The 218,836-nt window shown below is 34.9% G+C and overlaps 22 protein-coding genes, 2 long non-coding RNA genes and 7 pseudogenes across 30 annotated transcripts; 19 read left to right on the top strand and 12 right to left on the bottom strand.

Moving 5' to 3' along the window:
* Positions 1-3,536: 3,536 nt before the first annotated feature.
* LOC116138341 (two-component response regulator-like APRR2) lies at positions 3,537-9,771 on the bottom strand. Of its 2 annotated transcripts, none has more exons than XM_031424054.1 (12): positions 9,255-9,771; positions 8,572-8,773; positions 7,771-7,850; positions 7,473-7,539; positions 7,140-7,186; positions 6,870-6,947; positions 6,218-6,772; positions 5,439-5,579; positions 4,602-4,871; positions 4,375-4,443; positions 4,178-4,255; positions 3,537-4,082 (listed from the first exon to the last, which is right to left on the bottom strand). In XM_031424054.1, exons 2-12 carry the CDS (start codon positions 8,699-8,701, stop codon positions 3,918-3,920), a joined length of 1,680 nt encoding a protein of 559 aa, XP_031279914.1. In that variant the 5' UTR covers positions 8,702-8,773; positions 9,255-9,771; the 3' UTR covers positions 3,537-3,917. The 2 variants fall into 2 exon arrangements, with proteins under 2 accessions (XP_031279914.1, XP_031279915.1); XM_031424055.1 differs by having other exon boundaries at positions 9,532-9,771.
* Positions 9,772-16,045: 6,274 nt separating this feature from the next.
* Positions 16,046-20,501, bottom strand: LOC116138347 (probable methyltransferase PMT14). The gene is made up of 7 exons (XM_031424063.1): positions 20,424-20,501; positions 19,182-19,842; positions 18,345-18,555; positions 17,826-18,108; positions 17,196-17,582; positions 16,989-17,066; positions 16,046-16,600 (listed from the first exon to the last, which is right to left on the bottom strand). Exons 2-7 carry the CDS (start codon positions 19,821-19,823, stop codon positions 16,363-16,365), a joined length of 1,839 nt encoding a protein of 612 aa, XP_031279923.1. The 5' UTR covers positions 19,824-19,842; positions 20,424-20,501; the 3' UTR covers positions 16,046-16,362.
* Positions 20,502-26,032: 5,531 nt separating this feature from the next.
* LOC116138327 lies at positions 26,033-30,400 on the bottom strand. The gene is made up of 10 exons (XM_031424043.1): positions 30,112-30,400; positions 29,723-29,850; positions 29,529-29,600; positions 29,257-29,402; positions 29,030-29,171; positions 28,865-28,945; positions 28,388-28,525; positions 27,010-27,097; positions 26,338-26,451; positions 26,033-26,180 (listed from the first exon to the last, which is right to left on the bottom strand). The coding sequence occupies exons 1-10, from the start codon at positions 30,362-30,364 to the stop codon at positions 26,158-26,160; spliced, it is 1,185 nt and encodes a 394-aa protein (XP_031279903.1). The 5' UTR covers positions 30,365-30,400; the 3' UTR covers positions 26,033-26,157.
* A 497-nt stretch (positions 30,401-30,897) lies between these two features.
* On the bottom strand, positions 30,898-32,913 carry LOC116138375. Of its 2 annotated transcripts, none has more exons than XM_031424083.1 (6): positions 32,625-32,913; positions 32,236-32,363; positions 32,042-32,113; positions 31,770-31,915; positions 31,378-31,684; positions 30,898-31,038 (listed from the first exon to the last, which is right to left on the bottom strand). In XM_031424083.1, the coding sequence occupies exons 1-5, from the start codon at positions 32,875-32,877 to the stop codon at positions 31,516-31,518; spliced, it is 768 nt and encodes a 255-aa protein (XP_031279943.1). In that variant the 5' UTR covers positions 32,878-32,913; the 3' UTR covers positions 30,898-31,038; positions 31,378-31,515. The 2 variants fall into 2 exon arrangements, with proteins under 2 accessions (XP_031279943.1, XP_031279944.1); XM_031424084.1 differs by having other exon boundaries at positions 31,378-31,657.
* A 1,162-nt stretch (positions 32,914-34,075) lies between these two features.
* LOC116138374 (vacuolar protein sorting-associated protein 55 homolog) lies at positions 34,076-37,392 on the top strand. Its single transcript, XM_031424082.1, has 5 exons — positions 34,076-34,287; positions 35,398-35,530; positions 35,639-35,678; positions 36,638-36,722; positions 36,837-37,392. Exons 2-5 carry the CDS (start codon positions 35,432-35,434, stop codon positions 37,027-37,029), a joined length of 417 nt encoding a protein of 138 aa, XP_031279942.1. The 5' UTR covers positions 34,076-34,287; positions 35,398-35,431; the 3' UTR covers positions 37,030-37,392.
* A 556-nt stretch (positions 37,393-37,948) lies between these two features.
* LOC116138357 lies at positions 37,949-45,279 on the top strand (annotated as a pseudogene).
* On the top strand, positions 39,524-41,387 carry LOC116138402 (eukaryotic translation initiation factor 3 subunit B-like). The gene is made up of 2 exons (XM_031424111.1): positions 39,524-40,326; positions 40,824-41,387. Exons 1-2 carry the CDS (start codon positions 40,150-40,152, stop codon positions 41,004-41,006), a joined length of 360 nt encoding a protein of 119 aa, XP_031279971.1. The 5' UTR covers positions 39,524-40,149; the 3' UTR covers positions 41,007-41,387.
* A 195-nt stretch (positions 45,280-45,474) lies between the features above and the next one.
* Positions 45,475-46,039, bottom strand: LOC116138403. Its single transcript, XM_031424112.1, has one exon. It carries the CDS (start codon positions 45,957-45,959, stop codon positions 45,660-45,662), a length of 300 nt encoding a protein of 99 aa, XP_031279972.1. The 5' UTR covers positions 45,960-46,039; the 3' UTR covers positions 45,475-45,659.
* An 837-nt stretch (positions 46,040-46,876) lies between these two features.
* On the top strand, positions 46,877-50,618 carry LOC116138369 (phosphoacetylglucosamine mutase). The gene is made up of 9 exons (XM_031424077.1): positions 46,877-46,962; positions 47,056-47,318; positions 47,438-47,557; positions 47,660-47,802; positions 47,914-48,162; positions 48,610-49,025; positions 49,112-49,287; positions 50,034-50,130; positions 50,298-50,618. Exons 1-9 carry the CDS (start codon positions 46,902-46,904, stop codon positions 50,453-50,455), a joined length of 1,683 nt encoding a protein of 560 aa, XP_031279937.1. The 5' UTR covers positions 46,877-46,901; the 3' UTR covers positions 50,456-50,618.
* Positions 50,619-52,153: 1,535 nt separating this feature from the next.
* On the bottom strand, positions 52,154-53,453 carry LOC116138387 (transcription factor MAMYB-like). Its single transcript, XM_031424094.1, has one exon. It carries the CDS (start codon positions 53,416-53,418, stop codon positions 52,447-52,449), a length of 972 nt encoding a protein of 323 aa, XP_031279954.1. The 5' UTR covers positions 53,419-53,453; the 3' UTR covers positions 52,154-52,446.
* A 610-nt stretch (positions 53,454-54,063) lies between these two features.
* LOC116138423 lies at positions 54,064-54,732 on the top strand. Its single transcript, XR_004129287.1, has 2 exons — positions 54,064-54,244; positions 54,412-54,732. It is a non-coding gene; the product is annotated as an uncharacterized LOC116138423 (long non-coding RNA).
* A 1,536-nt stretch (positions 54,733-56,268) lies between these two features.
* LOC116138346 (transcription factor MAMYB-like) lies at positions 56,269-57,568 on the bottom strand. Its single transcript, XM_031424062.1, has one exon. It carries the CDS (start codon positions 57,531-57,533, stop codon positions 56,562-56,564), a length of 972 nt encoding a protein of 323 aa, XP_031279922.1. The 5' UTR covers positions 57,534-57,568; the 3' UTR covers positions 56,269-56,561.
* A 575-nt stretch (positions 57,569-58,143) lies between these two features.
* LOC116138345 (BUD13 homolog) lies at positions 58,144-62,552 on the top strand. Of its 3 annotated transcripts, none has more exons than XR_004129280.1 (11): positions 58,144-58,168; positions 58,359-58,576; positions 58,671-59,393; positions 59,481-59,619; positions 59,887-59,954; positions 60,031-60,092; positions 60,763-60,866; positions 61,088-61,160; positions 61,431-61,611; positions 61,903-62,122; positions 62,234-62,552. XR_004129280.1 is itself a non-coding variant. In XM_031424061.1 (10 exons), the coding sequence occupies exons 2-10, from the start codon at positions 58,381-58,383 to the stop codon at positions 61,986-61,988; spliced, it is 1,632 nt and encodes a 543-aa protein (XP_031279921.1). In that variant the 5' UTR covers positions 58,144-58,168; positions 58,359-58,380; the 3' UTR covers positions 61,989-62,227. The 3 variants fall into 3 exon arrangements, 1 of the variants encoding a protein (XP_031279921.1); XR_004129281.1 differs by having other exon boundaries at positions 61,903-62,131; XM_031424061.1 differs by lacking the exon at positions 62,234-62,552 and having other exon boundaries at positions 61,903-62,227.
* A 289-nt stretch (positions 62,553-62,841) lies between these two features.
* LOC116138330 (pentatricopeptide repeat-containing protein At1g32415, mitochondrial) lies at positions 62,842-65,559 on the top strand. The gene is made up of 2 exons (XM_031424044.1): positions 62,842-65,308; positions 65,433-65,559. The coding sequence occupies exon 1, from the start codon at positions 63,063-63,065 to the stop codon at positions 65,301-65,303; it is 2,241 nt and encodes a 746-aa protein (XP_031279904.1). The 5' UTR covers positions 62,842-63,062; the 3' UTR covers positions 65,304-65,308; positions 65,433-65,559.
* LOC116138337 (putative ripening-related protein 2) lies at positions 65,509-66,518 on the top strand. The gene is made up of 3 exons (XM_031424052.1): positions 65,509-65,582; positions 65,710-65,819; positions 65,980-66,518. Exons 2-3 carry the CDS (start codon positions 65,759-65,761, stop codon positions 66,375-66,377), a joined length of 459 nt encoding a protein of 152 aa, XP_031279912.1. The 5' UTR covers positions 65,509-65,582; positions 65,710-65,758; the 3' UTR covers positions 66,378-66,518.
* A 578-nt stretch (positions 66,519-67,096) lies between these two features.
* Positions 67,097-69,900, top strand: LOC116138332 (pentatricopeptide repeat-containing protein At3g29230-like). Its single transcript, XM_031424047.1, has one exon. It carries the CDS (start codon positions 67,128-67,130, stop codon positions 68,994-68,996), a length of 1,869 nt encoding a protein of 622 aa, XP_031279907.1. The 5' UTR covers positions 67,097-67,127; the 3' UTR covers positions 68,997-69,900.
* A 570-nt stretch (positions 69,901-70,470) lies between these two features.
* LOC116138334 (expansin-like B1) lies at positions 70,471-72,033 on the bottom strand. The gene is made up of 5 exons (XM_031424049.1): positions 71,805-72,033; positions 71,607-71,713; positions 71,323-71,504; positions 70,999-71,131; positions 70,471-70,835 (listed from the first exon to the last, which is right to left on the bottom strand). Exons 1-5 carry the CDS (start codon positions 72,022-72,024, stop codon positions 70,632-70,634), a joined length of 846 nt encoding a protein of 281 aa, XP_031279909.1. The 5' UTR covers positions 72,025-72,033; the 3' UTR covers positions 70,471-70,631.
* A 9,799-nt stretch (positions 72,034-81,832) lies between these two features.
* LOC116138356 lies at positions 81,833-83,723 on the top strand (annotated as a pseudogene).
* On the top strand, positions 82,549-112,466 carry LOC116138336 (haloacid dehalogenase-like hydrolase domain-containing protein Sgpp). The gene is made up of 6 exons (XM_031424051.1): positions 82,549-82,693; positions 110,212-110,247; positions 111,015-111,129; positions 111,378-111,529; positions 111,601-111,862; positions 111,962-112,466. Exons 2-6 carry the CDS (start codon positions 110,213-110,215, stop codon positions 112,133-112,135), a joined length of 738 nt encoding a protein of 245 aa, XP_031279911.1. The 5' UTR covers positions 82,549-82,693; position 110,212; the 3' UTR covers positions 112,136-112,466.
* On the bottom strand, positions 85,448-86,738 carry LOC116138340 (annotated as a pseudogene).
* Positions 94,793-95,868, top strand: LOC116138338 (putative ripening-related protein 2). The gene is made up of 3 exons (XM_031424053.1): positions 94,793-94,932; positions 95,060-95,169; positions 95,330-95,868. The coding sequence occupies exons 2-3, from the start codon at positions 95,109-95,111 to the stop codon at positions 95,725-95,727; spliced, it is 459 nt and encodes a 152-aa protein (XP_031279913.1). The 5' UTR covers positions 94,793-94,932; positions 95,060-95,108; the 3' UTR covers positions 95,728-95,868.
* LOC116138331 (pentatricopeptide repeat-containing protein At3g29230-like) lies at positions 96,447-99,250 on the top strand. Its single transcript, XM_031424045.1, has one exon. The coding sequence runs from the start codon at positions 96,478-96,480 to the stop codon at positions 98,344-98,346; it is 1,869 nt and encodes a 622-aa protein (XP_031279905.1). The 5' UTR covers positions 96,447-96,477; the 3' UTR covers positions 98,347-99,250.
* LOC116138335 (expansin-like B1) lies at positions 99,821-101,383 on the bottom strand. The gene is made up of 5 exons (XM_031424050.1): positions 101,155-101,383; positions 100,957-101,063; positions 100,673-100,854; positions 100,349-100,481; positions 99,821-100,185 (listed from the first exon to the last, which is right to left on the bottom strand). Exons 1-5 carry the CDS (start codon positions 101,372-101,374, stop codon positions 99,982-99,984), a joined length of 846 nt encoding a protein of 281 aa, XP_031279910.1. The 5' UTR covers positions 101,375-101,383; the 3' UTR covers positions 99,821-99,981.
* Positions 112,457-118,906, bottom strand: LOC116138333 (dynamin-related protein 1E-like). The gene is made up of 15 exons (XM_031424048.1): positions 118,592-118,906; positions 118,310-118,373; positions 117,782-117,889; positions 116,050-116,151; positions 115,867-115,917; positions 115,689-115,750; positions 115,420-115,510; positions 115,251-115,315; positions 114,925-115,119; positions 114,671-114,790; positions 114,512-114,582; positions 113,993-114,218; positions 113,539-113,589; positions 113,083-113,451; positions 112,457-112,784 (listed from the first exon to the last, which is right to left on the bottom strand). Exons 1-15 carry the CDS (start codon positions 118,727-118,729, stop codon positions 112,656-112,658), a joined length of 1,842 nt encoding a protein of 613 aa, XP_031279908.1. The 5' UTR covers positions 118,730-118,906; the 3' UTR covers positions 112,457-112,655.
* Positions 118,907-122,308: 3,402 nt separating this feature from the next.
* Positions 122,309-124,277, bottom strand: LOC116138355. The gene is made up of 6 exons (XM_031424067.1): positions 123,696-124,277; positions 123,418-123,486; positions 122,974-123,068; positions 122,766-122,818; positions 122,615-122,654; positions 122,309-122,471 (listed from the first exon to the last, which is right to left on the bottom strand). Exons 1-6 carry the CDS (start codon positions 124,275-124,277, stop codon positions 122,309-122,311), a joined length of 1,002 nt encoding a protein of 333 aa, XP_031279927.1.
* Positions 124,278-134,237: 9,960 nt separating this feature from the next.
* LOC116138382 (SEC12-like protein 2) lies at positions 134,238-139,999 on the top strand. 2 transcript variants are annotated; one of them, XM_031424088.1, is made up of 13 exons: positions 134,238-134,563; positions 134,870-134,964; positions 135,252-135,369; positions 135,497-135,590; positions 135,787-135,883; positions 136,014-136,113; positions 136,485-136,560; positions 136,676-136,796; positions 136,899-137,015; positions 137,122-137,189; positions 137,449-137,519; positions 137,724-137,919; positions 139,919-139,999. In XM_031424088.1, the coding sequence occupies exons 1-13, from the start codon at positions 134,285-134,287 to the stop codon at positions 139,957-139,959; spliced, it is 1,473 nt and encodes a 490-aa protein (XP_031279948.1). In that variant the 5' UTR covers positions 134,238-134,284; the 3' UTR covers positions 139,960-139,999. The 2 variants fall into 2 exon arrangements, with proteins under 2 accessions (XP_031279948.1, XP_031279949.1); XM_031424089.1 differs by lacking the exons at positions 137,449-137,519; positions 139,919-139,999 and having other exon boundaries at positions 137,724-137,905.
* A 13,923-nt stretch (positions 140,000-153,922) lies between these two features.
* Positions 153,923-155,162, top strand: LOC116138383. Of its 2 annotated transcripts, XR_004129283.1 has the most exons (4): positions 153,923-153,978; positions 154,137-154,317; positions 154,425-154,598; positions 155,061-155,162. It is a non-coding gene; the product is annotated as an uncharacterized LOC116138383 (long non-coding RNA). The 2 variants fall into 2 exon arrangements; XR_004129282.1 differs by lacking the exon at positions 155,061-155,162 and having other exon boundaries at positions 154,425-154,654.
* A 21,584-nt stretch (positions 155,163-176,746) lies between these two features.
* LOC116138354 lies at positions 176,747-179,600 on the top strand (annotated as a pseudogene).
* An 8,977-nt stretch (positions 179,601-188,577) lies between these two features.
* LOC116138381 lies at positions 188,578-194,150 on the top strand (annotated as a pseudogene).
* An 11,166-nt stretch (positions 194,151-205,316) lies between these two features.
* LOC116138353 lies at positions 205,317-210,964 on the top strand (annotated as a pseudogene).
* Positions 210,965-213,160: 2,196 nt separating this feature from the next.
* LOC116138352 lies at positions 213,161-217,468 on the top strand (annotated as a pseudogene).
* The last annotated feature ends 1,368 nt before the right edge of the window (positions 217,469-218,836 follow it).

Here is a 218,836-nt window from a genome sequence, read left to right as displayed (position 1 = left end):
TCAAAAAGTACTGGTTTTTACATTTAATTGTGGCAGTTTTGAAAGTGAAATTAGGCATTCTATTATTCATATTTAAAAAAACATTAAATACTTTTGTCAAAATTTTAAACATCTTTGCAAATGACCTTTCCCTCAATCAATAGTGTGTCCAATTGTTTTCATATATTATAAAGTTTATTGTCATTATCATTTACATGTTTTAAGTTATCAATAACAAAATGTTATATTTCTGGTTGAAAATCTTGTCCTCCCGGATTACACTCTTTTTTTATCATTTATTTTTTAGCAAACGACATGTTTCCACCCAAGGTTAAGCGAAATTCAAAGTTATCACCCCTAGTTTCATAAATTACAGATTCTCACACTTAAATTAGTAGAAAATTATTTAAAGGAATGACCAAAGGGTAAAATGGTCATTGAACTCACCCGTCTCTCCCTCATTTCTCTTCCATGTCCGATTACCCACCCAATGTCACCATACCACTGTCGTCTTTTTTTTTTCTTCTACCCATTCTTCTTCTTCTTCTCCTATTTTCCTCCTCTCTTTCTTCTTCTCTTCCTCCCACTTACTTTTTCCTTCCCTCTTAGAATAGGCTCTGAGGCAGCTGGATTTGGCCACCGTAAGGGCATCACGCTGTGGCCAAATCAACCAAATCCAACAGCCTCAAAGCCACCAGAAGACAACCCATCCAATCTAGGTTTGTAGGTAAGTTTGTGGTGAAGACACCTCAATCCAAACTTCTCAATCTTCTCAAAAGCATCAATGGCTTATTTAACCCTCATAACTCTTGCATATCTCCTCAAAATTAAAGCAAATGTTTCTTTTATTTAACAACCCTTTACGCCTCATTTCACTCACTAATTCCCATATAATTTTGAATTGTTTAATCTTTCCAAGAATTAAATCAAAGCATCTAGGCATCATGTTTAAACCCTTTTTGCTTTCGGTCCACCTAAAGAACGACAACGCCAGCACACCCGCATTGTACATCCTCTTAAAAACCTCAAGAACAAGCGTTGGAGACACCTCAATTGAAGCATTATTTAGAAATGAATCTCTATTAGAAGTGTTGTCTGCTACTATTTTATAGATTCTTTTAGATTCCTCAGTCATTTTATGGCTTAAATCTATGTTTTGGCATCTAGGTGTTGTTGCACGGCGTGAATAAACTAGTGGATTTGGTCTGAAACGCCACGATTTGATTTGTAGAAGGTGAGATGAGAGATTTGTTGGAAGTTTGTGGTGGTTGTTTGGTGAGGGTAGGGCTGACTTTGGGGTTTAGAGGGATTGAGATGGTGGTAGTAGTGACTTTGGGGTTTCGGTCATGATGGTGGTGGGTGGGGGGTGATAGTGATGGTGGCAATGGTGATGGCGATGGTGATGGTGGTGAAATTAAAAGTCAGGGGTAATATGGTAATAGCACAATTTGTAACTGTGTTAGCCGTCAAAATTCATTAGCATTGTTAACTTGAGGATGAGAATCTGGAATTTATGAAACCGGGGGTGAGAATTTTGAATTTTGCTTAAAGGTGGGAACATGTCGTTTACTTTTTAATTTTTAAGGTTCCCTTTGGTTTTTATCATGATTGAAATGATACACTCAAAATAAATTAAATTAAATTTCTCAAATCGAACATATTCTGTCGTATCTTTCTCAAGATCATGACAGGTGGCAATAATTGATTGGTTTTTTTTCTAATTAATTCAAATTTTTCTTGCGTGGGAAACTGCCGAGTTGTTGCATCACCTTTCTTTTTCACCAAATTGGAAAACCAATCAATTATGAACATTTGTCAAAATCATCAAAACAGTCGGTGAAATGACGGTCAAGATTTAAGAATAGTGGGTAGGACGGTGGGAAAGTCATTCTTAATTAAATCTAAATCTAAATGCAACATTGTGGTCCAATACCCTTCATTTTGATAAATTTCCGTCACTATACAAATTTATTAAATCTTGACTAAGCTCAAGTAGTAATACACTACAAACCAGTACACTATAAGCAGAAAATAATCGCACTCGAAATTCAACCAGATTTTGCCGCGTGTACATAAAAAATAGGTCATAGTATAATTTTGGCGGGAGTGTACCTCCCGTAGCTGACAAAGAACCTAACGGTCAAGACAACAACTAACGGTCAAGAGAAATGATTATTGAAATCCACATTCACTCTCATCATTTGATATTGCCAACCACTCTATGACGGCCATGTTACTCGAACATCTTTTAAGTCCCCACTATTTGGCTTAGATGCACGTGCAATGCACGACCCCTCTTCACGCACTTTTGATTTTAAAAGTAAAATAAAATTGTAATAAACTTTTTATCATAAGAAGCTGAAAACATATTATCCCCTTCGGGGTGGTGGGCGTGGGTTGTTTAAAAGTGCTTCCAACTTTAAACCCACGGAAAGGCAGCCTAGCCTATATTTTCTGGATGTGGGGCTATTCACTAGACAATAAAAGCCCACTTCCTGCAATATGAAGCCCAAAGTGTCTTATCTTCGCTGTCGAAAGCAGCATGTCGTTGGTAATGTTTTTTATTATGGACAGGCATTGAATTCATCTTCATCCTCTCTAACTTAAATGCTTGAAAGTTGCTCATGTTAGATTTTGACACCAACTATTCATACATATAAAATACTAAACGAAGTTAGAAATTACATGTGAACTAGAAAATGAAACAAATAAAAGGGAGATAATTTTTAAAATGGTTCAGATGTTCAAAACGAATCTTACGTCCACTGTCTTTTTATTTATAAAATAGTACAATCAAGTCGCATGCAGCGATCTAAGAGAATAGAAATAGAGAGAGGGAGAGAGAGAGAGAGTTTATATTTTCAGAACTAGAATCCGAAAAATAGAGAGGAACTCTCTATTTATAGTAAGAGGTTTCTAGGTAATGATTATAGGTCTGCCAGCAGACAGGTACCGTACAATTCCTATCATGCTTCCCATTGGCCGGTTGCACAGAAGGTATCCTTAAATCGCGTAGGACTTGGGTAAGTGGGTGACTCCCAGCCACTCACTCACCAAGCATTTACCTGCCAAACTGATGACAGCCTTACTCCTTGTCTTTCGACGACGTGATAATGCTCGGACGTAACAATAACATCCTGAACTTTGATTAGTCCTTGTTGACACGTCAGTCCTGATTTTTTTTCGGCATAACAAAAGTCTTCACTAAACCCATACCACAAATAAGGGAGACATCATTTTCTGTATGATGACTAAACCTTTTTCAGTAACAAGAAAGTCATGTGATTGCACCCAAAAGTTTATCGCATAACTACAAGAGATTGATGCAAAACATGACAAATGGATCGCATAATGTATAAATCCATCCTCATAAAAGTAAAATTAAGAGATATAGAAGAAGTGAGCAAAGCCATTGAGATTTCTTGTCAACTTTATTCACAGTGCTCAAAATCATGTCCCACCACAAACATTATCCAAAACCCCACCACATACTTTCAATTATTAAGACGGCAAGAGGCAGGTCCACCCCCAACAACATAAGATATCACCACATCACCACCCTCCTATTCCATAATACTCTTATCAGTAAAAACAATTTACATCCCCAATGCCCCGACATCATACAACTGTTAGCATCTATTTACAACCACATATTATTCATCCATGCACGTGGCTACTTCAAAGTCGTTGGTTCTGGTTACTTTTGTTTTTAAGTTGGAAAGTTAACTTTTTTTTCCCTGCCCAAACGGAGATCAGACCAGACTCAGAAAAGTACTTTTTGGTTGTGTCCAGGTGTGAGTTGTGACATGATATTTACCAGTTGGTAGTATCAAGTGGCCTCAAAGACCAACAAATTTTAAAGGTGGGGGTTGGGTGAGTGGTCCAGCTCCTCAACATCCTCTTTCAATAATGGTGGAACATGATGGTGTGATGCAACATCAGCATAAATGAGAGCCGTTGATGTGAGGAGGGATTGTGGAGATGCCTTGTCTCGACAGCTCTGCTAGCACACTATCTGCCGATGGAGGCTTCAGTCCCAATGGCAACGGTAACCATGGCTTGCTTATTGCCTCTTTCACAACCTTGTCAATAACTTCCTCTGCCTGCCTCACCACATAAGAGACATTATAAGTGAAATTAATGTTTAGATATATAGCAAGTAAGACACGCACAAAACCAATTGAAAGGTGATGCTTACCGGATGGAAATCCACAGAATTCTGTGGCATGTTGTAGCTATTATTGACCACAGCAGAACTCTGAAATCCAGATGTATTCTGCATTTTACGGAGCAAGAATAAATCTAAATAATAGAATATGCATGTAGACATTGTTGCAAGAACGTTGTGCATAATGCTACAATGCATACTAAATGCAAACAGCTTCATATACTCACTTGAGGGTAAGAAGAATAAGAACCATGAGGAGGTGGCATCACAGGACAACCCCATGCATCAGCAGGCATCTGAAATGTAACAATAATTTAAATATTAAGCATGCATGTGAAACATTAGAATGATTTATAAACCCGATATTTTATATCCTCTATGAAAAGATGAGCTTTCCAACATGCTTCTTTGAAACAATTGCTCGAGTGTTACTAACAAAGTTAACAGAGATTACCCCAGGATAAGGCTTCCAATGCCAACTTTCTGCCTGTTGCCACAAAGGATATCCAGGCGAGCCCCACATCTGGACACCAGCAGGGTGATTACTTGGTGCGCCCCATACAGGATAGACCGGACCAGCAGGGAGAACGGGATTAGAATGATATGGAGGAAATGCCATAATAGGTTTATGTGGATAATAACTCCTGCGCATGTGATCTCTTGATTGTGGCCATCGTCGATCATTATCCTTGGGCAAGATGTGTCTCTTATGCATTCGATATTTCTGGTTGAAGAGATGCATCAGTTCATTTGATCAGCAAAGAAAATGTACTGTTTTCCTAAATAAGCTTAAAAGGCCTTGTTATTAGTTTCAGTGAGTTCTGGGACTAAACAAACCAGAAAAACCACTATGATAAAGAATTAAAAAAATTCGCAATCTCGACTTTCTTGATTTCCGGCCAATCAATAGCCATTTTAATTTCACAAAGCAATTGAGTTAATTCTCCTGTGCCTTCGTAATGAAATTGAGTTCAATTCCTAGAAACAAAGTTGTTTAGTAAATAATGACATGGGTGTATGGCATCCTATTCTTGATGGACAGAGTTATTGCAATTAGAAATGACTTCAACAGGAAATTTTTGTTATCATTTATAGTAAGAAATAACTGGCGGAAGATGCACAAACAGGACATGAATGAGGCTTATCTTAAAACAAGCGTTTTCCAACATCAGTTGTCTCTGGACTTAAAAACTTTGGAATGTTTACAACCAGTATATGAGTTTTCTGTCAAGATAAAGATTTGCACACTACCAAATCTTATAAAGGACTAAAGTGCGAAATGTGCACTCACCTGGAGGTGACTTGCCACATTATGCCTTGTCAGCCCTTCCACTTTCATAAGCTCTAGTATCCGAGAAGGAATGGCTTGATCAACACCTAGGTGCTCTACAGCTGCCACAAATTTTTTGTGCAGCTCAGGTGTCCAGTCCACCTGAAAACTCAAACAGAAACAAAATTAAATCATTAATGTAGCCACTGAAAATAATTCTGATAACTCTCTAGCCATCACCTCATTGATCACAAAGAAAAATGTTGGGAAACAACAGGCTGTAGTGACCTATAGAATTTGAGCAATATTAACAAAGAGCTTAAATACATTCAAATGGTTTTCACATGGTGACTAAAAGAAAGAAATCACAAGAGAAAGTTATTTAGTCATATGAGATCCTAGGAATAGCTCATGATTCCAGCAAATTACTGAAACATATAGAATGATTTTCACTAATGTAGATATTTGGACAGGGTTGGGAGGTTCAGAGTTAAACCATGCTCCCACTCAGACAAGTTTTCTGAGCTTCAGAAGACTTATGAGTGTCAGGGACATGATATAGTAGGATAAGAAGAATAAAGAGGAGTGCAATACATACTAGGGAGGAAATATGTCATATCTCCACTTTATGAAATTACATAATATAAATCAAGGACAATGAGGTACTCCATAAATTTGCTAATCTCATGCAAATTACTGGATTACCGGGAAATTTATAGACAGTTACCCTAAAGTGGATAGAGCTAGGGGTTTTTTCTCAACGTCATACCCAATTACTATGATGACATAAACTACATTACCTTCATCTTTTTTCGATTAGTTTTAATCCCACAAGAGTTATGAAGTCCAGAAGCTTTACTACGTTTTTCAACAACACCATTTGAATTTTTGGGACCTTCTTTATCATGAAGTTGAGGATACGTGATGCACTCAGTTTTTGACACATCAGTTGAGTCATGCTCCTCTTTGACCGCAGTTTCCATTGGTCTCTGAGGTTGGTCTTCCTGTAACGTCCCTTCACCAATTGAGTTGTCACAAGTAATGTCAACAAATTTAGATTCCCCATCTTGCTCCCCACTTTCTTTCTCTGTCAAGCTGTTGGCATTATCTTGGCAATCAACATCATCCAATAATCGTCCACCCTGTTTTAATTGTGGCGTAGAAGGAGCAGGATACTTGTCACTCCCTTCCGACAGTTCATTCTCATTCTTAGGAACCAGAGAAATAATTTCTGTATTCTCTGAGATCTCATTCTTGGATTCTCCATTTTCCAGTTGGAGATGCAGCATGGAAACCACTGATTCTTTGACTGGCTTCAGCGATTCGCAGAGGACACTTCCCTCAGCATTGAATGCCTGCACATGACTTACAAATCAGAATTTTCTTCTCACAGCATTAATATTGTTCTTTGATAGAAAATCCCAACATTAACCAACCAAAACTCAGACATACCTTATGAACCACATGCTGCCAAATATTCTTGAGTTTATCCTCGGAGAGTGGTTTTCGAAGGAATTCAACTGCACCTAGCTGAAGACAAAATGTCAAATATATCAATACTAATTATTAAATCTTTAATTAAGAAGAAAAAGATAGAACCCAAGTGACAAAAATTCACAGAAAAGAAAAGATAGAACTTCATTTGAACAGACACTCATAAGCAACATATTTATACTAATGTACATTAACATTGCAGTGAATGGTGGTAAGAATAAATCTCACCGCTATGCACTTCATCATGGTGCTCAAGCAATGAATATTTGAAGTCACTGTAAACAAAAGAAAAGTTTGCACAGCATTAGTACTTTACGACATGTTCAGTGAAAGATAAATCTGTCAGGACCTCTAATATCACACTATAATTTATGAGCATCAATTTACACCCAAGTTAAGTTAACAATGAGCCCAAAGAAGAGAAGAAACAGTAATATCCAACAAGTAAATGAAACAATAGAAAAATGATAATTTACTAACAATTTTTTCAGAACCTGCATTTACATGAATTAAATTCTTATATAAAAATTAGGCAAAAATAAGTGCAATTTCTGAACTTACTAATGGTAGGCAAGTCCTTAGCAGCTTCAAGAAACTTGAATCTCCCATTGCTATTGCTTGTACTTACCTGTGAGAATAAATGGAATGAATACACATACTGGATAGATGAAACATGCATAGTCACTAAAAGCATCGTCTGAGAAATGAATCCTGACAGATGAACAAAATCATTCTCCTACATTTTGGAAATTCATAGTGTGTGCATAGAGCATACTACAAAGTGCAATCATTTTTAAACAAGCATTCCATAAAGTTGGGGAAATTTTGGAAACTTGTGGTTCCAGTTACAGGTCATTACCTCTACAATGGCAACATGGAAGCTTTCAGGTTTGTTTGAAATTGCTGACATAGCTTCATTCTCATTGCAGAATGCGGAAACTGTAAAAGAAATATGTGTGGCGATAAATTCCCATGGCAAGAGAAGACATAAGCATCAAATTGCAGGAAGTGGAACAGATATAACTGATGGTAGGAGGCAGACAAGCATGAGATTCTTTTCTAAATATTTAATTAAAAATTTAAAAGAACAAAGGATCATATAGAATGGAGATCTAAATGTTGTAATTTCAAGATAAGATATTTTACCCTGAATTTATAACTCTTATATCACAGAAATATGAGATTGCAAGAACTCTAAATAAGGAAACCACCATTCTACTTACCAAAAAAAAAAACACTGTGCAGTCAAGAATACATGATTTCAACAAGTTCAAACTAGCTATTTTCGCCAAGTATAGTTTTAATCCCTAATCGTACAAAACATGTAACATGATTGATTATCAATTGCTCATCATCAAGAAAAAAATATTTTATGGTAGAGTTGAGTGCTGCCACTAATTGATTCCTATCGACAGACGCTACACCACAAAATGATTCTGAGTAGTATATGATAAAATTCCTAAACCAGATACAAAAAGTGAGGATACCATCTTAAGTAATAGGAAATAAAAATGCCTTTTGAGAAGAAAGATGGGGACCAATTCAATCCCAAGAGTTTGATAACGTGAATATATGAAGAAACCATATTTTCTAGTTTAAGTAAGAAAAAACTATGACAACAAAAAGCTAAGAACCAGAAGGGGGAATTCAAATCTCTAACCAATATAGTCCATTGCTTCAAGCTTTAATTTTATCTCAGCAGCAGAACTGCTGTCCTCATCAAGAAGAAGAACCCGGAGGCCCTTTGGAAAATCCTTCCACGCTGACAAATCATTGGCAGTGTAAACCATAGCTGGTTTGGCATCCTTTCTCAGGCCACAAACAATTGTTGCAGATCACTGCTTATCAACATCAAATCAATTCTGCATGACCCACAACAATTTCATATTAAAATAAATACTGCAACTTGATCTAATACTACAAAGTTTTAAAATAAATTAAAGCATTAAGACTAATAAATACAACAAAAGAATCCTGAACTACAGGACTTTTGTTGACATGCACCAGAAGAAATATCCATCACAAATTAATTATAGTCATTAATAAAGTAAGATCAAGATATTGGGGATACTCCATTGTAATCTGTAAATGGAAACTTTTAAAGATATAATAGCTTATAAAGATCTACAAATGCATGAAAAGTTTTCTCTTTTGCATCCAGCAACAGTTGATCATTGAAAAAAGGTTCAACTAATTACTTTAAGATGCAAATCAAGGAGAAAGTATAAAAATTCGGATTGAAAAATAAATCAAAAGCTTTACAAATGAAGCATAAAAAGACGATAATATTACATATCACCAACAAGATCGAGAAGTAACTAGTTCTGAGTGTAGAGATCTTACATGCTACTACCAACAAAGACCCTTGTAGGATCTCTCCATTAAAGTGTCCAAAGAACAAACCAAAAAAAATCTTCAAATGAAGATAAAATGATTTCAACAAATTATCAAAACAAGTACAAAGCTGAAAAATGCTTGAACCCAGAAAGAGTAACAAAACAAACTAAGATGCATGCACATACGAAGGCAAGACCAACGACAGAAAAGGAGAGAAAATGAACAAGAAAAAGTAGGAATAAACCCACTAAAATTCTCTAAAAATAAGCACCAGAGAACTCACTATACATGCAACAACAAAAGTGTGCTCAGTGTCAAAAAAAACTGCAAAAAGAGAGTTTTGTTGAAGAAAAAAGAGAAAGAAAAGAAAACTTTGGTGAAGAAAGAAAAGATTTTGTTCTTCTCTCAAGAGTCAAGTCTCCTCTCACTTCATAGTTGGGTGTACATACAACTACAAGACTTGAGAGAGAGAGAGAGAGAGAGAGAGAGAGGAGAGGTTTTAAGTGCGCTTTCTGTAAGGTTGTCTGTGATTTCTGTATTTATTTGTTTACAAACCACATAATCTGCAAACAAAAAAGGGATTAAAAAAAAAAAAAAAAAACACTTTTTTATATTACTACCTTTTAAGTGAATATCCCAAAAACCCCCACAACTTTTGAATTTTATACTTTTTTATTAACTGCTTAGATATAATATGAGTTTGACTCCATAAATTAAAGTGTAATATAATATTAAATGTTGACTTGATTATAGATTATTTAAATAAATGGAATTACAATAGTAGAGTTCATTTGGAGAAAAGTAAGACTGAACCAACCTGGAAAATAAAATTCTAGTAAGCAATTGATTACAAATACTCCTTTTGGGTGTAAATTGAGACCAAAGTTTTGGTATCATGATTTTGCTTTGCTTTTATGAGCTCTCAGGTATCTGCTTATTGATGCTTTCAAGCCCAACAATTGAGTAATCATTCATTACAAAACCAAACCCTCTCTACTTTTATCAAATAATCAAATAATTACACATCCCAATTCATTAAACTATCATTATAATACACTAATTACTCACCTTCCTTAAAGTTTCAATATTTCACAGGCCCATACAAAATATCATTATCTTAACATAAACACTTCACTTCTTTAACTTCCCTTTAACATTAAAATTTGATAAATTACCTCTTATAATTAGCTACTTATATCTCCTATAGTCAAGATTTGGTGTTAAATTAAACGAGAGAAGGACACAAAGTTGAAAATTAAAATATTTTACGAAGTAAAAATTAAAATATACTTTCTAAAATATGTATTTTTGTAAATTGAAAATTTATTATTAATTTAAAAAAAATCACCGGTTTTGGCGATCAAAGAATGATGGTTTCAGAGATCTTTGATCGCCTTACACCTCTTTTTTTCTTTAAAAAAAAAGTAAATTCTTTTAAAAATAATATTATATCTTAAACTTTTTTTTTTTAACTTTATCTAAATATTTTTTTTTTTATAATTTTGAAATACTTAATATATGATTTAGTATTTTAACATAAAAGGTCTATTTTAGCTTTCCCTCAATTAACTTTAACACAAAAAAATGGACGACAAAAGGGTGTAAGTGGTTGATTATATTGAGTGATATTAAAGGGATTCAAAAAATAACCTTAACAAAAGTTAAAAGAATGGGATATTTGTGTTAACCTAATGATTTTTTTCTATCGGCTTGTAAAATATTGAAACCTCAGAGGATATCTACGTAATTAACTCTTATTATTATTATTGTTGTTGTTTATAATTAATCATGACATGTGCTCTATCCATGCTTATGTAAATATATATTTTTCTTTCCTTCTTTATCTTGCATAAAATTAAGAAGAAAGTGAGTTGGTTGTTATTGGTATTTGAATGCTTGAAAGGTACAGGTTTGAATACCAGTGTTGGACATGATTCTATGTTCCCTTAATTCAACAAACTCCCTTTCTGCTTTCTTAATTGCCTTTGACATTTCCTACTTTCTAGTTTCTACCAAATTTTCCTTTAAAATTGTAATCTAAATGGAGCCCGACCCCTAACTGAAGATGGAATGACCCAAGGACAAATCTGTAATTGCCTCTTAAATATTAGTTTTAAGCATAAGTTGGTTTGGTAGTTAGTTTATATTTTAAGTTAAATAACTTTGACACCTTATGATAGGAATGAATAGAACCCAGTGCAGTAGATAATTGCCGTTTTGCTTATTTTAATCTAGAGCAACTACGTACGGAATGATACGTCATGTCAAAAGTAGGATAGGGTTAAAAGGCTGGCTGGACTCACGTGTCAACTGTGAAACCCTTTTTTTTCCTCACGACAACTTTAATCGATTCATTTACTTAATTAATATGTTTCCATCCCTTTCAACATTATTGAACCCGTGCTTACTTTTATTTATCATAAAGATTGCGGAGGTTAATTATATATAAGATAAATTTAGGTAACTTTGGAGTTGGTGGTAACATATGACAAAATATAATTATATATAGAAAGCATGTGGAAAATATTGTTGGATAATGATAGGGTTCACACTATTGCTACTGAATTTGCTTTTTAAGTAGCCATATACTATTATCAAACACTAAGAAAAACGATAAATTCATTGAAAAGTGATTCCCATATGTTATGTTATCCTTAATTATGAAGACAAATAATACTATACTTTTTTTTTTTTTTTTTTATCTGGAGTATTTGGACCAGTTTACACGTACCTCAAGTAATCTTTTAGGATCCTGAAACTACTAACTGGGTACGAACTCTAGTGGTTACCTTTATTAGCAACCAATGGCAGATACAGGATTTTTGTCGAGGGGGGACCTCCACGGCTCCGTCATTGTTTTCTAAACAACTAGTAAAAACTTTAAAAAATAATCAAAATACAATAACGCAGTACTTTCTTACTTGAATAAATCCATGAGAAGCAAATTTTTGAGTAAATATGTTAAGTAAACCTTGAGCAAAACCTTCTTTTAATTTTTAATTTTTAATTTTATTTTTGGCTTCCAAAGATTATAATGTAAATTTTCATGACTTTGACCAGACCTAATCTAAGTTAAAGTCAATCAAAGCTTAAATCAAGTCAACGTTGTGTTGACTTTTATTATGAATTAGTAAAAAAAAAAAAAAAAAAAAAAGGAAATTTTCTTAATATAAACATATATAATAACTCAAATTTCTTTATTTATTTTGAGTATCATAACTGTGACATTTGAATCGTAGGAAAGTGGTAGGTAAATGGTGAAGAATGACGTCCTTTAACATATAGTTAAGGTTTTAATTTGGGAAAGCAAGTTCATTGTTTATACACAAAACACAAAATAAACTCACAAGGTTCATGTCTTTTCCTCTCAAATTAGAATTAAAAAAAAAAAAAAAGCATAATTCAATCCTAAAATAAACTAAATTGAAATGAGCAATACACATACTTAAAAGTAATAAAACAGAAAACAGAGCTAATTGTGAAACCTTGAGTAGTAAAAGCCTCAACAATTTCAGTCTTCAAAAGTTTTAAGATCGAATAGCACGAGGAAGAGAATGAGAGAATGAGAGAATGAATAATTTTAAGGATAAAATCATAAAAAGTAGATGAAGTAGGAAGAAAAGAGTGGAAAGAGTTTTAAACTTTTAATATCATAAGGGCTTGGAATATATATATTAATAAGAAGTTTTTTGTGGGCTTAGATATATGTATAATAATTCTCATTTTTTTTTTTTTTAAATTCAAGAGTATGCCTGAATATATATATTAATAACAATTTTTATGAGTCTATATATTAATAACTTTTTTTTTTAAAAACTTGAGGGTAGTCCTGGGCCTACTCTCAAAGCCAAAGGAGCTAGATCTGCCCCTGTTAGCAACTATAGGGATTCGAACTCGGAAGACCATATTAAATATTTCTCTTACTCTTTTACTCTCAAAGAGACTCAAATTTAAGAGATTATGTTAAATTCTCATTTGCTCTTTTATATTTATTAGCAATGAACAGATTGAGTTGACATTTAAATGTTGCATGAATCGGAGACTGAAATTTTCTTTTCATAAAAAACGATCAAAGTTTAAATAAAATTGAATTTGTAGTTAGTCCAAAATTTCTAGATAACCCAAATTGTCAAAAACAGAAAGTGAAGTTAAAATTGACGCTTGATAGTGCATAGTTGCGTAATTTGTATTGTTTCAATCATCCACGGAAAATTGAAAAACTGAAGCTTATCATATTATCCAGAGTTAGTGGAAGGTCCACATGATCCTTTAATGGATCTTTGTCTCCTCCTTTCTTCTCAAAACTTGAAAGTCCTCAATCATTTTCCATGGTTTAATCAAATACATAGAATTCAAACCCCCAGTTGCAGTCGTTTTGATTTGCTTTGTTGAATTTAAAGACAACACCATTAATCCCTAATTACAGTTTAATTAACAACCACAAGTTGATTGTTATGTTAGATTTTAACACGTTATATTTTTTTGTTTTATTGTTGTTGGGAGTCGTGCTTTTGCGGAGCTATTATAACATAATAAGAGTAAAAGACATTTTCCCACCTAAGGTTTGGCGAATATTCCAGTTCCAATACTCACTGTAGATTCTCACTTTTAAATTAATAAAAAAAAAAAAAAAGCTATTTAATCTAATAGTTAAAATGATAAAAAAGTCAATTCAAAGATAAAAATTTTAAAATAACTCTTTACTTCTCAAATTCAGTCAATCAAAATTTTTTAAAATAACTCTTTACTTCTCAAACTCATCCACCAGCGATTTCAGACCATTTCAGCCTATTTCCTAAGCAGTCAACCCCTCTCGATATCATCATTACAATCCCCTCAAACCCTGTATCAAAACCCCTAACCTCCCCGCCTGATTGAACCCTCCAATCGCCGATTGCCGCTCTTAGTGTCAATCGGTGTTTCATCCAAATTTCAGTAGGTTCCAGCACTGAAAACCACCCTCAACACCACCAATAGCATCACCGATTTCCCCCCACCAAAACGCCCAACATTATCGATCGCAATTGCCCACTGATGATCGCTGCCTCTCCCTTAGGTTTTCGAGCTTTGTCATCAATTCTTAGCAAAATTCTGGCATCTCACCGACGTGCAATCGGGTGAAAAAGTTTGGGGTTTTGGTAAGGAGGATAAAGAGATACTAATGGTGGTGTCAATGACGTCCAATGGTGTCCGAATCAGACAAGATTTTTGGCTTGACCGAGATCTTCTCTGAAGGTTATTTGACATGTGAGAATTATTTTTAGAGAAAAGTAACAACGTGAATTTAATGGTGGGAATATGCAATTTATGAAACTATGAGTGCAAACTTGTAGATTCGTTAAACGTTGGGTGGAAAAATTCGTTTACTCACATAATAATAGTGATATAATCATTCACGTACGAAATGGTATGTATAACAACAGTACATTATTGGCGTTGACGTACGTATCCTCGTCAAGAAATATGGGAATCATACCAAACCAAATCACGTAACTTAGATTAGACTTACACGTAGCGTATATCACCTTTTCCAACGCGTCCTATGAAAATGCAGGAAAAAAAAAAAAAAAAGTTTTCTGAAAAATCTGAACCGTCGGTCAATCATACATTTGGGACTCATTTATTAGATATATATATACCTATGGAAGACGGAAGTTTTCAGTGATATGCATTGCATAATGCATACTTATTCCCATTTCAGTGATGTGATGCGTAGAATTGTGAGCAGCAGCAGTAGCCAGGCGTTCGTGTCGGCCGACTCGGGCCTAACTTAGTAATTCTCCAACCAAATATCACAATTTGACGACTTCGCAGTTTCACGAATCGTCCAAATATGGCGTGGTTCCTTCCTCCACTTGTCAACCCTAAATTCATAATGTATAGTTGATTATTAACTGTTGAATATGCAAAAGTTTGTTTTGTTCAATTAAAAGGGTTATGCAATAGTGATGCTGCACCTAAAATGATTATCAATATTTAATGCATATGCAGTAATGGTAAAATTTCTTTTGCTAATGCGTCGCCATCATGTATATATATATATATATATATAGAATTAACATTTAATGTACAAGCCCACAGGTTTGAATATTTGAGTCATTATTTGAAGAATTTTCGTCAAGTTTGGCCATTTCTTGAAAAGCACGGGTGCAGTGCACCACTATTAAGATCTTCACACTTTCGGTTTCTTTTCTTTTTCACCCTTTTTACTTTCAGATAAGTTTGGGATGGTGGAAGTCTAGTGCCAACTAAATCATGTGTTTCCAATGGCTTGCTTACCAGTCAGATTCCTTGAAACTATACATGCATATGAATTAGTTGAAGAACAGAGAAAAGGAAGTGACTTCTGAATCTGATTGTAGCCTATAAGGTGAACACCAGTTCACTTATCCCAAACATCATGACCCATCTCATATTTCTTGGTTTTGTCTTGTTGTTAACCAGTTGTGGTCATGGGTGGACCCGACTTAGATTTGGGTCAATAAGAGTGGGGATGGTTCAGTTCATGTGTCATTCGTTACTGTACTGGTTTTAATGCATCCACAGAAACCGCTTTGCCCACAGATTTGCCTCTTGTTTCTCACAAAACAATAATTCTACATGCATGAAATATCGCTGCCCAATACTTATTTTGGCAGGCAACAGTGTCTGCCATTTTGGTGAAAACGGGGAGGCTATCACATTCAAACAAATTGGGTAACTTTTTATAAAATAATTAATTAAATAAATTAGCATGACTTATCTGAGAATAAAAGAATATGGGTCCAATTGATGATACAAAGGAGCAAAGAGGAAAGGAAAAACAACAAAAACTAAATATTCACTATGTAATCATTTGAGTACATAATGATGTTTATGAATGTATTTCTTTTCATCACTATAACATTCCTTTGAAACTTAATTAATTATTCAAGCAGAGGCTATGGAAATTACAGTCATATTCAAGAATACTGGCGAGAATATGCTCCTCACCACCAAAAAACAAAACATTAGTAGCTTACAAATGCCACTTGTGAGGATGAGAACTCTTCAGTCCCCCCAATTCAAGACAAAGTCAATCGCCATTTGGTGACATTAACTTGATTTAATTTTCATGGCCCGCCCAGGAAGTGGTTTATTCATCACTGGATGTGCTGTTTCCTGTGCTCCCAACCCAGTACTGTTTGACGGCAATCAATATCTTCTCAGGCACAAGGGGGCCATCCTCGTGATCCATCAATTTGGAATCCCATCTCATGCCTCCAATGATTTTCCTGACCTTGTTCAGGACGTCAACTTCATCACGGATGATGACTGCCCCTTCAGGTCGCAAAATGCGGTCCATTTCCAGAAGAATGTCTTCCGGTTTACACCTGTTTAATCATTCATAAACATATATTCATACCCAATTTTGCTCGACAAGTCCAATTCTTAGATTATAAAGTTGTTTTATGATGTTGATCTTACAAGACATAATTATTAAATATGTAAATGAAATGAACTGGTGGTAAAGGCTATTATTAATGATTCAAATTTTGGTATTAGCTTCTTCAGTTTTTATTATTTCACATTTCTGCATTTCAGGTGGAAAATACAGTTTCTCAATAGTAATTTTCTAACCTGAAATACAATATTAACATGAGAAGAAAATTGTTTATATTGAGACTCCAGAAAATATCGGAATTTATGACTTGAAATAACCAAATTGTAATGCTACCATGTGACTTATGGGCATTTAGTAAAAAGATGAAAGAGGCTTACGTGTTCTTGTACAAGCTAAATACACCATTAGCATGAATGAGGTCATATGTTCTTGGGTAAGTTGAGAATCCTTCACACCTGAAAGATGACATCAAGTAAAAACATCATTGAGATTCCAATATAGTAGAAATTCCTGAGTTTCAAAAGTCAATTCTCATAATTGTCCATTGATAAGAAAAAATTATTTATGGTAGTGTTGGGGCATACCAGTCATGATATATGCCTATCAGACCCCGCTCATATATAACACCTAGAGTGTTCTTAGCATTTGTAGGCACAACATTCATCACCCAAGATTTGGGTGATTCAAGTGCTGCTGCAAATCCCCCAAGCCCAGCATTCATGTCCATTACATTCCGATATCTCGCAGTGCCAATCAATCTGTTCATCCTTTTGTAAGCATTTACGTGCTTCTTCCATAGTTTGTTATCCTCTTGGTAAAATTCAGCTGTCACTCCCTCTACATCTCCATTAGCTATTTGGGGAGGGACTGCAAGAAGCCTTGCTGGGAACTTCTGCAATTCGCCACCAGCTACTTCTTTTTCATTGGATACCTGAGGGAAAGGAGTTGTGCACGCCTCCATCTCCTTGTACCTAACATACAAACAAAATAAATAATTTAAACGTAAAGACTAGAACACTTTTGTTGCTATTACTTTCTAACCTGGTAGCCTGAAAAACATCGGTCCGGGAATGTTCAGGATAATTCATTTATGAATTTCATACTATTAAAAGAAACTTAAACACAAATGTTGTTGTATATGTGATTTAGAATACCCATAAACTAAAATCAAGTACAGGTGGCACAGAAGCAAAGCAAGGTACAGGTTGACTCACCAGACATCATCAGCATCCCTTGATTTACATATATTGGCAGAATTCCTCTTGCAGGATTTGTCATTTACTTTCTTTCTAAAGATAGCAATATCTCCCTTCTCATACTTTTTCTCCCAGCAAAGAGATTCAGCCAGCTCTTCAATACTTCTTTGCTCAGCCTGGAGATCTTCCTTGGACCGCTTCCAGGTTTTGTAGTATGTCTTCCAATTTATTGGAGGTCCAGACAAGATCCAATATCCACCAGGCCTGAGGACTCGATCAACTTCCATTAAATACATACCATCTACATGCAAGAGTCAAAATGTTCAAGGTCAAAACTTCCACCAGGTGTTAAAAAAAAAAAAAAAAAAAAAAAATCCTAAATGGTAAAATAACATTTATTACTTACCATTTTAATAGTCTTAACATGTGCTCTTAAGGCACAAAACCATTTACTTCCTTGTTATAACTCATATCACATATATAGTAAAAGGCATTACATCATTCCACAATCTTGAAGGTGATGATTTTAGCACTTACTGTTTGCAGTCCATGGTATCAAACAACGAGAGCACTGGGCCATGTCAAAGGCTCTTGATGGGTATGGAAGATGTATTGATCCAAGAACGCCAATAATAGCGGGTACACCTCGTTCTAAAGCAAACTGTACCTGAGCTTCGTGATTGTCCCGTGGAGCAAAGGACATTGCCAATACATTTCTTTTGAGCAGGTATGCACCCCAGCTTGCAACCTTTAAAATGACAACAAAGTCAGATAAAACAATCATATACCAACCAAAATTAATCAAATTAGAAGCATTGGCGAAAAGTCATTATCACCAGGTGAGCCTGACTATAAAGGAAATTACAGAAAAGTATTACAGACACTTAATCCCTGGACTTTAATCCAAGTTCAAGTACCCTCTGTGCATTTACTGCCCCTAATTGGGTACTTGATTGGAGTGGGAATAATATTGGTATCTCCATTCTCAAAGGATACGAAATTCTCTTTCTATGATCTATTTATTCCCTGGACGTTAATCCAAGTTTCAATTACCCTCTGTGCATTTACTGTCCTTTATTTGGGTACTCGTTTGGTGTAGTAATGAAATCATTTTCTCCATTCTCAAAGGATGCAAATTTCTCTTTCTATGATCTATGTGTTCTGTTTCTAGTTGTCCTGTCCTACTGAACAGAATATCTTTCTCCTCATTTTATAATACAAATAAACAAAAAAAAGCTAATGGAAAAATGATGAAAGGAATTGAGCTCTTAATATATAATATGAACACATATACATTCACAGATATTCAACAAAAAACAAATAAGATAACCATGAACATATAATGCAAAGGTTTAGTTGAGTTAAGTAACATACTCCACATCCAGTGTCCAATGCTGTTCTGACCGAACCATCTTTAATTGGGATAACTGTCGCAAGTTCATCAATATATGCATCAGCACCTTGTGGAAACATTGTTCCTCCACCAGGAAATTTGAACACATTTCCCTGAAACTGCACCCAGTTCTGAACAGCCTTCTCAACTGTTAGGCTTTTATGTGGAACATTAGCATAGTGTACATAGTCACGGCCCTTTGGCCATGGAAATGGGGTCATATACCCTTTGGGTGCTGGAATAAGGCAGTGCAATTTTTCCTCTTCAGGAGGACAATGTCTTTCCCTGTATATCATGTTCTCCCTTGGAAATCTCATGGCTCGGTCTTGCTCTTGGCAAGGAGTGTAATCAGTGTATTTAACATCACAAGGTTTAAACACTTGGATCTTCGACTCAGAAGGTTCAACAATCTCTACATCATTATGGTGAGTTTCAAAGTTCAAATTGGTAAAGATGTTGCAGTCTGTTTGCTTGGTTATTTCTGAAGCTATGCTATCTCCTTTTCCAAAACCACTCTTCTGCCATGCACCCAGTATGTAAAAGAAACAGCACAAAACAATCACAATGAATATAGACAGAGGGCTTCGCGTCCTGCTGGCCAATGAATTATGCTTAGTGCCCATCACAGAGTTGAGCAATTGCCTGAAGCAGGTTAAAATGTGTGATAGTTAGAAATCAAATTTGCCACAAATAGGTAAGGCAAAGTCCTTAAACAAACATAAAGCAGATATATTTAATAGCTTAAACTACTCATAATGTCCCTATCGTGCGACACTCATCAATAATAATAAAAAAAATGGATGCTAACATAAACAGATCTCATCGTAAATGCTCGGAAATAATTATTGTTACTACCTGGAATTACAAATAAAGAAGGTCGACCTCAAGATCACAACAGAAAAACACCTTTTTTATTTATTCAATTTCTACAACTTCTCCTTAACAAACTCAAACTCATTCCCATGTTAAAGGTCTAATTCTAACTGATCCAAGTTACTTTCAGCTTTCAAACAAAAACCAGACAATAAAGTGAGCAAACAAATGAAACTGAAAACTACATCTAGCATCTTTAACCCCAGCACCGCCACCGAAAAACTACGGAAACAAAGACTCATAACTACAATAATAATGCGGACAAAAGATTACAACGATAAAACAGACCAGATCTTATTAAAAAAAAAAAAAAAAGTGAAGAAATTTGAAACAAAAGATTCATTATTCACCTGAAAAGAAAGCTCTCCTGAAGAGCAAGAGGAGTTGAACGATACTTAGATCTGTACAGAGATTGAAAGAAAGAATAGGTAGTGACGTAGTGTATGTATATATTATATAACAAGTGAGAGCAAAGCAGTGAGTGAGAGACAGAGTGATAGGTTTAACCAGGTACAGAGATGATGTGAAGACTTGGAGTTTCAGTAAAAGTTGTTAAAAAGAGACTAAAGAATCGCGGTAGATGTTATCATGTGTTTTGAGTTTGTGCTATCCCATGTTAATTTAAACATCTACATCTCCTACTTACTTCCTATGAATCATCACACTTTCTTCTTATCCGTTGCCGACACCTCGTTAATTACTCGTTTAAATATTATAAGTTATGCCTTAAATATGTGGGGTAATACTCAACAGTATTATAATTAAAAGTAAAATTATTTTATTGCAAAATTTTGTCTAACAAGGTGTATTGTTACCAAACTAAAATATAAGTAGGCTAACCAATAATGGGTCGGTCGAGTGATAAAGGTTTAGGGTCAAGGGGTTTGCTACTTTTGTGGTCTTATGTTTGAATTATAAGAATGATTGTTACTATTGTTGGTCACGGATCATAGGACTTGCCCTATTTTAGAAGCTTTGTTCGAGATCAAAGTACGCATAAACTGATCCAAATACCTCTCATAGAGGACTAGTCGAAGTATGCATAAACTTACCTAAATACCTTTCGTAGAATGAATATATATGGACTAATCGAAGGTATGCATAAACTGATCCAAATACCTCTCGTAGAATATATATAGAGGACTAGTTAAAGTATGCATAAACTGACTTAAACACCTCTCATAAAATATATATACAGGACAGATCCAAAGTTAAGTGTATCATGACCCACCCTCAATTTTTAAAAAACAAAATTAAATATATTATTCTATTTAGTCTTCAACCCACCCTTAATTTTTATTATCAAATATTAAAAAATTATAGCCTACTCTCAATTTTAGAACTAAAAATTTTTATTTGGCCTATCCTAATAGAAAATTCTGGACTCGTCCCTATATATAGTGTACGTGCTGTAGCAAAGCCCGTGGATGATGAAGTGGGTGATACAAGATTTGGTAACTAGTTATTGGACCACTTTAGGGAGAAATTTATGGAATACATAATAATGGGGGAAATGGGAGTGCATGACAATTGGGCCAATTGGCATGGGGCACATGTGATTTGACTTTGAGATGAGTTCGCTATCCCGTCCACTATTTCTTTCTATTTTCATTTATGACATGAATATGACGTATCTCCAACATAACTGATTTTTATTTTTTTTCCTCATTTGGTTGAACACTCAAGCCTCAATAATATTTTGCCATTCATAAATCAAATCTCTCATCAAACAATATTTCGTTTATTACCTAGAGATTTATTAATTAATTAACACTTAGGACTGCGTCCACATTTTGCAAATCGCATGCCATATTGTCATTTTTGATATCATATAAATCTGGTGTCATGACTCATTGCAGACATAGGCTCACACAACGTGCATCAATATAAATTAGTTGGCAAAGATTATAACACTATCATAATGATAGATTATTGAGAATATTAAATTACTAAATCTTATATTACTTTAAGGGGGCGTTTGATTCAGGGATATTAGATTACTGGGAATGTTGGATTACTGGAAAGATAGATTACCTTGAAATATTACTGAAAATCTTTAAAAAAATGTGTTTGGTTAGTTGGTGGGTATGTTATATTAATATGGTTGGTTATGATGAATAAATTGGTGGGTATGTTATTTAAATTACTAAATTGTCCCCTTTACAAATATTAATATAATATTATTTTTATTATTAATTTTTGAATAATTTCTTTTAACCCCCCATATTTCGGATTTAGTTAAAATACCCCTGCTTATATAAAACTTTAATTTTTTACGAAATCACCCCCACCTCCTGCCGCCGCAGATCACCGTCGGAAGTCTTCGAAAGTCTCCATCAGCAACTCACCGTGACCAAGAGGCTTTGATATGGCCGTTTCTGGCCATATTGATGGCCAGAAACGGCCATATCAGGCCAAATCTGGCCGAAAATGGCCAGATCTATTTTGGCTATTTTCGGCTAGATCTATTTCGACCGAAATAGATCTGGCCATTAACGGCCAGATCCACCGATCTGGCCTGATATGGCCGTTTTCGGCCATCAATATGGCTGAAAACGGCCATATCGCTGACTCCCGGAGCCTCCCACTGAAAATCGTTCTTTTTTTGGGACTCCGACAGGTTTTCGGAGGCGGTCCATGGTGGTTAGCTGCTGTAGGTGGTGGTGGCTGGGTGGCAGTGGTGGTGGTGGCTGAATGGCAGTGGTCTGTAAATTGTTTTAAATACAAGGACATTATTGTCCAAAATTTTAGTTAAATAAGGGTAAAATTGAAATAGGATATTAATGTAAATTTATTTTAAAATGAAGGCATTATTGTCCAAATTTTTTATTAATAAGGGATAAAATTGTAACAAAAAAGGATAACCCTGGTAATCTCAGAATACCTAAGAAAATGGAGGTAATCAGATTACCTAGAATATTACCAATAGTAGTCACTATTGGTATTTGAAGATTACCAGAATCTTATATTACTTGACAACCAAACGTGGTAATCAAGTAATATAAGATGACATTACCCCAATAATCTGACATTACCGTCAACCAAACGCCCCCTAAAGATTACTAAAAATCCTTAGAAAAATGTGTTTGATTAGTTAGTGGATATGTTATATTAATATGTTTGATTAGGGAGAATAAATTGGTGGATATGTTATTTAAATTATTAAATTGTTCTCTTTTTAAATATTAATATAATATTATTTTTATTATTAATTTTTGAACAATTTTCTTAACCTCCAATATTTCAGATTTAGCTAACACACCCCCGCTTATATAAAACTTTAATTTATGACAAAATCAACCCCACCCTTGCCGCCGCCTGCTGCCACCGCCGAAAGTGGCCAAAAGTCATCGTGAGTAGCTCACTGTGACCATGAGGCTCCGATATGACCGTTTTTAGCCGAAAACCGCCATATTAGGCCAAATCTGGCCGAAAATGGCTAGATCTATTTTGGCCATTTCAGGCCACATTGATGGATCTAACCATTAATGACTAGATTTATTCCAGGAAGAATAGATTTTGTTATTTCCGACCAGATCTGGCTTGATATGACCCTTTTTTGCCATCAATATGACTAGAAACAACCATATCGAAGCCACTCGGAGCCTCCCAACGACTCTAGATCATTTTTAGGGACTTCGACGACTTTCCGACAACGGTCCGTGGTGGTTGGCCTGCTGTCAATGATGGTAGCTAGGTGACGATGGTGGTCTATTATTTGTTTTAAATATAAGGATATTATTGTCCAAAAACTTAATTAAACAAGGGAAAAATTAAAATGATATATTAATATAAATTGATTTTAAAACAGAGTATTATTATCTAAAAATTTTATTAATAAAGAATATAATTATAACAAAAATAAAATTACCTTGGTAATCTTACAATACCTAAGAAAATAAAGGTAATCAAATTACATCAAATATTACTAACAGTAATAACTATTGGTAATGCAAGATTATCAGAATCTTAAATTAGTTGACAATCAAACATGATAATTAATACTATAACTCCAGGAATCTTAAAGGACCTCCAACCAAACGGCCCCTACATACATTTGCCATCTCCAAATGCATTAAAATATGCATACATGGTAGAAAATCTGCAGAAGAAAGTACCTTCCAGGCGCATGCTAAGTTGGAGTTGTCAGTTCCCATGTGATGAAGCAGCATTTCGAATTTTTACTATTTCTGTCAAATTTATATACAATACTTGTATAAATAAAAGCTTAATGCAGTTGGATAACGCGAATCCAAGCCAAAAAAAAAAAAAAAAAACGGAAGTCCACTATTTCTTTCTATTTTCATTTATGACATGAATATGACGTATCTCCAACATAACTGATTTTTATTTTTTTTCCTCATTTGGTTGAACACTCAAGCCTCAATAATATTTTGCCATTCATAAATCAAATCTCTCATCAAACAATATTTCGTTTATTACCTAGAGATTTATTAATTAATTAACACTTAGGAGTGCGTCCACATTTTGCAAATCGCATGCCATATTGTCATTTTTGATATTGTATAAATCTGGTGTCATGGCTCATTGCAGATATAAGCTCACACATCGTGCATCAATATAAATTAGTTGGCAGAGATTATAATATAGTGCATTTGGTTAAGTGAATATTGGATTATTGAGAGTGTTAGATTACTATAATCTTATATTATTTTGAAGATTACTGAGAATTTTTAAAAAAAAGTGTTTGGTTAGTTAGTAAATATGTTATATTAATATGTTTGGTTGGGAGGAATAAATTGGTGGGTATGTTATTTAAATTATTAAATTGCCATCTTTTTAAATATTAATATAATATTATTTTTATTATTAATTTTTGAATAATTTCTTTTAACCCACAATATTTTAGATTTAGCTAAAACACCCCCACTTATATAAAACTTTAATTTATAACAAAATCACCCCCACCCCTGCCGCCACTACAAACCACAGTCAAAAGTCATCGTGAGTAGCTCACCGTGACTACAAGGCTCCAATATGACCGTTTCTGGCTATATTGATGGCCGAAAACAACCATATTAGGCCAAATATGGTCAGAAATGGCCATATCTATTCTGACAATTTCAGGTAAGATAGATGGATCTAGCCGTTAATAGTTAGATCCTTAGTCATTATCGGTTAGATTTGAGCGAGATTTGGCCATTAACAGACATGGACCTAACCGTTAACGGCCAAATCTATTCCGGGTGGAATAGATCTGGCCAATATGGCTAGAAACGGTCATATCGAAGCCTCCCAACGACTCTCGATCATTTTTAGAGACTCCGACAACTTTTTGACAACGGTCCGTTGTGGTTGATCTGCTGTCAACGGTGATAGCTGAGTGACGGTAGTGGTTTGTAATTTGTTTTAAATATAATGGCATTATTGTCTAAAAACTTAATTAAACAAGGGTAAAATTGAAATGATATATTAATGTAAATTAATTTTAAAACAAGAGCATTATTATCCAAAATTTTTATGAATAAAAGAGAGAATTATAACACAAATAAAATTACTTTAGTAATGTTACAATATAATGCAAGATCTTATAACTTTAGTAATCTTAGATTACTTCCAGCGAATCGGCCCCTACATACATTTGCCATCTCCAAATGCATTAAAATATGCATACATGGTAGAAAATCTGCAGAAGAAAGTACTGTCCAGGCGCATGCTAAGTTGGAGTTGTCAGTTCCCATGTGATGAAGCAGCATTTCGAATTTTTACTATTTCTGTCAAATTTTTATACAATACATGTATAAATAAAAGCATAATGCAGTTAGATAACGCGAATCCAAGAAAAAAAAAAATGGGGGCAAATATAGAATGGAACAACTCATGTAATCCCTAATTCCCTGAATGCCTCATTTGTTTGCCTACTGCCTATCTGTTGCCGCAAATGGAATGAAAAGGTAAACTTTCCATCAACCGAAATATCAACCCATCTCTTTCGACCTTTTTTTTTTTATCATAAGTCTTTGACTGAACATCCAAAATATCTTCCATTGGGCTCCAAGCTAAGTTCTTTTGGCCCGTAAGGCAGAGTAGATAAGATTGTACTATCTCAGAAACATACCGTGGTCAAAAAATTAGTGCTTTAGGTTCTGCAACAACATTGTGATTACACATCAGTGATTCAGTTCAATAATACCACATCATGGTAACGAATCATATAGAACTTTAAATGAGAATAAGTAGACAGACCATTTATACGTGACGGAAGGACAATGATAAAATAAAAAATAAACAGTACAAGCTCACCAGCCTGCAACGTATGCTTATGTTGATCAAACTTAATGTTCTTGCCTTCAGTGGATTTCAATTTGCCGCTGTCTTCTTTCTTTCTCATTCTTGAAGAACTCAGAGAACCTTCAACTACAAAAAATGAGATAGACCGTCTCAGAAACCCAAGAAAAAGAAGTAAATTATATTCCAACAACCAAGATCCAAATGTAGATAGTCATTTGGCAACATGGCAAATAACACTTCAATATGTAAATTTCACCTTGTTTCATCCTGTAGAAATATTTAAAAATATTCAACATCCCAAACCATGTAGGCTACATCTGATTATCAATAATTGCCATTGGCATCCTTCTCAGACACCATCACCCAAATTCTATGCCTACACTGTACTAGGAACAATGCCTGGATTTAAGTTCCCTATCAGCAATGATTTCATAATAAAAGAGATGATCAAATCCTAATTTTTGCATGCAAAGCAAATAGCTTTGACAATTGTTAAATGGATTTCATTCTACAAATAAGCTGGTCCCCAAACTGCTAAATCTTTTGTTTCTAAAAGAGATCCTTCACCAATTACTTAACTTTCACAATCAAGTTAAAACAATAATGACCCCACGAGATATTGGGTGAACTTAGGGCAGCAGTTAAGTCAAACAAGTAGCAAAGACAGCAATCGGGCTTTGGTACCTTGCCACTCCCATACTACTTTTGATTCACCCTTCAACAACTTTGGATATTGATCCACTCGAGAATCTTCCTGTATGAATTCCTCAACCTGCAAACACAATTTTTCAACATACAGATCAGGGTAACTAATTCTCAAACTTTAACAAATACAGAATCTTGAATTACACAGCTTATTACAAACGGTATTGTCAAAACTGAAGAATGGCTTGAAAATTGACACAAGAGATCAGTAGCACATATCATTACTGAGTTGACTTCAGACCCACTTGACCTAAACCTTTTCAAAACTTCAGTTCTTGTTCTTCATGTTCTTATTAAGGAAGGCAACGAGAACAATAAAATAATCCCCCCTGCACCCTTGAAAGGACTGTATTGGATACAGACACAATTCATTCAAGGTCAAATAACAAAATGGACATGACAATTGACAAAGACTATTAACTGATGGGAGTTGAAGGTAAGATTGGATGATAGTGGACTATAATGTGGAAGAATGGTCATATAAAAACATGAATGCAGGATAAAGCAATCCCAGCATCCAAGTACATATGGTGTTGCTGATCTAAGTTCACAACAAAGAGAATAACCCCTGAAAGAGACATAATAATTCCTACTGTTCTGGGACATAACAAATTGCCTGAAATGTGATTTCAATAGTATATTTGCTAAAAGGCCCACAGTTCAATGAATTAATACAACTAAAATATCTAAATATTTGAAATTGGTTGGACTTCTCCTTCATAAAATGTTAGGCTACCAATTATTACGAAATATCGCAAGCAAGGTAGAGGGATGTCGGGTGTGAATAAAGGGAAGGGGAATTAGTTAGCGGAGTGTATACGTGTCCTTAGTTGATTGGGTCTTGAGTGAGAATCAATTGGAATATGAGGGAAGAGTCTTAAGACGTGAGGGTAGCGAATTTGTTAAAAGAATAGTGATGGGAGGTCTCTAGCTCCTCGAAATGCTAGAATTCTGCCCTTCATTTATCAGTTGCTTTTCTATTTCTCAATATATGTAATTCTCTGCTTATCAATATAATTCTGGAATATTTCGTATCTGTGGAATTGTTTGAATTGTTGTGTGTGCATGTGTTGATTGCTGGAACCGTAAGGTTGAGAGGGGTTTGTATCATAAAACAAGATGTTTTCGACACTATGAGAATGCATTAACAGGAAACTGACTTCCTCATCCCACACAAGTGTAATAGTACCACGTGCTATTTTAAATATTATTAGAGCTTCACTCAAAAAATTAATGCAGACAATTAGTCCACTGGGATATGTTTATGAAAACAATCATGGATCATTATTATCAACCCAATAATTAAACAGATAAGTCTGTGATCATGATAACCAGATCAAAAGACATACAAGAATACCTTCTTCCAAAGCACAGGGTCCTTCCTTTCCTTGGGCAAAAGAAGATGATCTCGCAGTCGTGAGGCAACTACCCATGGTTCACATTCACCATTTGCACCCTTTGACATCAAAGCACTCTCTTCAAGTATCTCACAAACCTATCAAATTGGCAAATTTTCAATCAATTCAAAATGAGATAAATTAGTAATTAGTTTTATCTTATGCTTCCCTTTCTTTCTTCTAAGTTTATCTATTCCCTATTTTCCATTTCACAGGTTCTCCTATCTTAAAACAAGGAGGCTCTCATTCAATAATCTTCACCCAATTCATTTCATTCATGGGGGCATCCAATTGATAACAGTTTGTTCTCACCATATTAAATCAACTATAGGACTGATTATTAAATGAGAACCAAACTTCTAACCAATAACAAAATTGTAAACTAAAATCAAGGAAACCATGGACTGTGACAATTAAAAACACATGGCTTTATGTACCTGATGGTAAAGCTCTTCAACTCTGATTGATAAGCATCGTCTTCGATGGACTTTCCAAAGTAACAATGAGCATGCCATGAGCTGTATATCTTAATAAAGTCAACAAGCTTCAACAGGTTGTACTAAATCTAAAGAACTCTAAGGTTTCCTTTTAAAATGGAGTACCAATGCACAAACAGGCACAATAATTAGAGCATGCCGGGAGACCCATTGACGTATGCGACAAGAGAACGGTTTGTATTGTTCTGCTAGCAAGTCTGGACACTTCAACTCTTTGACCCTAACACAGAAAAAAAAGACAGGAAAACTGAAAATTGTAAAGCATCTGTTTTATAGCATCCCAATGCTTCATTAATAGAAATCAAAACTTAAGGTGGAATAGCATAGCATACCCATAAGAATTCGTCCTCGACTCGAGAAATCTACCAAAATTCTCCATTGTCCTTTTCTTTGCATATAAGTAAGTAGTGTTGTCTGACCTGAAGTTCTCCATCAACTTGTGTCCATCTAAATCATTCCATATTTCGTCCTCTTGAACCTAAAAATGGCATATAATCAGAACAACAGACATCAGCAACACACAGCCCAAGAGTGTTTTCATTCATTATTAAATGCATACTGAAATAATTGTCATAAAATCTACAAAGTAGCAAAGGTAACAAACCCAGATTGCTCCAGTTCCATCGCACAAAAGTTCAGCATACGGTTTACATATACTATTCTCCACCCACTCAGCCTACACTTCCATCACATATGAAAAGCCAATTAGAAAAATATATACAAGATATTGGGAAGCACATCATACCATCCTCTGCTAATACCAGAACAAGCAGAATGAGAAAGATTCTTAGAACACACGAGTTTCTTAGCTGTTTCATTTATATCTCCATCTTCTACACACAACTTCCCATGCTTTCTATAGCCATGAAGACATTCCAATTTGCCTTGATAACACTCCCCATTACTTGGACAGGGCTCACAATTATCTGCAACCGCGCGCATTCATCAAAAGGATCATTAGTACAGGTAATAAGCGTCACTTTGAAACATAATGCTCAGCATTAGCGAGTATATATCTTGATGCAATAATTCTCATTCAAAAATTGAACAATTAGATCAACTCAACAAAGCCTAAGTTCCAGACTAATCACATATTCACGTTTTACAGCATGAGGTACCATCTCAATAACAAACGATACAAACAAAACACAAATAAATGTCCTCGAACAAAACAAAATTTGACTAACCTGTAAGAGAATCTGGGGAGTCTATTAAGTTGGAATCGCAGAAAGGGCTTTGTGTGGGGTTAAAAAGGTTACTAAAGTAATTGCAGGTCACAGCGACTGAAGATGCGATAGCGAGTACGGCTACGAGCCTCAAAAACTCTCGCTTCGATGGAAATAAGCTTTGTGGCGGTTCAATCACCCAGCTAACTGAAGAAGAAGAGGTTGAAGATGAATCGGATTTTGGTTTTGGGCGCTTCTTTCTTGTCGAAGACATTGATCTATGAAAGATTTAAACAAAACACTAAAAAAAAAAAAAAAAAAGCAGCTTTTTGTTCCCGAATTTAGATTTGGATGCAAAGTGAAGCAGTAGTTGTGAGCAACTCTGAGGAAAGATGCTACTGTTTCTGTATCATTCTGTTAGGCTCGGTTCTGCTGTGAAGGAAGTTCCGGGAATGCTGTTTTCAAATACTTTGGAAATGAAAANTATCTGTGGAATTGTTTGAATTGTTGTGTGTGCATGTGTTGATTGCTGGAACCGTAAGGTTGAGAGGGGTTTGTATCATAAAACAAGATGTTTTCGACACTATGAGAATGCATTAACAGGAAACCGACTTCCTCATCCCACACAAGTGTAATAGTACCACATGCTATTTTAAATATTATTAGAGCTTCACTCAAAAAAATTAATGCAGACAATTAGTCCACTGGGATATGTTTATGAAAACAATCATGGATCATTATTATCAACCCAAAAATTAAACAGATAAGTCTGTGATCATGATAACCAGATCAAAAGACATACAAGAATACCTTCTTCCAAAGCACAGGGTCCTTCCTTTCCTTGGGCAAAAGAAGATGATCTCGCAGTCGTGAGGCAACTACCCATGGTTCACATTCACCATTTGCACCCTTTGACATCAAAGCACTCTCTTCAAGTATCTCACAAACCTATCAAATTGGCAAATTTTCAATCAATTCAAAATGAGATAAATTAGTAATTAGTTTTATCTTATGCTTCCCTTTCTTTCTTCTAAGTTTATCTATTCCCTATTTTCCATTTCACAGGTTCTCCTATCTTAAAACAAGGAGGCTCTCATTCAATAATCTTCACCCAATTCATTTCATTCATGGGGGCATCCAATTGATAACAGTTTGTTCTCACCATATTAAATCAACTATAGGACTGATCATTAAATGAGAACCAAACTTCTAACCAATAACAAAATTGTAAACTAAAATCAAGGAAACCATGGACTGTGACAATTAAAAACACATGGCTCTATGTACCTGATGGTAAAGCTCTTCAACTCTGATTGATAAATATCGTCTTCGATGGACTTTCCAAAGTAACAATGAGCATGCCATGAGCTGTATATCTTAATAAAGTCAACAAGCTTCAACAGGTTGTACTAAATCTAAAGAACTCTAAGGTTTCCTTTTAAAATGGAGTACCAATGCACAAACAGGCACAATAATTAGAGCATGCCGGGAGACCCATTGACGTATGCGACAAGAGAATGGTTTGTATTGTTCTGTTAGCAAGTCTGGACACTTCAACTCTTTGACCCTAACACAGAAAAAAAAGACAGGAAAACTGAAAATTGTAAAGCATCTGTTTTATAGCATCCCAATGCTTCATTAATAGAAATCAAAACTTAAGGTGGAATAGCATAGCATACCCATAAGAATTCGTCCTCGACTCGAGAAATCTACCAAAATTCTCCATTGTCCTTTTCTTTGCATATAAGTAAGTAGTGTTGTCTGACCTGAAGTTCTCCATCAACTTGTGTCCATCTAAATCATTCCATATTTCGTCCTCTTGAACCTAAAAATGGCATATAATCAGAACAACAGATATCAGCAACACACAGCCCAAGAGTGTTTTCATTCATTATTAAATGCATACTGAAATAATTGTCATAAAATCTACAAAGTAGCAAAGGTAACAAACCCAGATTGCTCCAGTTCCATCGCACAAAAGTTGAGCATACGGTTTACATATACTATTCTCCACCCACTCAGCCTACACTTCCATCACATATGAAAAGCCAATTAGAAAAATATATACAAGATATTGGGAAGCACATCATACCATCCTCTGCTAATACCAGAACAAGCAGAATGAGAAAGATTCTTAGAACACACGAGTTTCTTAGCTGTTTCATTTATATCTCCATCTTCTACACACAACTTCCCATGCTTTCTATAGCCATGAAGACATTCCAATTTGCCTTGATAACACTCCCCATTACTTGGACAGGGCTCACAATTATCTGCAACCGCGTGCATTCATCAAAAGGATCATTAGTACAGGTAATAAGCGTCACTTTGAAACATAATGCTCAGCATTAGAGAGTATATATCTTGATGCAATAATTCTCATTCAAAAATTGAACAATTAGATCAACTCAACAAAGCCTTAATTCCAGACTAATCACATATTCACGTTTTACAGCATGAGGTACCATCTCAATAACAAACGATACAAACAAAACACAAATAAATGTCCTCGAACAAAACAAAATTTGACTAACCTGTAAGAGAATCTGGGGAGTCTATTAAGTTGGAATCGCAGAAAGGGCTTTGTGTGGGGTTAAAAAGGTTACTAAAGTAATTGCAGGTCACAGCGACTGAAGATGCGATAGCGAGTACGGCTACGAGCCTCAAAAACTCTCGCTTCGATGGAAATAAGCTTTGTGGCGGTTCAATCACCCAGCTAACTGAAGAAGAAGAGGTTGAAGATGAATCGGATTTTGGTTTTGGGCGCTTCTTTCTTGTCGAAGACATTGATCTATGAAAGATTTAAACAAAACACTAAAAAAAAAAAAAAAAAAGCAGCTTTTTGTTCCCGAATTTAGATTTGGATGCAAAGTGAAGCAGTAGTTGTGAGCAACTCTGAGGAAAGATGCTACTGTTTCTGTATCATTCTGTTAGGCTCGGTTCTGCTGTGAAGGAAGTTCCGGGAATGCTGTTTTCAAATACTTTGGAAATGAAAAACACATCTTTTATATCTTATTTGAAAATGCGAGAAACTTCGATCCTTGTTTGTTCCTCCTGGTATAATAAAGTTTGCAATACAATCCAATTTTACCAATTTTGTCTTCCAATCACAGTCCACAATTGATCTTAGATACGAGTTACCATATCAGAGTCCTGATAAAAATTTTGTAAGATTTCTAAATATAGTATTGTATCTTCTCATAACTCATAACGATAATAATAATAAATCCTTTTTTAATGATAGAAGATATCCAAACTAATTTATATGTATCTAAATTAATTTTTTAAAACCTAAAATTACCAATGAGATAAAATTTTAATAAATATCCCATTAGCAATAAAAAAGAACGAGAACTGAAACTCATATCCTCTTTTAATAATAATAATTTCATGTTACCAAACTATTTATTCAATTTGAATAATTATTATAATTTGATCCATTTTTTTCATTAATTTATTATCTTTTGCTAACAGTATTGTCTAAATAATTTACAAGTATATTTTTTTTAATTATTATTATTCCATATATAAATAATATAACATTAGATGAAAGAAACTTAACTGCTTAAGTCCCGGTTTTATAGTTTATTAAACCATAATTGATAATTAATAACTACAATAATATGTAAATAGACTAGACATTTTTTGCCATCTATTTTGAGGACTAATGACCTTCCAAAACTTAAAACAAATTATAATATGAAATATGAAAAATTTCCTTGACATTTTGTACAAAATAAACTCAAATAATTGAATTAGTTTATGTTAATTTTTCAAAAACAAAATCAATGTCTCAATTTTCAAAGCATTTAATCGCAAATTTTATGTCGAAATTTGGATAAAGAATACGGTATCGGTGATCTTATTTTATACACTATTAGTAATGTCTAAATTCATCATCCACCGCCATATCTAAACAACAGAAAGTCAACCTCCAGATAATAAATAAGCATTCAACAGCATGTCGATCCATTGACTATCACGTACCTCACCCACACCATTTACAATTAAATTACTCTCTGTCTCTAGTGAATTATTATAATAAATAAAAGATATCAATGTAATTTTGTTTTAAGTAGCTGTGACTGTGAGGCTGTTACGAAGAAAAGCGCGTACATGTCTGGTAGATTCCATGGGAACACCATACAATCTTCAATTTCTGTAATCGGAACCCTCGAGAAGAGATTCTAAAGTCAGGTACTCTCTCTCTCTCTCATTTCCTTGTTTGTGGATTGTAATTAGAATAATTCTAATACTTATTATTCAGACCAAAATTTCAAATCAATTAAGATCTGACATTTTCTCAACTATTACTGTCACCGGATTCTGAGAGAAATTGTCCGACCTATATGTTACATTTTTTTTTCAACTTGCCATTTCTGTTTATCGCTAAATTGGGAGACGCTGATTGATCTACCCAATTTTAGAAACGAAGTTTAAGACAATTATGTTTGAGTTGGGTGAGAATAATATCTGTTAGGGACAAGAAGCGAAGGTTGCTCGAGTTTAGACTGTAATTTTCTATGGGACATGGTGGCGCCAAGTATAAACCAAGAACAAACTGCCACCATTATCTCCACATTATGTTTCAACTCAGTTTTAGAGGACATGAAAAGGAAGGATGAGGTGCGTGCAGAGCACAACGGCTGAAGAGAAAGATGAGGACACTAAGGATGTAAACTATGGAAAACAATCTCTATTGTGATACTTTTCTTGAGTCTCCATTTAAAACACACCAAGTGCCACCCGTAAGAGAAAGCAAAAACTGCTATAGTTACCTGATATAATTTGGGCAATAATAGCCATTATAACAATTCTTTATGTCTTATAATGTATGCAGACATGCTTGCTGATAGATTGGTATTATGACTTATGAAGGTGGTAATGAAAGTGACTTCTAGAAAGGATCAAATGCGTGTATCTTGATAATTTGTTTTGACTTTACAAGGAATTTTTTTTGATTAATCTGGAATCTGGAGTTTTCAGTAATTAGTTAAAGTTAGTTTGATTAGTATATACCATCTTATAGGTTCAGCAGTTTGGCATATAGCTGCTTCTGTTAGCTCACTTGCATCATGCTATGCATAAGCAGTTTTGCACCACGCCTTGCGTCATGGCAATTTAAGAAATCTTCATTTTCCCAATTTTTTGGTTTATTTGACATTGACAGGACTGATACAGTCTTTATTTTCCTATGGTTATCTATATATGACTATATTTGTCTCAACTGGTTATTCAATTTTATTTTTCTTTATGCCCGAAAGACCTACTTTGTGTATATTAGTATTGATAACTTATTTGTTTCAGCCGTTCCTGTATATGCTGTGAGGCAAGTACGCCGATGGCTGATTTACCAGGTTATATGCGTGCTTGCCTGCACACTGGGAAACTTGCTTCGTTGGCCATTTTAGTCTCTGGAGGAATTGTATTGCAAATATTGGTCAGTGGTACTTTTTATTATTAATCTTCTTTAGTTTAGTCAGATGATTCAGTATGACAAATATTTTATGGCCTAGCCATTTACTTTCTGTACCATTTGATGTGGCAGGCATGTGCTCTGTACAATAATTGGTGGCCAATGCTTACTGGTAAGTGTCATTAACATTTGCTAATCAGCGTTTTTATGAGTTTTTTTTCAAAGAAAGTATCTGAATACTTGGTAACTTTGGAAGTTCATAGTCTTTTTATCTTTACCTGTGGTATTTCTTTATACTAAGATTATTAGTAATCTAGCAAGATGTCCTTATATAAAACTGAAGTGCAGTTCTGATACGTTTAAGTTCATTGGCTAAATGGGAATCCATAAATAGAACAGAAGAATCATATATAATATCTTTAAGTGAAAAAAGGATTATAATACTCTTTATACTTAGATGCATGACCATTTGTCCATACATAGCTTGAATCAGGCAAAATTTGAATCTACATTAGATTCTTCATTTGTTTTGTGGTTTTTCACTCATTTAGACATTTTAATGAATAATATAACTTGAAGCTTATTACTTTCATAGACATCGATATTAAAGGATAAGATACAGACAGCTGGTTTCATGAAATTAGAGGTATATTTTCTATTTCTATACATGTTTGAGAATCTCCAATGTCTTGAGGTGGACAGTTCGCATAGTATTTCCTGATTTTTTTTTTTCATTTGATTTTGGAGATGAAACTGTTTCAACTTGAGAATGCAATCATCTTTGACCCTTTAACACAGGTTATATTCTCAAGATTTGAATTAAAGTAATTGTGGGGGCAGACACATGTACTCACGTTTACGTAAATCTCTATTGTTGGCTAGTTTGCTGGTGTCATGTGTACATATGGATTACTATTTAGTGGAGAACATGCTTTGCATTCATTTATTTGTTTTAATTTTTCCATGGGTTGATCTGCTAGTAATATTAGGATTTCTCTGTATGAAGAAATGGAGGTATGGGATTCTCATAAATAAGTTTTATTTGACGACTAAAACAACATTATAGTGATATTTGGATCATATACTTGAAGATGCATTCTAATTGAAATATTGCCGCATTGCGCCTTGCAGTAATAATGTATGTGCTTCTTCCCATGCCTCTGCTTTTCTTTGCGGGTTCTGATGGTTCTTCTTTAATTTCTGAATCTGATAACAGGTTTGTCCTTTTTCCTTGAACAACATTACACAGTAAACATTTTATCAATATTCTTGAGGCTGAGCATTGAAACAATCATCTAATTCAGTTCCATTTTAACAAATAATGTAACAGCTGGGTCAATGCAACCAAGTTTTTGACTGGAGCTTCAGCAGTTGGAAGCATTGCAATACCGGCCATCTTAAAGCATGCAGGGGTTATTGGATGGGGAGCACTACTGATGGAGTTATCATCGTTCTTCATATTTGTAGTAGCCATTATGTGTTACATTCGCGTGGGTGAAGATGATGACTATAGTATCCTCTGAGATTGTTGATTGGGGTTCTTACTTCATTGTTGTATAAAAGTGTCAATGTTAGTCCATTATGTGATTCCTTTTCTTGCTTTTGTGAGCCTTACTTCCCATCTTTGTGTTGATAGATTAAAAAAAAAAAAAATTACATTTAATGAGTGAGATTCTTTGTCTAGTGCCTCAGATGTTTTGGCGATGTTTTTGAACAAATTCTTTGAAGAGAACACTGATTTCAGAATTATAGAAGGCCATTCTGAGTGATCAATTGATGAATCTTACGTCGCCTTTTAAGTTTGATTAGAATTCAATTGGGGTGGACTGTATATTGAGATTATTTATTCTTCAATTTGTTTGTTTTATGGTGAATTTTGTTGTAGACCTGAGGTGTTTTTGAGTTCCTTTGGAGAACTATGGACAAATGTCCCAAATATCTGCGTTATTTGTATCACAAATTCGTCAAAGTCTTCTTTATTCAATAAAATTTATGCAAAACGCAGTGTTAAACTTATATTAGGACAAAAAATTCAAAATTAATACTTAAATAACAATTCTGCAAGTTCTAGATGGGTAATTTTTCATATTATTATAGATAATTATTTTCTGGTATTTTTAAATAGTTCAAATTAAATTTTAGCTTCATTAATTGTTAAGACAAAGCAAGCTTATGGGAACTGTAAGCATTACAAAATAATTTGCATTAATAACAACGGAAGTCAGATTTTGCATTTATTTTTAATTTAATTAATATTTATTTAGTTTGACTAACCTCGGATGTTATATAGTTGTTACAAATATCAGCACGCGTTGATTCGGAAACTTGGTCCGCAAGCATAACACGTTGGTCTTTCCTCTCAGAATCTCTCCTCTCTTACCCGCATTTTATCTTTGCTTCTGCTATAAATATATTTCTATCTTTCCTAAATCAACAGCAAGTATGGAGCACAAAGTAGAATTGACTGAAATAGAAGCACAAGCAGAACAACTCGCCATAGAGTTGTTTCTTCAACAACAAGCTAGTCACTACAGTACTCATATTCCTCACAATTTCAAAGGTATACGCTCCACACAATTAGTAAATCCTCAAATTATCACAACTGGTAATTGTTTGAACTGTATCTTTTGTACTCGCGATGTAGATGTCTGGCAGATTTGCGTAATATTAAACCTCACATTTGTAATACAAAATGTAACTTATAATTAAGATGTGTGTAATTATTGTTATGCATTTTTTTCTTCAGTGATGATGATGATGATGATATATCAAATGATGATGAAATTATGTTGCCGGGAGAAGAAGAAGATGATCTCGGAAATTTGATTATTGTGGATAATTTACCGTTAGTTGTGCTGGAGAAGTTCGAGAAGCTGAGTAGCGCGGTTCGCAAAATCTTCGGCAGATTTGGTGTGCTAAAAGAGGACATGTTTAAGGATATATTTTTCATGCCTGTGGATTCCAATACTGGACAGACTTTAGGTTATTGTTTCATAGAATATGATACTCCTCAGGTATGAATCTTGTTACTATATTGATGGTTACCTTATCAGGAATTTTGAGAAACAAAACCATATAATTTAGTTAAAGAGAATTCAATTTTATTGTTGAATACTTTATTGTTGTTTTGAAATGGTAGACTACCAAATTAAAATTTATTAGTTAATATGACTTGAGGTTGCGGTCAATGTGGCTTCTTGTTGTAGAGTAATAACTTCTCTTAACACTTTTAGATATAATGAAATTTTCTCTAATCCTTTTTCTGCCAATTTTAAAATCTCAAACTAATTTTATCAACTGAAATGCTTTAAGTTTTTGTCAAACTAGTTTTGTAATGTGATGGAATTTGTTTTGGTGTTCTAAATTTTATGGCAAATTGTTACATTTTGAAAAACTAATGTTTTTACTTAAAATATGATACTAAAAATGGGTCTAAAAATATCTCAGTTTGATTTAGCTCTGTGTCAGAGTAATGAGTCTGATATTGTTTTGGGATTTGATCAGTGGCTACTTCATTGAACTCATTTTGTAGTTTATATGATGATTCTGCGATCAAGTGTATTTGAAGAAACTTGTCTGTAGTTAGTTTTTGGAGGAATGCATAGAGTAATTTAACATGGACAGGTAGAGAATGGTTGAATCACAGAAGAGAGAGTACATCGGTTTTATTGAATAGAATATGCTTGCGATACAGTGGAGGTTGCAGTTTGGCACCCAATAGTCTAATAATTTGGCATATTTGCTTTCAAGTCAGCTGATCAATGGATAATGACATAAATTGTGTTCTAAGAATATGTGACTGCAGGCTCATGCTGTTTTTTTTTGGGGGGGGGGGAATTATGCTGTCATTTTAGGAAGCGGAGCTAGCTAAGCAGAATGGAAATGGACTCATAATGGGTAAGGATGGCCGATACAAATTTTCAGTGACGTTATTCAATGAGTTCGACAGAATTATGAATGTTGCAGATGAGTGGACTCCACCGGAAAAGGAACAGTGTGTTTGTGGGGTAATTACTTAATTAACTATATATGCCAATTAGTTTTCTCCATTTCAAATATAATTGCATCAGCACTAACACCCTTTTTTATTTAAACAAAAAATTTCTTCTCGGCTTTGATTATTGAGTGGTTACACTTCTAACTAATTTTTTATATAGTATAAATGCATGCCAAACCTTTTTCCAGTAAATGCGTTGGGAGAGAAGCCAGAACCTGAAACTCCCTCTGGTGTCCGTGTCATGTATTTTCCTAATTTGTCTCACACAATACTCATCTTAGTCATGTTTTGTTATGCCATCATCAAGTCGAGAAGAGCAAACAAGTATGATTGAGAAGGTTAAAGATAAATAAATAAAAATTAGGTCGACTTTGTACACTATATAAATCAGTTAACGTTCACATTCCTCCATAAGCTGGGCCCTGGGGCAGGTTCAATCCTTATCAGCATTAAGGTCATTTACAGATACTCATATAGGAACTTGAGTCCTGATGTCCAATACTCTAGTCATTTCGTTGGATAGGATTGAAATGCACACAATGTTATCAAAAAACCTTAGATATAAACAATACAGTTCCTTTTGGTACACCCTTGGGAGAGTCTTCTTCTGCATCCCATAGCCAAGGTATAAACTTTTTCTCTTCATATGGAGTGTTTTTTTGGCATGGATTTATATGTGTGTGGTTTGTTGAAGGAAAATCTACAAAAACGGTTGACCGATGATAAAGGCCGAGATCAGTTTCTTATTCTTGCTGGATTTGATTTAGAGATTTCTTGGAATGATCCAATACAGCTGAGGCCTGAGGTTGTTCACCATCTTCATGTAAGTGGCTCCACATAATTATTTTGATTGATGTTCTATGTGCTTTTCAAAGCGCATAAGAAAGCACAAGCATAAATCACACTAAAGGAAACAAACCCAAACCATAGCTACTACAGATTCTTTGTCAGTTTCAACAAGGCTGGATACAACTATAACACCTTAATTTCGAAACATAGAAGGTCCCACGTATGCCAATTTTGAAGTTTGAAACGGTTCTCAAAAATGCATTTCAATTTAAAGTAGACTGAATGAGATATTGTCTCCGGACGAATCGCCATAATACATGGGCACCATTGTGATTTAATGATTCTTCTTGGATTAAAACTATTAAGTATTAATACATTTCTTACCACTCACAATTTTCGTGAATTTTCTGGGATGTTGTTTACTGGTTCATGAAAATCTATTGTGATACAATTACTCAAATATCCCGACCATAATTGCTATTATCGCAATCAATACTATCAGGGTAAAATTATGACGATATTTTTTTTCAGGAAAGGATTGAAGGTTATGCACGGACACGGTGGTCACCACTTGGAACATACTTAGCCGCAGTAAATAAGCAGGGCGTTACTTTATGGGGAGGTGCAACTACCTTCGAATGTCTTGCTCATTGTGCTCATCCTGAGGTTCTTCCATTTTTGGTTCTTTTGTTTTCTTCTTCTTTACTCATATAGAAAATTTTTCATTCCTTTTACCCACAGTTTTTCCGTGATGGGTTAATTTTAGGTTAAGCTCATAGCTTTCTCTGCAGCAGAGAAATATTTGGTTACATACAGTTGTCATGAACCTGTAACTCCTCTAGATGAATATGTGAGATCCTTGCTCTAAGATTTACTCTTCGATCGATTATGTTGATCAAGTGAAGTAGCCATCATACATTTCAGTCTTGAATTTTCATTCTACAGAGTGTTTTGTTGAATGTTTTTAACGTGAGAACTGGAAAACTAAAGAAAAGCTTCAAAGGAAGTGCAAAGGACTTTGGAATTTGTGGAGATGGAGGACATATCTAGTGTACCATGGCCTCTTATTAGGTTTTACTTTTATTACTTTGCTGTATTTTACAAGGAATCTTGCCCATTAGCTATAGACTTCCTAATCATCATTCGACGCTGAGCCCGCCAATAAAGATATATATTTCTGCTAATAAGTGACGTCGCCTCTTTTCATACTTGATTTTCCCATATGCTGATCGTGTGGTTTCTGGCAATCAAAGGAAAAGGTACCATTTTTCTTGCCTTCCTTAAACCTGCTTCCCACTGCGTCATGACTTCGTTCCGGGCCCATGTGGGCTTGAGCTTTCTTCACTTCTGCTTGACCGCTTGCAACCGGGGAGATAATGCTCTACTCTTTCTGTGTCTATTCCTTGTTGGTAAGACCACGCAAAGATGTCTTGATACCTCTGAGAAGATTGGTGATAGCTTTGCCCTGTTAATCAGATAACTCTCGCCGATTTTCACTTCCCTAGGGGTCTCATCTGTCCCAATATTAACTGCCCTGGCCTGCTCTATGTGGGCGTGGGTGGTTCCATGCCTTTCAACCATGTCCAAGATTTCTTTTGCAAATTATTCTCAGTATGTTCTCGGTCTCGAGTTCTGGAAACCTCGTCACTGAGCCCGATGTCAAGATTGTACTCGAGGGAAGAGCTTTCTTCATATCCGTTTGGTCCTCTACCAAGTTAGAACATTCCCTAGGAAAAAGAGAGAGATTTTTAGTGCAATAAGAAAGTAACTGAAATGCATCATATATTCACATAAGACATGAACTTTGACTGAAAGCAGTATAACCTCTAGAAATTATTATCCCGTTGGTTTAAAAGCATAACGTTAATAGGTCTAGTCATGGGGTATGGTCTATAGGCGAAACTACTTTCTCATTCCATTCCAGTGGCTCGACCAATAACCAATGGCGAAAACTAAAAAATCCATGGTTTCTCCGGTAGAACCCCATTTCGCCCAAGTTGTTGCGGAACCGAAAAAAGAAGCGGTTTTTCGCACAGCTTGCTCATAGTGCGGTCCCACTTGTGTTCGTATTTGGCCGAAGAAGCATCGGACAGGTTGGAGTTCTACCTTCTTGGGACTCCATGGACCAAGATCTGCTTTCATTTATGGGCATACCGATCTACTTTAGTAGATCATATGGATGTAGAAAAAGCTTCATTTTGATGAATGGAAACATCTCTTTTCCATTTCTATTTACCTAGTTCATATCTTTGTTTCGTGTGTTCCCAGGAGGAATTCGATCTCTTCAATCTCGGGATACCACCTAAATAACTGGGCCAAGAGTCAAATAGGAAATTGCATACCATTAGCCGATTACGTATAGTAACATGGGTACATGATAGTGAATGTCATCCAGGTCAAGGCGCAAAGCTGGCTCGAGCCGCAGGAACTTTGCTAAAATATGAAGGAACCAGCACCCCCTACACTCTCTCTTAGGCTTGTGCGTACCTTCGGGTCTTGAAAAAGTCATTGATTCCCGATGTGTCCTTCCTTCTGACAAGGTTCTAGACCTAGGAATGAGAATGGATTTTTCTTTTCCTGTTGAAGTGAGCTGACCCCAGCCCCACCCCAACCAGCCCTACTTTCGACTCACATACGTACTTCAGTAGGCGCCTTCCAAGAGGGGTTTTTTTACCGAAGATTCAAACTTTCTCAGGCCTATCTGTAAATGTAGAATTGCGGTTTCGCCACCATTTCTGACTAGGTCATATTTCCGTTCATAGTCAGAAAGTGCCCTTCTTTTTTAAGTGATTTCATTGAGGAATTACCCAGCAACCACTGTAACCTTTAGCCCGCTCCAGCATCTCGTTTGGGACTTAGCTATTTGCGCTGCAAGGCGAACACTTCTTCTTGAGAGAAAGCCCTGTACTAGGGCTGGTGGGGTGAGGAACTAGTTGGGATGCTTCGACAAAAGTAATTAGATCAGATGGAGCAATGACAAGATGACAAGATTTTGCTTTGATTGGGAAGAATGCAATCCATGTTTATGAAGTACAAAGCTATTCTTTCAAGAAATATCTACAAATTGACGACGTCAAGATTTTAGTTGGTCTCCGGCTGACCTGTCATTGCACTTTTTGTTTCAGAACTAAAGTTTGGGAATCAACTGCTAGAGTGAGAACAACGATTACATAGAAGTGCCTTTTATGGTTGAATCTTACTTCTGTTACTTTCTCGATTGACAGGTGAGTCTCGTTAAAATTCCAGGCAAAGAAGAGTTAAGGCAGAAAAGTCTGTTCAATGTTAGTAATTGCAAAATGTACTTTCAAAGCAATGTGGTTACTTGCATCATGTTGAAAGGTATTCAAAAACAAAGAAAACCACTTATTCTGGTTTAGAGCTTTTCCGTATGAAAGAACGAGACATCCCAGTTGAGGCTCTAGAGTTGGAAAACGAGAACAAGAACAAAAAGATTTACATGTTTGCTTGGGAACCTAAGGGTCGAAGGTTTGCGGTTCTTCACGGGGATAACGTGAGGCCTGATATCAGCTTCTACTCTATGGTGAATACTTTTAATCAAGGAATTGTCACAAAGCTCTCAAATCTTACTGGAAGACGAGCTAATGCTCTTTGCTGATCACCAGCTGGACGTTTCATTGTCCTCCCAGAATTGAGTGGTTCCAGTGGACAACTGGAATTTTATGATGTTGATGACATTCAGACCAGAACTATGACTGGACATTACATGTTGACAAATATCGAATGGGATTCTACTGGACGGTAAATTTCTACACATAAATGCTGATCCAAAATTTTAAATATTGAACAACAATTCTTATAAAATTTTAATTTCCGTATAATTTTACTTGCCTTCATAGGTATGTGGCGACTTCTGTTACTGCAGTGGATGCAATAGAGAATGGCTTCAACATATGGACCTTTTATGGCAAGCTACCATACTACATGCCCATGGATGATTTATCACAGGTACTATTGGTTGTTAAACAATCTTCACAGATGCAATTGACATTTGACCGTGCTTCCAGCCTATGCATACTAGCCACGAGGCAGTCAATTTGCATACTTTAAAAAAAAACAAAAAAAAAAAAAAGTGTTCAGGTTAAGATACGGACTTAAAACTTTTTTAATCCTTAGTAAAAGCTCTAAGCTTCCTCTTTTACAGATAACAGACATGCCTTGACAATTTCTACCAATTTGGAGAGGCGACTACGCAATATGGGTGTTTTTGCCGATCCTCTGAAGGTCCAACATCTCACCACTAAATTGCAACCATTCAACACCCTATGTGTTAGATAAAACTTTAAATTCCAAGGAATTCTTTATCATCATTGAACAGCTTTCTTGAAGGAACTGTTATTAAAGCAGTGTTTTGTTTTGTTTTGTTTTGTTTTTCGGAATTAATCACACTAAGTTTGAATAAATATAAGTTTCCATGTATGTAGTTTTCATGGCGCCCAAGGCCACCCCTGTTGCTGAGTGCAGAGAAACAGGAAGAGATAAAGAAAAACCTGAAGAAGTACAGCAAGAAATAAAAGGAACAGGACCGGGATGGATCAAAGTATTACAATGCACAGGAGCACCGGAGAAGGAATGTGCTAACGGAAGAATGGAGCAGATGGGTTTTGAAATGGAAGTGGCTGCAGAAGGAAGAGAAAGTCCAAAGGTATATGTTAAGAGACGAAGAAGCGAGGAGGAAGATAAATATGCTGCGGAGGAAGTAGAATGTGAGGAGGTGTTAATTACAGCAGTAGAAATAGTGACTTTTTGATCTTCGACAATATGGTGAAAATATAATAAATACATTTAGAAACATTCTTTACAATATCTCATCTAAATAGATGATTTTCAGCTCCAGAAGACATATTGCATGCCTCAAGTTTTCTCAGATGAAAAATGCTATGTGAAGATTATATTTGTAGTCAATGCATTATTTACAGACAAAACACTAATGCTGCAAACCAGCAAATTGATTTTCTTATTTCCCATTGCTTAATTTTGTTATCGTGCGGTGATTTTTCCTACGTGTTAATGTGCCAGGCCATGTACATCGAGATGCCTTGTCAGAGCATCTCCAACCCAACGCCAAAACACTAAAATGGTGTGAAATAAAGTGGAGAATAATGAAATACACCAAAAATGAAGATGGTCTCACAATTATCGTCATCCGCCCTAATCCTAATCATCATCAAATCCGAAGGTTAAACCCACAATTATATCACAATTTATCATCTGCGGGAGACTAAGATCAAAATAATCTAAAACTAACTTCAATTAAATAAAGACGGGCAAAAGACCAACAATAATTCTAACAGAATTATATTCATTCTTCTAATTCTGTTTCTTACAAGCAAATTTTCTCTTATCTCATCAAAATACCACACGGAACTGGGGCGCTTCGGCTTCACTGGCCGGCAGGATCTGCCAACGGCAAGGCTCCAGATCGTCAGAGACGGGGCAGTACCCAGCCACAGTTACCTTATCAGCTGAAGCAGCAATCGACCCGAACTCGAATACCGTCACGCTCTCAGCCGGTCGGGGCACTTCAACGGCACCGTTCATACCCGGGGCAGCGGGGATTTCGGATTTCGAGTCGTTTGTTGATTTGGAAGATCCGGATTGTTGGGACTTTGGCTTTGGGTTGCCCGTGAACCAAGAGAGAAGACCCATGGTTCAGTTTCAGTGGTTTTAGGGTTTATGAAAAATGATTGTTGTTTTTCTATTTTAATGGGATAAGACTAGAGGCTGAGGGATTGGCGGTTTTGCTGAAATTACAAACTACACCTATAGTGAAAGGTTATTCATGTCATTTTATTATTACGATGATAAAAATTTCCAATTCTCATTCTCCTTTCTCGCACTTTTTACCTTGTTTTTGAAATCGTTAAATCTTAGGTAACCTTGAGATTGAGGAAAAAAAACCAACAATACCCCTATCTTGATAATAAATACACATACTTTCAACTACTTCGCCATCAAATTCCTATGTTCGTAGCTTGGAAAGGGTATTATTGACATTGTATTGGTCAACTTTTTTTTTGTGTCTGGGGTGTCTGAACCAGTTTGTGTATACCTTCACTAATATCGAGATCTATTAAATACTTTATAAGTCCAAAAGAATAAGTAAGCCATAATATTGTTATGGTAGATTTGAATCTAGAAACTCAAGAAAAAGAGCAAATCTCTTTAACTAGTAGGCCAACCCATTGGGGTTGTATTGGTTAGGTTAACTAGTCGGTAAAAGGAGGTTATTGATGGAGGGTGTTGATGTTAATTGCCAGACTTGAGGGGAGGTGGGTAATTTTTATCCTAAAACATTACATGGCATATACATGTCACAAGATAAGCCATAATATTATTGCGATAGATTTGAATAAAAAAACTCAAGGAAATAAACAAACTTTCTTGATCGTCAAGTCAACTCATTGGGGTTGTGTTGGTCAACTTAAATGGGGTAAAGCGAGGTTATTAATGGAGGGTGTTGATGTTAATTGCCAGACCTGTGGGGTTGTGATTTTTACTCTAAAACATTACATGGTATATACATGTCACAGCCAGCCATGCGAGTATGCGACTACAGAGCTCAGAGCTCAAAGAAAAAATCTCAGAAGCATGAACGAAGAACAACGATCTCTGCTCCTCAAATCCGCCTCTCTCTTCCCTCCTTCTCCAGGTGGTCACATTCACTGCATCTCTAAAAGACGCCCCGTTTCATTGTCTAACAATCTCTCATTTCGATTTTTTTTTCTTTCTATCTTTTTTTCAGGAGTGAAGCTATCATACGGTACAGCCGGGTTCAGAGCAGACGCTTCTATCCTTCAATCAACGGTGCACAGAGTAGGAATATTGGCAGCTTTGAGATCGCTGAAGACCCAATCAGTGATCGGCTTGATGGTCACAGCTTCGCACAACAAAGTCACCGATAATGGCGTCAAGATCGCTGATCCTAGTGGTGGAATGCTCTCTCAAGACTGGGAACCTTTCGCTGATCACATCGCCAATGCTCGTGATCCTGAAACCCTCGTTTCGGTCAGTGTTAAACACTTACACTTCCTACATTTATTTGAATTTCAATTGTAAACTTCTTGATTTTGCTTAATTGGGAACTGCATACAACTTACTTCACATTCATTGTTTGCTTTAAATAGTTGATTGAAGAATTTGTGAAGAAGGAAAATATCCCCTTTGATGGAACACATTCAGCAGAGATATTGTTGGGAAGAGACACGAGGCCTAGTGGTGAATCTCTTCTTGAAGTTGCTAAACAAGTAATGATCCCCCTTTTAGCAAACTTGTGCATAAAGCCTTGCTCTTTAGTTTTATTGTTTTAATTTTATATAGTTGATATATGTTTTGCATTCAATTGAAAGGGAATCAATTCGGTATCGGGGGCAGTGGCCCATGACATGGGAATTTTGACCACTCCACAACTACATTGGATGGTTCGTGCCAGAAATAAGGGCTTGAAAGCAACTGAATCTGATTATTTTGATCAGCTTTTGAGTTCATTCAGGTTGGTTTGAGATAGAGATGTAATTAATAAGTTTGTTTGACGTTACATTTTTAAAATGTTTTTTTTTTTCATTTTTCATTTTTTATTAAAGGTCTTTGCATTGTTTGTCAGTTGCTTAATGGATTTGATACCCGATGGAAGTAAAATTAATGAGAGCGAGGACAAATTGATGGTGGATGGGGCTAACGGTGTGGGTGGAGAAAAACTTGAAATTATAAAGACAAAGCTGAATGGTTTGGTTATTGAGGTTTATAATGATGGAAAAGGAGGAGGTGTACTCAATGAAGGAGTTGGTGCTGATTTTGTGCAGAAAGACAGGGTTGCTCCACATGGATTTAGTTCTATCCATGCTGGGATAAGGTCAGCTATCCCATGATATGAGATTATAATTTATTTGTTAACCGTACAGTGAGTTTCTTAAGTGCTCAGATTACATGCCCTAATTTCTGTAGTTAAATTGCTGCAATGAGATCCGGCTGTTGATATATGATTACTTGCCTCTTGTGTAGAGTTACAGTTACGACTTTCTATTTCATATTTGTCATACACATGGAACTAGCTATATATATATATATATATATATATATCGACACACACTGTAGTTTATACAATAGTCGGTTTTGGATGGATAACAGAGGATTATGTGGGATTTTCCTGAAAGTAAATACTTTTTGGGTTTTCATTTAGATAACTGGACCATTTCCAGTTTGGAACTTTTTTCTGTTTAATTGATGCTACCCCTTTGATGTAGAGTGTGATTGATTGGTGGAAGAGGGACTAACTGAATGGATGGATCTAGCTTTTCAGGTGTGCAAGTCTGGATGGGGATGCTGATCGGCTTGTCTATTTCATTGTGCCATCAAATAGTAGCAGCAAGATTGATCTTGTTGATGGGGACAAGATATTATCTTTGTTTGCTGTATTCATCAAGGACCAGTTAAGTATTCTCGATGAGGGAGATATGAAAGGAAAAGATAATTATAAAGCTCGTCTTGGTGTTGTACAGACAGCTTATGCAAATGGCGCAGCCACAGATTATCTCAAGCAGTTGGGCCTGGAAGTTGTATTTACACCAACAGGAGTAAAATACTTACATGAGCAAGCTGCTCAGTATGATATAGGGATCTATTTCGAGGCTAATGGCCATGGCACCATCTTGTTCTCAGACCAGTTCTTATGCTGGCTTGAGGCCAGAAATAATGAGCTTTCTTCCATATCTAAAGGTTTTTTGTGATGTGATCAGTGTATCCTTGTGCAGATATGACTGTCAAACAACCAATGTTATTGAATTATTAGGTTGTTGTTTCAGGTTCAGAAGCCCAAAAGGCTGCTTTGAGACTGTTGGCAGTCAGTAAGTTGATCAATCAAGCTGTCGGAGATGCTTTGAGTGGCTTGCTCTTGGTGGAGGCTATATTGCGACACATGGGATGGTCAATACATAAATGGAATGCACTCTATCAGGATCTACCAAGTAAGCAACTTAAGGTCAGTTTCCTTGATCATATTTTGTGGAACATTCTTAGGTTCTATTTTGCCCCCTCCTGTTGCTGTTGGTATTAACTCTTTGTAGATCTGATGAATCTTTGAAGGTGAAAGAGCTTTAACTAGTGAATGGTTCTTTCATTTGTAGATTCATTGTGTAGTATTATGTATGTCATCCACTGTTCTTTCTCATTGTCCTCTCCTGTGCTCTTAGCTATATGTTTAAGCTGCTCAAGTCCTGTTTCATTCTTGGAATGTGCTGAAACTGGTCTAGCTTTTTGAGATTCTGTTGCATCATATGCTTAGAAATGCACAAGTGTTAAGTGATGAGCAGTTCCATTTTTGGAGAAGATGAGAGGGATACCAAGAAAATTAGTTTGGCTTGGTTCAACTTGAAGGTAGTTGCAGGCCAAGGGAAGACTAGCAGCGCTGGCCTGTGCTGTATCACAAACCATAGATCACGAATTGACCAAAAATCATGAATAGCTTAAATGGACTATAATATATGTGCTCTAATATAAACCTTTCAAAAAAATGTGAGTTCTTTTATTGGAGACTGTGTGCTTTCTTTCTTTCTTTGGCATATGATGGGGTACTAACTTCCACTTGCTTTATTTTTATTTTTTTATTTTGTACTTCTACTTTCTTATGTTGACGTAATAATACATTGTATAATTTGGAGAAAATTTAATTTGAAGTTTAAACCACTTCATAAATTGATGCTTGCTCTGATTCCCTTTGGTTTTTAGGTTAAAGTGGTGGACAGAACTGCTTGTGTTACGGCAAATGCAGAAACTGTGGTTGTGAGCCCCCCTGGCGTTCAAGAAGCTATTAATGCTGAAATTGGTAATGACATATCATTCAGACTTCGGATCTTAATTGTTCAGTAATGTTTGCTCATTCATGAATATATACATGTAATGGGAACTTTTTAAGTAAAAGAATGTAAAGTTTCCCCAATCTTTCAAGGGATTGTGCAAAGTGTAACAGTGAGGATTTTATATATGATGCAGCAAAATATCATCAAGGCCGATCTTTCATACGACCTTCAGGTACAGAGGATGTCATACGTGTATATGCAGAGGCATCCACACAAGAAGCAGCAGACAGCCTTGCTAACTCTGTAGCTGCAATTGTGGACCGATTTCTTGGTTTCAGCAGCTCCCAATAATTGCTTCTGACCTTTTTCTTTAACTGGACATGACCAGTCTGAGCTCCAGATTGCACATCTCTGATCATTGCGGTTGCGGATGCGCCTAATGATTTAGATGTATGATGTGGTATTTTACAAATATTGTATTTTGCAAAGCCAAAATGGAATATGATTTGAGACACGTATGAATGCGGATGGTGAAACACATAATAATTGAGAATGGAAAACGCTTCATTGTATTTTAATGGCATGGGCCGACTTCGCAATTATTCGCTGTTATATTTGGTTAGAACCGTTTTTATAGAGTGCGGAAAAGGTTTGTGTATCCATGGAGTTTCCTCGTGGCTTCGGTAGAAACAGCTTCATTAAATCAGGATGTTGAAGTAAACATGAGCTTCTGCAGTTCTAAACCCATGGCTAAGAGAAAAGGCCTTCCGTATTTCAGGGGTTAATTTGGTGAAAATAAGAGTTTAGTTTAACCCCAGTGTAACAGTAGTCGATTGGCGGTATTTGTCTTATAGACTAGAAAATTTCGAGTTAGAAATCTCACATTCAATGTGGATGCCCACTTCAATGCATTCCGACCCATTAAACAATATTCTGTCACAGTTGATGAACAATGAAATCATAACAGTTAACAGCTCAAAGCATAACAGACAAGTAGAATTGAACAGTATTGGCTTAGCCATGATAATTACCTTACAAGCTGTAACTCATGATGCAAAAGCTTATATAACCACAAGTAGCTTGATGCTCATTTTAAGATATAACTTCAGAAAGTTGTTTGCGGTCAATACAGTTATTGGGTTTTGATAGAAAACCATGTAGTTAATCAAATACCCTTTTATTAGCTTGCTATTTTATAATCACATGGGGATGCTCAATTTATGCAATACTCAGCAAATTCATAAATATCTGCTACTACGAATTACCACAATTTTCGCATAGGCATGTACGAAGAGCCAGATAGAGAACTAAATCAAAACCATAAGGTGTCATTTCTGGTGAATCATGAGACAACATAGATGCTACACTATTTCTTTGCCAAAGGTTAATCAGCTCATAAAGAGAAATTTTCAGTGCCCAAGCTCTTAAGCATAAACCATTAGGAGAAGGCTAAACATCTAAAACTTAGCTCAAAAAAATTAACAGCTCAGTGCATAGAACTACATGAAACAAAACTAACACTTCTCAAGAGAAGATGACAAAAATTGAGCCAGCAAGCAAGTATAGAAGCTTTTCAACTAATAATTAAGATTAAAATCTGCAAATAATCCGATTGAACTTCTAATGATTAATTTTGCCATCACAGCTGCAGTAAATCAAAGCCAGCAGATTGTTTTAATAGGTCCTATTTGCAATACTTGCCAGAGGCATCTCTGTTATTCCACAACCCACCATATACCCCAATGCATATTTATGTAAATTGAATCCATCCCTTTGTTTGGCTGTCTGCTTGTCACTATCACATTTCAAATTTCATTGGTAAAGCCAATATTTCCATTGCAAATGATCAAACCTTCCAGAAAATCTTTCTCCTCTATTTACATCTAGCACTATCCTTTCCATGTCTCAGCACTATTATGTAAGCACGGTACGAAAATTGCCGCAACAACAAATAACATTCTTAATGTCGAACAAATAAAAGACAATCAAAATGAATCCCACAAAAGCAAAGAAGTTTTCATGGTTTCCCACACGATGAAAATAATAAGCTAAAGATCAATACCAAATAAATTTCATCAACCAGCTATTCAAAATCACCACATCCGCAAGCTTAATCTTATTGAAAAAAAAAAATGCCAACCGGATTACATATTGAAACATTTGTTTTACAAATTACTTTTATGTCTCTTAAGTCACCAACAAAACTATCAAGGACTTCAATCCTTAATCCAGTACATGTAATGATATTGATTTGATAAAAGAAAAAAAAATTGTAATGAACCATCAGTTACCTCAATGATGGCTTCTGTAATTCAAAACTCAAAGAAAACACCACAAATCTCTTAGCTATCGGCACCAGCTTTAGAGCTCCGAAACTCCTTTTTCAATACAGCAACTCTCTTCATACAAGCAGCCTTTGATCTGCCAGGCACAGCAGCCGCAATCTTCTCCCACCTCATTGGAGCTTCCTTAGGAAAGGCTTTCAATGCATTAAGCAATGCTATATCCTCTCCAGCACTCCAACCATTTTCTTTATCATCTTTCCTACTTTCTTCACCATTCTCCATCACCAACCCTTCATTTTTGTCTTGCATTCTCACATCTAATGCCTTCCGATTCTTCAGGAATTGCTCATACGAATCACTATCATCAATCTTTTTCTCTCCCAATTCTTTCGCTTTCTTTATCACGCTCTCCACTCTATGCCTCCCATTAAAAGCCTCAGCAATCACTTCCCATCGCTTCGGCTTCCCAACCGGGTTCTTCACCATCTGTTTCTTCAAAATCTCAATATCCTCTTCAGTCCAGTCCTTCTCTTCCTCATTTCTACCAACCCCGTTCCCCTTGTGTTCCAAAATTTGACTTTTCTTTTCTTTTGGCACAAACCCACTTGATCCATTTGCGTTTTCAATAGCCGGAACATGACTAGCATGAAAATCCGGAGACTTATTGATTGAAGATCGGTTTTTATTTGGTCTCTTCTTTATTTCAGGTTCGATCTGCTGATCTTGAACAGGGTTCTCAAGGATTGGACCGTAACCGACGCGAGTGTGACCACCAGTGATCTGCGGGGGGGCAAAAGGGCCAACAAGGAGGGAGAGAATTAGCCATAAGATGAGGGATTTAAAGGGCTCGCTTTGGAGGAAGAAGAAGGAGATAAAGAAGAGAAGGAAAGAGATAGAAATGGAAATAAAGAGAAAGGTTTTAGAGGGTTTATTGAAGCTGGTGTTATCATCATTGTCGGGAGATGATGAAGGTTGAGGACGTGATTGGAAGAGGAATCGAGGCCTGGCGTCTTCATCCAAGAACTCCATATTTAATCCCCTCCGTTATTCAGAGTTGACACCGCAATGCCAGATGCGTATTCAGTATTCACAACTACTACTCTATATATATTTACTTTTTGGGTAAATTTAATTGTAAATTGAGGCAAGTTTTAAATTCTGTAAATTAAAAGGTAAAGTAGAAATTAAAATTACTCCTAAGCTTACTTGTTTAATTTAAAAGGGTATTATCAATATTTTTCCAAATCTAATTTAAATAAAAAGTCCCACAGATTCTATTACTTTACCATTTTGATTTAATTTTTTTAAATCCTTAAATAATTTAATAATACTGTAGTTGTTTTTGAAAATTATTATTTTCATTTAATAAATTTATTATATTACATGCTGTTAATTAATTCCCCTCTATAAAATTTATAAAATAAAAAGTTAAAAACTGTTCCTAATATTTTAAAAAAAATCAAATATCGTTCGATTTGTGCGACTTCCAAGCACAAATATCCCACAGCCGCTGCTCTCCTCCAAGCCACGCCGTCGCCATTCGCTTCGCAAACCATCACAAGTGGTCCCACAGTCCCGCTCTGAAGCCGCCAACTGTTGAAGACTTGAAACCCTCGAAATTTTCTGCCGTTTTTTTATTTTGTACTTCTACTTTCTTATGTTGACGTAATAATACATTGTATAATTTGGAGAAAATTTAATTTGAAGTTTAAACCACTTCATAAATTGATGCTTGCTCTGATTCCCTTTGGTTTTTAGGTTAAAGTGGTGGACAGAACTGCTTGTGTTACGGCAAATGCAGAAACTGTGGTTGTGAGCCCCCCTGGCGTTCAAGAAGCTATTAATGCTGAAATTGGTAATGACATATCATTCAGACTTCGGATCTTAATTGTTCAGTAATGTTTGCTCATTCATGAATATATACATGTAATGGGAACTTTTTAAGTAAAAGAATGTAAAGTTTCCCCAATCTTTCAAGGGATTGTGCAAAGTGTAACAGTGAGGATTTTATATATGATGCAGCAAAATATCATCAAGGCCGATCTTTCATACGACCTTCAGGTACAGAGGATGTCATACGTGTATATGCAGAGGCATCCACACAAGAAGCAGCAGACAGCCTTGCTAACTCTGTAGCTGCAATTGTGGACCGATTTCTTGGTTTCAGCAGCTCCCAATAATTGCTTCTGACCTTTTTCTTTAACTGGACATGACCAGTCTGAGCTCCAGATTGCACATCTCTGATCATTGCGGTTGCGGATGCGCCTAATGATTTAGATGTATGATGTGGTATTTTACAAATATTGTATTTTGCAAAGCCAAAATGGAATATGATTTGAGACACATACGAATGCGGATGGTGAAACACATAATAATTGAGAATGGAAAAAGCTTCATTGTATTTTAATGGCATGGGCCGACTTCGCAATTATTCGCTGTTATATTTGGTTAGAACCGTTTTTATAGAGTGCGGAAAAGGTTTGTGTATCCATGGAGTTTCCTCGTGGCTTCGGTAGAAACAGCTTCATTAAATCGGGATTTTGAAGTAAACATGAGCTTCTGCAGTTCTAAACCCATGGCTAAGAGAAAAGGCCTTCCGTATTTCAGGGGTTAATTTGGTGAAAATAAGAGTTTAGTTTAACCCCAGTGTAACAGTAGTCGATTGGCGGTATTTGTCTTATAGACTAGAAAATTTCGAGTTAGAAATCTCACATTCAATGTGGATGCCCACTTCAATGCATTCCGACCCATTAAACAATGTTCTGTCACAGTTGATGAACAATGAAATCATAACAGTTAACAGCTCAAAGCATAACAGACAACTAGAATTGAACACTATTGGCTTAGCCATGATAATTACCTTACAAGCTGTAACTCATGATGCAAAAGCTTATATAACCACAAGTAGCTTGATGCTCATTTTAAGATATAACTTCAGAAAGTTGTTTGCGGTCAATAGAGTTATTGGGTTTTCATAGAAAACCATGTAGTTAATCAAATACCCTTTTATTAGCTTGCTATTTTATAATCACATGGGGATGCTCAATTTATGCAATACTCAACAAATTCATAAATATCTGCTACTACGAATTACCACAATTTTCGCATAGGCATGTACGAAGAGCCAGATAGAGAACTAAATCAAAACCATAAGGTGTCATTTCTGGTGAATCATGAGACAACATAGATGCTACACTATTTCTTTGCTAAAGGTTAATCAGCTCATAAAGAGAAATTTTCAGTGCCCAAGCTCTTAAGCATAAACCATTAGGAGAAGGCTAAACATCTAAAACTTTAGCCAAAAAAAATTAACAGCTCAGTGCATAGAACTACATGAAACAAAACTAACACTTCTCAAGAGAAGATGACAAAAATTGATCGAGCAAGCAAGTATAGAAGCTTTTCAACTAATAATTAAGATTAAAATCTGCAAATAATCCGATTGAACTTCCAATGATTAATTTTGCCATCACAGCTGCAGTAAATCAAAGCCAGCAGATTGTTTTAATAGGTCCTATTTGCAATACTTGCCAGAGGCATCTCTGTTATTCCACAACCCACCATATACCCCAATGCATATTTATGTAAATTGAATCCATCCCTTTGTTTGGCTGTCTGCTTGTCACTATCACATTTCAAATTTCATTGGTAAAGCCAATATTTCCATTGCAAAAGATCAAACCTTCCAGAAAATCTTTCTCCTCTATTTACATCTAGCACTATCCTTTCCATGTCTCAGCACTATTATGTAAGCACGGTACGAAAATTGCCGCAACAACAAATAACATTCTTAATGTCGAACAAATAAAAGACAATCAAAATGAATCCCACAAAAGCAAAGAAGTTTTCATGGTTTCCCACACGATGAAAATAATAAGCTAAAGATCAATACCAAATAAATTTCATCAACCAGCTATTCAAAATCACCACATCCGCAAGCTTAATCTTATTGAAAAAAAAAAATGCCAACCGGATTACATATTGAAACATTTGTTTTACAAATTACTTTTATGTCTCTTAAGTCACCAACAAAACTATCAAGGACTTCAATCCTTAATCCAGTACATGTAATGATATTGATTTGATAAAAGAAAAAAAAATTGTAATGAACCATCAGTTACCTCAATGATGGCTTCTGTAATTCAAAACTCAAAGAAAACACCACAAATCTCTTAGCTATCGGCACCAGCTTTAGAGCTCCGAAACTCCTTTTTCAATACAGCAACTCTCTTCATACAAGCAGCCTTTGATCTGCCAGGCACAGCAGCCGCAATCTTCTCCCACCTCATTGGAGCTTCCTTAGGAAAGGCTTTCAATGCATTAAGCAATGCTATATCCTCTCCAGCACTCCAACCATTTTCTTTATCATCTTTCCTACTTTCTTCACCATTCTCCATCACCAACCCTTCATTTTTGTCTTGCATTCTCACATCTAATGCCTTCCGATTCTTCAGGAATTGCTCATACGAATCACTATCATCAATCTTTTTCTCTCCCAATTCTTTCGCTTTCTTTATCACGCTCTCCACTCTATGCCTCCCATTAAAAGCCTCAGCAATCACTTCCCATCGCTTCGGCTTCCCAACCGGGTTCTTCACCATCTGTTTCTTCAAAATCTCAATATCCTCTTCAGTCCAGTCCTTCTCTTCCTCATTTCTACCAACCCCGTTCCCCTTGTGTTCCAAAATTTGACTTTTCTTTTCTTTTGGCACAAACCCACTTGATCCATTTGCGTTTTCAATAGCCGGAACATGACTAGCATGAAAATCCGGAGACTTATTGATTGAAGATCGGTTTTTATTTGGTCTCTTCTTTATTTCAGGTTCGATCTGCTGATCTTGAACAGGGTTCTCAAGGATTGGACCGTAACCGACGCGAGTGTGACCACCAGTGATCTGCGGGGGGGCAAAAGGGCCAACAAGGAGGGAGAGAATTAGCCATAAGATGAGGGATTTAAAGGGCTCGCTTTGGAGGAAGAAGAAGGAGATAAAGAAGAGAAGGAAAGAGATAGAAATGGAAATAAAGAGAAAGGTTTTAGAGGGTTTATTGAAGCTGGTGTTATCATCATTGTCGGGAGATGATGAAGGTTGAGGACGTGATTGGAAGAGGAATCGAGGCCTGGCGTCTTCATCCAAGAACTCCATATTTAATCCCCTCCGTTATTCAGAGTTGACACCGCAATGCCAGATGCGTATTCAGTATTCACAACTACTACTCTATATATATTTACTTTTTGGGTAAATTTAATTGTAAATTGAGGCAAGTTTTAAATTCTGTAAATTAAAAGGTAAAGTAGAAATTAAAATTACTCCTAAGCTTACTTGTTTAATTTAAAAGGGTATTATCAATATTTTTCCAAATCTAATTTAAATAAAAAGTCCCACAGATTCTATTACTTTACCATTTTGATTTAATTTTTTTAAATCCTTAAATAATTTAATAATACTGTAGTTGTTTTTGAAAATTATTATTTTCATTTAATAAATTTATTATATTACATGCTGTTAATTAATTCCCCTCTATAAAATTTATAAAATAAAAAGTTAAAAACTGTTCCTAATATTTTAAAAAAAATCAAATATCGTTCGATTTGTGCGACTTCCAAGCACAAATATCCCACAGCCGCTGCTCTCCTCCAAGCCACGCCGTCGCCATTCGCTTCGCAAACCATCACAAGTGGTCCCACAGTCCCGCTCTGAAGCCGCCAACTGTTGAAGACTTGAAACCCTCGAAATTTTCTGCCGTTTAACTACGCTGCCGACTCAACCGACAAGCCTAGGTTTTTTCTTTTTTCTTTTTCATTTCTTTAATTAAAATACATTTATTCATTTGAATTTTTTTATAGGAATACTAGCGTATTCGTTTGATAATTTTGAACAAATCTTTTTAAGCCACAATAGTCAAGAAATTTATGCTGATTGAATGTGAAACTGTTAGGAAACTGTTGTAAAAGAGTTTTATCTATCTAGGCTCAAGGCTATCAGTTGAAGAATGGCAGCTTCGGGACCAAAGTCGCTGAAAGAATATCTTAAAAAATATGAAAGTACGACTAATGAAGAAGAGAAGAAAAAGAAGAAAAAGAAGAAGAAACCAGATTCAAATCGCGGTACAGGAGTTCTGGTGGTCGATGAAGATCCTGTTTGGCAAAAACCCGTAATTCTTGAAGAAGAGGACAATGATTCAGCTGGTAAAAGAAATAATACTCTTTCTGTTACTAAATGAATATCTATATTGTCGAATTAGGAGTTTGTTGTGTTAACTTTCTTCTTCTCATTTGATAGATGAAGAGAAGCCCCTAGTTGATGAAGATGTTGAAGTCAGGCGAATGAAACGGCTGGAACAACTTAGGTTGAGAAGGCCCTACAATGCTATAGCTGAGGATGGAAGTGGTTGGGTTTCACTTGGTCCTGGACGCTCAGATTTTAACCAACCAAATTCTGATATGTCCCCACCTCGTAAAAGGAGGGCTCAAAATGATACCCCTTCACCAGAACCTGAAACAAAGCCACCAGGTTCTGTCAGAGAAAGTGCTGATTTATCTCCTCCACGATTACGGAGGAATCGCCAGGATACTCCATCTCCTTCCAATTCTAATTTGTCTCCACCACGTAGGCATAGGGCTCAAAATGATGTACCTTCACCTGCAATAGAGGATAATGATTTGTCACCTCCAAGGCAGAGACAGATACGGAGACGATATCAAGTGCCATCTCCTGAACCTGACCGAAAACCTGGACAGTCCACTGGGCTGGATTCTGACCTATCACCACCTTGGAAACGTAGAGCTAGGAATGACTCACCCTCACCAGAACTTGAACTTAAACCTGCCAGAGAAGATACTGACTTGTCACCTCCTCGACAGCGTGGGAAACGTCATCACACTCCATCACCTGGACCTGACATTTCTGTTTCGCGGCGAGCTAATCAGGTTTCATCTAATCGAGATGATATGCGTGTCTCTGAATTGGATCTTTCACCGCCAAGGAAAAATAAGAAGGATGCTGGTAAACATGGATTGGCTTTTCTTTCTCTTGAAATTTTACATAGACATTCAACTGAAAGAGATACATACTGTGCTTCTTTTGTTGCAGACCTTTCCCCACCCAGGAGGACTCGGAAAGAAGAATTGTCTGTTTCAGCTCCCTCGAAAGCGCTGCCAAGAACTGGATTAATTAGTGGCAATGATATCCGGGAAGAAATTTCTAAAACTAAGAATGAGGATTTGTTGAGGTAAATTTTTCTTGTTTGGCATAAATAGTGCTCTTTTGAGATTCTTCCATTTTGTGCTATAACATTGCTTGTTAATGAAATGGACTTTTTTTCACCATATTCATGGGACAAGGTTTCATATGCTCATGTAGAGTGGAATATTTTAATTCTTTCTCTCAGATAACTGGTCTTCAAAATTTTCACTTGGAAATAGGATACCTTTCTAATTTTAGTAGTATATCTAAGTTGTTTGTGTGACTTAATAAATTCTACTTATGGATTTTGTAGGTTTCAAGGGATGGATCCTTCTATAACTGGACGAGGTGCCGAAGCTGTATATCGTGATAAGATGAAAGGTTAGAAGAAGAGTGAATTTTTTAAGTTGGTTGTTCTTACATGCTTTTTCATATTTCTGACTCATCAATTTTGCAGGGGAACGTGTATCGAAGGATGATTACTTAAAATCAAAACAAAAAGGACAAGAAAAACCCAAGGTATTCCTTTGAAAATTTAACTTTTAAAAAAATTATGCCTTTAGCATNGGAAATAGGATACCTTTCTAATTTTAGTAGTATATCTAAGTTGTTTGTGTGACTTAATAAATTCTACTTATGGATTTTGTAGGTTTCAAGGGATGGATCCTTCTATAACTGGACGAGGTGCCGAAGCTGTATATCGTGATAAGATGAAAGGTTAGAAGAAGAGTGAATTTTTTAAGTTGGTTGTTCTTACATGCTTTTTCATATTTCTGACTCATCAATTTTGCAGGGGAACGTGTATCGAAGGATGATTACTTAAAATCAAAACAAAAAGGACAAGAAAAACCCAAGGTATTCCTTTGAAAATTTAACTTTTAAAAAAATTATGCCTTTAGCATTCTATGGTTTCATAAATCAGTTGAGCTTTCTGATCACTAGTTGGAGTTGATTTCTTTTACATTTATTTCTGTTGAAGCTGTTTTTTGAACCTTTAGAAGGATATTTATTTTACCAAGTGAAACTTTTAAATTTGTTAAATCGCAAGAATGCAGAAGATTAGGATATCAAGCCTCCTAGATTAAACAAATATGTTAGGTGGCCTATGTTGCGCATCCATAATTGTTATGTAATTTTATTTGTTGAGGCTTAGAGTTGATTGGGATTTTTTATTATTATTTTAAATCAGGAGATTAAATTAGAATGGGGGAAAGGCTTGGCTCAAAAGCGGGAAGCTGAAGCTAGAGTGCAGGAATTAGAACTTGAAAAGGAAAAACCGTTTGCGCGAAACAGGTAAAAAAATAGTGATATTTAACAATGGTTCAAATGTCACATTTTATTGCTTTCAGATCATGTTGGCCATTTGCTTAACAAAGAAAGCTTCTTGTAGTCATATGTGGTGAAGAGTATTCTGCAGTTGGGTGTTTTTCTCAATTCTGACCTTTAAGCATGAACTGTTTCTTTTCCTGTTCAATACTTTGTTTTAATTTCCAAGTTTTATCTTCTACTTGCAGAGATGACCCAGAGCTCGACAAAATGATGAAGGATAGACTAAGATGGGGTGACCCTATGGCTCATTTGGTCAAGGTATTTTTTAGTCATTTTTGTTTGTTTCAATCACAATTTTACTGGAAAAAGGTGTCAGATGCAGGGATCATTGTACAACATTTAAAAAAATTAATTAAAACACCATTCATGTATGGCAGCACTAATAAACATGGAGCATATTTTGGTGTCATCATTAACACTAAAGACCTTTTAGTACTCTCCAATTCTTCATTGGCTTAGTTGGGATTATGTTTTGCTATATTTTCTGTTAGTACTGATTTTGACATATTTCTTTTCACCTTGTTGCAGAAAAAGTATTCTGACCCAGTTCTTCTGGACCTCGGGGAGAATGAGAAGATGAAGGAATCAGGATTTATAATTCCTCAGGACATTCCTAGTCACAGCTGGATAAAAAGAGGACTAGATGCAGCACCAAATCGGTATGGTATAAGACCAGGAAGGCATTGGGATGGGGTCGATCGTAGTACTGGTTGGTTAACTTCCATTTCAATCCTGTCAATTATTTCATGTTCTATTTATTTATTTATTGTTTTGAAGAGTCTGCCATGATTCTGCCTGTGGATGTCCTGTGTACCAAGATGTGGTGAGCTCAATCATTTGGGCAACTTCCATTTGAGATCACTCACCAACAATCTTTGGCCACAGGAGGGTTTTGTTTGTGGAACCATAAGCTGTGAAAATCAGAACTTCTGCCCTTTTAAGGGAAAAGAAAAAGTCTGTCTTGAAATTTGACTTGCTTTTGCTATATTGCATATTGTAGGATATGAACAGCAATTGTTCAAAAGGACGAATGAGAAACGCGCTACAGAGAGAGAAGCTTACCTGTGGTCGGTATCAGATATGTAACTTGAAGTTTGCCATCTTGGTAGATATGAGATACCCAATTACTTTGTCTCCAAGCGGGACCTGGAAATATGTAACAGTGGAAAATGGTGCTTGTTTGAGCTTCATGCTCAATATCAGCTGCATGTATTGTTGGTGTAAGTAATGTAAGCATGAGGTTTCATTGTATACCGTAAACTGGATTGACTGGGATCTCTTAAGTTTGGGCCATGTACTCATGAAAATATTTGTGCTTTGTTTCATTGCAGGGCCATCTCAGACTGCAACAGTTTTTCAAGTATAAGAAATGAGACAATTTAATCCTTTCCATTTAGCAGTTTTATTCTTGGACATACAAGCATAAAGTAATTTGTAGCTTGATAGATGGATTTTTGACTCATGAGACCAAAGAGGCTCTGTTCTGAGTGTGAAGCTGATGCTTTGAAGTGATTATCTTCCATTAAGCTAGTCAAAATGGGTAGTAATCTTAAAGAAGATTTTAATTACTGAAGTATGTGACACGCAGATATTTTACATAACCATTAATTCTTCTTTTGATGTGATCTTTTATAAACATTATTTATGTTTGCTATTTGAAAAGAATTATAATCAAATTGATTTTCAATTGGTGCAAGTGTTGGAGATCCCATAACATTATCATTCCAAATTGTTGGTTCCGTCTTAGTGTTACCATTCTTTTGTAGTTATTGACATAGAATCATAAGATAATTCAGGTTTTGAGGATAGTCAAAATAGGTGTAAATTGGATTAACATTTTAGTAAAAAAAAAAAAAAAATGTTTTAATGAATGATATGAATGTTAATAACATAAAAAGCGGAATCCCTCTTGATAAATAAAGTTCTACGTTATCTTGTAATGACATAACAAAATTATGAAAAACCAATAAATACTTCATTAAAATCCTAAAATGTGCAGCGTTAATGTTCAATCTCGGCTCCGCACTCTGGCTGTTGCAATTTTGCTTGAACTCTCATTCATTTATAAGGCTCGCTGCTGGCTGTTAACCGGTTCATTCCGAAAAACAGTTAATGAGGGCTTCTTGCTTCTGTTAACCGGTTCATTTCGAAAAACAGTTAATGAGCGCTTCTTGCTTCAAATCGATCCCATTCACTCTCGCGAAACCCGCCCTCTGTCTCCACTGCCATTTTTTTCATCCTCGCCACTTCAACTCCCAAACCAAATTCCGCAAAACCCATTACGACAAACTTGAGTCCAATGATTACCAAATCCTCAACTATCTCTCTAGGAACAAACTTCAAGATGCGCGGAAACTGATCGACAAAACGACAGAACAAAACCACCCCCATTGGCTTGTCGTCCATTTTACCTCATTACTCACAAAATACTCAAAAAATGGCTTCATTGATGAATCCAAAATACTTTTTGAGCACATGCCTTATAAAAATATTGTTACTTATAATGCCATGTTGTCTGGGCTTTTGCATAACGGAAGGTTGAGTGAGGCGATGAGTTTGTTTGAGATGATGCCAGAGAGGAATGTTGTATCATGGACCGCGATGATTTGTGGTTTGGCAGATACAGGGAGGATCTGTGAGGCAAGAAGGTTGTTTGAGGAGATGCCAGTAAGGAACGTTGTTTCATGGAACTCGATGGTTGCTGGCTTGGTAAGGAATGGGGAGTTAAAGGAAGCTAGACAGATTTTTGATAGTATGCCAGTAAAGAATGTGATTTCTTGGAATGCTATGATTTCAGGATATGTGGAGAGTTGTAGGATGGGAGAAGCAAGGGTTTTGTTTGACGAAATGGAGGAGAGGAATGTCGTTACTTGGACTACTATGATTTCAGGGTATTGTAGAGCTGGTGAAGTGAAGGAGGGGTATCTCTTCTTTCGGAACATGCCAGAGAAGAATATTGTTTCTTGGACAGCCATGATTGGAGGGTTTGCCTGGAATGGATTTCATGAAGAAGCCTTGTTTCTTTTCATTGAGATGAGGGGGAACTATGATGTAAGGCCAAATAGAGAGACATTCATATCGCTTGCTTACGCTTGTGCTGGTATGTGGTTTCCTCATCCTGGTAAGCAGTTGCATGCTCAAGTGATTGTTAACAGTTGGGAATATGATGACTATGATGGTAGACTATCTAAGAGTCTTATTCATATGTATTCTTTATTCGGCATCATGGACTTTGCACACTACATTTTCAACAAGAACATAAATAACTGTAATGTTCAGTCTTTTAATTCTTTGATCAAGGGTTATATTCGCATTGGACGGCTTGAAGAGGCTCAAAATTTGTTTGAGACAGTACCATTCCGAGATGAGATCTCATGGACTTCAATGATCAATGCTTATTTAAGTGTTGGCGAAATATCGAAGGCATCTTATCTATTCTATAACATGCCTCACAGAGACGCAGTTGCATGGACAGCAATGATCTCGGGCTATGTCCAAAATGAGCTTTCTGTAGAAGCTACCTATCTATTTTTGGAAATGCGGGCTCATTGTGTTTCTCCTCTAAATTCTACATACTCTATTCTTTTAGGAGCTGCAGGCGCAACGGCTAATCTAGATCAGGGGAAGCAGATCCATTGCATGCTGATTAAAACACAATCAGGAGTTGACTTGATTCTTGAGAATTCTCTGATCTCAATGTATGCAAAATGTGGAGTAATAGATGATGCATATATTATTTTCTCAAACATGCTTTCCAGAGATTTGGTTTCTTGGAATTCCATGATAATGGGGTTTTCACATCATGGGCTAGCTAATGAAGCTCTAAAGGTCTTTGATTTGATGTTGGAATCTAGGACTCATCCAAATTCTGTTACTTTTTTGGGCGTTTTATCAGCTTGTAGTCATGTAGGGCTAGTTAGTCGGGGATGGGAGTTATTCAATGCAATGTATGATGTTTATGCAATTGAACCTAGTTTGGAGCATTATGTTTGTATGATTAATCTTTTGGGCCGAGCAGGGAAAGTAAGGGAAGCAGAAGAATTAGTCTTGGGACTACCTTTCAAACCAGATCATCGTATTTGGGGGGCATTGCTTGGTGCATGTGGGTTTGGTGAGAAAAATGTTGATATTGCTGAACATGCTGCTACACAACTCCTTGAGCTGGACCCATTTAATTCTCCTGCTCATGTGGTACTCTGCAATATATATGCAATGAATGGTCAACATGCTGAAGAGCACAAGTTGAGGAAGGAAATGGGATTGAAGGGTGTAAGGAAGAACCCAGGATGTAGTTGGATAGTGCTAAATGGTGGAGTTCATGCGTTTTTGTCGGGAGAGAAGATACACCCACAAGCAGCCGAGATGTTATCACTGTTATTTAAAATTGATTATGCATCATAAGAAAGGTTGATGAAGTGGTGGACTTATATTGACATAGAATTTTGAAATTTTTGTGATACATGTTTTGTTATTATTTATGTATGATCAAGATCTAATTATCTGTTGTATTCTTTGTTTATTGACTATCAGTTATCAGAAGCACTGTATAGTGCTGAGTTGATTATTTTATCAGTTGTTTAGACGGTAACAATCAACGTTGCAAAATTGTGAACTTGCCGTCTCATTCACCCGCTCGGACGAATGTGAGGTCAAGGCAGCGAAAATAGGCAAAAGGCCAAGGTAATTCATAATAACTACAAAATTGAGGCCGGCATAACATGAAACTAATAATCAAACCCTTGGATCTTTTTACCTATGTGGTGTCCATTTGTTGTTTGTTTTCTTGTCGTGTTATGTTTCTTGAAAGATAAGCTCCCAAGGGTCGAAGCTGTCGGTTTCAAGTTGCTGATCATTATATGAAGCGTTTCACCATTCAGGTTTTTCAATTAAACCAACAAAAAGAAGATGAAGAATCAAGTATGTGGAAGTGTTTTTCTTCTTTTTTGCTTTCTTTTTCTTCTCAGTAATTGTATAAGTGTTGAGGCTCAGACTTGCACGCCGAGTGGCAAGATAAGAGGTAGAAAGCCTCCTCCAGGACAATGCGTTGAGGATAACGACTCTCTGTGCTGTGTACCAGGCAGACTTTACACCACTTACAGATGTTCACCAGCAGTGACCAACCGGACAAAGGCAACCTTGACACTCAACAGCTTTGAGAAGGGTGGGGATGGAGGTGCACCATCTGAATGTGACAACCAATACCATTCAAATGATAAACCTGTGGTGGCACTTTCAACAGGGTGGTACAACAAAGGCAGTCGTTGCTTAAACTATATCAACATCTACAGTAGTGGCAAGAGCGTCCGGGCCATGGTTGTTGACGAATGTGACTCTTCAATGGGTTGTGATAAGGACAATGATTACCAGCCTCCATGTGGTCACAACATTGTTGATGCTTCTCAAGCTGTTTGGAAGGCCTTGGGAGTGCCCAGAAACCAGTGGGGTGAAATTGATGTCTACTGGTCTGATGCTTGAACAATGATAATCCCCACTATATTGAATTATTGATCAGGCTGCATTGTGACATCATGTAAGTGTTAATTCATTCTATATATGAATATTATGCTATAAATATCTAATTTCCGGTAATACTTATTTTCTATTTTCCGATTTACTTTGAACGCTATGCAAAATTCCTGGACGTAATGGATATTATATAAGTGAAAAGTTTTGTCTGCCACGGATTGCTAGGACAGATGAGAAATTTAAAAGAACTGAAGATAGTTTCTGTATTACTGGGTTCTCCTGATACTCCATGGTGCAGCGAAAATCTATATCCACAGTCATAAAGACTTGGAACAATGATCATACCCCCACAATTTGATTGTCCATTTTCAGCAACTTCTTTTTCACTAATACAGTAACAACACAGTAGAGTAGAGTCATCTACTCATTTATGTAGTAAATTTAAAAAAAAAAAAAAAAAATTCTGATGGTAAAGCAACATTCATGATAGAGTCCATTTGTCTTGTTTCCTTATTACGGTCGACAACAATGAGAATCCGTAATGCTTCCACCATTGCGCTCCCCATCCAAGTAGAATCCACGTATGTCATCTGTCAATAAATACAAAACATAGGTTAAAATATGTACAGTAATTCTGATATGTTATTCCTCTCTTGACTATTTTTGTCCTTACTATATTGGCCCAGGATATTCAGTCCAACGGAACGCGCATTGCTTCAAAGCTCCCATTCATTCCCGCCAAATTCCAGTACAGAGAGAATGACTATTAGGCTCAAATTCTCTAAAACTGAAGCACTCTCGCTTGACAAATTCATTAAAGCCCAGAAAAACCTCTCTCAAACCCCACCAATACTCTGGTCAAAACCCCAAATCACGGTCACAGACAACCAACATGTAAACCACCCCATTTTACAAGAACTAGAATCATGCACAAGAATCAAAGACTTTCACCAAATCCACGCACAACTCGTAGTCTCGGGCCTCTCTCAAGACTCTTTTGTCGCAAGTCGGGTCTTAAAAAAGCTTTGTACTTGTTTAAGCTCAGTTTCTCTTGCTGTTGTGTTCTTTGATTGTCTCGAAGAACCTGATGCTTTTTTGTGTAATACTATAATGAAAAGCTTTTTGAGTTTGAATGACCCGTCTGGTGCTTTAAGATTTTATCATGAGAAAATGCTGCCCAAATGCGTTGAACATAACCATTATACGTTTCCGTTGTTAGGGAAGATTTGTGCAGAGGTTAGATCTTTGAGAGAAGGTAAAAAGACTCACGCCCGGGCTGTGAAATTTGGGTTTGAGTTGGATTTGTTTGTTAGGAATTCTTTGATTCATATGTATTCGGTTTCTGGGGAAATTTGGGATGCGAGGAGGCTGTTTGATAATGGGTCTGTGTGGGATCTGGTGAGCTGGAACTCGATGATTGATGGTTATGTGAAAAATGGTGAGGTTGGTTGCGCACGTCAACTGTTTGATTTGTTGCCTAACAAGGATATTTTTACTTGGAATTCGATGATATCAGGCTATGTGGATATAGGGGATATGGGGACAGCAAAATGGTTGTTTGATATGATGCCATTCAGGGATGTTGTTTCTTGGAATTGTATGATTGATGGGTATGCAAAAATAGGAAATGTTACATTAGCTCGTGATTCTTTTGACAGCATGGCTATGAGGAATGTGGTGTCTTGGAATATAATGTTGGCTCTTTATGTCCGATGTAAGGATTATAACGAGTGTTTGAGACTTTTTGATAGAATGATAGAAGGAGGGGAGGCTAGGCCAAATAAGGCGTCTCTTGTGAGTGTCTTGACTGCATGTGCAAATTTAGGGACGCTTGATAAAGGTATGTGGACTCATTCATACATCAAAAACAGTAGAATTGAACCTGATGTGTTACTGTCAACTGCTCTGCTGACAATGTATGCAAAATGTGGGGCTATGGATTTGGCTAGTAATGTTTTTAATGAGATGCCTGAGAAAAGTGTTGTGTCATGGAACTCTATGATCGTGGGATATGGTATGCATGGGCAAGGAGAAAAAGCCTTAGATATGTTCACGGAGATGGAGAAGAGAGGTTCAACACCCAATGATGCTACTTTTGTCTGTGTTTTGTCAGCGTGTACGCATGGAGGAATGGTATTGGAGGGTTGGTGGTACTTTGATCTTATGCAACGAGTTTACAAGATTGAACCGAAGGTGGAGCACTATGGTTGCATGGTTGATCTTCTTGGCCGGGCTGGTTTGATGAAAGATTCAGAAGAGCTAGTTAGAAAGATGCCTATGGATGCAGGACCAGCCTTGTGGGGAGCTTTACTTTCTTCTTGTAGGACCCACTCAAATTCAGAACTTGGAGAGCTTGTGGCAAAGCATCTAATGGAAATGGAACCAAAGGATGTTGGCCCATATGTGTTGCTGTCTAACATATATGCCTCAGAAGGGAAATGGGATGATGTAGAAAATGTGAGAAGGTTGATGAAGGAAAAGAGATTACATAAGACAGTGGGCTTCAGCTTGGTTCCCCTAGGAGAATTTGGTTCTGAATCTACTGTGGCAAATAATTCTGCCCATAGGAGAACTATCGTATACTCCATGTTAGGTGAAATAGGTACACAGATGAAATTGTCTGGTTGAATTGCTTTGGGTTCAGTGATTCACAAATTGTTTAAATTGAAGCTTTGTTCTCAATATTGTTTGTACATTATTGACATGAAATTTGGGGAAGAGAACTGTTAATAACACGAAAACGCCTCTTCCCCTTCAAGAAGGCTACAAATTGTCTGGGGTCTTCAAGATAGCAAGCAGGAACCTAAGAGCACTGCAGCACCGTGCAATTGTTTGTCTTTTGAAATCCTGCGCACCAATCACAGAAACCAACTTGAAGCACATTTGCAACCAGCTTCCAAAAAGATTAGCAAGGTTCTCAATGCAGAACTTGTTAGACACACCACAACATTGGGTGTGAGGGACACTGAATGAGCGGCTGGGCGGCCCATAATGTGTGTTAACACCAGGGTACTTTATATAGAGCAGGCAGCAGATCATTCAACAAACACGAAGGGCCTGTTTCTATTAAACATACAAACTTAGAAGAGTTTCTGTGTGGTTGCAGGCGGTATGGCTTATAAGTGCTTAATTCGTTTATAAATTAGTATAATGAGATGTTCTTCTACCATGTTGTAATGCAAGATTCTTAACATATGGTATCAAAGCTAGATTTTAGATTCTACAGAAACTTGACGGATGGTTAAAGAATTATGACTTCAGAAGGAGCAGAATGAGAAGGGCATCAGCTCCAGATGGTGAACATATGGACATATTTAAGTAGCAAATTTGCCCTTGTAGATAGGTTTGAATATCCAACCGCTATTAGTCAAAATAAAGCTATCGCAGCGTGCGGCATATTTTCTTGTTTTGTACATCTGGAGTCTAAAGTAAATCCCCTAAAGAATCAATGGGAGGTGTACAATAATTCTAGTCGTTATACTTTTTGTTTTATTTGTTTGATAATGGTTCCTGACGTTGTTCATACAATAATTCCAAGGCTTATCGTAAAAGTATATTTATGTCTTTTTCTTACCTGGTATGTTTTCGTTCTCATTCTTAAATCAAAGCAGAAATTTGGACTTAGTTAATACGAAACTAAATTCCATTGTCAAAATATAATAATATTAATTTAGTGGAAGTACAAGTACGTAGTATTTAAGCCAAAAACATCTGCTTTAAACTGTTTGTCACTAATTATGCTGGAGAGGGCTAACCAAGTCAACACGTTGACAAGATCATTTTATTCTTTCTGCATAATCCAATTGTGAAACTGGAACCTGTGGGCTGTGGCTATAGATTTACCGTATAAAGTAACAAGGTAATTCGAGATTATTAAATGGGATTCAATAAGACATATATTTTATACGTTTTCAGATCAGTGTTATTATTAGAGATATAGTTAACTATCATCAGATTAAGTTGATTTAAATGCCGTATACCGTAATCTAAATCTATTCATAGTTATATCCCATATATTTGAAGCAGCAAATGGTTTTTACTGGACGTATGGCCGGTTGGCAACTTTTACAAGTAAGCACTAAGGAGACGTCAACGTCCAATATGACTGCCAGTACGTATTTATAAGAAAACTGGAATTTATTAGTCAACAATACAATCATTACATTCACGACTTTATCTAGTTAAATGAATGAAAATCAATAAGTATCAGAGATTTATTTTATATAGCTTCTTGAAGGAAAAAATATGTATGAATTTTGGCGCTTAGTTATTGACTTGGACGCCTGTGTCATATGTTTGTCCAGCTTTCCAGTCTTGGGGTATATTGTTTACAGGAACTACCCACGACTCATCTCCGTCATCGGCGCTAAACAGCATCCTCAGAGACAGGGGACCACTCGGTGGTGAGGTTGTTGTCCAAACTGCTCCATAACTCCTATCCAAGAGCTTGCAAACAAAGTTTTGAGTCTGCATAGTTCACAACCTTTTCATTAGTAATAGTAGCAGGACATGATTGGATTTATTACATATTTTTCGTGTATTAGAGTTATATCTTCTTTTTAAATGTATGAAATTAAGCTTTCTGCATGGCAGGTTCAGAATAATAATAAAAAAAATCGTTAATTTGTACCTCACATAGCTGCACAGCAGTGATATCCGTTTTGCCTTGTTGATACCATAACGAGAAAGCTAAATAATGAGGGTAGCTGCTGTTCTCATCGATCTTAACAGTTATATTCTTCCCCGGGTAGCTGCAAGAAACACTGTTCAACCAAACCCCAACTTTATGAGTTAGCTAGTGCATGACATCATCATGAGGTATGCCTTTAGTTTGTCTCTTAGAAGCAAGAACTATATAGAAATATTATTTAATATTATCTTTGCAAGTTTCTCATTATCATACATGTTCAGTTCATAAGCAACTTAATGTAAGAATATATATTTGGAACCTCACCGTCTATATTCAATATCAACAACACCAAGTCTTAATATAGATGCTGCTGCATCAGAAGTTTGAGCCATCCGACCAAAGGCTCTCCTGCTTAGAATGAAGTCCGTACGGTCACTCGAGCCTGAATCAGTGATAACTATGGTTACTCCTTTGTCTGAGCAATAGTAACTGTCCTTGCACCTCACCTATTAATACCAAAGTAAAAAATATATAGTAAATATCAATTTCATGTTAACCATGATATTGGAAAGCTTACAAATCCCAATATGTGTTGTTCAGGAATATACCTGATAGCAAGCACCACAGCCAACACCATTGCGGTAGAGATCAGATGCAGCTGATACATCTCCACCATTAATTGTTGCTCCGAATGAACCATACCCGCAAGCACCAACTGCAGTTTCGTCAAAAAATATCAATGAGATTTGTGCATTTATAATATCAAAAATTACTCATTTAAGTTATTGTTTTACTATGCTATTTACCATCTGTTCCATTGTCATCGGAATTTGGGTAGTAAGCTGCTCGTGATTGGACAAAACAGTCGCTGCATGTTGCAGCCTCAGCCAGAGTTTGGATAAGAAGTAAAGTTGCAAAAAAGAACAGAAAGGATTTAAGAGCCATTGTAGGACAAATTAAAGAGCAAATGCAATGAAAAGCTAGCAAGCAATTACAAGAAGAAAACAGAATAAGGTGGTAGTGCATAAAGTGAACGAGGTTTGTCGTATTTATAATGAGAATAGCTAAGTTTGGTAGACCTTTCCAAGTTTGATATTTGCTTTAAATAAAATATATTAAACAAGTTGAAAGTGGAATACATTCTACCAGGATTAGTTTTTAGATATATTCTATAGACTTTCATAATTACTTGTTTTGGGCATGTGTACAAAACTTAATTCATGCATCTTTGACCATTCAAGTTAATTATATTGCATTTCTTCCTTAATTTGCAGAAACTGATTAACTGGATTCAATTAAGTGTCAAACAGTCAAAGGTTGTCCGTAGTTGAATTCAAAGTTTCATCACTATTCTTCTACATGGTTTATTTATTTATTTATTAAGCCGTTATTCTCTAATGAAGACTTTAATAAATAAAGCATATATAGTACAGATAAGCATAAAGAGAAAACATTTGATTGATCGCTCTTAGTTGATTTTCAGATTTTGTACATATTGGCTACAGTATACCGAGCAGGAACCTGATCAATGGTGTTTGACCCTCATGACTTACCTAATAAGAGAAGGTTGAAAGTTTATTAATCTGAATCCAAGAAGTTGAATGTATACTTGGAATAAAATTTTGCTAACTGTTTAGTTAAGATAAATGAGTTTTGAATTGACAAGTTACTGGATTAGGTGGTTTTGCACTGAAGACCTTAACCATAGGTTAGGCATCTCTTCATCATGATGAGATAGTCCCACCGTATGTGAATATGACTACAAGGGCTGCCACCAAATTGTTCAAATAAGTTAAGCGCTCTGGTCCCGGCCCGAAGCTGGAAAGGAACCACCCATATCACATTAATATTAGTTCAACAAAAGCTGGCTAAAACCACCCAGAGCTAGAGTGTTGCGAGGAAGCAACCTTAAGAATAAGTGGCAAGAAAGTAAGTATATTATATTTGTAGAGATGAAAGCATTGGAAAGTTGGCATATGTATCGTAGTGTTTAATATTTTTATTGTGAGAGAAATGGTGGTAGGCGCAACGAAACTGACTTGAAATTTTGATGGCAAATAACAGTGAAGGAAAGATTTTCCCATTTGAGAGACTGGTTCGGAATGAAGTTGAAATAACTAATACATCAGCCATGACATGGAAACCATTTTAGGACTAAGGACCCACATGAATATAGAGGTAATTCTTTGGTTATAAATTGATATTGATTAATAAAGGAAACCTAGGTAAAGTTGATATTGACGTTAAGGGATATAAAGATTAGATCATATTGTTGAAACTCATTTGATTTGTGGTTATGAGGTATGTTTTTTATCATCGCTGTGTTCCTTCTGCTTAAAGCATATGAGCTCAACACAGAGTTTAATATATTAAACTGGGGTGCAAATGCAACTATGCAAAATAGCTTCTCCTTTTTAAGCGTGTCTATACCATTTTAACAAGATTCTTTGCTTACTATTATTAAAACGAGTTCCATTGTTATAAATTAACCTGTCATACATACTATATTGTTCTCGTTACAATATATATACATATAGTTACCTGAGTGCTATATTGTTTTTAGCGTACTTCATGAGAAGTGTTCTTTGAGAAAAATATATCTGTAAGAGAGGTTGATTTAGTTATAATGTACCTGATAACTGACCCGAGAGGTTTCATTTAATCATTTTACAAAGAAATCATCAAAGAGATATAACTGATCATCCTTTTTGAAGCTCATGGTGAAGAGTAATTAACAGTAGTTTCTTAATACCATAATTAAAGTAAATAAAATAAGTCTATTTTATTTTCATTTGTAATGATGATGGGAGTTGATGATTACGGGAGTAGGTAGGGGTGTTAACAAGCCAAGTTTTTGGCTTAATGAGCTCGGCTCATGAAAGAGAAAGAATTAACGAGCCGAGCCACATATTATATGGCTTGGCTCGGCTCATTAAGCGTTTTAATACATTTTGAGCCAAATAATTCAATTTCTTTTTTTTTTTTAAATTCAATTTTTTTTTTTTAAATTTGTTGGGCAACGGTGCGCATTTGATTGTCTGAATTATCAAACTGATTTATTTCACTTTTCATTTATTTTGTTAAACTGATTTATTTCACTTTTCATTAATTTGCTGGGCAGAGGAAGAATTACTAATGTCTGATGCTTTTAGTTAAATTTTCACTTTTCATTTATTTTGTTAAACTGATTTATTTTTGTCAAACTGATTCATTTATTTTTCACCATCCTCAAACTAAATTCTAAATTCTAAATTTTCACTTTTCATTTATTTTTATTTTTTAATTTGCTGGGCAGCAAGCAGGTCTGAATCTAATTGTCAAAGTGTCTTCTCATGTCCTCATACATCACCCAACAATTAAACCTACTTAAAATCAACATTAAATGAAATGCTACTGCTATTAACAATTTATCATTCAACATATTGTATGTACCACAAATTAAGTTAAGTGAACTAAATATTTTTTGTTTAGTTTACTTGACTTAATTAAGTTTTCATCAAAACAAAATTGGGGATTAGCATAACTATACATCAAGTGACATCCCCATCCATCAAAAAATATATATAACAGCAAAAGATAATTGGTTGTATGTCCATTGTAGCCCCACTCCTCCTACAAACAAATTAATGTGAAACACATTTGATACAATTGTCATTTTATATAAACCGTAAAGATGAAAATGCAAACCTGAACACAAAAATAATAAATATAGACCTGCAGAATCCTACTGCCACAGCCAATAACTCACGAGTGAATCAACTAATCTACTGACTCCCATCACCTGGCAGAACGAAGTTGAATCTCCAAGTGATCCTCATCCTCCTCTTTTTAAAATAAAAAAGAGATAAAAATAATATATAGGTTAGAATAAAGTAATTTTAAATATTGAATTAAACAAAACATGTAAGCAATGGAACTTACTTTGCACCATTTCTTCACTCCATTCAAAGTGCGACACCAGTCACATCCACATAACAACATCTCCACCATAGCTGGTGACAAAGAAGCTCGGTAGCTATCAATAACCTTGCTCTCAGCACTGAATGCAGACTCTGAAGCAACCGTAGTGATCGGGATGGCTAGTATCTCACGAGCCATCGTAGACAATATAAGAAAGTTGGTTGAATTTGCCTTCCACCACTGTAAGGCATCGAATGAGGCATGATCCCCCACACACTTATGGCTTCCCTATTCCAAATAACAGTCCAACTCAGACTTACTAGGCTCAACAGTTTCAACCACATCCAGACAAGTGCTAAAATCATCCCAGGCCTCGGCTCCCTCAACCGCAGCTGCCTCACCAATGGCTCCATGTCCATCCCCTTGTAATGTAGAAGCACGGACGATAGTCACACCTTGATTAGCTTGAACATACTCTCCATATAACTCATACAATGCATCCCGGACCGTCATCATATTTGCCTGTCCTTTTGCCTCATAATACATCTTAGGGAAGGCCTACTAAATAACCCTCATTTTCAGCTGAGGAACCAATACAGTAGCCACAGACATCAACACATTACACTCCCCCTAATATTTATCAAACTTGTGTTTCATTTTCCTAACCATTACTCTAATAAAATCATCTTCAGATTCACTTTTACTATCCAACATACATTTCACCGCACACACCTCCTTCAAGAATAAATTAGACGTAGGATAATCACTTCCTGAAATGAGTTTGGTTGAACCACTGAATACTTTTAAAATTTCGCAGACTTTCTCCACTTTCTCCCAATCCTCGTCACTCGGATTATTATGATAATTGATATCCCTCTCTTTCAATCTTGGAAAAACGTTTTTGAACTTAATTGTCATTGCCAACATTTCATAGATAGAATTCCACCTTCTATTACAATGGAGAATAAGTTTCCAATACGGCAATTTAAGTTGTTGAACAATCTCAGAAAATACCTTCAGCCTGCTTTCTGAACTGTTGATATACAACACACTCTCATAGATGTCGTCAATGATGTGCCTAATTTGATGAAGTTCATCTTGAACAATCAGGTTCAAGATGTGTGCGCAACATCTCACATGAAACAGTTTACCTCCACAAAGGAGTTTCCCCGAAACTTCAAAATTTTCCTTCAAAACTTTAATCGCAACATCATTACTTAAAACATTATCCACAAAAATAGTATATACCTTATTTTCAATTCCCCATCCCATTAGGCACTTGAAAATGTTGTCCGCAATCGCAATACCAGTCCGGGGAAGAGGTAGACGAACAAAGTTGAGGATACGTCTATTCAGCCTCCAAGTACTATATATCCAATGCCCGGTCAACACCATATACTCCATCTTTTGATTCCCTGAATTCCATAAGTCTGTAGTCAAACTGATTTTTTCACACTCTTCAATAAAGTCTTCAATTTGGCCTTCTCACTTCCATATACCTTCATACAATCCTTTTTACAAGTATGGCGGGAAACCAGAGTTTATCCAGGAATCCCATACTTCATCATATTGTTCAAGCCATCTTCCTCCACAACTGTAAATGGATGCTCATGCATGAGCACCCAATGGGCGATCAATTCCCTCATTTTCGACATGTCAAACTTCCCACTTAAAGCTGATAAAATAGTAGTTGTAACATCATTGCCGGCACTCAAAAAACTAATATGTTGTTGCCTCATGGAAGCTTTTCTCCTTAAACACCGGCTTAAATGTCTATTGAACTGGGTGGTGCTTCCGATGGCATTAATACACAACTTGACTTTGCAATGGATACACTTAGCCTTTTTGGTACCATTAAGGAGTACTACCTCCTTGAACTCCGTCCATACCACTGATGTCTTCGCTCTTTTTGCTTCTGAATTGGATTTTGATTTTCATCACCATTATCTGGGCTACTAATACTTTGCTTCATATTTATTGTGGTTGCATTCAAGTTAAGGTTACTGCCAGGTGTATTGGTAATTTTATCTTTTATTGTAGGGGTACTTGAGGAATTACCCTCCATTTACAAACCTATAAATGGAAAAAAAAAATCAGCAATTTAATGCAAAACTAATATGAAATAACGTCGAACTATTACATTGCACACACATCAAACCAATACATTATACATTGCACACCAATATTAATTGTCATCAATACATCCTAACATTCATTTATTCTTTAATCAGATATGTTGGTTGAAGAATTAAATGCTCTATTTATTCATTCAAACTCATTTATTCTTTAAATGACTATGTAGAATTATGTCTTATGCCTATTTATTGTATTACATTAATCATAATGTCTTTAATACAATTTAGAATTATATGTCTTATGCTCATTTATTTTACCAAACTGTTTCTTGCTTTGATAGAGAATTAATTCTTATATCTTTGAGTATAAAGGCAACCCAAACAGATCAATTTGGAGATATTTTCAAGTTAACTGAGTTGGTTTTTTTAATCTTTTCCCCAAATCTCTATTTTTCATTTGGGTTTTTTCAATATATGAGATTATATCAGTTTCCCTCTCCATTGAGATAAAAATATTAAGAATTTTTTAGTATCCTATAATATTTATGTTATCCTAGAATTTTTTAGTATCCTATAGTATCCTAGAATTTTTTCAGTTTCCCTCTCCATTGGACTAGTTGGAGGAGTTGCATTATCAGTGACATTAGTTTATTTTGCAACTGTGAATATGTATGAAGCATGGTCTTGGCTCAACAGCTTCCTAAAACTGGTAAAAAATGAGCTGACATATGTGTAATTACTTATTTGGCTGAGAGAGATAGGACATAATGAAGATCATTGCCCTTTACCCTTTTGCAATTTAATATATAACAAAGCCCCAATCCCCACCACCAAATGCAGAACCACTTCCCACAAACAAATTTATAAATTGCCCAGTCCCCACCACCAAATGCAAAACCACATTCCTACAAACAAATTTATAAATTGCCCAGTCGGCCAATCCCCACCACCAAATGCAAAACCACATTCCCACAACCAAATTTATAAATTAACAACCATTAACAAACTCCTTTGCAATTTCAATTTTGTCCCACAAGTCCACAACACAACCACAATCACAAACAATAGCAATTTCAGTAAAGCAATTTAAACAAACAGTGAAATAGACCCAATACACGGCAGACTGCTTTTCACAGATAGTACACAAACATTAACCTTGTATGGGTTTCACAGCAACACCACCACAGTCAACCACCACAACTAGAGGTGTTCATAAGAACTGTTCGAAACAAGAACCGTTGGGTACCCAGTGTTTGGTTCTGGTTCCTACCTAGAACCGATCGTCAACGAGTAGGTTCTGGTTCCAAAAATCTGGAACCGACACTGTACGGTTTAGATTCTGATTCCTATAGTCAAGAACCAGAATCGAGAACCGAGACTGAAATGAAATGTTATTAAAGAGTGGGGGGGTTATATAATTTACCTGCCACATATAAAAACTTCAGATTAGGGCAAAAAAAATCATTTTCTTTCTTCCCTTCTCACGATCTTCATCTGCTCTTACTGCTCTCTGTCCACTCACTTCAGATTAAGGTAAAAACTTCAGCTTTTTTTTCTTTGCAAAAAAATTCATTTTCTTTCTTCCCTTCTCACGATCTTCATCTACTCTTGCTCTCTGTCCACTCACTTCAGATTAAGGCAAAAACTTCAACTTTTTTCTTCCTTTAATTTGCTTGGTTTTGTGAAACGTGATCCTTGGAATCTAGAAGAAGACACTAAAGCACTCCAAATTCTTAAGGTAATTTCCATTTCTTTCTTTTAATTTTATTTTTGAATTTTAACTTGATCTACAGATCTAGAGTAACTTAATTTTTGCTTTAATTTGAATTCTAAATAGTTTCAGTTGCACACATTTTACATAGAAATTCCCTCAATGATTCGTGAAAAGTGGTTGTTGATTTCTTAGCATCTCTCTCTGTGTGTGCGCAAAACCCCAATATCTCTATTATTCTATTGCAGTTGGTGTATTTTGTACAAAAATATAATCATGCTTCAAAACCTCTTATTTTAACATTTGATGTGATTTGATTGCCAGTGAATAATATTGGAGTTAACTTTTGTGGATATTAATAGATTGTTGGACATTCATTGGGTGGAGAAACTGCAGCTCTTTTAACATATGTATTGTGGGAGCGAAAGGAATTATCAACAACAACCTGTTTTACATTTGCTCCAGGTTTGTTCTTTTTGTTCTAAGACCATGGAAGAGTTAAGATTTAATTTTGGGAAGAGTTATTTAATTACTGCCTTATTTTGGGAAGAGTTTAGATTTAATTTTGAAGTTCCCTTGAGGATTACTTGATGGATGCAAAAAGTTATGACTCAGGTAACAAATAATATCAATATTTTATATTCATATTTGGTTAATTTATTCCCAAATTATTTTGTTCAATATTTTGAACTTACTAATTAATTTTCTTGTATTTGTTTTGTAGAAATTAATGCACATGAGGTGAGCAATTTAGAGCATAGAGCATGAGATATTTTTAGTTTTTCATATTTTGATGTTGTTAATTGTTATGTTACTAATTTTATATGTTATGTAATTTCATCAATTTAGTTTTGGAGTTTATAATTTTGAATTTGTGATTTTCAACGGATTATTGTAATATTTTAATTTTGAATTTGTGATTTTCAATGGATTATTTTAATTTTAGAGTTTGAAATTTATAATTTTAATTTTGTTAATAAGTGCCAAGTGCGGGGTATTTGTAAGTTTTTAAGATTTTTTTGTCATTTTAAAAACTTTGGGGGGGGGGGGGATATAATGAATTTTACAGGGTACCCAGAACCGGAACCGTTGTTACAAGTTTTGGTTCTAGGTATCTAGGAACCGGAACTGTCGGTTCTGGTTCCAGTTCCAAAATTCAAGGAACCATCGGTTCCGGTTCTGGCTCTGGTTCCTTCTAAAAGTGTAGGGTACTCGAAACTGAACACCCCTAACTACAACTGTAAATAGTCTGCTCTTCCTTGAATTCTTTCACCAGAAAAAACCCCCTGTTACAGACAAAGAATTCACAAAAAAACAACTTCAAATTTCATTGACATCGTTCACTTTTTGTCAATCACAGAGGGGTTTCACAAGCTACCAAATCGAAGAACAAAACCAAAACAAACAACCTTACTTCTAAAGTATTTATAGACTTTGAAGAAACTCAATACTCACCGATTAAAATCCGATGAAGATGATGAAGATCCGACGAAAATTTTGTGCTGATGATGGAGAAGAAAATCTTGAGTTTGGGAGGAGTTTCAAGTTTCAACTTTTACGGCAAGGGTTCATCTGGCGAAGGAATTCGACGATTTGGGGATTTTAATAACGGGGGACATTTTATTATTTTTTAAAACTTGTGATGCATAATTACTAATTAAATCCCAGTACTTCAGAAAACCTCAAAAAAACCCCTGGTATTTCTAGCCAGGCTCGGCTCGCGAGCCTAACGAGCCGAGCCAAGAATGGCTCAAACTCGGCTCGTTCTATCTCACAAGCCAAGTCGAGCTAGCTCGTTATCAGACGAATCGAGCTGTTAACGAGACGGACTCAAGTCAAGCCAAGTCAACTCATGAGCAGCTCAGTTCATTAAGCAGCCCTGGGAGTAGGTGTTGTACAGTAACGCGTATGCTTTGCCAGCAACTCTCTTGACCAAGCCCAATCTTAAGTGTACTTTAACTTAGCCCACCTCTCTCCCATTTAATATTTATTGAATTTTTAGGCCTATGCCATTATGTTTATTGAACGGGGCCCAAATAAGTAAATAAAAACCTTTAATTTTTGTTTACTACATTAAGTAAATTATATATCTTTTTTATTTTTTATGGGTTAGCCGAGTGGTAAATGTTTGGGGTCAATGGGTTTACTCCCCCTGTGATCTCATATTCGAATCACAAGAATAGTTACTAATACTGTTGGCCAGACCGCAAGGCTTACCTTGATTCAGAAGTCTTTTTCAAGATCAGGGGACTAGTGCGCATAAGTTAGTCTAAACATCCTAGATAACAAAAAAATAAATTATATATTTCAATAATATTCCTTTTTTATTTTCTTATCGGCATACTATCCTGACATTTAATTTAATTTTTAATTTTTTCCAGTATTTTTATAGACATAATAACTATAGCTATATAAATATAATAGTTATATTTTCATTTTAAAAAAAAAAAAATTAAAAGTTCTTTCACTCACTTGTTTTAGTTGATTAATGTCTTCCCCTGTTTTTTACATCATATAATAAGGTTCTAAAAAAATGATAAGCTAAAAAAATTTATCATTTTTTTTTTTATGCTGAAAGGGGCGTGCATGATTCTTGTTTCTTAGCACCACGTGACCAATTTAGCGTATAAAATAGTCATTAATTGCTTAATTTTTTTAAAATGAAATTAAGAGTAAACGACTTTTTCCCACCCAAGGTTTGCCATAATAAATTTTTCCACCAAAAAAAATTTAAAATACCATTTTTTCACCCAACGTTTATATTCTGTTAATACCTAAAATATATTTCACTTTTTCAGCCAAAATTCGGCAAGTTAATAGAACCTAAGGTAAGAGAAATTTTATAAAGTGGAGATCGATAGATCGGATAGTGGTAATCGATTAAATATTTGTCATCGGAATAAGCTAGAAATTAGTTAAAAACAAGAAACTCTATCTTTGCAATAATTGGTAATTTACGAAAAATCAAATATCGAAGTTAGAGAGGTTTTATAGAGAGAACATCGCATATTCAAATGGTGATTGGCCCTAATAACCCTAATTGGATAGTAACAAAATATTGAAAAAGTGATTTGAAACTTTTTTGGTGAAAAAATTGTCCAAACCTTGGTGGGAAAAAGTCGTTTACTCTAATTGATATTTTTAAAACATGACGTGTGGGAAAACGATGATAGAGGACAGGCATGTGGCTGCTGAATACACGTAATATTTAAACAAGTGAAAAAGGGGCAGCCGCTCATTTTGAAAATTTTCCGAGACGTGAAAAGCATCCCCAGTTAAAACTAAAAGCGCAAAAGGACGAATAAGAAATTGCCATATTACTATTTGAGTTATGACTATTCTTAAGAGCCCTTTAGTTTATTGATTTTAACATTACGTACTTTTCAATTTTCATTCGCTTGGTATAAGCCAAGGGAGATCGTCGGTGTTGATAGTTAGAGAGCAATTTAAATCATTATTATTGACAGTTTGTATAAATTAATAATACATTTTCAATCATCCAACTCTTTATTATTTAATATAGGTTTTTATATTATTAAAATACTTACATTAATACATAATTCATGTGTTTATCACAAAATAATCGCACTAATCTATAGGTAAAACTTAATGTACTTTTATTTGTTTTGTGTCTTAAACTCACACTTTAACATAAACATTTAATATAAAATCTAAAAATAAACAAAACTAATCAATCCTTATTTTGTCAAATAATCAATCTTATATTGAAATTTAAATATAAGATTACGTTTTATTTTTAATTTCACTAAACCTTTGGGGAGGAAAGTAGGATTATTAGAATCTTAGTTAAATTACGTTTTATAATAATTAATTAGAGGCAGCAGCACCTCGCATCTGTGGCATAACATAAGTTCCATTTTGGATGCTCTGGTGGATTCTCTCGTGTCACGTCTCTCTTTATAAATTGACCAGCACCCTTCCTTCGATCTACAACACTACCCATTTTTTTGTTCGAAGAAATTACGCATTCTTTTTAGACAAATTACAGGCGAGATTGATGGTTATGTGAAAAATGGTGAGGTTGGTTGCGCACGTCAACTGTTTGATTTGTTGCCTAACAAGGATATTTTTACTTGGAATTCGATGATATCAGGCTATGTGGGATATAGGGGATATGGGGACAGCACAATGGTTGTTTGATATGATGCCATTCAGGGATTGTTTTCTTGGAATTGTATGATTGAGGGTATGCAAAAATAGGAAATGTTACATTAGCTCGTGACTTTTTGACAGCATGGCTATGAGGAATGTGGTGTCTTGGAATATAATGTTGGCTCTTATGTCCGATGTAAGGATTATAACGAGTGTTTGAGACTTTTTGATAGAATGATAGAAGGAGGGGAGGCTAGGCCAAATAAGGCGTCTCTTTGAGTGTCTTGACTGCATGTGCAAATTTAGGGACGCTTGATAAAGGTATGTGGACTCATTCATACATCAAAAACAGTAGAATTGAACCTGATGTGTTACTGTCAACTGCTCTGCTGACAATGTATGCAAAATGTGGGGCCATGGATTTGGCTAGTAATGTTTTTATGAGATGCCTGAGAAAAGTGTTGTGTCATGGAACTCTATGATCGTGGGATATGGTATGCATGGGCAAGGAGAAAAAGCCTTAGATATGTTCACGGAGATGGGAAGAGAGGTTCAACACCAATGATGCTACTTTTGTCTTGTTTTGCAGCGTGTACGCAGGAGGAATGGTATTGGAGGGTTGGTGGTACTTTGATCTTATGCACGAGTTTACAAGATTGAACCGAAGGTGGGAGCACTATGGGTGCATGGTTGATCTTCTTGGCCGGGCTGGTTTGATGAAAGATTCAGAAGAGCTAGTTAGAAAGATGCCTATGGATGCAGGACCAGCCTTGTGGGGAGCTTTACTTTCTTCTTGTAGGACCCACTCAAATTCAGAACTTGGAGAGCTTGTGGCAAAGCATCTAATGGAAATGGAACCAAGGGATGTTGGCCCATATGTGGTGTGTCTAACATATATGCCTCAGAAGGGAAATGGGATGATGTAGAAAATGTGAGAAGGTTGATGAAGGAAAAGAGTTACATAAGACAGTGGGCTCAGCTTGGTTCCCCTAGGAGAATTTGGTTCTGAATCTACTGTGGCAAATATTCTGCCCATAGGAGAACTATCGTATACTCCATGTTAGGTGAAATAGGTACCAGATGAAATTGTCTGGTTGAATTGCTTTGGGTTCATGATTCACAAATTGTTTAAATTGAAGCTTTGTTCTCAATATGTTGTACATTATTGACATGAAATTTGGGGAAGAGAACTGTTAATAACACGAAAACGCCTCTTCCCTTCAAGAAGGCTAACAATTGTCTGGGGTCTTCAAGATAGGAAGCAGGAACTAAGAGCACTGCAGCACCGTGCAATTGTTGTCTATTGAAATCTGCGCACCAATCACAGAAACCAACTTGAAGCACATTTGCAACCAGCTTCCAAAAAGATTAGCAAGGGTCTCAATGCAGAACTTGTTAGACACACCACAACATTGGGTGTGAGGGACAGAATGAGCGGCGGGCGGCCCATAATGTGTGTTAACACCAGGGTACTTTATATAGAGCAGGCAGCAGATCATTCAACAAACACGAAGGGCCTGTTTCTATTAAACATACAAACTTAGAAGAGTTTCTGTGTGGTTGCAGGCGGTATGGCTTATAGTGCTAATTCTTATAAATTATATAATGAGATGTTCTTCTACCATTTGTAATGCAAGATTCTAACATATGGTATCAAAGCAGATTTTAGATTACAGAAACTTGACGGATGGTTAAAGAATTATGACTTCAGAAGGAACAGAATGAGAAGGGCATCAGCTCCAGATGGTGAACATATGGACATATTAAGTAGCAAATTTGCCCTTGTAGATAGGTTTGAATATCCAACCGCTATTAGTCAAAATAAAGCTATCGCAGCGTGCGGCATATTTTCTTGTTTTGTACATGGAGTCTAAAGTAAATCCCCTAAAGAATCAATGGGAGGTGTACAATAATTCTAGTCGTTATACTTTTGTTTTTATTTGTTTGATAATGGTCCTGACGTTGTTCATACAATAATTCCAAGGCTTATCGTAAAAGTATATTTATGTCTTTTTCTTACCTGGTATGTTTTCGTTCTCATTCTAAATCAAAGCAGAAATTTGGACTTAGTTAATACGAAACTAAATCCATTGTCAAAATATATAATATTAATTTAGTGGAAGTACAAGTACGTAGTATTTAAGCCAAAAACATCTGCCTTAAACTGTTTGTCACTAATTATGGTGGAGAGGGCTAACCAAGTCAACACGTTGACAAGATCATTTTATTTATTCTTTCTGCATAATCCAATTGTGAAACTGGAAACGGTGCTGTGGCTATAGATTTACCGTATAAAGTAGCAAGGTAATTCGAGATTATTAAATGGGATTCAATAAGACATATATTTTATACGTTTTCAGATCAGTGTTATTATTAGAGATATAGTTAACTATCATCAGATTAAGTTGATTTAAATGCCGTATACCGTAATCTAAATCTATTCATAGTTATATCCCATATATTGAAGCAGCAAATGGTTTTTACTGGACGTATGGCCGGTGGCCGTTACAAGTAAGCACTAAGGAGACGTCAACGTCCAATATGACTGCCAGTACGTATTTATAAGAAAACTGGAATTTATTAGTCAACAATACAATCATACATTCACGACTTTATCTAGTTAAATGAATGAAAATCAAAGTATCAGAGATTTATTTTATATAGCTTCTTGAAGGAAAAAAATAGTATGAATTTTGGCGCTTAGTTATTGACTTGGACGCCTGTGTCATATGTTTGTCCAGCTTTCCAGTCTTGGGGTATATGTTTACAGGAACTACCCACGAATCATCTCCGTCATCGGCGCTAAACAGCAACTCAGAGACAGGGGACCACTCGGTGGTGAGGTTGTTGTCCAAAATGCTCCATAACTCCTATCAAGAGCTTGCAAAAAAGTTTTGAGTCTGCATAGTTCACAACCTTTTCATTAGTATAGTAGCAGGACATGATTGGATTATTACATATTTTTCGTGTGATTAGAGTTATATCTTCTTTTTAAATGTATGAAATTAAGTTTCTGCATGGCAGGTTCAGAATAATAATAAAAAAAATCGTTAATTGTACCTCACATAGCTGCACAGCAGTGATATCGTTTTGCCTTGTTGATACCATAACGAGAAAGCTAAATAATGAGGGTGCTGCTGTTCTCATCGATCTTAAAGTTATATCTTCCCGGGTAGCTGCAAGAAACACTGTTCAACCAAACCCCAACTTTATGAGTAGCTAGTGCATGAATCATCATGAGGTATGCCTTTAGTTTGTCTCTTAGAAGCAAGAACTATATAGAAATATATTTAATATTATCTTTGCAAGTTTCTCATTATCATACATGTTCAGTTCATAAGCAACTTAATGTAAGAATATATATTGGAACCTCACCGTCTATATTCAATATCAACCAACCAAGTCTAATATAGATGCTGCTGCATCAGAAGTTTGAGCCATCCGACCAAAGGCTCTCCTGCTTAGAATGAAGTCCGTACGGTCACTCGAGCCTGAATCAGTGATAACTATGGTTACTCCTTTGTCTGAGCAATAGTAAATGTCCTTGCACCTCACCTATTAATACAAAGTAAAAATATATAGTAAATATCAATTTCATGTTAACCATGATATTGGAAAGCTTACAAATCCCAATATGTGTTGTTCAGGGATATACCTGATAGCAAGCACACACAGCCAACACCATTGCGGTAGAGATCCGATGCAGCTGATACATCTCCACCATTAATGTTGCTCCGAATGAACCATACCCGCAAGCACCAACTGCAGTTTCGTCAAAAAATATCAATGAGATTGTGGCATTATAATATCAAAAAATACTCATTTAAGTGATTGTTTTACTATGCTATTACCATCTGTTCCATTGTCATCGGAATTGGGTAGTAAGCTGCTCGTGATTGAAAACAGTCGCTGCATGTTGCAGCCTCAGCCAGAGTTTGGATAAGAATAAAGTTGCAAAAAAGAACAAAAAGGATTTAAGAGCCATTGTAGGACAAATTAAAGAGCAAATGCAATGAAAAGCTAGCAAGCAATTACAAGAAGAAACAGAATAAGGTGGTAGTGCATAAAGTGAACGAGGTTTGTCGTATTTATAATGAGAATAGCAAGTTTGGTAGACCTTTCCAAGTTGATATTTGCTTTAAATAAATATATTAAACAAGTTGAAAGGGAATACATCTACCAGGATTGTTTTTAGATATATCTAAGACTTTCATAATTACTTGTTTGGGCATGTGTACAAAACTAATTCATGCATCTTTGACCATCAATTAATTATATTGCATTCTCCTTAATTTGCAGAACTGAATTACTGGATTCAATAAGTGTCAAAAGTCAAGTTGTCCGTAGTTGAATTCAAAGTTTCATCACTATTCTTCTACATGGTTTATTTTATTTATTAAGCCGTTATTCTCTAATGAAGACTTTAATAAATAAAGCATATATAGACAGATAAGCATAAAGAGAAAACATTTGATTGATCGCTCTTAGTTGATTTTCAGATTTTGTACATATTGGCTACAGTATACCGAGCAGGAACTGATCAATGGTGTTTGACCCTCATGACTTACCTAATAAGAGAAGGTTGAAAGTTATTAATCTGAATCCAAGAAGTTGAGTATACTTGGAATAAAATTTTGCTAACTGTTTAGTTAAGATAAATGAGTTTGAATTGACAAGTTACTGGATTAGGTGGTTTTGCACTGAAGACCTTAACCATAGGTTAGGCATCTCTTCATCATGATGAGTGTCCCCCACGATGTGAATATGACTACAAGGGCTGCCACCAAATTGTTCAAATAGTTAAGCGCTCTGGTCCCGGCCCGAAGCTGGAAAGGAACCACCCATATCACATTAATATTAGTTCAACAAAAGCTTGCTAAAAAACACCCAGAGCTAGAGTGTTGCGAGGAAGCAAACTTAAGAATAAGTGGCAGAAAGTAAGTATATTATTTGTAGAGATGAAAGCATTGGAAAGTTGGCATATGTATGTAGTGTTTTATTTTTATTGTGAGAGAAATGGTGGTAGGCGCAACGAAACTGACTTGAAATTTGATGACAAATAACAGTGAAGGAAAGATTTTCCATTTGAGAGACTGGTTCGGAATGAAGTTGAAATAACTAATACATCAGCCATGACATGGAAACCATTTTAGGACTAAGGACCCACATGAATATAGAGGTAATTCTTTGGTTATAAATTGATATTATTAATAAAGGAAACCTAGGTAAAGTGATATTGACGTTAAGGGATATAAAGATTAGATCATATTGTTGAAACTCATTTGATTGTGGTTATGAGGTATGTTTTTATTCATCGCTGTGTTCCTTCTGCTTAAACATATGAGCTCAACACAGAGTTTAATATATTAAACTGGGGTGCAAAAGCAACTATCAAAATAGCTTCTCCTTTTTAAGCGTGTCTATACCATTTTAACAAGATTCTTTGCTTACTATTATTAAAACGAGTTCCTGTTATAAATTAACCTGCATACATACTATATTTCTCGTTACAATATATATACATATAGTTACCTGAGTGCTATATTGTTTTTTACACTTCAGAATGAAGTGTCTTGAGAAAAAATATCTGTAAGAGAGGTTGATTTAGTTATAATGTACCTGATAACTGACCCGAGAGGTTTCATTTAATCATTTTACAAAGAAATCATCAAAGAGATATAACTACATCCTTTTTGAAGCTCATGGTGAAGAGTAATTAACAGTAGTTTCTTAATACCATAATTAAAGTAAATAAAATAAGTCTATTTTATTTTCATTTGTAATGATGATGGGAGTTGTGATTACGGGAGTAGGTAGGGTGTTAACAGCCAGTGGCTAATGAGCCGCTCTGAAGAGAAGAATTAACGAGCCGAGCCATATTATATGGCTTGGCTCGGCTCATTACGGTTTTACACATTTTGAGCCCAAATAATTCAATTCTTTTTTTTTTTAAATTAAATTTTTTTTTTAAATTTGTGGGCAGGTGCATTTGATTGTTGAAGTTCAAACTGTTTATTTCACTTTTCATTTATTTTGTAAAATGATTTATTTCACTTTCATTAATTTGCTGGGCAGAGAAGAATTACTAATGTCTGATGCTTTTGTTAAATTTTCACTTTTCATATTTGTTACTGATTTATTTTGTCAAACTGATTCATTATTTTTCCCATCCTCAAACTAAATTCTAAATTCTAATTTTCACTTTTCATTTATTTTATTTTTTTAATTGTTGGGCAGCAAGCAGGTCTGAATCTATTGTCAGAAGTGTTCTCATGTCTCATACATCACCCAACAATTAACTTACTTAAAATCAACATTAAATGAAATGCTACTGCTATTAACAATTTATCATTCAAAATATGTATGTACCACAAATTAAGTTAAGTGAACTAAATATTTTTTGTTAGTTTACTTGACTTAATTAAGTTTTCATCAAAACAAAATGGGGGGTTAGCATAACTATACATCAAGTGACCCCATCCATCAAAAAAATATATAACAGCAAAAGATAATTGGTTGTATGTCCATGTAGCCCCACCTCCTACAAAAAAATTAATGTGAAACACATTGATACAATGTCATTTATATAAAACCTAAAGATGAAAATGCAAACCTAACACAAAATAATAAATATAGACCTGCAAATCCTACTGCCACAGCCAATAACTCACGAGTGAATCAACAATCTACTGACTCCCATCACCTGACAGAACGAAGTTGAATCTCCAAGTGATCTCATCCTCCTCTTTTTTAAAATAAAAAAGAGATAAAAATATATATAGGTTAGAATAAAGTAATTTTAAATATTGAATTAAACAAAACATGTAAGCAATGGAACTTACTTTGCACCATTTCTTCACTCCATTCAAAGTGCGACACCAGTCACATCCACATAACAACATCTCCACCTAGCTGTGACAAAGAAGCTCGGTAGCTATCAATAACCTTGCTCTCAGCACTGAATGCAGATCTGAAGCAACCGTAGTGATGGGGAGGGTATCTCACGAGCCATCGAGACATATAAGAAACTTGGTTGAATTTGCCTTCCACCACTGTAAGGAACGAATGAGGCATGATCCCCACACACTTATGGCTCCCTTTCAAATAACAGTCCAACTCAGATTACTAGGCTCAACATTTCAAACATCCAGAAAGTGTAAAATCACCAGGCCTCGGCTCCCCAACCGCAGCCCTCACCAATGGCTCCATGTCCACCTTGTGATGTAGAGCACGGGATAGTCACACCTTGATTAGCTTGAACATCATCTCCATATAACTCATACAATACCGGACCATCATATTTGCCTGTCCTTTGCCTCATAATACATCTTAGGGAATGGCCACTGAATAACCCTCATTTTCAGCAGATCCAATAACAGCCACAGACATCAACACATTACTCCCCAATATTTATCAAACTTGTGTTCATTTTCTAACCATTACTATAAAAATCATCTTCAGATTCACTTTTACTACCAACATACATTTCACCGACACACCTCCTTCAAGAATAAATTAGACGTGGATAATCACTTCTGAAATGAGTTTGGTTGAACCACGAATACTTTTAAAATTTCGCAGACTTTCTCCACTTTCTCCAATCCTCGGCACTCGGATTATTATGATAATTGATATCCCTCCTTTCAATCTTGGAAAAACTTTTTGAACTTAATTGTCTTGCCAACATTTATAGATAGATTCCACCTTGTATTACAATGGAGAATAAGTTTCCATAGGCAATTTAGTGTGTTAACAATCTCAGAAAATACCTTCAGCCTGCTTTCTGAACTGTTGATATACAACACACTCTCATAGATGTCGTCAATGATGTGCCTAATTGATGAAGTTCATCTTGAACAATCAGGTCAAGATGTGTGCGCAACATCTCACATGAAACAGTTTACCTCCCAAAGGAGTTTCCCGAAACTTCAAATTTTCCTTCAAAACTTAATCGCAACATCATTACTAAAACATTATCCACAAAAATGTATATACTTATTTTCAATTCCCCATCCCATAGGCACTTGAAAATGGTTCGCAATCGCAATACCAGACGGAAGAGGTAGACGAACAAAGTTGAGGATACGTCTATTCAGCCTCCAAGTACTCTATCCAATGCCCGGTCAACACCATATACTCCATTTTTGATTCCTGAATTCCATAAGTCTGTAGTCAAACTGATTTTTTTTCACACTCTCAATAAAGTCTTCAATTTGGCCTTCTCACTTCATATACCTTCATACAATCCTTTTTACAAGTATGGCGGGAAACCAGAGTTATCCAGGAATCCCTAATCATCATATTGTTCAAGCTCTTCCACAACTGTAATGGATGCTCATGCATGAGCACCCAATGGGCATCAATTCCTCATTTTCGACATGTCAAACTTCCCACTTAAAGCTGAAAATAGTAGTTGTAACATCATTGCCGGCACTCAAAAACTAATATGTTGTTGCCTCATGGAAGATTTCTCCTTAAACACCGGCTAAATGTCTATTGAATGGGTGGTGCTTCCGTGGCATTAATACACAACTTGACTTGCAATGGATAACTTAGCCTTTTGGTACCATTAAGGAGTACACCTCCTTGAACCGTCCATACCTGATGTCTTCGCTCTTTTTGCTTCTGAATTGGATTTTGATTTTCCACCATTATCTGGGCTACTAATACTTTGCTGTATATTTATTGTGGTTGCATTCAAGTTAAGGTTACGCCAGGTGTATTGGTAATTTTACTTTTATTGTAGGGGTACTTGAGGAATTACCCTCCATTTACAAACCTATAAATGGAAAAAAAAAAAACAGCAATTTAAGCAAAACAATATGAAATAAGTCAACATATTACATTGCACACACATCAAACAATACATTATACATTGCACACCAATATTAATTGTCACAATACATCCTAACATTCATTTATTCTTTAATCAGAATGTGGTTGAAGAATTAAAGCTCATATTATCAAACCATATTCTTTAAATGACTATGTAGAATTATGTCTATGCCTATTTATTGATACATTAATCATAATGTCTTTAATACAATTTAGAATATAGTCTATGCTCATTTATTTTACCAAACTGTTTCTGCTTTGATAGAGAATTAATTCTTATATCTTTGAGTATAAAGGCAACCCAAACAGTCAATTTGGAGATATTTTCAAGTTAACTGAGTTGGGTTTTTTTAATCTTTTCCCCAAATCTATTTTCATTTGGGTTTTTCAATATATGAGATTATATAGTTTCCCTCTCCATGAGATAAAAAAGTAAGAATTTTAGTATTAATATTATGTATCCTAGAATTTTTATTTAGTATCCTAGAATTTTTCAGTTCCCTCTCCATTGGACTAGTTGGAGGAGTTGCATTATCAGTGACATTATTATTTTGCAACTTGAATATGTATGAAGCATGGTCTGGCTCAACACTTCCAAAACTGGTAAAATGAGCTGACATATGTGTAATACTTATTTGGCTGAGAGAGATAGGACATAATGAAGATCATGCCCTTACCCTTTTGCAATTAATATATAACAAAGCCCAATCCCCACCACCAAATGCAGAACCACTTCCCACAAACAAATTTATAAATTGCCAGTCCCCACCACCAAATGCAAAACCACATTCCTACAAACAAAAATTATAAATTGCCCAGTGCGGCCAATCCCCACCACCAAATGCAAAACCCATTCCCACAAACCAAATTTATAAATTAACAACCATTAAAAAACTCCTTTGCAATTTCAATTTTGTCCCACAAGTCCACAACACAACCACAATCACAAACAATAGCAATTCAGTAAAGCAATTTAAACAAACAGTGAAATAGACCCATACACGGCAGACTGCTTTTCACAGATAGTACACAAACATAACCTTGTATGGGTTTCACAGCAACACCACCACAGTCAACCACCACAATAGAGGTGTTCATAAGAACTGTTCGAAACAAGAACCGGGGTACCAGTGTTTGGTTCTGGTTCCTACCTAGAACCGATCGTCAACGAGTAGGTTCTGGTTCCAAAAATCTGGAACCGACACTGTCGGTTTAGATTGATTCCTATAGTCAAGAACCAGAATCGAGAACCGAGAATGAAATGAAATGTTATTAAAGGTGGGGGGGTTATAAATTACCTGCGCACATATATAAAACTTCAGATTAGGGCAAAAAAAATCATTTTTTCTTCCTTCTCACGATCTTCATCTGCTCTTACGCTCTCGTCCACTCACTTCAGATTAAGGTAAAAAACTTCAGCTTTTTTTCTTTGCAAAAAAAACATTTCTTTCTTCCCTTCTCACGATCTTCATCTACTCTTGCTCTCTGTCCACTCACTTCAGATTAAGGCAAAAACTTCAACTTTTTTCTTCTAATTTGCTTGGTTTTGTGAAACGTGATCCTTGGAATCTAGAAGAAGACACTAAAGCACTCCAATTCTTAAGGTAATTCCATTTCTTTCTTTTAATTTTATTTTGAATTTTAACTTGATCTAAGATCTAGAGTAACTTAATTTTTGCTTAATTTGAATTCTAAATAGTTTCCGTTGCACACTTTTACATAGAAATTCCCTCAATGATTCGTGAAAAGTGGTTGTTGATTTCTAGCATCTCTCTGTGTGTGCGCAAAAACCAATATCTCTATATTCATCAGTTGGGTTTTTGTACAAAAATATAATCATGCTTCAAAAATCTTATTTTAACATTTGATGTGATTTGATTGCCAGTGAATAATATTGGATTAACTTTTGTGGATATATGATTGTTGGACATTCATTGGGTGGAGAAACTGCAGCTCTTTTAACATATGTATTGGGGGAGCGAAAGGAATATCAACAACAACCTGTTTTACATTTGCTCCAGGTTTGGTCTTTTTGTTTAAGACCATGGAAGAGTTAAGATTTAATTTTGGGAAGAGTTATTTAATACTGCCTTATTGGGAGAGTTAGATTTAATTTGAAGTTCCCTTGAGGATTATTGATGGAGCAAAAAGTTATGACTCGGTAACAAATAATATCAATATTTATATTCATATTTGGTTAATTTATTCCCAAATTATTTTGTTCAATATTTGAACTTACTAATTAATTTTCTTGTATTTGTTTTGTAGAAATTAATGCACATGAGGTGAGCAATTTAGGCATAGCAGAGATATTTTTAGTTTTTCATATTGATTTGATTGTTTGATGTTACTAATTTATATGTTATGTAATTTCACATTAGTTTTGGAGTTTATAATTTGAATTGTGATTTTCAACGATATTTTGTAATATTTTAATTTTGAATTTGTGATTTTCAATGGATTATTTTAATTTTAGAGTTTGAAATTATAATTTAATTTTGTTAATAAGTGCCAAGTGCGGGGGATTGTAAGTTTTTAAGATTTTTTTGCATTTTAAAAACTTGGGGGGGGGGGGGATATAATGAATTACAGTACCCGAACCGGAACCGTTGTTACAAGTTTTGGGTCTAGGTATCTAGGAACGGAACTGTCGGTTCTGGTCCAGTTCCAAAATTCAAGGAACCATCGGTTCCGGTTCTGGCTCTGGTTCCTTCTAAAAGTGTAGGGTACTCGAAACTGAACACCCCTAACTACAACTGTAAATAGTCTGCTCTTCCTTGAATTCTTTCACCAGAAAAAACCCCCTGTTACAGACAAGAATTCACAAAAAACAACTCAAATTCATTGACATCGTTCACTTTTGTCAATCACAGAGGGGTTCACAAGCTACCAAATCGAAGAACAAAACCAAAACAACACTTACTTCTAAAGTATTTATAGACTTTGAAGAAACTCAATAACTCACGTTAAAATCCGATGAAGATGATGAAGATCCGACGAAAACAGTTGTGGGATGATGATAAGAAAGGTTGATGAAGTGGTGGACTAATTATTGACATAGAATTTTGAAATTTTTGTGATACATATTTTATTATTATTTATGTATGATCAAATCTAATTCTGTTGTATTCTTTGTTTATTGACTATCAGTTATCAGAAGCACTGTATAGTGCTGAGTTGATTATTTTATCAGTTGTTTAGACGGTAACAATCAACGTTGCAAAATTGTGAACTTGCCGTCTCATTCACCCGCTCGGACGAATGTGAGGTCAAGGCAGCGAAAATAGGCAAAAGGCCAAGGTAATTCATAATAACTACAAAATTGAGGCCGGCATAACATGAAACTAATAATCAAACCCTTGGATCTTTTTACCTGTGTGGTGTCCATTTGTTGTTTGTTTTCTTGTCGTGTTATGTTTCTTGAAAGATAAGCTCCCAAGGGTCGAAGCTGTCGGTTTCAAGTTGCTGATCATTATATGAAGCGTTTCACCATTCAGGTTTTTCAATTAAACCAACAAAAAGAAGATGAAGAATCAAGTATGTGGAAGTGTTTTTCTTCTTTTTTGCTTTCTTTTTCTTCTCAGTAATTGTATAAGTGTTGAGGCTCAGACTTGCACGCCGAGTGGCAAGATAAGAGGTAGAAAGCCTCCTCCAGGACAATGCGTTGAGGATAACGACTCTCTGTGCTGTGTACCAGGCAGACTTTACACCACTTACAGATGTTCACCAGCAGTGACCAACCGGACAAAGGCAACCTTGACACTCAACAGCTTTGAGAAGGGTGGGGATGGAGGTGCACCATCTGAATGTGACAACCAATACCATTCAAATGATAAACCTGTGGTGGCACTTTCAACAGGGTGGTACAACAAAGGCAGTCGTTGCTTAAACTATATCAACATCTACAGTAGTGGCAAGAGCGTCCGGGCCATGGTTGTTGACGAATGTGACTCTTCAATGGGTTGTGATAAGGACAATGATTACCAGCCTCCATGTGGTCACAACATTGTTGATGCTTCTCAAGCTGTTTGGAAGGCCTTGGGAGTGCCCAGAAACCAGTGGGGTGAAATTGATGTCTACTGGTCTGATGCTTGAACAATGATAATCCCCACTATATTGAATTATTGATCAGGCTGCATTGTGACATCATGTAAGTGTTAATTCATTCTATATATGAATATTATGCTATAAATATCTAATTTCCGGTAATACTTATTTTCTATTTTCCGATTTACTTTGAACGCTATGCAAAATTCCTGGACGTAATGGATATTATATAAGTGAAAAGTTTTGTCTGCCACGGATTGCTAGGACAGATGAGAAATTTAAAAGAACTGAAGATAGTTTCTGTATTACTGGGTTCTCCTGATACTCCATGGTGCAGCGAAAATCTATATCCACAGTCATAAAGACTTGGAACAATGATCATACCCCCACAATTTGATTGTCCATTTTCAGCAACTTCTTTTTCACTAATACAGTAACAACACAGTAGAGTAGAGTCATCTACTCATTTATGTAGTAAATTTAAAAAAAAAAAAAAAAAATTCTGATGGTAAAGCAACATTCATGATAGAGTCCATTTGTCTTGTTTCCTTATTACGGTCGACAACAATGAGAATCCGTAATGCTTCCACCATTGCGCTCCCCATCCAAGTAGAATCCACGTATGTCATCTGTCAATAAATACAAAACATAGGTTAAAATATGTACAGTAATTCTGATATGTTATTCCTCTCTTGACTATTTTTGTCCTTACTATATTGGCCCAGGATATTCAGTCCAACGGAACGCGCATTGCTTCAAAGCTCCCATTCATTCCCGCCAAATTCCAGTACAGAGAGAATGACTATTAGGCTCAAATTCTCTAAAACTGAAGCACTCTCGCTTGACAAATTCATTAAAGCCCAGAAAAACCTCTCTCAAACCCCACCAATACTCTGGTCAAAACCCCAAATCACGGTCACAGACAACCAACATGTAAACCACCCCATTTTACAAGAACTAGAATCATGCACAAGAATCAAAGACTTTCACCAAATCCACGCACAACTCGTAGTCTCGGGCCTCTCTCAAGACTCTTTTGTCGCAAGTCGGGTCTTAAAAAAGCTTTGTACTTGTTTAAGCTCAGTTTCTCTTGCTGTTGTGTTCTTTGATTGTCTCGAAGAACCTGATGCTTTTTTGTGTAATACTATAATGAAAAGCTTTTTGAGTTTGAATGACCCGTCTGGTGCTTTAAGATTTTATCATGAGAAAATGCTGCCCAAATGCGTTGAACATAACCATTATACGTTTCCGTTGTTAGGGAAGATTTGTGCAGAGGTTAGATCTTTGAGAGAAGGTAAAAAGACTCACGCCCGGGCTGTGAAATTTGGGTTTGAGTTGGATTTGTTTGTTAGGAATTCTTTGATTCATATGTATTCGGTTTCTGGGGAAATTTGGGATGCGAGGAGGCTGTTTGATAATGGGTCTGTGTGGGATCTGGTGAGCTGGAACTCGATGATTGATGGTTATGTGAAAAATGGTGAGGTTGGTTGCGCACGTCAACTGTTTGATTTGTTGCCTAACAAGGATATTTTTACTTGGAATTCGATGATATCAGGCTATGTGGATATAGGGGATATGGGGACAGCAAAATGGTTGTTTGATATGATGCCATTCAGGGATGTTGTTTCTTGGAATTGTATGATTGATGGGTATGCAAAAATAGGAAATGTTACATTAGCTCGTGATTCTTTTGACAGCATGGCTATGAGGAATGTGGTGTCTTGGAATATAATGTTGGCTCTTTATGTCCGATGTAAGGATTATAACGAGTGTTTGAGACTTTTTGATAGAATGATAGAAGGAGGGGAGGCTAGGCCAAATAAGGCGTCTCTTGTGAGTGTCTTGACTGCATGTGCAAATTTAGGGACGCTTGATAAAGGTATGTGGACTCATTCATACATCAAAAACAGTAGAATTGAACCTGATGTGTTACTGTCAACTGCTCTGCTGACAATGTATGCAAAATGTGGGGCTATGGATTTGGCTAGTAATGTTTTTAATGAGATGCCTGAGAAAAGTGTTGTGTCATGGAACTCTATGATCGTGGGATATGGTATGCATGGGCAAGGAGAAAAAGCCTTAGATATGTTCACGGAGATGGAGAAGAGAGGTTCAACACCCAATGATGCTACTTTTGTCTGTGTTTTGTCAGCGTGTACGCATGGAGGAATGGTATTGGAGGGTTGGTGGTACTTTGATCTTATGCAACGAGTTTACAAGATTGAACCGAAGGTGGAGCACTATGGTTGCATGGTTGATCTTCTTGGCCGGGCTGGTTTGATGAAAGATTCAGAAGAGCTAGTTAGAAAGATGCCTATGGATGCAGGACCAGCCTTGTGGGGAGCTTTACTTTCTTCTTGTAGGACCCACTCAAATTCAGAACTTGGAGAGCTTGTGGCAAAGCATCTAATGGAAATGGAACCAAAGGATGTTGGCCCATATGTGTTGCTGTCTAACATATATGCCTCAGAAGGGAAATGGGATGATGTAGAAAATGTGAGAAGGTTGATGAAGGAAAAGAGATTACATAAGACAGTGGGCTTCAGCTTGGTTCCCCTAGGAGAATTTGGTTCTGAATCTACTGTGGCAAATAATTCTGCCCATAGGAGAACTATCGTATACTCCATGTTAGGTGAAATAGGTACACAGATGAAATTGTCTGGTTGAATTGCTTTGGGTTCAGTGATTCACAAATTGTTTAAATTGAAGCTTTGTTCTCAATATTGTTTGTACATTATTGACATGAAATTTGGGGAAGAGAACTGTTAATAACACGAAAACGCCTCTTCCCCTTCAAGAAGGCTACAAATTGTCTGGGGTCTTCAAGATAGCAAGCAGGAACCTAAGAGCACTGCAGCACCGTGCAATTGTTTGTCTTTTGAAATCCTGCGCACCAATCACAGAAACCAACTTGAAGCACATTTGCAACCAGCTTCCAAAAAGATTAGCAAGGTTCTCAATGCAGAACTTGTTAGACACACCACAACATTGGGTGTGAGGGACACTGAATGAGCGGCTGGGCGGCCCATAATGTGTGTTAACACCAGGGTACTTTATATAGAGCAGGCAGCAGATCATTCAACAAACACGAAGGGCCTGTTTCTATTAAACATACAAACTTAGAAGAGTTTCTGTGTGGTTGCAGGCGGTATGGCTTATAAGTGCTTAATTCGTTTATAAATTAGTATAATGAGATGTTCTTCTACCATGTTGTAATGCAAGATTCTTAACATATGGTATCAAAGCTAGATTTTAGATTCTACAGAAACTTGACGGATGGTTAAAGAATTATGACTTCAGAAGGAGCAGAATGAGAAGGGCATCAGCTCCAGATGGTGAACATATGGACATATTTAAGTAGCAAATTTGCCCTTGTAGATAGGTTTGAATATCCAACCGCTATTAGTCAAAATAAAGCTATCGCAGCGTGCGGCATATTTTCTTGTTTTGTACATCTGGAGTCTAAAGTAAATCCCCTAAAGAATCAATGGGAGGTGTACAATAATTCTAGTCGTTATACTTTTTGTTTTATTTGTTTGATAATGGTTCCTGACGTTGTTCATACAATAATTCCAAGGCTTATCGTAAAAGTATATTTATGTCTTTTTCTTACCTGGTATGTTTTCGTTCTCATTCTTAAATCAAAGCAGAAATTTGGACTTAGTTAATACGAAACTAAATTCCATTGTCAAAATATAATAATATTAATTTAGTGGAAGTACAAGTACGTAGTATTTAAGCCAAAAACATCTGCTTTAAACTGTTTGTCACTAATTATGCTGGAGAGGGCTAACCAAGTCAACACGTTGACAAGATCATTTTATTCTTTCTGCATAATCCAATTGTGAAACTGGAACCTGTGGGCTGTGGCTATAGATTTACCGTATAAAGTAACAAGGTAATTCGAGATTATTAAATGGGATTCAATAAGACATATATTTTATACGTTTTCAGATCAGTGTTATTATTAGAGATATAGTTAACTATCATCAGATTAAGTTGATTTAAATGCCGTATACCGTAATCTAAATCTATTCATAGTTATATCCCATATATTTGAAGCAGCAAATGGTTTTTACTGGACGTATGGCCGGTTGGCAACTTTTACAAGTAAGCACTAAGGAGACGTCAACGTCCAATATGACTGCCAGTACGTATTTATAAGAAAACTGGAATTTATTAGTCAACAATACAATCATTACATTCACGACTTTATCTAGTTAAATGAATGAAAATCAATAAGTATCAGAGATTTATTTTATATAGCTTCTTGAAGGAAAAAATATGTATGAATTTTGGCGCTTAGTTATTGACTTGGACGCCTGTGTCATATGTTTGTCCAGCTTTCCAGTCTTGGGGTATATTGTTTACAGGAACTACCCACGACTCATCTCCGTCATCGGCGCTAAACAGCATCCTCAGAGACAGGGGACCACTCGGTGGTGAGGTTGTTGTCCAAACTGCTCCATAACTCCTATCCAAGAGCTTGCAAACAAAGTTTTGAGTCTGCATAGTTCACAACCTTTTCATTAGTAATAGTAGCAGGACATGATTGGATTTATTACATATTTTTCGTGTATTAGAGTTATATCTTCTTTTTAAATGTATGAAATTAAGCTTTCTGCATGGCAGGTTCAGAATAATAATAAAAAAAATCGTTAATTTGTACCTCACATAGCTGCACAGCAGTGATATCCGTTTTGCCTTGTTGATACCATAACGAGAAAGCTAAATAATGAGGGTAGCTGCTGTTCTCATCGATCTTAACAGTTATATTCTTCCCCGGGTAGCTGCAAGAAACACTGTTCAACCAAACCCCAACTTTATGAGTTAGCTAGTGCATGACATCATCATGAGGTATGCCTTTAGTTTGTCTCTTAGAAGCAAGAACTATATAGAAATATTATTTAATATTATCTTTGCAAGTTTCTCATTATCATACATGTTCAGTTCATAAGCAACTTAATGTAAGAATATATATTTGGAACCTCACCGTCTATATTCAATATCAACAACACCAAGTCTTAATATAGATGCTGCTGCATCAGAAGTTTGAGCCATCCGACCAAAGGCTCTCCTGCTTAGAATGAAGTCCGTACGGTCACTCGAGCCTGAATCAGTGATAACTATGGTTACTCCTTTGTCTGAGCAATAGTAACTGTCCTTGCACCTCACCTATTAATACCAAAGTAAAAAATATATAGTAAATATCAATTTCATGTTAACCATGATATTGGAAAGCTTACAAATCCCAATATGTGTTGTTCAGGAATATACCTGATAGCAAGCACCACAGCCAACACCATTGCGGTAGAGATCAGATGCAGCTGATACATCTCCACCATTAATTGTTGCTCCGAATGAACCATACCCGCAAGCACCAACTGCAGTTTCGTCAAAAAATATCAATGAGATTTGTGCATTTATAATATCAAAAATTACTCATTTAAGTTATTGTTTTACTATGCTATTTACCATCTGTTCCATTGTCATCGGAATTTGGGTAGTAAGCTGCTCGTGATTGGACAAAACAGTCGCTGCATGTTGCAGCCTCAGCCAGAGTTTGGATAAGAAGTAAAGTTGCAAAAAAGAACAGAAAGGATTTAAGAGCCATTGTAGGACAAATTAAAGAGCAAATGCAATGAAAAGCTAGCAAGCAATTACAAGAAGAAAACAGAATAAGGTGGTAGTGCATAAAGTGAACGAGGTTTGTCGTATTTATAATGAGAATAGCTAAGTTTGGTAGACCTTTCCAAGTTTGATATTTGCTTTAAATAAAATATATTAAACAAGTTGAAAGTGGAATACATTCTACCAGGATTAGTTTTTAGATATATTCTATAGACTTTCATAATTACTTGTTTTGGGCATGTGTACAAAACTTAATTCATGCATCTTTGACCATTCAAGTTAATTATATTGCATTTCTTCCTTAATTTGCAGAAACTGATTAACTGGATTCAATTAAGTGTCAAACAGTCAAAGGTTGTCCGTAGTTGAATTCAAAGTTTCATCACTATTCTTCTACATGGTTTATTTATTTATTTATTAAGCCGTTATTCTCTAATGAAGACTTTAATAAATAAAGCATATATAGTACAGATAAGCATAAAGAGAAAACATTTGATTGATCGCTCTTAGTTGATTTTCAGATTTTGTACATATTGGCTACAGTATACCGAGCAGGAACCTGATCAATGGTGTTTGACCCTCATGACTTACCTAATAAGAGAAGGTTGAAAGTTTATTAATCTGAATCCAAGAAGTTGAATGTATACTTGGAATAAAATTTTGCTAACTGTTTAGTTAAGATAAATGAGTTTTGAATTGACAAGTTACTGGATTAGGTGGTTTTGCACTGAAGACCTTAACCATAGGTTAGGCATCTCTTCATCATGATGAGATAGTCCCACCGTATGTGAATATGACTACAAGGGCTGCCACCAAATTGTTCAAATAAGTTAAGCGCTCTGGTCCCGGCCCGAAGCTGGAAAGGAACCACCCATATCACATTAATATTAGTTCAACAAAAGCTGGCTAAAACCACCCAGAGCTAGAGTGTTGCGAGGAAGCAACCTTAAGAATAAGTGGCAAGAAAGTAAGTATATTATATTTGTAGAGATGAAAGCATTGGAAAGTTGGCATATGTATCGTAGTGTTTAATATTTTTATTGTGAGAGAAATGGTGGTAGGCGCAACGAAACTGACTTGAAATTTTGATGGCAAATAACAGTGAAGGAAAGATTTTCCCATTTGAGAGACTGGTTCGGAATGAAGTTGAAATAACTAATACATCAGCCATGACATGGAAACCATTTTAGGACTAAGGACCCACATGAATATAGAGGTAATTCTTTGGTTATAAATTGATATTGATTAATAAAGGAAACCTAGGTAAAGTTGATATTGACGTTAAGGGATATAAAGATTAGATCATATTGTTGAAACTCATTTGATTTGTGGTTATGAGGTATGTTTTTTATCATCGCTGTGTTCCTTCTGCTTAAAACATATGAGCTCAACACAGAGTTTAATATATTAAACTGGGGTGCAAATGCAACTATGCAAAATAGCTTCTCCTTTTTAAGCGTGTCTATACCATTTTAACAAGATTCTTTGCTTACTATTATTAAAACGAGTTCCATTGTTATAAATTAACCTGTCATACATACTATATTGTTCTCGTTACAATATATATACATATAGTTACCTGAGTGCTATATTGTTTTTAGCGTACTTCATGAGAAGTGTTCTTTGAGAAAAATATATCTGTAAGAGAGGTTGATTTAGTTATAATGTACCTGATAACTGACCCGAGAGGTTTCATTTAATCATTTTACAAAGAAATCATCAAAGAGATATAACTGATCATACTTTTTGAAGCTCATGGTGAAGAGTAATTAACAGTAGTTTCTTAATACCATAATTAAAGTAAATAAAATAAGTCTATTTTATTTTCATTTGTAATGATGATGGGAGTTGGTGATTACGGGAGTAGGTAGGGGTGTTAACGAGCCGAGCCGAGCCGCCTATTATATGGCTCGGCTCAACTCGTTAATGGTTTTGACACATTTCGATCAAGCCGAGTTCGAGCCGGCTCGCGAGCCAACTCCAAATAATTCAATTTTTTTTTTTTAAATTTGTTGGGCAGTAGTGCACATCTGATTTTCTGAATTGTCAAACTGGTTTATTTCACTTTTCATTTATTTTGTCAAACTGATTTATTTCACTTTTCATTAATTTGCTGGGCAGATAAAGAATTACTAATGTCTGATGCTTTTTGTTAAATTTTCACTTTTCATTTATTTTGTCAAACTGATTCATTTATTTTTCGCCATCCTCAAACTAAATTCTAAATTCTAAATTTTCACTTTTCATTTATTTATTTTTTTAATTTGTTGGGCAGCATGCAGGTCTGAATCTGATTGTCAGAATGTCTTCTCATGTCCTCATACATCACCTAACAATTAAACTTACTTAAAATCAACATTAAATGAAATGCTACTGCTATTAACAATTTATCATTCAAAATACTGTATGTACCACAAATTAAGTTAAGTGAACTAAATATTTTGTGTTTAGTTCACTTGACTTAATTAAGTTTTCATCAAAACAAAATGGGGGGTTAGCATAACTATACATCAAGTGACATCCTCATCCATCAAAAAATATATATAACAGTAAAAGATAATTGGTTGTATGTCCATTGTAGCTCCACTCCTCCTACAAACAAATTAATGTGAAACACATTAAGTACAAATGTCATTTTATATAAACCATAAAGATGAAAATGCAAACCTTAACACAAAAGTAATAAATATAGACCTGCAAAATCCTACTGTCACAGCCAATAACTCACGAGTGAATCAACCAATCTGCTGACTCCCATCACCTGACAGAACAGGAAGTTGAATCTCCAAGTGATCCTCATCCTCCTCTTTCTAAAATGAAAAAGAGATAAAAATAATCTATAGGTTAGAATAAAGTAATTTTAAATATTGAATTAAACAAAACATGTAAGCAATGGAACTTACTTTGTACCCTTTCTTCACTCCATTCAAAGTGCGACACCAGTCACATCCACATAACAACAACATCTCCACTGTAGCTAGTGACAAAGAAGCTCGGTAGCTATTAATAACCTTGCTCCCAGCACTGAATGCAGAATCTGAAGCAACCGTAGTGATCGAGATGGCTAGTATCTCACGAGCCATCATGGACAATATAAGAAACTTGGTTGAATTTGCCTTCCACCACTGTAAGGCATCGAATGAGGCATGATCCCCCACACACTTATGGCATCCCTCTCCCAAATAACAGTCCAACTCAGACTTAGTAGGCTCAACAATTTCAACCACATCCAGAAAAGTGATAAAATCATCCCAGGCCTCGGCTCCCCCAACCGCAGCCACCTCACCAATGGCTCCATGTCCATCCCCTTGTGATGTAGAAGCACGGGCGATAGTCACACCTTGATTAGCTTGAACATACTCCCCATATAACTCATACAATACATCCCGGACCATCATCATATTTGCTCGTCCTTCTGCCTCATAATACATCTTAGAGAATGCCCACTGAATAACCCTCATTTTCAACCAAAGATCCAATACAACAGCCACAGACATCAACACATTACATTCCCCCCAATATTTATCAAACTTGTGTTTCATTTTCCTAACCATTACTCTAATAAAATCATCTTCAGATTCACTTTTACTATCCAACATACATTTCACTGCACACACCTCCTTCAAGAATAAATTAGACGTCGTATAATCACTTCCTGAAATGAGTTTGGTTGAACCACTGAATACTTTTAAAATTTCGCAGACTTTCTCCACTTTCTCCCAATCCTCGTCACTCGGATTATTATGATAATTGATATCCCTCTCTTTCAATCTTGGAAAAACCTTTTTGAACTTAATTGTCGTTGCCAACATTTCATAGGTAGAATTTCACCTTGTATTACAATGGAGAATAAGTTTCTGATATGGCAATTTAAGTTGTTAAACAATCTCAGAAAATACCTTCAGCCTGCTTTCTGAACTGTTGATATACAACACACTCTCATAGATGTCGTCAATGATGTGCCTAATTTGATGAAGTCCATCTTGAACAATCAAGGTCAAGATGTGTGCGCAACATCTCACATGAAACAGTTTACCTCCACAAATGAGCTTCCCCGAAACTTCAAAATTTTCCTTCAAAACCTTAATCGCAACATCATTACTTAAAGCATTATCCACAGAAATAGTATATACCTTATTTTCAATTCCCCATCCCATAGGCACTTGAAAATGTCGTCCGCAATCGCAATACCAGTCCAAGGAGGAGGTAGACGAACAAAGTTGAGGATACGTCTATTCAGCCTCCAAGTACTATCTATCCAATGTCTGGTCAACACCATATACTCCATCTTTTGATTCCTTGAATTCCATAAGTCTGTAGTCAAACTGATTTTTGTCACACTCTTCAACAAAGTCTTCAATTTGGCCTTCTTACTTTCATATACCTTCATACAATCTTTTTTACAAGTATGGCGAGAAACCAGAGTCCATCCAGGAATCCAATACTTCATCATATTGTTCAAGCGTTCTTTCTCCACAACTGTAAATGGATGCTCATGCATGAGCACCCAATGGGCTATCAATTCCCTCATTTTTGACATGTCAAACTTCCCACTTAAAGCTGGCAAAATAGTAGTTGCAACATCATTACCGACACTCGGAAAACTAATATGTTGTTGCCTCATGGAAGATTTTCTCCTTAAACACTGGCTTAAATGTCTATTGAATTGGGTGGTGCTTCCGGTGGCATTAATACACAACTTGACTTTGCAATGGATAAACTTAGCCTTTTTGGTACCATTAAGGAGTACCACCTCCTTGAACTCCGTCCATACCACTGATGTCTTCGCTCTTTGTTGCTTCTGAATTGGATTTTGATTTTCATCACCATTATCTGGGCTACTAATACTTTGCTCCGTATTTATTGTGGTTGCATTCAAGTTAAGGTTACCGCCAGGTGTATTGGTAATTGTATCTTGTATTGTAGGGGTACTTGAGGAATTACCCTCCATTTACGAACCTATAAATGGAAAACAAAAATCAGCAATTTAACGCAAAACCAATATGAAATAATGTCAAACTATTACATTGCACACACATCAAACAATACATTATACATTGCACACCAATATTAATTGTCACCAATACATCTCAACATTCATTTATTCTTTAATTAGAGATGTTGGTTGAAGAATTAAATGCTCTATTTATTCATTCAAACCCATTTATTCTTTAAATGACTATGTAGAATTATGTCTTATGCCTATTTATTGTACTACATTAATCATAATGTCTTTAATACAATTTAGAATTATATGTCTTATGCCTATTTATTTTACCAAATTGTTTCTTGCTTTGATAGAGAATTAATTCTTATATCTTTGAGTATAAAGGCAACCCAAACAGGTCAATTTAGAGATATTTTCAAGTTAACTGAGTTGGGTTTTTTAATCTTTTCCCCAAATCTCTATTTTTCATTTGGGTTTTGTCAATATATGAGATTATATTAGTTTCCCTCTCCATTGAGATAAAAATGTTAAGAATTTTTTAGTATCCTAGAATTTTTTCAGTTTCCCTCTCCATTGGACTAGTTGGAGGAGTTGCATTATCAGTGATATTAGTTTATTTTGCAACTATGAATATGTACGAAGCATGGTCTTGGCTCGACAACTTCCCAAAACTGGTACAAAATGAGCTAACATATGTGTAATTACTTATTTGGCTGAGAGAGATAGGACATAATGAAGATCACTGCTCTTTACCCTTTTGCAATTTAATACATAACAAAGCCCCAGTCCCCACCACCAAATGCAGAACCACTTCCCACAAACAAATTTATAAATTGCCAGTCCCCACCACCAAATGCAGAACCACATTCCTACAAAAAAATTTATAAATTGCCCAGTGAGCCAGTCCCCACCACCAAATGCAAAACCACATTCCCACAAACAAATTTATAAATTAACAACCATTAACAAACTCCTTTGCAATTTCAATTTTGTCCCACAAGTCCACAACACAACCACAATCACAAACAATAGCAATTTCAGTAAAGCAATTTAAACAAACAGTGAAACAGACCCAATACACGGCAGACTGCTCTTCACAGATAGTACACAAACAATAACCTTGTATGGGTTTCACAGCAACACCACCACAGTCAACCACCACAACTGTAAATAGTCTGCTCTTTCTTGAATTCTTTCACCGGAAAAAACCCCCTGTTATAGACAAAGAATTCACAAAAAAACAACTTCAAATTTCATTGACATCGTTCACTTTTTGTCAATCACAGATGGGTTTCACAAGCTACCAAACCGAAGAACAAAACCAAAACAAACAACCTTACCCCTAAAGTATTTATAGACTTTGAAGAAACTCAATACTCACCGATTAAAATCTGACGAAGATGATGAAGATCCGACGAAGATGACGAAGATCCGACGAAAATTTTGTGCTGATGATGGAGAAGAAAATCATGAATTTGGGAGGAGTTTCAACTTTCAACTTTTACGGCAAGGGTTCATCTAGCGAAGGAATTCGACGATTTGGGGATTTTAATAACAGGGGCCATTTTGTTATTTTTTAAAACTTGTGTTGCATAATTTTAATTAAATCCCAGTACTTTAGAAAACCTCAAAAAACCCCCCGGTATTTCAAGCTAGGCTCAGCTTGCAAGCCTAACGAGTCGAGCCAAGCATGGCTCGAACTCGGCTCGTTCTGTCTCACGAGCCAAGTCGAGCCGGCTCGTTATCAGACGAATCGAGCAGTTAACGAGACGGACTCGAGTCGACCCGAGCCGGCTCACGAGCAGCTCAGTTCGTTAACCAGCCCTGGGAGTAGGTGTTGTACAGTAATGCGTATGCTTTGCCAGCAACTCTCCTGACCAAGCCCAATCTTATGTGTACTTTAACTTAGCCCACCTCTCTCCCATTTAATATTTATTGAATTTTTAGGCCTATGTTATCCATTATAATTCTTGAACAGGCCCAAATAAATAAATAAATAAAAAACCTTTAATTTTTGTTTACTACATTAAGTAAATTATATATCTTTTTTATTTTTTATGGGTTAGCCGAGTGGTAAAGGTTTGGGGTCAAGGGGTTTGCTCCCCCTGTGATCTCATGTTTGAATTATAAGAATAGTTGCTAATACTATTGGCCAGGCCGCAAGGCTTACCTTGTTTCGGAAGTCTTTTTCAAGATCAGAGGACTAGTCAAGTGCGCATAAGTTAGTCCGAACACCCCAGGTAACAAAAAAAAAAAAATCATATATTTCAATAATATTCCTTTTTTATTTTCTTATCGGCATACTATCCTGACATTTAATTTAATTTTTTATTTTTTCCAGTATTTTTATAGACATAATAACTATAGCTATATAAATATAATAGTTATATTTTCATTTAAAAAAAAAAATTAAAAGTTCATTCACTCACTTGTTTTAGTTTATTAATGTCTTCCCCTGTTTTTTACACCATATAATAAGGTTCTAAAAATATGATAAGCTAAAAAAATTTATCATTTTTTTTTATGCTGAAAGGGGCGTGCATAATTCTTGTTTCGCAGCACCACCTGACCAATTTAGCGAATAAAATAGTCAGTAATTGCTTAATTTTTTAAAATGAAATTGATAGTAAAAGACTTTTTCCCACCCAAGGTTTGCCATAATAATTTTTCCGCCCAACGTTTATATTCCGATAATACCTAAAATACACTTAATTTTTTTATCCAGAATTCGAAAAATTAATAAGAGCCAAAGTAAAAAGGGTTTTGTATAGTAAAGGTCGGTAAATCGAATAGTGGTGATTGATTGAATATTTGTCACCAGAATCAGTCAAAAATTAGTTAAAAACAAGAAATTTTATCTTTGTAGAAATTGATAATTTACGAGAAATCAAATGTCCAAATAAAAGAAATTTTATAAAAAAGATATCAAAGGTTCAAATGATTATAATAAAAAGAATTTTTATCGTTGAAATTAGCCTTAATAACCCTAATCAGTTTTGAATAGTAATAAAATATGAAAAGTGATTTAAAACTTTTTGGATGGAAAAGCTGTCATTAGCCAATTCGGTGGGAAAAAGTCGTTTACTCATTGATATTTAAAAAAACATGACGTTTGGGAAAAAGTCGTATGTGGCTGCTGAATACACGTAATATTTAAACAAGTGAAAAAGGGACATCCACTCATTTTGAAAATTTTCCGAGTTGTGAAAAGCATCCCCAGTTAAAACTAAAAGCGTAAAAGGACGAATAAGAAATTGCCATATTACTATTTGAGTTTTGATTATTCTTAAGAGCCCTTTAGTTTATTGATTTTACCATTACGTGCTTTTCAATTTTCATTATCTTGGTATAAGCCAAGGGAGATCGTCGGTGTTGATAGTTAGAGAGCAATTTAAATCATTATTATTGACAGTTTGTATAAATTAATATTACATTTTCAATCATCCAACTCTTTATTATTTAATATAGGTTTTATATTATTAAAATACTTACATTAATACATAATTCATGTGTTTATCACAAAATAATCGCACTAATCTATAGGTAAAACTTAATGTACTTTTATTTGTTTTGTGTCTTAAACTCACACTTTAACATAAACATTTAATATAAAATCTAAAAATAAACAAAACTAATCAATCCTTATTTTGTCAAATAATCAATCTTATATTGAAATTTAAATATAAGATTACGTTTTATTTTTAATTTCACTAAACCTTTGGGGAGGAAAGTAGGATTATTAGAATCTTAGTTAAATTACGTTTTATAATAATTAATTAGAGGCAGCAGCACCTCGCATCTGTGGCATAACATAAGTTCCATTTTGGATGCTCTGGTGGATTCTCTCGTGTCACGTCTCTCTTTATAAATTGACCAGCACCCTTCCTTCGATCTACAACACTACCCATTTTTTTGTTCGAAGAAATTACGCATTCTTTTTAGACAAATTACAGGATGACTGTTTCATCTGGTCAAAATTCTGTGGAGAGGTATGTCTTTCTTCTGCTTTGCTGCCATATCTCAGGCTGGTTATTTTTATTTCTTCAGTTTTTGTATTGACGAGTCGCCATTGATGAATAGCAAATAAGCTTCTTTTTTTTCTTTTTCTTTTTTCATGGCAATGTAAACATATTTCACTAAGTTCCTTTCGTTTTTTTGTTTTTTTCGTTTCTATTTCGGAGAGTTGTTATTATGATTGATGTCTATGTTTATATTGATTCAACTTTGTTTTGTCTGGTTTTAATCAAAACTGTTTTTAAAAAAACTTTCCTATATTTGTGGGTTTCATCATGTTGTATTGCATCTGCATCCTCTTTTTTTTTTTTTCCTTTAATTGTATTTTGATCTGAAATTGAATTGTAATTTGTTGGATTGTTTACTGTAATTGTGTTGGGGAACATCTTGTGTTATATTAGATTCAGTAATGATTAGTCTTTCACTTAATTTGTTTTTGGCAGTCTCATTGTGTTATTTTAAATTATATTTTATTCTGTTTGAATAGATTTGAACTGGGTACAAGGGAATCAATCATTGTTGGAGAATTAGATGCTAACTAGTTTTATTAGTGTTGGAGAATAAGATACCAACTAGTCTTATGCTTCAGTTGTAGTTGTAGACATGGGTATGTGTGGTTGCCTTAGGTACAAGATTTGGATTCCTTTATCTTTATTCTTATTTCCTATACCAAAAAGATTTTGAATTCTAAATTTATGTTGGCCATACTTTTGAACTTGTTACCTTTATTTCTTGAAAGCAGCAAACCGTCTCTTGCTAAAGTTGCTCCTCTGGAAGCAGTATTGTTTGACGTTGATGGAACTCTCTGTGATTCAGATCCCCTCCACCATATTGCCTTCCGAGAAATGCTTCAAGAGGTAATTTTAAATTTTTTCTGACTTTACTTTGCCTTGACAAAAGATTCCAGTTCCCTTCAGTTCATTCTTTTACCATTTCTAATTCTACCACCGCATCTGTATGAGTAATTGTTTTATGACATAGCTTCGTTTTACCAAAATTTGGTTTAGTAAAATAGTAAATATGTTAAATGGGAGCATGTCTTTGAAATGACAATAGACATCATGTGACCAAACTGACATTATGTTAACACTGGAATGCTTTATAGATTGGTTTCAATGGCGGGGTTCCAATTACTGAGGATTATTTTGCCGAGAATATCGCTGGCAAGCATAATGATGATATTGCCAAGCATCTCTTTCCCAATGATCTTCCAAGGGGTTTAAAGTTCTGTGAAGAAAAGGAAGAAATGTTTCGAAGGTAAACAAAATACACCGTTCACTTTGTAAATTTTGCAAGCTTGCGATAAATAACTTTTCTCATGGTAACAGATTGGCCTCAAAACAATTGACGCCTCTAAACGGCCTGTATAAAGTAAAGAAATGGGTTGAAGATCGTGGTTTGAAACGAGCTGCTGTTACAAATGCTCCAAGACCCAATGCTGAACTCATGATCTCGAAACTCGGCCTCTCGGATTTTTTTGATGTTGTCATCATTGGGGATGAATGTGAGCATGCCAAACCACACCCAGAACCCTACTTGAAGGCTCTGGAAGTGCTCAATGTGTCAAAGGATCACACATTTGTATTTGAGGTATGCCTTCCTCCCACAATGTTATTTCCAAATTCCAAAAATTAGTTAAAAGTTCGTGGACTCTAGAATTTTGACATTGTTATGTTTTTGCTGGTCTAGGATTCTGTTTCAGGGATCAAAGCAGGAGTGGCGGCGGAGATGCCCGTTGTAGGTATAACTACCAGAAATCCAGAGCATTCTTTGTTGGAAGCAAAGCCTACCTTTCTTATAAAGGATTATGAAGATCCAAAATTGTGGGCAGCTTTGGAAGAGCTCGATAAAATAAAGGCTTAAAAGTATAGACATATTAGGACGTGGGCAGAGATATTTTTTTTTATCAAACTCACAAGGTTTACTTTGAATAGAATTGAATAATGCTGTTAAATGCCCACTTGGTCCTCCACCTTCACTACTTATCATATCTATATCGTAAGTAGCGAATTAGAAATATAAATAAATTCTTCCTCAAACAGCCGTAATTACTGTGTTTTTTGTCTGCAATTTAGTTGTATAACCAGAATGTTGTCCTTTGGCTTTGAGTGTATTTGTAAGCTTTCAAAATTTTGAAAGAGACAAGCACAATTGAAAGAAGATACTGTAATGGTTTAATCGTCAAATTTTAATATTTCGATTCCTATTCAAGTTCGATTAGCAAAACCTACAACAGGAAAATCTACACAATCCAATCTAGAAAAGATTTGCATGAATTTCATAATACGAAAATAATAGCAAGCCACAATGTACTTCAAATCCAGATAACATGTCCCCTATATTACTGATAATTTCTAGTATGTCCTGTGATTCACTATACATTTCATCTGATCCAGGTGACAGAATCAATCTCATCCCTAGCAGACTTGTATAACTCAAGCCTCTTGGCACATTGCTGTCTCCTTTCCATCAACCGAGGATCTTCATCCAGCAACTGAGCGAGTTGCTTCGCCTATCCAGTAGAAACAAACAAAAATATCAAACCTAATCCAAATAAATAGCAATGTCTAAGATCTGGATTTGAAACGTTATTAACTTTGGGCATATTTGGTCCTATGTACACATCAAAGTTTAATCAGCATTTGGTCTTCATTAAAGCTATCATGGAAAATCCCCATTTAAAAGTAATTAGAATGATAAGTCGGCATTTATATGTACAAAATCAGAATATACCAAGAAAAACCTGGATTTAAATAATCTTAAGTTTGGTTTAGTTAATTTAGAGATTGAACAGAGTAATTGCTGAGTACCTCTTTTTGGCCCAGTTGTGTGTAGAAGTGATCTAATAATGACCGCTTGGCCTCCTTCACTTGACAGTGTACCACAGCTTTAGGAATGCCATTCCTAAGGGTCTCAGCCACCATTCCAATGTATAAGGTAACATTTGATCCAATCCGGCGGAAATGCCCCTCTGTGTATCGGTCTACCGTCGAGGCAGTTGGATTTCCACCCCTCTCAACTTCCTGGGGAAGTTTCCGAAAGAAATCAACAGTTAGGTATGAGGATTCCATGTCCACCAACCGCAAAGTAGTCTTCTTACTGTCCTCGCGGAATCTCTCCAATGCTTCATTGGAAGCTGCTGCAATCTCAGCTTGAAGAGTTGGAAAGCGCTTCAGCTCCTGTCCAAATTTCATAAATCAACTTACACATTGACCTTCTTATATGAAAACTGCTTTTTAGACTAGTGAGATTTCATAATTGCAAACCTGAGTTTCTCCTATTGATCTTCTCACAAGTTCCTTCAGAATGCGGTGAACCTACAATTCAGAATGCCAATTTATAGAAAAGGTATCAGGATCAGTTATTTGAAAATGCAATAAATCTCCAGTAGCCAGCAAGATATCATTTGACTTCATTAATTTAGATCATATCAAAGATTCCAAATGATGGCCCTTGGGACCTTGCAATGATGAGTCCACTTTTATTGTTTCTAGATAATTTTAAGCTTATCCTGACACATAAATTAAAATGATTTCATAAACAAATGCTTTGCAATCAGAAATTTCTTTTGTTTATACCATGGGGGCCTTGGAAAGTATTTACAGCTTGCAATTGCCTTGCTAGAGCTTCCAAACAAGAAAATGTCTTGAACACAAAGAATCAATCCAGTCACCCATTAATTGAGGGATCTTACTGAAGAAGAAAGCAAAATGGACTTACAGTGTCTACTGAACTCTCAGCTGGGGCTCTGAAATAATTAAGTGCACTATCAATGAGCCGTCGATAACCTTGCTCAGGGGCAATTAAATGAGGTTGGTACCCATCTGCTTCTGAAACCACTTTCCTCACATTTTGTGGTGACAGATGGCGGTCAAATGGAAGCTTCCTCAAAGCATCAGGGAGATGACTATCAAAAACTCCATAAATACGATCACCACCTGGTCGTCTGAGATATTAAACAGGAAAACAACAAAATAGAGTATAATTAGATTGCAACATAATATGCTGTAGCCATTCTGAAAATGGCTTTTACAAAGACCTAGTAGATTTACAGTCTAGTCCGAAGTTAGTTCATGAAAAGCTCACAAAAATAACTGTACTTAAAATATTTCCCAGATTTCAGGAGTGTGCCACTTTGAAAATCAGTAAATTGGAAAATATTCTCAACCCAAAGTAAGAAAAGAAAAAATAAAAAATTTCCAGTATATTGAAATCAGGAAGAAATGAGGTTCACAATACCCTCCATCCAAATGCTCCTGGAACACTCGATCAAATGCACGACACAACTCTAAGATAGTATATAACTGGGCCTGATATCAATAAAATTAAAACAGTTAATCTCTATCCCAAGGATTATCCCATCATCATAAATAATGAACAAATAGGTAAACTATTCACCCCAGAATCAATAGCAACTGGTCTACCCAGATGATCCAACTCTGCTTCAAGTTCATCAATGCTTCTGTTAATTAGAGATATGATGCCAGGTATGCGAGTTCTAATCACAGATTCCAAATGCTGACAAGATATTAATTTTAATAAGTAATTAGCAATTATATGTATAACTCTGAAACCAAAAGTAGCAAAAAATGCCAGCACATATAAAACGCAAATTTGGAGGCAAAACTAATAAATAAAACAAAAAATAATACCCTAGACAGAAGTTTTGCAAGATATTCTGAGCCCATTCCGCCGGCTAAGTGTCCATAATCAGGACTAGTGACAAAGAACTCACGCTCCCTCCGCCGAGCAGCAATCATGTCCACATTTCTATTAATGTCAGCTTGTGAGCGATTTACAATTCCAACCCAAGGTCGTTGAAGCGGATAAGCCCTGCCTTCAAGAATCTACAACAAATACAAAGGAAGAGAATGAGTGACTGAGTAAGAATCAGACAGAGAGAGGGCGAGGGGGGAAGGGGGTGGTGTGCCAACACATTCCAAAGCACGAAAATGAACTAACACATTAGAGAGCTCACATCTAAAGCATTTGTTCCCTTGTCCATCAAATCAAGCTTTGTCAAAACGCCAAAGGTCCTTTCACCTGGGAAAGAAAAATATCACCTTGTGTAAGAACAAAAAAAAAGTAACGATGATTGTTGCAGAAATACAATCATATAAGCTTTTTAATTCAAGCATAGTGGATACCAGTAGGATCAACTTCTCTAGAAAGCTTGATAGCATCAGAGGTTGCTAGATCTTGATTGGCTGGAGTTATTGCCAAAATGAGGCAGTTTGGCTATTATCCAAGAAAAAGATATTTATACATTACAAAAGGAAGAAAAATAGAGCTTACGAAGAAAAATAGAGCTTACGAAGAACTTCATAATCAAAATACTTTCAAAATCTCTAATATATAACAAATATTGACTACACTTTAAATTCTTTTCAACAAATATAAAGCTTATTCTCATTACCTTCTCAACATATGAACGAACCATTGTTTCTATTTCTTGAACAACACTCTCTGGCTGTCCCTCTGCCATAAACAAATATTTTTAAGTTAAAAATTCACAAACATAATGAGGAACTTCTTACCATGGAAAGTGCATTTTAGTAGGAAATAAAGAAAGAATGACAACAAGAAGATTGTACCTACAGCAACCTTTGTCAATCCGGGCAAATCTATCAGAGTTAAGTTGACAACTGACAAAAAAAAAGCCAAGAACATAAGTCAATGATACATGTAAAATGATCTCTCGTTATAAAATGATATAGCGAACAATCACTTGAATCAAAGTATAGTACACTGCTTGCCATCTCATATTTTATACATACCATTTGGGGAATGGATACTAAGATGAATAGGAATGGGAGAAATCTGTTTTGATTTCCCAGTCACCCTATCAGTTTCATCTTGAATTTCCTTCCGAACCATAGCTGCATGAAAGAATTTAAATTTCAATAGCCAGTTTCAATTGCATTTAATGTTTGTCAAAATGTAACAATAAAACAAATACCTAGAGAATGAGCTGCATTGATAATGCTATATATCTTTTTCTCATCATAAAATTTTAGGTAAGAAGGAAATAGAGATTGCAATGCTTACTACAAAGAGAGCTGGGCTAGAAAGTTACATGAATGATTGAAGTAATATTCTGTCTAACACGATACATTAGATAAACCGAAACAGAAAAGAAGCGACTAAAAATTATTGCATGAAAATATGAGCATCTAATGGTTATCATGACAGAATTACAAATGTTCAACATAGAAAAGAAAATATTATCAAAACATTTTCTCGCATATTAGAAAAACTCTTCATACAACCAGCAGTTATTTTTAAACGGAGCCATATGCTAAACCAGCAAACTTTATTAAATCAGTTAGGGCCGGGAAAAGAAAGAGAAAGAATGAACTCTTGTAAATCAAGTTGAAATTTAATTTGTCTAAAATGGTTTCATACTATTTTTTATCTCACAATGGCTGAGAGTCGTATCACATAGCTACTTCTACTGTAGTCAGACCTTCACCTAATAGCTTGAACTATTGGGTTAAAATTTTAGGTGATATGCCTCTGTGCAAAGAAGAAAACCAACAACAATTACAATACATGACAAATTATGTGTCTAGTCAACTTTGCTCTTTATTTTAAAAACCATATTTCATATAAATAGAGAACATCTTCATTAATTTCTAAATATAAACAACATAATTTTTATTCAAAAATCCAATAAACTCTTTAAATTTTAATTCTCTCTATTATTGAGTTTAAAAAAAAAAGATTTAGAGCACCTCCAAATGACTTTTTATATGACTCAAACTCTTTATTATAAAGAGTCTATCCATAAAAATAAGAGTCTAACAGACTTTTTATCTTTAAAATATAAATTAGAGAGTGAGTTAAACTCTCCACATTTAGAGAGTCAAATTTCACTCTCTATCCTAATTTTAATAAATAAACTACAAATTCCTATGCATCTTATTTATCAATTTTCTCTCCCATTAAGTCTCTTTCTTAAAAATAAAGAACATCTTCATTAAATTTAAAGAGTCTATTGGATTTGAATAAAAATTGTGTTCTTTATATTTAAAAATTAATGAAAATATTTTTTTTTTATATGAAAGATGCTCTTCAAAATAAAGAGCATCATTGGAGATACTCTTAATAAGAGAGAGAATTAATAAATAAAATACATAGAAACTTATACTTTATTAATTAAAATTAAGATAAAGAGTGAAATTTGACTCTCTATATGTGGAGAGTCAAACTCATTCTTTAATTTATATTTAAAGAATAAAGAATTTGTTGAATTTTTGTTTTTATAAATAAATACTTTATAATAAAGAGTTTGAGTGAGTACTTTGGAGATGCTATTACTTCTTTATCTCTATGACTTTGATGGCTAGTTGAGTTTAAAACATGAAACATTAACCATTTAAAATTTCATAGAATTTATCCAAATAAATCATAGTAACTCATCAAGAATGGAAAGAGAAGGAGAGAGAAAGATATAAAATAAAATTTATCAAAACAGTCGTATCATAACATCCAAATAAAATAACATACAGAAATTAGTGAACTTTTTCTGTGGCAAATGCAGGAACTCTGCATAGTCTTGTTTCCCTGGTTCTGTCTTGTGCAGTTGAAGCACCAGAGGCCTCCTCGTCACAATCCCTGAGCATTAGCCACACATCACAAAACATTGTTTGCTACAAATAACTTTTTAGGAATCTGACTTTTTTGAAATCTCAGATTCCTTTTTCTTTTTCTAAGATCTTTCAGTTTCAGTTAATCTCGTAGTGAACAAATTTAACCAAATATAAGTTAGATTTTAACAATTCTTAACTGAGTTAACTAATTCAATTAGGTGATAATCAGAAAATAGAGTACAATGTTTATTTGAAGAAAAAATCTGATAAATAAAGCCTGTTAACCTCTATAATCGTTTTTGAGTTGATTTAAATTTAATATTCTTTGGAAAAGAAAAACAAGGAGTCAACTTTTTTCCCCTTTTTATATTCCTCCTCTTTTTCAGCACCAAAAATAAAGCAAAATAATAATCAAAACACACACACAAAATTCAAAGTTTCTCACCGGATCCCCTGGGTAGAAAATCACGTCCAACAACACTCTCCAGTACCGACGACTTTCCAGAACTCTGCATTCTCGTCAAAAACACGGATGAATCACATCAAAACAATCACAGTCAATTCAAATTACACATCCTTAACGTAGAAATGCATGCCTTCACAATTCAAAAATATATACATACTAAAAGACAAAACGACAGAGACAGTAACCAGAAACAATCACATTAACATAAAAATAAAAAATAAAAAAAGAAATCAAAATTCAATAACATGCAACAATACAAACCTGTCCACCGACAACAACAACAGAGGGAAGAGCCTCCCAGAGAGTAGGAAGAGCAGTGTCACCGCCGTGGTCACCAAGCACCGTACATGCTCTCTGTATTCTATTCACTAACCCTATCAAGCTCTCCATCGTCGCCATTTCAGTCTCTTTCTCTTCGAAAACCCTATCAGAATTTGTATTTCTGGAACGGCTAATTAGAGAATAGAAGATGATGAAACTCGTGACACAGACGGAGAGGTAGTAGAGTAGAAGATAAAAAGCTATTTTCGCTTTTTTTGGGGGATTTTTAATTTTTTTTCTAAAAATGGGTGTGGGCCTAAAATATCTGGAGAATGAGATGTTGGTCTGGGTCGTGTGACGTGACATTATATACAAGTGACACGTCAGCAGGTGAATTTGAATTTGAGTTGAAGGGTGTCAGTTACTGTTATTTTGGCATTTGAAAGATTTTAAAATCTTGGATTTGGCGGACTTTTTTTCTGTGTGCTATCGTTGTACTCACTCCGTGTGCTGGATTCTCGTAACTGCAAATCTTTTCTGAAAGAGTAATTGCAACTAAGTCACGAAGCCAATATATTTTGTAATGTCTAAGTAGTAAAAAGAAAAAGAAAAAGTTTTGAAACTTGATTTCTTATTATTTTATTAATTTAGTAATTATCACATAATTTCAATTTAAAAATTGATATAATCACCTTCAATTTTGTTTTATTATTTTATTTTTTGTTAGTGTCAAAGTCTTATATCGATTTTGAGACGAGAATTTTGGTCGTTTATATAGTATAAAGACACTCTCATCACAAAAGATATTTTTTTTCATTAAAAAACCATGCAAGTCCTAGGTCAATAATACCTTTGAGAACTCACGTCGCTTATATAACACTTTCCATATGTCTGGATCTATCATACATTTTCTATACAAATACAAACCAATATTGATATGACAGTTCTATACAAATACAAACTGATAGTACCCTCCATATGTTTGGATCCGGCATACATCTTCTATACAAACTAAAGTACATACATCTTCTATACAAATACATACTGATGTACCCTCCATATGTTTGATTTTTTGTATTCAATTTTGAGTAATACAATGCTCACAAATTATTCTCACTAACTTTCTTTCACAATCGCAACTTGGCAACTCGTAATGGGAGAAAAAGTTAGTGAGAAAGGTTTGTCAGTCTATCTTTATTGTTCACTTTTCTATTCATTTTCTACCACATCAGTTTGTATATAAATTTTTGTAAGATTTTTTTGCACTGTATATAAATCTTTATAAGATTTGTTTCTACTGTATATAAATATTTGTAAAATTTATTTGTACGTCTAACATTATTGTTATACAAAATTGAGATAATATTATGTAACCATTACCTATGTTAGTACTCGTAAGGCTATAGTGAGTTAACAACTAACAAGTGATATAAGCTTTTGGAAGTAATGTTATCTGCACTAACCAAATCATACTAACCCAAGTACTAACTGATGTAGCAGATGCCACATCAATTTTCTTAAAAAGTATATATTTGTTTTTCTTCAAATTTCATTTCCTCGACTCCCTAAATCAAATTCATTCTCTCAATGCAAACACTATACAATTTTTCCTAGGGGTGTTTGGTTCCGGGTACCCTACATATTTTGAAGGAACCGGAACCAGAACCAGAACCGACGGTTCCTTGAAATTTGGAACTAGAACCGACGGTTCCTTGAAATTTGGAACCAGACATCAATGTTTTCCCACGTTACGCCATGCTCGCCAGATACGCCGACACCTCACCAGATCCAACAAACCAAAGACTAACCGTCTTTCCACGCCTCGCCAAAAGCCACCACGTCTCGCCAAACCAACTGGAATAACGTTTCCCACACACGCCATGCCACGCCTCGCCTCGCCTCGCCTCGGCAAGCCAGAGGTCGTGTCCTCACCAGATGCCAACAAAGTACAAACCAAACCCTAACCATCATTTCCGTGCCTCACCAAAAACCACCACATTTTGCCAGCCGAGAATCAAAGGCACAGGTAAGACTCTTATCTTTTCAATTCTATTTTTAGTTTCAATTAGCTGTTGGGTCTGTTTTATTCTAGTTATTTTTTAAATAAATTGATTCATTGAAGACATAGTTTGACATTTTGCTACCCTTGGATTTTGCTTATGAATGTTCAGAAATGAGGTGAATTTAGTTCAAATTCAGTGCATTTTTTTTTTTTTTTTTTTTTTTTTGAATAGTTTTGTAGGTTGAGATCAAATGTATGGGACAATCAGTGATCCCCACTTTGGAATTGTATAATTTAGTTTATTTGTGGCTGCAAACAGTAGCAACACCAAAAAAAGTACCAGCAAAGATTGGTTCCTTCGCAAAAGATTTTGTGATGGTACTCACATATGCTCGAAAGGCCTAGGGCGGCTTCCATTAAGGCCTACCTTCATTGTGGCCAGTACATCTCCATAATCTTATACTATTATTTGTATATAGTGACAGAAGTGCAATTTAGCATATATATTACCAAAAATTGTTCCTTTAAAATTATTGTATTGCAGTCGCCATGTTACAAACTACAACAATGAAGGTGAACATACGTGACTACAAAAGAGCTTCTCACCTCTTATCGATATATTTTTATTTTTATTTTCATGGAGTTGCCAGTTTGGTATTGTAGTGATTTTGAACAAATGAATCATATAATAAACTCAGATTTTATATCAACTAGCCTCAGCTTCATCAGTTCCCACTTTAAGCTAGGGAAGATTGTGGTTTCGGAGATATCAACTAGTCTCAGCTAGAGCCGAAAGAGTAGTCCAATCTCAACAATTTTCAGGATTTGTGGCGGGTAATGCAGTATTTTGCAGGATTATGCTACGATTGTGTTGTTGTCGAGGGAGTGTTATAGCTTGGTTGAAGATGTAATAGTTTTTGCAGTTTCTGTTTGCTCTTTCTGGGAGATTTTGCAACTGGTGTAGCTTGTGCGTGTGTGCAGTTTTTGAAGCTGTTGCAATTGTTCTTTGCCTTTGGTGCTATGTGCAGTCTTGGGGTGTCTATTATAGCTTGTGTAGTCCATGTTGTTTGTGCGTTTTTTGTTTTCGAGATTTTCTTCCAGCTTGTACAGTTTGGATTGCTAGTTTTGAAGCTTGGCCTGTTTTTCTGGTTTGGTTTGCTGATCCTTTTTGTAAAGGCCTTTTAGGGGTTAACGTTTGGCTACCTTTGGTTGCTTTGGTCTCTTGTGTATAAGGAATGTCTTTCCTTGGTTGTCCTCACTTTTGTGGTTTTGCCCCTTGGGAATGCCCAAGGTTCTTGGTTCTAAAGGGGAGTCCCCTTTCCTAGGTTGTAATTCTTTTATTCTTGTATAAAATTATTAGTTTACCCAAAAAAAAAAAAAAAGTAACTTATTATGAATATAATTATGTGTATATACATATATTGAATTTTTTGTTACTTCTTCCAAATATGGATCAGTATTTACATATCACAAAAAGATTGCAAGATCATCTATACAAAGAGTATGCATAGAGTGTTGTACAATAAAACTATACAACCAGCCAAACTCTCTTGGACACTACAAAAATAACAGGCCTAACCATCATGTCCAACCCCAAAAACACTGCACTAATAGCTAACAAAATGCAACATTGAAGTTGCAACTCCAGAACACACTGCACAAACAGCCAAGGTTCTTAACAAAACACTGCACAGCTCTAAACTTACTTCTGGGAACTACAAAAATGCAGTTTTCTGCTGCTGCATCTCCAAATAAAACTCTCCAGAATCCTTTGTTTGGCCATGCACCAATGCCATCCACCACACAACAATAACCAACATACCCAAATAGCTAAAAACTATATATCTAGCACTAGAACACCTCAAGAGCAGATCCAAGCTGCAGATTCAACACACACAAAATTGCACTAACTGCAAAAATGTCCTAGAGACTGCAAGAAGCTAAAACTCCAAAAATCTGTAAATTTCCAATACTACAAAGAGCAAAAACAAAGCTGTAGCACGAAAAAATCTTGCACCAACCCAATAGTCTCCCCTGAAATTAATGCTGAATTTTGGAGACCTGGCAAAAAAAAAAAAAAAAAAAAAATACAACTAATAAACATCTTAATACAATATTAGAAAGTTAATTCTAGTGCACCAAAACCAAGACATGCATCATTTATCAATGCACCATCCACGAGCAACTCATTCACATCACTAGCATATGTAGGCACCAATCTTAACCTACCATATTAAGGGAGCAAAAATATAGAAAGCAGCAATGAAAATATGGCAAGCATCAATGAAACCACACACAAGCAATTAAATACATACACAATCATTTTGATACATGATTTTTATAAGAAAACTAAAGAACCGTAAGCACCTGGAGCTATTGCCCTTCAACTGATGGACATGAGCATCCAACTTCCTGAAACTCAAGTTCTTTTGATCCCTGTGCAACATACAACAAGAACTCAACCACATTAGTAGACTGAGAAATTTTTAAAACATAAGCAAAAGCTAAAAACAAAGTAAAATAGAGAACCAAGAAACAAGATNAAAAAAAAAAAAAAAAAAAAAAATACAGCTAATAAACATCTTAATACAATATTAGAAAGTTAATTCTAGTGCTCCTGAACAAAGACATGCATCATTTATCAATGCACCATCCATGAGCAACTCATTCACCTCACTAGCATATGCAGGCACTAATCTTAACCTACCACATTAAGGGAGCAAAAATATGGCAAGCAATAATGAAACCACACACAAGCAGTTAAATACATACACAATCATTTTGATACATGATTTTTATAAGAAAACTAAGGAATCATAAGCACCTGGAGCTGTTGCCCTTCGGCTGATGAACATGAGCATCCAAGTTCCTGAAACTCAAGTTCTTTTAATCCCTATGCAACATACAATAAGAACTCAACCACATGTTATTCTAAAATAACAATCTTCGACTGCATACATTTCTACAATTCACATGTAAACATCAACTCAGACAAAGAAACATAAATGAATTACATACCTAAGTTGCTTGATTAAATCCAAGTGTGAGACCAGGATTCAAACTCATAGCAACTTCTTGTTATCGCAATTTCTTCCCTTTTACTTTACGAACAATTTTTTCAACCTTTGATTGTTTTCTTTTGAATGGGGGACGACCTTTGCTATGAACAGCCCGTGGAGTAAGAATATTACTACTCCCTTCTTTCAAAGTATCATCACCACCTTCACAAATCATTCTACTATTACCTGACATGTTTGGTCTTTTATAAATCCCGACACTTTTATTTGACATCAATTTGTTCTTCATATCATTGATCATTTCTTTCACCATATTACAATCATCCTCATTGCTTGATGCTAAATCTACTACAACACTGAATAAATTAGACAACTCATCAAATCGTTGTCTGTCAAGATTGGTGCTCCAACTGTTATAACTTATCTTCACCTTGGTATGGTGTCTGTTTATATTTTTCCTCCATCGTCTTAAAATGTACTTTTCTGGTACATGAGAAATTTGCTTATGAATCAATACCACAATTGCATGTCGACATAAAATTCCTCTAAACTGAAACAATCGACAATTACAACGAACATCACAAGTTGCTTCATCAAAGCAAACCACAAAAGGAACACGACGGTGAGTCTCTCTAACCAAAACATCTTCTTCTATTATAGATTCCATATAGGAACCAATCTCTTTGAAAGAAGATAAATCACAATAGACCTTGGCAGCTAGCTCTTGTTGAAACTATTTGAATTTTGCAGTGGTATATGCATCTTGGAATTGTTTCTCCAAAGCATAAGTGGTTATGCAAGGGATCCATGATTTGAAAGATTTAAAATCAGACTCCCTTTCTTTTTCCACTTTATCACGCAATGCATTCTCATATTGTTCCACAAACTGTTTTAAAGTGGTTTTTGAATTAACATATCCATCAAAGAATGCATGCATACTTCCACTGCGTTGAGTAGTAGACATACCTGCCCAAAAAGTATCTTTTACAAAAGCTAGCACCCAACGTCGTCTTTCATTGTACAATCCAAGCAACCAATCATTGTCGTGAAGGTTGTATTTATCAATGAACCTATTCCAACGTTCTTCAAACTCCTCACATGTCAATGAATCATACGCGACATTTTTTGAAAAAAAAAAAAACTTAATCTGTTCATATTGACTATAACCTCTAAGTTTTTCAGACAATTTCCTCATTATATGCCACAAACACCAGCTATGTCATGTACCAGGGAACACAATCTCGATTGTATTTTGCATTGCTTTATCTTGATTAATGATTATTGCTTTAGGAGCGCAATTCAACATACATGCAAGCTAAGATTGAAAAAGCCATACAAATGTCTTTGTGTCCTCATTGGAGATTAACCCACAACCTAACAGTATCGAATGAACATGATGATCAACACCAACAAAAGCACCAAATGGCATATCATACTTGTTGGTCAAATATGTAGTGTCGAATGTCACAACATCACCGAACTCTTTAAATGCAGCCCTACATCTTGCATCCACCCATAAAACATTCTTTAATCGACTTCTTCATCTAAATCCATTATGTAGAAGAAATTAGAACTCTCATTTTGCATTTTGCATTTTCAAAAAATATTTTTGGATTGCAGAAGCATCTCCAACACCAAGTCGTAACCTCCTAACTTTTTCAATGTAGTTCCTTCAACTAACATGGAATTGAAATTTTTATTTGGCCTAATCCCAACCCTATCATTCACTTCAAACTTTCTTTTTACGTATGGTTGTATAATTTGATTGCTTCTGAAATATCTACTTTTGTTAGGACTACTGAGTTCATGGTTATGATCAAACAGAATTGAACATATTTTCCATTTGCCGTCAGAACGTACAACTGCACCAATTCAAGCCTTACAATTAGTTTTTGTCACTGGATGCATTTTAAAAGCATTTACGGGGTTACTGCACGACTTCCTAATACAAGAACAAGCTAGTGTCGCGTTTGTCACCTCTCCGTCATATCCTTTCTTTGAAGATCGTTTAATAACTTCGAAACCCATTTTATTCCCATAGCTTTTGTAGTGTTGGACAAGATTATCAAGCGAATCAAAAATCATTCAAAGCTTAGGCTCCCATTCCTCATATGCACTTCTTGTATCTTCCATTTCTTCAAAATGATTATCCTAATTTATTGATATTATAATAGCCATAATTAAAATATAATAATACAACAAAAAGGATAGGAACAATACCATAAAAAATTTAAAATCATATTAATGAATAAAATGAGATTACCAACAAAATATTACCTCCACAACATTGAAATGAGAAGAAGAGTTGTCTGGATTTTTTTAACTACACTATTCCATCTTTGGAACTTTAATACAACACCAAGAACAAGTTCAAAAAAGCACAACTTGCAATAAAAAGAAATAAATTGACAAATAAACTATTTTGCAATGAAATAGTTCAACAATTGTCAAACCACAACATAAGCAACGGATGTTAACAAGTACATCATTTTATTTATAGCATTTTATCATGACTCTCAAGCTCCTATATTGTTCTTAGATGATGTTTCAAAGCTATAGAAATAATACCATGAAGCAAAAGATGGTTCAATCTTATGGGTTTCTATTTTGAGAGCAATTTTTTTATAAATTCAGTGGATGAAAATGACGGTTGCTGGCAAAAGATGTTGGTCAGCGCTGGTGGTGGACGACGGCGACCGACACTAATGGTGGAAGACGGTAGGCCACGGTGGTGGTGGTGGTAGAGGATACACTGCTGGTCAGTGGCGGGTTTCTGTTTTTAGTTTCAGGTGGCGGGTTTTGTTTTTAGTTTGAAAGAGTTTATTCATTTTGAAATTTTTTTTTTTTTTTTTTTTTAAGGCTTTGGAGGGAACTGATGTGGCTATTAGCCATATCAGTTAGTACTCAATTTGTACACCTTGGGCTAGTGTAGGTAGTTTTATTGATATATATCATCCATGAATTAGATTCAGTCTGTCCTTAAAAAGCAAGTAGAGAATTCCCCAATATGTTGTTGTTCACCACCTTTGCCTGGCAAAAGAGAGAAATTACAGCATCTTATACTTCCCCATCAATTTTTTTGTTCAAGTCTCATGGTCTTATTATTGCAAAATTTTATTTCTGAAAGCCAAGTAAAAAAACTTTTAAAAAAAATTAGTTTAATCCACAATTAAAAATATAATGAATTAGTGATGATTTTAATTAACTTAATTGCTGAAGGGGAGTTAATTAAAGATTCTAATTACCATGTACTTTTATGTCTCTACCCAATGAAAAGTTGCAATGTGTATGAAAATTTGGACCCACCATATTATCCACGTCAGTAAAACCTACATTATAACTAATCTGGGTATTATCAGAACAATTTTATAAAAACTTATAAGATACTTTTATTTAAAAAAATAACCAGAAAACACTTCACGGTTTAAAACAATTAACTTTAATTGAAATTTTTTAAATGACTAAAATATTCATGTGTTAGTGATTTTATTGTTTTGAAAGAATAATAGAAATAAAACAATATATACATGGATATAAAATATTTTAGTGATATTTATATTGTTTTATTTCTATTTTTTTTAAAACAATAAAATCACTTACACGTGTATATTTTAATCATTCCAAAAAAAATTTGTTAACGTTAACGGTTTTAAACAGTTAAGTATCAGCCTTGTTATCTTAATCGCCATTTGGTGATACTTTTGTCAACTCTAGGTATTAAGGACAATGACAAAGAAGAGGAAAAAAAACCAATTTAGGGTGCAACCACACTAAGAAGTAATCAACATCAGACCAAAGCAGGGCAACAAGTTCCACAAACAACTTGTGACAATGATAATAAAGAAAGGAAAAAAAAAAAGTAGTTTAGGGTGTAGCCACAAGAATAAGTAATCAACATTAGACCAAAACAAAGCAACAATTTCCACAAACTTGTGCCAATGACAATGAAGAAGAAAAAAATCATTTTAGGCTTTAGCCACAATAAGAACCAATCAACATCAGACCAAAACAGAGCAACAATTCCCAAAGAGGTTGTGACCAGAACTAGAAAAAGAGGAAATATATTCCAAATAACCTCAACACACATAGTTGCCTTAGCAAAAATTACCTTCTCTTACGATGCATTTGCACGTTCAAACTCACATTACTTAAAAGAGGCTGTGAACTTCCAAATCAAATTATAACTTAATTTAGACAAAGTAGAATGTTTAAAACTTATAGAGTCATGATTGTTTAAAAATTAATTTAGACAAAGTAGAATGTTTAAATCTTGTTCGAGATTGTGGAGCATTGTTTTGAGTTGAAGAAGATGCAAACCTAGCCCTTGAGGATGATGTAGTCATAGTTGCTACGAATGTTCTCTCTAACATTAAAAAAGGGAAACAATATTAGTTATTTCAATAGATTTTACACAATTCAAACAGATGTTACATCGTTATTTCAGCATATGTAATTTACACAATTTAGAACAGCTTTAACGTTGGGCTGTACACTGTTGTTGGGTCCAAAATTTACACAGACAAACTGACACACAGTTTAAAACATCTATTAAGGCTGAACAACATACACCCACCGAAGGTTTGCCGTAAAGACAATTTGGTACAAAAATTGTTTGAAAACGACAAATAGGTACTTTCCGTCATTCTCTGTTAGTGATTTTCATTAGCTAAAGGGTAACATAGTAATTTTTGTAAAGCCATAAAGTTTTAAATTGGAAGATTCACTGGGGCTTTGACATGTGTCCACAACAATTGACATTGAATAAAAAAGAAAAGAGTAAATGAAAAGTCTTTTGCCTTTTCCTTTGTTGCGGCTTTGTAATTTGTCTATGAAGGAGGTTGATAAATTGAACGACAACTATCGACGACAACCTAAACGAAACCATCGACGACGGCGAGCGAAACAAAAACCAACGATATGGGAGGACAAGTTAAAACCAACAACAATGACGGAGTGAACTTCACTTAATGGCATCGCCACATAAATAGAGACGATAGATGACGTGTGAGGGAGAGAACCATCGGGAAGCAGCGTAGGTGGAGGACAACTTAATATTGTAGTTTACAGTGCTTTGGGTGCTAACATGTATGACTGTGTCTATCCAACTCACATTACTCGTTTTGGCACTGCTCTGATACCTGAGGTGAGGGATTCTTTTTTGATATTTAGTTAAAATATGTTAACTAGCCTTCCTTTACAAATAATGAAAAATGATATAATAATAAAATTTATATATATAAGTAATTTACTTATAATTTAAATATCACGAAGATAGTGAAGTTAGCATTGTATTGGAACAATAACTTCATAAGATTCAGATTGCTATTATACATTAATCGGAACAAGTTTTGGATTCTACTTGCATTTATAATTTGCTTTTGGTTACAAAAAATAATAGCCAACAATGTTATATACTACGAAATTTTTGAGTATATATAAATATATAAACGTAAATATGGATCACAGTGGAATCTTACTCTCAGAGGCAATAACATTATAGTAAATTATGATATGATGAAAAGAAATAATAAAAGAGTTGATAAGGCATCAATGTTCTCAACTCCACTCAAGTCCATGGTAGCGACTACCTCCCATTTGATTAGATTAGATTAGATTTGGTTGGGGAAGAAAATGAACACTTTGATTAATTTGATCCAAAAAAAACACTATTTCACATCTAAATTGTAGACAAAAGCATCAAAACTGCTGCCAACTAAAGAGTAGACAATAGAGACCTTCAATCTCTACTCCCTTCAACTTCCACTTTCTTGAGTATGGACGTAGAATGGAGTTTGAATTAGAGTAGTTTAAACCTCTTAAATAACTGTGAGATGGAAGTAGAGGTTTAAATAACCTCTTAAACCTCTTTATTTGTTGTTCTTGGTTGTCGTAGATGGTGTGTATGTGTGTAGGGTTTTGCGAAAAAAAATTTCCGAGTGAGAGTACTGTGAAAGACTTCTTGTTGTTTTTGGTTTTTCATACTTTAGTGCAGTACTAAGTCAGTTTGTGTTTGGTTCACAGGATTTGGAAGTGGTAGAGATCAAAAGTGGACAGTGAAGCGAAGCTCTAAGGCCAGGTGATTTTTTTGTTAATTAAAAGAATGAAGATCAATTCGTTGACTTATTAGATCATTTACATACCAATGTCGATTCCTGAACGCATCGAAATTTTTTTTCTATAATCAGATTTCACTGGTCACATTTTGACTTTAAAGTTATAGTTCAAGATTATTAGGGAGGTTGGTGAAATTAGTTGTTGGTGAAAATTTAGAAAGAGGGATTGCCTTGGTGTTAATTAACATTTTATGTGCCAGCATGGTGATGAATCATATAACACCATGTGTTTTATTCATTTTTCACGAATGTATTTTGGGCTTAATGTTTGCAAGTTAAATGAGGTGCTATAAAGGTGATATAAGAATTTTGTGAATAATTGTGGGGTTTGCAACTAGGATGTATGAACCTGACCAAAATCTAGCCTGACTTGAGCTTTTAGTGAACTGAGGTGTGAGTTTGAATTAGGTTAGAAAAACTACTGGTGCTAAGAAAAGATACTGCCTTACTATGAAATAAAGCATTCTCATTTTACCACCAATTATTAATGGTGCTCATTCGGCGATCACTCTAAAGACCAAGAGTTTGTTCATTGAATGTACAACCACTAATTTGACAAAGGCCAAGATTGCATGAGATGAGTTTGGTTTAAATTACATGTAGATTTGTGGTATGAAAATTGAGCACACTGTTCTTTGTGTAACACTTGTGTAGCACTTGTTAAAAATTACCAATCCTAGTGCTTTTTCTTGGCAGGTTTTGGCCACACTTTGTGAGGAGCTACCTCCAGATGGTGCTCTCTTAATATGTTGTTCAAGATTTTTGAAGAGCAATTGAATTTTGGAAGATATAAACTTCACAAATACCATGCTCTTGAAGATTTGCGCAACTTTTTCGAGATGCTAACAGAAGCATCTTGTTAATTGCTTCTACATTTTTTTTGTATTTCTTCATTATAAAGTATAAACTAATTTTATTGTATTGAATTCATATTTTATGTCACTTGTAACTCAGATTTTCTGTCATTACAAACTTCAAGTTCTTTTGTATGAACAACTTCTTTTAAATCATTAGGAATGTCAATACAAAAAGTTTCAACTTGCATTCTTTGTATATTTTCAATTTGAAGTTTGAACCTTTGCTATCAATACAGGGACAAGTTTTCTCTCTTGTGTGTGTGGACCATGCTAAGTTTATCATATTGTGATAAGATTTGTCTAAGAATGTCATTAAGTTTCTTCAAATAATTGAATATAATAATTTTTTTATAAAGAATTATTGAATTGAATTGAATAACTGAGCAATTGAATTGAATTGTATACTGAATAATGATTGAACCTAAACGAGGATAAATCCTCTAGCACTACGGCTCACGCACAAAAACACATGAGTCAAAGAAGCGCAAAAGAAAAATAAGGCTAGGATGTACAATCCTAAACAACACATCCCAAACTTGAACCAAAAAAGTGGCATGGGTGCCTTACAAAAACTTGCAAAAAAACAACCAGCCCAAGCAACTAGCTTTTGCACAGCACTCTGAGCAGAAAATCATCAGCAGAAAACAAAAAGGATGCAGCCTAGCAGTAGCGAAAAAACCAGCGGCTAAAGTTTCAGGAACTATGACCAAATAGAAAAACCAAACAAAAATATCCCAGCCCAAACAACCAGCTTTTGCAAAGCACCTTGAGCAGGAAATCAGCAGCAGAAAGCAAGGAAAATGCAACCTAGCAGTAGCAAAAAAAACCAGCAGCAAAAGCATCCAAGAACCACAACCAAACAGCAAAACAACAATCAGCAACATACGGTCCCACACACATCAAGTCCAGCTTTCAATTCCCCAAAGCACTCCAAGTCCCCCACAACAACGGCATACTCCAACCCACCATCAATCCAACAAAATCACAAATTCTGCAATCATTATAAACCAGAACATACATGCAGAAATGCCCAAGTGCCCATACCCCACAACACCCACCCACCAAAACAAGCCAAACTAGACACACCAACACACATCTGACCATACGTAAGAAATAAAATCAGCACCCACCCCAAACACTCGAAATTCCACCAAGAAACCCCTAAGACAAAACAAAAAGACCAACCATCCACCCAATCAAAAGACACAAAACCATTATCAATGAAGCCGGCAATTGGAAAAGGGGGGAGCAAAACGTCACCAAGTGTCAGAGAGAAAACATTCAGGGGATCACAACGTCGGCGATTCGGCGTCTAGAGAGGCGTGACGGCGTCAAGCCAATGAAGATTTGGCATGGCGGCGTGTCAAACTCTATGGTTTTGGTGGTCTGGGTTAAGGTTTGGTTTGTCAGCATTTGAATGGATTTTGTAATGAAATCTCATCAATTAATGAAGATTTCAAAACGCTGGAGAAGAAGGGAAAAAAAAGCGATTTCGTCAATCTATTCCATCAAACACTGAGCTATGGAGAAGAAGAAAAAGAAAAAGAAAAAGAAAATCATAACGATGGAAAAGAAAAAAAAATTCATTAACTGATGTGGCAACCTTTGAAGGGCAATCTAGTCTTTTCCAAAAGCGTACCCTTTAACAGACATAAATTCCTAACTAAGAATGATGAAAAGTACTTGTTTGTCGTTTTCAAACTATTTGGGTATCAAATTGTCTTTACAGCAAACCTTGGGTGGGTGCATGTCGTTCTCCCCATCTATTAAAGTAGCAAACAACATAGTGATCAAAACTTATGCTTTGTAATTAGTGAAAAAAAAAAAAAAAATAACCACAACAATTCAAACATGTGATTCTCAGTGAAATGTAAAGTAAATATGAACCATAGCTAAAATGGGCAGTTAAAATGTCAACAAACAACAATCCAACCTCATGCAGCAGAACATTAAAACCATGAATTCAATCCCTAAATTTATGCATTCATGCAAAAAGTTTACAAATGCTTAAAAAAGGGTACAACAACACAACAACAATCAAAGCATGAGATACCCACATTATTAGGATGCGAAGAAATTTCACTCATAGACGATTCTTGTCTCTTCTAACTATGTTTTCTAACCCACCTGCAGGAAAAAATAACAACCAAATCATCAACCATACCACATATAGCAGTGTAAATTTAATGTCAATTACCAATTATTCTCTTCCTCACAGAAACATACATAACCAGTTTTCTAACCACTTCCACCAGCAGACCAGTAATAAAAATACTTTCTAAAAACTATACATATAAATTGCATAATCAATCATCAGCTACTAGAATCCAAAGTCAACACTGATGAAGGTTCTGGGCATGATGAGAAGCCATAATTATTGAGGAAAACAACATGGAAAGTTCATGAGCATTTCTTTTAAAAAAGAAAGAGATTAGGGAACTTTTTTTTCGATATTTCAACGTCTTTTACTTGGTTCACAGCAACTGACAAAACAAAAACTTTTAACACATAAAGAAAATGAACAAAAAATGTGTCGTCAAAATCATATATTTTTAAATATTCATATTGGATCCTTCACGGTTAAAAAACAACAAATAAATAAAATAAAATAAAAATCAATTTCCCACAAACTATAGGAGACATTTGTAACTATTACTAAAATAGACCCACAACCAAAATCAATAACAAAAACTAATAAAATAAGAAAACTTCATGTGAAATCCATTATTTTAAAAGAAATAATAATAATTTTTTGCCATTTCATATCGTGAAAACCAATAATTATCTGTCTTTAATCCTTCCCAAAACATGGCGACTTTGTTGCATGCCTCACCATAAAAACGTAAAAGCTGAACAAATGATATTCCCAAGACCGAAGAATAACACCGACCTCAGAAGTCTCAACAATGACGACTTTGTTGCATGTGTCAACGATGAAGCAACTTAGAAGTCTCGAGTCAGTCGTCACTCGAAGTCGCCTATCAAACTTGTCATTCGCTGGAAAAACTCCGCGATAACACCACTAATCGTCAACACCATGAATGAACCCTAAACAGGATAATCGCCAACAACCAATCCAACCCATAAGTGTAAATCGCTGTTAACAATCACCAGTAGCCATGAAAATCGCAAGAATCCAGCCGACCATTGGTAGACGAAAACCGAACAGTCGACTCTTCCAAGATTTGCAAAATGACTTTTGCTTTTCTTTTCCCCCTAGGTCAACTTCCTTGGCCACATGTCATCACTCCAGCCCTATGATTCCTCATATTGCAATTTTAAATTTTGATTTCCTGTGCAAAATGTCAGTGGATCATTTTACCCTTACTTACAAATGACTTATAACCATAATACCCCTTGTCACAATGAAAACTATCAAGTGTAAGCGGCTGTTTCAGAACTTTTCCGGGTGTAAGTGTTATTAATCCTTTCACAAATTTAGGGAAAGTTTTTGATAGTTTCCCAAAATAAGTATGTTGAAGTGAGATATTAAAGCCATAGGGCGATACATGATATTTTCCCAAAAGGATATCAACATACTCTTTAGTCTTTAGTCTTTATACATTTTTAAAACACGAGGGTGATAAATGACATTTTCTAAAAAGTATTTTCGTAACATCTGCAGCATATTTTACGTGGAAAAACTCTGGCGAGTGTTGGATGAGAAGAGAGACTGCGAAAGAAGAAGAAGAAGAAGAAGCGTCATGGAATCTAACGCTTTACAGCAATACGGCGTGCTGTTTTACGGAGCTGCCTGGGTTCCGTACAATCGCATTAGATCTAAGCTCCAATCGAAAGAACAAAAACATGAACAGGATGGATCCGAAGACGAAGCTCCAACCGCCTACAAATCTGACGCAATCTCCACCAATCACTACTACGTCGTTTTGGTCGGCGGTGGCGGCGAAGGCAACAGTGGTATCCCCAACGCTGTCGTCTTATCTTGCTTCGATTTCGCCTCCAATTCCCTCTCCGATCAACCTGTAACTAATTATCTCAATTCCTAATGTTAATGTTAATTCAATGCATTTTGAGGTAATGAATCAAAATTCAATACTCAAAAGCTTTTCTCAAAGTTTAGCTTAGCTGAGTATAGTGTGTAGGCTAAAAAATTTGTCGGTTTTGCATATTTGAGCTGTTGGTATGAGTTATTAAATTTTTTGATGTTATATTTTGATTATATATCAGTTAAGAGAATATGTTGAGATTTATCTGACGAATCTACATGGTTAAAATAATGAATTAGGTTATTCATCGACCTTTGATGATTTTATTTTCTTCTGCTTCAGGTGGCTAAGTTTATAACTGATTCAGATTTGCCGTATCGAATGGCAGTTCATCCACGTGGAGATGGCATTATTTGTGCAATGCAAAATAGTTGCAGGTTTCCATCTTATTTTAATTTGGTTTTATCTTTTAATTTCAGCAATTGCTTTCACCGTTTGACTGGAATAATATCAAAAGACCAGAGTGACATTCTGAAAATTACATTTCTGATTTGTTGAGTAACTACTGTTTTGATTTATATTTTCTTAGTGATTAGCCACCTACTTGGATTTCTAGATACTAATAATCTTGTTATGTTGTTATGGTTAAATGATATTTTGCTAGTATATTAAGGCCTCAATGAGAATTGATAATTTGATTCATTATTTTACTTTACTTGTGCGGATTGTTTGAGTGGGACGAAGAGGAGAGTGACGAAGTCCATAAACTGGGTGTAAAAGGTTCAGAGAAAGTGCTCAGCGAGTTAAAAAACGAGGGTTCTACTCTTGCTGCTGGTGGTGAGGTAGAGATCCTACCCCCTTTCTTTTGAAATACAATTGCTGCATGGACATGACGGTGTCCCTTTTTTTTTTTTTTTTTTTTTTCCCTTTCATTGTTTTGGTTATGCTTCAACCTTTTCTACTGCATAGGGTAGGTACACACCCAAGAGCCTTGGAATATTTCTGCCTCAAATTTCTGCTGTTGTTCTTTCTATTAGGAAGGTTTTTTCTGTTGTTTATTGGGGTAAGCTATGCTCCAGATACGAATATCCACCTATTAATTGAAACCCCAAATATGTGGCACCTGGATCTTAATGATTATCTAAATGCATTCTATAGTTTTGGCTTCAGTTATGGTGTGGTGAAATGATAAGTAAGACCATACTGTGGTCTTTTTCAAACAAAAGAGCACGGTGTATTATGCTTACATTTTGGTGCAGTGCAGGATGGAAAATTACGGGTTTTAAAATGGCCTAGCTTGGAAATTGTTCTAAATGAGTCTGAAGCTCATACTTCTGTCAAGGACTTAACTTTCAGGTTTGTACTAGTGATGGAATTAACTAGAGTGTTGATGCCTTAACCTGCAAGCTGAATGAAAAGAAAATGAATTCACTGTTTTGTTGTTGTTTATCTAGTTCACTGAAGGTTTGGCTTCGTTCTCTTACAGCCCTGATGGAAAATTTCTTGTCTCCTTGGGAAAGCGTGGCCCTGGTAGGGTTTGGGATATAACCTCTGCGTCTATTGTAGCTTCTCTACCAACGGAAAATGTAAGCAATGAGTCATTTAAATATATTGTATAAACCATTTGTTTTCCTAGCTTTTGGTGGCCTAGCTCAATCTTGGTCAATTTAATGAAGCTGCCTTATGTTGAGGAGATCTAATGAAATTGTTGGTAATGCATGTGGTGCATAATGTTCTTCACTGTTATGTTTTTTTTCTTAAAAAACAACAGCCAGAAGCAGATCATGCAAGAAGCAAATCATGAACTTATCTTTACTTCACCCTTACAGAATAGAAAGATTCTTTTTTAGGAAAATCTTCAAGCCTTCTCTTGTTTTGCCTTTATTTTTGTTTATGAGAGTTGATTCTCTTTCACATGATCTCAAAATTAACTACATCCATTTTTAAATTCATCCAGGATGAGGTTTTTTTCTCCTGTAGATCCGCTCTATCTAGTGATGAGAATTATGTTCTTTTCATTGCTGCAATAACAGGTGAATTTTCAGTATTCAGGAGCCATCAGCCTTTTTTTTTTTTTTTTGGGTAAAAATGCCGTTACCAACTTCACTGTTTTATGAGCTAACCATCATTGACTTTATTTTTACATAGACACGGGTGGAAGTATTTTGACATGGAATACAACCTCATGGAAGAGGATACGCTCAAAGCAAGTTGTCCATCAGTCTGTTACTTCCTTCAATGTTTCAGCCGATAGCAAGCTCCTTGCAATGTATAATTGTTAACTTTTGCTAGCTTTAACTGCGTGAAGACATTTGTGCACACTTTTCATGAGAACCTTTATCTTCTTACCTTGTGATTGGTTGACCTGCAGAGGAACAGATAAAGGAGACATTGCAATTATAAATTCAAGCAATATGCAGGTTCAGACAATGGTTAGAAAAGCACACCTTGGCTTTGTGACAGCTTTGGCATTCTCTGATGATTCAAGGTCTGGGCTGATGTATTCATACTGGAGATATCTTTTAATAGCTTTTAAATTGCAATATTTTGTCTTAAAATAAAATTGATAGGAAGAATGTGATGTTTAAATTCAGGGCTTTACTTTCTGCATCTATGGACTCAAGTGCAAGGGTGACATTAATCGAGGACAAGAAGGAAAGCGGTATGCCCCTTAAAACTTGATTCAGTGCTCACATAATATGAGAAAAAAAAATCCATGCTTTTTTTTTTTCCCCCAAAAAGGACAATAATTAGTAAACCTTACTGGTATGTCCTATTGTGATTCAACATTATTCCTTGTCAATGCACTTTCTTCTAAGCTTCGTATCCATAAAATTTTCATTAAATACACATTACGCACCCATGCCTCAAAGCTGCTTACTTAGATATACAGTTGTCTGAGCGAGTTGTTTTTTCATTAGTAGTGTCGGTTTCGGAGCTTGGTTGCAGTTATGCTTGCACGATCCTCATTGATGATGGCATCCCCATCACTGTATCCTTACTCCACATTTGCTGCAGTGTGTTTTTGATTTAATATTGCAATATTTAATTTCTTTCATTCTGAGTTTCTCGACTTTATAAAATGTATTCATAATATACTTTAAAACAATTTTTATATATATAAGAATGTGTTGTAAATTTTGTTTTCAAAAGTTTTGTTTTTGTTTTGGTTTTTTCTTGATGATAATTTTCAAAGGTAGAGAAGATTGTACAACTGGTGAAAGCAGCCAACGTTGAGGTTGAATCATACTGGCCTCCCTTATTTGCTTCACTTGCTGGGAAGCAAAACCTCAATGACATTATTTTGAATGTTGTATATGCTGGTGGTGCTGCTGCTGCTGTTTCTGCCCTGACTGCACGTGCCAGTGGCCCCTCCAGCCGAGGAAAAGAAGGTAATGAAATCAAACAGCCTTTAGTGATTGTCGAGTGTGTGAAGCATAGTCAAAATATGTGTTACTACAGTTTCTTTTATAGATGTTTGAGTGTACAAATTAGTATTACTAAAGTCCCTAAATGGGCATTGTTTTCCTCGTTTCAGGTTTGCAAAGACTCTTTTCAAGCTCTTATGTTTTTTTTAATTTTCGGAATCACTTTTTTCTTTAGGTTCATCTTGTTTTATCTCGATTTTTAGTATAATTTTTTTCCTCTCGATGAATAAATTTGTTATAATTACATTGATTTTGGTGTAACCTATTTGTTGTGAAACTTCATATAATCTCTCTCTTGTTTTTTAGTTGGATAATATTAGGTTTTCAGTTTTTTTTTTTTTTTTTTTTTTTTTTTTTTTTGGCATTGAAGCTTTGTTTGGTTGTGAGAAAGTGCAGGAAATCTTAGTGAAATTTAAGAAAATGCTATACTCTTTTTAGGATACTGAAGTGTATTGGATTGCTTTTACGATAATAAACAAATTCTGATTTTGTTTACCTCAAAACCACCCTTGGGCTCGGAATGTTTGGTTGGGCAGAAATGTTTTTCGATCGTGAAGTCCATTTTGTAAGCTTGATTGGCATTTTAACCGCGCTGTCAAAAAGATCTTTCCATTGGGCTTTCAATCATCGCTTGGACCCCTTTTTGATTTGCTGAACCGTTTCTTCTTGTGTTCTTATTATGTATGATTGGTCCGTGCGTTGCGGCGCAAGACCGCGGCAGAGAAGGAACCTGTAGGACGGCAAGAGCTAAGGACTGTGCTGCAATCGGTGAGCGAGGCCATTCAGCAGCAATGTGCATTTGGGTCTCGACTGTTCTTCTAAGTCGGAGCACCCAGGTATACTTGGTTGGGCCTTGATGAGGTAGAGAAAAGGGTTACGGGAGTGGAGGGCGTTGAGTGGATGGACGGGTAGAGAGCATACTGGCGGGCCTTGGCAGGGTGTATAAGGGAGTCCCCGTGGGCTTGCTTTTTGTTTGCTCCGTTGCTTAATGGGCCCAATTCATCCTGAATATGTTGAGAATTTTTCTTGGGCCATGGCTTATCCCCTCTGCTGGGCTCATTTGGGCAGAATGAAAAAGGAGCAGCAAAGACTGGGCTGTCAGGGCTCAGCAATGGTGGGGGTCGTTGCTTTGGGCTCTCGCCTGGACACGTGGGCCTCCGGGGATGGCCTTCCTTATTCTGGGCCAGATGTGGATTTGAGAAATTTTAATGGGCCTGTTGTCTTTTTTGTATAGCTTAGAGCTTAGTTTTCAAAGGCCTAGTTTTTTGTTTGTGATAGTATTGTACATCCTAGTATTTTTGGCGTTTTTTTTTAGATGTTGAACTCTTGGGCCTGTCCAAGTTGCTTGCTTGAAGGGGAGTTCCCCTCCTTGATTATTTCTGTATGATACTTGTTTTGTCAAGTTGTTCCTCCATGATTTTCTGATTTGATATTGAGTGGTGAGATGTTTCAGTTGTTGAAATGGCCAATCTAGAGGAGGTACCAGTAACAAATTCACTTGCTCGAATGGCCAACTTACCGAAGGTAGAAAACTGGTTTATAAAACTTTTATTTAGTAGAGTCTTTTTTTTTTTTTTTTTTTTTTTTTGTTAAAAAAATCTTTACTGATTTTTTTTCATGTGGATGTTAAGATCGATACAAGAAACTATTGAAGATAGCAAGACTAGCCAATCTTCGTTTTCAGGTATACTGACATGGAAACCAGTGATGAGGTGGTAGTGAAGAAATTTGTAGTTGGAGATATTCTTCCCTATCAAGCCTTGCTTAAGAAAATTTCTCTTATGAAAGACTTGGAACATGAAACTTGGTTAGGTAACTCTTTTGCAATTGGTTTGTTGTGATATTATACATTAATATTGTTTTGATTTAAAAATATTTAATTTATATTATTATTTTAGAATCATAAATTAGGATGTCTCTTGTAACATTTACTTGTTGGTGCATCTTTCTTATATTGAAAAAGGTTTCGGGATGCTTTTTTATATAAAAAAGTGCATTTGGTGATGGACTCTTTGAATACCAGCCTGGGGCCTTCTTGAATGCATTGAATGAGGAGCTTGAGAATGTTTACCATATCTTACCACCAGAGCCGCAAATACGTTAGATATAACACATAAGAAGTTTAATCTTTTATGAAAGTAAGTTGTTACTTAGATTATTTCTATCATATTTAGATTTTGTTAATTTTTTAGCACATTTTAGTAGAAAGTGTACTAATTATTAACAATTTTTTTTGCAGAAGTTTTTGCTTAAATTTTGGAGTGTCTCATATTTACATCTCCATGATATCCTTCACCGAGATCTTAAACCCGACAATGTGCTGATAAATACCAAGGACGAAATTGGAAGATTATGATTTTAATTTAGCCAGAATGGGTGGTGCTCATTATGGAAGATATTCTTATGATTTAGTAATTAAATTAGTATCACAATTCTTCATTAAATTAGTATTATTTTCAAAGTTTTGTAAGCGGATCGGCCTTGACCCTGTCAAGGGCCCAGTTCACGGGGTTGCCGCGGATTGTGAGTTAGCAATAAAATAATTTTAAAAACTGCAATCTAGTCTCTGAATATTATTATTACAAAAATACTCTAAATTTCAAATTAGTCACTGAATTTTAATATTTGCAAAAAACCCAAAAAATTAATCCCTAAAGTAAATCTAGCAGAAACCCCTGAAAATACAATAGCCCCTCCAAGTTTGAAATATAACGGAAACCCCTCTGGACCTGAATGGACCGGAGAGGCTGCCGGGTCCTTCTAACCGGCCGGCCAGTCTGGGTTTCAGAAACTGATTATTTTCATGTTCCAAATTTACAATGTTCTTTGCAGGTTTCAACGGTGGCTATAGATAAGCCTCGAAGCCCTATTAGGTTCAGGGCATACCAAGCATCTGACATGTGGTCTGTTGGCTTTATAATGTTTTATATATAGTGTGTGTTAGTGTGATCACAGCTCGAGATTTTGAGTCACCTTGCAGCAAGTTACATTGTGTCAACCAAAGTTTTGGTGTTTAAACTATCCACTTTCGATGCATGTGAATTAATCTCACAGCTTGGTCCCCATTTAGATACAATTAATTAAATTAAATTAAGCTAAGTTAATTATAATGTAATTTCTAGTTAAGGTGGGGCTATCAGAAGCTTTTCTTTTTCTGGTTTTGTTTAACTAATAAACCAATATATTTTAGGGTATGATTGAGATATTTTGTATCTGTTGTAAAATGGATGGGTATTAAGGCTTTGAGTTTATAACTCATTTTAACTATTAAACTTGGATATTTTTCATGTTTTAAGAGGGTGTTTAATAGTTTTTGAAATCGTTCGGATTTTTACATTCACTTTTAATCTAAATTTTGGTAGTTAATTGATAATTAGTTTGATAATCTAGAAATGAGCCAATTAACAACATTGATCAAGCCCAATAAGAGGAGAGCCTTTGCTTACAAATGGCTGATTTATTATTTATTAATATAAAAGGCACCAAAATTAAGAGCAAAATTTGGTCTCAAAAGAATATATACTTATAGAATTGATTTGAAAGTAGTTGTTTGGTGGGTCAAGTTCAATGTGCATATCTTTTCAAGTTTTAATTTATGGATTTAAAATTTATAGATATTAGATCTAAAGACAATCCCAACTCTATGAATAAACCAAATTGATTGAGCTTATAATGAGTGACACTATTCCTTTTAAATTAACATCTTAATTAATTGAATTAGAATTATGATCTCTTAATTTAAAGAAGAAAAAGATACAAAACTTACTCACTTGCTATGGAATAACACAGCAAAACTTTTGACATTAAAGATTAGCTTCCATATGTTGATTCATGCATGCACCTTCCTTGGGTCACAAGCCCTACCAAATTGTGATGGTCAACCCCTCACCACAAATCATATATCTAGATTCTTGATTAAATTTTCTAGGCCTTTTAGTTTCAAATATTTTAAGTGGGGTGCGAATTTACACCTTATTCTGTCCAAGAAGAAAGAATCACCGACTAAAAAGAAGAAAGGAAAACATAGTGGTATGAATGAGGCGTGACAGGTAGAACAATTGACCTAAATCTCCTAAAAGCATTCGATTTAATAGTAAATGCAATTTAAGCTGTCATCATTGATCATATTAGATGAGAACTTTATTAATTTGAAACCGAAACTAAAATTTTAATATGATAACTAATCTAACATGTATGACATCAAATTTCTCTTGTGGGTGATTAATTTTTGTGTAAATTAGGTAGAGAGTGAGTGTGAACATTTTAAGTATTCTAGTGAGTGGGCAGGTGTTGGAATTTTGAAAAGGTAGAATGGGGGTTCCATCCAAGTAAACATGGTGTGGTGAGCATGGGGATAGGAATGGGCCGACAGCCTCATATCTTTTTGACTCCCCACCCCCTGAATTCTACTATGTACTTGTAGCACAAGAAAGCCACTTTGAACCACTCAATTCAACCTTATTAATCATAAGACTTTTCCTTTTCCCCCTCATACAGCATCACTCCTCCTTTGTCCCTAATAATGGCAACGTTTTCTTGTGTTCAATTATCAATTATAACCTTCACCTTTCATGTTTTATGTCCTACGGCATTTAGCAGCACATATAGTTTTTCAATCTCTTACTGATTTGAGATACGAATTATTTTGATGAGAACTCGATTTTCAATCTGGTTAACCAACATTTTCAATCTTAATTGATACAAGTTATAAATCCTTCCGATTTTTTTTTAAAACATCAAGTTAATCCTGGGGAAACATGTCACGGCACATGAATACACAAAAATTGGCTTATAAAATAATAATGCTTGTCCTTATACTATGAATGTTTTGTTTCCTCATCGTGTTTTTGTTTTGGTAGAGAAAATGGAACAAAGAATGAAAATGGGCAGATAAGAATTTGCATAAAGAGAGATTGTTTTGTTCCCGAGAAAGAAAGAAAAGAAAATTGAATTTGAAGAGAAAAAGGAACAAAGAAGATAAGGGTTTTTGGGTTTGGGTTTCTGTAAAGTTATTCTCTATTTTACAGATTTGCACGTGTGTGGTGACCCTCATAAGCTTGCATGTGCATGTGCTTTGCACCTATCTATGATAGAAACTTTACATGCATACTATTGTGTACTCCTAATTTCTTTCTTTCATTGTGGGTCCTTTATACTTTTGTGGTCAGGTACACGTGGACCCCCCTCTTATAGAACCTTTCATGCTTTTATGGCTAGTTAAAAGCCTTTCAAACTTCAAAGTTCGATCTCTTTATATGCACCCATTGGGGGCATCCATCTATTTAATTGGGTCAAAAGTAAATATTTAAGTAAAAATACTGTTAAAAATAACCTAACAGTATTAGAGTAACGTTACCTTCAACGACCTAATAACATCTATAATCATGTTCTCGTACAATTTAAAAATTTTGGGTCTGATTAATGCATGTAGGGAAGTTTTGGGGTTGTGATTAGTGTATAATTAGATAAAATAAATCAGTGAATAAATTATTAACCTCCTAACACTCTTCGTGTAGTGGAACCAGATCCTTTTAAGGGTGTTGAATTTGATTGATGTTTATAAATCAATGCCTTTTCATTCTTTCTATATGCTCCCCTTTGAAACCCAATCAATTAATCATTGGCTCAAAGGTTTAATTTGCTTAATTTGGTTCTAATTTGATTAATTAGATTCATTTATCCAACTATGTCACTCCTTAGTTTCTTTTCATGTTTAGACTTTTTTGATAATCTTAATTATCACAATCATCTAATTATTTCACACAAAATTACAATTATATATGGGAGAATTACTTTTTCACCCCCAGTTTGGAGAAACGACACTTTCCCAACCGTTAAGTTTCAAACGACATTTTCCCACCTCCGTTAAGTCTTGTTAGTATTTCCATTTTGAAGAAGGTATATGGTTAAGAAATAAAAATTGAAATATAGGGTTTAGTCACTGAATGGTTGCCACTTGCAGGAGGTTGACTTTGAAAAAAAAAATACACCAAAAAGTGATTTGTGTCTATTGTAACTGTCTCTCTCTCTGCTCTCTGAAATTGAAACGACTGACCCGAGTTCTATTGTACACATATCGTCTCTTTAAAACTGAAGTGTTTTTCTCCTCTCTTCCGTCGTATTCCTTTCTTCTGCTCAGGGTACGTATGGCTTCTTTTCCAAACTTAGTTGCTTCTATTTTGGTGTCTTCTTGGCTGAGATAGGTGATCAGGTAGTGGTTAGAATGCATGACAATTTCACGATAACAAAAAGCTGATTTGTGTTCTTCCTGTTTTCGTGAAACTGAAGGGATTGGGGACTTAGGTGGTGACTAGACGACGACGGACAAAAAAGGTTTGAAAGGGTGACGACGATTGGCTACACAACGAGTGAGAGAAAAATAACGACGACGATGACTGACCGAAAGGCATGGGTAATCATTTTTTTTTTTCTTAGTTATAAAAAAAATTGTTGTGTGTTTTTTTTTGTTTCTTAGTGTTTAATTATAGAGCTTTTTAGAAGGAACAAAAAAGGTTACGTTCTAGAGTGGAGTCCTTTTTGGTGCAAATATGGATTCTTATAACGTCTATTAGTTTGTGGGCAATTGTTCAACTTCTATCCCAGTTGCTTACAATTTCAGATTTTGCATTGCCATTGTGTCCTTTGTGTTGATGAGAATCTTCACTTTGAAGGTCCTGTGAAATTTTTGATGCAACATTTAACCATTTAGTCTTTTGGATAGGAATTTGAAGTTGGGACCTCTAGTGTTCAAATTAATTATACATAAGTTTATTGATAGATAATGGGAAAGACGCATCTGCATTATGTGAAAAAAGACACTGCATTTGTGGAATATTTTATCAGTATCTAATCGATCTTAAGAGTCATAGAATTGTTTCAACAATTAAGAATGTGGAGTTTGCAGAGACCACAATAAGAAGCTATGTGTTGATATATATTATTTTCTTGGATAACAATGTTCTTGGTTATTTAATTATTATGAAATTGAAACATTTAAGTTTGTAGTACCATTGTTAAAATTGAGATCGTCTTTGCTTGTAGAGGTTTATTTTACTTGTCTTTCAACTCCTTTAGCATTTTTAATCAATCTGGTATCGATGTTGTAGCTTTTATTTTTGTTGTATATCTTGTTTGGTTAATGAATTGTCTTGACTTAAAAGATGTGGTCTTTTTGTCAAAAAGGAAAAAAAAAAAGTGTTTTGGGGGTCCCACATAATCTCTTGGTAATCCCCTGTTGTAAATCAAATTCTTTGTAGAGTTAACTCTTATTATATCTAATAACACCAAGAGAGAGTTTTATTCAATTAAAGTGTTTATATTTATATAATCAGCCAAATGCGTAGTCAAACAATTAACTTTTGGTCTACAAGTAATAATGGCTCATGTCACATATTAGTTCTCATGCTCACCTCATAAAGGCAAAATCAATCATGTATAAGCAAAAGGTATTTCCTAATTGTGTCTGTTGGTGGGTTTTGATTCTTTGTTTAAAAATTTATAAAATTTTCACTGTAAATTTATTTGTGAAGTTGGCTGGAATATGTTTATAATTGTTTGGTGCACTATAGGATGTTATCTAATCATTGTATATTTGTGCTTTGTAGGACGAAGCCAAAAAAGTTCAATTTTAAGTTTAAATTATTTGGAATTGATTGCCAAATTCGAAATGTAGACCCTGATGAATTTAGTTATATTGTGTTGATTAAGGACATGAAGATATGTGTTCTGAAAAAATGCGGAAGTATTACTTTACCTGACGAGAGTTTAGAGTAGAAGCTAGGTTACTTGATTTTGGGAGAAATATTATTACTACTGATGAAGATGTAGCATTTCTTTTGCAGCAGTCTGGGTTGAAAGGGTAGTAGACATTAAGTTTGATTGTTGAGGTTTTACCTGTATAGAGAATTCAACCCTTATTACCTTTGCCAGAACCTAGACATAACTTGGATTTTATAGACGACAATCAAAAATCCCCAAAAGAGTGTTGTGAGGATGAATTCCATTGGAGTGATGCATCTAATGATGATGATGTGATGGAAATGGTGAGACTAATGTAGATGGTGATGGGACTATAATGGCGATGGTAATGGTGATAGGAAGGGGCTGAAAATAGAGCATGATGTCTAATTGTGAATAAATAGTGAGGATACATAGGATCAAGGTCTAGTGGATGATGATGTAGTAGTGAATGAGTAGGCATATAAGCATAATGAGTTTAAGTATGGGGCTGATGAATATATTTTGAGGTAGACAGGTGTTTAATGTGTTAACCATTTTAGAGAAGTTTTGAAGGATTATACATACAAGAGGCTTTGCTCTTAATGAGGTGCATAATGAAAGGAGGATAAAAGCCATTTGTAAACAAGATGGGTGTCCATTCCATATTTATGCAGCTTTAATGGTTGATAAGAAGTCGTATCAACTTAGAAATATGAAAACCACACACACTTGCCTAAGAGTTTGCAACAATCCTAATGCCACTGCCCTATGGATTGCGAAGAAAATGGGTGGTTTTATTAGTCACATAAGGGGAGTTGTATGAGCCTTAGATTCAGAACTTAGGAGGTACATTATTTGGAGTTGGTAAACGTAAGTTGTATAGGGCTATGAGAATTGCCACTGGTATGCCAATAAAGAGAAATGCTGATTCATTTGCCATGGTTGTACAGTCAACCACATTTATCAGTTGACAATCCTGGCTCAAAGACAGAACTTAGGGTGATAGAGAGAACGTGGCAGAAACTCCTAAGTTCAAAAGATTTCCTAAGTTTTATGGCGCAAAAAAAAAAAAAAAAAAAAAAAAAAAAAAAAAAGAATTCTAAAGGCTGTTAACATTTCATTGGGATTGATGGTGTCACTCAAATATTATGGTAGGTTTCTTCTATCTGCTGTCTCAATGGATGCTAATATGGGATTTTCCCTTTGCCATATGCATTTGTGAGGTAGAGAATAAGGATTCTTGGGGTTTTTTCTAAGCTTATTGCATGATTTTATTGGGGATGTAGATCATGTCACATTCATGAGTGATAACAGAATGTATTTTAAATGCATTAGAAATTAATTAGCCCATGCTAGGAGTAGGTATTTGCTAGACATGTCTATGCTAATTTCAGAAAAAATTTCCCAGAGTCCACTTAAACTTGTTTTGGGCAGTGAGTAGAGCTTTAAATAGGTAGATTTTGTTGTGGCTATAGGTAAGGTAAAGGAGGTCGATGAAGACGCATACAAGTGGATACTAGAGATGAACCTGACCAATGGTCAAGACATGCCTTTGACACTATAGCAAGTCAGACCACATTACCAATACATGATGTGATGTTATGCATGGTTGGGTGAGGGTAGAGAACTTCCCATTTTGAGCCTATTGGAGCTATACAGAAGGAGGGTAATGAAGAGGCTGCAGTGTAGGTACCAACTGGTACTCAGTGGATAACTACTCTTCCCCAGTGGTGCATAGAAAGATTAATAAGTTAATGGAGTCACTGAAATGTTTATGTCGGTATCCTAGATCTGATGAGTTTGAAGTTATTGACAAAATGTGATGCCAGTAAACACACTACACTAGTTTTGGGGAACCAAGTGTATGATTGTGGATGTGGTAGATATCTGGTGTTTCCGTGTGTACATGCGCTTTGTTGTTTACCTTTTTGAATATTCTAACTTTGAAGAGCATATGGATAGAAGTTGAGAATTGGAAGGTCAATGCAAACATATGCTGATATGATCATCCTATTACAGACAGCCAGTTGGCCAGACGTGAGTGATGAAAAAATAGGCCACCAAACAAGCACGTAAAGTCTGCAGACCATGAAGCAAGAAAGAGAGATCCAACTGAAGAGCCAAAAATAAGAAGGTTTCTACATTAAGGTGTAGTATTTGCAAAGTCATGGACATAACAAAGATCCTGCAGAATAACAGGACAACCCAAGATGTATTATTAATTTCATCATTTTATCAATTTTAATGTGGTTGATTTTGTAACTATATTGTTTGCCATTTATTATTTGTAGAGAATGGTTGTACCAACAATGACTACACCTTCTCAAGAGCTAGATTTGCAACACTTTTGAGAAATGCATCTTCTTCAATGCCTTCTTCAAGTAAGAGTTCAAGTTCATCACATTTCCAAGTTCAACAGGTATTCTTGATAGATAGGGCTGGACTAGTGTTGATGTCTATTCATTATTTGCCTCCCTAACTTATTCTTATCATGTTTATAGGTTAAGCAAATAGAATGCGGGCTATTTTGTGTGCAACAGTTGACTGTTTGTTTCAAATCCATAGGTAAAATATAGTTTTTCTATTTTCAGTACCCGTTAATTCTTTTGTTTTTGAAAGAGATTCAGTTAACCATGCAGCAAAAACACATGTACAGGGTCATTAGTTTATCATCTATCTAATATGTTATATTATAATTTTTTAGAAAATTTTCTAGTACTTATTCAATGGTTGTTACATCATGATAGTTTAAGAAAATTGTGTAATGTTTTTATGAGTATTTAATATTACATCATCTTTGATGATCCACGAAATATTTATGGCTATTTTGATTGGATCAATTGCAAATTTTTGCCTTGTTTTGTGGTTACTTTGATGTTTTCTATTGAATTGAGGTTTTTTTGATGAGATCAGTCACAATTTTGCCTTAACTGCTGGTTACTTGATGTTCTCTATTCAATTGCAGAATATAAAGAATGATATATTTTTCTGTGTAGGCTATCATTCTAGCGTTATTCAGTGGTAGAGCTAATGTTAAAAGATAGAGACATCATGAAGGCAAGGAGATTGAAGTATTCTAGGATTTTACGGTTTTGGCAACATAATATTTTCGAGACAACTTTTGAAGCAATTAGATAGAAGGGAAAATATATGAAATTTTTGTAATTTGTGGCCACTTGGTTTTACACTTTGCTTCTCTATTATTCTACAGTACTATTTTTTTGTCTTTCCGCAAAGTTTGTGGAAACCTACTTCTTGGAATTCATCTTAGTCGGTTTTCAATTGACAAATTTTTTTTAATATATATTCGTAATAATGCTAGTACTTTGTTTTATTTGGGTTTAAATTGACAAATTTAAATATAAATGCCAATGTAGGGTTGCAGTAACTATAAGGATAACATGGTAATTTTACAAGTTTTAATATTTTAAAAACCAATGGTAACTTCATACATTTGAAACATTATTTTAATTAAAAAAAGGACAAATTGGTAATTTATTTCATAAAATTGAGGGCATACTAGTGATTTCATTTTAAGAGTGGGTATTTTGGTAATTGACTTGTTGATATGCAAAAAATAATAAAAAATTATAAAGTCAATATGTAAGGTATTTTTATCTTTGTCAAATATTAGAAAACACTAACAGAACTTACGAATGGTGAAATGTCGTTTTGAAACTTAATGGGTGGGAAGTGTCGTTTTTTGCTAACCTTGGGGGTGAAAAAGCCGTTCTCCCTTACACATAATGAATTTTAATGAATGTTCTAAATATTTTTATATAAAAAATTTTTAATCCACATATAATAAATGAAAAAAAAAATGTTGAAGTGTCATAAATATCAAATATACTTAAACCTACTTTTTTATGTTTCACTTGATTTAGATAATGTATCTAGTTTTGTATACTAAAAATATTGTTTTATCAAACATCTACAATATATATATATATATATATATATTTATTACCTGTCTAGAAAAGTTATTAAAAACCTTTTGAATTAAAATATTCTCTTTTAATATTGCCTTTGTTTAATTTTGTAGGAGTGATTTTTCTTCAATTCGTCGACCGAAAGGTATTTAAAAATGAAATTAAATTGAAAAAAAAAAGGCATAAATAGTAAAGTGATGTATAAGAGGTAATATTTTTCGCTTATACGCAACCATGCTGTTGTGATTTGTAATTGCCTCCAGTCAATTTGAAAAGGTCACACCTAAAATCTCCCAAACTTTGTAATAAATACTATTCAAATTAATGCCCTAGTTTTCTAATCAAAAACACATTAGATGGATAAGAACTTGAACAACATGCATGAATATCCACATATATGAAAGATTATTTGTATTTCATTTGATTCCTCCTCCAACTTAATTTACATATAAGGTCTCTATCATATGAACAGGAAAGAGTTGAAAGTTGAAATTTCCCCCCAAAAAAGTGAAGCATCTCATAAAAAGTTACTAAAAGGGAAATTAGAACAAAATTTTGTGTACAATCTATAAAGCAAGTAGATTGGATTCATTTTGATTCGATAACAATGTATCTTAGCTTGTTTATTCTAACTTAATAATATTGACAGAATCTACACACTTTAATTAAACGTGTTAAAAAGAAACATAGCTCAAACCAAGTCACCGATTTGATGTGTTTTAATTTAAATGGTTTATCATAAACACATGTTGACACAAGAATGAACAAAGGAAATTAAAAAGATGGGCATATTTGTGGATAAAGAAAAATTCTAATTCCTCTAAAAAATTAAAGTGATAAGAGGTCAACGGCCGATGACTCTAGTCCGATGTTATATGTTTTTAAACATGTATTAATCAAAGGTTAACGATTAATCTCTTACTCAACACAACAAATAAATCACATTGGTTTTGATCCCACGGTAAGATTTCAAATTTTTAAATTTGAGAATTTATATATCATTGATCTTGTAAAGTTAGATATTCTTGTCATGAACCTATTATTGTTTCATGTTTTTATTCAAGATTATTTCTCTAGTCCACATTACACTGAAAATAAATTATAATACCAACAAAGAAGAAAAAGGAAAAGACCGTCATAAAATTGGAGTTATATCAATTGAAGAATAATATAGTGCAATAATTAAATAAAGCAAAAAATATGACGTTTTAATTTTGACTATTGTGTTCCTTAGAGTTAATAGTTTTAGTGAATGTTATTATTTCTAGCAAGCGTCTTGGATATTTTAAAATGAGACATCAATTTTCGAGAGTAGTGTTTTGATGCGATCGATCACATCGAGAAGTGCATAAATCTCATGAGGAGGTTTACACAAGGGTTTGTAATAACCGGTAATTTAGTGCTGAATAAATACTAAATGATGATAAATACAAGAAACAAGATTATTTAAAGTAGTTCGGATGCAGGTGCAATCCACTATATCCATTGTTTTTATTTATTTATTAATTTTTGTGTATTTGGTAAGTACAAGCGCCTCAATTCTCATACAATAGACAGTTTTTTATAGAATAAAATAGTGTTTCCAATATCCCAGAAGGAATCCCTCCTAAGGGTATGAGACCCCTTTATATACTATTTTCTTGGTAGACTCACTGGTAAAGTAATCCTTCAACATGCACCTAGGGTGATCTTGCACATGAAAATCCCTCTTCAAGAGGTGACACGCATCCTGATTGACAGCACAAATGATGCTTACTAATGAGTATTCTTTATAAACTTACAAGTGAAGTAGTCTTCTAATGGAGTGGACACGTGGCCTAGTGACAATACATTCCTGAGACCCGTGACATGAATCTAGGCAGGTGGATTTACCGCACACACACCACTGAATGTATTGAAAGAGATTTTTTTATATGTTTTTAATATAGGAAATATAGAAAAATAAATTGCATTAGTGAATTAATCTAAGTATTATTATGTATATATAGCATATTTTATTTCATTATATGTTTTTATAATCAAAATATAAAGTTTTATATAGAAAATAAACCATATCAAAGTTTTTGATGTTCTTTATAATTTAGTACCCTCCACAGCCCGCATTTTAATATTTACTAGTCTAGTCGAGAAATTGTTTAATAATTCAGGACAATTTTGTATCAAATCTCATGGATTTGAAAACTTTTGTCCGACTGAACATAGTTCACTGTAACACAACAACTACAAAAATATTTAAATAGGTGAAAAAATTGATAAGATAATATAATTTTTCAAAGTGTAGGTAAACCCCAATGTATATTTAATTTGGCATCGAATAAAATATTAAACTACAATTAAACTTCGCAAATCAGGTGCTGTTTATTGATTGACAAAAATTATAGAGAAATAATCACAAGTCTTAACCTACAAATGCATAATTATCAATAATGCAACACATGTAAATCTCTTAGCATTTACTATTGTCACATATTAAAAATGTTTTTTAGATTACGTATCAAATTAAGTTGATATAGCCCAATCCTATAAAAATTAATTAGATAAACATAATACCATAATAATTAAGATAAAATACAACTATCTTAACTCAATTTATTATTTAAATTATAAAATAACATAAAAAAATCTAATTGTCTCAGCCTCCAATAGGACAACCGCTATTATGTTTCCACTCTGTGGAAGGTATTCCTACCTTATATCTATTATGTCAGTTTTGACCGTTATCTCTAAGACACATATCCATGAGCAAAATCCTTGTGTGGGGGAGTCTTCACCTTTCTGATGTGCCATCCACATCATTGTTGGTGTCAAGCCAAAGGTTGAACTAAATGCCCCTGTCAGTAACCACACTTGGGACTTGTTTCTTCGCCTCTCACACCAGAATCCTTTGGCTGTAAGTGGTATACAAATACATCACGTGTTGATGCTCCATTGAGTGGCACAAAGAAGCGCTTGTTACAAAAGACTTCACCCAACGAGAAGGTTCGATTACTAGGAAACTTTCTCCGCTATAGCCAAACAGTTTCTATTTGAAGCCTTCCCTCTATGTTGCTTCTTGTTAGAGTCATGAAAGTGACTCTATTTTGTTGATAAAAAAGATCCTATGTGTAATTGAATTGAAGTTATATTGAGACAATTAAGAGAAATTATGAATTTATGTTTAAAAATCATATTTGAGTTTTTCTTACTAATTTGACATGTTTGGATTGAAATTTGAGATTGAGTAAGTTGATATTAGGATGTGATTTATTTTCTAGGGTTGATGTTGTCTCATTTATGCCATTCAAGGGTCAAATTGTCATAATCTCGGGGTTGATTTTGTCACTTTCAAACGTGTAGGGACCACATGTAATTTGCCAAATTTTGTATAAAACTGCAGCTCATGGTCGCAGATTGGGTGGCTGGTCGCAGATTGGGTGGCTGCCGCCCACCAAAACCCTTCACCTTCTCCGATCAGATTCCAACGAGCTTTTTCGGTGACGGTTCGTCTTCCTCATGCACAGATCATCACCATCTCGTCATCACCACCCTGATAACGCTTCTCCACCGCAAATCACGCCAGATTTTCCGACGACGCTTCGCATTCCAGCCATGTTGGGCCATTTTTCGGCGATGTTTGGGCTCCCCAAGACTTGATCTTCCTTCCCCACAGCCGGATCTAGCACTTCCAAGCTTCAGCCGCCGCAAAACAGTTGAAATCTGCCATCTTGCCGCCGCGCCTCTTCGTCTTCCAGCCAAGATCTCGCTTATCTCCAGTGACCTTTCACCTCCCCATGACCTGATTTGAACTCTCCATCACCAGAGCTTTCCATCGGTATCTTCAGATCCCATTTCCACCACCATTTTCCGAAAGACCCACCGGAAAACTAATATTTTCTACCAGTGCAACTGTTCATATTCCAGGCTGTCCGTTGGTCGTTTTCACCCCTTCTTCGCATCATATCACTGTCGATTACCTCATCTCTGCCATGATCAACTTCGTTTCCACCGTTTCAGCCTCCGTCATCACTACCATGAGTGACTAAGTTCCCGGTTATCTGTTACGGCATAGGCAAAATCGAGATTGACTCCATTGATCTCCTCATCAACTCTCGACTAGTTGGATGAGCCCGAATGTTAGACATTTGGTTAAGTTTCTTGTATTCATATTATATTTGTTTTCGTTTCAGTTTGTTTGCGATGCTTTAATATTCTTCTGATGCTCGACGTGCTGAATTGATAATGTCCATTGAGAATGTTTATTGATATATAAATTTTTGCATAATTGAATGTCGGTTTGAGATTATTGAATGTTGATTATGACTTTAAATTGCTTCGGCACNCCTTGCTTAAGAGAAATTTCTCTTATGAAAGACTTGGAACATGAAAACTTGGTTAGGTAACTCTTATTGCAATTGGTTTGTTGTGATATTATAACATTAATATTGTTTTGATTTGAAAATATTTAATTTATATTATTATTTTAGAATCATAAATTAGGATGTCTCTTGTAACAATTTACTTGTGTGGTGCTATCTTTCTTATATTGAAAAACAGGTTTCGGGATGCTTTTTTATATAAAAAAGTGCATTTGGTGATGGACTCTTTGAATACCAGCCTGGGGGCCTTCTTGAATGCAACTTGAATGAGGCAGCTTGAGAATGTTTACCATATCTTACCACCAGAGACGCAAATACTGTTAGATATAACACATAAGAAGTTTAATCTTTTCATGAAAGTAAGTTGGTTACATTAGATTATTTCTATCATATATTAGATTTTGATTAATTTTTTAGCACATTTTAGTAGAAAAGGTGTACTAATTATTAACAATTTTTTTTGCAGAAGTTTTTGCTTTAAATTTTGGTACGTGTCTCATATTTACACTCTCATGATATCCTTCACCGAGATCTTAAACCCGACAATGTGCTGATAAATACCAAGGACGAAATTGTGAAGATTATTGATTTTAATTTAGCCAGAATGGGTGGTGCTCATTATGGAAGATATTCTTATGATGTATGTATTATTAAATTAGTATCACAATTCTTCATTAAATTAGAATTATTTTCAAATGTTTTGATAACCGAATCGGGCCTTGACCCTGTCAAGGGCCCAGTTCACGGGTTGGCCGATCGGATTTGTGACGTTAGCAATAAAATTATTTTTAAAAACTGCAATCTAGTCTCTGAAATATTAATTTATTACAAAAATACCTCTAAAATTTTGCAAATTAGTCACTGAATTTTTAATATATTGCAAAAAATGCCCAAAAAAATTAATCCCTGAAAGTTTGAAATCTAGCAGAAACGCCCTAGAAAATTACGAAGTAGCCCCTCCAAGTTTGAAATATAACGGAAACCCCTCTGGATCCTGAATTGGACCGGAGAGGCTGCCGGGTCCCAGTCTAACCGGCCGGCCCAGTCTGGGTTTCAGAACACTGATTATTTTCATGTTCCAAATTTACAATGTTCTTTGCAGGTTTCAACGGTGGCATATAGAGCTCCCGAAGCCCTATTAGGTTCAGGGCATACCAAAGCATCTGACATGTGGTCTGTTGGCTTTATAATGTTTTTTTTATATATAGTGTGTGTTAGTGTGATCACAGCTCGAGATTTTGAGTCAACCTTGCAGCAAGTTACATGCTTGTCAACCAAAGTTTTGGTGGTTTAAACTATCCACATTTCGATGCATGTGAATTAATCTCATCAGCTTGGTCCCCATTTAGATACAATTAATTAAATTAAATTAAGCTAAGTTAATTATAATGTAATTTCTAGTTAAGGTGGGGCTATCAAGAAGCTTTTCTTTTTTCTGGTTTTGTTTAACTAATAAACCAAATATATTTTAGGGTATGATTGAGATATTTTTGTATCTGTATGTAAAATGGATGGGTATTAAGGCTTTGAGTTTATAACTCATTTTAACTATTAAACATTGGATATTTTTCATGATTTTAAGAGGGTGTTTAATAGTTTTTGAAAATCGTTCGGATATTTTACATTCACTTTTAATCTAAATTTTGGTAGTTAATTGATAATTAGTTTGAGAAATCTAGAAATGGAGCCAAGTAAACAACATTGATCAAGCCCAATAAGAGGAAGAGCCTTTGCTTAACAAATGGGCTGATTTATTATTTATTAATATAAAAGGCACCAAAAATTAAGAGCAAAATTTGGTCTCAAAAGAATATATACTTAATAGAATTGATTTGAAAGTAGTTGTTTGGTGGGGTCAAGTTCACATGTGCATATCTTTTCAAGTTTTAATTTATGGGGATTTAAAATTTATAGATATTAGATCTAAAGACAATCCCAACTCTATGAATAAACCAATTGATTGAGCTTATAATGAGTGGACACTATTCCTTTTAAATTAACATCTTATAATTGGAATTAGAATTATGATCTCTTAATTTAAAGAAGAAAAAGATACAAAACTTAGCTCACTTGCTATGGATAACACAGCAAAACTTTTGACATTAAAGATTAGCTTCCCATATGTTGATTCATGCATGCACCTTCCTTGGGTCACAAGCCCTACCAAATTGTGATGGTCAACCTCCTCACCACAAATCATATATCTAGATTCTTGATTAAATTTTCTAGGCCTTTTAGTTTCAAATATTTTAAGTGGGGTGCGAATTTACACCTTATTCTGTCCAAGAAGAAAGAATCACCGACTAAAAAGAAGAAAGGAAAACATAGTGGTATGAATGAGGCGTGACAGGTAGAACAATTGACCTAAATCTCCTAAAAGCATTCGATTTAATAGTAAATGCAATTTAAGCTGTCATCATTGATCATATTAGATGAGAACTTTATTAATTTGAAACCGAAACTAAAATTTTAATATGATAACTAATCTAACATGTATGACATCAAATTTCTCTTGTGGGTGATTAATTTTTGTGTAAATTAGGTAGAGAGTGAGTGTGAACATTTTAAGTATTCTAGTGAGTGGGCAGGTGTTGGAATTTTGAAAAGGTAGAATGGGGGTTCCATCCAAGTAAACATGGTGTGGTGAGCATGGGGATAGGAATGGGCCGACAGCCTCATATCTTTTTGACTCCACCACCCCCTGAATTCTACTATGTACTTGTAGCACAAGAAAGCCACTTTGAACCACTCAATTCAACCTTATTAATCATAAGACTTTTCCTTTTCCCCCTCATAAGCATCACTCCTCCTTTGTCCCTAATAATGGCAACGTTTTCTTGTGTTCAATTATCAATTATAACCTTCACCTTTCATGTTTTATGTCCTACGGCATTTAGCAGCACATATAGTTTTTCAATCTCTTACTGATTTGAGATACGAATTATTTTGATGAGAACTCGATTTTCAATCTGGTTAACCAACATTTTCAATCTTAATTGATACAAGTTATAAATCCTTCCGATTTTTTTTTAAAACATCAAGTTAATCCTGGGAAACATGTCACGGCACATGAATACACAAAAATTGGCTTATAAAATAATAATGCTTGTCCTTATACTATGAATTTTTGTTTCCTCATCGTGTTTTTGTTTTGGTAGAGAAAATGGAACAAAGAATGAAAATGGGCAGATAAGAATTTGCATAAAGAGAGATTTGTTTTGTTCCCGAGAAAGAAAGAAAAGAAAATTGAATTTGAAGAGAAAAAGGAACAAAGAAGATAAGGGTTTTTGGGTTTGGGTTTCTGTAAAGTTATTCTCTATTTTACAGATTTGCACGTGTGTGGTGACCCTCATAAGCTTGCATGTGCATGTGCTTTGCACCTATCTATGATAGAAACTTTACATGCATACTATTGTGTACTCCTAATTTCTTTCTTTCATTGTGGGTCCTTTATACTTTTGTGGTCAGGTACACGTGGACCCCCCTCTTATAGAACCTTTCATGCTTTTATGGCTAGTTAAAAGCCTTTCAAACTTCAAAGTTCGATCTCTTTATATGCACCCATTGGGGGCATCCATCTATTTAATTGGGTCAAAAGTAAATATTTAAGTAAAAATACTGTTAAAAATAACCTAACAGTATTAGAGTAACGTTACCTTCAACGACCTAATAACATCTATAATCATGTTCTCGTACAATTTAAAAATTTTGGGTCTGATTAATGCATGTAGGGAAGTTTTGGGGTTGTGATTAGTGTATAATTAGATAAAATAAATCAGTGAATAAATTATTAACCTCCTAACACTCTTCGTGTAGTGGAACCAGATCCTTTTAAGGGTGTTGAATTTGATTGATGTTTATAAATCAATGCCTTTTCATTCTTTCTATATGCTCCCCTTTGAAACCCAATCAATTAATCATTGGCTCAAAGGGTTTAATTTGCTTAATTTGGTTCTAATTTGATTAATTAGATTCATTTATCCAACTATGTCACTCCTTAGTTTCTTTTCATGTTTAGACTTTTTTGATAATCTTAATTATCACAATCATCTAATATTTCACACAAAATTACAATTATATATGGGAGAATTACTTTTTCACCCCCAGTTTGGAGAAACGACACTTTCCCAACCGTTAAGTTTCAAACGACATTTTCCCACCTCCGTTAAGTCTTGTTAGTATTTCCATTTTGAAGAAGGTATATGGTTAAGAAATAAAAATTGAAATATAGGGTTTAGTCACTGAATGGTTGCCACTTGCAGGAGGTTGACTTTGAAAAAAAAAATACACCAAAAAGTGATTTGTGTCTATTGTAACTGTCTCTCTCTCTGCTCTCTGAAATTGAAACGACTGACCCGAGTTCTATTGTACACATATCGTCTCTTTAAAACTGAAGTGTTTTTCTCCCTCTCTTCCGTCGTATTCCTTTCTTCTGCTCATGGGTACGTATGGCTTCTTTTCCAAACTTAGTTGCTTCTATTTTGGTGTCTTCTTGGCTGAGATAGGTGATCAGGTAGTGGTTAGAATGCATGACAATTTCACGATAACAAAAAGCTGATTTGTGTTCTTCCTGTTTCGTGAAACTGAAGGGATTGGGGACTTAGGGTGGTGACTAGACGACGACGGACAAAAAAGGTTTGAAAGGGTGACGACGATTGGCTACACAACGAGTGAGAGAAAAATAACGACGACGATGACTGACCGAAAGGCATGGGTAATCATTTTTTTTTTTCTTAGTTTAAAAAAAATTGTTGTGTGTTTTTTTTTGGTTGTTCTTAGTGTTTAATTATAGAGCTTTTTAGAAGGAACAAAAAAGGTTACGTTCTAGAGTGGAGTCCTTTTTGGTGCAAATATGGATTCTTATAACGTCTATTAGTTTGTGGGCAATTGTTCAACTTCTATCCCAGTTGCTTACAATTTCAGATTTTGCATTGCCATTGTGTCCTTTGTGTTGATGAGAATCTTCACTTTGAAGGTCCTGTGAAATTTTTGATGCAACATTTAACCATTTAGTCTTTTGGATAGGAATTTGAAGTTGGGACCTCTAGTGTTCAAATTAATTATACATAAGTTTATTGATAGATAATGGGAAAGACGCATCTGCATTATGTGAAAAAAGACACTGCATTTGTGGAATATTTTATCAGTATCTAATCGATCTTAAGAGTCATAGAATTGTTTCAACAATTAAGAATGTGGAGTTTGCAGAGACCACATAAGAAGCTATGTGTTGATATATATTATTTTCTTGGATAACAATGTTCTTGGTTATTTAATTATTATGAAATTGAAACATTTAGTTTGTAGTACCATTGTTAAAATTGAGATCGTCTTTGCTTGTAGAGGTTTATTTTACTTGTCTTTCAACTCCTTTAGCATTTTTAATCAATCTGGTATCGATGTTGTAGCATTTTATTTTTGTTGTATATCTTGTTTGGTTAATGAATTGTCTTGACTTAAAAGATGTGGTCTTTTTGTCAAAAAGGAAAAAAAAAAAGTGTTTTGGGGGTCCCACATAATCTCTTGGTAATCCCCTGTTGTAAATCAAATTCTTTGTAGAGTTAACTCTTATTATATCTAATAACACCAAGAGAGAGTTTTATTCAATTAAAGTGTTTATATTTATATAATCAGCCAAATGCGTAGTCAAACAATTAACTTTTGGTCTACAAGTAATAATGGCTCATGTCACATATTAGTTCTCATGCTCACCTCATAAAGGCAAAATCAATCATGTATAAGCAAAAGGTATTTCCTAATTGTGTCTGTTGGTGGGTTTTGATTCTTTGTTTAAAAATTTATAAAATTTTCACTGTAAATTTATTTGTGAAGTTGGCTGGAATATGTTTATAATTGTTTGGTGCACTATAGGATGTTATCTAATCATTGTATATTTGTGCTTTGTAGGACGAAGCCAAAAAAGTTCATTTTAAGTTTAAATTATTTGGAATTGATTGCCAAATTCGAAATGTAGACCCTGATGAATTTAGTTATATTGTGTTGATTAAGGACATGAAGATATGTGTTCTGAAAAAATGCGGAAGTATTACTTTACCTGACGAGAGTTTAGAGTAGAAGCTAGGTTACTTGATTTTGGGAGAAATATTTATTACTACTGATGAAGATGTGCATTTCTTTTGCAGCAGTCTGGGTTGAAAGGGTAGTAGACATTAAGTTTGATTGTTGAGGTTTTACCTGTATAGAGAATTCAACCCTTATTACCTTTGCCAGAACCTAACATAACTTGGATTTTATAGACGACAATCAAAAAATCCCCAAAAGAGTGTTGTGAGGATGAATTCCATTGGAGTGATGCATCTAATGATGATGATTGAGTGGAAATGGTGAGACTAATGTAGATGGTGATGGACTATAATGGCGATGGTAATGGTGATAGGAAGGGGCTGAAAATAGAGCATGATGTCTAATTGTGATAAATAGTGAGGATACATAGGATCAAGGTCTAGTGGATGATGATGTAGTAGTGAATGAGTAGGCATATAAGCATAATGAGTTTAAGTATGGGGCTGATGAATATATTTTGAGGTAGACAGGTGTTTAATGTGTTAACCATTTTAGAGAAGTTTTGAAGGATTATACATACAAGAGGCTTTGCTCTTAATGAGGTGCATAATGAAAGGAGGATAAAAGCCATTTGTAAACAAGATGGGTGTCCATTCCATATTTATGCAGCTTTAATGGTTGATAAGAAGTCGTATCAACTTAGAAATATGAAAACACACACACTTGCCTAAGAGTTGCAACAATCCTAATGCCACTGCCCTATGGATTGCGAAGAAAATGGGTGGTTTTATTAGTCACATAAGGGGAGTTGTATGAGCCTTAGATTCAGAACTTAGGAGGTACATTATTTGGAGTTGGTAAACGTAAGTTGTATAGGGCTATGAGAATTGCCACTGGTATGCCAATAAAGAGAAATGCTGATTCATTTGCCATGGTTGTACAGTCAACCACATTTATCAGTTGACAATCCTGGCTCAAAGACAGAACTTAGGGTGATAGAGAGAACGTGGCAGAAACTCCTAAGTTCAAAAGATTTCCTAAGTTTTATGGCGCAAAAAAAAAAAAAAAAAAAAAAAAAAAAAAAAAAGAATTCTAAAGGCTGTTAACATTTCATTGGGATTGATGGTGTCACTCAAATATTATGGTAGGTTTCTTCTATCTGCTGTCTCAATGGATGCTAATATGGGATTTTCCCTTTGCCATATGCATTTGTGAGGTAGAGAATAAGGATTCTTGGGGTTTTTTCTAAGCTTATTGCATGATTTTATTGGGGATGTAGATCATGTCACATTCATGAGTGATAAACAGAATGTATTTTAAATGCATTAGAAATTAATTAGCCACATGCTAGGAGTAGGTATTTGCTAGACATGTCTATGCTAATTTCAGAAAAAATTTCCCAGAGTCCACTTAAACTTGTTTTGGGCAGTGAGTAGAGCTTTAAATAGGTAGATTTTGTTGTGGCTATAGGTAAGGTAAAGGAGGTCGATGAAGACGCATACAAGTGGATACTAGAGATGAACCTGACCAATGGTCAAGACATGCCTTTGACACTATAGCAAGTCAGACCACATTACCAATACATGATGTGAATGTTATGCATGGTTGGGTGAGGGTAAGAACTTCCCATTTTGAGCCTATTGGAGCTATACAGAAGGAGGGTAATGAAGAGGCTGCAGTGTAGGTACCAACTGGTACTCAGTGGATAACTACTCTTCCCCAGTGGTGCATAGAAAGATTAATAAGTTAATGGAGTCACTGAAATGTTTATGTCGTGTATCCTAGATCTGATGAGTTTGAAGTTATTGACAAAATGTGATGCCAGTAAACACACTACACTAGTTTTGGGGAACCAAGTGTATGATTGTGGATGTGGTAGATATCTGGTGTTTCCGTTGTACATGCGCTTTGTTGTTTACCTTTTTGAATATTCTAACTTTGAAGAGCATATGGATAGAAGTTGAGAATTGGAAGGTCAATGCAAACATATGCTGATATGATCATCCTATTACAGACAGCCAGTTGGCCAGACGTGAGTGATGAAAAAATAGGCCACCAAACAAGCACGTAAAGTCTGCAGACCATGAAGCAAGAAAGAGAGATCCAACTGAAGAGCCAAAAATAAGAAGGTTTCTACATTAAGGTGTAGTATTTGCAAAGTCATGGACATAACAAAGATCCTGCAGAATAACAGGACAACCCAAGATGTATTATTAATTTCATCATTTTATCAATTTTAATGTGGTTGATTTTGTAACTATATTGTTTGCCATTTATTATTTGTAGAGAATGGTTTGTACCAACAATGACTACACCTTCTCAAGAGCTAGATTTGCAACACTTTTGAGAAATGCATCTTCTTCAATGCCTTCTTCAAGTAAGAGTTCAAGTTCATCACATTTCCAAGTTCAACAGGTATTCTTGATAGATAGGGCTGGACTAGTGTTGATGTCTATTCATTATTTGCCTCCCTAACTTATTCTTATCATGTTTATAGGTTAAGCAAATAGAATGCGGGCTATTTTGTGTGCAACAGTTGACTGTTTTGGTTTCAAATCCATAGGTAAAATATAGTTTTCTATTTTCAGTACCCGTTAATTCTTTTGTTTTTGAAAGAGATTCAGTTAACCATGCAGCAAAAACACATGTACAGGGTCATTAGTTTATCATCTATCTAATATGTTATATTATAATTTTTTAGAAAATTTTCTAGTACTTATTCAATGGTTGTTACATCATGATAGTTTAAGAAAATTGTGTAATGTTTTTATGAGTATTTAATATTACATCATCTTTGATGATCCACGAAATATTTATGGCTATTTTGATTGGATCAATTGCAAATTTTGCCTTGTTTTGTGGTTACTTTGATGTTTTCTATTGAATTGAGTTTTTTTGATGAGATCAGTCACAATTTTGCCTTAACTGCTGGTTACTTTGATGTTCTCTATTCAATTGACAGAATATAAAGAATGATATATTTTTCTGTGTAGGCTATCATTCTAGCGTTATTCAGTAGGTAGAGCTAATGTTAAAAGATAGAGACATCATGAAGGCAAGGAGATTGAAGTATTCTAGGATTTTACGGTTTTGGCAACATAATATTTTCGAGACAACTTTTGAAGCAATTAGATAGAAGGGAAAATATATGAAATTTTTGTAATTGTGGCCACTTGGTTTTACACTTTGCTTCTCTATTATTCTACAGTACTATTTTTTGTCTTTCCGCAAAGTTTGTGGAAACCTACTTTCTTGGAATTCATTCTTAGTCGGTTTTCAATTGACAAATTTTTTTTAATATATATTCGTAATAATGCTAGTACTTTGTTTTATTTGGGTTTAAATTGACAATTTAAATATAAATGCCAATGTAGGGTTTGCAGTAACTATAAGGATAACATGGTAATTTTACAAGTTTTAATATTTAAAAACCAATGGTAACTTCATACATTTGAAACATTATTTTAATTAAAAAAAGGACAAATTGGTAATTTTTTCATAAAATTTGAGGGCATACTAGTGATTTCATTTTAAGAGTGGGTATTTTGGTAATTGACTTGTTGATATGCAAAAAATAATAAAAAATTATAAAGTCAATATGTAAGGTATTTTTATCTTTGGTCAAATATTATAGAAAACACTAACAGAACTTACGAATGGTGAAATGTCGTTTTGAAACTTAATGGGTGGGAAGTGTCTTTTTTGCCTAACCTTGGGGGTGAAAAAGCCGTTCTCCCTTACACATAATGAATTTTAATGAATGTTCTAAATATTTTTATATAAAAAATTTTTAATCCACATATAATAAATGAAAAAAAAAATGTTGAAGTGTCATAAATATCAAATATACTTAAACCTACTTTTTTATGTTTCACTTGATTTAGATAATGTATCTAGTTTTGTATACTAAAAATATTGTTTTATCAAACATCTACAATATATATATATATATATATATATTTATTACCTGTCTAGAAAAGTTATTAAAAACCTTTTGAATTAAAATATTCTCTTTTAATATTGCCTTTGTTAATTTTGTAGGAGTGATTTTTCTTCAATTCGTCGACCGAAAGGTATTTAAAAATGAAATTAAATTGAAAAAAAAAAGGCATAAATAGTAAAGTGATGTATAAGAGGTAATATTTTTCGCTTATACGCAACCATGCTGTTGTGATTTGTAATTGCCTCCAGTCAATTTGAAAAGGTCACACCTAAAATCTCCCAAACTTTGTAATAAATACTATTCAAATTAATGCCCTAGTTTTCTAATCAAAAACACTTAGATGGATAAGAACTTGAACAACATGCATGAATATCCACATATATGAAAGATTATTTGTATTTCATTTGATTCCTCCTCCAACTTTAATTTACATATAAGGTCTCTATCATATGAACAGAAAGAGTTGAAAGTTGAAATTTCCCCCCAAAAAAGTGAAGCATCTCATAAAAAGTTACTAAAAGCGGAGAATTAGAACAAAATTTTGTGTACAATTAAAGCAAGTAGATTGGATTCATTTTGATTCGAAACAATGTATCTTAGCTTGTTTATTCTAACTTAATAATATTGACAGAATCTACACACTTTAATTAAACGTGTTAAAAAGAAACATAGCTCAAACCAAGTCACCGATTTGAGTGTTTTAATTTAAATGGATTTATCATAAACACATGTTGACACAAGAATGAAAAAGGAAATTAAAAAGATGGGCATATTTGTGGATAAAGAAAAATTCTAATTCCTCTAAAAAATTAAAGTGATAAGAGGTCAACGCCGATGACTCTATGTCCGATGTTATATTTTTAAACATGTATTAATCAAAGGTTAACGTTAATCTCTTACTCACACAACAAAATAAAATCACATTGGTGTTTGATCCCACGGTAAGATTTCAAATTTTTAAATTTGAGAATTTATATATCATTGATCTTGTAAAGTTAGATATTCTTGTCATGAAACTATTATTGTTTCATGTTTTTATTCAAGATTATTTCTCTAGTCCACATTACACTGAAAATAAATTATAATACCAACAAAAGAAGAAAAAGGAAAAGACCGTCATAAAATTGGAGTTAATATCAAATTGACAGAAGTAATATAGTGCAATAATTAAATAAAGCAAAAAATATGACGTTTTAATTTGACTATTGTGTTCCTTAGAGTTAATAGTGTTGTAGTGGAATGTTATTATTTCTACAAGCGTCTGGATATTTTAAAATGAGACATCAATTTTCGAGAGTAAGTGTTTTGATGCGATCGTATCACACGGAAGTGCATAAATCTCATGAGGAGGTTTACACAAGGGTTTGTAATAACCGGTAATGTTAGTGCTGAATAATACTAAATGATGAATAAATACAAGAAACAAGATTATTTAAAGTAGTCGGATGCAGGTGCAAATCCATTATCCATTGTTATTTATTTATTTATTAATTTTTGTGTATTTGGTAAGTACAAGCGACCTCAATTCTCATGACAATAGACAGTTTTTTATAGATAAAATAGTGTTTCCAATATCCCAGAAGGAATCCCTCCTAAGGGTATGAGACCCCTTTATATACTATTTTCTTGGTAGACTCACTGGTAAAGTAATCCTTTCAAATGCACCTAGGGTGATCTTGCACATGAAAATCCCTCTTCAAGAGTGACACGCATCCTGATTGACAGCACAAATGATGCTTACTAATGAAGTATTCATTTTAAACTTACAAGTGAAGTAGTCTTCTAATGGAGTGACACGTGGCCTAGTGACAATACATTCCTGAGACCCGTGACCATGAATCTAGGCAAGGTGGATTTACCGCCAACACACCACTGAATGTATTGAAAGAGATTTTTTTATATGTTTTTAATATAGGAAATATAGAAAAATAAATTGCATATAGTGAATTAATCTAAGATTATTATGTATATATAGCATATTTTATTTCATTATATGTTTTTATAATCAAAATATAAAGTTTTATATAGAAAATAAACCAATATCAAAGTTTTTGATGTTCTTTATAATTTAGTACCCTCCACAGCCCGCATTTTAATATTACTAGTCTAGTCGAGAAATTGTTTAATTAATTCAGGACAATTTTGTATCAATCTCAATGGAATTTGAAAACTTTTGTCCGACTGAACATAGTTCACTGTAACTACAACAACTACAAAAATATTTAAATAGGTGTAAAAAATTGATAAGATAATATAATTTTTCCAAAGTGTAGGGTAAACCCCCAATGTATATTTATTTGGCATCGAATAAAATATTAAACTACAAATTAAACTTCGCAAATCAGGTGCTGTTTATTGATTGACAAAAATATATAGAGAAAATACTCACAAGTCTTAACCACAAATGCATAATTATCAATAATGCAACACATGTAAATCTCTTAGCATTTACTATTGTCACATATTAAAAATGTTTTTTAGATTACGTATCAAATTTAAGTTGATATAGCCCAATCCTATAAAAATTAATTAGATAAACATAATACCAATAATTAAGATAAAATACAACTATCTTAACTCAATTTAATTATTTAAATTATAAAATAACATAAAAAAATCTAATTGTCTCAGCCTCCAATAGGACAACCGACTATTATGTTTCCACTCTGTGGAAGGTATTCCTACCTTATATCTATTATGTCAGTTTTGACCGTTATCTCTAAGACACATATCCCATGAGCAAAATCCTTGTGTGGGGGAGTCTTCCACCTTTCTGATGTGCATCCACATCATTGTTGGTGTCAAGCCAAAGGTGAACTAAATGCCCCTGTCAGTAACCACACTTGGGACTTGTTTCTCGCCTCTCACACCAGAATCCTATTGGCTGTAAGTGTGTATACAAATACATCAACGTGGTTGATGCTCCTATTGGTGGCACAAAGAACGTCTTGTTACAAAAGACTTCACCCAACGAGAAGGTTCGATTACTAGGAAACTTTCTCCGCTATAGCCAAACATGTTCACTATTTGAGCTTCCCTCTATGTTGCTTCTTGTTAGAGTCATGAAGTGACTCTATTTTGTTGATAAAAAGATCCTATGTGTAATGAATTGAAGTTATATTGAGACAATTAAGAGAAATAATGAATTAATGTTTAAAAATCATATTTGATTTTTCTTACTAATTTGACATGTTTGGATTGAAATTTGAGATTGAGTAAGTTGATATTAGATTGATTTATTTTCTAGGGTTGATGTGTCTCATTTATGCCATTCAAGGGTCAATTGTCATACAGTCTCCTCGGGGTTGATTGTTGTCACTTTCAAACGTGTAGGGACCACATGTTATTGCCACATTTGTGTATAAAACTGCAGCTCATGTCCAGATTGGTGGCTGGTCGCAGATTGGGTGGCTTCCCAAGCCCCACCAAACCCTTCACCTTCTCCGATCAGATTCAACAGCTTTTTCGGTGACGGTTCGTCTTCCCATGCACAATCCTCCCATCTCGTCATCACCACCCTGATACGCGTCTCCACCGCAAATCACCCAGATTTTCCGACACGCTTCTCCGTCCACCATGTTGGGTCCATTTTTCCGGCGATGTTGGGCTCCCCAAGACTTGATCTTCCTTCCCCACACGCCCGATCTAGCACTTCCAAGCTTCAGCCCGCCGCAAACAGTTGAAATCTGCCATCTTGCCGCCGCGCCTCTTCGTCTTTCCAGCCAGATCTCGCTTACTCCAGTGACCTTTCACTCCCCATGACCTGATTTGAACTCTCCATCACCAGAGCTTTCCATCGGTATCTTCAGATCCCTTTCACCACCATTTTCCCGAAAGACCCACCGGAAACTAATATTTTCTACCAGTGCACTGTTCATATTCCAGGCTGTCCGTTGGTCGTTTTCACCCCTTCTCGCATCATCATCACTGTCGATTACCTCATCTCTGCCATGATCAACTTCGTTCCACCACCGTTTCACCTCCCGTCATCACTACCATGATTGACTAAGTTCCGTTTCTGTAGCGGCATCAGCAAAATCGAGATTGACTCCATTGATCTCCTCATCAACTCTCGACTAGTTGGATGATCCCGATGTAACATTGGTTTAAGTTTCTTGGTATTCATAGTATATTTGTTTTCGTTTCAGTGTTTGCGATGCTTTAATATTCTTCTGATGCTCGACGTGCCTGATGATAAGTCCATTGAGAATGTTTATTGATATATAAAATTTTTGCATAATTGAATGTCGTTTTGAGATTATGATGTTAATTATGACTTTAAATTGCTTCGGCACTGATTGCAATCAAGTTTGTAGTGGCGTTAATATCATTTCTACTAGGAATGCATTTGTTTGTATTAGTGATTGGGATGATACGGTTGATAGTTGATAGGTTGTACTTGTAACATTTTACCACTAGTGGTGTTTAAGGGTTTAGCATTTTTTCGGTTAGTCGTAAGTTTAACCAATCGATCTGTACTAAGACGTAAGCCTGGAGATAGGAGGGGAAGAGGGAGTAAGTGTGGGGAATTTTAGACTATATACCTAGATTGCTAGGAATTTCTATGATTTGCCTAGCTTGTAGTGTTTAGGAAATTGAAAAGCAGGAGAGGAATTGTGAGAGTTTGTCTTGAGTTAACCGAACTCGTAGCGACAACGCTTTTAATATTGTGTTTTAGTTCGCAATTTATTTGATGCTTTAATTTCCTGCAATTAACTAGTGTTCCTTAGTTTTAATCAATCATTTGGCCCAATTTCTCTTTCGTTAACTCAATATACATTAGTCATTAGTCTTGCTCTTTGTGAATTCGACCCTGCTTACCGCTAACTACGGTATTTAGGTTTATTTTGTGACCGTGACGACCGGTTGACACTTCTCCTATGATTGGCAAATGGATGTGCATAATTTCTTCATCTATGAGACCTTGATGAGAAATTTACATGTACTCTTCCCCCCCTTCACAATTAAGCCGAGACCATCTTTGTGTCGATTGCAAAAAATTTAATATGGGCTGAAACAAGCATCACGACATTGGAATGCCAAAGTTTACAAAGGCACTCACAGTCATTGGATTCCACTTCAATCCAAACACAATTCTGCCCTATTTTTCAGGCACGGGCCTGTCTTCCTTAGTCTTATAATCTACGTGTGACATTCTCATTATAGGAAAAGATGTTGAGTGCAATCAAAGAATTAAAGGAGTATCTGACACAAGACATTCCCATTAAACACTTAGGGGCACCACAGTATTTTCTAGGTATTGAAAATTGTTTGATCCTCAGAAGGATATCCCTCAATCAAAAAAATATGTGCTTCAAGTTATAATCAGATTCATGGCTTAGCCAGCATGCAAACCAAGTAACATTCTTGTGGAACACAATGTTAAGCTCCCACACAAGAACTCACTATAAAAAAACCAAACTCCTGAGACAGTTCTTGTTAGAAGACAGCACCAACATCAATTATTGATAGGAAGGCTCATATACCGTACAAGGACTCGACCGAACATTAGGTATCAATACAAATTCTTAGCCAGTTTCTGCATGCTCCTAAATAATCCTATGGATGCATTAGTAAAGGTACTCAAATCTTAAAAGGTTGTCCAAGGTGGTATTCTCTTCCAACACTACAGAATTTTAGGCTTTTCGCAACAAAATAATTTGGTCCCTAGAAATATCAAATTGTGACCATTTCGCTAATGTTGACGAATATATTAGTCATCAAGTGGTTCATTAGCTCGTCCTCTTAAGTGTATATTGACGAAGAGAGCGTTTGATCACCCATAGCCTAAATATTTATTGTGACAATAATAATTTGTCACTTTAAACCAGTTTATTATGATAATTATTTGTAATAATAGAAGACATTTTTTTTATCACTACAAATAATATTTTGTCACATTGATTTATATTTAAAGACTAAATGATAAACTTTATGGTGGAAAATAACATATTATGACAAAATTGACTTTGTCAAATTGTAAATACTGACTAAATTTTTTGTTTTTTTGGTGTTTATTTGCTCATATTTAATGTGACAAAAATTTACTTTGTCCATTACTTATGTGACAACATTTAGTTTGTCACATACTTGTTTTAATATGATAATATTATTTATCAAATTTGTAGTGATGGGAAATAATTTTGGAAAAATTTTATAGCATGACAATAATTTTACATGACAAATTTTTTTTTGTCAAAATAATATAGGGCATGCACAATATTGTTTGTCATCTCAATATGTAAAAATATTCACCACCAGCTTCATGGTGATTGGAAGATCATCATTATCTTAAGGACCATCAGGCACCAACCCTGTTTCCAATTATTAATATCTTTTAGAGTAGAAATGCAAAATAATCCACTTTAAGATTAGGCTATATAGGTATAAACAATAGCGCAATTGGGTGGCAGAACATGAGCAAGTTGAAATGTAATTTGGCTTCAATTGTGTTACTTCAATAAGTATGACATGCAAAATATCAAGCTCTATCAGGATTTTGTTACCTCTAATGTGGCGCTGAATATAAAACCTGTGTGGTATAGTCTCCCATTGTATTATTATATGGTCTAATCACCAGTTAAACCCGTGGTCTATGCTCATGGTAGAAAGAGACTTCCCAGTCCGTGAAACCGCTCTTACAAATGCCATATTCGCAGTCAAAGTTGACCAAAGCCACTGGCCACAATAAAAAAGTAAAACTACATTTAGTTTAATTATCATTGAAACTTGAAAAGTGTTAGAACCCATACGAGTCAACAACAGTAAAAGGAAAGCATCCTGGCTCTTTGACAACATGGCACCCATCAGATTTCCAAGAACTAATTCGATTCAAGAAAAAAAACACTAAGAAGCTTAGGGGGAAAGAGATCAAAAAGGTCCTTACTATTTTTTGCTCAAGGTTCAAGATTAATTGAATAATGCCTCAAAGATTAAATCTTCCCCTTCCCATTTACTTTGCAACTAACACACATACACACACTATATAACAATTTACCAAATTACCAAATTAGAAGTAAAACAGAATTTTAAATTAAAATATATAAAAGAGAGATAAAAATCTGAAAGTATATCTCTGTTTAGCAATTCAATTTCATTAAAAGTTTTCCATTTAATTTTATAAATTTGGCATTCAGCAAACGTCCGAGGTTACCAAACACATAGTGACTTTGTAAGGTGTAGATTATATGCGCATATAATTTCCTTACCATGTTTCTTCATAGTGCATACAAGATTATATAAGACCACAAATATCAAAAACTTTCAAAAAATAAACACAACCCATACCCATCAAAGGAATTGTCTAATAAGCAACTTTAGATATACTAAATAAGCACACAAAATGAAACAAGTCCAGCAAGGGTTTTGGTTAAAACAAGACTGAAGTGGTCACGTGGAAAGAGAATCAAACTATAATATCAATTTACGCTTGACGCTTAAATTTTGACTCAAACTTTTTGTCTGTAATACCTCTATTTTAGCATATATTATGCAATTTTTTTTTTTATAATAAGAAATAAATTCTTTCTGTGACAAAATAATTTGTAGTTATAAAACAGTATAACCAATATAGTGCGTAAATATTTGATGACAAAATATGTCTGTCACAATACAACAATTAACCTAAGACGCCAAATTTGGCACCAAAAATTTGTGACGAATATTTATCATAAAAAATGTTTTTTTTCACTATACATTTATTATGGGTTTCTTTATTGTCTAAATATTTATGACCATATTCTTTTGTCACTATACTATCTCTTTGTCATACTTAATGTGATATTTCTTGATTTTGTCATAATACCTATATTCTCGTGACAAAATAACATTTGACAAAAATTATTTTGCCACAATTAATATATTTTCTTGTAGTGGCAGGAAGAGACCTAGCATCATAGCATACGTATGACTCAGTTTGGGTTCCTGTCCACGACAAGAAATCCCTCACTAGTTTTCTGCGTCAAGCTTGAGAAGTCCCTTATCTCATGGTGAAACAAGATACAAACCATAGTATCGCTCTCAGTCAAAAGAAGCAGCGTATAGACAGGCCACAACCATGTGTGGATCACATGGATCTTGGTTTGTTTAAGGATCTAAATATCATGTAGAAATACCGGTTGATACTATAGTGTGACAACAAGGTAGCAAAGACATTGCAACTAATCCACATTTTCATGAAAAAATGAAGCAGTATAGATATTGATTGCCACTGTTGTCAGAGATAAGATACAAGAAGGTATGATCAAACAAGGAGACACCTCATACGAATCAACCAAGTATCTTCACAAATTGCTTATGTCACAGGAAAACATTCTTACTTGTAGCAAGCTCAGAGTTTTATGGACATTTATAAACCACGGCTTAAGGGGTAGTGTTGACATAGAGTGAAGATATTGCACATAAGGGAGGTTTTGATATGGGTCTAAGTTAAAGATGGATTAGCTGAAAAATAAAGTTGCCTTCTATGTAGATTATATAATTTGTTTTTTTTATTTCATCCTTACAAGTCACATGTTCCTCTTGTATAATTAACTTAAATTGTACATGAAGAATTATCAAACTCACCAAATATGTTCTTCTGTTATCTTGTTCTTCGTCTCCTCTCTCCACAGCTACTCAACAACCAAAGGTTGTCTCGTGCTTCTCTGTGCCTTTTCCTCTCGACATACTTCGTAGTCCAGCGCAGCACTCTCTTGCCTCTCCTTATCCAGATTCTAACAAAAATTTGGATACCACCCTTGCCAGACATTGATACTTGTCTTTATTATTGTTCGTGTAGCTATAGATGGAGAATTACGACTTCGTTTCCACCAGAGAATGCCAATCACTTCTATATTTTACTAAATTTAAAAGTACTTTGTTTCCTATCTCTTCACACTTCTCTTACTCCTAGTCTACATTTTGGAACCCTAAAAACTGAAAACCCTATATCTAAACCGGTGGTAAGAGATGATTTTGATTGTGGTGACTAAGCTGATGTGAACTTCACCTGAAGATTGGTTTGTGCCATATGACATGGAGCTAGGAGGTTGACCACACAAAAGTCTAACCTATCTAGTTTGAAGGGACTCCACGTCTTTATAACCCAAGACCCCCAATTTACCCTTACACTATGGGAATGTGACTTTTCCCCACACCCAATCCTGTGACGATCCTATCATACGATGGACCCCGTTCCTACCTGTCCACTCCCAATAGTGGACCCACAAATGGGACAACCCTTTTGAGTGACACACTAGCGGTGCACAGAAAGACGAGCTAGGGTTGCCGGTACACTTGTGACAGCTAGGAGTTTCACCCCAAAAAGCTAACCTGTTAGAAGGAGGGGACAAACTCTTCTCACAACTTCCCTCTCACAACCCGACTAACAACAGAGCATTTGGGTCGCTCACCTATATGCCCCACCTGATAAAATTATAGTTTGAACACATACGTGAGTTGTATGTCCTGGTGTGTATAAGCGAGTTGTAAACGTAGTATTACTCTATTACTTTATATGGAGCAAAAAAACATTTTGTGAGAATGATCAAATAAACCTTTTTTGCGGATTTTTTCGGGTTCGACACAATATCTATTTGTTTTTTTGTATGGATGATCCTTTTCCCGTTTCCACTGTTGACTTTATTGTGTTTGATGGTAGTGGAATTGTATAGAAATTAAATTCTGCCAAATTTAATTGACTACATTCCAAATGACATAAAGAGCTAGGACTGTGGTGGAATTGGATAGAAATTGGTTTTAGTTGAATGTTTTAAAATTCAGTATGATATGTTGGGTATCTTATTTTTTTTCTCAGGTAGTTTCTATAAATCTTGTACTTTTGGATTTAGAAGCCGGATCTTTGGTTCAAGTGGATTGGCTTTCTTAAAGTAAGTTTGTTTAATTATAATATTGTTAAAAAATATTTGACGAGTTTATGGATGTGATTTAATGCTTGTGCTTTTATTTTTCTTATGAAAATGTTGTGTGGATCCAAGAGAAAAGATTACAGCAAGTGGCAATTCTCGATCCATACTTTCGATGACGTGCAATTCATTCTTTAGGTTTTGTTTAATTTTTCCAGTTTGTGAGAGTATTGATGTTTTATTTTAGAGTCCCTTTTTATTGGCAATCCTTTCAATATTTTTTTCTGGCTGTGGTATGTTGTATCAAATCTTCATGAAGTGAAAATTTGTCATACACAACCATAGTCCCAGTAAACTACAACACTACACAAGTATAATTTAAAAAAAATTGATATTTTGGTGGAAAATTTGGACAATATATATACTTTATAGTCCAAACCCGATGTAATAGTTAGTTTGAGCATCGAATACATAGTAACTGCAAATTAAACACTGCAAATCAGGTGGTATTTATTGTTGCAAAAACTTATAAGAAAAAATAAGCAACAAATCTTAACCACAAAATGCATTAATTATCATAATGCACACATGTAAATTCCTCCTTAGCATTTACTATTGTCAACATATTAAAAATGTTTTAGATTACGTAATGAAAATTTAAGTTGATATAGCCCAATCTATAAAATATTATTAGATAAACATAATACAATAATAATTAAGATAAAACATACAACTTCTTAATCTAATTTAATTTTTTAAATTTTAAGATAAACATATAAAAAAATCTAAAATAACTACTAGAAACATTGAAATTAAATCTTCCGTTATCTAGTTCTCTTCATTTTTAAGTTATTTTGTCATTTTTTTTTTTTTTTTAATTATTTTTTAATTTTTCCAATGCCACCATTACATGGTCCATTTGGAGGCAGACCATAATGGGTTGTATGTTGGGTCGAGTTCGACATGCCCATTCGTTGGCAGCCCATAACTTTTTTATTGAATTCTGAAAATTATATATATAAAACTACATTTTAAAAATATATCACACATCACTCTAATAATAATTACGAAATGTTTTAACACAAATCGTGAAGCTACATATTGTTGGTTGTGGAATAAAAAAATAAAATTAAAAAAAAGCCTGTCGGGAAAGGGAAGATTAATAAAATATATCCTAAAGATCTTTAAATATTCATGCTCAAGTGCTTCTTGAGTGTTATCCTGGATCCAACAAAATTCTCTGGTAAAATTTAAACATGAATAAAACACCAAAAGATGACTTAAAAAACTCAAAATTTGTCAGAAAATCTGCTTATTGATGACAAATTAGTAAATTAAATCAAACTTGAGATAAGGTCAACTCCAACAGGTTCGAGACCTGAAACTCTTTTGTCAAGTCCTGCATATAAAAATAATTACTATGTATCAATCTCATTCAAACTAAATTCTAACCTCTCTTACTTACCTTATAATCAAAAATTTTGAAAGGTTAAAAGACCATCAATAGTAATTTCAATTTTGCCATATACTTTAGCTTTGGTTTCGCCCAAGACCTGTACGAGAAATTTTCAAGTTTGTTAAACAGTATCAAAAGATCCCAACTTTTGATCCCAATTGATAATGTTGGCGAGGAAATTTAAAGTTAGAATACATTGCATTTATTATAAATGACTTTTTAAGATATGTAAAGAAAAATACTTGAAAATACTCGCAAGCAATGTACCAATTATTATAAACAAACAAGGGCTGCCCAGTTAGCATCTCACCAAAGATACAGACGCCCACACCCACATTCAACACTAGGAGCTTCCATTAAAAATCTTTCATGTGCTGGTAATAAAGACAGGCTGCTTCAAAGCTACTGCCTGCAATGAAGATATATATTATATATCACATGATAAGAAAGACATAGCTCAACGGATGCCTATGGCTGATGCGATACCTTTGTATCTTCTAGATTTTTCTTCACATAAAAAAAAAAAAAAAAAAAAAAAAAAAAAAAACCATAGGACAGAAACCAAAAGGTGAAGATTAATATTAATACCGGATTATCCAGGACAACCATTATTCAAAGATCTTCCATTTACCCTTGGGCCTCTCCAATTAAGCACCTTTACTTTCTACTATCTGGATCAACGCAAAATTCAGGTCCAAATCTTCCTGGACACAATTTTGAACCGCAAATATTCGTATACCATCGAAGAATCCCTGAAGCATATGCTGCAGTTGAAAAGAAATCTGGTCAAAATCTACGCGTGTTACCATCTTTCAGCCTAATAACATAGATAATGAAATCAAGTATTTATTGAAAATTTTCAATTACTCAGTTTTAATTTGGTCTCTTGAAACTAAAATACTGTCATTATGCCAAAAAAACAAAAAAAAAAAAAACAAAAAAAACATTCAGGTTGTTACCCATCAAAAATATTGTAATCAAAAGATAATAGGTGTGTGCTAGGTATTAGACCAAACAAGAACCTAGTATTTGTTATGAGATTATGCCTCTTGGTATATAGTATACTTTCAACAGTTTTCCTTCTTTGTAAATGTTCTTATCATTGAGAGTGATGTATCTCAAAAATAGCATTATTTCCGCTCCCAAGAAAAATAAATTTTCCGACAAGAGAAATAATGGCAGACTCCTACAACTTCTAGCCCTTTGGAAAAACATATTTCCGAGTTCCATTACCACAAGATTTAGCCCTCATAAATAGTCATTTTTGTTGTAGTAACCCCTATAGGGGGGTAGAGATCGATGGAGCAAAAAGAGTTCCCCATAAGATGGGAAATGGAAACTTCAACTATATACGAGGTTTGTGAATATGTTATTGACTAATAATGAGCAAATATAATAGGTCATTTTCCTAAACAGGATGTATTGAACCCATACTTCAGAGTTTTAAAATGGCATCTGAAACTATAATGTTATAAGATTTGTCTTGAATATTGATTCACATTTACATCCCATGAAAAGAAATGATATGGTAATGCATCTAATTAAAACCTCCTGTAAGAGTATATACGTGCTCAAGTGAAATCTTCAGTTGAACCAACGACAACCAATAATAACTTAAATTACATGAATTAAGAAACAACTTTTATTGGTATACTTTTGATATCAAGATTTGACATACCTTTTATGGAGACTTGATTCTCAATCTTCGCCTACCCTCTTCTAAAATAATCCAAATCCCATGGTAGGTTCTCAAAAACAAGACACAAAAAAGTATCATCAATTTCTATTCTTAGACACCTGTAATAACATTTCTATCAAATTACTTATTTTCTTAAAAGAAACACAGTTACTAATCAATAAAAGATTTTTTACACATTGAACAGCTAACAAGCATTCAGAAAAATAAAAAAATAGTCTCACCCACAACAATATTAAGTAAAAACAATTTATAAGAGCCTCCTCCATATAGAATTTAAATACATTTTATCGTTTTCAAAAACAACTGATACAAGAAATTTAACAAAATGGTTTAATTAAATATTTCAAAAACAATTTTAGTATACTTGCAGGAACTGGCAGAGAAAAGATGGGAATTTCGAGGAAATCAAAGAAGTACCAGAACCTGGTATGGTGGTTCAACTCAGTATCTACAGAATCTAGTGACTCCTTGAATGAAGTCACATCAATGTATGTTGGTAAGAGAGGAGTGGGGAAAGCCAGCGGGGCCGCTAAATCAAAAGAGCAACAGTTTCTCCAACAATCAAAAAGTGTGAATGCGGATGTTTCTGAAAGGGAAAAGCAGGTAGCCGTCCATCTTTGGAATATGTCTTCCTGATTGAAATCGGCAAGGTGCGTTTGCGATTTGCACCAAGCCAAGTGGTTATCTTCACTTGGGTACTCAAAAGCGCACTATTGAATCATATTTGCCCGAGGTACCAAGGTCAGCTGATTGTGCGTTTTGATGTATAAACCCTGCTAAAGAAAGCAATGAATTTGTTGACAATCTTTGAAAGACATTGGACATTGGGATCAAGTTGAAGAAGTTCCTATACTTCAGATTATATCCCAAGATTGATGGAAATGGCTTTGATTCGAGGGGCAAGGCTAATGTTGATGATAACACCCTGAGCAAATGCAGAAAGAAAGGATGGATGGAGGAACCAAATGTAGGAGCAATAGTGTAGAGGAGAATATGAAATTGTGGAAGGAAATGATTTTTGGGATCTGAAAGGGGTGTGCAGTGTTGTCTTTTTGGGAAGTTAGAATGCGAGACCCTAACAAATCTCTCCGAGATCCAGTCTATTATCGTTGCAATCCTTCCCCATCATTGAATTGGGTCCAAGTACAAGTTATACCCAAATATGATTTTGCGTGTCCTTTTATGGATGCTAAAGTAGGAAGTAAACACATGCAGTTCGTTCTAGTGAGTATATGATTGCAGTGCTCATATCATAGAATTCGAGAGGATATGGGAGTAAAGAAGGTTCACATTTAAGTTTAGCGGGTTGAATATGGTCTATGCACTTCTCAGCAAGCGTAAGCTTCTTTGGTTTCAAAATGGAAGGTTGATGGGTGGGATGATCCTTGTTTTCAACTGTTCAAGGAATTGTTCGAAGGGGTCTGAAAGTTAGCTCTGATACTGTTTATTCTTGAACAGTAAGATAATAAGATGACTTCCAAATTTCGTACTCTTGAAATTGTTAGATTTATTTATATGATACAGTTTGTTCTTATTCTTGAATGTATGCTTGTTGATGACTGTTCATTAATGTGAAGATTAACTTCTCTGTCCTTTTTTTCAGGGGGCTTTGAAAAATCTCAATCTCATGGAATGGAATGGACAAACTTTGGACTATAATAAGATCATTGATCCTGTGTGTCCTAGACACCATGCTGTCATTGAAGAGAAGGTGTATTTTTGACCCTTACTATCCAAGGCATAAGAAATATGAAGGTGCTATGCCTTGTGCATCTCAGTAGCTGAGAGGTTACCTTGAGTGGATTGGGGGGAATGCCATAATGAAGGAATAAGTAGGGACCAGGATGGAATGTCACACAGCTTGACAGGTTTCTGCATCTAGAAGGATCGTCAACCACAAAGTTGAAGCTGACATCCTAAAACAAATGAATTAGTGAACCTCACATTGATGGGATTTGACTACCTTATCACGAAGAAGAAGGTACTATTTTAAACTGATAAACCTAACTTTTCATTGCATTATTTTTGTTGTTTTAGACTGTACAACTCAAAACATTTTGCAGCGAGGGTAACTTGTGAGTTAATCTCATGATTATGTTATATAATCCTTAAATTCATGAATGGAATGGACTTTATTTATCTGGTGTTCTGATTTTGGTTGGTGCTTGTGACCATTGTGGATGCAGTTCGAAGAAAGAAAGGACTTCCCTATGTTCCTCAACAATGCACAAAAATCGAGATTCCAGCAGTTTGGAGATTCAAATATGCGGAATCTGAAATGTGTAGAGGTTTTGCAGCTGAGAGGAAGGGCTACTATCGATGTGATGATCCATTTACCGACCCTCAAAGCCTGTTCTGTTTGCAACCTCAGATGGGCGCCAGCAAACGGTCTTGAAGTAAGACCTTTCACATTGAGGTGTCCATTACTTTGCTGTGATCATGAGCCATGATTCAGATTCTCTCTCTCTCTCTTTCTCTCACTGAACCACATCTATAGACATTCTTGACTTTATTGATTACCTTTCTCTATACGTTGTTGATTGAACCTTTTTTTCTTTTTTTTATAGTCTAAATGACACTCTAAATCTGGTGATGATTGCTAATTGATCAATATAGCAGGTAACAGAGTACAAGTAGATAAAACGTAAGTTTTTGAATTGTATATTAGTTTTTGAAGTTGACTTTTGGATTAGACTCTGTTTGATTCTTAATCTGATATTGAAACTGAGAGGATGGCGAGATATTGAATAGACTGAGAAAACAGATGATTTTTGAATCTCCCCAGTTGGGTCTACCACAAACGGTTCGACCCAGTAGAATATATGCATTTTGCATGTTGTTTATATTCTGTATAATGTTCCATTCATTCATTCATTCATTCTTAAAACTCAATGTTGCCAGTGAAGGAGATTGTGTCAGGATTATCTCAATAGTCTCTCTTAAAGTTTGGTTACTTTATACATATTCATTTGCCTGATTGAGTTAGATTTAAATACAATTTTGCATTTTCAAAATGAAAATACAAGAATCATGTAAATGTTTGATTGAAATGTGAAATATATTTTTAAAATGAATGAAAAATTCGAATTTAAAATAACTATTATTTGGCTAGACACTTTTGATCTCACTTATTATTTCGATTTAAGTTTGTCTCATGTCATGATTTTGACTACAAATTCACAAATAATAGGTGTGTATAGTGGGTAAAAAAAAATTAATTCACTAATTAGGAGTTACTATAACATAATCCAAAAAAATTGATTCCAATTTGCATCTTCATTTCATTTCAATCGGACTTCCTTCTTCACAGATTTCGTTCACTTCATCCTTCAATTTCCATCTCCTAACTGCATCTATCTTCAATCTTTTTCACTCTCTTCACTCTAAAGTATAAACTGAAAGTCTAAAGAAGATCAAAATCGAATTTTCTTCAACTTCAATGACGAGGATTTGCGGGTTATATTCCATTTGCAGTTTCAGAATTCTACTTTGGCTTCCTGACAACCGGTGTGGGGGTGTTGTGGTCGCTTTTCTGTTCTGTTTGTTCTTCTGTGTTATTAGGCTGTTTTGTTGGGTGATGGGGCGGCCTAATCCTGCTCCTTTAGGGTTTTCCTTGGCTGCCCGTTGTTGTCGTTTTATGATGATGGAGGGTGGTTTTTTGTCTTGTGCTATAAGGGTATTTTTGCAACATTTTCAAAATTTTAAGACCTAACGAATTATGTGAGGCATTTTTTAAATAAATTAAAATTGCAGGCCTATTTGCGATTCTTAGGAGTTTTTTGTATATACTAAAATTGGGGACTAACTAACATGTTTAAACTGTTTTAATTGCTGGCATCACCGGTCTAACTGGGCCGTCCAACCGGTTGGACCGATCGACTTGTGACCCAATCACCTTATCCATTCAGGTCACACACCATATCGATTTTTAAAACAATGCCACTAGGGGCTGCTTTGCAAGCTGCTTGTTTTGGGGTCTCTTTGCCTCTACAATTTTTGGTTCAGTTTTTTTTTCATGTCTAGAAGTTACGATGCTTTTTTCCTGCTAGAGTGCTGGTCTGGTTTCCATGATTTGGTTTTCTACTGGAGCGTTGACATCAACACAATGTCAGTGGTCAATCGATTGGACCGATGACTAGGACCCAATCAATTGACCGAGTTGCTCTCCAGTCTAGGTTTTAAAACAGTGCCCCAATAAGAAAAAGAAAATTGCAATGTACTCGAGTGAAATGTTCTAGAGTTTCAAGATGCAAGAAACCTTCACACATCACCATTAAAATATAAAATTATGAATGTTTTAACACAGATCTTGAAATTAGCATATTGTTTGTTGGGAAATAGAAAAAATAATAAAATATATCCTAAGATCTTTGAAATATCATGCTCAAGTGCTTCCTGAGGTGTTATCCTCTCTCTGGATCCAACACAATATCTCTGGTAAAATTAAACAGGAATAAAACAACAAAAGATGACTTAAAAAACTAAAAAAAAAATTTCTAAAATCTGCTTATTGATGACAAATTAGTAAATTAATCAAACTTACTGATAGGTCAATTCCCAGGTTCGAGACTGGAAACTTTTTTTGTCAAGTCCTGCAAATAAAAAAATAATTTACTATGTATCAATCTCATTCAAAATAACTAAATTCTAACCTCTTTTACTTACCTATAACAAAAATTTTGAAAGGTTAAAAGACACCTCGAATTTCAATTTTGCCATATACTTTGGCTTTGGTTTCGCCCAAGACCCTACGAGAAATTTTCAAGTTTGTTACACGTATCCCAACTTTAATCCCATTGATATAAACTGTTGCGAGGAAATTTAAAGTTAGAATTCAACTTGCATATATAGTAAATGAACTTTTTAAGATGTATAAAGAAAAATACGAAAATACTCGCAACCAAATGTAACCAAGTATAGAACAAACAAAGGCTGCCCAGTTAGCATCTCACCAAAGATACAGCCCACAGCCCACATATCAACAACCTTGGAGCTTCCATTAAAAATTTTCAGTGCTTGGTAATAAGACAGGCTGCCTTCAGAGCTACTGCCTGCAATGAAATATATATTGTTATTTTAAGGATTATTTTTGGAGTATATTGCTCTCTCTCTCCCTCTCCTCTCGCTTTCGCTATCTATATTATTATAAACATTCCTTTTAAAACTGTCATAAAGAAAATTTTACTCTTTGAATGCTTGAAAGTTGAGTGAAATTTTCAGTAAACCTCAACCTGCTGATAGAATTTGAGATGAGTCTGACTCCTCACCTAATAAGATTTTTAAATGGAAGGATTCCCCACTCTTATAAACCAGGAAGTTTGAGCGTGCCTAGTTAGTGTGAGACTCCAATACTCCCCTTCACAGTCAAAACCCATATGTTTGGTCATGCCTGTTGATGGAGATAGTTGTTAGCTCTAATTTCTCACCCGTTGGTCAAGCACTCAGCTCATAATAAATTTGAGATGAGTCTGGCCTCCCAACCAATAAGGTCTTGTTGAATAAGAGGATTATCCTCTCTTATAAACCCTTAAGCTTGAGCGTGTCTAGTCGGTGTGATACTTCACAATGCCAATTGAAAAGATGGTGCACACACACGCACAAGCAATTGAGAGAAAAATATGTTACTAAACTAGTACCACATCAACAATATCGATCAAAGCTAAGCTGCATGCAAGTCACATGAGGATTAAAAAATAAGAACTACTGATCAATTAATTGTAAAAGACTGAAGAGTGTAAAATAATAATATCACATGATATAAAACATAGACTAACTAATGATATGGCTGATGCGATACCTTCGGGTATTCTAGATTTTTTTCTTATCAATATACAGTAGGATCATAAAACAAAGAGTGAAAGATTATATTAATACCGGGTTATCCGACACCAATCACTCACGAGATCGTCCATACTCTTAGGCTCTCCAAAGTAAGCAACCTTTCCTCTCTACTATCTGGATCAAATAGCACAAATTCAGGTCCAAATCTTCAGGACACAATTTTGAGACCGCAAATTTCTATACACGAAGAATCCCTAGAAAATATGCGCAGTTGAAAGAATCTGGTCAAAATCTACAACAATTAAACTAACTGCAAAGTAAATATAAGAAGTTTCCTGAGATTGCAAATATGTTGTAGTTCAGTATTTGGGGTCAACATCTTTTATAAAGAAGAAGAAATACCTTTAAATATGTCTAGAACAACAAATTTCCTTGTTTGCCATAGGGCCATTTAAATGCATTGGTTTTTACTAAGATTTTTTGGTGTTCTGTTTATTCGTTGGCAATTTTGAATACAAATGTTTCATTGGTTTTATTGCTTTACTTTTGGATTTAGAGAGACTTTGATGAATGTCAGGAATTTTCGTCTTGATTGAAACCTCTAATTATCCCTGAGCCATTAACTTTATTGCATCCCTTAGAATGCACCAAGAATTGATGAATTTAGAATCATATAGTTTATATTGGATGATTATGAAATTTATTTTGTTGAAACCATAGTAATCAGGGATTATGCCTTCAATCTCCTTCTGATTTCAGTTTTGGTGCACTGGTAGACCATTCCAAGGCTTTCATTTTTTTGAACTTATAAATTTTTTTTATCATGTCTCTTATAGATGCTTAATCTTTATATTTATCAATGACGTGAAGGTTGTATTTATCAATGAACTTATGCCAACGTTCTTCAAACTCCTCACATGTCAATGAATCATACACGGCATTTTGCAAAAAAAAAAAACTTAATCTGTTCATATTGACTATAACCTCTAAGTTTTTCAGGCAATTTCCTCATTATATGCCACAAACACCAGCTATGTCGTGTACCAGGGAACACAATCTCGATTGTATTTTGCATTGCTTTATCTTGATTAGTGATTATTGCTTTAGGAGCACAATTCAACATACATGCAAGCCAAGATTGAAAAAGCCATACAAATGTCTTTGTGTCCTCATTGGAGATTAACCCACAACCTAACAGTATTGAATGAACATGATGATCAACACCAACAAAAGCACCAAATGGCATATCATGCTTGTTGGTCAAATATGTAGTGTCGAATGTCACAACATCACCGAACTCTTTAAATGTAGCCCTACATCTTGCATCCACCCATAAAACATTCTTTAATCGACCTTCTTCATCTAAATCCATTATGTAGAAGAAATTAGAATTCTCATTTTGCATTTTCAAAAAATATTTTTGGATTTCAGAAGCATCTCCAACACCAAGTCGTAACCTCCTAACTTTTTCAATGTAGTTCCTACATCTTTCTGTAGGAAAGGAAAATTCTCAGCACCGCTTGCTTCAACTAACATGGAATTGAAATTTTTATTTGGCCTAATTCCAGCCCTATCATTCACTTCAAACTTTCTTTTTACGTATGGTTGTATAATTCAATTGCTTCTGAAATATCTACTTTTGTTAAGACTACTGAGTTCATGGTTATGATCAAACACAACTGAACATATTTTCCATTTGCCGTCCGAACGTACAACTGCACCAATTCGAGCCTTACAATTAGTTTTTGTCACTGGATGCATTTTAAAAGCATTTACGGGGTTACTGCGCGACTTCCTAATACAAGAACAATCTAGTGTCGCATTTGTCACCTCTCCATCATATCCTTTCTTTGAAGATCGTATAATAACTTCGAAACCCATTTATTCCCATAGCTTTTGTAGTGTTGGACAAGATTATCAAGCGAATCAAAAATCATTCTAGGCTTAGGCTCCCATTCCTCATCTGCACTTCTTGTATCTTCCATTTCTTCAAAATGATTATCCTAATTTATTGATATTATAATAGCCATAATTAAAATATAATAATACAACAAAAAGGATAGGAACAATACCATAAAAAATTTAAAATCATATTAATGAATAAAATGAGATTACCAACAAAATATTACCTCCACAACATTGAAATGAGAAGAAGAGTTGTCTGGATTTTTTTCACTACGCTATTCCATCTTTGGAACTTTGATACAACACCAAGACCAAGTTCAAAAAAGCACAACCTGCAATAAAAAGAAATAAATTGACAAATAAACTATTTTGCAATGAAATAGTTCAACAATTGTCAAACCACAACATAAGCAACGGATGTTAACAAGTACAGCATTTTATTTATAGCATTTTATCATGACTCTCAAGCTCCTATATTGTTCTTAGATGATGTTTTAAAGCTATGGAAATAATACCATGAAGCAAAAGATGGTTCAATCTTATGGGTTTCTATTTTGAGAGCAATTTTTTTATAAATTCAGTGGATGAAAATGACGGGTGCCGGCAAAAGATGTTGGTCGGCGCTGGTGGTGGACGACGGTGACCGACGCTAATGGTGGAAGACGGCAGGCCACGGTGGTGGTGGTAGAGGATACACTGCTAGTCAGTGGCGGGTTTCTGTTTTTAGTTTCAAGTGGCGGGTTCTGTTTGTAGTTTGAAAGAGTTTATTCATTTTGAATTTTTTTTTATTTTTTTATTTTTATTTAAGGCTTTGGAGGGAACTGATATTAGCCACATCAGTTAGTACTCAATTTGTATACCTTGGGTTAGTGCAGGTAGTTTTATTGATATATATCATCCATGAATTAGATTCGGTCTGTCCTTAAAAAGCAAGTAGAGAATTCCCCAATATGTTGTTGTTCACCACCTTTGCCTAGCAAGAGAGATAAATTATAGCATCTTATACTTCCCCATCAATTTTTTTGTTCAAGTCTCATGGTCTTATTATTGCAAAATTTTATTTCTGAAAGCCATGTAAAAAAACTTTAAAAAAAAAATTAGTTTAATCCACAATTAAAAATATAATGAATTAGTGATGATTTTAATTAACTTAATTGCTGAAGGGGAGTTAATTAAAGATTCTAATTACCATGTACTTTTATGTCTCTACCTCTGTTTTAAAAACCAGACCGGACCGGCCGGTCAGACCGATTGGATGGGGGCCGGTAGCTTCTCCGGTCCGGTTTAGGTCTCAAGGGGGTTTTTGAAATATTTTAAAATTATGAGGGTTATTTGTAATTTTATAGGGGCATTTTGGAGATATATCAAAAGTTTAGGGATTAATTAGTAATTTTATTGGGCCATTTTTTAAATAAAAAAAAATTTTAGAGACCAATTTGAACTTTTTTAGGGGAATTTTTGTAATATATTGAAATTTGAGGGGTTAATAGAAATTTTTTAAAAATAAAATATTACTGACGTCATCGGTCCAATCGGCGGGTCCAATCGGTTGGACCGATTGACCCGTGACCCGGACAGCAAAACGGTTTGCCCTCCAGTCCGGGTTTTAAAACAATGGTCTCTACCCAATGAAAAGTTGCAATGTGTATGAAAATTTGGACCCACCAAATTATCCACGTCAGTAAAACCTACATTATAACTAATCTAGGTATTATCAGAACAATTTTATAAAAACTTATAAGATTTAAAAAAATAACGAGAAAACACTTCACGGTTTAAAACTATTAACTTTAATTGAAATTTTTTAAATGACTAAAATATTCATGTGTTAGTGATTTTATTGTTTTGAAAGAATAATAAAAATAAAACAATATATACATGGATATAAAATATTTTAGTGATGTTTATATTGTTTTATTTCTATTTTTTTAAAACAATAAAATCACTTACACGTGTATATTTTAATCATTCAAAAAAAATTTGTTAACGTTAACGGTTTTAAACAGTTAAGTATCTTCTTATTGTCTTTTCTAATAAAAGTGTTCTATAATTGTAAGTTTATGATAAAAGTGTCCTTGACTGATAATAACCCTAAGGGTGCGTTTACTTAAGTGAATGTTGTATTACTAGAATGTTATATTAATGGAAAGATAGATTGCCTTGAAGATTACTAGAAATGTTTAGGGAAATATGTTTGGTTAGGCTGGAATAGATTACCTTGAATACTAGGAATGTTTAGGGAAATATGTTTGATTAGGTTGGAATAAACTGGTGGGTATATTATATTGATATGTTTGGTTGGGAGAAATAAATTGGTTAGTATGTTATATAGATTATTAAATTGTCCTCTTTTTAAAATATTAATATATTATTATTTTTTGAATATTTTTTAACCCTCTACATTTGAGATTTTGCTAAAACACTCCAGCCACATAAAAGTTTAATTCTAATAAAATCACCCCCACCTACCCCAAGCCACTGCCGACCGCCGGAAGTTGTCAAAACAGCGAACGACCAGCCGAATCTAGTCAGTCGTGTGCTAATCTAGCCATTTTCGACCAGGTCAATGGCCATTAACGGCTAGATCTGTGGCCGTTAACAACCATGGATCTGACTGTTAATGGTCAGATCTATTCTGGAGTCATACGCCATGGATTGGCCATTAACGGCCATGGATCTAGCCATTTATGGCCATCGATTTGGCTAGATTGACACACTGTCGGCCAGATGCGCCCAGTCATGCTCTGTCCTGTGACGTCAGTCGGCGGTGGTGGCTAGCGGCCGGCAGTAGTGGCTAGTGGCCAGCGGTGCTGGCTGGCAGGTGGTAGTGGTCTACAATTTGTTTAAATAAAGGGCATTACTATCCAGAACTTAATTAATTAGGGGTAAAATTGTAATGGCAGGTTCATGTAAATTAATTTCAAAATGAGGGCATTATTATCCAAAAATGTTAATAATTAAGGATAAAATTGTAACAAAATTATGATTATTAAACAATCTTAAAATACCTAAGAAAATTGAGGTATTCAGAATTTCAAATTACCACCTATATAACCAAAAGTAATTACTATTGGTTTTGGAAGATCATTGGAATCTTATATTACTTGACAACCAAATGTGGTAATATAAGCATATAAGATGACATTAACTCAATAATGGGGATAACCCCCAACCAAACACCTCCTAACTACTTTGAACAAATATCTTTATTTTTGAGAAATTATCATTTTAGATTTCACACAAGAGATTTATTTATTTATTTTAATACAGAGCATGACTATGTAATTAATAAAATCTTTGAGTTTATAAGATTTTAAAACTTAAAATAAACAAAAAAATTCATGCTATAGTACCTATCTAATAATATCAACTAATTAATAACAAAAACATCTGTCTGAATAATGTTATCTATGTATTGCAAATTTTTATTATAATATGACATATTTATGCGTGTGATATAAGGACTTCACAAAACCTATAAGGTGGAAACATTGTCATATCTCATGTAGAGGCGAACAAAAAAATTATTTTTAGAAGGGTTGACAAATTTTATAAATATGTATACAAAAAATTACTGATCTTGTTAATATGAGATAGCATTAAAAATAAGTGTTTAAATATAGAGGAAGAGTGGTGTAGAAATAAGAGAAAATGGAGTTATATGATGAATTTCATAAAAATAAGTTGGGAGAATTAAAAGAATAATAATGATTTGTTACGAGTAATTTACAATTAAAATAATAATATTATATTATATAATTTTAAAATCTTAAATTCTAGGTAAAGTGGTAGAGAAATTATTTGCAAGGAAAGTATTGAATCCTGGGAATGGAACTTGTTGGCGCCATGAAATGACTTGGTTTGCAAGTACAGAAATTGACTACCAATAGTCTTTCTTTCTTTTCCCCTTCTCTATAAAGATGATCAAATCCTTCATTTCTTCTTCTGCATTTTTGCTTGTTTCTGCTTACGTACGTACTGCCATCCGCTTATTCATATCTCTGCAATTATCTCTCTGTACTCTTTGTGAGTTTCTTTCTCTTATTTAATTACAACCATTCGCTTATTTCCTTTGTTGCAGTCTCTTGTTTAAGATTGCATGCATTTTAAAGTTGAATTTTATTGAGGATTTTCAACTGTGTGCTCTTTTGTTCGCTCACTGATTTTGATTTTGATTTTCTCCTTACACTAAACTTTACATATTCTAAATTTTAATCATTTTTCCATGTTTAGACTAGCCAAGTTTTGATATTGTTTATCATTTCTTTAAGTGCCAAAAATTTTGTTCATCTCTGTGGAACTTTAGACAAATTGGCTAGTATCTTACGGAAGAGTTATGACAATTTTTTGTGATGTTAGGGCAATTAATGAAAAGTTTCTTTTACGTGATTTTCTGGAGATTTTATTAGCCAAGCTTGTTTCCCCTTGATTATATATCTATAACTTCTTATAATCATGAAAAGAAGGAATGTTTTTAGCAACATATTGTATGGTCTGTGACATATATTCTTTCAGATTATCGTGTCTGGATTAATCAACTTCCTTTAAAACTGAAATGGGTAGGCATTTTTCAATTCTGATTGTTGAAAATGCGATCTTATAATTTAAGAAATATTTGTTCAGGTTTATTAATTGAGCACTGATGTTTTCAAATTTCTTTACTTTTCATGCATCAAATGGGATTTTTTAAGTGTTACTAATTTGGTGTTGATTAGGAAACTGCAGTTGAAATTGTTTAGACTGAATGGGTAAGTCAATCATATTGTATGGATTTGTTATGGCTGAGCAACCAAAGGCTATAAAACAATTTCTGGAGCAAATTTTGGGTAAAGAGGTTGTCACTGATGTGGGAGTTCAACAAAATAAAGGTTCAAGGGCCTATGCAATTGTACACTTCACATCTAATGAAGCTGTAGATACGATCAAGTCCTTGGCTAATGAACACCTTTGGTATCGAAATTCCTACTTGAAAGCTCGAGATATGGGTGAAGGACATAGGATTTATGATGTCCAGTTGCATTTTGGTTTTCAATTGTCAAAAAAAAAAAAGTTTTCATCACTATGGACTCAAGAAAATGTTTCTGTCAAGTTTGGATTTGGACTAAGAAAATTTATCTTTTTTCTATCTCATCACTCTGTGGAATATAAGCTTCAGCTCTTGTACAAGAGCATTAGGGTAGTTGAGTTGCGCCGTCTACAAGACAAAAGGTTTATCATCATTCAGGTGTGCTATTTAAACTAATCAATATTGTATTTTTCTTTTATTTTTGCAATACATAATTGCTTCTTATTGTACTTTGCTGCTACACAGTAACAATCTCTTGCATTATTTAAGATTTTATATCGCTAGTGGATGATTTGATACTTAAAGCTATTGTTAAAACTTGTTCCAGTTCTTAAGATTATTAGGAATAATACGTTTTAATATGTATGACAACTAAGGACAAATCTTAACATGTTCTTCTTTTTCATTTTTCTGTGTTACTATTGTTAGTTATTTGGTGTTCCTCGGATATATTCGAAAGATGTGCCTCATCAAACCTTTTTTAGAGATGACACTGATGTTCAGTGGGTTCTGAAGTTGATTTTACTCAATCCTCTTGCATTGGCCAATCTACTGCTTTATGTTTGGAACTTCGCATCACCAATTATCTTTCAAATTTTCAGAAAGATTTCGCTTACTATAAAGAAACCAAAGGGAAACTCATTGTGGAGAGAGGTTCAACTTCCTCTTGCCATTCTGATCATGTCCCCATTGTAAGTCCACCCCAAGGATTTAACTTGCCATTTCATATCCTGTTTAAGATTAATATCTTGGTTCAGCATGGTTGTATACTGTTAGGGCCAAAAATCGTCCTTGGCCCAAATAGGGAAATAGGACCACTAGTGAAGAAAGACCAGGCCTAGTCCTACAGAGGCCCAAGCCAGATTAGTCCTATTTTGATACGAGGTATAGCCGGCCCAAACTACATGGGCGCGAGCCTCTTAAGCCCTGTCCAATTCCTGGGCCTATGGGTGAGTCCAGAGCCCATAGCCCCTTCAATATTTTCCCATTCTTGATCAATCCCCTATTCAAGGTCGTCTTCCCCTTTCTTGGTGACTTTCCCACTTGGGAGTCATTCTCCTAATCAGAATTAACTTCCTATTCGGACACTGATAAGACAGCTAATTACGGCCCTGATTCTTCTAGGGTTGGCATCAGAGTCACACTAGGACTCCTGCTCCCACCAGGATTGGGAGACCAGACGACCACTATATAAGTAGAGGCCAGCCCTCTCACAACGAACATCAACATTACACCTTCACACCCTAGACTCTTTACTTGAGAGTTTCGCTTATTCGCCGTAGTCACAGTCCCCGACTAGACTTCCGGTAATTTCTCACTCCCTAGCCCTCACTATATTAGCCTTTCAGCCTTGCTGACTTGAGCGTCGGAGTGCCTACGGCAAACACCACCCCGGTGTTTCCCGTTCGCTTCACGCGTGTGTTTCTCTACGTGTGCAGGTACAACAGATCGCTGGTGGCCTCAACCCGCAGGATCAGACCCCCCTTTCCGCACAGGTAGATTTTTACGTCTACATATACCTAGGGCAACAATAGATGCTAAATTCTTTCAGATGGTTGAACCGCATAGGAGAAATATAGCATTTGTAGAACATGCTCTTTAGACACTATTTTACTCAAAACAATGTCGCTTTGAACCTCGACGATGGCTTAGAAAAGAATACCAAAAGTATAGCATGGCTGCAAGACCTCCTATGTTGCCTGCCACCAATCTAAGTCACGGATTGGTATATATGTGCAGGGTTCTAGTCATCCCATCTAAAGTATATTTCTTCAGTCCAGAGGTTGTTCTATCCAATAATGTCTTACGCACATATCCTGATGATGGTGAGAACTTTATTCGTGTTTCTTTTGTTAATGAGGATCTTGAAAAAGTACGTGCAACACATTTATCAGCTCGAGCATCTTTGGCGAATACTGAAAGGCGTACTAGAGTTTATCAAAGGATATTGTCAACTTTGAGAAATGGCATTGTTATTGGAGATAAAAAGTTTGAATTTCTGGCCTTTTCTAATAGTCAACTGAAAGATAATTCTTTGTGGATGTTTGCATCTAGACCAGGGCTAACTGCAAGTGAACTCAGAGAAAGGTTGGGTGATTTTAGCGCGATAAGGAATGTGGCGAAATATTCTGCTAGACTTAGTCAATCATTCAGCTCCTCAAGGGAAGCTGTGGATGTTGATAGCAATGAAATTGAAGTAATTCCTGATATAGAAGTTGAAAGGGGGGCAGTCAAATATGTTTTCTCTGACGGCATTGGGAAAATATCAACTAAATTGGCTTGTATGGTGACTAGAAAATGTGGCTTCAAATATGTTCCATCTGCCTTTCAGATTCAATATGGCAAGTACAAAGGTGTCGTAGTAGTTGATCCAACTTCACCAGTAAAGTTATCAATGAGACCAAGTATGTCCAAATACAAATCAGATAATGTTAGTGTTGATATTTTGGAATGGAGCAAGTATCAGCCTTGTTATCTTAATCGCCAATTGGTGATACTTTTGTCAACTCTAGGTATTAAGGATAATGTGTTTAAGAAGAAGCAGAAATATATGATTTCTCAATTGGATGCAATTTTAACAGATCCATTAAAGGCACGGGAAACATTAACTTGATGTCTTCAGGAGAGATCAAACATGTACTGAAAGATATGCTTCATTATTATTCTAAGCCACATGAAGAACCATTTCTTTCAATGATGTTACAAATATTTCGCTTGGCAACATTGAAAGACTTGAAAACAAAAACAAGAATCTTTGTCCCAAAAGGACAAACAATGATGGGGTGTCTCAATGAGACATGAATCTTGAAATATGGTCAGGTGTTCGTGCAATGTTCAGATCACCAGACTGAGTTATCGAACAATTCCTCAGCTTTGCTTAGTGGCAGAGTATCAAGTCAAAGCAGAATTTTAGAGCAAAGGGTAATTGTTGCGAAAAATCCATGTCTACATCCTAGAGATGTTCGTAAACTAAAGGTTGTCAATGTTCCAGCCTTGCACCACATGGTGAATTGCACAGTATTTCCAGCTAAAGGGGGGAGGTAAGCCTGTCATATACACCACATAGCACACACACTCTTGCACAAAACAAAGACTGTCTTATTACAAATTTTATATTCCTTGCTTGCATGAAATTTTGATATCGAACACAGAAAATTTCTAAATTGATCACAGTCTCTTGAAGATCACATTACATTCTTCTTGTACACTGATATTTTGTTTACCTAAGCATAACTTTCTTTGTAAAGCATATTTACAATGACATTATTTACATTGTTAACTAGACCCCATCCTAATGAATGTTCGAGGAGTGATTTGGATGGAGATATCTACTTTGTTTGTTGGGGTGGTGATCTCATTCCTTGTCGCATGTATCCACCTATGGATTATACTTCAGCACCACCTAAGATTCTTGATAACGAAGTTAAAATTGAGGTATTACTCAATCTAGCATGCCAAGATTTGTTCAAACACATACATGAATTATGGCTTATTGCATGAGTTCATTTTCTTTTGAGTTCTAATTAGCGCACAATTTTTTTTTCCATGCCTTAAGATAGATACTATTATGGTATAGTATGTGGAGGAGTATTTCACGAATTACAAGGTCAATGAAAACTTGGGAATAATATGTGTTGCCCATGTTGCATTTGCAGATAAGGGCCCTTTCAAAGCAATGTGTTGGCAATGTATTTGGCTTACAATGGCAATGTATTCAGCTTGCAAAGCTAGCCTCCATTACTGTCAACTTCTCAAAAACCGGAGTACCTACTAAAATCCCTTAACATTTACAAGTTAGAAGTTTTCCAGATTACCTGGAAAAGCTTGAAAGCGAATCCTATGAATCACAAAGTGTGATTGGGAAACTTTATCACTAGGTAAAAGATCTTATGCCAAAGATGGGTATTCTCAAATCCTTCACTGCGGATGAGGCGAGGCACTTTTATGATCTTGACATGGAAGTGGAGGGCTTCAAGGACTACATTGATGATGCTTTTTATTACAAAAGTGATTATGATTATAGATTGGGAAATTTGATGGACTATTTCGGGATATCAACCGAGGGTGAAATACTCAGTGGTCGAATAATGAAAATGGTGAAATCTTTTAGTAAGAAAAGGGATTTGGAAGGAATCAAATTGGCTGTGAAGTCATTGATAAGGGAAGCCAGGGAATGGTTCAACAAGAAGGCAAATGAATCTGATGGTCCTAAGAAAGTATACATGAAAGCATTAGCTTGGTATTATGTTACATATCATCCGAGTTTCTGGGGTCGATACAACGAAGGACTAAATCACGAGCATTTCCTTAGTTTTCCATGGTATGTTCATGACAAACTTCTTAAGATCAAGGGAGACAGACAGAGTATTATGAAGATCTTGTTTGTCTCTTGATATCATTTGAAGAAAGGTGCCTTGACAAGAGTACTTCATTATGTGCACATATATGTTTATTTGTACAATTATTCAGTTTGAGTGTCAACTTTATATATTTGTATTGTGTTGATTGTTGTGTGTTTGTCAATATTGTAAGTGTCTCAAAACTTGTTGTATCTTACTATTTGTTATTCAATAAATCAGGTTGCCTTAAAATTCTGCTGCAAATTTAAATACATGGCCTTCTTCAAAGAAGAAAACTTTTGTGAATCTGTTGCACTTGTTACCACCTAATCACGTGTATTCTATTTTTGCTACTTTTATGGACTTGTTGTATGTGTAATAGATACACAAAAAACTCTTTCTTGTTTCAAGGTATAGAATGAATATCTATTGGATTTTGTATGATCTGCAAATGTATGTATTTCACATTCTGGCCTATCTCAATTTTTGCACAAGAATGTGCTTGTATTGTTAAATGTTTGTATTTGAAAACTTACTAGCAAATATCAACTTTTAATTAGCAAAAATTACTTTATGTCTAATGGATAATATTATTCATTAAAAAATTTAGTTCTACTTTGTGGAAATGAAGTTAATGAAAATATGCAAATTTATGTAATTATTGCAAAACAAAAATATGCACATACTCAACAAAACTTCTTGCTAATTAATGATTTATTGTGAAACATTTTGGAAAATGTATGGGCCAAAAATCGTATTGTGTCTGATGATGTCCAATAACGAAATAAACATATTACGGCCTAGTGCCTTAATCCAATTCTGGTTGCGCCTACACTTAAATCCATCTTGTTGATTGACCACTCCATGAGTTGGGCTTTCTTACAAATTAAGTCAAATAGGGCTTCAACCCATCAGCCCACTCTCGTCCCAAAATAGGAATCAGAATCCTATCACCTTAGCATTTACTATTGTCACATATTATAAATGTTAATTAGATTACGTAATGAAAATTTAAGTTGATATAGCCCAATTCTATAAAATATTAATTAGATAAACATAATACAAATAATAATTAAGATAAAAACATACAACTATCTTAATCTAATTTAATTTATTTAAATTTTTAAGATAAACATATAAAAAAAATCTAAAATAACTACTAGAAACATTGAAATTAAAATCTTCCGTTATCTAGTTCTCTTTCATTATTTAAGTTAATTTTTGTCAATTTTTTTTTTATTTTTAATTTATTTAATTTTTCCAAGTGCCACCATTACATGGTCCATTTGGAGGCAGACCATAATGGGTTGTATGTTGGGTCGAGTTCGACATGGCTCATTCGTTGGCAGCCCATAACTTTTTTATTTGAATTCTGAAATATATATATATATATAAACTACATTTTAAAAATATATGCACACATCACTCTTAAAATAATAAATTACGAAATGTTTTAACACAAATCGTGAAGCTAGCATATTGTTGTGTCGGGAAATATAGAAAATTAAAAAAAAAATTAAAAAAAAAGCCTGTCGGGAAAGGGGAGATTAATAAAAATATATCCTAAAGATCTTTGAAATATTCATGCTCAAGTGCTTCCTGAGGTGTTATCCTCTAGATCCAAACACAATATTCTCTGGTAAAATTTTAAACATGAATAAAAACACCAAAAGATGACTTAAAAAACTCAAACATTTGCTAGAAAATCTGCTTACTTTGATGACAAATTAGTAAATTAAATCAAACTTACTGAGATAAGGTCAACTCCAACAGGTTCGAGACCTGGAAACTCTTTTGTCAAGTCCTGCAATATAAAAAATAATTTACGTATGTATTCAATCTCATTCAAAATAACTAAATTCTAACCTCTCTTACTTACCCTATAATCAAAAAATTTTGAAAGGGTTAAAAGACCATCAATAGTAATTTCAATTTTGCCATATACTTTTAGCTTTGGTTTCGCCCAAGACCTTGTACGAGAAATTTTCAAGTTTGTTAAACAGTATCAGAAACCAAGATCCCAACTTTTGATCCCAATTGATAAAACTGTTGGCGAGGAAATTTAAAGTTAGAATATTAACATTGCATTTATATAGTATAAATGGCACTTTTTAAGACATATGTAAAGAAAAATACTTGAAAATACTCGCAAGCAAATGTAACCAATTATTAGTAGGGGTGTTCAAAAAAATGTAAAAACCAAATCGAATCGAAAAAACGGTTCGATCACGGTTCAAAAAATTCAAAAAACCGGATTTTCGGTTCAGGAAAAAAATCAAAATCGGTTTGTTGAACCGATATATATATATAATAAAAATGAAAATATATATTATTAATTTTTAATATGTATGAATGTTTAATTTTTATTTGGATATGTATTGTTTATGTTCACAATTTAATTTAAAAAAAAAAAGTTTTATCCAATAAAAAGGGAGAAAACCGATTAACCGAAAAATCGGATTTCCCCCCAAACTAGTTCGGTTTCGGTTCGAAAATTTTTCTGAACCAAAAAAGCGGTTTGCTTCAAAAAAGCGGTTAACCTGTTTGGTTAACCGCTTTTAAACACCCCTATTATTAGAATGAAACATAGGCTGCCCATTTAGCATCTCACAAAGATACAGCCCATAGCTCACATATCAACTACCTTAAAGCTTCCATTAAAAAGTATTTTAGGTGCCTAGTGATAAAGACTGGCGGCCTTCAGAGCTACTGCCTGCAAATGAAATATATATATATATATTGTTATTTTAAGGATCATTTGTGGAGTTAATGGCTCTATCCATTTATATATTTTACTCTTTTGAATGCTTGAAAGTTTGAGAGAAATTTTCAATAAACCATCAACTCATACCAATTGAAGAGATAGGAGCACACACACGCGCAAGCAATTGGAGAAAAAATTATGATACCAAACTAGTAACACATCAACAATATCGATCAAAAGCTAATGCATGCATGCATGTCACATAAGGATTTAAAATAAGAACTACTGATCAAATTAATTGTAAAAGACTGAAGAGTGATTAAAAATAATAATATCACATGATATAAAGACATAGACTAACTGATGATATTGCTCGTGCGATACCTTTGTGGTATTCTAGAATTTATTAATATTGTAAGAAACCTTAGAGGTTTACATTATATGTAAAAGGATTAATTAAATATTTTACATTAAAAAAAAAAAAAAAAAAAAAAAAAACCCCTCTCTATAGTGTCCCTATATTTATATTTCTATCATTTAGACACTTCCATTTAGTCACCAATATATATCAGTTTAATCCTTTAAATAAATAAAATATTTCATTCATCCACAATATCATAAATAATTCATTTGCAAATAATATATGTATGAAATTGGGCTTAGACTCCTCGAAAAAATTCAATAAGTAATTCAAATTCAAAAATCTTCAATTATTGAAGAAAAAATTGCTTGTTAGATATAAGAAAAAGAATATAGCGAGTAAATTCGTTGAAATGTTTAGAGTTTAAGGTGTAAGAATGCTATTGTTTATATACTAAGTTTCACGTTATATCTTATTTGGAGACCTTCACACAACACTCTAAACATTAATAAAACTGTATAATGTCATAACACAAATCTTGAAAATTACTAACATTTTGTGTGTTGAGAGAGACATAAAGTAATAATAAAGAAAAGGATAGCATAAAAAATAATCAAAACATATCCTAAAGATCTTCGAAATATTCATGATCAAGTGCTTCTTAAGGTGATATCCTCAGGTCCAAGCGAAGCATTCACCGGTCAAATTTAAAAAATAAACAAAAACACAAAACATAAATTCCAATAAAAAAGATAATAAAAAAAATCCAAAACCCACACCCCCCCCCCCCCCCTTCTCTCTCTCCTCTCTCTCTCTCTCTTCTCTCTTCTCTCTCGGGCACCCCAAAAAAAAAAAAAAAAAAAAAAAACCTTAAAATTAGTGCTTCACTGCTTAATTTGATGACAAATTAGTAAATTAAATCAAACTTATTGAGATAAGTTCAATTCCAGGTAGTTCCAAACCTGGAAACTTTTTTGTCAAGTCTTGGAATATAAAAATGATTTACATAATGTTTTCAATCTCACTGAAAAAAAAAAATTCTGACATGTTTTACTAACCTTATAATCAAAAATTTTAAGAAGGGTTAAATAACCTTCAGTATTATGTGAAATTCGCGCAATTATTTCTGGCTTGTTTGGCCTAAGAACTAGGGGTGAGCATGGGTGAAGGGTAGAATCGAAATCGGGAATTCCTAAGTCCTGTTCCAGTTCCTATAGTGTTGGAATCGAGAACTGGACAGGAACTAGAACAAAGGTCTAGGTACTGGGTAGGAACTCAGACTGAATTGTAATCTTTATAAAATGTTGGAATGTATTTGTAATTTTTTAGGGGTGTATTTGTCATTTTTTTAAGTTGGGGGGTAACAATTAACCCAGATACTCAGAACCGGAACCAAAATCTATGTTTCAAGTTCTAGTTCCGATTCAGGTTTCTAGGAATCAAACTGGAATCGAAACTGATAGTATATATATATATGGAGATATACATATTCATATTCATCATGGATTCTTATATATAATTATCATTTCAGTTCAAGAGTGGATCCAATGTAAAATATCATTACTTCAAAAACAAAATATTACCATTAACCAATGCCAATTAACGAGATTGTGCACACATATAAGTAATTGGAGAAAAAAAATTTGTAATCAAGTGTTGTGGGTGAATCAGGAAAGGATAAAGAGATATCTTGCAATAAGGACTCCACAATCAAAGTCGAAGATCAAGTTGATTTCCTATTTTAATGATTTTGTATTCATTTTCAATTCAAACTTATAATGAGTGCTATATAAACTCAACCTAATCCATTCTAAGGGGGACGAATGAAAGAGAAAAACTCAAAAGAGAAAGAACTTGAGAAACTCTTTATAATTCAGATTGTTGATATCAAATACACTCAGTAACATAGCAATGTACGTAGGCTTTGCAGTTCAGTAGTCAAACCACTTAAAAATTCTCTTTGTTCTTATTATTTATTTTGTCTACTCACAATCGCACATTCAATTGTTGATCCATTGAGATCATGCGCACACATACGTAGTTTTAACGTTGTCAATCACATGCCTCTAGTTGTTGTAATTATTGCATCAACACTATGATATCATATATCTACAATGTAAAATGTGAGACCTATAACATATAAATAGTATGATAATACCTGAAACTTAAAACAATTTATGAAAACTCAAAATATCATACAGAAAACTATAAACATTATATCAAGTAGTTTAGGGTGTAGCCACAAGAATAAGTATCAACATTAGACCAAAACAAAGCAACAATTTCACAAAACTTGTGCCAATGACAATGAAGAAAAAAATCATTTTAGGCTTTAGCCACAATAAGAACCAATCAACATCAGACCAAAACAGAGAACAATCAAAGAGGTTGTGACCAGAACTAGAAAAAGAGGAAATATAATCAAATACCTCAACACACATAGTTGCCTTAGCAAAAATTACCTTCTCTTACGATGCATTTGCAGTTCAAACTCACATTACTTAAAAGAGGCTGTGAACTTGCAAATTAAATTATAACTTAATTTAGACAAAGTAGAATGTTTAAACTATAGAGTCATGACTGTTTAAAAATTAATTTAGACAAAGTAGAATGTTTAAATCTTGTTGGAGATTGTGGAGCATTGTTTTGAGTTGAGAAGATGCAAACCTAGCCCTTGAGGAGATGTAGTCATAGTTGCTACGAATGTTCTCTCCAACATTAAAAAGGGAACAATATTAGTTATTTCATAGATTTACACAATTCAAACAGATGTTACCACGTATTTCAGCTATGTAATTTACACAATTTAGAACAGCTTTAACTTTGGGCTGTACACTGTTGTTGGGTCCAAAATTTACACAGACAAACTGACACACAGTTTAAAACATCTATTAAGGCTGAACAACATACCCACCGAAGGTTTGCCGTAAAGACATTTGGTACCAAAATTGTTTGAAAACGACAAATAGGTACTTCCGTCATTCTCTGTTAGTGATTTTCATTAGCTAAAGGGTAACATAGTAATTTTTGTAAAGCCATAAAGTTTTAAATTGGAAGATCACTGGGGCTTTGACATGTGTCCACAACAATTGACATTGAATAAAAAAGAAAAGAGTAAACGAAAGTCTTTTGCCTTTTCCTTTGTTGCGGCTTTGTAATTTGTCTATGAAGGAGCTTGATAAATTGAACGACAACTATCGACGACAACCTAAACGAAACCATCGACGACGGCGAGCGAAACAAAAACCAGCGACGGGGGAGGACGAGTTAAAACCAACAACAATGACGGAGTGAACTTCACTTAATGGCATCGCCACATAAACAGAGACGATAGATGACGTGTGAGGGAGGGAACCATCGGGAAGCAGCGTAGGTGGAGGACACTTAATATTGTAGTTTGCAGTGCTTTGGGTGCTAACATGTACGACCGTGTCTATCCAACTCACATTACTCGTTTTGGCACTGTTCTGATACCTGAGGTGAGGGATTCTTTTTTGATATTTAGTTAAAATATGTTAACTAGCCTTCCTTTACAAATAATGAAAAATGATATAATAATAAAATTATGTATATAAGAATTTACTTATAATTTAATATCCACGAAATAGTGAAGTTAGCATTGTATTGGAACAATAACTATCATAAGATTAGATTGCTATAGATATATACTTAATCGGAACAAGTTTGGATTCTACTTGCATTATAATCTGCTTTGGTTACAAAAAATAATAGCCAACATGTTATATACTACGAAATTTTTGAGTATATATAAATATATATATGAAATATGGATCACAGTGGAATCTTACTCTCAGAGGCAATAACATTATAGTAAATTATATATGATGAAAAGGAATAATAAAAGAGTTGATAAGCCATCAATGTTCTCAACTCCACTCAAGTCCAGGTAGAGACGCCTCCCATTTGATTAGATTAGATTAGATTTGGTTGGGGAAGAAATGAACACTTTGATAATTTGATCCAACAAAACACTATTCACACTAAATTGTAGACAAAAGCATCAAAACTGCTGCCAACTAAAGAGTAGACATAGAGACCTTCAATCTCTAATCCCTTCAACTTCCACTTTCTTGAGTATGGACGTAGAACGGAGTTGAATTAGAGTAGTTTAAACCTCTTAAATAACTGTGAGATGGACGTAGAGGTTTAAAACAACTCTTCATTTGTTGTTCTTGGTTGTCGTAGATGGTGTGTATTGTGTAGGGTTTTGCGAAAAGTATTTTTCGAGTGAGAGTAACTATGAAAGACTTCCTGTTGTTTTGGTTTTTCATACTTTAGTGCAGTACTAAGTCAGTTTGTGTTTGGTTACAGGATTTGGAAGTGGTAGACATCAAAAGTGGACAGTGAAGCAAGCTCTAAGGCTAGGTGATTTTTTGTTAATTGTAAGATCAATTCGTTGACTTATTAGATCATTTGAAGATCATTTACATACCAATGTCGATTCCTGAACGCATTGAAAAATTTTCTATCATCAGATTTCACGATTGCATTTTGACTTTAAAGTTATGGTTCAAGTTATTAAGGAGGCTGGTGAAATATAGTTGCTGGTGAAAATTTAGAAAGAGGGATTGCCTTGGTGTTAATTAACATTTTATGTGCCAGCATGGTGATGAATCATATAACACCATGTGTTTTATACATTTTTCACAATGTGTTTTGGGCTTAATGTTTGCAAGTTAAATGAGGTGCTATAAAGATGATATAAGAATTCTGTGAATAATGTGGGGTTTGCAACTAGGATGTATGAACCTGACCAAAATCTAGCCTGACTTGAGCTTTTAGTGAACTGAGGTGTGAGTTGAATAGGTTAGAAAAAACTACTGGTGCTAAGAAAAGATATTGCCTTACTATGAACAAGCATTCTCATTTTACCACCAATTATTAATGGTGCTCATTCAGCGATCACTCTAAGACCAAGAGTTTGTTCATGAATGTACACACTAATTTGACAAAGGCCAAGATTGCATGAGATGAGTTTGGTTTAAATTACATGTAGATTTGTGGTATGAAAATTGAGCACACTGTTCTTTGCGTAACACTTGTGTAGCACTTGTTAAAAATTACCAATCCTAGTGTTTTTCTTGGCAGGTTTGGCCACACTTTGTGAGAAGCTACCTCCAGATGGTGCTCTCTTATATGTTGTTCAAGATTTTTGAAGAGCAATTGAATTTTGGAGATATAAACTTCACAAATACCATGCTCTTGAAGATTTGCGCAACTTTTCGAGATGCTAACAGAGCATCTTGTTAATTGCTTTTACATTTTTTTTTTGTATTTCTTCACTATAAACTAATTTTTGTATTGAATTCATATTTATGTCACTTGTAACTCAGATTTTCTGTCATTACAAACTTCAAGTTCTTTGTATGAACAATTATTTTAAATCATTATGAATGTCAACAAAAAAAGTTTCAGCTTGCATTCTTTGTATATCTTCATTTGAAGTTTGAACCTTTGCTATCAATACAGGGACAAGTTTTCTCTCTTGTGTGTGTGGACCATGCTAAGTTTATCATATTGTGATAAGATCTGTCTAAGAATGGCGTTAAGTTTCTTCAAATAATTGAATATAATAATTTATAAAGAATTATTGAATTGAATTGAATAACTGAGCAATTGAATTGAATTGTACACTGAATAATGATTGAACCTAAACGAGGATAAATCCTCTAGCACTATGGCTCACGCACAAAACACACAAGTCAAAGAAGCGCAAAAGAAAAATAAGGCTAGGATGTACAATCTAAACAACACATCCCAAACCTGAACCAAAAAGTGGCAGGGTGCCTTGACAAAAACTTGCAAAAAAAACAACCAGCCCAAGCAACTAGCTTTTGCACAGCACTCTGAGCAGAAAATCATCAACAGAAAACAAAAGGATGCAGCCTAGCAGCAGCAAAAAACCAGCGGCCAGGAACTATGACCAAATAAAAATATCCCAGCCCAAAAACCAGCTTTTGCAAAGCACCTTGAGAGGAAATCAGCAGCAGAAAGTAAGGAAAAGCAACCTAACAGTAGCGAAAAAAACCAGCAGCAAAAGCATCCAGGAACCACAACCAAACAGCAAAAACAAATCAGCAACATACGGTCCCCCACCATCAACTCCAGCTTTTAATTCCCCAAAGCACTTCAAGCCCCCCCACAACAACGACATACTCCAGCCCACCATCAATCTAACAAATCACAAATTCTGCAATCATTATAACAGAACATACATGCAGAAATGCCCAAGTGCCCAACCCCACAACACCCACCCCACCAAACAAGCCAAACCAGACACACCAACACATATCTGACTATACGTAAGAAATAAAATCAGCACCCACCCCAAACACTAGAATTCCACCAAGAAACCCTAAGACAAAACAAAAAGACCCACCATCACCCAATCAAAAGACACAAAACCATTGTCAATGAAGCCGGCGATTGGGAAAGGGGGGAGCAAAACGTCACCAAGTGTCAGAGAGAAAACATTCGGGGATCACGACGTCGGCGATTCGGCGTCTAGCGAGGCGTGACGGCATCTAGGAGGCGTGACGGCGTCAAGCCAATGAAGATTTGGCATGGCAGCGTGTCAAACTCTAGGTTTTGGTGGTCTGGGTTAAGGTTTGTGTTTGTCAACGTTTGAATGGATTTGTAATGAAATCTCATAATTAATGAAGATTTCAAAACGCGGAGAAGAAGGAAAAAAAAAAAGCGATATTGTCAATCTATTCCATCAAACACTGGGGATGTTACAAGAAACTTTCCCTTACCGATCAGCTCAGGAAGAAGAAAAAGAAAAAAAAAATCAGAACGATGGAGAAGAAAAAAAAATCATTAACTGATGTGGCAACCTTTGAAAGGCGATCTAGTCTTTCCAAAAGCATACTTTAACATACAAAAATACCTAATTAGAATGACGGAAAGTACTTGTTTGTCGTTTTCAAACTATTTGGGTATCAAATTGTCTTACAGCAACGTTGGGGGGGCACATGTCGTTCTCACACATCTATTAAGTAGCGAACAACACAGTGATCAAAACTTATGCTTTGTAATTAGTGAAAAAGCAAAAAAAAAAAAAAAAAAAAAAAAAAAAAAAAAAAAAAAAAAAAAAAAAAAGAAAAAAGAACCACAGCAATTCAAACATGTGATTCTCAGTGAAATGTAAGTAAAGTGAACCATAGCAAAATGGGCAGCTAACATGTAACAAGCAACAATCCAACCTCAGCAGCAGAACATTAAACCATGAATTCAATCCCTAAATTTATGCATTCATACAAAAAGTTTACAATGCTTAAAAAAGGGTACACAACACACAACAAAAATCAAAGCATGAGATACCCACATTATTAGGATGGGAAGAAATTTCACTCATAGATTCTTGTCTCTTCCAACTGTGTTTTCTAACCCCCTGCAGGAAAAATAACAACCAAATCATCAACCACACCACATATAGCAGTGTAAATTTAATGTCAATTACCAATATTCTCTTCCTCAAAGAAACATGCATAACCAGTTTTCTGACCACTTCCACCAGCAGACCAGTAATAAAAATACTTTCTAAAAACTATATATATAAATTGCATAATCAATCATCAGCTACTAGAATCCAAAGTCAATAGATGAAGGTCTGGGCATGAGAGAAGCCATAATTATGAGGAAAACAACATGGAAAGTTCATGAGCATTTCTTTTAAAAAGAAAAAGAGATTGGGAACTTTTTTTCGATATTTCAACGTCTTTACTTGGTTCACAGCAACTGACAAAACAAAAACTTAACACATAAAGCAAATCAACAAAAAATGCGTCGTCAAAATCATACTTTTTAAATATTATATTGGATCCTTCACGGTTAAAAAACAACAAATAAATAAAATAATAAAACTGTTAAGTGTAAGCGGCTGCTTCAGAACTTTTCGGGTGTAAGTGTTATTAATCCTTTCACAAATTCAGGGAAAGTTTTTGATAGTTTCCCAAATAAGCATGTTGACGTGAAATATAAAACCATAGGGCGATGCATGACATTTTCCCAAAGGATATCAACATACTCTCTAGTCTTTAGTCTTTAGTCTTTAAGCATATAATGTACATTTTTAAAACACGAGGGTGATAAATGATATTTTCTAAAAAGTATTTTAGTAACATCTGCAGCATATTTTACTTGGAAAAACTCTGGCGAGTGTTGGATGAGAAGAGAGACTCCGAAAGAATAAGAAGAAGAAGAAGAAGCGTCATGGAATCTAACGCTTTACAGAAATACGGCGTGCTGTTTACGGAGCTGCCTGGGTTCCGTACAATCGCATTAGATCTAAGCTCCAATCGAAAGAACAAAAACATGAACAGGAGGATCCGAGACGAAGCTCCAACCGCCTACAAATCTGACGCAATCTCCACCAATCACTACTACGTCGTTTTGGTCGGGTGGCGGCGAAGGCAACAGTGGTATCGCCAACGCTGTCGTCTTCTTGCTTCGATTTCGCCTCCAATTCCCTCTCCGATCAACCTGTAACTAATTATCTCAATTCCTAATGTTAATGTTAATTCAATGCATTTTGAGGTAATGAATCAAAATTCAATACTCAAAAGCTTTTCTCGAAGTTTAGCTTAGCTGAGTATAGTGTGTAGGCTAAAAAATTTGTCGGTTTGCATATTTGAGCGTTGGTATGAGTTATTAAATTTTTTGATGTTATATTTTGATATAATCAGTTAAGAGCATATGTTGAGATTTATCTGACGAATCTACATGGTTAAAATAATGAATTAGGTTATTCATCGCCTTTGTGATTTTATTTTCTTCTGTCTTCGGTGGCTAAGTTTATAACTGATTCAGATTGCCGTATCGAATGGCAGTTCACCACGTGGAGATGGCATTATTTGTGCAATGCAAAATAGTTGCAGGTTTCCATCTTATTTTAATTTGGTTTTATTTTTAATTTCAGCAATTGCTTTCACCGCTTGACTGGATAATATCAAAAGTCCAGAGTGACATTCTGAAATTACATTTCGATTTGTTGAGTAAACTACGTTTTGATTTATATTTTCTTAGTGATTAGCCACCTACGGATTTCTAGTATATAATCTTGTTATGTTTATGGTTAAATGATATTTTGCTAGTATATTAAGGCCTCAAGGAGAATTGATAATTTGATTCATTATTTACTTTGCTTGTGCGGATTGTTTGAGTGGGACGAAGAGAGAGTGACGAAGTCCATAAGGGTGTAAAAGGTTCAGAGAAAGTGTCCAGCGAGTTAAGAGATGTTGGAGTGCAGTTGGCACTAGCCTTTGACTCCGAGGGTTCTACTCTTGCTGCTGGTGGTGAGGTAGAGATCTACCCTTTCTTTTGAAATACAATTGCTGCATGGACTTCGGGTGTCCTTATTATATTATTATTTTTTTTTTTTTCCCTTTCATTGTTTTGGTTATGCTTCAACCTTTTCTACTGCATAGGGTAGGTACACACCCAAGAGCCTTGGAATATTTCTACCTCAAATTTCTGCTGTTTTTCTTTCTATTAGGAAGGTTTTTTCTGTTGTTTATTGGGGTAGCTATGCTCCCGATACGAATACCACCTATTATTGAAACCCCAAATATGTGGCACCTGGATCTTAATGATTATCTAAATGGATTCTATAGTTTTGGCTTTAGTTATGGTGTGGTGAAATGAAATGAAAGTAAGACCATACTGTGGTCTTTTTCAACAAAAGAGCACGGTGTATTATGCTTACATTTTGGGGCAGTGCAGGATGGAAAATTACGGGTTTTAAAGTGGCCTAGCTTGGAAATTGTTCTAAATGAGTCTGAAGCTCATACTTCTGTCAAGGACTTAACTTTCAGGTTTGTACTAGTGATGGAATTAACTGAGTGTTGTGCCTTAACCTGCAAGCTGAATGAAAAGAAAATGAATTCACTGTTTTGTTGTGTTTATCTAGTTCACTGATGGTTTGGCTTCGTTCTCTTACAGCCCTGATGGAAAATTTCTTGTCTCCTTGGGAAAGCGTGGCCCGGTAGGGTTTGGGATATAACCTCTGCGCTCTATGTAGCTTCTCTACCAACGGAAAATGTAAGCAATGAGTCATTTAAATATATTGTATAAACCATTGTTTCCTAGCTTTTGGTGGCCTAGCTCAATCTTGGTCAATTTAATGAAGCTGCCTTATGTTGAGGAGATCTAATGAAATTGTTGGTAATGCATGTGGTGCATAATGTTCTTCACTGTTATGTTTTTTTTCTTAAAAAACAACAGCCAGAAGAGATCATGCAAGAAGCAAATCATGACTTATCTTTACTTCACCCTTACAGAATAGAAAGATTCTTTTTTAGGAAAATCTTCAGCCTTCTCTGTTTTGCCTTTATTTTTGTTATGAGAGTTGATCTCTTTCAATGATCTCAAAATTAACTACATCCATTTTTAAATTCATCCAGGATGAGGTTTTTTTCTCCTGTAGATCGCTCTATCTAGTGATGAGAATTATGTTCTTTTCATTGCTGCAATAACAGGTGAATTTTCAGATTCAGGAGCCATCAGCCTTTTTTTTTTTTTTTTTTGGGTTAAAAATGCCCTTATCAACTTCACTGTTATGAGCTCACATCATTGACTTTATTTTACATAGACAAGGGTGGAAGTATTTTGACATGGAATACAACCACATGGAAGAGGATACGCTCAAAGCAAGTTGTCCATCAGTCTGTACTTCCTTCAATGTTTCAGCCGATGGCAAGCTCCTTGCAATGTATAATTGTTAACTTTTGCTAGCTTAACTGGTGAAGACATTTGTGCACACTTTTCATGAGAACCTTTATCTTCTTACCTTGTGATTGGTGACCTGCAGAGGAACAGATAAAGGACATTGCATATAAATTCAAGCAATATGCAGGTTCAGACAATGGTTAGAAAAGCACACCTTGGCTTTGTGACAGCTTTGGCATTCTCTGATGATTCAAGGTCTGGGCTGATGTATTCATACTGGAGATATCTTTTAATGCTTTTAAATTGCAATATTTTGTCTAAATAAAAATTGATAGGAAGAATGTGATGTTTAAATTCAGGGCTTTACTTTCTGCATCTATGGACTCAAGTGCAAGGGTGACATTAATCGAGGACAAGAAGGAAAGCGGTATGCCCTTTCATGATCTGGTAGTCCAGTACCTCAAATCACCTTTAATATCATTTTCAGAGGAGCACATCTGAGAGACCTTATAAACAAGTCACTAGCTGACTTGAAGCCCATAAAACTTGATTCAGTGCTCACAATATGAGAAACAAAAATCCATGCTCTTTTTTTTTTTTTTCCAAAAAGGACAATAATTAGTAAACCTTACTGGATGTCCTATTGTGATTCAACATTATTCCTTGTCAATGCACTTTCTTCTAAGCTTCGTATCCATAAAATTTTCATTAAATACACATTACACACCCATGCCTCAGCTGCTTACTTAGATATACAGTTGTCTGAGCGAGTTGTTTTTTCATTAGAGTGTCGGTTTCGGAGCTTGGTTGCAGTTATGCTTGCGATCCTCATTGATGATGGCATCCCCATCACTGATCCTTACTCCACATTTGCTGCAGTGTGTTTTTGATTTAATATTGCAATATTTAATTTCTTTCATTCTGAGTTTCTCGACTTTACAAATGTATTCATAATATACTTTAAAACAATTTATATAATATAAGAACGTGTTGTAAATTTTGTTTTCAAAAGTTTTGTTTTTGTTTGGTTTTTTTCTTGATGATAATTTTCAAAGGTAGAGAAGATTGTACAACGTGTGAAAGCAGCCAATGTTGAGGTTGAATCATACTGGCTCCTTATTTGCTTCACTTGCTGGGAAGCAAAACCTCAATGAAATTATTTTGAATGTTGTATCTGCTGGTGGTGGTGCTGCTGCTGTTGCTGCCCTGACTGCAGGTGCCAGTGGCCCCTCCAGCCGAGGAAAAGAGGGAATGAAATCAAACACACTTTAGTGATTGTCGAGTGTGTGAAGCGTAGTCAAAATTTGTGTTACTACAATTCTTTTATAGATGTTTGAGTGTACAAATTAGTATTACTAAAGTTCCTAAATGGGCATTGTTTCCCTCGTTTCAGGTTTGCAAAGACTCTTTTCAAGCTCTTATGTTTTTTTTAATTTCGGAATCACTATTTCTTTAGGTTCATCTTGTTTTATCTCGATTTTTGGTATAATTATTTTCCTCTTGATGAATAAATTTGATATAATTACATTGTTTTTGGGTGTAACCAATTTGTTGTGAAACTTCGTTATAATCCTCTTTTGTTTTTTAGTTGGATAATATTAGGTTTAGTGTTTTTTTCTTTTTTTTTTTTTTTTTTTTTTTTTTTTGGCATTGAGCTTTGTTTGGTTGGTGAGAAAGTGCAGGAAATCTTAGTGAAAATTATAAGAAAATGCTATATCTTTTTAGGAAGTGAAATGGTATTGGATTGCTTTTACGATAATAAACAAATTCTGATTTTGTTTACCTCAAAAACCACCCTGGGCTCGGAATGTTTATGGTTGGGCAGAAATGTTTTCGATTGAGTCCATTTTGTAAGCTTGATTGGGCATTTTAACGGCTGTACAAAGATCTCTCCATTGGGCCTTCAATCATTCGCTTGGACCCCTTATTGAGTTGCTGGACCGTTTTCTTCGTGTGTTCATTATGATTGTGTGGCCTGCTGCTGGGCTGAAGAACCTCTAGTCTAGCAAGGAATGGAGAAGCACTTGGAGTCGGCAAGATTTTGCTAACGTGAGATGCTTCGGCCATTCAGCATAATGTGCATTTTGGGCCAGCTGATTTCTTCTAAGTCTGAGCAGCCCATTGTGTATTACTTTGGTTGGGCCTTTATTGAGGAGTGTAGGAACTGGGGTAAAAAAGGAGTGTTGGGACTTGGCTCTGAGTTTGGTCTGGGGCTGCTTTAATTTGGGGATTTGGACTTCAGGTAGGAATATCAGCCTATGCTGGTCTTGGGCCTTTTCAGGGTGATAAGGGGAGTCACCGTGGGTGCTTTTTGTTTGCTTCTCTGTTGCTTTATGGGCCAATTCATCCTGAATATTGTTGAGAACATTTTCTTGGGCCATGGCTTATCCCTCTGCTGGGCTCATTTGGCGAATAATGAAAAGGAGCAGCAAAGACATTGGCTGTCATGGCTCAGCTAATTGGTTGGGTCAGTTGCTTTGGGCTCTCGGCTGGACCAAGCATTGTTTCCTTGGGTGGGCCTCCGGGGATGGCCTTCCTTATCTTGGGCCAGAGGTGGGATTGGAGAAATTTTAATGGGCCTGTTGTCTTTTTTGTATAGCTTTAGAGCTTAGTTTTCAAAGGCCTAGTTTTGTTTGGATAGATTGTACATCCTAGTATTTTTAGGCGTTTTTTTTAGATGTTGAACTCTTGGGCCTGCCAAGTTGCTTGCTTGAAGGGGAGTTTCCTCTCCTTGATTATTTCTGTATGATACTTGTTTTGTTGCAAGTTGTTCCTCCATGATTTTCTGATATTGAGTGGTGAGATAGTTTCAGTTGTTGAAATGGCCAATCTAGAGGAGGAACAGTAACAAATTCACTTGCTCGAATGGCCAACTTACCGAAGGTAGAAAAATCTGGTTTATAAAACTTTTATTTAGTAGAGTTCTTTTTTTTTTTTTTTTGTTTGAAAAAAATCTTTTACTGATTTTTTTTCATGTGGATTGTCAGAAGAATCGTACAAGAAACTATTGAAGATAGCAAGGACTAGCCAATGTTCTGTTTTCAGGTATACTGACATGGAAACCAGTGATGAGGTGGCAGTGAAGAAATTTGTAGTTGGAGATAATTCTTCCCTATCAAGCCCTTGCTTAGAGAAATTTCTCTATGAAAGACTTGGAACATGAAAACTTGGTTAGTAACTCCATTGCAATTGGTTTGTTGTGATATTATAACATGAATATTGTTTTGATTTGAAAATATTTAATTTATATTATTATTTTAGAATCATAAATTAGGATGTCTCTTGTAACAATTTACTTGTGTGGTGCTATCTTTCTTATATTGAAAAACAGGTTTCGGGATGCATTTTATATAAAAAAGTGCTTTGGTGATGGACTCTTGGATACCAGCCTGGGGCCTTCTTGAATGCAATTTTTGTACGATGAGGGAGCTTGAGAATGTTTATCATATCTTACCACCAGAGACGCAAATACGTTAGATATAACACATAAGAAGTTTAATCTTTTGATGAAAGTAAGTTGATCTTTTCTTTCACTTGGATTATTTCTATCATATATTAGATTTTGCTTAATTTTTTAGCACATTTTAGTAGAACAGTACTATATTAACAATTTTTTTTTTGCAGAAGTTTTTGCTTCAAATTTTGGAAGGTGTCTCATATTTACATTCATGATATCCTTCACCGAGATCCTAAACCGACAATGTGCTGATAATACCAAGGACGAAATTGTGAAGATATTGATTTTAATTTAGCCAGAATGGGTGGTGCTCATTATGGAAGATATTCTTATGATGTATGTATTATTAATAGTATCACAATTCTTCATTAAATTAGTATTATTTTCAATGTTCTGATAAGCGGATCGGGCCTTGACCCTGTCAAGGCTCAGTTCACAGGTTGACCGGTCGGATGGTGATGTTAGCAATAAAATATATTTAGAAACTGCAATCTGTCTCTGAATATTAATTTATTACAAAAATACTTCTAAAACTTTCCAAATTAGTCACTGAATTTAAGTATATTGCAAAAAATTCCCAAAAAATTACGAATTAATCCCTAAAAGGCCGAAATCTAGCAGAAAACCCCTGGAAAATAACAATTAGCCCCTCCAAGTTGAAATTAACAGAAACCCCTCTGGAACCTGAACTGGACCGGAGAGGCTGCGGGTCCCGGTCTGACGGCCGGACCAGTCTGGGTTTCAGAATACTGATTATTTTCATGTTCCAAATTTACAATGTTCTTTGCAGGTTTCAACGGTGGCATATAAGAGCTCCCGAGCCCTATTAGGTTCAGGGCATACCAAAGCATCGACATGTGGTCTGTTGGCTGTATAATGTTTTATGGCGGCAAAAAACATTTGTTGAGAAATAATAGACCAGGCTCTTGCGGATTTTTTCGGGTGCGATACAATATCTATATGTTATTTTGTATGGATTGATCTCTTCCCCTTTCCTATGTTGACCTTATTGTGTTATGTGTAGTATTTTGGTAAACCAAATTCAGAGATCATCCAAATGTCATATAACGTTACACGTGTGATGGAAATGGTAGTAGAAATGAATTTAGTTGAATGTTTTAAAATTCAGTATGATATGTTGGGTATCTTTTCTTTTTCTCATGTAGTTTCCATCTGAATCTGTATACTTATTGGATTTAGAAGCGGATCTCTTGGTTCAAGTGGAGGCTCTTCTTAAAGTAAGTTTAGTTTAATTATATATATTGTTAAAAAAAAATATTTCGACGAGTTATATGGATGTGATTTAATGCTTGTGCTTTTATTTTCTATAGAAATGTTGTGTGTGGATCCAAGAGAAAGAATTACAAGCGAAGGTGCAATTCTCGATCCATACTTTGATGACATTAAGGTGCGAGATTGGCAATCCTTCTTTAGGTTTTGTTATAATTTTTCTAGTTTTGTGAGAGTATATTGATGTTTTAGTTTTAGAGTCCTTTTTATTGCAATCCTTTGATGTATTTTTCTGGCTAGGTAAAATCCAGAGATGACAGATTTGCTTACAACTACTCTGAAAATGCTATGTGTCTGATGAGGAATTGATAATGTTCTACCCAGTTTAGCGTGCAGAGGTGTCAGAGCTTCTCAAAGAAAAAGCAGAAATTTGAACCGAGATCAGAAACTAAAAGACGAAATCAAGCTTCATATGTTACTTTAACGTGTGTCAACTCGTTTTGATGAGTCTAATGCTGTGGGCTGCAGCGTTTTATTTGCATTTACATTTACATTGTGGGGGAAAAACGCTACTTGAAATACAAGAATCCACTACCACATTTGTTTTTCAACATTTATATGTAACTCTCTCAAAACATAAATTCTCTGCACTGGGTTAAAGGAGGTTGCTTCTATTTTACTCGTTGAAGGTTCTATGATTTTCATGAGTGGTTTTTGTTAGAATAATAATCCTAATCTACCTTGATCTGGAAATCCTAATCCTAATCCTGATTAGGGATTAATTAACTTTGGGATATATCTTAGTTTACTATAAGAATTCCTTTAATTTGTTTTCCTCTTGAGGTTAGTATTCTCAGTTGTTTTCTTTCTTCTTCTATTGTTAATTATTTCAATTTTGTAATTGTTAGTATTTATAAGGAAGTTGAGTGCAGGTGGGGATTATGGAGACAAGCAGTTATCATTTGCGGCTGACAGCCCTCCGCTATTGTTATTGCTGCTGCGAAGCTTGCCGGCATCTCTTTACTGACTGAGTGTTCTGGCTCTGCTCCTACTTCACTTCTCTACTGGGTATATTTTTGTTACTCATGTGCTCTTTCTTAGAACAAAAATATTTAACATTTTTAGTTCTATTTAGGATTCTTTATCTTCTTTATTTTCTAGGAGTCAATTTTAGTTTAGATTTCATTTTCCTATACTAATTTTGTTTCTTTATTATGTTAGACTTTAGAACCTGTAAATGCAACTATTATCAACTAAAACATAATAGCTTTAGGTAAAAGAAGTGATCCACCAGATTCTTTCTTTAGTTTCCTGACTGATGCCTGGGTAAAGGTTCAGTCATAATAGCTCCACTAGTTCCATTCCCCTGTTCCGGGGGCTCCTTTACCTGGGCTCTGAAGGCTTTCGAATTTTTATGTTAGGACTACCTAGGTTCCTAATAATTATGGAGATCAATTATCATTTGGGCTGATAGCCCTCCGCTGTCCCTTTTTTTGTTGTTGTGAAGCTTACCGGCATATCTTTACGAACTGATCCTTCTGGCTCTAATCCACTTTCCACTTTCCTAAGGGTACATTTTTTGTTACTCATGAGCTTGTTCTGGAACAAAAAATTTTAACATTTGTTTGGTGGGGTTCTCTGTTGGGGTTTACTGATGCTGGATGTCGTGGTTTCACGATTTTTTTTATTTTTTGTTTATTGCCTTGGATGTATCAGTTTGAAAAACAATCTCAATTAATGCTATCTTAACCTAAATTTATTCTAGGTTGAAATTGCATGGCACGAGTGTTCTTCTTTGTTACATTGGTAGAGTTGCCAATTTGTACGGCGGAAGGCATATGAATCTGGTGAGGTAATTATCTTTAGTCTGTTTTTATACTCTCTCTTAACTGGAATTGTATTTGTTATGAAATTTAAGTTTGACCAGTGTAAATTTCTTTATATTTTGGTTTTAACAAGAATTTTTCTCTTTTTTCCTTTATTTTCTTTCTTTCAGATTGATGAGTGGCTAGAATATGTTTGTGTCTTCATCTGCTCGAATTTGAGAATGCATGCAACATTGTGGCAAATATTGGGAAGCGTACTGTTGTGGTTGTTCAGTGTTTGTCAATAGCAGATTTAGCAATCGGTCAGCTCTTGCAGGTAAAGGTTTCAGATTTTGTCTATTTATGTTAGTCTGCGATACCTTAGGGCATTTAAACTAACTGCAATAAAGTAATATAGAAGTTTCCTGAGATTGCAAATATGTTGTAGTTCAGTATTTGGGGTCAACATTTTATAAAGAAGAAGAAATACCTTTAAATAGTCTAGAACACAAATTCCTTGTTTGCCATAGGGCCATTTAAATGCATTGGTTTTTACTAAGATTTTTTGGTGTTCTGTTTATTCGTTGGCAATTTTGATACAATGTTTCATTGGTTTTATTGCTTTTCTTTTGGATTTAGAGAGACTTTGATGAATGTCAGGAATTTTCGTCTTGATTGAAACCTCTAATTATCCCTGAGCCATTACTTATTGCATCCCTTAGAATGCACCAAGAATGATGAATTTAGAATCATATAGTTTATATTGGTGATTATGAAATTTATTTTGTTGAAACCATAGTAATCAGGGATTATGCCTTCAATCTCCTTCTGATTTCAGTTGTGCACTGGTAGACCATTCCAAGGCTTTCATTTTTTGAACTTATAAATTTTTTTTATCATGTTTCTTATAGATGGTTATATTTTATACTTTGCAGGAACTGGGCAAAGATGGGAAATTTCGAGGAAATCAAGAAGTACCAGAACTGGTATGGTGGTTCAACTCAGTATCTACAGAATCTAGTGACCGAATGAAAGTCACATCAATGTATGTTTGTAAGAGAGGAGTGGGAAAGCCAGCGGCCGCTAAATCAAAAGAGCAACAGGGTTCTCCAACAATCAAAAAGTGTGAATGCGGATGTTTCTGAAAGGAAAAGCAGGTAGCCGTCCATCTTTGAAGATGTCTTCCTGATGCTGAAATCGGCAAGGTGCGTTTGCGATTTGCACCAGAGCCAAGTGGTTATCTTCACATGGGTACTCAAAAGCAGCACTATTGAATCGTATTTTGCCCAGAGGTACCAAGGTCAGCTGATTGTGCGTTTTGATGATATAAACCCTGCTAAAGAAAGCAATGAATTTGTTGACAATCTTTTGAAAGACATTAGGACATTGGGACAGTATGAAGAAGTTACCTATACTCAGATTATATCCCAAGATCTGATGGAAATGGCTTTGATTCGATGGGGCAAGGCTAATGTTGATGATACACCACGTGAGCAAATGCAGAAAGAAAGGATGGATGGGATTGAACCAAAATGTAGGAGCAATAGTGTAGAGGAGAATATGAAATTGTGAAGGAAATGATTTTGGGATCTGAAAGGGGTGTGCAGTGTTGTCTTTTTGGGAGTTAGAGATGCGAGACCCTAACAAATCTCTCCGAGATCCAGTCTATTATCGTTGCAATCCACTTCCCCATCATTGAATTGGGTCCAAGTACAAGTTATACCCAACATATGATTTTGCGTGTCTTTTATTGATGTAAAGTAGGAATAACACATGCAGTTCGTTCTAGTGAGTATTATGATTGCAGTGCTCAATACATAGAAATCAGAGGATATGGGAGTAAAGAAGGTTCACATTTATGAGTTTAGCTGGTTGAATATGGTCTATGCACTTCTCAGCAAGCGTAAGCTTCTTTGGTTTGTTCAAAATGGAAGGTTGATGGGTGGGATGATCCGTTTTCCAACGTCAAGGAATTGTTCGAAGGGGTCTGAAAGTTGAGGCTCTGATACTGTTATTCTTGAACAGGTAAGTAATATAGATGACTTCCAAATTTCGTACTCTTGAATTGTAGATGTTATTTATATGATACAGTTTGTTCTTATTCTTGAATGTTAGCTTGTTGATGACTGTTCATTTAATGTGAAGATTAACTTCTCTGTCCTTTTTTCAGGGGGCTTTGAAAAATCTCAATCTCATGGAATGGAATGGGACACTTTGGACTATAAATAAGATCATTGATCCTGTGTGTCCTAGACACCATGCTGTCATTGAAGAGAGAGGTGTATTTTTGACCCTTACTATCCAAGGCATAAGAAATATGAGGTGCTGATGCCTTGTGCATCTCAGTAGCTGAGGAGGTTACCTTGATGGATTGGGGGGAATGCCATAATGAAGGAAATAAGTAGGGACCAGGATGGGAATGTCACACAGTTGACAGGTATTCTGCATCTAGAAGGATCTGTCAGGACACAAAGTTGAAGCTGACATCCTAAAACAAATGAATTAGTGAACCTCACATTGATGGGATTTGACTACCTTATCACGAAGAAGAAGTACTATTTTAAACTGATAAACCTAACTTTCATTGCATTATTTTGTGTTTTAGACTGTACAACTCAAAAGCATTTTGCAGCGAGGTGATCTTGTGAGTTAATCTCATGAGTATGTTATATAATCCGTAAATTCATGAATGGAATGGACTTATTTATCTGGTGTTCTGATTTTGGTTGGTGCTTGTGACCATTGTGGATGCAGTTCGAAGAAAGAAAGGACTTCCTCGATGTGCTCAACACATGCACAAAAATCGAGATTCCAGCAGTTTGGAGATTCAAATATGCGGAATCGAAATGTGTGAGGTTTTGCAGCTAGAGAGGAAGGGCTACTATCGATGTGATGATCCATTTACCAGACCTCAAAGCTGTTCTGTTTGCAACTCAGATGGGCGCCAGCAAACGGTCTTGAAGTAAGACCTTTCACATTTGAGGTGTCCAATACTTTGCTGTGATCAATGAGCATGATTCAGAAGTTTCTCTCTCTCTCTTTCCTCACTGATACACATCTATAGACATTTTGACTTTATTGATTTACCTTTCTCTATAGTGTGTTGATTGAACCTTTTTTTCTTTTTTTTATAGTCTTAAATGACACTCTAAATCTGGTGATGATTGCTAATTGATCAATATACAGGTAACAGAGTACAAGTAAGATAAAACGTAAGTTTTGAGTGATATTAGTTTTTGAAGTTGACTTTTGGATTATGACGTCTGTTTGATTCTTAATCTGATATTGAAACTGAGATGATGGCGAGATATGAATAGACTGAGAAACAGATGATTTTGATCTCCCCAGTTGGGTCTACCACAAACTGTTCGAACCCAGTAGAATATATGCATTTTGCATGTTGTTATATTCTGTATAATGTTCCATTCATTCATTCATTCATTCTTAAAACTCAATGTTGCCAGTGAAGGAGATTGTGCTCAGGATTATCTCAATGTCCTTCTTAAAGTTTGGTTACATTTATACATATTCATTTGCCTGATTGATGTTAGATTAAATACAATTTTGCATTTTCAAAAATGAAAATAATCAAGAAATCATGTTACATGTTGATTGAAATGTGAAATATATGGTTAAGAATGAAAAATTCGAATTTAAAAATAACTATTATTTGGCTTAGACACTTTGATCTCACTTATTATTCGATTTAAGTTGTTCATGTCATGATTTTGACTACAAATTACAAATAATAGGTGTGTATAGTGGGTATAAAAAAAATTAATTCACTAATTAGGAGTTACTATAACATAATCCCTAAAAAATTGATTCCAATTGCATCTTCATTTCATTTCAATCGGACTCATTCTTCACAGATTTCGTTCACTTCATCCTTCAATTTCCATCTCCATAAAGCATCTTCAATCTTTTTCCTTCTTCACTCTAAAGTATAAAACTGTAAAGTCTAAAGAAGATCAAAATCGAATTTTCTTCAACTTCAATGACGAGGATTTTGCGGGTTTATTCTATTTGCAGTTTCAGAATTCTACTTTCGGTTCCCTGACAACAGGTGTGGGGGTGTTGTGGTCGCTTTTCTTGTTCTAGTTTGCTTCTGTGTTATTAGGCCTGTTTTGTTGGGTGAGTGGGCGGCCTAATCCCTGCATATTAAGGTGTTTTCTGGCTGCCCGTTGGTGTCGTTTTATGATGATGGAGGGTGGTTTTTTGTCTTGTGCTATTTAAGGGTTTTTGCAACATTTCAAAATTTTAAGAACTAACGAATTATTTGAGGCATTTTTAAATAAATTAAAATTGCAAGGCCTAGTTTGCATTCTTAGGAGTTTTTTTTGAATACTAAAATTGGAGGGACTAACTAACAATGTTTAAAACTGTTAATTGCTGACATCACCGGTCTAACGGCCGGTCCAACCGGTTGGACCGACGACTTGTGACCCAATCACCTTATCCAGTTCAGGTCAAACAACATATCGATTTTAAAACAATGCCACTAGGGGCTGCTTGCAAGCTGGCTTGTTTTGGGGTCTGCTTTTGCCTCTACAATTTTTGGTTCAGTTTTTTTT

This window comes from Pistacia vera, unplaced genomic scaffold (genome assembly GCF_008641045.1).
Source record: "Pistacia vera cultivar Batoury unplaced genomic scaffold, PisVer_v2 Contig340, whole genome shotgun sequence".
Taxonomy (NCBI): Eukaryota; Viridiplantae; Streptophyta; class Magnoliopsida; order Sapindales; family Anacardiaceae; genus Pistacia; species Pistacia vera.
Note: the sequence above shows the minus strand (reverse complement) of the source record. Positions and strands in the feature narration are given on the sequence as shown.

Bases quoted from the DNA above. Each gene is read 5' to 3' on its own strand.
- LOC116138334 (XM_031424049.1), bottom strand. From the start codon at position 72,024: ATGCACTACCACCTTATTCTGTTTTCTTCTTGTAATTGCTTGCTAGCT. The intron at 71,505-71,606 runs GTATATTCCTGA...TGGTATTAATAG, and splicing joins GCTGTGGTGCTTGCTATCAG to GTGAGGTGCAAGGACAGTTA. The intron at 71,132-71,322 runs GTGAGGTTCCAA...TTGGTTGAACAG, and splicing joins GTTGATATTGAATATAGACG to TGTTTCTTGCAGCTACCCGG.
- LOC116138327 (XM_031424043.1), bottom strand. From the start codon at position 30,364: ATGTCTTCGACAAGAAAGAAGCGCCCAAAACCAAAATCCGATTCATCT. The intron at 28,946-29,029 runs GTACTCCATTTT...TAAGATATACAG, and splicing joins TTGTGCCTGTTTGTGCATTG to CTCATGGCATGCTCATTGTT. The intron at 27,098-28,387 runs GTATTCTTGTAT...TTGTGTTTGCAG, and splicing joins ACCCTGTGCTTTGGAAGAAG to GTTGAGGAATTCATACAGGA.
- LOC116138375 (XM_031424083.1), bottom strand. From the start codon at position 32,877: ATGTCTTCGACAAGAAAGAAGCGCCCAAAACCAAAATCCGATTCATCT. The intron at 31,916-32,041 runs GTTTGTTACCTT...TGCCATTTTTAG, and splicing joins ATGGAACTGGAGCAATCTGG to GTTCAAGAGGACGAAATATG. The intron at 31,685-31,769 runs GTATGCTATGCT...TACAATTTTCAG, and splicing joins TCGAGGACGAATTCTTATGG to TTTTCCTGTCTTTTTTTTCT.
- LOC116138337 (XM_031424052.1), top strand. From the start codon at position 65,759: ATGAAGCGTTTCACCATTCAGGTTTTTCAATTAAACCAACAAAAAGAA. The intron at 65,820-65,979 runs GTATGTGGAAGT...GCTGTGTACCAG, and splicing joins AAAAGAAGATGAAGAATCAA to GCAGACTTTACACCACTTAC.
- LOC116138341 (XM_031424054.1), bottom strand. From the start codon at position 8,701: ATGGTTTACACTGCCAATGATTTGTCAGCGTGGAAGGATTTTCCAAAG. The intron at 7,187-7,472 runs GTAAGTTCAGAA...TTTTGTTTACAG, and splicing joins TAAGGACTTGCCTACCATTA to TGACTTCAAATATTCATTGC. The intron at 4,872-5,438 runs GTGAGTGCACAT...CTCTTCAACCAG, and splicing joins ATGTGGCAAGTCACCTCCAG to AAATATCGAATGCATAAGAG.
- LOC116138387 (XM_031424094.1), bottom strand. From the start codon at position 53,418: ATGGAGTTCTTGGATGAAGACGCCAGGCCTCGATTCCTCTTCCAATCA.
- LOC116138335 (XM_031424050.1), bottom strand. From the start codon at position 101,374: ATGCACTACCACCTTATTCTGTTTTCTTCTTGTAATTGCTTGCTAGCT. The intron at 101,064-101,154 runs GTAAATAGCATA...ACGAAACTGCAG, and splicing joins CGATGACAATGGAACAGATG to TTGGTGCTTGCGGGTATGGT. The intron at 100,482-100,672 runs GTGAGGTTCCAA...TTGGTTGAACAG, and splicing joins GTTGATATTGAATATAGACG to TGTTTCTTGCAGCTACCCGG.
- LOC116138333 (XM_031424048.1), bottom strand. From the start codon at position 118,729: ATGGCGACGATGGAGAGCTTGATAGGGTTAGTGAATAGAATACAGAGA. The intron at 115,918-116,049 runs GTATGTATAAAA...TTTTTTTGTCAG, and splicing joins TAGTATCCATTCCCCAAATG to TTGTCAACTTAACTCTGATA. The intron at 113,590-113,992 runs GTAAGTCCATTT...TCTGAATTGTAG, and splicing joins CTGAGAGTTCAGTAGACACT to GTTCACCGCATTCTGAAGGA.
- LOC116138331 (XM_031424045.1), top strand. From the start codon at position 96,478: ATGACTATTAGGCTCAAATTCTCTAAAACTGAAGCACTCTCGCTTGAC.
- LOC116138345 (XM_031424061.1), top strand. From the start codon at position 58,381: ATGGCAGCTTCGGGACCAAAGTCGCTGAAAGAATATCTTAAAAAATAT. The intron at 59,620-59,886 runs GTAAATTTTTCT...TGGATTTTGTAG, and splicing joins AAGAATGAGGATTTGTTGAG to GTTTCAAGGGATGGATCCTT. The intron at 60,093-60,762 runs GTATTCCTTTGA...ATTTTAAATCAG, and splicing joins AAGGACAAGAAAAACCCAAG to GAGATTAAATTAGAATGGGG.
- LOC116138369 (XM_031424077.1), top strand. From the start codon at position 46,902: ATGAACGAAGAACAACGATCTCTGCTCCTCAAATCCGCCTCTCTCTTC. The intron at 47,558-47,659 runs GTAATGATCCCC...TTCAATTGAAAG, and splicing joins TTCTTGAAGTTGCTAAACAA to GGAATCAATTCGGTATCGGG. The intron at 48,163-48,609 runs GTCAGCTATCCC...CTAGCTTTTCAG, and splicing joins TCTATCCATGCTGGGATAAG to GTGTGCAAGTCTGGATGGGG.
- LOC116138347 (XM_031424063.1), bottom strand. From the start codon at position 19,823: ATGGGCACTAAGCATAATTCATTGGCCAGCAGGACGCGAAGCCCTCTG. The intron at 17,067-17,195 runs GTATGCCCCAAC...GTCATCTTTCAG, and splicing joins ATAGGCATATATCATGACTG to GTGTGAAGGATTCTCAACTT. The intron at 16,601-16,988 runs GTAAGCCTCTTT...ATGATTAAACAG, and splicing joins TTTAGCTTGTACAAGAACAC to GTGTAAACCGGAAGACATTC.
- LOC116138332 (XM_031424047.1), top strand. From the start codon at position 67,128: ATGACTATTAGGCTCAAATTCTCTAAAACTGAAGCACTCTCGCTTGAC.
- LOC116138338 (XM_031424053.1), top strand. From the start codon at position 95,109: ATGAAGCGTTTCACCATTCAGGTTTTTCAATTAAACCAACAAAAAGAA. The intron at 95,170-95,329 runs GTATGTGGAAGT...GCTGTGTACCAG, and splicing joins AAAAGAAGATGAAGAATCAA to GCAGACTTTACACCACTTAC.
- LOC116138402 (XM_031424111.1), top strand. From the start codon at position 40,150: ATGGAGTGTTTTTTTGGCATGGATTTATATGTGTGTGGTTTGTTGAAG. The intron at 40,327-40,823 runs GTAAGTGGCTCC...ATTTTTTTTCAG, and splicing joins AGGTTGTTCACCATCTTCAT to GAAAGGATTGAAGGTTATGC.
- LOC116138355 (XM_031424067.1), bottom strand. From the start codon at position 124,277: ATGGAATCTATAATAGAAGAAGATGTTTTGGTTAGAGAGACTCACCGT. The intron at 123,069-123,417 runs GTGCTTATGATT...AAAATTTCTCAG, and splicing joins CCGAAGGGCAACAGCTCCAG to TCTACTAATGTGGTTGAGTT. The intron at 122,655-122,765 runs GTGCATTGATAA...TTTTTTTGCCAG, and splicing joins GAATGAGTTGCTCGTGGATG to GTCTCCAAAATTCAGCATTA.
- LOC116138403 (XM_031424112.1), bottom strand. From the start codon at position 45,959: ATGGGTCTTCTCTCTTGGTTCACGGGCAACCCAAAGCCAAAGTCCCAA.
- LOC116138330 (XM_031424044.1), top strand. From the start codon at position 63,063: ATGAGCGCTTCTTGCTTCAAATCGATCCCATTCACTCTCGCGAAACCC.
- LOC116138374 (XM_031424082.1), top strand. From the start codon at position 35,432: ATGGCTGATTTACCAGGTTATATGCGTGCTTGCCTGCACACTGGGAAA. The intron at 35,531-35,638 runs GTCAGTGGTACT...TTGATGTGGCAG, and splicing joins GAATTGTATTGCAAATATTG to GCATGTGCTCTGTACAATAA. The intron at 36,723-36,836 runs GTTTGTCCTTTT...ATAATGTAACAG, and splicing joins ATTTCTGAATCTGATAACAG to CTGGGTCAATGCAACCAAGT.
- LOC116138382 (XM_031424088.1), top strand. From the start codon at position 134,285: ATGGAATCTAACGCTTTACAGCAATACGGCGTGCTGTTTTACGGAGCT. The intron at 136,797-136,898 runs GTATAATTGTTA...GTTGACCTGCAG, and splicing joins GATAGCAAGCTCCTTGCAAT to AGGAACAGATAAAGGAGACA. The intron at 137,520-137,723 runs GTATCCTTACTC...TAATTTTCAAAG, and splicing joins ATGATGGCATCCCCATCACT to GTAGAGAAGATTGTACAACT.
- LOC116138346 (XM_031424062.1), bottom strand. From the start codon at position 57,533: ATGGAGTTCTTGGATGAAGACGCCAGGCCTCGATTCCTCTTCCAATCA.
- LOC116138336 (XM_031424051.1), top strand. From the start codon at position 110,213: ATGACTGTTTCATCTGGTCAAAATTCTGTGGAGAG. The intron at 110,248-111,014 runs GTATGTCTTTCT...TCTTGAAAGCAG, and splicing joins GGTCAAAATTCTGTGGAGAG to CAAACCGTCTCTTGCTAAAG. The intron at 111,130-111,377 runs GTAATTTTAAAT...AATGCTTTATAG, and splicing joins TCCGAGAAATGCTTCAAGAG to ATTGGTTTCAATGGCGGGGT.